The sequence below is a fragment of the Artibeus jamaicensis genome, unplaced genomic scaffold (assembly GCF_021234435.1).
Source record: "Artibeus jamaicensis isolate MK-2021 breed Jamaican fruit bat unplaced genomic scaffold, CSHL_Jam_final contig_1028, whole genome shotgun sequence".
In the NCBI taxonomy this organism is placed as follows: domain Eukaryota; kingdom Metazoa; phylum Chordata; class Mammalia; order Chiroptera; family Phyllostomidae; genus Artibeus; species Artibeus jamaicensis.
Genome location: NW_026521201.1, coordinates 959,418 through 1,247,775, shown reverse-complemented (window position 1 = coordinate 1,247,775; position 288,358 = coordinate 959,418). Strand labels below are relative to the sequence as shown.

The window sequence follows — 288,358 nt, the reverse complement described above, 5'->3', positions numbered from 1 at the left end:
GGAGGTCTTTATAGAGGTGAGAGGCAACACTCTGGCCTCAGACCAAGTGTGAAGTGAAAATGGCCTGGCTTCTTGGCTGCTTCTATGTCCTGCTGACAGCAGCCCAGTTTGTAGAGGCATCTGGTATCAGAAATATCTTGAGCTTGGGTCCTGGGAAAATTTCCCTCTGCTTCTTTTGTGGGGGAAAAAGAAACTTCAAAGACTCTCTGTGTGTGGCATATTTTATGTTAAATATTTTCAAAATCCTTAGAACTAACCAAGAAAATTTCATTTCAGAAATTCTGTCATTTATGATTGAGACTTTTTGTAACTCTCAGGTTGAGGAACAGAGATTAAGTTACATCGAGTTTGTTTTGTGTTTTAATAACTGCAGTTATTTTGGAGGAGTGGAGAGAATGCAGGTCGTGATTTAAATTGTATGTTATGACATTTCCATTCAGTTTCATATGAAGATTAAGAAGTCAGGATTTCGGGTTTTCAGCCCAAATAGGTCTTATTCTTCTTCCAAGGGGCACACCAAAGAAAAGAATAGTGATAATAAAAGTGATTAAGTGTGTGAGCTCAGGTGTTGGTCAAAATCTCAGGTTATTTGCTGTGTGACTTCTGGGCAATTACCTCTTTGAGCTTACCTGCAAACTGGGAAGAGTAATTCCTACTTCATAGAGTTGTAAGCACTATTGATATAATACATGTAAAGTTCTCAGCACAGTTTAGGCATGCACTAAGTGTCCAATAAATGGGGAATTTCAATATAATTACTATTTCTACAAAATGTTCAAACCAAACTTGATACTTCAGGGCAGCTGCCTTAGGTTGACAAGAGAGATGCAGAAGATAGCTTCTAGCTGGCCCAGAGGGTGCAGTGATTCAAGAAGAAGAGGGATTCCCCCCCACCTTTATAGTAAGTAGTTCCTGAAAATGCAGACAACTGTAATTGAATAACAATAAAGTAACTAAAAAGAAAAAAAAGAGAAAGGAAGAAATAAAATTTACCAAAGAATAAAAAAAAGAAGCAGAGGGAGCCCATTCTGAACTAATAGCAACCATGTTTGAATAGTGTTCCCAGTTTACAGCATGCATATCCTTCCTCTCCCAACAACTTCTGTTTTTGATACAAAAACCTGTGGGTAGATGATGTTAGCCTGGTTCTTAACTAAGAAAACTGAGGCCCAGGAAGGTTAAGTGACTGGTCCAAAGTTGCACAGCTAATGAATGACAGAATTGCAGAACCAAAACCTAAATTCAGGTCTTCTCATTTAAAATTCGGGGTTTTTCTCCATAATACCACAACAGTAAAAGTTCAACCAATATCAGAATTAGAAATATAAAAGTATGTATTCTATTTATATAACAAATTATGATGCCATCTTTAGTTGGCTTGATGTAGAAGTTTCAAAATTTCAGACAATCACATTCATTTGTTCCTCACGAACCTCTTGGGGAATGTGCGTTTCTTCAGATGAGAAGATATGGAAGTTTAGCGGTGTAAGGAGCTTGTCCAAATTCACTGGGCTAGACTGGGGGAGCTGGCGATGCTGTACACCCGACCTGCCCTCCACAGGGAGCTCCTCCGTGACCCCAAAGGGCCTCACCTGCATAGGGACAAACACCCACTAAATTCCCAAGGAGTGTAAATTGAATAAAATAGCTAACAGTCGGGTTGTAATTATGTGCATTTTCTCACTTAATTCTCAAGACAGCTCCTCAGGATCTAGAGACATTATAAACTGTGGAATGTTCCGCCTGAATCTAATGTCCACGTTCAACCACCGAGCAAGTTGGGCTTGCTGATTCTTAATTCTGGTACTAAGTGGCATTAGTGTGCATCAATAAAAACCAAGATTCCACATCAAGCACAAAACAAACTGACAAACCAACAGATCCCTGAAACCTATCAAGAGGCAAGAACAGAGAAAGGAATGAGGTCTGGGTCGGTCCTTTGCAGTGCTCCTGGCAACTCTAGTTAATCAAAACACAGCACAGTCTCCCACCAGGAGGTCTGCACCCTCAGCCTTCAAGTAAACTGAAGCACTTCCTGTTGATGCTGCATTGAAATAAATGTATGGCTTCAATGAATGCAGAAGCTCAATGATCTCAAATTAATTTGTGTTAAAGGACAATAGGTTTACAGAGTAGTATGCTTTTGATCCGTGATTGCGAATAAGCACCTTGGAGCCTGCTTAGCTTCTCTCTTATCTCTTTCCCCTGTGGTACAGCTTTAGACACAAATTCAGAACTGTGTCCTGAGCCAAAGGCTTTTTCAGGTCCCACCCTGAACTATCAAATATTCCTTAAGTTCCTTTACCCTCTATAAAATCACTGTATTGTTCTGTCTGTCTCTTACACATACCTTAAGTCTCTTGACAACGGCTTGACTCAGGGGAAAGGTGAGATTTAAAACATTTTATAGAAGCATTACTGTGTGATGAAAGTATTTGTGTAGGTACTGAACTTATTCTTAGGGCAAAATGGGGGGGGGTTATGTTCTAGAACTGTAAGAAGTTTTTTATTGCACAAGGAACCAACCAAGAGGGCAGCACATCAGCTGACCATATTGCCACAAAAGTGTTTCCTCCTGAACAGGGAGGAGCTGGGAGACAAGAAGGGTTATAGGTAGGAACAGACAGAGCCAGCAGGCAAAAGTGGGAAAACACTAAGCTGAAACTCATTGAGAATTGCTGTATCTGGGAAGCTAGTGCCATGATCAGGGATGGCCAAGGAGAGAACCTGGTCTTCCTCTTGACCACGGACTGGAGCAAAGCTGTTCCTTTCCTGTTCTGTGAATGGTTAAGGGGACAAAAAGCAACCACTAGCTGGGCTATTGACAAGCAATGAAATATGCTGGGTCTAGTCAAGTGCTCTGTCAGCAAGGTAGTTAGTGGCAGGCACTGATTCTCTGAACTTCTTGGTGTCTCTAACCAGTAGACAACACAACCTCTCTAGCCCTCGAAGGTAACCTCCAGTTTCAATGCTCCACAGAAGGCAGTTCGGTGTAGAGCAGGGTTCCCAAATTTTAGTCTGCATCGGATTCATCTGGAGAACTCCTTAAAACAGATTTCTGGGCCCCACACCAGAGTTTTAGATTTACTAGGTCTGGGATTGGCCTGAGAAATGCATTTCTAACAAGGTCCCAGTGGATACTGATGCTACTGGTCTGGGGACTGTGCTTTGAGAACCACTTGTCTACAGGAAAAATGAAAAAGAATTTGGGAACAGGCAGATATGGATCCTGTTTTTTGTTCTTGTACCTCCTGTGTGCCTCTGAATGAGCCACTTAACTTTTTTGAGCTTTGGTTTTCTCATCTAACAGCACAAATGATGGTAGACAAGAATAGAGTGGTTAGACATACAGACTGACTATGTTCAACCTGGCCCTACCACTAACCATCTCTGTGACCTTAGACAAGGGACTTTGCCTCTGAATCCCTCAGTTTCTTCATCTATAACGTGGGGGTAATGACAGTGTCTCCCACATAGGGTTGTCACGAGCACTGAGCGACTGTAAACATGTAAAATATTCACAGTAGCTCCTGGCACATGGTAAACACTATGTAAATGTTGACTATTATGATTTTTTAGTAGTTGTGTGAGATAAAGCGCATCAAATGTCTATGTCATGTCATGTACAGTAAATGCCAACTTCCTCTCCTCAGTCCCAAATGGGGAAGTCAGACTTGTCAGTGCTGACTGACAGAATGTCCCTTAAGTGGAAATTTTAGTGCAAGGACATGGTGAACAAAGATAACAGCCTGAGCATTTTAGCTGGTAGTGTAGCAGCATGTGCCAGATGCCACCTTATTGTAACCTGGCAGGTCATGCCAGTAGGGCCTTCTTCTGAGTAAAGATCAGCAACGTGGAATATTTAGCCAATTTGTATCTGGTGCTCTTAAGTGTGGGAAAGTTTTGCAGAACCTCGAGTAGGATGTTGGACGGCTAGCTTTCCATTTCTGGGGAAAAGTTGGGACTACCTATGCCCGGCCCAGGGTACACAGACGGCACCATTAAGGCTGGCAATACTCAGGCTGATTCAGTTCATTCAATCTCACCTGCCCACACAGCTCAAGGCTGCCCCCAAATTTCTGCAGAGCTGATTGCTGAGTGGTAAGGCAGCTGTTTCTGTTTAGCTCTTGTAGTAGCTAAGAGGCAGGGTGGAAGGTTAAGTTTAATAAAACTGTCCTTCATCCATTATTGTATTCAGTGACACTCTAGTAAGCTGCTTTAGGACAAAGCTTTCAAATACATTTTGCAAAGGCTGTATATTAATAACTCCCTTTTGGGTGTTTTGGTACCCAGTAGTATACTAAAGGTCCTGAGAAGTCCCACAGTAAAGAAATACTAAGTTTTGTCCTTAACTAAGCAGTTCTCAAATATTTGGCCATTGAAACCTTTTTCTTTAAAGCAAGTGACACCTCTTAACATCTGTCAAAACATCTGTGGCAAATGCTGGACCAGGCAGAAGTTTAAATGTCCAGATGCAGAACTACTTAAACACTGAGCACCACCGATCCCCTGGGGGAAATAGGTTAAAGGCCACACATTAGTCTCCAACCATTTCAGTTTATTGTGAGAGCCATATGAAGCACTCTGGAAGGGCTGGCTCGCTGAATATCAGCAACACAAGCTCTTGCCAAGTGTAAGCTGCACTCATGGTTTATTGTGGTAAGGCAGATAACTACTTAGGCAGAGTAAGGTTAGATTTTATTCACAATTAGAAGTTTGGCTTAGGGTGGCCTTTGAATGAGTAGGCTTGATTGGGTAAAGATAATGATATAACAGTTTGAATTCAAAACAATAAGAAAAAGATTTTAAAGTGAGAAATTTGAAGGTCCTTCAAGTCTTAAATGTCTGTTGATGCTTTCCACTGAAGAGGTAAAGGGTCTGTTTGGGAAGTTCCTATAATGAACAATCAAATCCTGGATAAGAGTTTCTGGATTACTAAAGGTGTAATAATAAAGACAATGGTATGGTAAAGTTATTTTAATGCAGTGTAGAAAGTAAGTTGGGGGTAAGGGTTAGAGAGTCCCAATCCTCACTTCGAAAGTGTGTATATCGGGTAGGTGGTTTCCATTTTCACCCTTAATATTTGAATTTATTGCATGGGTGTTGAATGCTCATCAAGTTTACTTTAGGTATTTCCTCCAGTCTAGGCTGTAACAGCACATAACATGAAGATATTGTGTCAGATTCTACAACTTCACCATTGTTGAGTTACTGTAATAGAATAAAATAATGATTCTTTCTGACTCCTTCTTGCTCCATTCTGCCTTCTTCCCATGCGTGTTGGTGAGCAACTTCTGCTGAGTCCTGCACATAGATATGCTAATAATGAAAGGAATCTAACCTGTACTTTAGGAATTACTGAAACTACCTCCACATGGAGATAAGAAATGCATGTACAAAAATAATGATTGTTTATAAAAAGATTTATAGGGACCTTGTGACTGAGACCACCAGAACTGAAGTTTGTTGACCAAAAGCAAAGAAGTTCCCCCCCTTGGACACTTGTCAGTGTCCATATTTATTCAGTCATCAGTCACCTCCTGACCTCAAACCTCTCCTGTTTTGCCCTTCCTCTGACATAAAAGAAGCCTGAATTCTGTGCTTTCTCAAGATGTTTCTTTAGGATGCCAGTCTTCCATCTTCATGACCTGCTGGCTTTCTGAAATCAGTCACTTTCCTTGCTCCAACTCCTTGTTACTGTCTGTTGTTTGGTGAACAGTTCAAGATTTGACTTGATTATATTACCGTGAGTGTCAGTGCCAAGGTTTCTACACCCCACCCATAACTCTGATTGTATACTGTGTCAGTGTTCACAGATGAACCTCAGATGACCCAGAGCTGAAAAAGTTCTCTTTAGAAAATGGTTTCATCTGGGAATATATTGATAGGAATGGCATTCATTCTCTTGCTCAATTTTACTGCATTTTGGAGCAAGGATAAATGACAACTTTGAAATTATGAGGCATATTTCACAGACATAGAACAAACACTTCAAAAATTTATATGGAATCATAAACGAGCCCAAATAGCAGCTGCTCTTTTGAGAAAGAAGAACAAAGTAGGAGGGATCACAATACCTGATATCAAACTGTATTACAAAGCCACTGTAATCAAAACAGCCTGGTATTGGCATAAAAACAGGCACATAGACCAATGGAACAGAACAGAGAGCCCAGAAATCAACCCAACCCTCTACAGTCAATTAATATTTGACAAAGGGGGCAGTAACATAAAATGGAGTAAAGATAGCCTCTTCAGCAAATGGTGTTGGGAGAACTGGACAGCTACGTGCCAAAAAATGAAACTTGAGCACCAACTTACACCATACACCAAAATAAATTCAAGGTGGATAAAAGACTTAAATATAAGCCGTGACACCATTAAAGTCCTAGAGGAGAACATTGGCAAGAAAATCTCAGATATTCCACGCAGCAACATTTTTACGGATATGTCCCCTAGAGCAAGGAATATAAAGGAAAGAACAAACAAATGGGATCTCATCAAAATAAAAAGCTTCTGCATGGCTAAAGAAAACAGTATTAAATTAAAAAGACAACCACCTGTATGGGAAAACATATTTGCCAATGATACCTCAGACAAAGGTTTAATCTCCAAAATATACAAAGAACTTACACGACTCCACTCTAGGAAGACATCGAACCCAATTAAAAAATAGGAAAAGGACTTGAACAGACACTTCTCTAAAGAGGACATACAGAATATCCAGAGACACATGAAGAGATGCTCAATATCGTTAGCTATCAGAGAGATGCAAATTAAAACCACAATGAGATACCACTTTACACCAGTCAGGATGGCTATAATAGACAAAGCAACAAACAACAAATGTTGGAGAGGGTGTGGGGAAAAGGGGACCTTAGTCCACTGTTGGTGGGATTGCAGACTGGTACAACCATTATGGAAAACAGTATGGAATTTTCTCAGAAAAATAAAAATTGACCTGCCTTTTGACCCAGCAATTCCACTGCTAGGATTATACCCCAAGAATCCTAAAACATCAGTTTCAAAGAACCTATGCACCACAATGTTCATAGCAGCACAATTTACAATAGCCAAGAGTTGGAAGCAACCTAGGTGCCCATCAGTAAACGAATGGATCAAAAAACTGTGGTACATATACACAATGGAATTCTATGCAGCAGAGAGAAAGAAGGAGCTACTACCTTTTGCAACAACATGGATGGAACTGGAAAGCATTATGCTGAGTGAAATAGGCCAGGTGCATTGAAGGACAAATACCATATGATCTCACCTTTGACAGGAAGCTAAAGAATAAAACAAACAAGCAAACAGAATAAAAACAAAGACACTGAAATAGAGAACAAGTGGGCAGCGACCAGAGGGGAGAGGGAAGGGAACTTAAGGGGAAAAAGGGGGAGGGATTTTGAGGAACAAGTATGAAAGACACAGAGATGAGGACTGGGGGGGGAATAGGAGGGAGGGGGGAGACCGGGCAGGGGGGTGGGGTGGGATGGGAGAAATAGATTAAAAAAAAATGTACTTGAAATCATGAGGCAGACCTTTGTTTTATTCCTGAGGATAGAGCCTCCTAGAAGCCACCACTTCTGGGCCTAATTCTGTAGATGGCAAGATCTACCTGGACTCATGAAAAATCTGAAATATAGACTATATATATATTTTTAAAAAGGATGTACAGTGGTTATAGTCAGTCCAGTGACAGTCCTTGGTGACTATGATGGAAAATGCATCCATGTGGGTGTCTTTAATAGGTTTCTTATTTTACAAATACAAAATAAGAAGGGTCACTGATCACTCAACTTTTATATTAAATTTTAGGAAAAAAATGATGAATTTGGTCTTTACAGGATCAGAGGGCAGGATGAACCATAGATAAATGGGTATCTTTAATAATAAAAGTTGTATTAAATATAACTTAAAAAATATAACACCCAATTTAATCCCAACTCTTAGATACCACTCAGGCAATATTTTCTGAGGAATTATCTTACCTTTTTCACTGTTGAATTACTTTTATCTCTAGGTGCTTGAACGTATAGGGAAAAAAATAAACATTCTGGTCTAATGGAACAATGGTTTTGAAAGCACAGAAATGTTTCTACCTTGAACATTACTTAACCTCTTCTGTTAAAAGCTGATATCACTGTATTGCAAAGGTAAAAGAGACATGGCCAAAATCTTTGATAGTACAAAATTTTAGTACTTATTTTAATAACCAAGTACCAGTTGAATGTAAGTAAGCCTAATTCTTTAGATGGCAAGAACTATCTGGATTCATAAAAAATCTGAAATACAGGCTATATTTTAGAGAAAAAAAGACATATGGAGGTTATAGTTCAGCCCAATAGCATACACTTACTGGATAAAATCCATGCCAGTTGCAGCACTTGCTAGATCTGGAGAATCCGAGTCAGGGACAGCGTCAGTCCCTGTTCTTGAGCTCACTGTGTAGAATGTACACAGTGTAGCTCCTTTCCTTGTCCCCACAGTCATTCTACCCTACCATAGCAGGTGCTATGATAGAGGAGGCACAAAATACAAGGCTCACTAGAGGGTTTCTAGAAGAGATAATGTATTAGTTGTACATTGCTGCATAATAATTTCCTCAAACATGGTAGCTTTGAATAATTAGCTTTTAGTATCTCACATGGTTTTGGAGGGTCAAGATACCGAGAGTGGCTTAGCTGGTTGCTCTGCCTCAGGGCCTCTCGTGAGGTTGCAATCGTGATGTTGGCCAGGACTGCTGTCATCCAAAGGCTTGGCTATGGGAGGGCCCACTTTTTAGATGGCTCACTCACATGGCTATTGGCAAGAGGCCTCCGTTCTCTGCCACTGGGGTTTCTCTATAGGGCTAGTCATGAGATAGCTGCCATACTAGATCAGTCTGGGAGGAATCTAAGAAAGAGACAGGCAAAAGCCACAATGTCTTTTATAACCTAACCTTGAGTAACATTCTATAACTTCTTCCATATTCTATTGGTTATACAGATCAATCCTGACATAAGGTGGACAAGATTATACAAGGGTATGAATACTAGGAGACTGGCTCTACAAGTACTGCTTAAATCTAGTAGAAGTTCCTAGGGAATACGCTTTGACAAACTGTTATTTTAAATAACTTTTAGAAAAAAAAACTTTCAGTTAACTGATAATTTTAACTGTAATGTGGATGTTTGTATATAAAATAATAATAATAGTAGCCAATATTTATTGAACTCTATACAGAGGGTGCTGTCAGAGGACTTTCCATGTATCCTGTCATTAACAGAGTACAGCTTAGTGTTTAAACACCTAGATTCTAGTGCCACATAAGTGTGTGTGTGTTTTAATATTGGCATGTTGGGGCAGATTACCTAACCACTCTGTGCCTTGGTTTTCTTATCTGTAGACAAATGGAATAGTATTTCTCTCATAGAACTGTCTTGGGATAAAGTAAGCCAGCCCCCAGGCTCTCTTCTGATTGCTGGAACACTCAGTTTCTTTCTTCATTCTTTTATCCCTGGGAGACTGCAGGGCAGAGACACCACACTGGACCGACCTGTGGTAAACAAGGAAATCTCAGTTGGGAGTTGGATGTCCTTCGCAAAGTGGGCCGGTCTACTCCCATGATGCCGGTCAGCTAGACTGTGTTTTAAGTGGTCAACCCACTGCTATGCTCACTCCTGCTGGTAAAAAAAAGATGTGGGTCAAGCCATGGACTTGTGGGCAAGTATCTGACTGCTCCCTAGGGAAGGCAGATCTCCTCAGTGGCTTGGATCAACCCATACTTTTCCACAGGATGCTGAAGCCTGGCCAACAAGCCACCACAGGCTGTCCCTCTAACCTCATGCCCTGGCGACTGAGGACATTCTCTTTTCTTGGTCCTGGCACCCCTTGAAGTCCCACCCACTATCCTCATCTAGTTTAATCCAGTTTGTTTGGGCTCTTGTTCTCTTTAGTGCTTTAGCATTGGTCAAAATGTCCTTGCAGAACTCCCCTCCTCAACCCTTTCTATCTTCAGAAAATAGCAACTTTGGATACAAGTGCTAACTCCTTCTCAGCTAGATCATTTGCATAAAGCCTTCCCAGGTTTCCAGGGGCATACCATGATGTTCACATATCACTGCCCTGGATTTTGAAAACAACCTTCCACAGATGAAACAACCAATAGCTCCAGACAAGTTTATCAAATTGGTAAAAGTCTCTAGGAGTGTTTTATGTCCTTCTCTTGGGCAAAGTTATTTAAAGAAAAATAAATGCTAAGGACTTACCATGGCAATGAGGGGCAAAGTGTATTCAGGATGATGTCCTTCACTACCCATCCCCTCCTCTTCTTTGGAAACGAGGCCGTCAAGGCCCTGTTTTAAAATGCAAACAGAGTGAGAACTGCTTTAATAAAGTAACCCTCCATGGCTTTAGCTGATAGCTATTGTTGGGTTCCTATACCTTTCTGTAATGGACAGACTCACCATCACGAGCATACAGGACTTTCCCAAAGTTTGAGCAGCCCCTACCTTTCCCAGGGCAGTTGTCACTCCTGGCCTCAGTTCCTGCTTGGCTGGTGGCATGGCATCTATAGTCATGTGTCCACAGTGGGGGTGGGATGGTGGCCAGGAAGGCATGAGCTAAGCCCCCTCCTTTCTTTTTTTTGAAAGCTTTTCTCCAAGTCTGTCTATTTAGGGAAATCTGCTTAAAATCATTGACTAGGTAGCTCCTTTCCTTGTCCCCACAGTCAAACATCTGTCTATTCTAGCTGCTATCGATAGACTTTTTTTATAAACAGATACAAGCATCTTTTTCCATAAAAAAGTATATGAAGACACTGAAGCATATGTGACTGCCTGTCCATTTTATTGCCTTCGGAACCGAAGAGGTTGAGGAAAAGACTGCATTGTAAGACTTTACACTGTTGTGAGTTGGGGCATGCTGAAGGTCATGGACTTTGAAGTGGGACCTCTTCAAAGAGGCTCCACTTAGCCAGAAATGGTTTTCATTCTGCCACTTAGCAAAAGTGCTATTTGATTACCCTAAGCTTTATTTTATCCATCAGTAAAATATAACTAATAGTGTTTATCATAAGGAGCTGTTGTGAAGGTTATGGGACCATGTAAAGCATCCAAGAAGTCACACATAAGCTCTCCACACTCCACCGATTATCATAACTATTCATCTCCACTCAAGGCTCATCCTGAGGGTTCGGGAAGGTTTAACTGAAGATACCTGTCATATCTCCATTGTTATAGCTAATAATGCAGCCACTATTATCTGTTATTATTATTGAGTCACATTTTAGATGTGAAAACTGAGCCTAAAGAGGTCAAGTGATTCAACGAAGTTGACTCATGTCAGAACTAGGACTCAAACTGATTTCCTTAAAGTCCAGTTGAGCACCAAGTTCAGGTTGAACATTAAGTTATAATTATTTGTAGCAAGGGAAATAGATATGCAAAAAAAGAGACTATAACAACAAAACTATCACAGATTGTAATAAATACGGTAACAGAGATACAGAAGAATTATACTAGTCATTGAGATTAAAAAAAAACAATTAATCCAGGCTTAAGAGAGGGATGGAGAAGAAAATAGAATAAAGTTAAGGAGGCTCTGAGGTTAATTATTGAAGTCTTGGCCAGTGGACTTCTGGAAGAAGGGACCACAAACTTGGCTGCCTGCATATGCATTTCATTTGTCCATCAATGTGATTAAAATTATTTTGAATTAGTTGCCAATATTTGGAAATAGGAGATTTCACATAAAAATAGAAATTTCTGGCCTTTCTTAGAAAATCGCATCTGTTAGTGCAGCTTTCTATAGCTCCACTCAGTTTCATCGGCTGTTCACTTCGGCCTGGGTTGGCTTCCAACATTGTTGCCACTGGGCCACTTATTGACTTTTAGGTCAAGAATTTGAGAAGATAAGATTTTTCTATGCCGATGCGATAAGCATATCAACAACTAAGCATGAAAATTTCAAGTGCTATGGGGTTGTAAACTGCAGCATAGAAAATGTTGTCAATAATATTGTAATTACTATGTATAGTGCCAGGTGGATACTAGAAATATCAGGGGAGCAGTTTGTAAGGTATATGATTATCTAGCCACTATGCTGTATACCTGAAACTAATATGAAATAATGTTGGATAATACAAACTTCTGGCCAAGATGGAGGCATAGTTAGATATGCTGTGCTTCCCCACACAACCAAAAGGACAACAACAGATTTAAAAACTAAAAACAACCAGAACTGCCAGAAAATCAAACTATAGGGAAGTCTGACAACCAAGGAGTTAAAGAAAAAACATTCTTTCCCCAACCAAAACAGAAAAATGATGAATATAACTGTCATTGAAAAATAAAATTAAAAGATTTTCCCTCCTATGACTTAAAAAAAGGGGAAAAAATGAAGTGCTAGCAGTGTTAGGAAAATATTTGTTTACTTAAGTAGATTAAAATATTCAAGAAATCCATTATTTACTACTAAACATATCCTTTGCTACTTAGATTTCAAGTACACCTTAGTCCAGTGTATGTCTGTATGTGCTTGTCATGAAGGAAAGAGAATTGGAAACCCTGTGGAGATTGTGTTGGAGTGTGTTGGGTGTGTTGGAGGTGTCAACCTAAGAAATGTCCAAACCTTTAGAGGATTTTTATAAGAGTTTATTTGAGCCAAACTGACAATATGACAAGAAACAAATCAAATTCTCCAGAGAATAACAGGTTCTCAGTTTCTTTTACCCGTGTGGAATCAGGGAGGGAATGTAGGGAAGATTATATGAAGGTGGGAGAAAGCAGGGTCCAGACTAGTTTATGGGCTCCTTTGAGAGTGATTGTGCTTCTGAGGGATTTAAGAAGGAGGATGACTCTTGCATTACAAAGTTGTGCTAACCTAGAAGCAGAAGAACGATGGACAGGGCTTCCTTAAAAACCTGTTTGCTAAGGAAGCTATGGATCTGGGATGTGACTACCCACAGTGACCTGCCAGGTTAGGAATTTGTGATATCATCACCCTGTGAGGCTACTTTCAAGCAACCGAACCTGTTACATACCAGCCTTTTCACTCACAGGAGGAGCACAGCATCCTGTAGAGGTATTGTTCCCTTAGAACCAGTCAGTCGCTGGAGGCTCAGTGATGAGGAAATGAATGCTCATTAAGAAAACTTAATAGGTGATTACGAAATTGCCTCCGCCTTCTCTGTTAAAATGCAGCACATTTCAAAGTCCTAAATCCTCATTGGAACCATTGATATTTACACTTAACAAAAAAGAAACTCCAAATAAAACCCCAAACCCCAACTTTTATTTCTAAAAATTGCATATGTAATGCAAGTTCGTTGTAGGATAATAAATATATAGAAACATAAAAATAAAAAATTAAAGCCATTTGTAATTCCACCCACTTCTGTTAAACTTTTTTTCATATTGTTTCCTAAGCATAATGTATTTTGTGTAATTTTTAAGTATAAAATAGGGTCATACTGCAACTTACTGTTTTGTAACTTGTTTTGTCCCAATTAATATATTGTATGCATAAACCTGACAGATCTCAGTGACTGAAAGTAACCTCACAGGGCGATCGGTCACAAGCTCCCAACTGGGCAGGTCAAGGTGGGTGGTAGTCATGTCCCAGGCCTATAACTTCCTTGGTAACAGGTTTTTGAGGAAGCCCTGTCCCTTGTTCTTGTGCATCTAGGTTAACACACCTTGGAAAGGCAGAGTCACCCTCACGTTCGACCCCTCGGAGGCATAGCCACCCCCAAGGGAGCAGATACTCTTGTCATTCAGTCATAGAGGTTTCCCTGCCTTGCCTTCTTCCACCTTCATGTAATCTTCCATATGTTGCTCCTTAATTTTAAATGTATGAGAGAAATTGCAAAGCCGTCATTCTCTGGAGCACTTGAGACCTTGCTTGCTGTCAGTTTAGCTCAAATTATTTTTACACAAATGCTCTGCAGGCTTGGATGTTCTCACGCCAACAGTATGTGTCCATGCCATATCTTTTTCCCATGAAATAATGTTTATGATTGTGAAATATTCCTTTTATGGATATTGTTTCATTTGTTCAATCTTTATCTTTGGACTTTTTTCTTTGAAATTTTATTTTTCTAATGTGACAATAAATATTTTGATAGTGAAATTCCTAAGTTTATCTTTGCTTTTTTAGGATAAACTTAAAAAATAAGATGGTTCTAAAAATGGTACATGGATTCTTATTTTTTCAAAAAGAAAATATTTGCATATCTTTCAATATAAAAAGTAATTCTACATTTATTTTTATAGGTTCAAATAACAGAAAGTAGAATAAAAAGAAAAGTTAAGGTTGCTCCAAATCTTCAAGGTAACTATTGTTAACAATTTAGTAAGTATTTTTTTAGGCTTTCAGTGCAGGTGTACAAACATATGTATTTACAAAAATGAGATCTGGCTCTGCATCTGAGTGACCTTATTTTAACTTAGCACAGAGTGGGGTTTTCCCATGTCATTAAATATTCTTCTACAATATAATTTTTCGTGGTGTCAAACTATCCAACTGTGGAGGAGAAAAAACTTTTCTTTTAGTCTCTTAAGTTCAATATTGGGGGGCTCGTGATTTACACTGACAAAACACAGATTAGTAAAAGAAAATAAAGATGTTTTAAATTCACATATATACATGGGAGTTTACAGGAAAATTTGGTTCGAGGCAGTTAGAATTTGGGGCATCTATACCATCAGAATAGGGGAAAAGGCATTTAAGGCAGATAAATAGGTCCTTAGGAGAATTGACAGGACATAACGACAGTTCAGTGATGATGGCTATTTAGATGACTTATCCTGATTTTGATCTCCAGTGAGAGAAATCTATTTTTCCTGGTTTCCTGGAGGGCATTTATGACAGGTGAATTCTTTTGGGAAGCTCTACTTTTAGGTAGCTAGGAAGAGTTCAAGAATAAAATTCTTCACAGTGGTGTATTCTGAATCCCTTCACCGTATTTGTATTACCCAAGTCAATCTCAGTTTCTGCAGCCTCTGCCAAGGGGACCTGGCCCACTCACAGCCTCTGCAGGCTCTGTGGGGCTCCTCACCCCTCCTGCTCTCTCCCTATGAGCCACCAGCTAGTCGAACAAGACCAGGGACAGGAGGGAGTGAGGCATGAAATCTTTCCTGCAACAGGGAAAAGCTCCTAACCAGTCATGATCTAATTGTTAGATTTGAGTTGAGAAATAAGTAGGAAGTCAAACTGTTCGCAGTGGATTCACAGCCTAAAGATGTCTGGAGAGCCGAGAGGGACAGTGGTTGTCTGGAAAGGGCATATAGATAGGTCAGTTGATATTGGAGGGAAGCAGAATGAATGAGGAAGGTATGCTCTGAGGTTGACATAAATATCTGAATAAAGAGTAGTATTTTAGAGTAAAGACTTTGAAGTCAGATGAGAACCTGAATTTTGACACTTCTACTTCAATGGTGTGTGACTTGCACTGATTAATCTTCTGAGCCATAGTTTTCTTATCAGTAACACCTGGATAATAATCTGCTTTTGAGTTGTAGGAAGAATTTATCACAATAATATAGGTAAGGCTCTTAGCACCATCTTCAACATGTAGAAACACTGAATAAATGTAGTTTTTATTATAGCTATTTATTCTCAAATGTGTCATATATTTAATAATTTTCCTATACTACACTTTTAATGTCTGGCATTTAATGTATCAATTTATGAATTTGTAATTTGTGATTGTATGTTATGTTTCAGAAGTTTCTGTAATGAAGTCAAGGTTTTTTGGAACAAAGTTCTGAAGTAGCCAAATCAATTTTTCTAATGGACAACTTTCCTCTATCTTTAAGGATAAAAGGAGATTTTTCCAAGATGTTCATTTAATTTGAGGATCACAAAACTTGAATTGTCTTTCCCATAGTCCCTTGATCTCACATAATAAAAGGAGTATCAACAGTGAAATACCAGTTGGCAAATGAGGAGACTGCCTTCTTACCTGGTTTAAGGTTTCTCACCTTTCCTCTTAGAAAGAAAGTACCTAGAATTTTCTCTCCTGGAGGAATGGTGCAAAGGGGGGTGGGTAGATTCAATTTTTAGTTGTGTCAACTTTCTGACTCTTCTTATCCCCTCCCTACCAGATAAGTATGGACCACATGGCATGTATAAATAGCTGCAGCTGAGAACATCCTCATATCTTTGCCTCTCTCATCACTGAGCAGGGCCCATAACTGATGTTGCAATTAGAGTACTGATTTAGCTCTGAGAGACACATCGCACATGTTCAGCTGAGGAGGATGATATTTATATCAGTACTGACTAATGAAGACTTTGTCAACTGTACCTTTGGCAGGTTATTCAGCGGCATGTCCCTGGGTTAATCTACTTATTATAACTGATGATCCATGATGATGGGTTTTCAGAACCACTCATCTTATATAAGGTGCCATGATGTGGAACAGATATAAGAAAATGTAGATAATTAAAAAAAATACTCAACCCAGAATATAGAGATCAACAGAAGAACTGTAGAGGTCAAGACATTCAGTGATTTACTGAGGCACATTTGATATCACTTGTACCAATAGGAATTCACACTTGTATATTGTAGGTTTAATTGTCTATTTTGGCATAAGAGAAAGAAAATGAAAATAGATTAACTACTTATGTTTATCATAGAAAAGTAGGGCAATTAATCGTTGGTTTTTTTTTTTTCCTTTTAGATGTTATGAGTGCTTCAAAACCATAACATATTTTCAGGTCAAGTAAGTATCACAGAACTAAGAATTCTAAGATTATTTGGTTTAAAAGTCAGTGATTCTCTCTCTCTCTCTCTATCTATCATCTATCTTTTCTTCTCGAGAAGTAAGTGGTGGAAATTCAAATAGGGAGGTGGGCTCAGTCTCTTCTTAACTCTGTCTTTATTGGCTAGAAGGTGGGATGCTACAGTCCACAGTAGAAAACTTTACCTTTCCTTCCTTCTTTGATATGGAGAATAGATATTTGCAATTCTTATGAAGAGATTTGCAGACACAGCTTCATCCCACTCCCACTGGTCCTCTTGCAATCCCAAATAGTTTACCACCTCTAAGCCTTCTCTACCTAAAAATCTTTCTATTGACCAAACATGGAGAGATGTTAAGAAAAAGGGCAGAATGAAAATGGCACTCCCTGGCCCAGCTGTTTCAAAATGAAACAGCTATCAGACTAACTCTCCTGGTTTTGGCCTGCTCTAAGAACATGTTTGTGTCTTTCTTCCCTCTTATCCTAGATCTTCTGTATTGTCCTAATTCGTATGAAATAAGATGGTGAGAGTGAAAAACTCTGGGTTAGTATATAATCGAGGCCTCCCCTGTCTTCTTCCATAAACATCTGCCTTTTGTGTGACTAATGGCTATGGATTAAGCCTCTTGGGAAGATGAAAAAGTAAGCAGGTAATTAATATGTGATTTAGGACTCGTATTCAGAGTATATAAAAAAATCTTAAAACTCAAAACTAAGAAAAACACCAATTAAAACAATGGACAAATGACTTGAAAAGAAACTTAAAAAATATAGAGGTACTCAATAAGCACATGAAAAGATATTCAGCAGCACTAGAGAAATGCAAGTGAAAATCACAATGAGAAGCTCCACAATAAAAGATTGGCTAAAAAACCAGACTTCCGGTCAAGATGGAGGCGTAAGTGGAAACACGGTGCCTCCTCGCACAACCAAATTTAAAGACAACAAAGTTTTAGTAACAAAAACGCAGCCAAAACACAGAATATTGAACTGTATGGAAGTCTGACAACAATGAACCATTCAGCCAGACTGGTAAGAGAGGTGGAGTCAGCAGCTGGCAGAAAGGGGTCGGGCAGGAAAAAGCGGCAGGACTGACCCAAGAGCACAGGTGGCAGTTGGCAGATCCTAGGTGTGGATTGGCAACTGGCAGACCCAGTGAGGGTGCAAGGCGGTTGGCTGACCGTGGTCACACATTCGCGCACAGATAAACCAAGCAAAGGCGCGAGCAGTGAGACAGACCATGCAAACCAGGGCCCCAGCGATGGGAATTAAAGCCTAAAAGCACCAACTGGAAAAAATTCCATGCTTAAGGTGCCGGGAGAAGCTCCCAGGCTCACAGAGTTTGTTGGAGAGACCCTAAGGGTCCTGGAGGGTGCACAGGCCCACACACCCGGGAGGCCAGGTTTGCTTGCAGGGAGCAGCAGAGGGGACCAAAATCTGAGAGAAAGCAGAACAAATGCCATTGCCCCTCTCTGACCCTGCCCCCACATACAGCGTCACAACCCAGCAACCTGGGTCGCCCCACCCTGGTGAACACCTAAGGCTCTGCCCCTCATACATAACAGGTGAGAAAAGGTGGAAACATTATGGCTCAAGAACAGATCAAAGCCCCAGAGCCAGTACTTCTAAATGACCAACAAATAGCCAACCGATCAGATGCACAGTTCAAAAACACTGGTAATCAGGATGCTCACAGAACTGGTTGATTTTAGTCACAAATTAGAGGAACAAATGAAGGCTAAACTAATTGAAATGAAGGGAAATGCACAGGAAACCAATAGTGATGGAAAGGAAACTGGGACTCAAATCCAGTGAGTGGATCACAAGGAAGAAAAAAAATGACCAAACAGAAAAGGATGAAGAAACAAGAATTCAAAAAAATGAGGAGAGGCTTAGGAACCTTCAGGACATCTTTAAACACTCCAACATCTGAATTATAGGAGTACCAGAATAAGAAGAGGTACAGCCACCAGTGGAAAACTTATTTGAACAAATAATAAAAGATAACTTTCCCAATCTGGCAAAGGAAATAGACTTCCAGAAAATCCAGGAAGCTCAGAGAGTCCCAAAGAAGTTGGACCCAAGAAGGAACACACCAAGGCACATCTTCATTACATTAGCCAAGATTAAAATGAAGGAGAGAATCCTAGAAGCAGCAAGAGATAAGGGGACAGTCACCTACAAAGGAGTTCCCATCAGACTGTCAGCAGATTTCTCAAAAGAGACCTTACAGGCAAGAAGGGGCTGGAAAGAAGTATCCCAAGTCATGAAATCCAAAGACCTACATCTAAGATTGCTCTATCCAGCAAAGCTTTCATTTAGAATGGAAGGGCAGTTAAAGTGCTTCTCAGATAAGATCAAATTTAAGAAGTTCATCATCACCAAGCCCTTATTCTATGAAATGTTAAAGGAACTTATCTAAGGAAAAGAAGATGAAAAAGATGAACAGTGAAAGGACAGCAAACTCACAGTTATTAACAACCACACCTAAAACAAAAGCAAACTAAGCAGACAGCTAGATCAGGAGTGGAGCCACAGAAATGGAGATCACATGGAGGGTTAGCAACAGGGAAGTGGGAGGAGGTGAAGGGGGGAGAAGGTACAGAGAATAAGTAGCATAGACAGTAGGTAGAAAATAGGGGGGAGGGCAAGAATAGTAGGAGAAATATAGAATTTAAAGAACTTGTGACACATGGACATGAACTAAAGGGGGGAATGTGGGTAGGAGGGGGTGTGCAGGGTGGAGGGGAATGAAGGGGGAAATTAGGACAACTGTAATGGTATAATCAATAAAATATGTTTTAAAAATTGGCTAAAAATAAAATAAAATGAAGCTTGACAATACCAAGTGTTGATGAGGATGCACACTAACTGGACTTTCATCTGTTGCTGGAGGGAATGCAAAAGGTGTAGCCACTTTAGACAACAGTTTGGCAGTTTCTTATAAAGTTAAAATACGCTTACCATATGATACAGTAATCCCACTTTTAGGTGTTTATCCAAATTAATTAAAATGTATATTCATGCAAAACCTGTCTGCGAATGTTCATAGCAGCTTTATTTCTAAGCACCAAAAACTGGAAACAACTCCTATGTCTTTCAATTGGGAAATGAATGAACAAACTAGTCCACCCAAACAATAGAACCCCACTGAGCAATAAAAAGGAACTAATTTCTGCCCTGGGCTGGAGGTTCTGTTGGTTGGAGCATCGTTCTATATACCAAAAGGTTGTGCTTTCAATCCGTGCACAGTCAGAGCACATACCTAGGTTGTGGGTGTGAGGCAACCAATTGATGTTTCTCTTACATCAGTATTTCTCTCTCTTTCTCCCTTTCTCTCTCTCTAAAATTAATAATCATATCCTTGGGTGAAAATTAGAAGAAAAAAAGAAAAGGAACTAATGTCTAACACATACAACAATATGGATGAATCTTAAAAAGATTATGCTAAGTAAAAGAACCCAAACTCAAGAAGCTTAAGATCATACCATCTGATTTTATTTATATGACATTCTGAAAAAGGCAAAAATTATAGAAACAGACAGAAAACAGAGCGGTTTCTGGAGCTGGAGGGAACAACAAAAAGCCATAAGGAAATGTCCTGAAATCATTAAAATATATGATTTTTTATAAATATAAAATCTATATTTTCATGGTGGTGGCTACAGGATTATATGCATTTAATCATATAAATGCATATGAGTTAAAACTCATAGGGCTATATACTAAAAAGGGTGAACTTTACTGTATATATTAAAAATTGCACCTCAGTAATTTTTTAAAAGAAATGATTATCAGTGAAATAGAAAACAAAGATAAAAGTGATCAATCATGGCAACTTACCTTTTTAGGAAAACTAAAACAATCAAACACATCTCTAGTGATGTCAATCACCAGAGTTGCCCAAAAGGACTAAAGATAGGAGGTGAGACATGTGGAATAACAGGCTCATCCAAGGCAGCCTTTCTTAGATCCCTCTGAGGTTCAGAACTGCAGAGGAAAGGGACAGTGACTAAGGGCTGGGAAGATAACACCTATTAGGAAGGGCTGGAGGAAATGAGATCCTTTTCCCTGGCAACAAGGGACCTGGAGGGTGATTTAAGCAGTCTCTGAATTTCCAAGCCTTCTTGACAGCTTGATTACAGTGCCATATAGCAGGAGCGAACAACTTCAATGATCTTTAACACATTATAATGAAATTACTTATTTGTGTAAACAGGGAGGTTTTCTCTGAATGAAAAGCACTGGAGATGTCCTGTAGAATGAGAATATGCCTGAAGTGCACTGAATAGCCATATGGTTTGGAGCCTCTTTGTCCTCATGTATTACTTACAACCTAGTTTTGTAGGAAGGAGTCAAATCACATGGTATGTCAGAATTGCCTGGCACCTGGTACGTGTCCACCCTCCTCTTTTCCCAAAGTCACCCTCCTTTTCCTTTCCTGATTGAAAGCTGTAGGCATTAACATTTTGAAGATAGTTATATTAAACAACTGACAATTGTACTTGTTTTATGCCAGATACTGTTCTGTGCTCTTCAAATCTATTAACCCATGTAATCATGCCAGTAATCCCATAAAGGGCAGTATTCTTATTTTTTACATCTCAATTTTACAGCTGCAGACACTGAGGAACAAGAGAGGAAGTGGCAGTTGTATCTTCTTGTTGAGATAAAATTATGCTTTTTGTGGATTTTCCTCTCTCCTGTACCCTTTTTTCTCTTAGCAGCATTCTTTTATTTATGTTGCTTTTTAAATTTGACAAGGTACTTTCAAAAACCACATTATTTGCAACCATAAGAATTTTGGTGTGAAGTAATAGTGATGCTTATGTGCTAAGATTAATAATGATAATTTCCATAAAGTTCTAGAAAGAGTTAAATGCTGCTGTTCTGAACCTCACATTTTAGTTTTTATTTTCTATGCCCCTTATAAAATTCCCCCTTTTATTTTTTGATATTCCTCATCCTTCATGCCCCAAGTCAAGGTCCCTCATTTGGTGACATTTATGAAATGCCTACGTACTCCTTTTATTCACTGATCCCTGAAGGGAATGTACTACTTTTCTTTGAAGTGATACTGCAGAAATGAACAAAACCTGCCTCTGGGGAGTTACCAGTCTAGTTGCAGAGTGGACAGATGCATGATGTACTCAATGGTACAGTATGGTAACTGCAAACATGGGCAGCTGCAGGTTTGAATGGAGGCTGTGAACGAGTTTGGGGATACACATATTCTCATGAAATAGGAAGAGCAGGGAAGAGGGGGAGCAAAAGATAAGCTAGAACAGAGATGAGGAAGAATAGCCACCTGCCAAGAATGAGGGGATTAGGGATAGAGTGGGAGCCCGAGGAAGTAAGGAATTTGGGAATAGTTACTGTGGGGGAATAGGACAGGAGTCAACTCAGAGAGTTAAAGCCGTGATTCTCAGCCTGGTGCACCTGTATTAAAAAAATACCAATGCCTGCCTCCCACCCCAGGGTTTCTGATTTAATTGATCTGGTTGATGAGGCTCAGCCACTGCTGTTTTCAGAAAGATTCCAAGTGATTGTAAGGCAAGCTGGAGCTGAGAAACACTGAAATAATTGCTGAATAGTGCTGAGAGGCTCACGACTATTCTGCCTAAGTTGTTTTTCATCATCACTCTCACATTAATTCATTTGCTCATTCAAAAACATTTATTGTGTCTCTTACCTCACTAGACAATGAAAAAGTCATAGCAATACACTAATTACTATTTCCCCTCTTCCCTATTTTGGCACTCATGTTGAGGATTAAGTCTTTTGGAAATATGTAATAAAAATCAAGATATTTGAGCACTTACTGTATAGTATTAAAACTTTACTATGTCTGCATATAGTGATGCCCTGTCCTCATTATGTCTGTTATGTCTTATATTTTACAGGCAAGGAAATGAGGCACAGAGGAGTGAAGTAACTTGCCCAAGGTCACACAGCTAGTAGTTGGCATAGCTGAAAGGCTCCAGAGTGGTGTCCCCTCTGATGCACCTACCTTCATGCTGAGACAAAAGATAGTGCTTCATAAATATGTCTTGAACCTTCAATATACTAAAAACACCATTAGTTGAATATCTTTAAAGTGATGGAGGGTAGTTTGTCCCAAATGAATGCATTTCATTGGCCAGTATCAGTCATATGAGCACATCTTGTTGCAGGAAAGGCTGAGAAAGACAGTTCGTGTGTACGGGAGGAATGGCCCAAAGGACAAATGAACAACTAGGCAGTGTTTGATATAGTCTCCTCTGATTAAATAGAAGTTTCAAATTGAGTGTACTTAAATGTGTCCTTTTTCTCATTATAAGTTATGATTTTAGTTTTTACCTAAAAATACTTTCTTTTTGTAAGGACATAAAGATACTATATTATATTCTTTTCTAAAAGATTTCAAGTTTTGACTTACACATTTAAGTCTTTAATCTACCTGGCATCAATTCTGGTGTTTGGTATTAGGAGAGGATTACATTTCCTCTCTTTATGTCTGGTGGTCTGGAATTTCATGATGCTGGTTTTTGGTATAGCTCTTTTCTTCTGTGTCCAATTCTCTGGGTCTGAAGATTCATGTTCTTCAAACTCTGAGACAATTTTTTGAGTTCTTTAATTGGTAAAGACCTTTTTCTTTCTGGAACTCCTCTCAGGTATCTGATGTGGATTGATCTTTTATATGTTTTATGTTTTCTCTCATAATGTCCACCTTTACATTTTGGGGTATGTGTACTTAATTATCATTGTTAATTTAATACTTAAAAACTATAATTTTAAGCAGCATTTCTCAGACCAACATTAACCAAGACCATTAGAAAAATTGATGTCACCATTTTGACTGATGGTGTGTTCTGAACGATATTCTTGCCTCTCTGGAAACTTCACAGCAGAGCCTGGATTTAGAGTTCATTCTGTGTGACTTCAAATCCGATGTTTATGTACTTGCGAACCTTTGGCAGACCTGCTCTCTGTGCAGAGGGGAGAGAATATCCAAGGAGGGCGGTAGGATTGGAGTGGAGGCAGCTGTCAAGGGTCTGTCATGAAGGCTTCATGCTGCCCTCAGTTGCTCATTCTTTCCTTCACTCCTTGGACACTTGCCACCTCACGCTTAAATCGCAGGCTTTATGATCGCAAATGTTTCTAGCAGTCAAGAACCCTCCACTGTAGCACAGGACACGGGACATAGAGGGAAAATTGGTTATAAATATTATTTCCCAACGGTTCTGTTGGATTTTCAATTTTAGCAATTCTATTGTTAATTTTTTCAAGAACTCTTTCTTGTTCTCTGTTCTATTTTTTAAAATAGCATTTTGATGCTGTTTGGCAATATTGTTCTTAATCTTTCAGAAGATTTCACTTATTTCCTATATTTTCCTTGTTTACTCCTAGATACCGTTAATGTGCTTGTTTTTCTTGGTGTCTATCCTTACAAGGTCTGGTTACCTGTAGCAGTTTATTCAGAATCAAGTGTGAGCCACCGGAAAGTAGAGTTTTAACGATGCAATAACTTCCCTAACCTTTCAGAAGATTCAGGATCTCTTCAATTTCCTATATATCCTTTGTTTATTCTGAGATGCCTCTATCTGTCCCCCCCCCCCACCCTTGGTGTGTTTCTATCATTATAGGTCTGGTTACCTGAGGCGGTTTATTCATAACTAAACATGAGCTGCTGGGAAGTAGAGTGGGGTGCTTCTGACCCGGGTAGGGCTTACTGTCTGGTGGGAATTGTTTAAGGATGATTGGCAGGGAGTTGGCTCCAACTCTGGGACACTTTCAAGTGCCACTTTATGGAGGTCTTTTCTCTGGAGCCATTCAGTTTTTCCAGATAAACCCCATAATTCCCATCTGGAAGAAAGGGAGCCAGGCCACCAGGAAACTATGTTCAGGCATGTTGGGTACAATGCATTTACTGATTGGGTGTGGCAAATACAGGCTTCCAATCAAGCCCACCCTTCATTGTGATATTAATAGAAATGGCAAACTCTCATCTTATGTTATGTCAGGCACTAATCTAATTGCTTTACATTGTTAATTGCTGTACTCATTTAATCCTCCCAACAAACCTAGGAGGTTATAGAAAAGGAAACCAAGGCCCAGGGAAATTAAGTAACTTGCCTGAGGCTACACAGCAGTGAAGTTGTGAAGCCAGAGTTGGAGCCCAGGCCCTCTGACTGCCCACGCAGTGCTGCCTCCTGGACAGAAAGGTGGCACAGGCTGGTTCTGGGCCGTGTCATTTCTGAGGATGGTGTAAGACTATACATTCCACAGAGGGAGGGATTTTGTCTGTTCTACTCACTGCTGTACACCCAAATTCTAGCTCATATCAGGGCCATATATTGTTATGATGTGAATGAATATATAGTGAGTGACTTTTGTACAGAAATGGCACTTGTCTGTCAGGGCTGGGGCTCACTAAGGGACGGTGTGTGTGTTCAGTACTTAGGCCCTCTGTTCTTCTTTTGGCTGCCAAGAATCATTTTTCTTTTTTGGTTGGGGAAAGAGAGTAGATCTGAAGTTGGAGGACATGTAGTCTGGGGCACGTTTGTTTTTCAGTTAAACTCCTCCTCCCATAATCGGTTACCTTATTCTTTACTCAAAGACAGCTACTATTATTTGACAAGTGAACTTTTTGATTTTTTTCAATATTGTGTGCTATGAATTAACATTTCTATTATCAGCTATCATCTGAAGTTTGGGGAAATTCTGAGCCCCCACCATTCTTACTAAAACTAAAGACCTGATTTTTATATGGTTCTTATTGAATGAATACTCTTACCATTCTTTCCTTACAAAATGGCTATGATTTTACAATGATTATTCAAAGCACGAATTTCCTGAAATGGAGAGGCCTGCAGGCAGTGGCAGTACACACATTTTGCCTGTCTGCATGAAAAACCCTGGGTCTTAGTTATTGGATTTATTGCTGTTTTAACAATGTACTTGTATCTTCCACCAAGATGGTTTTTTTTGTGAAAATGGGCCATGTATAATCACTACCTGAAGCTTTATTGCCATTGTCATTAATATTTATTCTAGTTTGTGGAGCAGAAATGATTACTTTTTATTTGGGAGGCTTGTTTACAATCCCAGAGTTCTCAATGGCTTATGATTAAGGAAAACAATTTTTTGGGGGGGATTTTCTTTGTTTTAGAAGGTTACCTGCCTTACTTTGTTTGGTCTTCCATAATAGAATACCACAGACTGGTGGCTTATAACAACAGAAACTTATTTCTCACAGTCCTGGAGGCTTGGAAGGCCCAGGTCAAAGTGCTGGTAAATTGGGTGTCTGGTGAGAGTCCCCTTCCTGGCTCATAGATGACCACTTTCTCTATGTGTGCTTTCAATAGCAAGGGGGAAAATAGAGTTCTCTGGGGTACCTCTTTCTTTAAACATAATTTTTAATTATTCAGTTATAGTTAACATATTATATTAGTTTCGGGTGTACACCTCATTGATTAGACATTATGTAATGTATTAAGTGATCATATTGATAAGTCTCACACCTACCCAACTCCATACATATTCTAATAACACACATATTCTAATAACTATGAGAATCTTATTGACTATATTCCCCATGCTGTCCCTTTCATGTGGGTGCTAATCCCACTCATGAAGACTCCACCCTCATTGACCTAATCACCTTTCAAAGGCCCCACCTTCTAGCATTGGGGGTTAGGATTTCAACATATGGATTTGGGAGGGATTTAAAAATTTAGTCCATAACTATGGCTCTTATAATAGTTTTCTTCATAATTAAAGAAAGCAACTGACTGGAAGAAAGGGTACTACGAAGGGGAATATGAAAAATTTCTTAGAACAAATTAGCAGATCTCAGGAATTACTTGGTTATAAGTCACAGAAACCCATTCCATCTATGTTAAGCAAAAATAGGAATATTTCTGGAAGATTATGGAGGCCTAGCACTGAGTACAAAGAATGATCCAAACCAGGAATTGTTCAGATCCTGAGATCTCCTTTCCTGTCCCTTCCTCTCTTTCTCTCCTGTCCCTTTCCTCACTTTCTTCTTTACTTCCTTGGACTTCCCATGTGTCAAGCACTATGGGTACAGTGGGAAAATAGTCAGATGTCAAAGAGCATATATTCTCGTAGAAGGAAATAGACAATAAAGTCAAAGAAAAACATGTTTTAATCTTCACCCAAGGATATGTTTATTGATTTGAGAGAGAGAGGGAGAGAGAAACATTCATGTGTGAGAGAAACATGGATGGGTTGGTTGATCAGGGATCGGATCTCAGCCCAGGTATGTGCTCTGACCGGAGATCAAACCCACAGTGTTTTGGTGGTTGGGACCATGCTCCAACCAACTGAGCCACCTGGCCAGGGCAGAGTCTTATAAATAGAGTGACCATAACATTTGTTGCCCACACTTGAAAGTGAGCGAGGTGTTATGAAGAATTGCACTTGACAATAAGCATAAATGTGTCCAGGGCACACTGAAATGTCCTGGGCAAAAGACTACAGAGAGGATTAGAAGAGGGTAATGTGGTAGTGACTGAGTAGCTACTCGAGACTGGAGATAAGAGGTGTTCTCATGTAAGATGAGACCTGAATGACAAGGAGCCAAGCAGAAGATGACAGGGATGACCCTTCAAGGCAGAGAGAGGGACCAGTGTGAGGCCTCTCAGGCATAAACAAGCATGGAACATCTGCAAAGCCGAAAGAAAGCCAGTGTGGCCAGCGTGCAGTGAACAAGAGAGAATGGCTGGGAATGGGACCAGAGACACAGGCGGTGGCCTCCTGGCATTAGTAAGGAGCTTGGCTTTGATACAAAGCATAATGGGAAACCATTGGAAGGTTTTCAGCAAGGAATTGATGTGACTTGCTTTACCTTTTAAAAAGAGCAGCCTATCATGTTACATAGCTAACATAATTATTTGCAATTTTTATTTAAAAAATTGTTTGCATTTTTTGATTGTTCCTTTGATGCATTTTTAAAAGATTTTATTTATTTCTTTTTAGAGAGAGGGGAAAGGAGGGAGAAAGAGAGAGAGAAACATCAATGTGTGGTTGCCTTTCACATGGCCCCCATTGGGGACCTGACCCACAACCCAGGCATGTGCCCTGACTGGGAATTGAACCAGCAAGCTTTTGGTTCATAGCCTGTGCTCAATGCACTGAGCTACACCAGCCAGGGCTCCTTGGCCTTATTTATGAGGTACAAACTTATACAAAGTGATATTACTTATAGATCAAATGATGGTATTTGGGATTTACCTCAAAATTAGAGAGATGACGCAGGATTTTTTATTTAAGCATGAATACTTGTTGAATTGGGATTTGATTTACTAATGTTTCTACTTACTTTGGTATACATTTGAAAATTTTTTATAAATAACATCTGAGAAAAAGAGGCTCACTGTGGCTACATCCGTGTGGAGGGAGATTGTGTCGTATGAGACTGACGCACTACTTACTGTGCTAACAGGCACCTGGGAGGCTGTATTGCAAAGAGAAGAATGTGCCAGTTAAGTCAAGAAGAGTCCACCTGGGATATGGTGATGGATGGGTTGGGTAGCGTACACAGAGAAAAGTGAGTGGATTTAGAATACACTTTTGTAGCTAGTGGCAAAAGGATATACTGGTAGATGAGTGTGGGGTGAAGAAATGAAAAGATCCAGTGGTAACTCTTCAATTTTTAGGTTGGCAACCAACTGGATTAAGATGCTATTAACAAAGAAAGGGAAGACATTGGGAGGAGCATGTTGTGGTGGGGAGGGAGGAAAAGTTCTCTTTCGACCATGTTAAGCTTCATGTGCCTATTACATTCTCACATGGAAATGTCCAGTGTGCAAAGCTGGAGCTGTGCAGAGAAACAAGATATTATGTAAGACACCTCTTGTGAGCTGTCTCTGGTGCTCTCAGACTCACCTGACCCAGGAGCCTCCAGATATTTGTTCTGCTTCTGTTGCTGGCTCTGTGTGGGCTCCTATTGACTCAGTGAGGCAGATTTTGATTCAAATTCCAAGTATGCTGCTTGGGCCCTTGGAGAAATTACATCACTAAGCCTCAGTTTCCCTTTTATAACATGAGAATAATAGTGTTTATGTCATGAGGTTGTTGAAAGAAATAGATCAATAAAACACAAGGTCTGAGCACAAGGCTTGACTTATAATAGCTATTCATTAAAGAGCCTTGATGATTAATAATAGCAGCTGGGAATCATTGCTCACATAATAGAGGCTGTGTAGCTGAGTGGGAAAGAGTGGCCTCCTGCATTCCTGAAATTGTACCAAGTTAGTAATTATCCACTTTGCAAGGGCAGAGGCTGGTCCTGCCCAAATCTCAATTCTGATGATTCAACAAAGCTTGTTAGATTTTATAGAACAAGGGCCCCTTTCAAACATCCATAAGTTATTAATAATCTTGGACATGAATGTTGGACAATCCATCTTTCATTTTGCTTTGGACATCTCACCCTTCTGTTAAAAGCGGTATATACTAAATCTCATTTTTGAAAGTGATCTTTTTTGGATGCAATTGCTGAGGCCTCGGTAAAATCCTTGTTCTGGAGTTTGTTCAAAGTTCATGGGAACAGAATCACAATATATGATTCTTGCCAAAACTGCTAAGCAGAATTGAATCACAAAGGAACAGATTAATTCAGAATATGGCACATTCTACAAGACAACTTCCTTGGACTTTTCAAAAAACTTTAAAGCAAAACAAAAAAAAGGCAGGGCTAGAAGTAGATAGAATTAGACGAAAACAGATTAAATATACATGATAATCAAATACAATGCATGAATGTTGAATGAACATGAATAGCTCTACCCCTCAAAACAAATGAACAAACCACTCAACCATAAAGCACCTTATGGGACAACTGGGAATTTTGATTATAGACTATCTATTACATAATATTATTAAATTAATGGTAAATTTTTTTTGGTGTGATAATGGTATTGTGGCTATGTAGGAGGATTCTTGTTTTATTTTATTTTATTTTTTTGCATTACAACTTAAATATTTAGGGATAAAGTACAATTTGTGCAACTTACTTTTTAATGGTTCAGTAGAAAAATATATAAATGTCTACATCTATAAATATATGCAGATATATAAAGGGAAAGGAAATGTTCTTTGGAACATTTGGAACATGGAAATGTTAACACTTGGCTAACCTATGTGAAAGGTTTAGAGGTGTTCATTGAACTATTCTTTCAACTTTCAGTAGGTTTAAAATCTCTCAAAAGAAAGTTGTGGGAGAAAGTTCCTGGAAGAAAACCAGCTGGTCAATGCACACATTTTTCTCCCAGCAAACTTAGGAAGGCGCCTTTGAGTCCATTGCACAAACACACTGGGAGTTCTTACCTTTTGAGGTGGAAGGGCTCCACTGGGTACAAAAAGTATTAAGAGAAGCCCTTGGCCAAATCTCACCTGGGAATCCTCAGTTCTTTACTATCCTGTAGCTGGAAATTTGAAGTAGTAGACAGTTGTGGAGAGAGGGCTTGCTCGAAAAAGGAAACCCTAAAACAGACATGTATTTGAGAAAGAAGTCATTTTAAAAAATCCTAAGATAGGGCATCTGCGGTTTTTGCCAGGCATTTGGCCTGGTGAGCATCCATGTGAATTTAGTAGGAATCTCATCTGCCTAGGTGATGAAAAATTAGAAGTCCAGGGTAAAAAGGATCCTGAAATTTCTATGGAAAAATTAGTATAACTACATCACATTAATTATATATGTTAGGGAGTAGGACTTTCTTTTCAAGAATGGATTTATTAAGGACAGATGAATCCTGGAGTCACTTTACTTGGAGCTTAATTACCATGTTCCCAAGCAGTTTGAGATCTTAATGACTTGACTCCTTCCTATCCACTGGTGTCAGATTTAAAACTGACCACACAAAATGTTGGGGGCAAAAGTAGTCCAGTAAACAAACTTATTAATAGAAATGAAATTCCACAGGGAACACAAGCACACACAAGTCAGTGGGATATTAAATTCCTCTGATAAGTTAACATGGATTAAGCAAAACTTTTTATAGTGCAAGTTCTTAGTATCAAATTTTGAAGAACAGCAACATCTAATAATATAATTATTTATATTAACCATTTCTAATAGAGGAAAACAGTGATTCATTCATAAATAATTATTGTACACCCAATCAGCTCCCAGTTTGGGAATACAGCCAAGGACATACCTTCCCAGAATGTACTCTCCATTGGCTAGGTCGACATCATTATGTGATGAGTTGCAATAGCAGGACATGCTACAAAGCAGTCGTTCATCATGCTGACATGTGGAGTAGCTTAGATTTTGTGAATATTAATAATCATCAGGTACAGAACTAATTTTTAATACACTTTTTTTTTTTTTCTGAATTTCTTCATGGTACAAAGACTTTGTGGAGGCTTTAAATTAGTTTTCTAAGATTGTTTCTTAAATACTGAAGGTCGACACCTTTATTCCTTGGCCTAGGTCCCTTGCCCCAGTACTCCCAGATATAGTGATTGACAGGCCAGATATCTGTGTGTGTGGTATTGGGTGGAAAGTATGCATGGGGCATTATTCACGGTCCTCCATTCCATCGGCTTGGCAATTCAGCTCAGTGATTGAAGGTAATGATACCAGTGTTAGATTCTAGAATTCAAGTTCAGACCCTGCCACTTGGTAGCTAGGTGGTCTTGGGCAAGTTGCTTTACTTTTTCCTAAGCCCAGTTTCCTCAGCTGTAAGTTGGGATAATAATAGTGTATCTCTCCTTGATGTGCTCTTTTTTTTTCTTTCTTTTCTAAGTGAGATCATGAAGGTAAAGCACTTGGCACAAAGTAAGTCTTTGACAGGTTTTAATTATTTTATGGTTACTTTAATTATTATGATTATTAGGTTGTGAGGTCATTCATAACCTCTTCTACTCTGGGCATGCTCACTGGCTCTTTATTCTTGTTTCCCAACTTAAATGCAGGCAAATTCCTGATTTTACACCAAATACATTTACCCACCAATCTTGTATGTACAGTAATCAAGGTGGGATTTTATTCTCAGGGAGACAAAAAACTAAGATTTTATCTGCAGTATGAAAACCCAAATTTGATGCAGGATTGAAGGTTTAAGGGTATCAGAGATAATACATGAAAGTACAGGCTGTTTAAAGTGCAAATGTACAAAATTGAGAAGTAGTTTTTTTCCTAAATGAACATCTGGGTTGACTACATGTAGATTAGTACATTCATGAGACCAGTTAGTGCCAGCTGCTTATATATTCATTGGGAATTTTTCTAGTGACTCTGGAAAATCCATGTCTTTTTGCTTTTTAAAAAAAATTCTCAGAAGTGTGACAGAAATGACTAGTTGCCTCAATATTTATTTGTCGCTTCTTTTTTTTTTTAAAAATTAGAGAACACAGGTTTTCCGTTGGATCTATAGTTCCTTAGGATATGGACTACATTTCCCAGGCTTCTTTGCAGCTAGGTATGGTTATGTGACTAAGTTCTAGCCATAGGGTTGAAGAGAAGAGGTGTGTTGGAAAGGAAAGATGTGCTCTGCTTACTTTCCCCATTCTATAAGCCAAGATGCAAGAGTTGTAGTGAGCTACCTGGACTATGCAGATGAAAGCAACACCCTAAGAAAGGTGGAAGGAATTTGCGTTTGTGATACTGTGGAGCAGCCATATTACATGAGAGAGAAATTAACTTCTATTTTAAGTTATGGTTACTCAGTCTCCATTACTGCAATCATGTCTAGATTATAAACAATACAGGCAGGAATGAGTATGGTGGCAGAATTGTCTCACCAGAGCTCTCTCCCAATTCTCTTCTTCATGGCTTGAATCCTGGGAAAAATGCCAGGGTGTGTGTGTTGTTTTACTCTGTGCATAAAAATTCATTTACTTGACACATAGAGTGTTTATGTTAGAGTGGCAGGCATCTTACCAGGCCTATACATATACACAGATATTTATATCTCAATTATAATTCTTACATTTTTATAAATATAGTCTAGAATCAGACAATCTGTATAGCATGAGGAATACTCTATGACCAAATGAACAAGATAATGGGCACTAGAAAGATTCTGAAAGCCTGGGACAGCATGTTTACTCGGAACCCAATGAGTTACACACAAAGTAGAAAGATTGTCTCCTGAAGGACAGGGGATGGGAGTTGACTTCATTTGGTTTTGTTTACAGAGCACCCTACATGCAGGCCCCCTTCAATTCTGTGTCGGGTTACCACTCACAGTCTTCCGGCTCCTTCCTGGCACCCTCCCCAGCACCGCCCTCCCCATCAGGCCTCCTCTCCAGAGGCCTTTGTGACCTCCCAAGCCTGGCCCTCCTTCAGCCCTTCCTGTGAGGCAGGCAGCCAGCATCACTGCCCCAGTTTCACAGGCAGAGCCACTGAGTCATTTTTCTATTGTTACTGGACCAAAGTTAACCAGTTAGAACCATGAGTCATTCTAAAGTCCGAGAACTGGATCCCAGTTCTTGTTCCTGTCACAGTGCCACATTACCCTGAAGGTTCAAGAGGATGCTGGCCTTTGAACAGCCCAGGGAGAAGTGCATTCGTGTGGTTGCCTCAAAAACAAGGATTAGCTCTCCTGAAACCCACAGGCCTGAAAAAGAAAAGGGAGAAATGTGTCTGTGTAACTTCATCATTGTACCGAAAACATTCTTAATGGTTCTCAAAATGTTTCAAGAATTCTCTGGTTCCTTAGTACTAGGTTTTTAGATAGAAAATATCCCTTTTATTTTAAAGTTTATTTTATTTTATTTTTATTTTTCATTGAATTTGTTGGGGTATAGGTTTCAAGTGTACAACTCAATAAAACGCCACATGCACACTGTGCTGTGTGTCCACGGTCCTAAGCAGTCTCTTTCCATCCTGCTCCCCCATTTACCTCCCTTTGCTCACCCCACTTTCCCTCGGGCTATCACCACACTGTTGTCTGTGTGTATGTGTGGTTTTTTTTTTTTGCTCAATCCCTTCACCTTCTTTCATCCAGCCCCTCATTGCCCTTCCCCTCTGACAGTCTTCAGTCCATCCCATGTACCCATGACTCTTTCTATTTTGTTTGTCAGATTCTGCATAAATATCTTACTCTCAGTTGAAGCAATCACTTTTCTCCATCTTACAACAGAGGCACTTATGCAAATTTAGATCTGAGAGAAAACTAAGTTTATTTCCTTCTTTTCACAAGAGAATCTTTGAAGTATCTGGCAGAGAAAAAAATGGCCTTGTTCATGTAATAAAATTAGTAACAGAAACCATTCCAAACACAAGTTGTTCATATTTAGTAGGGAGTTGCTTTTTATGTAGCGTTTTCTGCATAGCTTAGAACTTCCTTAAATTTTCCTTTCCTTGTGTTTTTCCTCACATCACATATTTGTTCATGCTCTCACCTGCCCTCCCAGCTGAGCTGATGAAGGTGTGCAAGCAGTGCAAGGTGTGTCTTCAGTAGTGACTCAGGGTTTAAAAGCTACTGCATCAGTCTGAAGGCAAGTTATAGATTTTGTGCATTAAACTTGGTGATTATATCGTTTGTTTCATAGCTATGGGGAAAGGGGAAATTTTAGAAAGCAGAAACAAGATTTCTTATTGGGAATTCAGGAGCCCTGAAAGTTGTCTTTCTCAAAATGATCACCCTTGTGAGTCTGCCCAGGCATCCGGAGTCAGGCTCCTGGAGAGCGGGTCCTGAGAGTCTGCACTGCACAAGCCTCCCACCAGAAGCTGCCCAGTCCCTGCTCTGAGGGTCCCCGGCTGGTCTTCAGGGGCCGGATGAAGGCCCTCAATGTGCAGATGAAGTGTAGGGAGTGCACATGCCTGCATTTTATGACGGTGAAAGGGGGTCTGTGATCCTGGAAATGCTCTAAGTGAAGAATAAATATAGTAAAAAAGAGCCCAATCTAGCTTATTAGTGAACTGGATAATAAAAGTTGAAACAACAAGATTATGGCTTTGTACCTGCAGAATTTTTAAAAAGACTTTATTTATTTATTTTTACAGAGAGGGGAAAGGAGGGAGAGAGAGAGGGAGAGAAACATCCATGTGAGAGAGAAACATTGATGGGTTGCTTCTCACATGTGCCCCCAACTGGGTGTGGGGACTGGACTCGCAGCCCAGTCACGCGCCCTGACCAGAGGAACCAGTCCCCTTCCGCTTTTTGGGGTGACGCCGCACCAGCTGGGCCATACCAGTTAGGGCTGCACCCACAGATCTTTGAAAAATTTGGCACAGTGGTAGGCAAAGGTACAGAAAAGTAGGAATTCTCCATTTTCAGGTAAATATAAACTCTTGAACACAGGAGTATGGTTTGTTTAAGGATACTCTATGGGGTATTGTTTAAAATTGCCCCAAACTGGAAGTATCCACCAAGAGGGAAATATATAAATTATAGTGTAATCAATGACACATTATTATAAATTAATTGTAATGAATGATCTAAATCTATGTATTAATAATAATAAAAAATAATAGTTACACTGTCCTAAGAGCTTTGCATGTATTAACCAAAAGGCTGGATCCCAAAACATAATGTTGAATGAAAAAAGAGCAAAATAAAATGATACAGCATTGTGATACTATTCATTTTAAAAAGTATAAAATAACACTTATATGGTTTATCAATACATATATAGTGACAATATGAAAACATGAGTTTTATAAACACACACAGAGTTCTCTGTAACGGTAGTCCAAGCGACCGAGCTTTTCAGTCCACTTCAGCTTTATCGGATTCATGTTATTTTCAAAAGGCCTATAACTGACAAATGCATATGTAGTATTCACAAAACAATTAGCAAGGTGTGAAGGGCATAAAGGGCTCCGTGTTGTCAGGCATGTGCCTTAAACTTAAGGTTGGGAAAACTGGAAAACTCAAACTATCCTATTTTGGTTTAACAAAAGTAAGTGTCTCTTCTGCTCCACCCTACCTCATCCTCCAACAACAACAACAAAAGATAAAAAAGGGTTAGATTACCCAGTGTCACCCCAATAAATTTAGTAAAATTTAAAAAACGGTTAGAAAAACGTAGTTATGGCTGTTCAGGGAATGCTGCTTTCAACTCAGTTTCAAGTTCAGAACTATTTACCTCCCACCTCCCCTTCGTCTGCCGGATTCAGTGGACCCACCTCTACCAGCATCTCCACATTTAGGCCCAGCATCCTTCCAGCTCAGTCTGCACCCCACCCACACGGTCTCCTCGCCCTTCACTTTTGTGCAGCCATCCTTTGTACGTGCTACTTCCTTTGCCTGGAAAGACTTCTTTCTCTCTGACCCTGCTTGCCTGGAAAAATGCAAACATCCTTCTAGAACCAGCTCAAAGGTCACCTCCTCTGTTAAGGCTCCCTGGAAGTGGTGTGGCATGGTCATCGACGTACTCGGCTGTTCACGCCACACATGCCTGTGAAGTGTCAGTGCCCCTTGGCCAGAGACCACCAGGCGCATGCTGACAGTGAAGCCAGGGGCCTCTTACTTGTCGGTGGAGGAAGAACATACTCACTCCGTGGGGAACCATTGGGCACCTCAGTAATAGAGAGTTACAAAGAACTTATTTATGAGATTAAGGGTTTGATTGGGGATTTGGGAGGGTCTAAGAAATCAGAGATTTGCTTCATATTGGAAACCCCAAGAGAGCCAGGACAATTCTATGACAGTTTTTTGTGGGTGGCACAGTGACCTTTTTGTTGTCTTTGCATAGACAAAATTATGCAGTGACCTTGTTTTGTTTCCTTTTATCATGCTTCAGAAGAAACTCGTCTGAGGCTGGTGTTCCGTAAGATTGTACACATCCGACAGGGGGCAAAATGGCCTGGCTAGGAGTGTCAGGTCAGCTTATAATACTATTGGTGTCTGGCTGTGATTATTTCCAGATGTTGCGGAGTGCTTTCTTTTTTTCTCAGCACCTGCATTGTACTGGTTGGGCTGTGATGTTATAATTCACATGTTGCTTACATCACTCAGCATGTTATACAATGTAACAGACAGTGTGGTTTTCTCTCAAGATCTGTTCTAACGCTACCTGATAGTGGGGCAGCCATGGCATGTCAGTGGGAATGATCCAGCTCAGCTTCAGCGATGAGCCCTGATTTGTCTAGAACACCCCAGTGATTGGTTCAGGGATGAACAGTGCAGGGGGGGGGTTCCATGGAACTAGACCCTGAGATTTGCATGCAGGAGATGTCATGGGAAGGGCTCACAGAAACAATGTAACAGACAGAGGGAAGCCCAGTGGAGCAGAAGGAATCATTGATGTGCTGTGCAGTTGCAACAAAGGTCTCACCTGATCCCCCACAGGAGCCCTGGAGCTGGTACATCCCTTTAGAGATGTTTGAACTGAGGCAGGGCCAGGTTTTGTACCTACCCATTGACCACCTCATTAGAGGAGGTTTCTTCTCAAGAGGGGCAGGGAGTTTTGTGGGTTTTTCTTTTCTTTCTTTCTTTCTTTTTTTTTGGTCAGGGCAATACCTGGGGGGAAACTCAGCTATGAACCATCAGTGACAACTCCTTCCAGTGGTGGGGGGATGACAGCCTCACACCTGAAGGGAATATCTGTAGCCACTACAATGGACAAGTATGATTGAGCTGTTTTCTTGTCTTGCCAATAATCTCACTTCTAAAAGATAGGTTTTTGGTATGAATTATATTCAACAAGGAGCACTTGGGAGATAAAATGAAGAGCCTTGGGAGATACATACTATTATGTGCTTATTTAAACATGTTTCCTAGAGCCAAGCCAGCTGGAAGTGACATTCCTTGACATTCAGGTGCAGTGCAGGAATTTTTCAGTGGTTAAGGAGAGAGAAACTTCTTCTGTTCCACTAAACACTAGCAAGAAAGTATGCAGTCCTGGTTGTTGGTTGCCTCATCAGTATAAAACCAGCATATTGAAGATAGTAGAACTGAGAAATTTGTTAGGAAATAAGGATGACAGTAGTGTGCTAGAGTTGGTCTTCATGAGGTCAGAGGTGATTGTACACACCTATTATCAATTCTGTGTTCAGGGACTTCATGTTGGTAGCTTGAAATAGGTCATGGGGGAGTATTTACAACATGGGAATTGGTAAAAACACAAATCAAGGCTTTGTTCTCCAGAGGGTCAGCTAGTTGTTACATTGTACCACACTATTGAAGGAGCCCTAGTCAAGCCATGCCTGAAGCCTGTCCTATCTTTGGACCTTTCAGTTATTACATGAGTCAATAAATTCTGCTTATTATATTAGCTTTGTTGCATTCTAATTACCACATATAATTTATCTATTCACATACATTTTCTCCCATAAGCTGAAAGCTTCCTAAAGTCAAGGAACATATTTATCTTTGAATTTTCAGTGTCTAGAGCATACTCAGTACCAACATACATTGTGTAAATGAAGTAGAATTATCCTTGAATTGATAAGAATTGAACAAACATTGATAAAAGAGAAATGAATATTTAAGAAGTACAGGTGTTCCAACTAGTCCAATCTTCTGGCCTAAACAAATAATATTTCACACTTGAAGGGACTATGAAAAGCTGTGGATTTAGGACTATGAGAAGATAAGATAGGCAAATGCCCATCTGATTTTTAAAAATGATTATTATGGATAAGAATTTTATTATCAAAATTATTATGTCTCTTTTGAAAGTTCAAATGTGACATCAAGGGGCAAACACTCCACTTGAATAAGAACTGATGCTTCCCTTCCAAGGGTTCCCTGTGTACCCCACCTGCATCCCCCCAGCTGTCTGGCCTTGACAGCTTCTGCAAGCTATATAGTTTCCTGATTACTTTATGTGAGGTTCTAGAAGAGATTATTGAAATGTTTGTAAGTGAAGGAGAAAAAGCAATGTTCACCAGGACATGCTTATTAATAACAACACAAATGTAGAAATGGACAGTCATGGGCTTGCATGATGGGACATGGCTCTGAAATTAAATTTAATGGGGGTAAATAAAAGACACTGTATTTTGGTCCAAAACACCAACAGCACACTTTCAGGATGTGACATAGCTTAGTGGCAATGTGTATAACAAAGGCTGACAGACCTTATTTGACAATAAATTTAGTGTGAGTCATTGATGCGATGTGACCTCCAAGAAAGCTATTGCCATTCTGGATCGCATTAAATTAAGCTTAATTTGGTCTTACGATTTACTGATTCATTAACCCACTTCAAGTCTCATCTGATGATCCAAACATCATTAAAAAAAAACTAGTTCTCCTTCATCCCTAAGTCTTGTAGAGTCTGTTGGGTAACCAGTATTTGTGATTCAGTCAGGGGTAGTAGCTACTTATGAGTCATGTCTGTGGCTGCATGGAGAGTTAAGTCCATCCAAGTTCAGGTGATCTGTCTATTCATGTGCCATTAACATTCTGTCTAAATTATAGAGATATGTTACTTTTGACAGAGTTACTCTCCCCACATAGCTTTTCCTTTTCATTGTTTGTGAGAAAATTTCCTATGGTGTTGATGATTGATAGGCTCCTAATCTCCCAGGCACCTATCTCTCCATTTCACACCAGTGGGACATGAACAAAGATGAGAAAAAGTAAACAGCATTCATCTCACACACACACACACACACACACTCTCTCTCTCTCTCTCTCTCTCTCTCTCTCTCTCTCTTCTCTCAAGAAGACCAGTAAATGTGGGCTCTGGTGCCAGGCAGCCATGGCCCTGACTTTCAATGTGGCTCCTGGAAAAGTTCCCTAAAATCCCTTAGCCTCAGTTTCCTCATCTCTGAAGTGAGCAAATGAGCCTTCCTCAGAGTGATGATGAAGGGAAATGATTTGTGGGAAGCCCTGAGCTCAGGGCCTGGTACAGAGAAGAGTCTCCATAGATGGCAGCCATGTTTGGTGTTGTGCTTGTGGGAGACGTTGCTTTGTTGCTGCAGTTCTGTTGTCATTTATTATTATCATCAGCAACCACATATCCTTTATTTCTTTTATTCTGATTTGTGAATTTGGGTGGGAAAAAAACTTTTCTGAAATGTAGCTTTTCCTTCAGGAAAGAATGCAGGCAACAAACTGCATTGTGACAATGGGCCACAGAAATCACAGATCTTTTCCTGTCACCTTACAGTCACTGCAGACACCTGGAAACATTGTTTTAAGGACTTTGGCCAATATGGAGGCATAGGTAGATATGTTTGGCTTCCTCACACAACCAAAAAAAGAATAACAACCAATTTAAAAACAAAAAAAACAACCAGAACTACCAGAGAATTGAACTGCATGGAATTCTGACAACCAAAGAGTTAAAGAAACATTTACCCAGGCAGGTAGGAGTAGTGGAGATGAGCGACCAGGGCAGAGAGGACATGTGACAAGATGGTGGCTGGCAGAGAGGGTGGTCGCACATTTGCATGCAGATAAACTGGGAGAGACAACTGGGCAGTGAGGCCAACCACCCAACCCAGGGTTCCAGTGTGGGGAAACAAAGCCTCAAAACCTCTGACTGTAAAAACCTGTGGGGGTTGTGGTGGCTGAAGAAACTGCCAGTCTCATAGGAGAGTCTGTTGGAGGGACCCATCGGAGAGTAGAATGTACACAAGTCCACCCACCTGGGAATCAGCACCAGAAGGGTGCAACTCATTGTGCGTAGTGGGGGAAGTGACTGAAAGGGGGCAAGAGCCGAGCAAGTAGCATTTTTCCCTCTCTGACCCCTCCCACACTATGGCACCATAATGCAGCGAACTGGGTTGCCCCACCATGGAGAATATCTAAAGCTCTGCCCTTTACAATGTAATAGGTGTAATGAGACAAAGAAATATAGCTGAAATGAAAGAACAGAACAAAGCTCCAGAGAAAGAACTAAGTGACAAGGAGAGAGCCAATGTGTCATATGCAAAGTTCAAAACACTGGTAATCAGGATGCTCACAGAAATGTTTGTGTATGGCTGCATAATAAAGGAATAAGTAAAAGCTATGCAAAGTGTAATAGAGAAAACATACAGGGAACCAACAGTAAAGGGAAGGAAACTGGGACTCAAATGAACAATTTGGAACAGAAGGAAGAGTTAAACATGAAATCAGAACAGAGAAGAAACAAGAATTCAAAAAGATGAAGAGAGGCTTAGAAACCTATGGGACAACTTTAAACATTCCAACATCTGAATCATAGGGGTGCCAGAAGGAGAACAGGAAGAGCAACAAGTGGAAAACTAATTTGAACAAATAATGAAGAAGAACTTCCCCAACCTGGCAAGAAAAATAGACTTCCAGGAAGTCCAGGGAGCTCAGAGAGACCCAAAAAAGTTGGACCCAAAGAGAAACATACCAAGGCACATCATAATTACATTTCTCAAGATTAAAGATAAGGAGAGAATCTTAAAAGCAGCAAGAGAAGAGGAGACAGTTACTTACAAAGGAGTTGCCATCAGAATGTCAGCTGATTTCTCAAAAGAGACCTTGCAGGCAAGAAGGGGCTGGAAAGAAGTATTCCAAGTCATGAAAGGCAAGGATCTACATCCAAGATGACTCTATCCAGCAAAGCTTTCATTTAGAATGGAAGGGTTGATAAAGTGCTCCTCAGATAAGGTCAAGTTAAAGGAGTTCATCATCATCAAGCCCTTATTATATGAAACGTTAAACAGATTTATATAGGAAAAAGAAGATTAAAACTGTGAAAAGTAAAATGACAACAAACTCACAACTATCAATAATTGAACCTAAGGAAAACAAAACGAACTAAGCAAACAACTAGAACAGGGACAGAATCACAAAAATGTAGATTATATGGAGGGTTATCAGCAGGGAGGGGAGAGCAGAAAATTGGGGAAAAAGGTAGAGGGAATAAGAAGCATGATTAGTATGTAGAAAATAGACAGGGTGAGGTTAAGAAGAATGAAATGGAGAAATCAACAAACTTGTATGTATGACCCATGGACATGAACTAAGGAGGTGAATGCTGGTGGAAGGGGAACGCAGAGCAGAGGGGAACAAAAGGGGGGGATGGGAGAACTGTAATAGTATAATCAATAAAATATCTTAAAAATAAAGTGTTAATAAAGAAGCATATATATTACCACATCACACGTTAAAAAGCAAACAAAAACCCCCACGCTGTTTTCTTCCATTCCAATTTGAAATGACTGTAGTTTTTGGATCCTTCATCAGAATTTATCATTTAAAGCATTAATGGAAGTACAAATATTACTATTTCATGTTATTTATATTTGATAATTGTAACAGTGTAGTTGTTTCCCTTCATAGTTTATGGACTTAAAACATGGTTCTGAGAAGGGGTCTATGGGCTCTCCAGCCTGTGAATGAGAGCCATAGCACACGAAGTTCAGAGCCCCTGCCCTGGGGCTGGTCAGTGGGGTTGGTTAAAGGGCAGTGAAGGTCATAAGGGCCCTCTTATAGGGTCAGTTCACTTTACTCTATTCTGTTCTTCAGTTCCAGAGACTGGTCATTATGTGCAGAAACCCAGAGGGTCTAAGACCCACCCCAACAAGCCCTTCTTTTTGGCAGGAAACAGAATGCACTGTGGATGGTGGAGTAGCCTTGGCACCGTGTTATGGAAGGTGGGCCATTTGGCCATGGAACTTGATAGATGGCAAAGCACAGGACAGGCTGAAATCAATCGCTTGTAGCTGGTGGAGGGACATGTGACTTATCAGCAGTTTCTCATTCTGACTGTCTCTCATAGTCTAGGCCTTCTGGTCTATGTCCTGAAAAGAGCCCCACTTCCCATTCCTCTCTCCACCCTGGCTCCTCTCTCGTGCTCTCTCTCTGTCACTGTCTCTTCTTTTCTCTATCATTCTCCCCCCCCCCCACTTTCCCCTATTCTCTCTCTCTCCCTTTCTCCTGTTTCTTCAGTGAGGAAGCAAGAGACAATGCTGAATTTAGTAATCGGGCACAGAATGGACATTCTTCTCTATGCCTGGCCTTGAGTTCCTTACACTGGGACTTTTGGGCTCTAGGCCTGCACTCATTCCTCTTTCTGTCACCACACACACACACACACACACACACACACCCTGCTCCATCCCTTACATACACTCACACCTCAGAAAGATTATATTTATAATACCCTAGAGCATTACCAAATGCCAGTATTCATTTTGGGAGCACACTCATCTCTCTTGCTTGGAACAGACTGAATTTTCCACTGGCTTAGTTTTGAAGTTCTTCCGGCTGAGAGAGGATGAGAGTCTCTGGGGACCGGCCACGTGTCAGAGCGCTATCAACTTTCTGCTCTGAGGGTCGCACTCAAGGCAGAACACTTGTTGAAGGACTCACGGCCCCATTTGGCCCAGGCAGCTCCTGTTGTGCCTTTTCAAATAACAGCTGGTGGGGAAAGGGCATCTGGAGTAGAAAGACCAGGTGTCAAGTGAGAACAGATCCTACTGTACTGACACAGGCCATCAGAAATAGATCTGTTTCCTGGGCCTAGAGGAGAAGGGGAGGGCATTGAAACTAGTAAATCTCTGAAGGAAAAATTGTAGCTCTCACCCAAGGTCTAAATTAATTTGAATTCACTTTCAATTGGAAGTGGCAGCTGAAGGCTTTCCTTTCTCAAAATTGGACTCAAGCCTGCCTTTATGCATAGGCAGACTCCAGCAGTTTCTCTTCTTTTTATTAAGCTGTTCCACGAAATATCTTTAAAAGTATTCAAAAACAACTATTCCATAGTTAGAGCTATGGCTTGAAATTCACACTAAAGTGTGAACGACTAACCTAAGAATCCTTTCTTGCAAACAGGTTTATTAAATAAGAAATATGTGGGAGAGGGGGGAGAAAGAGAGGTTTGAAAGAGAATTGGGTGAAGGGACAAACAAATAGGATGCTAGACATGTTATAACTTTATGGCAATTCTCAGAGTTGGTTCCAATTAATTTTTGAGAGACAATTTTTAGGCTTAATTATGAATTTCTCTTCATAAGTTTCTAGTGCTCATTTTCAACTAAACCTTATATTGGTTGCTTTTCTTAGCCTCTCATATGAAAAGGTCGCTAGTGGGTAAAATGGGAAGGTAGCAGGTGAGAGGGGGGTACTAAAATGGGGCTCAGCTGTTGCTCAGAGGATGACGTTTCATCACCTTCATGTAATTTCATCAGATGTCATTTCAAACCAGAGTTAAATGCTCTTTTCTTCTTCTTTGCAGTGAATAAGTCTTGGGAGAATTCTTTCTGGCTGAGAAATTCCCTCAAGTCACCATTCTTTAAGTGGAATTTATTTGAACAATTTGACGTTGCTTTCTAGTCTGGCTCTATTTGGTTCTTAATATGGGTCACTGAGCAAAAGGGCATACTATGTCACATGTTCTGCACATAAATACCATCTGATTTTAGCTGTTCGGTGAGCTCCAAGGTAGGAAGAGGGGTCACTGCTAACAAAAAGTATTGCTTCCAACACAGGATGTGCTGTGCATGTTAGTGACATGTGCCACTTTTTTTTTCCAAGAGGATAATAATTTTAATTACTATGCATCCAACCACAGATAACTAAGTATATTAGGTCAGTATATTAAGCAAATAATATAAGATCTGAAGTCAGAAAATACAACAAAACAATAGAAACAATTTAAATATTCCCCTTTCAACAATGGGTAGATCTAATCAATTGAAATGAATAAAGAACTATCGAGACTTCTATCATGTTTGGTCCCATTTGTGCCTCACTCTAAACTGTCAGGAGAGGAGAGCCAGGGAGACTACAGGTTTCAACACATTTGTGTGAACTCAGCCAAGCACAGTGGTGGCAGGGCCAGGCTGGTACAGCAGACATGCTTTAGACGGAAGTCATGCGGGCGGGCAAAAAACTCGAGGACTGTATTTGTGAATAATTTTACAACAGGTTATTTTAGTTCCTCTTATGTGGAAAGTGTAAAACATCCCCCCAAAGTATTTTAATTTGATTGGTTTTTTTATCCATGCTGCTGAATGCCAAATAAGACAGTCTGATTCTGACCCTGAATAGATGTGTGTTTCAAACATTACTTATTTATTTATTTGCTTAATTATTTCTAGAGAGAGGGGAAAGACAGTGAAGAAAGAGGGAGAGAGCCATGGCCAGTGTGGATCAGTGCAAAGAGCATCATCTAGTCACCAAAATGATGCAAAGTTGATTATGGATTAGGGCACATACTTAGGTTAGGGGTCAACCTTAGTCCAGCTCCAGGTGCATGAAAGAAATGATTTCCCAAATATTCTAAACTTATAAAAAAATAGTCCTTGTGAATTGTCTCATAAAATTTTGTAGCTACTGGTAATAGATTTGCCATACTCATAGTACTGAAAACACTTTTCTACACTGTAACTCTCTCACAATAATGGGGAAATGACTTCTCACATTCACTGCCGGCATAAAGCCATTCTCCAGGGAGAACCCTCTGATGACAACAGGACAGCTACAGAAAAAGGGTTTCCCACTTTCACTGCACTCGTGAGGCCTTTCTCTACTGTGAAGTCTCCAAGGATGAAGAAGGTGACTGATTAAACATTTCCCACATTCCCTGCAGCCATAAAACTTTCCTCTTGTGTGTAGTCCCTGATAACAATGATAGTTAATACAACAGATAAGATTTCCCACATTCACCACACTATTAAGTGTTTCTAGGTGTGAAACTTGGGTAATAATTGAGGCGAATGGTACACAAAAATTCTTTCCCCATTTAGTGCATGTATGAGTACTTTATCCAGTGTAACACTTTCATGAAAGTGGAGGGCAGCGCTTCGGGTACAAGATTTCCCATGTTCACTACACCCACAAGGCCTTTCTCCAGTGTGAGCTGTGTGGTGCAGACAAAGTTCAGAGCTATTGTTAAAAGATTTTCCACATTCACCAGACTTATAAAGACTTTCTTCAGTGTCAACTTTCTAAAGATGGTGGAGGAAAAAGCTATGGATAAAAAATTTTCCACATTCACCACAACTAAAAGGCCTTTTCTCCTGTGTGAATTCTGAGATGAACACGGAGGGTAGAGCTGAATGCAAAACATTTCCCACGTTCATCGCGCTTATAAGGCCTTTTTCCAGTGTGAACTCTGTTCATGGACTGCAGGGCTACTAGTGAAATATTTCCCTTGTTCACCGCAATTATAAGGCCCTTCTCCAGTGTGAACTCTCTGATGTACTCGAACACAAGAAATTCTGGTAAAAGCCTGCCGACCTTCAGTGCACTCATAGGGCCCTTCTCCAGTGTCAACTCTCCAATGAACATGAAGGGAAGAAATTCTGGCAAAAGACTTGCACCATTCACAACATGAAAATGCTCTTTTCCAGTAAGGAATTCGTGGTCCTCAATGAGTGCATTATCACAGCCAATGGCTTTCTTGCATTCTCTTGGGGTGTAATATTTTGTAGTTTTAAAAGTCATTCCAGACTTCCAGATTTTGTTTTCCACGTGCAAGGTGTAAACAACTAGTTAATCACGATATCTGGAGCTGATGGGAAACATTTTTCAACCTGACTAGAAGTACAAGGCTTCCGTGGCACATAGAAATTGTACTTCTTTGCTAGTGAGACCCTGTCCACACTGCTAATGAGACAATTCTTTGTTGTGTCCTGCTCCTGGAGCTGGTGACTCTGTGCACTGAAATAAAATGGTTTTGCACATGCCCCACACCTTAGCAGTGTTGGGCCCTGTTGGGTTCCCTGCTGGTCAACCAAGAGGGGTATGTCTCTCAAGACACACACACACCTCTCACATGGGTGGCTTTTCTGGAAAGACAGTCCTGACTTCAGATTCATAGCCTTTGAGATTCTTACAATAATTTTCTGTTCAGTGGGTGCCACCACATGCTCTGCTGCATAGCAGCAACCCAGAGATGATATGAGAGCATAGTTCTCCACCATGACATTGAAGTACAGGCATCTCCGAGCCTCATCGAGGAGGATCCATTCTGTCCTGGACAGGTACATGGCAACACCCTCGAAGGTCACTAGAACCTGTGAGGCCCAACTCCCATCTGACAGCTCTTCTCTGGGTCATAGATGGCACCTGCTCCAGGGCTTCTTGCCTTCTCCATTCATCCCCATAACCTCTAATCCACTAGGCAGCCAGAGGGAGCCTGTTAAACTCAGCCCAGCACCTCAGCGGGGCCTTCCCCATGGTGCTCTGCGGTGGGGGAGGGGCGGGAGCGGAGGGCGAGGACGGTGTCCCTGGGATTGGGGTTACTGTCCCAACCATGACATCGGACACCTGGGCAGTGTACTTGGTCTCACTCCTTCTGCAGGGAGCAGCACACTGGCGCCTTCTCCTTTCGGTCCAGCGACCGCAACTCCCTGACCCAGTAGTAAGAAAAATGCACCACTTTCATTAAGCAGTTTGTGCAGGTTTTCATGAACTTGTCATCAGGGTCTGTGTATACTTTGCAATGACATTGACTTTTTATTCAGCCTAACATTTGAGCTCCCCATGCAAGGAGGTAAAGAACATGGAAGAGAAGATTCTGGGTCCCAGGAGCACCATCTGCCTTGTGAGTCTACTCCCTCTGAGAGATGAAAGGGAAGAGGGTGGTTGATTTCAAGGTTGCTTCTCTCAGAGAAGAAATAAGAGTTTTCTTTGGCTTCCTTTCTTTTTGGTAGGAAAGCGAGGCTGCAGCCCCAGATTGTATAGGAGTGATGTAGAAAAATATGCTTCACTTCTAGGAAAAATACTTTTCATTGTTTATAAACTGGGAATAATAATATCCTTTGACACAGTTAAGGAGTAATGAAATAAGCTATGGAAAGTACCTAACATGATACTTGGTTTCTAGTAGTCATTTAATTATTGTTTGTTTCTTTCTGGTTGTCAACTGGTATAGCTGAAGACAACACAGAGTTCATGGCTGAATTTGTGTACAGAATTCCAGCTATAAGACCAATGGAATAAAACAGTATATCTTTCACTTTACATTTCCTCCTTCCCTCCCTTCCTTCCTTCCTTCCTTCCTTCCTTCCTTCCTTCCTTCCTTCCTTCCTTCCTTCCTTCCTTCCTTCCTTCCTTCCAGACACTGTATCATCTATGTCCCAGGTGTGTGTTGAGTGCTGGGACCTGAGGGTGAATCAGACACAGGAGCTCCCTATCTATGCAGAAGGTGAACATGAGCAGCATTAACTTCAGGAGCACCTATCAGGCACTATGGAACCAGCTACTGGACCACAAGATGGATGTGGTGCCTGACCCAACAGAGCTCACTCTTGAAAATAGACAATTATAATATAGAATATTAAGAGCAGGGGAGTTCTTATTATGAGTACAAAAAGGAGAGAGTTCCACCAGGGGGCTTTGGGGAAGTTGTCCCAGAGAAGGTTATGTTTTCTTGGATACTCAGGGCATAGTGGGACAGAGCTCTGAAAGCAGAGAAGAACCTAAAGGACCTGGAACGTGTGGGGCCAGAGACAACTGTGTGTTGCCTCAGCTGGAAGTGATCCAGACTGAGCATGTCATTGGTGACTGGGGCAGGGTCTGAGGTGCCAATAGCTCTGGGGGACACTGGGAAATTGTTGTTGGTTAGAAATGTTAACTAAAAAAAATAGATTTAAAATGGCTGCTGAGAAACTGAGCAACAGAGTGGTCAGTAGTTTTTACCATTCATCCGTTTGTTCCACACATGTTTTCTTGAGCACCTCCTGTGTGCCAGAGACTGTGATGGCTGGTAGGAGTACAGAGGAGGGCAAGTTGCTTGGTCTCGGTCTAGTGGGCTCTGATTATTGGGGCAATCTCCCTGGGGTGGCCATTCTCAAGTGTGTTATGGGAGCCCCTGGCTGCTCAAGGTGGTCTGAAGTGGTGCTGTGCTGAAGACTTCTGATTTCACGAGTTGGCACTCTTTAGGACAGGGCTAAATAAAGGAAAATATCAAGAAAAAATGGTGTAAGTGATGGGCAGGCCCGGCAAAATTGTGAAGATGGGATATAAAGGACTGAACTTTGGGAAATACCCTGTTAGGAAAATGTGAATAATTTAGTCATGTACAAGTTATTTAATGCCTTTTCCCTTGACTAACCCCCAAACCCTCTCATTTCAGTTGCTGTATTACCAAGTAATGCATTAAAGTGAGGACTCGGTGAGTGGGTGTCAGTGCTCAGACCAGATACAGGAATCAGGAGGTCACCTCAGTGAAAGACACTGTGCCCTTGACTCTGTCCACCCACCCATTCCTCTTTCTGGCCTCTCTCGAGCTTTCTTTGGCCTTGGCAGCATCTCTGAGGGGTGAGCACGAGGAGGTAGGAAGGTGCAGTTGCCCTGGCGTCGCACACAGAGGTGACAGACGCATCTGGCGCGGTGGGAAGAATCCAGAAGTTGGAATCAGGAGATAAATGTCCAAATTTTAGTTTGCAACTGACTTTGTTGCAAAAATGAAACTAGACCACATTCTGTTTTTATAATGTTTATTTAAATTGTTGTTCAAGTAGAGTTGTCTCTATTTGAAACTATACCACATTGTTGATACCACACACAAAAATAAACCCAAAGTGGATTCACAACTTAAATGCTAGACTCAAAACCATATAAATCTTAGAAGAAAACATAGGCAGTAAAATCTTGGACATTTCTCTTAGCAATATTGCTTCTGGTATATCTTCTGGGTAAAGGAAATGAAAAAATAAACAAAAATTAATTACATCAAATTAAAAAGTTTTTCACAGCAAAGAAAAACAACAAATTGAGACAATCTACTAAATGGGAGAAAATATTCATTAATAATATATCTGATAAGAGGATAATATTCGAAATTTATAAAGAACTCATACTACTCACTACCTACCCCTGAAATACCCTGAACAATCACCCTGAACAACCTAACTAAAAACTGAGCAGAGGACTTGAATAGACACCTCTCCAAAGATGACATACAGATGGCCAATAAACAGATGAAAAGATGCTCAACATCATTAATTGTCAGAGAAACGAAAGTTAAAACCACAATGAAATACTCCCTCACACCTGTCAGAATGGCCATCATCGATAAATCCCCAAATGACAAGTGTCGGCCAAGATGTGGGGAAACGGAACCCTAGTGCACTGCCGGTGGGGATGCAGACTGGTGCAGCTGCTGTGGAAGGCAGTACGGAGCTACCTCGGAAAATTAAAAGTGGATCTGCATGATGACTCAGTGATCCTACTTCTGGGGAATTCAGCGAAAGAATTCCAAAACATTAATTATTTTGATATTTTTGGGTATCAGTCCTTTATTTCGTGTTTTGCAATCCTTTTCTCCTGGTCTGCAGCTTGTCTTCTTACTTTCTTAACAATGTCTTCCACAGAGCAAAAGTTTTTAATTTTAATATAGTTCAATCTATTGTTTTTTTCATAGATTATTTCATTTATGTGGTGTGTAAAATGCACCTACAAACCCAAGTCATCTAGATTTTTCTCCTGGGATATCTTCTAAAAGTATTATAGTTTTGCATTTTACATATTAGCCTATGATTTATTTTGCATTAATATTTGTGGAAGATATAAGATCTTTTTTTAGATTGTTTTCTTCTCTTCTTTTCTCCTCCTCTTTCTTCTTCTTGTTCGTTTTCTTCTCTTCCTTCTCCTTCTCCTTTCTCTCCTCCTTCTCCCCCTTCTTTTGTGAGTGGATATCCAGTTATTCCAGCGCCATTGGTTGAAAAGATTTTTCTTTCTATGTGGTATGGCCTTGCTTCTTTCTCAAAGATCACTTGACTGTATTTGTGTGAGTCTATTTCTGGGATCTCTATTCTGTTCCATTAACCAATTTGTCTACTCTTTTACCAATACCACACTGTCTTGATCACTGGAAAGTTTTTAAAATCACAAAGTTTTATACCCATAGGCGTGGCAGTTACTGGTGACTAGTACAGTGACTAGCCAGGGAGTAGTGGGCATTTTCTTCAGCTCTTATCCTCTCCCTTCTGCATGTAAATTAGGGAATGAGATTCTGCTTCTGTGAAGGGAGAGAACCGAAGCTACAAGGCCAAGGGCTTCCAAGGGGATCGTAGACTTGATATCTGTTTCTGTTAAGTTGGAGGACAGGAGTTGTTCAAAATGTCTGTTTGATTAATTCCTGGCCTTTCTGACTTTAAAAACCAAATTGCAGCAATTTGTTACCAGCAACTCAAGCATTAGATATTCCACTATTTTTATATGCTTTTTTATTTTCATGTTTCTCCTGGATAGCAGAGTTTTTCCCTTTTTACTGCTTAGTCTGGACAAGCCTAATGATTGACCATTGTAACTCTATCTGGCATTTGTCCTGTGCTTTTTAGTGGTTCTCAGAGTGTAACCCCTGACCGGCTGCAGCAGGATCCCCTGCCTGGGAAATTGTTAGAAACACAAACTCTCAGGCCCTACTCTTGACCTAGTGAGTGGAACCTCTGAGGGTGAGGCCAATAATCTGTGTTTTTACAGGCTCTCCAGGTGATTTTGATACATGCTCAAGTTTGAGAGCCACAGATGTTGACTTAGTGAGTTTGTAATTCATTTCCTAGCAACATTTGTACATGCATTCTCTCAGATGTCACATTGACCTATTGCCAGTTTAGAGCTGCAGGAATGAGGCTTAAGAATATGATTCAGGAGGGTCCAGAACTAGGTTCCCCTTGGAGCTTCTATGATGTTCCATTGCAACAAAGCATTTAGAGCTCATCACAGGGTGCCCTGGAGTCTAATGGTTCACCAGGAGGCAGTTATCCTGGACCACCCGTCAGAATGCTTCCCATGGCCTCAGCAAGCACAGCATCACCAGTCAGGCTGTGGAGTGACATTGCATCGACAGCCCACCTCCTCTGCTGCCTCATACCCTGGCTTGGGGAACTCTCTTTCCCTTCTCAGGCTCTCTTGCCCTGTCTCTGCAGCTGCACTGCCGAGATCAGCTGAGCTTCTGCCACCACCTGACTTTGGAACGGAGCTGTGTGGCAAGAGAAGAGTTGGGCGAGTGGAGTGGCCTCTCCTTGGAAACAGGCTCTCTGCAGATTCAAGGTCTCAGGAGATTGCCACCTAGGGCTCGGGGCAAGGGCATGTCTGTTTGTTTAGGGCCTTGACTTGGAGTCAGGACAGGAGTTTTTATGAATAGAAAAGTTTTGTTCAGTTTGTGGCCTTTTATGCCGATTCTTTTGGGGAAGTTTAGCATGAATACAAAAATCTATAATGAGAAAAATAATCAGTTTTAGTTAAGTAAATATAGGTTCATTTTTGTGGGGGTGACTTTCCTTGCAAGTACCCCGTGTGCCATGAATGAGAGTAAACATGACTGAGACATGATGTGATCTGCTTGGGGAGGAAAGGTGGCCCATCCCTCAAAGGGGAAGGGCCAAGAGCCCTCTGCTCAAGGGGCTTTTATTGGGTTCATTTGCACAAGAATACAGGTAAGGATCAGACAATATATAGCATTCAAAGAACTGTGAAGACTTATTCTCAGTCAGAGTCAGATAGCTAATGAGCCATAAATCTTTGAGGAACAAACTTCTTGCTTGGATCCTTATCATTTAAATGAGAGCATTCTAAACAAAGCAGGTTTCACAGGATTTTTACATATTCTTTCTTATGCCTGATTTACCCCAGATACCCACACTTTCCAGTACAGGGTTGCACTGCCTTCCCCATCATAGGTATTTAGGCTTAAGTGGATTAGAGTCAGGAAGTGCTTCTCTCAGAGGTCATGGGGACTCAGGCTATGTCAAAGCCGGAGGCGTGGGGGGGGAGAGGTGAGAGTCCATTGCTCTTTGTTGCAGCTCCCGGAGTCCTTCTGTGATGGCCTCCCAAGTGATCATGTCTGGCCTAGGTTGCCCCGCTCTGAGGGTTTGTGCCCGCCATGGACATCAACCACGCTCTGGGGACAGGGAGATGAAGTGGGGGCAGTATCTGCTGCTAGAGACAAGCTTTGTCTCCTTTGGCTCATATTCCAGAGGTCACTTGCTTAGCCATGGGGGGCAGTTACAATTCCGGAAACCAGGCAGGGCGGTTCCCAACATTGTTTGAAAGGTTCATTCATATTATAGCATGTATCAGCACTTCATTCCTTTTTATGGTTGAATAATATTCCATTATATTGATAAAACATTTTATTTATCTTTTCCTCAATTAATAGACATTTGGATTCTTTCCAGTTTTCTGCTATTATACATAATGTTGCTATGAATATTTGTGGCTAAGTTTTATATAATAGATGCTTTTAATTATCTTGCATTGTATATCTAGAGTAGAATATCCTGGGTCATAAACACATATAATAACTTGGTATTTTAATTACTGAAGGATCGTCAAGCTTTTTTCCTGTGTCTGCACCATTTTACATCCCCACCAGCAATATAGGAAGGCAGAGATTTTTTTTTAGAGATTAGATAATCATAAGTAAAGGACATTTTTCTTTAAAGACTGCCCAAGGTCAAAAGAGAGAGGAAGTGTTTTGTTAGGAAGGCGGTGTTTTATTAAGGGAATGAATAGCTCACGACGTCCTGCAGACTTACTTTCCGACAACTCTACCATGGCCTTGCTTAATTCACGTTTTGACCACATGTTCAGTCTTCCCACAAACAGCCTGGGTGTCTAGGGCATTTTTCTCAATCAATATAAGCACCAATGAAACATTGTTTAATACATTGAGTCTTGTTTCCTGTTCTGTAAGGAGGAATAGTCTTCTTTTGCTCTCTTACCTTTATTTCTGGAAGTAGCTTTTCAAAGAGCAGGAAGTTCAGCCTTGCTTTAAACAACCAAGCTGCCTGAATACATTTCATGCATTATTTGAGTTTTTATCTTAAATTTTAGCTCCAGAAAAATTTTATATGTCTAAAAGACTTCTGGAAGTTAAAAAGACATAAGGGGGTAGTGGGCATGTGTGTTCACATCTGTGTTTGTGTGTGCATAAGCGTGCACCATGGAATGAGGGGCACATGCTGCCTATCAGTAATGATCAACTAATTAACATAACAGAAGGTCACCACCTACCCTGTCAGCTACAACCTTCCACCACACTGGCAGGTATTGTTTCTGGGCCTCTTTGAGAGAATGCAGCCTAGATTGTTAATAAAAAGGATTTCAGATCTATGGGGAAATCTATGTAATTTATGGATGGAGTACCAACAAGTGGAAGAAATGTATTTGCAAATGAAAGGGTGTTGGGAACTGCCCTGCCTGGTTTCCGGAATTGTAACTGCCCCCCATGGCTAAGCAAGTGACCTCTGGAATATGAGCCAAAGGAGACAAAGCTTGTCTCTAGCAGCAGATACTGCCCCCACTTCATCTCCCTGTCCCCAGAGCGTGGTTGATGTCCATGGCGGGCACAAACCCTCAGAGCGGGGCAACCTAGGCCAGACATGATCACTTGGGAGGCCATCACAGAAGGACTCCGGGAGCTGCAACAAAGAGCAATGAACTCTCACCTCTCCCCCGCCTCCGGCTTTGACATAGCCTGAGTCCCCATGACCTCTGAGAGAAGCACTTCCTGACTCTAATCCACTTAAGCCTAAATACCTATGATGGGGAAGGCAGTGCAACCCTGTACTGGAAAGTGTGGGTATCTGGGGTAAATCAGGCATAAGAAAGAATATGTAAAAATCCTGTGAAACCTGCTTTGTTTAGAATGCTCTCATTTAAATGATAAGGATCCAAGCAAGAAGTTTGTTCCTCAAAGTTTTATGGCTCATTAGCTATCTGACTCTGACTGAGAATAAGTCTTCACAGTTCTTTGAATGCTATATATTGTCTGATCCTTACCTGTATTCTTGTGCAAATGAACCCAATAAAAGCCCCTTGAGCAGAGGGCTCTTGGCCCTTCCCCTTTGAGGGATGGGCCACCTTTCCTCCCCAAGCAGGTCATGTCTTGGTAGTTTCACTTTCATCCGTGGTGGGTGGGGGTACTTTGTGGGCAAAGTTGCCCCCACAAAACAATATACTAAAGAAGCCAGAAACAAATGGATGGTACTGTATTATTCTGTTTTTTTATGAAATGTCGAGAATAGGCAAATCCATGAAGACAGAAAGTAGATTGGTGGTTTTCAGGGCCTGGTGGGAGAGGAGAAATGGACAGTGGTTGCTAATGGACTTGAGCTTCCTTTCTGGAGTGATGACAATATTCTGGAATTAGAGAGCAGTGATGGCTGCTCAAGTCAAGACAGACATGTCAAGCAAACAATTATAATTCAAAGTGAAACATCTACCATAGGAATGCACAAGAGATTCTGGTCTGATAGGGAAACCTGTGGAAGAGGTGTGGGAGAAGACAGTGTCCTCTTAGCCTTATCAACAGGAGCACAGGGGCAGAACTAGGAATGATGGTGTGTTTGGGCGGGTGGGGAAAGGGCCAGGGTTTCATTGACATCCTTAAGGGCAAGTGATTGCTCACATTTTTGCTTTATCTTTAAAAAAAATTGTTAACTAAAGGTTATATGTGCACTGGCAAAAGTTTTCAAGTCCCAAGCAAACAGGTAGAGAGTGATCTCTCTCCCTGTTACTTTTCTTCCTAACTGTTCTGTCCACATGGATCTGTCACCAAGTAGTCTTTTCTTTTACTACATCTTATATATCACCTTTGCTTTATTTTGGAGAACTAGAGCCATCATGGTCAAGACTAGATCATAGAATTAGAATGAAATTTTAAAATTGAATTGTATAAATTGGTTGGTTTTTATATGCCTAATGCAATTCAGTTCCATTCAGTTCTGCTCAATTGGCCTCAGCCAATTCTATTATCTTTACACGTGGCAGGCATTTCATGCCAATTAATTGATTTTGGTGACAAAAAATGTTTTTTTTTCAGTTGCTGTTCATTCATTCCAACATTCATTCATTCACTAAATATGTCTTGAATCTCCCACCAATGTCAGGCTGTATTCGAAGACTTAGGAGTATGTGATGAATAAGATAACCATTCTTGTGTCTGTCCACATGTAGTTCATTGGGGGATACAAAAAGGTAAGAAAATACGTTAAGTTAATAAGAAAAGCAGGTGGTGATAAGTACTATGATACAACTTTTAAAGGGGCAAAATGACAGAGAATGGAGACCAGGGGAGGGACTCCAGATTATCTAATCTTTGAAGATCTGATATTTAAGTGGAGACCTGAAAAACAAGAAGGAACACCCATACAAAGACCAGGTGAGGGCACAGCTATGGCAAAGGACCTCCACTGGAAATCAGTCAGGCACATGGAAACAAGAACAAAGGCAAAGGTGGCTGGAGCTGGGAGGAGGGAACAGAAGGTGAGCAGGTGCGTAGTAGTCAGTTAGGACAGCTGGAACAGAGGACGACAACCTGAGTGGCTTAAACAACAAAAATGTATTTTCTCATGGTTTTGGAGGCTAAAGTCCAGGATCAAGGTGTTAGCAGAGTTGATTTCCTTTTTTTTTAAATCTTCATCTGCTCTGGCCCGCAGAGCAGTCAACTGGAGCTCGACCACCTTCCTGGAACAAATGAGTTGAGGGGACAAGAGGCGCGAAGAATGGCAGCAAGACAATAAATTCTGATCAAGCTGCAAATTTAATTTTTCCGTACTGGGTATATATATAGGGAAGGAGGGAGAGGAAGGAGATTAGGTTGCTTGCTATTGGCTAGCTTAAGACAAAGGAGGGCCCACTTATTGGTTACTCGGGTGTAACTTGTACTCGTGCATACCTCATGTGCCTGTAGCCGATTGGCTTGTGGAGCGCATGCACACGGGCGCTAGACGGAGGTTGTTTGGAAAGTCCTTGTTGATTAGAGGTTCCGGTAATCAACGGATTGTGCCTTGCGGCCAACTGCAATGTTCTTAGCTAAAGGCCAGGTGCTCATTTCGGGGAAGTAGGAGACCTGGGGTAAGGTTCCCAACATTCATCCAAGAACATTTTTTTTTATTGCTTTAAAAAATTTTTAAATTGTTGTTCAAGTATAGTTTTCTGCCCTTTGGGTAAAGGGCACCATCCCAGCCCACCCCCAGCCCTCCCCACATCATTGATTTATATATAAAGAGAAAGAGAGAGAGAGACTGAGAGACAGATATTGATGTGAGAGAGAAATTTTGAATGGTTGCCTCCCGTCCTGCCCGGATCAGGGATTGAACCTGCAACCTAGGTATGTGACTGGGAATCAAACCTGCAACCTTTTGGTATATAGGACAATGTTCCAACCAACTGAGCCACACTGGCCAGGGCAGCAGTGCTGATTTCTTTTCAGGCCCCTCTCATTGCCTTATAGATGGCCACTTTCTTCTCCTACCCCTGCCCCTATCACATAGTTTTTTCTCTGTGTGTGTCTGTGTTCTAATCTCTTTTCCTAAGGACACCAGTCACATTGAATTAGAGCCCACTCATATCACCTCATTTACTTTCATTGCTTCTCTCAATACCTGTCTCCAAATAAAGTCACAATCCAGGTACTGGGGATTAAGGTTTCAATACCTGAATTTGGGAGGATGCAATTCATCCCATCACAGGGCTAGGATAAGGTCTGAGCAGGGGCCAGATAAGCAGGGGTTCTACAGATCTGATTAAACTTGGGAGTCAGAGTTTCCCTGGAGATTTCAAGAACTAAAGCACCCCTGGCTAGACCCAGAGGTGATCTTCCCTACCAATACATGGCCTGAATTAAATTATCTTCATTCTGTACACTGTCTCTCTTTTTCAGCGGAGTTTGCACAAAAAGAAACCAAGGCACTCTGGATAGCACTTCTCAACACTCCAAATTCTGAGCTTAAAGAGTCAACCATAATTACACATTTTATAAGGCTCTGTAATATAAGTCATAAAAATCTAAACACAGGATTCAACTGCAAATAGCCACTGTTGACTTGCTGTGAGTACATTGGTTATCATGATAGCTTGTGTGCCATGGGACTGCTGTAAAGAGAGATTTCTGTGTGGTGGTGATTGTCTGTAATTGTCAGTGGATTTTGTTTTTTCTCCTGGGTCAAGATCTTTCACCATAAACAAAGGGGAAGTTTTGGCTTGAGACATATCTACTTTACTTTGTTAATAAGCAAAACTAAAGCTTGAAAAAAGAATTTTGTTTTGTAGACACAAGCTTGCTGTTCAGTTAGTGCAAAACATAACTCTCGCAAAATGCTAAGGGGACAGGGTCTCCCTGGGGCTATTGTTTAAATGGTTTTGGAGGAATAGGAACAGCAGCTCTGTTTGTGGTGCACACCTAGGGAGTGTTGCACCCAAATCCCCAGACATTATCTTAAACAACTGAGTGCCACTTAACGGTGAATTACATTTGGCAACCAACTCTTTCAAGTTTAAAGGGGGAAAAATCTTTTTTCTCTCCATTTATTTCACAAGAGCATCAGCAATAACACTGGAGCCATAAATAATCCATGAAAGAGATGACGCCCTACCCCATGGCTTAATGTTGTTTTACCCATTAAAGTTCTAAGTGAATCTCTTCTCTTCGGCATTTTTTGAAGCTATTCCCTTCTCTGGTTTGGTCCTCTGGTTAATGTGCTGAGGCAGGCTTTTGGCAGCCAGACAGAGCATCATCTAAATTTAGGGTTTTCATTAGCTCTTGTGTTTCAATGTGCTACCTACCATTTCCTAATTTCAGCATAAATATCTATGAGAGTGGATTGTCATTTATCTCATTGCTGCATGATAACATCATTATGAATGTCTTGTTTTTATGAACATCTTTTTAAAATTTATTTAAAATTATACTTGACACACTATTACATTAGTTTCTTCATGGAAATAAAAAAAAAGCATGCCACCCCCTTTTCATTGGTCGCATATTGACAAATGGGAGGTTGTTAATAACAGTGCCAGCTTTCAGACTGGTGAGCCTCGGTCTTGGTTTGTTTCTCTATGTCCCTTCCAGGCTGGTCTGGACACTGTTTAGTACTTTATTTTCACTTGGTGGAAGTTCAGCAACCCAACTCACCTTGAGGTTGGAAGAATGAGAACTAGAACTAGTTCATTTCAGGCAAAAAGTCTCATTCTGCTAGAGCGATTTTTTTTCAATAGTAAGAAATTACTGTGTTGTCCTCCCAAATGCACAGCTGCTACCAAGTGCCAAAGTGCTGCAGAGAGCTTAACACTGAACTTGGCTAAAATTGATTGGGTGTTAATGAAAGTTTGGGGAGTTAGGAGACTTTAAGAGGTAAGTACTCTATTTTTTATCACCACTTCCCAAAAGTATGTAGTAGAGGCTCTGATGATTATAAAAATGACAATTGCTGCCTGCTTGTGCTAGGAAGAATATAAAGCAGTTTTGCCATGTTTCTGCATGGGAGCAGAGAAATCCCCCCTGGTGTCCTCCAGCAAAGACCACCCTGGGCTCCCAGTAGGCTGGCATTGCCATCAGGATCCTGGGAGTGAGGCCTTGGGTCTTGGGATTCTAATGAACAGCATGGGGACAACATTCTGGAATCAGATTCTTTAAGAAAAAAAGGAAAATTTGGGGTTACAGTTACTCAAAGCATCTTTTGGACCTTGGAAGGACATGAGTAACCTACAAATGGCCTTTGTGCAGGAGACGGTAGAAATCGGACTCGTGCCTGTTTGCAATCGTAGCAGCTATTTGGGCTCAGAAGGAATGTCTGCCATATAGTTTGCCACATGAAGGAAAAGATCAAGGTTCAGTGGCCGGAAAAATTGGGCCGTGTCAGTTGCAATCTTCAAAGTAAGCCACCAGGTGCTTCTGGATCAGGACCGATCAGACATGGATGTTTGGTGTTTGCTCTTCTAAATGTAATAGTGTCAACAATAAAAATAAGGTTACAAAAATGAAATTAAAAAATGTCAGCTGAGACAAGCTTCTAGCCACCATGTCACCTGACTGCTGGCTGGAGAGGAGGATGAAGGGAGATCCAAAGTCACGTAAATACTCTCAGTGCAGCCCCTGTTTTGATGAAACATTTGTCCTTTCTCCCCACAGCCAGACTGCTGCCACTGCTGACTCTCCCCCTGCTTCTCTGACGGCTTTGCTCTGCTGTCCTCCTGGGCCTCTCTTCCTGAAATTTCACTTAAATGTTGCCATCCTCCTGGGTTGGCCTATGCCTCTTATTTGTTCACACTTTACCTATACTCCCTGGACAATCTCACCCATTCCTATAGCTTCGGTTTGCCCTCTCTATTGCTGATGGCTCTAAAATAAAATCCAAAAAACTAGTAATAAAAAATAAAATGAAACCCTCATCTCCAGTCTAGACCCCCTCATTCTTTGGTTCTGTAGACATTCCCAACACCCCACGTGTGATCAGAATTCATGGTGCTCCAGGCTTGAGGCTGTGCCTTCTCCTGACTTCCTGTCTTTCTAATGCTGACTGTGACTGATGGCACTCATGATGGTCCAGGCTCTGTTCCAGCCATTTGACATGCATTACCTCATTTCACCTTTTCGAGATCCTGGTACAGAAGGTACAGTTATTACCCTCATTTCACACATCTGAGGCACAGAAGGATTTGGTACTGTGCCCCAGGTCCAACACCTAGTCAACAGGAGAGCCAGGCTTTGATTTCAGACTGCGTAAATGGAAGCCCAGACTTCTAAGCTCTCTGCGGTGCTGCTTGCTGTTATACGTTGACCCATGTCAGAAACTGGGACACATTTTTGATGTTTCCTTGCTTGCCTTCCATATCCAATCCAATGCCCTTCCCACGGCATTTACCTCCCATATAGCATTGTATTTCTTTCTGTCTTCACTGTCACCACCCTCATCTAAACTATTGTGTCATGCCTGGACACATGCAATGGATTCCTAACAGCTTTCTGTCTTTCTTTTCTTCTTTCCACCAGGTATACATCCTATATTATAGACAACGAAGAGAGGCAAAAGGTACAAACTTCCATCTGTAAGATAAACAAGTTCTGGGATGTAAAGTACAGCATGGTGACTATAGTTAGCAGTGCTGTATTGTATATTTGAAAGTTGCTAAGAGTGTAGATCTTAAAGGTTCTTATCATGAGAAACAAATTGTGACTGTGTGTGCTCATGGATGTTAACTAAGTGTATTCTGTGATCATTTTGCAATATATGCATATATCAAGTCACTATGTCATACCCCTAAAACTGATACATTGTATATCAGTTATGTCTCAGGAGAAGTATACCAGTGATCAAAAAGATCAGATTCACATTTTAAGAGTAAGCAAGTCATCAGAAATGATAGTGACGGAAAAGTAGTGTTTGCTAAAATGAAAAGTACCAGACATGAGGCAGTCCTGATGTTTTAATGCTGGCTTGCTATACACCTTCCTATCTACTACATTTATTGTGTTTCTGCTTTTGATTTTGGAAATATAGGCACAGTATACAGTCAGGATCAAGGAAAGGCAATAAGTTGAACACATGTAAGTTGAACACAAAGAAATCCACAATGGTCAGTGCTGAAAAAAAGAAAAAAAATGTTGAAAATCTACTTGATTTTGGTAATGCTTACAAATGAATTTGTATTTTATTAGTACATATGTAAAAATAAAATTAATTGATCTGTAATTCATTGTATTTTATTAATCACAATTATTCTATATATATTTGTAAAATAGTTGTATATGCACACAGAGAAAGCAGGTGGACTGGGGCCCTGTTGCACTCTGCAGTGCCCTGGAGGTTGAGCCTGGCAGGCAGAAGCCTTGCACTCTGCCTTTCCCCGGGTTTTTAAGGCATGTTTAGCTAGGTGCTAGTGCCCCCAGTATGCTGTTGCACTAGAGCATTGACCTTTTGTGAATAATGGGAAACAATTGGCTCAAACTCAACTTTTATTGATAAAATTTCTAACTTTCTAGACATGGGTCATTGACTTTAACAATGTTTAAATTATGTGCACATTTGTACTGAGATTTTAATATTCAACATTTGTCTTTATACAATATTTTATCAAGGGCATGTAAGTTGCAATTATACATTCCATTGAAGAATAGATCTAAGAAGGTGGAGATCTCATTTTATAAGACAGAAACTATAGGGAAGTGAACGGCTTGACTGAGGTCACACCTCAAGGTAGAGGCTGACCTCAGCCTCTAGACAAGAGCTTATTTCTTAAAATGAATTCTGTTGCTTTTTAGTTTATCTTATGTTGGTTAAGGGCTGCTTTTCTTAAAAAGGTTTTTTTAAGTAAGTAAGGTCCCAGAGACCCCTTCAGCACTCATCCTTTCCCCTTGGGGTCTTGAAATCCCTCTACCAACTCTGTACAACAGAACATCGAGATCACTCACTGCAGACAGCTTTTCTGCTGTACGGGTTAGCTCTTTCAGGGACAAAGACCAGCACATCTAATCTGTAGGATTTCTGTAGTTGTTTAGAGGAAGTCATTGAAAACTTGCTCAGCAAAGCAGTGTTTCTGTGAATAAGAATGCCTCAGGAAAGGCCGTGCCTGAACCCCGATATTAAACAGCATTCATTGAAAGGCCCCCTTGCCTGAGTGGCCTCCCCTGCAGACACTTCCCAGGCCCCAGGGCAAACTGGCAGGGCTCCATTTTGCTTATCTCTGTGTTGATTTCCCCCTCGACCACAGAACCTGGGTTAATTCTAGATTACAATACAGCCCACTTTATGGGGGGTTGCTGAAGAATTTTTGACAGAGAATGCAACTTGTTTTGTGAACTGAAAACCAAAGTAGTTCACATTTGGCTAAGAGTGAAAAAAATGAGAAAAAGAAAAACTCCTAAGAAGAAACGAAATGAAACACAAGCACTCCTTCTTTCATATGGGGCAGTGGTGGGTGTGGGAGGGCGGTGGGAGGGGGCGGGAAGTGTAAAGAAGGCAGCTGAGTTTATTTTTAACTCCAAGTTAAAGGCATACTCTGTGTTCTTTCCTTTTAAAAATAGACATTTAACCTCTTGAAGCAGTTTTGACTCTGTTCTGCCTGTGGGGTGATACCCCTTTTGGGGTTGGCAACTCTCACTGGATCTTTTCCCATTCCAGGCTTACTGGCCGAGCAGTCAGAAGGATGGAAAAACCCCAAAATGTTTCTTTGTGGGGCCCCTGATCAGCATATGCACGAAGCTCCTGTGTGCAGAGAGGCTTGTAAAGTCCTGCTGCTTACCTGGACCTTGAGCTTGACCGCATTTTTCAAAACTTGGTGGTTAGAGAAAAATGTCTAATATTAAAAATAGTTTGGGTTAGTAAAACAGTGAATATAGTCTTTTTAAAAGTTCGCTGCAGTAATTTGTTTGTTGAGTTTATGAGTTTATGAGCTCTGGCTGGGTAGCTCAGTTGGTCAGAGTGTCATCCCGATACACTCAGGGTGTGGCTGCATCTCCAATCAGGGCACGTACAGGAAGCAACCAATGAATGCATAAATAGGTGGGACAACAAACTGATGTCTCTTCCTTCTCCTGTCTCTCTAAAATCAGTAAAATTCAAGAATATATATTTATTAACTTTATGAATTTCAGAACACATACATATACACACTTACACCTATAAAATTAGATATGGATTAGTACATATGATAACAGCTAATCTCCAACACTTAATGAGGGCTTACTTCATGCCAGGCACTGTTTGACATGCATTTCATACTTTGAACAATGCTCTCAATAGTTTCATCACATTTTACAGATGAAGAAACCTGGGCTCAGGATTATTAAGTAACTTGTGAAAATCACAGCCAGTAAGTAGTTTTGTGTGTGTGTGAGGGGATTCAGACTAAGGTAGTTGGGCAGTTTGAGTCCGCTGCTAGCCTGCATAGTGAGTCTATAAGTAGGAAAGGAGTCCATGCCTTAAGACATTTTGCTCCCCTCTGTTGAAACGTTGTCAAATATACTGATTTTTGTTAGAACAAGACATTTTATTGCCATGTGCAAGACAGTTGTCAACAAAAATACAAACTCACAATGCTGACGATGTGAAGGCTGCCCCTGTGATGTGATGCCCTGCTTGGCGCATGACCTGTGCACAGGTTCACTGCGGCCCTTGTTGCACACACACACCTGTGTGTGCTCCTGCAGGCAGGGCAGTTCATGAGGAAAAGAACAGATCGCTGTAGTCTAGACGAAGAGGGTCTAGTTTTTCAGAGCTAGCCAGACCAATCTGATGTTAGTGGAAGCTCTTCTAAGTGCCTCAGTTTAGAATTAGTGCAAATCATGTAAGAAACTCACAAACTTGTATTTGTATACAGAACAAAAATACCCTACTGCCCCTTTCCCTGTCCTCTTATCCGGGGAATAAACATTGAGTTCGCATTGGAACAGGGTGGTCTTTGTATCAATGTGTATATGACCATGTTAAGGGTTAGGGGAAAAAGAAATAGAATAGTACATGAATCTGCAGAGATTAAAATTTTATTATGAAGAATTTCACAATATACTGAAGTAGATCAAAAGGCCTAATGAACCCCACTGACCACCCTGCACCTAACACTCAAGTGTACCATGGATCAGCGAATAGCCAATCTTCTTTCATCTGTTTCCACTTACTTTTCCCCTCCTTTGAAGCAAATTGCAGGCATCAAAAATAGTTTAGTACATTTCTCTACAAGAAGTAAGCCATTTTTAAAAAATAACCACAATACCATTATTAACCTACACAGAAATAGCAGTAAGTCCTTGATGTCATTATATATCTAGTGTTCAAAATTTCAGCTGTTCCAAATGTCCACATTTTCTTTTGTTTTTGTGTGTTGTTTTTACCTTGTGTCTGTTTGAAATGGAAGTAGTTTAAGTTCAAACATCACATTGGTTGTGATATCTCTTAAGTCTCTTTGAATCTGTAAGTTGTCTCTTCATTTCCTTCTTTCCACAGTCTGGAGCTGCTGATGGGCCAATATAACCCTCTTACAACGTAGTGTAACATGCTTCTCTGTAGCAGAATTCTTTCTGGGAGGAGTCCAGGCATCTGTATATTCTTGTAAGGTGCTCCGGGGAATTTGAGCCACAGCCAGGCTGGGAAAGAACTGGAAAGGCTCAGTGTCTGCTCCTGGGTAATTTAATGTCTTGTTTGAAGAAACAAAACTCTGAGCAACTTGCTTGAGTACTGTGGTGAGAGCACAGGTCCACCACCACTGAAGGGTACGTGACACCAGGCTGCGTGCGGAGCACAATTCAGGCTAAAACCCGGGGTTATTTTGGAGACTCCAGGAGAACAGCTTCTCAGCCAGGCTGGGGAGGGAGCAATAATAGACCTGAATTAGTGTCAAAGGGAAAAAGAGGACCTCCCAGCCTGGGGTCATTTGGTCCTAGGTAGGACCGGATGGGAACCAGCAACCGGTAGGCAAATGGCCACTTAGCAGACAAAGTTCTGCTTGGCGGGCTTGAGTCATCTGCGGCTTGACTTAAGTGCAGTGCAAATAACTGGTAAGACCAAATGTTCTGTGGATACTTGACTATTGTTAAATCTACATGTCTTCATGTCTACATGCAGATTGTGAGATGATAACATTTGATTCATTTTTTTTTTTTTTAAGATTCTATCTCAGCTTAAGAAATCATCTGAAGGTTGGTAAGTTCACTGGACTCTGGGGTATAGCCTCCAGCACAAGAATTGGCTGCACCAATGTCATTGCCAGTAAAGTCAGCCCTGCCCTTGCTGTGGGAGAAAGAGGGCTGTGGTCTGCCCCAAGCTGCTGTTTCTCAGTCATCAGCCTTGGCTTTCTTTCTCCTGTGCTTCTTGAAGGCTTGAGATGGTTAAAAGATAATAACAAAGAATCACATTTTTTGGGGTAATGTTAGGGTTTTGAACTTTTCTTACTCACTTGCACACTTATCATCAGCACTTGCTCCAGACCCCTGGTGCCCCTTTGCTGCATGTCAGCTGCCTGGAGGGGTGCCGGAATGGTGCTTGCTGTCAGTCTGGTGTCAAGGTTTACTCTGCAATCTCACTGGCTAGCTGGGTGACCTTGGGTAGGTCACTTGATTCTCTGGGCATTGATATCTTTACCTGTAAGATAAAGATTTTGTCACCTGCTATGTCTACCACATGCATATGTTATGAGGATCAAATCAAGAGTTAATGTAGGTCAAAGTCCTTCATTAAACTGTAAATCATTACACGAGTGCCCTGTTGCTTGATGCCTCCACCTGAATTCATTCACTCTTCACTCTATAGAAGAAATTACACAGATTTTAGAGGCCTCGTTGTTTTCTAGGTGCATCACGTTGGGCAAGTTGAGCTGAGTTTTGATTTCCTCATAAAAAACTGAGCATAACTTTATCTGGCATTCATTTAGTTATATCTTTATTTATTCACACCAACGCTTGATCCAGTGTTGCTGAATATAACATATGTAAAACACCTAACATAGATTTGGCACACCCACTAAGCTCTCAATAAATGGTGATAATTCTTTCTGCCCTATTCCTGGCAATTGGACTAGGGCGTGTCCCAACTGACGTGGCTTCCTTTATAAAGAGAGATCTCTTCTTCCAGATTGTTGAGGACAGATTGTCTGCTAGATTCTCCGTCCACGCTTATGAGGATGCTTGCTCACAGCCCAGATGTGCTTTAAATTCTCTTCGTAAGTGGTAGACTAGGGGATTATGTAATGGTTCTCTGCTCTTGTATTACTTGGTAATAAAGATTTCTCAACAGCATGTGTGGGAAAGACCCAAATGTCTGGCTGACTGGAAAATTAATGTGAGTCAATAGTGTGATGGAATGAGCCGAACGTGAATGTATTTTAGGAAGCACTCATGGAAGGGTCCGGTCCTGCTCGATTAAGCCTACTGTGCAGAGAAACTATGCCTGGAGTAAAGGACTCAGTTTAGGGTGCTGATGCCCTGGGATGACTCATTGCGAGGGGAGGGCTGTCAAAGAGCTTGGGATCCAGGGCTTTTGAGTAACCGTTTAAAAAAAAACTGAGGGTACTTAAACTGCAGAAGATACATTTCAGGAGATATATGTTTTCTGTTTTTTTGAGTGGATAGATATATTAGAGGAAAAGGAACACTACCCCTTTGCATTTACACAAGATTATGTGTTTCTAAGATATGCGCACAAGCATGTCCTTGCAGCTCTGTGGTTCCACAGGGAGGAGTTAGGCGCTGTGGATGAAGTTACAAGGAAGTACTTCTAGTGGTATCTCTGCTCCTGCTTCACACTCTGGGCTCTTGTAAGCATTGCCAGTTATGGCCCATTTAAAACTGGGCTTCCTTATATCAGTCTCAGCATGGCATTACATACAAAAGATATTCAAAACAATATTAAAATTAGAAATTAGAAAGCAACATAATCACAAATACACCCCCAAATTAAAATAGGCAACCAGGGACAATCATGCACATCTTTATATTAATTAATTTGAAATATTCAAAATGGTCAACTTTCCAGAAAACTATAATAAGTTAAAACTGACTCAAGAAGAAATGAGTGACCTAAACCCTATGACCATGAAAGACCTCGAATCTACCCAAATTATAATTAAGATACAGTTTCTTACAGGTGAGTCTTACCAAATTTCCTAGGAATATATAGTCCCAATCGTCTATGAACTATTCCAGAAAACACAGAGTATGAAAGAAAAAATACCCCCAAACTCATTTAATTATACTGGTGCAAACTTGACACTAAAATAAGACAAGGGTAGTAGGGAAAATTGTAAATCAACCTTACTTCTAAATATAATTCTACAAAGACTGGACTTCTGGCCAAGATGGAGGTGTAGGTAGACACACTGTGCCTTCTTGCACAACAAAAATAAGGACAACAATTTAAAAACAAAAAACAACCAGTACTAACAGATAATTGAACTGTATGGAAGTCTGACAACCAAGGAGTTAAAGAAGACACACTCATCCAGACCAGTAGGAGGGGCAGAGAACGGCAACTTGGGTGAAGAGGGTTCTAGGCAAAGTGGCGGCTGGCAGACCCTGGGTGCAAGGCTGCAGCAGTTAGACCCAGTGAGGCGGTGGATTATGGAGGGGTGCAGCACGCAAGGCAGCTGGCAGATCGAGTGGTCCCACATTTGTACACAGATAAACCGGGTAAAACTGGGGAGTGAGACAGACTGCAAAACTCAGGGTCCCACTGTGGGGAAATAAAGCCTCAAAACACTGATTGATAACACCTGTGTGGGTTCAGGTGCTGGGAGAGGCTCCCAGCCCCACAGGAGAGTTTGTTGGAGAGACCCACAGGGTCCCAGGATGTACACAAACCCACCCACCCAGGAATCAGCACCAGAAGGGCCTAGTTTGCTTGTCGCAAGCTGGGGAAGTGACTGAAATCCACCAGAGAGTGGAGTAAGCGCCATTGTTCCCTCTGGAACCCCTTCCCTACATACAGTGTCACAACCCAGTGATTGGGTTGTCCTGACCTGATGATTAGCTAAGGCTCCACACCTCACTATGTAACAGTGTCAAGACAAAAAAAAAAAAAATGAAAGAACAGATCAAAGCTCCAGAAAAAATACAACTAAGCGAAGAAGAGATAGCCAGCCTATCAGATCCACAATTCAAAACACTGGTAATCAGGATGCTTACAGAATTGGTTGAATTTGGTAGCAAATTAGATGAAAAAATGAAGGCTATTCTAAGTGGAATAAAGAAAAATATACAGGGAACCAGTAGTGATGGGAAGGAAACTGGGACTAAAATTAATGAAGTGGACCAGAAGGAAGAAAGAAACATCCAATCAGAAAAGAATAAAGAAACAAGAATTCAAAAATATTGGGAGAGGCTTAGGAACCTCTAGAACATCTTTAAATGTTCCAACATCCAAATTGTAGGAGTATCAGAAGGAGAAGAGGAAGAGCAACAAGTGGATAAGTTATTTGAACAAATAATGAAGGAGAACTTCCCCACTCTGGCAAAGGAAATAGACTTCCAGGAAATCCAGGAAGCTCAGAGAGTCCCAAAGAAATTGGACCCAAGGAGGAACACACCAAGTCACATCATAATTACATTACCCAAGATTAAAGATAAGGAGAAAATCTTAAAAGCAGCAAGAGAAAAGGAGACAGTTACCTACAAAGGATTTCCATAAGAGTATCAGCTGATTTCTCAAAAGAAACCTTACAGGTAAGAAAGGGCTGAAAAAAAGTATTCAAAGTCATGAAAGGCAAGGACCTACATCCAAGATTGCTCTATCCAGCAAAGCTTTCATTTAGAATGAAAAGGCAGATAAAGTGACCTTCTCAGATAAGGTCAAGTTCAAGGAGTTCATCATCACCAAGCCCTTATTATATGAAATGTTAAAGAGACTTATCTAAGAAAAAGAAGGTAAAAAATATGAACAGTGAAAGGACAGCAAACTCACAGTTATTAATAACCACACCTAAAACAAAAGTGAACTAAATGGACAGCTAGATCAGGAGTGGAGCCACATAAATGGAGATCACATGGAGGGTTAGCAACAGGGGAGTGGGAGGAGGAGAAGGTACAAAGAATAAGTAGCATAGATGGTAGGTAGAAAATAGACAGGGGGCAGGGCAAGAGTAGTATGGGCAATGTAGAAGCTAAAGAACTTATGACACATGAACATGAACTAAAGGGCGGGAATGTGGGTGGGAGGGGGTGTGCAGGGTGGAGGGGAATGAAGGGGGAAAATGGGACAACTGTAATAGCATAATCAATAAAATATATTAAAAATAAATATAAATTCTAATAAAGTTTATCAGTCAGTAACTTAAAAACAAAATGCAATCATATATTATGACCATGTGGTTTTATCTCAGGAAGGCATTAGTTTAATGTTATAAAAATCTGTTAATATAATTGACCACATTAACAAATTTCCAGAGGAAAAGCTCATAATTATCTTTATAAAGGCAGGAAAATCTGTTAAAATGTAATACTCTTTCACATTAAAAAACCAAAAATACAATTAGGAGGCAATTTTCTCTATTTGGCACACATTTATTTCGTGAAACTTGAAATTATTCTGAATGTTGGACCCTATTTGATGTTGTTAATGTAGGTGGTCAGTTTCGGGGGACAATCTGGGGAGGAGAATCTTTACCCAAATTCTCCTCAGTAAAGGAAGAACATACACTTTCTCTGCTACCTGAGCCTGACATTTTATTAATTAATTAATATTAATTTTTTCATTTATTTATACAGCTTTACTGAAGTGTAGTTAACCTACCAAGAGCCACACATACTCAATATATATGATTTGATGAATTTAGACAAATCATTCATTTAGGATACCAGCACCAAAACTTATCCAGCACCTTGAAATTTTCCTTGGGTCCCTGTTCCCTTCCATCCTTCCTTTCCTCATTCTGCCCTTCCTTCTTTCCTTTTGAGTGTGTGTGTGTGTGTGTGTGTGTGTGTGATAACACAACATGAGATCATCCCTCGTAGCAAATCTTTAAGTCTCAATACCATATTGTTAACTATAGACCCTATCTTGTACAGTATACCTCTAGAAGTTTTCATTTTGTATAACTGTAACTTCACACCCATCGAATACCTCCAATGTATCCCCCTCCCCATCCCCTGACAACTACCATTCTATGTTCTGGTTATATAAGTTTGACTATATAAGATACCTCATATAAGTGGAAGTATGGAGGTATTTGTCCTGTTGTGATTGGGTTATTCATTAGTATATCTTCAGAGTTCATCCATGTTGTCACAAATGGTAGGATTTCCTTTTCTTTAAACATTTTTTTTCTTTTATTGATTCTATAGAGAGGAGAAGGGAGAGAGAAAAAAGGGAGAGAAACATCAATGTGAAAGAGGAAGACTGGTGGGCTGCCTCTTGCACACACCCTGACTGGGGAGCGAACCTGTAAACTAAGCATGTGCCCTGACCAGGAATCAAACTTGCAACCTTTCTGTTTGCCCAACTAGCTGAGCCACAGCAGCCAGGGTTAGGACCTCCTTCTTTTTAAAGGCTGAATGATATTCCATTGTTATGTAAATGCTACATTTTATTTATCCATTCATCTGTCAATGAGCATTTGTGTTGTTCCATATGTTAGCTATTGTGAATAATGCTGTAGTGAACATGGGAGTACAGATATCTCTTTGAGATCATGATTTCAGTTCCTCTGAATATATACTGAAGAGTGAGATGACTGGATCACATAACAGTTGTATTTTAAATTTTTTGAAGAAACTCTGTAGTGTTTTCCATAGTGATTGCACCATTTTACATTTCCACCCCTGGTGCGCAATGGTTCCAGTTTCTCCACATCCTTGCCAGCACTTGTTACTTTTGTTTTTTTTGTTAATAGCCATCCTAACAGGTGTGAGGTGATACCTCATTATGGTTTTTAATTTGCATTTCCCTGATGATTAATTATATTGAGCACCTTTTCATATGTTGGGTTAGTGATGGTAAGCACCTTTTCATGTTGGCCATTTGTATGTCTATTTCTGAGAAATGTCTATTGAAGTCTTTGCCCATTTTTAAATCAGGTTATTTGATTTTTTTTGCTATTGAGTTGTAGGGGAAATTATCTTAATTGAAAAAATATATCTATTAGAAACTTGGAGCAAACATATTTACTGGTGAAATTTTAGAATTATTCTCTTTGATATCAGAAATAAGACAAGCTGCCAGCTGTCACCATTTCCAGCCCATCACTGTTTGAAGGTCCCAGTCAGAGTAGAAAGACAGGAAAAGAAAAAGCATGCGAATTGGAAAAGAAAGAAAGAACATAAAACTCTAACTACTTACAGAAATATGATTGCCTTCATAGGATCTAAGAAAATACAAACAAATTATTGGGATTAATATAAGAGGTTAGAATGTTACTCAATACAGGAATAGTATAAAAATAAATTGCATTCCCATACAACATCAATAAATAATATCTTTAGAAAATTTTTTGGTTGATTTGAGAGAGGAAGAGAAAGAGATAAAGATAGATAGATAGATAGATAGATAGAGAGAGAAATCAATTTCTTGTTCCACTTAGTTGTGCATTTATTGGTTGCTTTTGTATGTGACCTGATGGGGGATGGAACCTGCAACTTTAGCATATTGGGATGATGCTCTAACCAACTGAGCTACTTGGCCACAGCAAGAAATAATTTTTAAAAGACTCAATATTATAAAAATACCATTTCTCCCCAAATTAATTAATAAATTCAAAACAATCCCAATCAGAATCCCAATTGATTTTTTTTTTTACAGGGAAGCCAATTGATTTCTTCCGATATGTGCCAAGATGATTCAAAAGTCATCTGAAAGGACAAAGGAGAAAGAAATTTGAAGAAAACCAAGAAAGGAGGGCTCATGCCACCATATCCTATATGTTAGTAGGGGTTCACTCAAGAAAGCAGAGATGCAGTGAGTGCTTTGGCCTAAAGGGTTATTCTAGGCCTTATATAACCACAGGAGCAGCTAGGAAATGAAGGTCTGGAAGAAAAAGCTGGAGGATCAGAGAGGAATCTTTATCCAGCCCTCCAGAAGCACTGGCGTGGGTGGACAAGTCAGAGTTTACCGGGAAATCGAAGAAACCAAGCACTCATTCAGCTACCCAGGTTGCACTGCATGGGGGAGCCTGTGGAGAGATCCATGTGAAGCCAGCCACCTCAGTGTAGCCACTTCCTCATTGGATCTTAGCCAAGTGTCTGGCGGTAGACCTTGGGCTACAGGACCAGCAGTTGTGAAGAAGAGCTGGCTACAAGGCAGAGGAAAGCAAGAGCAAGTTGAAATACTTCAATACTTCTATGTTTGTTTGTCAGTCCAACTAATTTTGAAGACCTTCACAGAGTAACAGTCTTCCTTCCCTTCTGCATTCCAAAGTCTCACGCAAATTCTTCTCTTGGCCTGCTTGAACCTGGAACCATACCGGGGAGGGAAGTCTTAGTTCAACCAAGGTGGCAGTGGAATGATCCAACATGTCAAGGTTCCTATTAGTGCTATTGGAATTAAGACAGTCAAGTATTTAGTTCAGGGGGGGAAAAAAAAGAAGAGTAATGGAATAGAACAAAGGGGCTAAAACCTGACCTACACATTTATAGAGATAATGTGACGAAAAGTGTCATTGTAAATTCAGTTTATACCACAGTATTTGTTTTCCCACAAGGAAAAATGGTTAAAGGAAAAAAATATTTCCTCACAGTGGTCACAAAGTTAAATTCTGGGTAGATTAAATCCTAAAATCCTAAATGTGAAAAACAGAATTTAAAAACTTTTAAGAAATAAAATATTTGAGAGTATTTTTATGACTGCAGTGAGGAAGCAAGGAAAATTTACTAAACAAGGGGAAAAAAAGAATGCAAAGGATGTTTCATTTGACTAGATTCTGAGCAAAATGTCATGGCAAAAGGTGTTGTTAAAAACTAAAATGATAAGCCATTGGCTAAAAGAAGATCTTTATAACATAACTACAAATGACTTACTTAGGATATTTAAAGAATGTCTTCCAATCAATATGAAAAGTTCCAGGCTAAGGGAAAAAATAAGAAGTTCACAGAAGACAAGAATTGAATGGCAAGTTCAACATTGTGAAACAGGGCTAATGCTTTGCACTAACTGTACATTGTCCCAGGTGCTTACCATGTGTTAATACTCTTAATTCTGCAAGAACAGCATGAGGCTGGCTCTCCACCTCTCTCTCCCAGAGAGGGAAGGTAGGGCTCAAGCTCATCCAACTAGAAGATGGTAAAGCCAGGACTTGAGCACCGAGTTTTGTTAAAAAAATCTGGGCTCTTAACCACTATCTAGTTTACCGACTTGTTAAAAATGTAAACATCTGGCAATGTTTACTGTTGGCAAGGGTGGGGTGACATGGAAACGATTGTTATAGGAGTGTAAATAGATACAACCACGTTGTTGGAGGACAATTTGACTTTACAAGTAATGTGGAAGGTGCACATTACCCTACAACCCAACCCAGCAGTTCCACACCTAGGTCCACAGCCTAAAGTCTCACATACGTAAACAAAGAAAATGCACAAGACTGCTCATTGCAGCATTGCTTATAACGGTGCAAAAATATAGTGTGGAATATTGGCATGATAGAATATAGAATATTAATATAAATCAATCTAGGTAAACCTCTACAACATAATGTTGATGGAAAATAAAACAGGTTGCAAAAAGATGTATGTAGAGTATGATGCCTTTCATATAATAAAGTTTAAAGTATGCAAATCACTACATGAAAATCACAAAACATGGAGAAAGAAACTTAAAATTCAAAAAAATGGTTGCCATTGTGAAAGGGAATGAAAGAATGGAATGGAGGGAGGTTTGTGCAGTGAGTGTCCATTGTACCCATAATAATGTATTTCTTATAAAAATAGGGCAAATAAGGCAACATATTAAGACATGACAGAACTGAATGGTCTGTATATTTTATTCTTTTCTGTATCTTTAGATTTCAACAACCTGATCCACATGTGTTTCTTTCTTATTTTTTTAGATCCTTACCCAAGGATATGTTTATTGATTTTAGAGAGAGAAGAAGGGAGCAGGGGGGAGAGAGAGAGAGAGAGAAAGATCAGTTGCCTTCCATATGCTACCTGACTGAGGATTGAAGCCACAACATTTTTGACATGCGAATGACACTCCAATCCAAGCATGTGAGCCACCTGGCCAGGACGCCAGAGGTGTTTCTTACTTAACCTTTCAGTCTACTCCTCCTCCATGCCGCTGTCCCACGGAGCATCCTCACACTCATTGACCATGCTGCGCTTCCGCATTCCACACTTTTCTCACTTTTTCCTACACTCAGGAATGCCCTTCTTCCCCTAATAAAACAATACAAAACAACTCCAGTAGAAACCCTGATTATCTCTCATGGTTTGAAATATTTCATTTAGAAAAATATCTGAAAGTATACTTATGTTCGTAGCAACATTATTCACAATATCCAAAAGGTGGAAAAACCCAAGTGTCCATCTACAGATGAGTGGATAAAGAAAGTGTTGTATCTATATAATAGAATATTATTCAGCCCTGAAAAGGAAGGAAATTCTGACCCATGCTACAACATGAATGAACCTTGAAGACATTATGCTAAGTGAAATAAGTTAGTAACAAAAAGTTACATATGTTTTATGATTTCATTTACACGAGGTAATCAAATTGCTAGAGAGAGAAATTGAATGGTGGTTGCCAGGGGCTGGGAGTTAGTGTTTAACGGGGACAGAGATTCAGCTTTTTGGATGAAGAGTTCTTGAGATGGATGGTAGCGATAGTTACACAATAATGTAAATATACTTAATAACACTGAACACTAAAAGTGATTAAAATGGTGTTATGTTATATATATATTTTATCACCACAGAATTCAAAAGAAAAATACCTAAAATGCAATGTGTAATATTTTTTGAAGTTATTATAAAAAGTCTCTCGAAGAGGACATCGCCCACCGCTTCAAGTCTCCCATTTCTTGTTGCTCACTCTCACAACTCCCCAGGTAGACAGGACTCCTTCCAGCCCTCCTTCTGGCCTTGTTGTGAGTCGTCACCAGAATGGACTCAGCTGTACTACTCTGCAGAAAGGGCTGAGTCTTCAGGTCTTGCCAGAGAAGTGTGATGTGACTCCACTTTATGGTTTCTCAAACCTGAACTTGCTTGTTATCATAAAATCTCTTAAAAACCTTTAGGGTGACCTATTTAAATGCCAATATGTATTTCTCCGTTTGCTTATATATGCATAGAAAAATGGCCAAAACCGATAAGGGAGGTTGCTAGGGGAAGGGCCTTCACTGGGTTGGTTACGGGAGCTGAGGGAGGGGAGAGAAAGTCACTTTCAATTCCCATCTTCTCTTCTTGAATCTTTTACAGTAAGCACATATCATTTTTATAATAAAAATAAACACTTGCAGTGAAACACTGTGTTCTAACTGGTTTAATACGCTCTTAGTATTTGATCCTGAGAGGCTGTCTCCCAGAGACAGCTGTAGGACAGACATGCTGCTGAGGATTACTTCAGTTTCTAGGAGAAATCAATATAAGGAGATGCAGTTTCAAATCCAGTAGGAGAGTGGCAAGGGCAGGACATGGCTACAAATTCTTTTCCTAATTTGAAAAGAACATTTGTGAGGGAATCAGCGTGTGGATGTAGAGATGAATTATGGGGCTGTCATTCTTGTCCTGCAGCTGCTTCCGACTCTGAGTGGAGTTCAGGGGAGAGCCAGAGGAATGAGCCTTATCTCTTTAATTAGCCCCGGGAGCCAGGTAAGGTAAATATTTGTGGTTGAAACAGAATGAATCCATGGAAGCTGGTATTTTAGCCTGGAAGCCTTGTGTTGCCAAGTTGCCATGAGACCCAGAAAGCTAGAGCTGTGCTGTGCCTCTGAGTGTTTCTGATTTTAAGAGAAGTGGGAAGAGTAACAGAGAAAAGTGGTATTAAGTGTGAGATGAGGGCGGGGGAGTGGATCAGGGTATTCCTGCCATCTTCTGCTGAGTCACAGATTTTACTCATTTTTATTTTATCTCAATATTAATTTCTTCTATTAAAGAATTTCAGTGCTCCACATACAGACATATTGAACTTACTGTATTTATTAACTCATTCTCTGTTTTTTGATGATATTAGACATGAATCAGATCATGAATTGCCCTGCTTAAAACTTTCCAATGTTTCTCCATTTCTCTTAGGATAAAACCCTGTCTCCTATAGCCCACATGTAGGCTGACTGGGCATTTTATCATCCACATTGGATGGTGCTACCTATTCATGGTGGGGGAACAGTTATACTGGGGTCTCTCCTGGGGAAACCAACATATATCCATGAGGCTCTGTGGATCTAGCTCCTGGCCTCATCTCTTATTGCCCCTGCACACTTACTTGGTGGCAGGTGTGCTGGCCTGGCCTCCTTGTGTTGTTTTAAGACATCATCACAGAGTCTTTGCTGTCCCCTGGGTCACATTTATGTCTGTCTCATTTATCTTTGGGCCTCAGATGTTAGGTCTTCAGAGGTGGCTTCCCTGAGTACCCGGGCTAGAGAGGCCTCCCTCATTGCTCTGTATTTCATCTCTGCGCATGTGCGTTATCATACCTGTTGCAGTCTCTAAGGATCTTGTTGATGTATTTGTTTCTTATCTCTGTCAGCTACCAGAATGAGCTCAGGAACTTGTCTGTCTTGTTCACTGGCCTGGCACATGGTAGAGGCGCAGTAAGCACATGGCAATGAATGAATGATCAGGTCTTTAAGTTGTACTGAATGACCCAGAGAAGCACACTTCCTTGATTCTCATTGTATGAATAAAGCCCATCTTCAGTAGAAGAGAATGAGCTGAATCGGAAAAAAGCAGAAGGAAGAGAGGGAAAGAGCAAGGGAGCACTGGGGCAGGAAGGCTAACATTTGATGAGTCCCTGCTTACAGGCCTTATGGGTATACAATTCATCCTTTACTTCTTCCTTAATGGGGAGAACCATTCAAAGGTATTGTAAATACAACCTGTCTTCCTTTTTGCTTAATCTTAAGTTACATAGAAGTGAAATCGAGTTTTTATTTTTGCAACCAAAGATTTCTAGTAAGACACAATTAACCTATTTTGTTGGGAATACATATTTTCATTTTTTAAAAGGAAAACATTGTGGCAGAATATGCTATTTTGCTCCATTACCCATTTTTACCTTCGTCCTTGCTAAGTTAGAAGAGGATGTATTATAACAGTTTCTTATTGCTGCTGTATGGCTCAAGGCCATACAAGGTGACAGTAACATTGTTACTGTTATTTTAAGGTAATTTTTAATGGCATTTTTAAGATACTTTTTAAAAACAACAGTTTTATAGTTTTCTATACTTGAATAAAACCTAATTTTATTAAATATTTTTATGTTGAATTTTCCTTCAAAGAAAGTTGTGGAAAGAAAATTGAGCCCTGTATACTCTTGCTCCCCACTGGGACAATAATCAATTACATTGTCCTCTTAACGTCTCACACAAAAAGCCCATTAGGCAATCCTTAGTGCTCTACATTACTCCCCTGAACAGCAGTCATCAGTGATGTTCAAAGGAACACAAATATAGGTTAATGATAAGAATTCTTTTAAAATATGCAGTCGCGAAGGTGTGTGTAGTCAAGCCCACCAACTGTCTTTGTGGAGTGACTGTCACTTCCCGGTAAACTTTAAGATAGTATTTATTTATTTATTTATTTCCCTCACCATTCTCAATTTCCTTACCCTTTCCTTTCCTTCACCATACTCCTTAATATTGCATAGTTATTTGTTTACTTGTCTCTGGGCTACCTCACTAAAATGTAATCTCCGTAGGTTAGGGTCTTGTCTGCCTCATTCACTGGCGTTACCGACAGCGCCCAATCACAAATGCCCACTGCAAGGTGGGGAGTGATCGGAGGGAGGCGAGACCGAAGGGATGTGGGCTGACTGAGTCATGGGGGAACTGCAGGGCTTTTGACTGGATCCTGAGGCAGTGGGGAGTCACAGAAGGGTGTTAACCTGACAGGTGGGAAATAGGGAATGACATGTGCGGACTTGGGTTTCAGAGACTAACTCTGGATTTGGGGTGGAGAAAGGGTTTGGGTGGGTGGAACAAGTCGGGAGGCAAGGAGACTTGTGAGGCGGTGATTGTGACACTCCGGGTTGAGTGGAGATGAAAACCTGGGCTAGAACGTTGCTAATAACAAGAATGATAATAATTATTAATTCAGCAAAACTTGCTTCACAGTGATCTAGTTATAAAACTGATTTCTAGACTACATTTCCCAGGGTCCTTTGCAGTTTAGGTGTGTCATATGATTATGTTCTAGTCAATGGGATGTGAGCAGATATAATGAGCTCCAGTTCTGGGCCTGACTGATGGAAATCTCCCCCACACACCCCTCTCTATTCTTTCCTCCTTCTGGTTGACTGGAATAGAGAAGCTGTGTGCTACAGATAACTGGGAACTCACTAACCTGGATCCTTACAAAGCCATGTAGAGAACAGTTGCACCAGTTGACTAGGAACACTTTGGAAGAAATATCTGCAGTGTCTGAGCCATCGGACTATGTTAGGGCTATTTATTATAGAAGCTAGTGTTACCCTAGTGAATTTAAGCACTCATTTTTGGCAAGGCACCATACTTAATGCTTTATATATGATAACTCATTTAGTGTTTGCAACAAACCATTGAGTAACATTATTATTTTCATTATCCCCACCTTACAGTGGAGAAATCTGTGATAAAAAGGGGTTCTGCAACCTACCCGAGTTACACAGCTGGTAAATGACAGAGTCAGGTTTCAAACAGAGCTCTGGTGCCAGTGTTTTAAGCCATACCTGGTAATGGAGATGGATAAGAATGAACAGATTTATATGTATGTATATATATATATATATATATATATATATATATATATTCCCATTCAATTAATCTTCTGATAAAACAGTATTTAAAAGCTTAAATGGTTAAGCATGAACATGAATTAAAAGTTAAGTCAGTATATAAAATACTTTCAAATACAATTTAAAGAGATAAACTGCTTTTGGTGAGGCTTCCTAGAAAGACTTGAGGCTGAGATTTGCAGGCTGGAGTTTTATTGGGAAGTGTTCCCTGGAAGTAAGGGGAGAAGATTTGGGCAGAGGGAGCAGTTAAATTATAATGTAGCAGCAATAGAGGACGCAGCCTAATTCACAGGAAGCTCAGTGACTGGGACTACCCTTCAGTGTTATCTGCCATGGAGAAGGAGAATCTGGGCTTCTGTGTCAGTCAGTCATTGCGTGTGGGCTGCCGGCCGAGAGGCAACGTGAGGCGGGTGAGGCAGCTACTTCAGAGACAGGGAGTGGGCTGTGAACCAGCCCTGCTTGCACCTGCGGGAAAGAACATCGACATCCTGAAGGGACAGGGAGGGCAATGGGGAGAATTAGATGGCGTACCACAATATTCATATAGAAGCAATTAAGAGTAAATAAGTACTGTACTTACAATTTTCTAGTTGTTTTAGATTGTTCCACTGAGCCTCAGACTTTAGCCCATAATTTTCTAATTGTGCCTGAATCATGGGGGTGTGTGTTGTGAGGGGAAATGACAGAGATGAGACTTCAGAGCAGAGCTGAGCTGTGTGCACGCCTAACGGGTTTGTCGAAGCAGTTGTGTGGGAGGGCTGGGGGCAGCCCTGAGGCCACTGGCACAGGGAGACCATTGGCAAGTGCACCATTTGGAGGCAGTATCCAGCCCGTTGCTGTGAGGACTGGAGCCCAAACAGTATCAATGGGATGGAGAAGGGCTGAACTTGTAAGACATTTTGAAGGTAATTTTTAGTGGTTTGAATGAGTGAGTGTGAAGGCACAGAGATTTGAGGTAAAACCTGTAGTTGTGGCTTGGGATGGCATGTGAAAGATGACGCCCGAAGGCGGGTTTGGCAATGCTCACTCTGTGGGGACCAGCGTGACCTCTTGGCTACTTCTTTACTTGACCAGGCAAAAATAATTCTCCAACCGGATGTTTCTTTAAGTTTTCTTTCACCTGAAGAAACTTCTATTGCTTCCTTCTATCCCTTAATACTGAGTTGTTCTTCCCACCTCTAATTGGTTTCTTCATTAACCTCTTTTTTTAAGTATTTGATCTGCTTCACCCAACTTGTCCCGCTCTGGTAAACACCATTCTGTTGTCTGTATCTGAGTTTGTTTTTGTTTGTTTCCTTAGTTCTTTTGTTACTTTCTTTGTTTTATATCCCACCTGAGTGAAATCATGTGTTTTTTTTCCCTTCTGACTTATTTCACTTGGTATGACACCCTCAAGCTCCATCCGTGTTGTCACAAATGACAAAATTTTATTCTCTTGATGGCTAAGTATTCCATCGTATATTTGTACCACATCTTCCTTATCCAGGCGTCTGTGGGTGGCTCACTAAGCTATTTTAACAAAAGTTTTCCTTGTTTCTTCCCCTCTCCCCAGTAACAAATCTAAGGGTACCCAAACAAGACATACACTTGAATAAAGCAAGACAAAGTTTTAAAGAGCAGACAGAAAATCCATTTTAAAAAAAGTCTTCATTTTTCAGCAGTTCTGTCATGGCCCGTGTTAGATGCTCTGACAACATCCTTGGACTCAGGTGCCACCAGAGCTGACACGAAGGGTCTGGGCTTGGGGCTTATGGTAACGTGTGAGTATGTTTTTGCCTTCCGCTAGGAAGCTGGCTCTGGCCGAGTCTGGACGGCCGAGTCTGGACGACCGAGTCAGGTCCCTGGGCATACACAATTCGTGTAGCTGTTGTGAAGTTTGGGTCACGGGACTGTGCCCTTTTCACTTTCTGGAGCATAAGTAATTTTCTGATCTGATTTACACAAGATTAGAATCTAGCTTTCCGCGGGCTGTATTTTTTTTTGCCAAGATACTCAAAAAACTCCTAACAGTGTAAAATTGTATTTTAGAAAGGAAGAAAAAAAAGCTAGTTCTTAAGTGAAATTAAGATCGTGTAGGAGACGTCATGTCGTGTACGCACGGGGAAGCCAGGTCAAATCAGTCATTCATTTACCAGCATTTATGGTGAAGCTTCTCCGTGCGGGCACCAGGCTGGTGGTGCTGAGTGCACAGTGGGGGAGACGGCTGAGAGCTGACCTTTCACAGGGTGTACCTTCTAGTCATCAGAAACAGAAAATAAGAAAGAATTAATAAGAAAGCTTCCCATGTTTCAAAGTGCTCAGAAGAAAAGAAAAGTTGCAGTTCAATTTGTTTATCCAGACCTCCCTTCCCATTTCAAGAGGCTGCCCTGGTGAGAAACTGGGTCTCCTAGGGGCCCACAAGCAGGATGATGTGAACCCAGACTTATTGCTCAAATCAGCAAATTTACCAATTCTGAGGGTGTAGTGGGGTAAGGGGTTTGAGATGTTAAAACTTTAAGTATAAATATGATATTGTAGATATAATTTAAACCCCTACCTGGGACTAATATCAAGCATGGTCTATGAAGACACTGCTTAATAGTAACAATTAACAAACAAACACTATGATGGGAACTCTTTCAACCAACTTCCACTTTGGTGACTTGCAGGAGGAACCAGTGCTCTCTGTTCTCTGTGAGCACAGGACCCTGCTCTGCGCTGAGCAACTTGGACACCCGGCTGCACTGTCCCTCCCGCCCTGAGGGGCTCAGCTTCAAGCTCCCAGAGAGTCAGACTGTGTGTTCCTTGACACACTTGTGCCAGCTTCACTTGTTGTTAGAATTATGCAATTTACTTTACTATTACATTAACTAATGAAATATGAGTCTGAAGAGAGACACACAGAATTATTACAATGAAATTAAAATAGAATGCTTTGCAAAGATTCAATAGTGTCAAATTGAGTGATGAGAAAAGGCTGAAAAAGATAATAAAATTTACAGTATTTTGCTTGAGTGTTTTCAAGTTCTCATCTTCTACAAAGAAAGAAAAAGTTGAAACAAAAAATGGGAACTTAGGGGTGTGGTTTAGGTGAAAAAACAATTCCAAACCGTAGCTTTGGATCCTTCGCAGTGAACGCACAGTGAGGGGAAAGGCCATGACCTCCCAGGAGATGGCAAATACTCTACACTTAGTTAAAATGTTACGTTTATAACATAAGAGTATTTTCCCCCTGACATTTCTGATTATGCTGTTAATTAACAACACTTACTCTGTTAACTAAGAAGATTTTCACTGTATTGTAAGTTGTACATTAAGGGCAAAAGACTCACAATTTCTCCATCCCAGCATTATATTAGGCAAACAGTGTTTGTGCCTCCCACTAATTCCTTTACCTGAGTCAAATCTCTTTTCCCCCATTGCACAGTAGAAGCAAAGAAAATATTTTCACTTTTCAGAAGCAACTTTCCTTTGAGAATAATAGCAAAGCTCTTTAAGAGACAAATTTGTAATTAAGCGATAACGTTTATGCTGCCCTAGAGAGATGGAGAAGCATACTTATTATCCTTGCACTGAGGATGTTAGGCCCATGCTAGGAAGCTAACAGATGTCTCTGTGCTGTCTCTCAGGAGAATCATGTTTCCACTAATCTCCCTGCCACACTGTGTTCCGTTCTCTATTCTGAGTCACTCTGAGTGTTACAGAGAACTCTGGAAGCCTGGAAAGAGCACTTCTGTGAGCACCAGCACACGCAGGCTCAGACCCCGGCTATGCCACTTATTCGTGGGACTTGGCCGCTCCAGGCAGCTTTTCTGTGCCTCGGCCCCTTTATCTGTAAGATGAAGATGGTAGCACCTGTCATACCAGCCAACACAAAATGAAACGAAACACTTAGGCCACTTTTGCTATCACTATTTGCAGCTGCAGGGTCCATATTTGTTTTGACAAGCACTTCCTTTTTTTCCCAAAGTGTGGGCCCACTTTTTTATGCTATTTTTGATCATGTGTTAATTTATAGGTCTTGCTTTGCATTCATTCTTGAGACCAGAAGTGGAAGTCCCGCCCCTTCACCATGGCCAGCTTCCAACCATGGTCCCAGACTCAGTAAAAAATGTAAGGAAAGAGACAGGCTGTGATCAGGGTAACCATCTATTGTACTTTGAACTATAAGGTACCAGTAAGTGGCTACTGTTTTCCAAATGTGTTGAGTGACTCATTGTATCTTTACTCATTCATAGAAACGTTGGCGATAAGGGCTCCAAAGGAAAAAGCAAACATGAAGTATACTAAATTTCCCATGACGGAGAATGCCCTAGTAAATAATGCTATGTGTACACAATGGAAGGCCATTGTAAAAAGATGTAGATAAATATTTATTGTCATAGAGTGATGGTCATGATAATAAAGCAAAAAAGCAAGCCCCAAAAGGTTGATGAACAACATAATTTTATCATTACTTAAGAAAATGTGTATTTGAATTAAAAATATTTCAAGGATATACAGTGGCTATCTTTGGGTAGTGTGGGATTACATAAATAATTTTTTAGTCTAATTATATGTATGTAATTAGGATTATGTATTTATAAATACATAAATTTATAAATACATACATTTAAAATTTTTGTATTTCTAAGTGTTTTCTAATTTTCTATGATGGATGGATTTCCCACAGTTGCTTTTGGAAAAATACTGATTTAAATGAAATAAAACCTTATTGCTACAAAAGCTACTGTGGGAATGAAGAATATCATTTTGAAAAAAAATGCCAACTCTAAAAAATGATTTAAGTATGAAAATTTTTTAATAGGAGGGCTAAATTTCTTTCATTTTCAAAAGGATGGAATAAATGACAAATGTTTCAAATAAACCAAGTACCAATTGCAAACCTATTTCTTCTTAGCTGAATCTACCTTAAATTGCTTCTAAAGTGTACTCACATCATGGTAAATATGCTTGATATTTTGTAATATCTAAATTAAAGAATCAATCATTAATAGAGACACAGCATAATGTCTTCTTTTTTGCCAAAACATTACTTTATAACAAATCACCTTTAACACAAGGGGGAGGTGTATTTCTTTCTTATAATCAAAACTATATGTAACCAAATACCTATGTGTCAGCTACATGAAATGTTAAATCTTAGGTTAATTTATTTAATCATTACTACCTTAAGAGATAGGTATTACTGTGTCTGTTTTATAGTTGCTGAAAACTGACGCCCCAAAGTTAAGTTTCTTACTCAGCCATAAGTAGCAGATCCACATGTCTTTTAAAAAATTACTTAAATTGAAGAAAGCCCCTGAGAAAGATAATACATAACCCAGATGCTGATTGCCAATGAAGTCTACCTCTCCCAAGAGCAGATGTAGTTGATCAGGAGACCGTGGCTTTCCAGCTCTTAAAAATGAGTTTTCCAAGACTTCCGGCCAAGATGGAGGCGTAGGTAGACCCACTGTGCCTCCTCGCACAACCAAAATAAGGGCAACAAAAATTTAGAAACAAAAAACCAACCAGTACTGACAGAAAATTGAACTGTATGGAAGTCTGCAACCAAGGAGTTAAAGAAGACACATTCATCCAGACTGGTAGGAGGGGCAGAGTCGGGTGACTGGGTGGAGAAGACTCGCAGCAAAGTGGCGGTGGACCCCAGGTGCAAGGCCGCAGCAGGCAGACCCAGCAAGGTGGCGGGTTATGAAGGGGCGAGGTGCACAAGGCAGCTGGTGGACTGGGTGGTCCCACATTCGCACGCAGATAAACCAGGCGAAACTGGGGAGCCAGATATTTCCCAGGGTCCCAGCACTGGGAAATAAATCCTCAAAATACTGATTGAAAACACCTGTGGGAGTTGAGGTGCCAGGAGAGACTCCCAGTCTCACAGGAGAGTTTGTTAGAGAGACCCACAGGGTCCCAGGACATACACAAACCCACCCACCCACCCAGGAACCAGCACCAGAAGGGCCCAGTTTGCTTAGGGAAACTGGGGGAAGTGACTGAAATCCACCAGAGAGCAGAGAAAGTGCCATTGTTTCCTCTCAGACCCCTGCCCCACATATGGCATCACAACCCAGTGACTGGGTTACCCCACCCAGGTGAACACCTAAGGCTCCACCCCTCACTATGTGATCAAAGCTCCAGAAATAATACAACTAAGCAATGAAGAGATAGTCAACCTATCAGATGCACAGTTCAAAGCACTGGTGATCAGGATGCTCACAGAATTAGTTAAATTTGGTCACAAATTAGATGAAAAAATGAAGGCTACACTAAGTGAAATGAAGGAAAATGCACAGGAAACCAATAGTGATGGGAAGAAAATTGGGACTCACATGGAGTGGACCAGAAAAAAGAAAGAAACAACCAAACAGAAAAGAATGAAGAAACAAAAATTCAAAAAAATGAGGAGAGGCTTAGGAACCTCCAGGACATTTTTAAACGTTCCAACATCTGAATTATAGGGGTATCAGAAGGAGAAGAGGAAGAGCAACAAGTGGAAAACTTATTTGAACAAATAATAAAGGAGAACTTCCCCAATCTGGCAAAGGAAACAGACTTCCAGGAAGTTAAGGAAGCTCAGAGAGTCCCAAAAAATTGGACCCAAGGAGGGACACACCAAGGCACATCCTAATTATATTAGCTAAGATTAAAATGAAGGAGAGAATCCTAGAAGCAGCAAGAGATAAAGAGACAGTTACCTACAAAGGAGTTCCCATCAGACTGTCAGCTGATTTCTCAAAAGAGACCTTACAGGCAAGAAAAAGCTGGAAAGAAGTATTCTAAGTCATGAAAGGCAAGGACCTACAACCAAGATTGATCTATCCAGCAAAACTTTCATTTAGATTGGAAGGGCAGATAAAGTGCTTCTCAGGTAAGGCCAAGTTAAAAGAGTTCATCATCACCGAGCCATTATTATATGGAATGTTAAAGGGATTTCTCTAAAAAAAAGATTAAAACTATGAACAGTAAAATGATAGCAAACTCACAATTATTAACTACCACACCTAAAACAAAAACAAAAACAAACTAAGCAAGCAACTAGAACAGGAACAAAACCACAGAAATGAAGATCACGGAGGATTAGCAACAGGGGAGTGGGAGGAGGAGAAGGGGGGGAAAAGGTACAGAGAATAAGTATCATAGATGGTAGGTAGAAAATAGACAGGGGGAGGGTAAGAATAGTATGGGAAATGTAGAAGGTAAAGAACTTGTGGCACATGGACATGAACTAAATGGGGGGAATGAAGGGGAAAAATGGGACAACTGTAATAGCATAATCAACGAACCATATTAAAAATTACTTAAATTGTATTAAATTCACTCAGTGCTAGCTACCATGTGCTTTGCACTGGGAATATACCAATGAACAAGACACAGGTTCCCATCCCTCAAAGAAGCTTACATTCTAGTCAGATGACATGCAGCAAGTCACTATTAATGTGATAAATCTTATGAAAGGGGAAATAGGTTGTGAAAGGGGATTTAATCTGGTCTTCAACATCTGTCTATGTGCAAGACATTTAAATTATGATATGAAGCACAAGTAGGAGTTAACTAGGCAAAGAGGAGGCATGGGAAAGTATTCCTGGTAGAGGGAACAGTAGGTGCCAAGGCACTGAGATGACATTTCACTACAATGATCTGGCATAACCAACCATCCATAGTTCTGGCTCAAAACAATGTTTCTCCCGCACGGGTTGGGCCAGCTGCGGCTTGTTTCAATGGGGCTTCAGGGTTCGGGTCTCCCTCACATGTTGCTCATCCCCTTCTGATGGGTCACTTCCTAGAACATGCTCCTTTCACAGCACATGGCAGGGAACACAGAAGCCCCATTGAAACACACAAGTGCATTTAGGGCCTCATGACATGTTCAGGAATATTTCATTGGCTAAAGCAAGCTGTACGGTCAAACCTGAAATATGTGGGGTGGGAAAATATTTTACCCATAGTGAATAGTACTTCAAAGTCACACGTAACACAGGAGGTGGATGAATAATTTAATATTGAAAACTGTGAAAACTTGTAAAAAATGACTTAGTCAACCACACCTGGATTTTGCAAGGAACCCTTTGCTAATGTGGCTAAAGTGTAACGAGTGAGCTGGGCAATGGTGGTACTACTGGCTGCTCTGGTTGTTAGTTGTTCTTGGGAAATTCTTATTACTGAGATTTTATATATTTTAAGCTCACTCCGAAAGACAATGACTTATCCATCTTCTACCTGAACTTTATTTCCAAAGAACTGACCAACACTGATGCACCACGGTTATCCTACAGGGCTAACACAGTGCTGACTGGATTAACTATCCCTCCCCTGCTGTATCGCACCTCTGAGTGACAGGGCACATTCAGAAGTGGTGCCTCAGAGGCCTTAAAATCAGAGTTTGAGCCCCTGAGCAAACAGCATTAAATTTAGTTGCTACTCATTCTCTGGGAATGGAGGTCAGCTATTTTATTCACGGTGAATAAGACAAGCCAGTCATAAAACGTGAGGAAACATCTAATTTGACCACTTTGTGCCACGAAACTCGATCTTCTATTTAGTCAGATCGCTTTGATAATGTTATAAGAATAGTTCAGTTTATTTTTACCCATCTCTGTACAGATACATTCATTTGCTTTACAAGCGCTTAGATCTAATGCTTGAATGAACAGGTGTGGGGACATGAGCTGGCCAAAAATAAACTAGTGCAATTCATACAGTTCATGTGTTTACACGCATTGGCATCTTTTAAAGAAGAAATTTATTCCACGCAGAAAGCCATGGCATTCTTAGCTATCACAGTATATTCTGCCACAGAACACTATTAGTTTCAGTTAAGATAATTTTTCCCCCTTTTGCTGATAAGAAGAGATTAAATGGAAATCACTGCCTTTATGGGTATCTTGTTTTGGAGCCAGATTTTCCCCTTCCTTTGCTATAAGCTCAATTTTATAATCTTGAGGATTTAAAATAGAATCCATTATTCTTTCTGACAATACTTATTTCCCATGAAAACAAGATCGTTGCTTGCTAGCTCACAGTTAATTTCCTTCCGAAGCATGTGCCATTTCGATGGATATCAGTGGTTTTAACAAATATGTTGGATTTGGAGGAATTCCTTTCCCCTCATTTTGTTTGCAGTTATATAAGCCTTCTGCTTGGTTACATTATTGTATTTCACTACCCGGTTGGCAATGCTACATTTAAGAAAAACCCCAGTTTTCTGGTTTACTCTTCTGATAAACTTTGATTCTTCTTCTTTGAGGCCCTGTTTACATTTATGTGTGTTTTCTTGCTCTATTTCATTGGGAACTCCTTCAAAAGTCAGCCCACTGTATACATTTCTGGTAGCATCAGTCTTGGGAGAGATGCATTCTCTCACACATTCCCTAAGTGGGAATCCGAGGAAGGAGAAGAAAAATACCTTCATCGTCAGAAACGAACGTACTTCCTGACTCCTGATGGTTAGTTAGTCTTTCAGAGGGGCTGAGGAAGTCGTCAGCTTGTGTGTCTGTGGAGGCTCCATTCCACGCACTGGAGAGGCAGTGACTTCCACGAGTGAGTCCCGAGCCTGCATTGCAGAGGGCGGGCAGACAGAACTCCAGCTTGAGTCGCGAGTTCTGTTCACTGGCCTGTCACTTCCCAGAGGGATGTTTTTGCACAGAGAAAATTGACTTACTTAGTTTTTACTTCTGAATGGTGAAAATGGCAATATTGCTTTTGCTGCAGTTTTAAATGTTTAAATGAGCTCAACCAAATGAAAGCTGTAACTGCATTGCAATATTAGTAAAATCAGTGTGATTAATATTTTTGCCAGATTCTGCTCTGTACCACAGACCAACTTGTTTACCTCAATTGACCAAATTAACTCACTCTTTTGCTGCTGTAAAGACCCAAATTCTTAATAGAATTACAGCACCAATTGCTCCAGACAAACGGCTCTTAAATTTTTTTAAAGTTTAGGACCTTTTAATATAAAAAAATTACATCAGGCCACCTTTTGAGGATGATGTGAGATTTAAATAAGAGGTCACTTTATGTATTCCTGGATTAAATCATACAGTTTTATATATTTTGACTAGATGTCAAGTTAACCTGCTGCAGTGAGGGACAAACCTTGAAGCTTAAAAGACCTGAATGTGAGTTGTGTTCCTTCCTGGTGATGTGACCCCAACACCCAGGGGCACTGGGTCTCATCGGTGAGCTGGGCCCACACTTGTTCTCCCCACTTCCTTGGGGTGCTTGTCAAGTTCAAATGGTGTGATGGATAGGGACATTGTTTGAAAATTGTGCAGAACCATACAATGTGATTTTAGAAGAAAATTTAGATGTATTTTGTTTTCATTGTTCCTGTTTAATAATAGTGATCTGTTCATTGTTTTACCTGTTGGAGTTTCTGGCCAATAGAGGAAGAAAAGAAAAAAGAAAAAAGAAAGATGTAAGGGTAGAATGTGCAGATTTAATCAACAAACTGAATTGAGAGACTTTGGCAAGGATGGTGAACACCTGATCAGCTTCAGAAAATTATTGGTCTTTATTGGCTTTAGCAAAACCATGTAGGAAACACAATAGAAAATAAGATACCATTCTCAAACTACAAAGTAGCTAGGAAAATAACCGAACAAAGCCTTTTCTGAGAAAAATTTCAAAATAGAGCTGAAAAAATGGAAAGATATATCTCATTTTGACATGTTAGTTTCCTCTAACATGAACCTGTAAATTCAAAGCCAAATTATGGCAAGGTATTTTTGAGGATCTCAACATACTTGTTCTATTTTAACTCTAAGAGAAGTAAATATTCATGATGCTCAGGTCAGTTTTGAAAAGGAAGAGCAAAGAGGAGGGACTCATCGTCCCAGAAAGATCCCGTGTGGAACTGGAGCAGGAGCTGTCACGTAAACCCACGGGAACCTGGGTTCTGCCCTGGGACCTGCTGTGGGATAAACATGGCATTATACGTCAGTGGAGGAAGGTAGATGGCCCAAAACCCGCTAACTGAATGATTATCTCAAACATATACAAGGGCGAACTCCAGTGGGAAAGTAAAATGATAAAGAAATTAGCAGATACTGGAAGTGTTGAAGATCATCAAAATGCAAACTAGAAGTCAAAATGTAATAGTTGACTACATTTAAAAAATTAGAAATTTCTTTTAAAGGACAGACAAAATTAGCAAAGCTAACAAAAAATGACAGAATGAGAAAAGATTTTCATAACATCTAAAATTTATAGGAGATTAATATCTAGAATACTCTAAGAAGCCTAAGTTTTTCCATTTTTAAAATGAAGACAGGTAAGCCCTGGCTGATATAGCTCAGTGGATTGAGCACGGGCCTGCGAACCAAAAGATTGCAGTTCGATTCCCCATCAGGGCAGATGCCTGGGTTGCAGGCCAGTTCCTAGCAGGGGCCAGATCCCAGCAGGGGATGCACCAGAAGCAACCATACACTGATTTTTCTCTCCTTCTCTCCTTCCCTTCCCTTCTAAAGATAAATAATAAAATTAAAAAAAAATGTAGACAGATAATAGTGGTAGAAAGTGAGGTGCTCAGCACAGAGCCTGGCGTACAGTTAATGCTTTGTTTGCTGTTGCTAGTTCATCTGTTCTTATTCCCTGTGAGAAAACACTTTTGTGTGGAACACTGTATGTGGTCCTTGAATTTCTGGTTTGTGCATGGTTTTATGTTGCTGGCTTACAGATTTGCAGAGAAATGTGCGTGCAAACATCTAGCCAGTCTCAGTATGCACATTCCTATTTGACAATGTCCACCATGAGCCAATGGTTAGAAGAAAAGTGGGGAGAGTGTTAGCGGCACCTCCCGTGACATGGAGGTGAGCAGAATGTGCGCACCGCCGTAACCGAGGAACCAGCTGCCAAGGACCCCTGCCAGAAGATGTAGCAAAAAAAGTATGCTTCATGGCTTCAGGTATGAGCCTTGTGACTGTCATATTCCATCCTACTGAGGCCGTGAGGCCTGGATGTGCCATGTCCAGAGGACAGAGAGACTAGATGAAGCAGCTCCTGACTCTTAGCTGCTTGTCCAGGTCTGACCTGTGCTGGTGGTGGGTAGCAGGGCCTGCTGGGTTTCCTGGGGACTCCATACCTGGGACAAGTTGGCCACAGAGAGGTGGCTTTGCTCATGGCCCACCAAACCTGCTTTCTGAAAGCAGAGCTTTGTCTTTTTGTGCTTTAGAACTTCAGCTTCGAGGAAGAATTTGGCTCTCCCATTGCAGGAAAATGTAGATGATGACGCACAGGGCACAGGGCAGCAAGCTGCCCTCAGTGGCAGTAGTCTGAACTGGTCCCATCCTTGGGCTTAAGGAAGGTAAAGCAGGGCAGCCCAGGCTGTTCTGCAGACAGGGAGGGAAAGGAAAGGAGTGACAACTCTGTGCCCAGCTGTGACACACTATCTCTTTCGATGCCCTGCACCCTGTGAAATGAACATTCTTATCCCCACTTTACAGATGTGGCTACTGCAGCTCAGAGAGGAAATATGGCCCAAAGTTACCCACCCAGCTTGTAAGTGATTCGCTGGGATTTGAACCCTAGGTCTGTTTGAACCCAAGACCCACAGGGGGGTTAGGTATTTTTTGCCCTGCTCCATTCTCTGTATCTGAAGTCTTGGACTGAGGGTGGGTGGGGCTGGGTGAATCTGTGGCTGGTGGACTCCATGTAAGAATGCTTGGCTAGTCCCATCTGTGTCTGATCTTGGCAGGAGGTTTGCTTAGATCCTAGAAAGCAAATTACATTTCCCGGTGCTGCATCTGAGTACGTGCCCCTGTGGTCAGCTGGTTTTAGGTATGGTTTCGATTTCTCAGCGGAAACTGTGCTTCTGTGAAATAATGACATTTTTAGTGTTGTGTTTTCCTTGTCGTTTAGAGAAGGCTGAACTTTCAGGAGACACGTTATACACCATGGCTGGATTCCATGCCCAGGAAGAAGCCAGGCAGGGCCTGCAAGACAGAAGGGGCTTGCCCCCAGGTGGGATTTCATTTCTCTGAACTTCTGGGATCTGAAAGGTACTTTGAAGAACTTGCTTCTTTAGCTGTTAATAGGGACATCTCTTGTCCAGACATTTGCAACTAACTTTTCTTTGTGCTTGAGAGATGACAGTGTTTTCTTACTAGTGCTTTGGAAGTCAGCAGGATTGCCAGAGCCACACATTCTTACCTGTGTCTCTAAGGCCCAAGGAAATGGCTAACAGTGATGATGGTCATGGTGATGAGAATCTCAAACCATTCGCTGTGCATTTGCTATGTGCTGGGCAATCTAGTAAGTTTGCTTTATATGTACAAACACCCACTGAAATATGTGTTATTTTATATTTGTATGACTGCAAAAAAGCAGAAATCCCACTTCAATGACTTAATCAAATGAAAGATTTATTTTTTCTCATGGGATAAAAAGTCCAGTAGCAAGTAATTTTAAGGGGATTCAGGGACCCCAAGATGCTATCAAGAACCTGGGTTCCTTCTCTGGGGCTTTCTTCATCCTGTTTGCAATGTGGCCGTTCTACTTCATGCACCACTTCTACCTTTTCCGAGAGGCAGAAGAGCAAAGTCTAAGTGACAAAAACGAAACAGGTAAATGCAAGTGGATGAACTCCCTCTAACAAACTTTCTCAGAAACTCCAGTTGGTACTCCCATTGCAGCTCATTGTCCAGAACCGTGTTGCATGCTGACATCTAGCTGCAAGGGAGTTTGGTAATCCAAGAATGTTTAAGCAGGAAGAAAGAAAGGAAGGATGAATATTGGCTATGTAACCAGAAGTGCTTAGCTCATATAATTAATATTTGTTCAAAATTTATAGACAAGGAAAGCGAATTAGAGGTTTTAAGTGTTTGCCAACGGTCACCTTGCTAGTGAGTAAGACAGCTCGGACTTGAATCTAGGTGTCTGACTCTGAAGCCACATTCCTAAAAGCTGTGACAGAACTTGTACCTGATACTTGGGGATGGTTAGGATGGAGGAAAAGGTCTTTTGGGGCTCTCCTATGGAAGAGAAAGGACGATTAGTTTGCCAGTTTCTTGAGAATAGAGTGAAGATCAACAAGTAAAATATGGAAAGGCAGATTGTGGCATACAGTATGAAAGTGATTTTACAACAGAGAGTAATTAACTGTGATATGGCCTGTATGGTAGACTCTGGTCCCAGAAACATGTGCAGAAATTAGATGGCCAATCAGAGAAGATCTCTGAGCTGATTGAACATTCCAGTCTATTGTGAGTTCAAGATTCTGGATCTAGGAAATGGAAGTGGCTGATAGATCAATCAGGGTTAGAGAAAGGCCTTCATTTGGGTGTGGAAGCCTCTTAACTTGTCAGAGCAAGAGTGACCGCACAATTAATTTATGATCCACAGCGGGGCATTTTTTGGAGTTACAGGGGGATTTATTAGTAATTACACTGGGTGAGTACCAGTATCATTATAGACCAAATGGGACCTGCGGCCGCCCCAGGAATAGGCTTCTGATGAATAAAGAAATGGGGAGGCCTGGACTTCATAGGTAGTGGCCGAAAGGACAGACACCCCCATGTCAGATCCATCCACTTCCATAAGCTGGACCTTCCAGGGGGCCCTTCTTCACCCATGCTGGAATTTGGGGTAGGTGTCAACCTTTGACAGGCAGGGACCATGTGTGGCTACTAAAAACATGCTTGTGATACGGGTCCTCAAGCCCTAGTCCCTCTAGCACGATTCATTCTTGAGAGACACTGAGCTCAGACAATGCTGTGTTTTTTAGTGAGTCATGAACCTGGTCCATTTTAGTCTGGGAAGGAAACTGGAGTTTACACGTCTTGAAATTTTTCTGATCTTTGAAAAACTGCTCCTTTCAGTGACCTTGGGTGAATCACAACCTCTCTCTATGGTTTGGTTTTTCTTTTAGTGGAAATGAAATGGAAATAATAGCTACACAAAAGAATAAAATGATTCAAGATCTTCCAATGAAAGATGCCAGGTGGAGCCAAGTGATATTCTTATTTTTATGACAGTTATTGCAGGGCCGTCTCTTGTCCCATCCCTCCCATTAGGCCACAGGGCATGGAATAAACACAGGCCTGGCCAGCGGCTGGTATCTGATGATGATGATGGCACTGACATGAAGGGAAGGCATCTCCTTCTGGCTTGCGTTTCAGCATTAACCTCCCCACCCCTGGCTCTCAGTGTGCATTAGTGGGAAACTGGAGGCTGGTGGTGAGCTGGGCTCATTTCATAGCCAAGGTAGTCTGCTCAGGAAACCTCTTAATAACGATGCTATTAAAATATTGTCTTTACTCCTTCCTTAATTCCTTTATTTAGTAAAACAATGATTGTCTCTGTGTACCAGGTTCTGTGTCCCAAGCATGTAGCCGGATGCATAATGACCAACATTAAACTGTCAGAATCAAGGGTTTTCTCTGAGATGTGAAGATTGGACTGTGCTGGCCTCCTGCTGCAATCTTGCATCTCTCCCATCTAACCTGATACCTGAGAGACATGTCCAAATGCAAGCCTGCTCTTGTTACCTATTTCCTAAAAGATCAACACCAAATTTCTCAATATGATGTAGAAGAACCTTTAGGATTTGGTCCCTACTCATCTTTCTGTCTTATCTCTCACTGAGCTGTTTTAGAATCAAGTCCTAGCAATTGGGACATTTTTGTAGGCCCCTAAATATATAGCAAGTATTTTAGATTTGGGGGATCTTACTGTCTCTGTTACAACTAGTCGGTGGTGTAGTTGCAGCATGAAAGCAAACATAGGCAAAATGGAAATGGATGGGCATGGCTGTGTTCAAATACAACTGTTTACAAAAACAGGTGGTGGGCTCAATTGGGTCCATGGGCTACAGTCCGGTAATCTTTGCTCTAGGCCTTTGCTCACGCTATGCTCCTTCACTTGCCCACATTAAGGACCTCTTTGTTCCTCCCTCCTTTATTTGACCATTAACCACTCAATTATTACGTCAAGTCTAAGGCCTTTCCCGACTACCCTGAGTAGAATGGTGACTCACTCCACTGAACTCTGTACCTTCCACCTCCTTGCCTTTGTTTTCTCCCTTAATTGGATTGTACGTTTTAGTTCTTCATTCATGCATTCACTGATTGATTCGCTCAACAATATTTAATGAGGGCATAGTATGGGGCAGAACTGATGATCTTTTAGGTCTTTGTGTAGTACCTAGCAGAAAGCCTGGCATACAAACATGCTTGTTCAGTAAAAGAACTCAACAAAGAAGTTCGTGGTTAAAGATACATTCATATCTTTGGCATAAGTGCCAGAAGTGGGAATTGTCCTCACTGATTTTGGAACCTCTCCGTCCGAGGAAAGATTAAGTCAATTGATTCCATTTGGAGCTTTCCTTTGAAGGTCTCTGTAGTCTGGCCTGCAGTGACGCGGTGGCGCCTGCTGCTATCCCTTCTCACTCCCTTCTCTAAGTCCCGTGGGTCTTGCTTTCTGGTGACTCCGTATGGCAGGGCCAAGAGTAGCAGCACTGACTCGCTCACACAAGCAGGTGACCAATTCATGTAGAATTTTACCAACAAAGTGTCAACACAATTCAGTGGGTTTTTTACTTTTACTTTTTCTTGTATGTAGAAGGCCTTGTTTTTTCCATTGCTTTCTCACAGAACGGGGCTGTCTATACTAAGAAACTTAAACAGTTCACCACATGATGATATTGAAATTGCTTCCTTGCAGTGTCTAAATTTTTTTTTTAATCCATAATCTCTGGCTCTGAGAGTGATTCTGAGGCAAACATAAAAAATGAAGCTTCTCATATTACAGATGGCATTTCATGGATGTATGGAGCCCAAAAGTATTTGAAGGGCCTAAGTCATTTTCTTCAATTTACAATTCATTCTAATATAAGCAGAACATTTATTCAAGTGGTTGTCACCAGTAGAACCAACATGGCTTCATCCCATTTCAACCAGGTCAGATGTGCACTTTCAGTGGTTACCGGGAAGGTTCTATGTTTGTGGTCAGAGGCAGAGAAAAGAAAATGGTTACAGTTGGTTACAAAACAAACACAAAACCGCCACATGGCTTCTCACTTTGTAAGAGCAAATAGGAAAGCAGCCCCAGCTGGGGGTTGTAGCGGAGTGCGTGTTGGGTAAACACTAGAGAAACTGGACAAGGTTCTGGGTCTCTTCACTTTTTTTTTAAATGTAAGAAGCCAGTGTGGGAAGTGGCCGCTGAACAGAGAGTTTAAGATTCTCATTCACGAACTCACCCGCATGGTTACAGAAATTAAGTGAATCTAAGTTCCATCATGCACGATCCTTTTCACTGATGCAGCCACAATCCACCTGACCTGACATTTTAGACTGGCTACATTTATAAGGAAACCATGGTGAGAAGAAATGACATGCTTGTGTTTCCAAGGAGGAAGGGAGGGGCAAGGTCATAATCTGACCTTTGGTTACAAAAGAAAAATAGGGCAGTGTTGCTAAATGACTAGGGCTACAACAGGTAGTAAACACAGCAAGGCCACAGCGGAGGACATGTGTGGCACCAGTGAGCTGACCCTGTTGCGACACTCACGCGATTTGGCGGTGAGGAACTCCTGGCAAGTTCCTCATTTAGTAAGCTGTTGTCAGTACTTTTTCAATGCATTTATAATAGCGTGTGTGTGCATGCACATGTGGAAGTGGGAAAGACGTTGGCAAATGAGTTTCATAAATAAATGTGTTGCTTCTCTGGGGCATTAAAGTTTAAAATAAAATACTGTCTTCACTCTTCTTTCTGGTGGTTCTCATCAAATGTGGTGCCACCACTTGGCAATGTCTGTCAGAGTTAAAATTCACCTGTTTTTTGGGTCTGAATTCTACTTTAAGATATTGATTTAAAGTTCTATTCATGTGTATCTGCGAAAATAAGTTTATGGGAGCCAAAGACTAGAAACTGCCCACATGCCTGTGAGGACGGGGATGGGTCAATTTTGGGACATCCATACAATGCAATGCAGTGCAACCATTGAAGTGAAAGGCAAATCTAACTGCATGTATTTCCTGTGAACCCCACAATATCTTGTTGTTTCTCTGAGGAACAGAGTCTATGTGTAGGAAAGAGGGGCGCCAAGACATGTATATGTCTGTAGAGACGTCCAATGTGTCTGGAAAGGCGCCTGAGAAATAGATGGGTGGCCGCCTCCCTGGAACGAACAGGGAGACTGGGTGCCAGAGGCTGGTGGATACTCACTTTCTACTCCGTGCCGTCTTGCACTGCTCGAAATTTTTGTTGGCCATAAATCATTTTCAAAAAGAATTTTAAAGGAAATGCCACTCTTCCCAGTTAATTAGGGTTTGGCTGGCAGTGGCATCATTGCCCAATGAAACGGACTGAAGTATAGGGTCTGATTCATGCACTAAAAATGGTTGAAAACCCCACAGAAAAAGGGATCTTTTAGTTGAGTGTGTATTTGGGAAGAGTATTTCAGTAACTAATGAATAATAGAGAACATTGATTCGGGCTGCTATTTTTATGCTGACAGTTTGGAATCCTAGAGAGCTCTACAGAAAGCCCAGCGCCTCTCCCCAGGATGCCTGGCCAAGGCCCCTTCATGAAGGGTCCCCCTGACTTACAGTCTGCAAAACCATTAATGAAAGCTTCCCAACTTCTTGTATATTCTAATTTCATAGCTCTTAAAGGGTCATCATTGCCATTTCTCTGTTCTCCTGTGGTTGATTGCAGAATGCTTGGGAGAATAAACACCAGGTGACTCATTACATTAAATAATATCCTGATCATCCTCAGGAGCTGATAAACTCGGTGGACTTTAGAAATCAGTCACGTGACAACTTGGCCGGTTCTTGGTCGGAAAAAGAGATAAGCACAGAAGAGGGGCCAACGCACATCCTTTTGTAAGACCTACCCCTGAGTCAACATTGGGTGTTTTGGGAGAGGGTATGTGACAGGACACCCTTCATTTAGCTAATAGCCTGTGTTATTTCTTGGAATGTTAGCTTTATTGTTAATTAATGCTTCATTTGTCTGTTCCTCTCAAACAGACTGTAAGCTCTTTAAATGCTAGCCTTCTATCTTCATTCATTCACTTGTTCATTTACGGAACAAATATTTAACGTGTAACTACCACATGTGTATGCTTTGCTGAGCCATGGGGCTCAGCAAAGCCCCATGATAAGAATGTGACTTATCATATGATAAGTTGTATTCCTTACTTTCAAGGCATTCACATTTGACCCATCTCTTCACAGTCTGACAGTCTGATTTGTATCTCCTAATGTTGGTTATTGATGCAGAAGGGGCTCAAGAAGGTGCATAATAAATGTTGGTTGATTGAGAAATTGCTCATGCTCTGAACCCATGAAGCTGTGGGTGTGCATTCAATTTTTACTGATGAACTTGCAGTAAATAGCAGATAATTTCTTTAGACCTCTTCAATGATAACACTTAGACATGCAATTTCTATCTTATATCAGATGTTTCTAGACCTGGGAATGAATTCCTTTAGGGCTGATGTTGAAGAGAACAGTTACTCTGGCCCCAAAATAGCCAGGGCTATGAACTCCTTAGGAAGCAGGCTCACCTCTCACACGGACAGATGCCACACTAACAAAGAGCAAGGAGGAGGGAAGGTGGTCAGAGAAGCTACCATTTTCTGAGCATCCAATCACGGCCTGGAGCTCCTCACTCTTCACTTTATTTAGCAGACAACCTCCCAAGGAACATGGTGACCCTGACGTGGGGAAAAACAAATTTTTGTTGGCCTCTTGGTTAGTAGGTGTTAGATATATTTGTAAGCATTTATGCATGTATTTATAATTAACAATGAAATACTTACCAAACACTCTTCTAGGGGCTAGGTATTTAAAGATGTATAAACCACAGTCTATGCCCCGAAAGAGGCAAATGATATAAAGAAACACACCCAAAGTTAAATAAACCTCATGAAAATGACACAACAGTAACCAAGAGGATTTTAGAGCTGGCTGAATCCACAGCAAACATTTAATCTAGAGTTTCCTTCCTAAAAGGGCATGTATGCATCGTTGGTGGCATGCAAGTGGTTATATCTGGGTGTTATACAAACACTTTAAAATTTCATTAGGTATTTATTTTAACATGTGTTAGAAAAATGTATTAAGTCCTGCATCAAACCCTTGGTTACATGGATATTTCATCTTACTGAAAAGTTACATAGGTAAGTGAGTTGCTTTAAAGATGTTGTAATAAAAAGTATCAAGTAAGTAGCCAGGTAGAGTTGTGATTCTGGCATGTGGTAATGATTCTGTCATTTGAATGTGTTATTTGCATGATCTGAGTTTGGGAAATGCAGATCGAGTCCAGTTTCTGGGATGCAGAGAGCTTAAATGAGTTGTTCACACTCAAGAAGCCAGTAGAGACCATGGATGAGAAAGCGGTCGCCTGACTGGCCTCCTACCCCACAGCCTCAGCCACTGCTTCCTGTTTTGCAGATGAGGAAACTGTAGCCCTGAATAACAAGTCCCCTATGTGAGTGCAAAGGCTCACATGAGAATCTACTAGCAGAGTAAAAAGATAAAGTATCATGAAAAGTCAAAGTTAATTTTATAGAGTGCTTACTATGCATGCCATTATTATGAAAATTTCATACACACTAATTTACGTTAATTCCCAAGCCACTCCTTGAGATGTACATAGCTATTTCTAGTATTCCTTTGTTCATGAGGAAATTAGCAAAGATCAAATAACTGTCTGAAGAGGCTAACTTGCAGGGTTGGGACCTGAACCCAGGTAGTTCAGTTTCAGAATTTGTTCCCTTAACCACTATACACACAGCTCACCAATAGTAAGTGAAGAGGTGAAAGAGGCAACCTGTCTCTCTGGTGAAACTGGAAACAGTCTGCTCAGGCAACGTACTGTTGTCCTGTGCCCTCCTGTTTCAAGTTCCCCAATTAGTCCCTTGCAATTTCACAGAAGACATCGTTTCTTTAAACCATGACTTTTTAATGTGCAGAAGCTCCTGAGAGGAATCAGTGACTTCCAAAAGCTACACTCCCGTAAGGAAAACTCGTTAGATTACTGTGTAAGAAAGGGGGGAAGGGTTTTCAGAAACAGCTATGAAGGACGCATGGACAAAACCAAGTGGGGGCGTAGATTGAGGGAAGGGAGGTGGGAATGGCTGGGGTCGGGGAGAGTGGTGGTGGGGAAATGCAGACAACTGTACTTGAACAACGATAAAAAACTAAGTAAATAAGATAAAAAATTTTACATAAAAAAAGAGAACTATATAGCAATAGTCCCACCCTGAAAGGGAGGAGAGGGAGAGAATCAGGAGAAGTGAATAAAGAGAGGAATAATTTGGGGACACAGTGGAGCTGAGAGTGACACGGAAGAGCAGGCCCATATAGGACTGGCCCGGTGCGCTGCAGGGGGCACCAGGTGTTGTGAAGGCCTTGCTCTGTGCTTGGCATGGCACTGGGCACAGCAGGTGCTCCAAAGCTTTGTTGAGTGAATGGAAGCTTGGATGGAAACAGGAGCCGGCTACGTGAGTACAGTGATTGGAGGTGAAAGGGCATCGAAGGGCTCGACCTACTTTGTAACTGTGCTCCAGGTAAGCGGGGGAAGGAGAGCACAGCACATTTCCAAACAACAAAGGAGCTATGACCAAAGCGTTTAAAGGGCTTCTGATGTAACTAGGATGCTTTATTTTGGGGGAATCCTTTTCATTTTTGTCACCTCTTGTAGCAGCCCCTGTTCAATCTTCTGGCAGAGACTTTCTTAGATTAAAAGTCCTCATTATCCCTCCCTCCCTGGTGCTTCAGGTTAGGCCAAGGCCGTCCAGGGACCAGAGCCAGCCAGGCCCCTCTGGGCTGGTGGTCAGCCTGTGCAGTTTTCTCCAGCTCAGCAGCAGGTGCTGACAGCTGCACCATTCCATGCACCTTTGGGGCAAAGAACTGCTGAAATCAGGGCCAAGTTCAGAGCCAGAAAATGCTTCCCGAGGCTGTGAGGAGAGGCCTGAGGGGCTGCTCAAGCATTACATAAGTTGGATGTTAGCACCGCTGATGCACAGAGCCCTGAATTGCACAACTCTTACGCAGGAGCACTTGTTAAGTGTTGCAACATGACTCCTCAGTCTTATCAAAATGTGAAACAGCCACCCAGCACACACTCAGAAAACACTAAAGCTCTTCTCCAGCAGATGGTTAAGACTGCTGATCCAGCTGACAGGAGAGAAGCAGCGCAGGGGGCATGACTTACTGTAGCTCTTGGCCCGGGAAGCTGAACACTCAGTACCCTGTACTCCACTAGCCTTGGGCAGCACAGGAGTCTGATAAAAGGTACTGTTTTGGGTGTTTGTTTTTCCTGGCAGTCTCATTCGGGGTTATAAATGGCTCATTATTTCCATCCCATAGATTCATTCTTGCCTCTATTATGTTCTCTTCTTGCTTTCTGAAATAACCAAAAGGCTGGTAAAATCATCACTGAGAAGCCCGTGTGTTCTGACCTTGAGCTGAGGCCGAGTTGCCACATCGTTCTTGCCGTCTACAGTTGCTGCCACGTGGGAGAAACTGGCTGGAAAGGGCCCCGAGAGCAGGTGCCAGGAGGCGGCACGGGTTTTCACACACTGCATTCTCACAGCCTTGTCAGAGGACTGTTAGGCAATCGCCAGAGGTTACGAAGTTGGAACAGCATTCTCCTCGGATAGGTCATTTTTCCTGCAGGGCAGCTTAGAGGCAAATTTCATTAAGTATCAGGTAGCTGATCCAAAGCAGTATAAATAGCGAGGGATCATGTGACGAACGCAGAACTGAATGTGGTCAAATCCTGGGCTGAGTGCGTGTGATGTGTTTACTGTCACCAGCACCTGCACGGAGACGTTCACCCAGCAACCGTCTAGGAAAGGTGTTAAGGCACAGAAATGGAGATATTAGGGTTTCGTCTTAGAAACTAATTTTATTCCCACTTTGAAAGCTTGCTGACCACACAGTTACCAAGAAAAGGACCTGTGAATAGGCTAGATGTGCTTAAGTGTCATTGAAGAGAAGTAGAGACTGATTCTTATAAAACAGGCTAAGTTCATTCAGGTAAGAGGTAGGGGGAAAAGCATGGTTTATAGTGGGGAAACTGTAAGCAGTCTCTATCAGGTAAAAGGGACCTTCAAATTAGACATGGAGGGCCTTTTAATTCAGGCTCATTTTCTCCCATTGTTTCTTATTTTATTCAGAATGTAACCAGTGGGAACCACACTTGAATGAGGCTCACTGGGCCACAGACGACTGGTTACGAGAGGCCATCAAGGTTTCTCAGGCCAGTTGCCTAGACCAGCTGCTTCGTCAGTCCTGTCCCCATTGGCTGGAGCTGCTGACATTCCACAAGACAATCTTGTGTTCTCACAATGGTGGGAGGAGGCTCTGGGAAGACACGGCGTAACCTGGACGACAATGGAAATTGTTGAACGCTCCCACTCAGAGACAGCAAGCTTCCAAGGTGTCCTGGCCCAGTATGCACTGCAGCTTCCTGGCTCCCTGGTAAAGGAAGACTTCTACTTCATCAGGATCTAAATTCCAAAACTATTGGGAAGGGTGGCAGTATTGTTAGTGTCTGGACCCTTCGGAGAAGACAACAGCCCCTGAATATATCAATTCTTGTATGTTTATTAAAAATCAGTATCTTTACTTTGTATCTAGGACCAAGACCAAAAGGGCCACAGGAGTTCAGAGGCCAGAGCGACCACGAAGGGCTGATGCCGTCAAGAGGTGCCTCCCAGAGGGTGTGGGGCGTGGGTGGGGCATGGCTTTCCCCAGACTCACCTCACTCCCCCGGCTGTTCACTCCTTTCCCAATAGTCACTCTCCTTTTTTTTAAAATTAGTAAAATGACCCCCAAATGGCAATGTGCCTGGTTAAAGACTACATTTCCCAGCCTCCATGAGGTCTAAGGAGATGTTATTGTGTGTACAGTGTAGCCAGATAAAATATGGTCTGCCTAGTTAATTTTTAATTTCAGATAAACAAATAATTTTTAATACAAGTATGTCCCATCTAACATATTAGTATTTTTATTTGCCAAATCTGGCAACCCTATGGGTGGAACTTCTGGAAACGAGGGACGTGCTCTCCCTGCCCCCTCTCTTTTCCTTCCTGGGACATGGATGGAATAGCTGGGACTTCAGCAACCATTTTGGATCCTGAGGTTAGATGTCAGAAGAGGAGGACAGAAAACCTGGGTCCCTAATGACCACACACCTTCTGACTTTATGTGTGAGATGAAAGCACTGATTTGCTTTAGCCACGAATACCTGTTATTTGTACCCAATTGCTATTCCTAACTGGTATAGCCGTAATAAAATGTGCTCTGTTATTTTTGCCATTAACGCTGCCATTGTTGCCTTTGCCTCTTAATAACATAAACCATTAGTTTTTACTTACTATATATTTTAAGGACCCCAAGAGGGAATGGATTGTATTCCCTACACCCTTTAAAAATGACAGCTCTTAGCATGAGTTTCTACACAGCATTATGACTAACTATTCTGCAAATAACATTTAGGTATTTTGAGTAATTGCTTCAGAATAATAATAAGAATATTATGTTCATAATAATATTTCTGAAGCAGAACAGTTCTTATCTCTGCACAAAGATTTGGCATGAAAACTCAGTTCCTGTGATGCTCCAGAAATCCAGAGCCACATTTCAAAACAGTAAAAATCACATTTGAGATTCGACATCCTGCTTTAAGAAAGTTTCATTTTATATAGTTTAAGTCTTCATTAGTCCTTATATCATCAGAGTCCCTTACATGCTGTAAAGATTAGCTAAGGATAGTCATGAGCGCAGGTAAAGCTAATTTGCAAAGCTCCATCAGTAATCAGGAATGATGTAAAACAAAACTCCATTGGCCTTGTTAGCAAATTGACTGGTCTCCACGTCCACTGTGAGGCATTCCGGGAAATGGAGGTAGTCATAGAATTGGCCTCTTTACATATAAGCACAAGCTCACTAGTTTAGCTCACTTGTTATACAGAGGGGAAAAAAAGTTCCCCAGGCTGTGAACTCTGTAAGTACCTGCCTTCTGTTCTGCAGTGGAATCTCTCAAAGGTTAAGTAATAGTAAATAATCAACTAAGATTTCTCAGATTGGCTGCATTGACCTTTCTCTGAAAGAAAAATTTCCCCGTGAAGACAAAACAACTTTGGAATAAGAGCAGTATTTCCTGCTTCAGACGTTCAGAGAACAAGATCAGGCCCGGCCTGACTGGCAGAGGCTGCCTGGGGCAGACAGCTAGACTTGCTATGTGGGTGAAGGGAGGTAAGTTAGAATTTAACAGAAGGGAGGGGAAGAAAACTCCCATTTCATTTTGTAAGTTTCTGCACAGGCTTTTCAGCAATGTTCATCAGTAAGAAAGAGGCAGGCAGTGTCTTGCTCCATTGTGGGGACACAGAGTCGGGAGTCAACTCCTGGGAGGTGGGTTATATTACAAAGGAACAAGCAACATAAGTAACACACAAATGGTGAAAAAATAACTCAGAAGAGCTGGCCTGATGTTTGGTAACAGGCCATGATGTTATAATGGTTAGCTCAGAGGAGATGATGGGTGAGTCCATTTGCATGTATCTGTATTACAGATTCCAATAAAAGTTGGACTGATGTGAGCTCGGGAAAAAAAAAAACCCAAATCAATCTGTTTATTAGTGTTACCTACACAGTGTTAAAGGAGAAGGAACTTATTTCTTTTGTCCAGGGTACATTGCTTTCTATTTTATATATTTATATAAATATATTTTATATTTGTAAACATAACAGGGTACACGGTTATGTTTATATGGATTGCCCATTCAGCAAGCATTTGTTGAGACCCAATCTGTGCCAGGCATTGTGCTAGGTGCTGGGAATGTACCCAGTCTTGTGGTGCCGGTGGCCTAAAGGAGAAAAATGCCTTTGAACTTCATAGATAGGTTAGAATTTCACAAAACCCCTTCATTCCCTGCCCTCAGTAAAGCACAACAGAGCCAGCCACCTGGCTGCACTGTGATCGCTTAAGACCATGACAATTTCTGTTCAAAACAAAAGTGTATATAAAACATTGGTAAATTTTTAAAGCCTTATTATAAACCCTGTAGCAAAAACCAGAAGACCTTTTTATGTTAGAAATCTTTTCTCTGCTGCTAAACAATAACTCTGGACAAATTCTTTAATTTCTCTGGGACTAAGTTTAAATAAACATTTCTACAGAGAGGTGGTAGAAGGTAGCACTAGGCTTATTTAATGACTCAGGGTTTAGGACAAGCAGTAAAAGAGGTTAAGAGGCAGACAGCTACTTACTAGCCACTCATTTACTGTAGGAGCTCACGGTAGTTACTTAAACCTCTTAATATCTGTTTCCTGATCTGAGAAATGGGGATAATGTGATATTCGTTGTGAGGGTGAAATGGAGGAATGGGAAATATACTGGGTTCAATACAGGGCACATGAGAAATCGCTCAGTCAATATAGCTATTTTTAGCCTACTCAAAACTGTTTGAATTTTGACCGATTGTACATGTGTATGTGTGTGAGTGTGCATCTCTGTGTCTCTGTGTCGATTGTCATCACTGATCTCTTATTAAGTTGTTAATTGAGGGATCTCAACATATTAGGGCACAAACATGTAATGGATTCTTTTTTTTCAGTCAGTACCTGCAGTGGTGCTATGTCTAATCCCTTTTTCTATTCCTCAACAACGCCTAGGGTGGATTGTAGAAATTAGCAGTTCTTAAAAGCTAGGTCCGTGCAGGTAGACTCTCATCCCGCTTCACAGCCTCTCTCCTCTCTCCCTGCTTTCCCAGGCTCTGGCTTCTCCAGTGTGCGGGGCTGTGGGGAAGGGGTGGGGAAGAGACCGGATCCCTGTCTGTGGGTCTCTCACCCTGCGGGTGCCGTGTCTCAGGCTAAAGCTGTGGGCATGTTGGTGCCCCTGTGTGGTGGGTGCTGAAAGCTGGTGGCACATTTTGTGTCTTTGGAGGCCTCTGCGAAGCTCTCCACTAGACAGTTCAATGCTCTAGAAGACTGATCTGGGACAGACTTCCTCACCTCCCCAGTCCCCGCCCGGCTGTCACCTCTCCAGCCTGTGGTTACACTGCGGCTCTACCTCTCTGTTGTCCAGGGGGTTGTTTTGCTTGTGTGTACTTTCACTGATATTTGAATTGTATTCCAAGAATGCAGTGTTTGCCCTTTGATGCTTAGAGCTCTCACTCATGTTGACTACTGGCTGAGATACAGATACAAGTAAATAATGGCACGAGGGGCTATGCTATGTCATCGTCTTGGTCTGATCCCAGGAATTTACTTGTCTTTTTATTAGTTCAGACTCAAACTCCTTCATTAAAAACAAGGTAGTTAATAAAGTGATCACTTTGTTTATATATATGTTATTATATATAATTTTATATAATATACTTCATATTGTATGTTATATATTCTATCCTAATATGTAATGATATATAATATTATACTTCTGTCAGAGAAGGCACTCTTTCCCTTAAGTTTTAATTGAAAATGCTTTTATTGACTACATATATTATATTAATATATTTATTATATATTTTAATATTATTATATATCTTATACTTAAATACATATTTATGTATCAGTAAGGTCATTTTCATTTCAAATTTATTAAAGGCTAGAGCTTCTGCTCTGATGAAAGGTAGAATCTAGTTATTCATCTACAAAATGGAGGCATAGATGAAAACACTGTACCTCCTCGCACAACCAAATTTAAGGACAGCAAAGATTTAGAAACAAAAACACAATCAGAACAGATAGAAAATTAAAGTGTACTGAAGTCCAACAACAACAAACCATTCATCCAGACCAGTAAGAGGGGTGGAGTCGGCAAATGGCAGAAAGAGGTCACGGCAGGAAAAAGTGGGGGTTGGCAGAGTTGGGCGCAGGGAGGAAACGAGCAGACCCAGTGAGGCGCGCAAGGCGGTTGGATGACCGTGGACAAATATTTGCGCGCAGATAAACCAGGTGAAAATGGGCAGCGAGACAGATCATGCAACCAGGGTCCCAGTGCTGGGAAATAAAGACTAAAAGCACCAACTGGAAAAACCTGTGGGGGTTGAGGTGCAGGGAGAGGCTCCCAGCCTCATCGGAGAGTTCGTTAGAGAGACCCACAGGGTCCTAGAACATACACAAGCCCACCCACCTGGGAACCAGCACCAGAAGGGCCCAATTTGCTTGTGGGAAGTGGCAGAGAGGACTGAAATCTGAGAGAGAGCAGAGCAAGTGCCATTGTTGCCTCTCTGACCCCACCCCCACATACAGTGTCACAACCCAGCCACTGCCACCCTGGTGAACACCTAAGGCTCTGCCCCTCATATGTAACCAGGTAAGACCAGATGAAAAAATTAGGGCTCAAACAGAAGAACAAATCAAAGCCCCAGGGCCAATACTTTTAAGTGACCAAGAGATAGCCAACCTATCAGATGCACAGTTCAACACACTGGTGATCAGGATGCTCACAGAACCGGTTGATTATGGTCACAAATTAGATGAAAAAAAAAAAGAAGGCTACACTAAGTGAAATGAAGGAAAATGCATAGGGAACTAACAGTGATGGAAAGAAAACTGGGACTCACATCAGTGGAGTGGATCAGAAGGAAGAAAGAAATAACCAAACAGAAAAGAATAAAGAAACAAGAATTCAAAAATATTGGGAGAGGCTCAGGAACATCTAGGACATCTTTAAATGTTCCAGCATCTGAATTAAAGGGGTACCAGAGGGGAAGAGGAAGAGCAACAAGTGGATAAGTTATTTGAACAAATAATGAAGGAGGACTTCTCCAATCTGGCAAAGGAAATAGACTTCCAGGAAGTACAGGAAGCTCAGAGACTCCCAAAGAAGGTGGATCCAAGGAGGAACACACCAAAGCGTATCATAATTACATTACCCAAGATAAAAATGAAGGAGAGAATTCTAGAAGCAGCAAGAGCTAAGGGGACAGTCACCTACAAAGAAGTTCCCATCAGACTGTCAAAGCTGATTGGAGAAATCAGCTCTGATTGTCAAATCAGAGCTAATTTCTCAAAACAGAACTTACAGGCAAGAAGAAGCTTGAAAGAAGTATTCCAAGTCATGAAAGGCAAGGACCTACATTCTCTAAGATTGCTCTATCCAGCAAAGCTTTTATTTATCATAGAAGGGCAGATAAAGTGTTTCTTAGATAAGGTGAAGTTCAAGGAGTTCATCATCACGAAGCTCTTATTATATGAAATGTTAAAGAGACTTATCTAAGAAAAAGAAGATAAAAAAGATGAACAGTGAAAGAACAGCAAACTCACAGTTATTAACAACCATACCTAAAACAAAAGCAAATTGGGAGTGGAGCCACAGAAATAGAGATCACATAGAGGGTTAGCAACAGGGGAGTGGGAGGAGGGGAAGGGAGGAGAAGGTACAGAGAATAAGTAGCATAGGTGGTGGGGAGAAAATAGACAGGGGGAGGGCAAGAGTAGTGTGGAAAATGTAGAAGCTAAAGAACTTGTGACACATGGACATGAACTAAAGAGGGGGAATGTGGGTGGGAGGGCATGTGCAGGGTGGAGGGGAATGAAGGGGGAAAAGGGACAACTGTAATGGCATAATCAATAAAATATATATAAAAAAAGAATCTAGTTGTTCATCTAATCAAATTTTTATTTAAATTTATGTTCTGGCACAATGATGTATCCATTTCTTTTAGTGAGTATTTAATACACCCATAAACTTTCTGGTGCTTCAAAAAAACTTCAAAAAATTATGATGTAACTTACATAAAATACATAAATTTTAGGTGTGCAGTTTAATGAATTTTACATACAGGGAGGGGCAAAAGTAGGGTTAGAGTTGCTGGTGTGGAAAACAATACAATAATTAATAAATAATGATACAAAATAAGCTCTGTTTTGAATACTCACAACTATAAACCTACTTTGTTTTTTTTTAATTTTAATTGTTGTTCAAGTACAGTTTTCTTCATTTTACCCACCCCCCCACCTCCCACCTCCCTCCCATATCCACTCCCCCTTGTTATTGTCCATGTGTCTTTTATACTTGTTCCTGCAAACTCTTCCCCTTTTCACCTGAAATTCCTTCCCCTCTTCTCTCTGGTCACTGTCAGCCTGTTTTCTATTTCAGTGTCTTTGGTTAAATTTTGCTTGTGTAAACCTACTTTGTGTATCCATCTATGTGCCATGAAGTATAAACACTTGAAGTATATTTTATATTATACCTTCATTATGCCTGTTTTCATTTCTACCTTAAAACTAGCTAATTTAAAAAAGAAGTGGCTATGAGAAGCAGTGGGTGAAAACAAAGAGAACAGAACGAATACGGATGGTGTGCTGCCCTGTGTGAGGTGCCCCACTCCGTTCCTCTCATAGACTACCTGGTTTAATACTGAGACAAACAGTGGGCTCATTTATGTCACCCCCACTTTAAAGAGGAGGAAATTGGGTTTCAGAGTGGCTACAGGATTTGTCTATGGTGATACAGTTAGATAGAATTTGAAAGGTCTTTGGTATCAAAGCTTTATTTTTTCTCTCAGACAATTAGTAAGAAGCCATGACATACTCTCTTAACTTGGGTTTCTCTGAAAGCAAAACTTAAGATATTTTATTTGAAAAGTGATCCCAGAGGAGAGGGGTGGGAAAAAGGGGATATGAGTCAGGAAAGAAGGAAAACCAACATGAGGATGAATTACTGGTTTGCCACTTCCATTCCATCTTACTTGGAACCTTCTCAGAAGCCGTATGAATTTTATCTCAAAAATGCCTGTCTGGACTTCCCCCAAGATGGAGGCGTAGGTGGAAGCACTGCACCTTCTTGCACAACCAAGTTTAAAGACAACAAAGTTTTAGCAACAAAAACACGGCCAAACCACAGAAAATTGAACTACACAGAAGTCTGACAACAACGAATCCTTCAGGCAAAACTGTAAGAGGGGCAGAGCCAGCAGCAGAGCGGGGTCTGGCAGGAAAGATCCACTGGACCAACGTCGGCACGCAACCCAGGTGCACCAGCAGCTGTGGGTGGATCCCAGGTGTGGAGAAGTGGGAAGACCCACAGAGGGCTGATCACAGTCATACATTCGCGCGCAGATAAATCAGTGAAGAAGCTAGCAGTGAGATGGACTGGGCAGGCCCCAGCATCAGGAAGCAGCAGAAGGAACTGCCACTGTCCCTCTCTGACCCTGCCCCCACATACAGCATCACAACCAGCGACCTGGGTGGCCCCGCCCTAAAGGCTCAGCTCCTCATACGTAACAGGCACGAAAAGATCAAAACATGGCTCAAGAACAACTCAGAGCCGCAGAGCTGATAAATCTAAGCAATGAAGAAATAGCCAAACTTTCAGATGCACAGTTCAAAACACTGCTGATCAGGATGCTCACAGAACTGGTTGATTTTAGTCACAAATTAGAGGAACATATGAAGGCTAAACTAAGTGAAATGAAGGGAAATGCACAGGAAACCAATAGTAATGGAAAGGAAACTGGGACTCAAATCAAAGGAGTGGACCAGAAAGAGGAAAAAAAAATGACCAAACAGAAAAGGATGAAGAAACAAGAATTCAAAAAAAAAAAATGAAGAGAGGCTTAGGAACCTTCAGGACATCTTTAAACGATCCAACATCCCAATTATAGGGGTACCAGAAAGGGAAGAGGAACAGCCATGAGTGGAAAGCTTATCTGAACAAATAATAAATGAGAACTTTCCCAATCTGGCAAAGGAAATAGACTTCCAGGAAATCCAGGAAGCTCAGAGAGTACCAAAGAAGTTGGACCCAAGAAAGAACACACCAAGGCACATCATCATTATATTAGCCAAGATTAAAATCAAGGAGAGAATCCTAGAAGCAGCAAGAGATAAGGGGACAGACACCTACAAAGGAGTTCCCATCAGACTGTCAGCAGATTTCTCAAAAGAGACCTTACAGGCAAGAAGGGGCTGGAAAGAAGTACTCCAAGTCATGAAATCCAAAGACCTACATCTAAGATTGCTCTATCCAGCAAAGCTTTCATTTAGAATGGAAGGACAGATAAAGTGCTTCTCAGATAAGATCAAATTCAAGGAGTTCACCATCACCAAGCCCTTATTATATGAAATCTTAAAGGGACTTACTTAAGCAAAAGAAGATAAAAAAGATGAACAGTGAAAGGACAGCAAACTCAGTTATTAACAATCACACCTAAAACAAAAGCAAACTAAGAGGACAGCTAGATCAGGAGTGAACCATAGAAATGAAGATCATATGGAAGGTTAGCTACAGGGGAGTAGGAGAAGGAGAAGGGGGGAGAAGGTACAGAAAATAAGTAGCATAGATGGTAGGTAGAAAATAGATAGGGGGGAGGGCAAGAATAGTGTGGGAAATATAGAATCTAAAGAACTTGAGATACGTGGTCATAAACTAAAGGGGGGGAAATGGTGGGGAAGGGGGTGTGCAGCGTGGCGGGGAATGAAGGGTGGGAAATAGAACAACTGTAATGGCATAATTAATAAAATATATTTAAAAAAAAGAAAAAAATGCCTGTCTGAATGACAAAAGAGGGAACTAGGTTTCATTAGCTTCTGTCACTGAGGTGGGCCCATGGCATTACTTCTGGGTTTTAATGGGTTAGTGCCAGTTTTCCCCAGGGACACTGCATCTTGCATAAGAGAAGACTCAGAGCAGAATGCAATAGGTGTCAGATTACACCCACAGGAACCTGGACAAAGATCAGGTGGAACTCCATGGTGCAGCAGTGCCTGCAGTCAGGATGAGGCTGAGAGGATGTGAAGTGGTGTGTGACCTGTATCCAATACACATACCAAGAATGTTTTGATACAGACTGGGAAACAGTCTTCCAGTAACATGCCTTTTTTTGAAGTGGAGATTTCTGCCTGAATCCAGGCCTATTCTTCTGCTGGAGTTCATGTCCAGGCATGTTTGGCAAATTAATGGAGCAGAGCTGAGAGAGTCTATTTATGTGCATCAATATGCATGAGTTCTTTGCTCTTTCCCTGAAGAAAAAGAATTTTTTTTTGAGAAAGGGATTTTTTATCCCAAAGAGCCTTGAAGGAGATATAAGAGAAATGGAGGGAACCACTTGGTAGCTATCTCATGACAAGTTCTAAACTCTGTAGAAAAGGGGGATCAGGCAGAAAGGGCAGGATCTAATTTAGGAGGGATTCAACATCTTGATGCCCAGCAGTATCAGCTCTTTAAAGGCCCCGGTGACAATAAAGGCCTTGATATAAAGAAGTTAGGAAGTTAAGCATTCTTTCCACTTCTGCATGGTTCCAGAGGGAAGATCAAGTGTTTACAATGCAGTAAACATAGTTCGGACACTTCCCAGAACACTGTTCCAGGTGCCCTGATTATCCTGTGCATTTGGAGAAAGAAAGTTTTTATTAGGGATGGTAGTAGCTATCACAATTGGAGACTGGCCAGTGTGGGGTGGGACTCAGCATCTGAACCAGCCTCTAGCAACAGCACAGGAGGGGTCCCACCAGGGCAATGGGAAGAAGGCTTGGCAAGTGAGCAGAGTTTAATTTCCAGTTGCAGATAACTCTAGTACAGGTAACTACTCAATGAAAGAGTAGAGACCCAGTCATGGGAACTTGGTGAGGGGATTATACCAGGAGAGAATGAAGTAATATCCCGGCCCAGAAGAAATAGTATAGAGTAGAAATCCAAGATATAGCTCAGGAAGGTATGAGGGAGAGCCAAAGAGAATTTAAAATAGATGTACAAGGCAACTAGGGCTATCTTCAGTTCCTGGAAATAGCCTTGAGAGTGACTGGCCTAAGCCTCTTTTTAGTTCCTCTTCCTGAAATGTGTCTGAAAACCCAAAGGGAGATAAACATGCTGTTTATTAGCTAAACAGGTAAGTGGGAAGCAGGGACAGGGAGTGAAGCAGGCCTTCACTGATGAAATATCAATAACCTGTGGGTGTCTGAATCTACTAACAAGGAAGCAGGCCCTAAAGGGTTAAAGCCTATTTGCAATGGGCCTTCTAAGAGAAAACTGCTGTTGTTTTTGTCTGCCTAGCAGTCCTTCTCCTCTTCTTCTGTCAACAGAACTGGTTTTTAATGAGGACACCTGACTTCCCAGAGAAGTGAGTATGTGCCCTAAGCCCAGTCAGAGTGTTTCCTTCCTTTAGCTTGGGGATAGACAGGAAACTAAGAAAGACCAATCAGATTCTTCCTCGAGATTTGCTATATATGTGCTTAGAAAGGGAGGAGAGTTCTCACTTAGCCTTGGGATCGCAAGCTGTAAAGATGATGGAAAGTGAGGTTGCTTTCTGTCACCTTTCCTGGATGCATAGGGAAAGCCACCTGCAATAAGAGACAGTAAGTCCAAATTAAGGGAAAATCAGAAACAAAGAGAGATAGGTAGAGAGAGACAGGGTCCTAAGGACCCTGAATCCAGTTAGGCTCTGAATCCAGTCATGCCTGAAGCAAAGCCATCCTTGTTGTACCATGAGCTAGTAAGTTCTCTTTATTTCAGTCCATTTCAAACCAATTTCTTCTGGGTTCCTGTCATTTTCCATGAAAGGAAATCATACCAATGCATTTATTCATTTACTGTTTCACAGCAGTACTTATCTGTTGTCTCCATTCATAGAAAGCCTGAAGTTTAGAGTTGAGACTAAAAACACCTCTTCAAGTCTGGCCCCCATTGCATTTCAAGAGGACACATGGCCATTTGGGTGAGCATATAGCCAATGTTTCTTGTCTGGCAAAATCTCAATAATGCCAGATCTGTGTCATTGTCTGGCACTGCTTTTGACATGCACTTGTTCTTTGGAGCTCTCCTTCCTCTTTGCTCATGATCTTCTCTGACTGTGGATGGAATCCTTAGCCCTTTCCACTCTGAATCTTTCTTTTTGCCCATGAGTTCCAAAGTAGAGCTCAAATCCTGACCTTTCTCCTGAAACCAGATACATGCCTTTGATTTCTATTTGTGGGTTCAATGATCAGCTCACACTCAACAAGGACAAAACAGAACTCAGCACTCTCCTAGTACTGTTGATTATACCTGCAATGCTCTGGTCACCTGCCTCTGACAATCCTGAAATTATTTGGGCTGCCTTTCTCTCTCCAATCTCCATGTGCATTGAGTCATGGGGCAAAATCTCTTTCCTTCATGATGTCCGCATGTGCCAGGAGCTGTGTGAGATGCTGCAGGTAGAACAAAAATCAAGACATGGTCCTTGGCTTGATGAGTTTGCATTCATTCCATAAGAGGAGCAATTCAAAGCAGAAAGTACTGAGTGCTACAGCAGCAGAGAAAGGACCAGGGAAGCCTGACTGAAGGCTGCATTCACATCGCTTATTGGGGATCAGAAAAGAGTCATGGGAGAATTTCCACAGTCCAGGAGGGGAGAAGGGAAACAGGAGAACAACTGATTGAAGTGCTCTTGGAATGATGACTTTGATTTACTGGTGCATTGGGAAGAAGCACTGGGGAAAGCAGTGGGAACCCATATTGAGGTCAGTGCTGTAAATGGTGTATACCAAGGCCAGTCACTGCCCCACTGGATCTTGTTTTCTCATATTATGGAGCTAGAAAAGTGAAACACCAGCTTTCTCAGCTTGCTCGCATGACCAGCTTCTGGTCAAAGAGAACGAAGAAGACGTAGCCTGGTGGCTGTCCTGAAAAGCATTTATAAAGTCACAGGCTGTGCTGGCATGCTTTTCTTGGGTTTCCTCATCTCCCCCTTCTTCCTATGTAGGAACACTTGTGATTGCTTATGTTCTTAACAGTCATCCTGGCACCATGAGACCCCCAAGAATGGGGATATATTTGTAGGATAGAAGAGGGGAAAGATAGAACAATTCTGGTTCTCTGATGACATCACCTGACTCCATTGAAGCCATGGACTGCTTTTTCCTACATGCACTGGACATGAAAAAAATCCATGAGTAAAAATCATTGTCAGACTTTCTGCTGCTTTGCAGCTAAATAAAATGTTAACTGATAAAGCCATATGTTAGAAATACCGAATGCCATTCTAGAGAAATTAAAGTTTTTTCTAAAAGTATGGAAGATGCAGAGAGTTCTCTACTTAGAGGTTATGCTATTACCAGAAAACCTTTTCCCTGCCCTTCAAAGCTCAGGTCAGTCTCCCCTGTTCATGGCAGCTTCTGTCTCTTGTCTTGCTGACTTATCTTCCCTCACTGTTAGGCAACGACTACGTATAGGTTTATGATATGCATTGTTACTAATTGTTTATGGATTTATGTTATATATCCCAATAGGACTATAAGTGCCTTGTAGGTCAGGGCCATATTTTTATAAGAATATTTTCTCTCTCTCTTGAAGTGTCCAGGATGGAAAGAATGGCATAGTGCTGAGGCACTAGAGTTTGGATTTGAATTCTGACTCTATCACAAAATATTTGTGGATCTTAGACACATTAAAAATATTTTATTGCTTATGCTATTACAGTTGTCCAATTTTTCCTCTCCTTTCTCCTCCACCCAGCCCATTCATCACTTCCATAGTCCATCCCCGCACTGTTGTGCATGTCCGTGGGCCCTTCATATATGTTCTTTGACTAGTCCCTTCACCTTTTTTCAATCAGTCCCCACCTCCCCCCTGCCCTTTTACAGCTGTCAGTATGTTCCATGTTTCCACACCTCTAGTTCTATTTTGCTTATTAGTTTATTTTGTTTACTAGATTCCACTTATATGTGAGATCACATTTTTAAACTTTTCCAGGCCTCAATTTCTTCATCTGGGGAACAAAGATTGATAGTAGAACTAGTCTCACAAGGTTATTGTGACACTCAAATGAAATGTTTTCATGAATTTTTAGCACTGTTTAATTACCATTATGCATATAGCACATGGAATGCACTAATGACCTTCCTATATCCATGTGCTTTTCTTTTTCATTTATTTATTTATTTATTTTTATTGTTGCTCAAGTACAGTTGTGTGCATCTCCCTCCCCACTCCCTACCACCATCCCCTCCTCCCTTCCCTAATTCCACTCCCTCCCTTGGTTTTGTTCATGTGTCCTTTATACTTGTTCCTGAAATCCCTTTCCCCCTTCATCCCCTCCCACTTCCCTTCTGGTTACTGTCAGATTGTTCTTTATTTCAATGTCTCTGGTTATATTTTGCTTGTTTGTTTTGTTGATTAGGTTCCACTTAAAGGTGAGATCATATGGTATTTATCTTTCACTGTCTGGCTTACTTCACTTAGCATCATGCTCTCCAATTCCGTCCATGCTGTCCAAGGGGTAGGAGCTCCTGTTTTCTTTCTGCTGCTAATAAGTGAATTTGGCAAAACAGTAGGACACAAAGTCAATATTCAGAAATCAAAGGCATTTTTGTACACCAACAGTGAAATATCAGAAACAGAAATACAGAAAAAAATCCCATTTGATATAGCAATAAGAAAAATAAAGTACCTAGGAATAAACCTAATCCATATGCTTTTCAATGTGATTGAACTTGTAGCTCTTCCCATCATTAGGAGGACTCCATTCCCCTACCCTTGAGTCTGACTGACCTTATAACATTCTTTGGTCAACAGAATGTGGCAGATGTGGTACTGTGCTAGTTCTTCATCTGGTCCAAAGGCCTGGCACACTTCCATTCTCTCTAGGGACTCCTGCCTTTATGATATGAACAAGCCCAGGAGAGCTATCGGAGGTTGAGTGACCTTGTGGAGCAGGACAGAATCTTCCCATGGAAGGCCTTTGTACACCATCTACTCTGCTAGTTGTCTATACATAAATGAGAGAATCCAGCTAAGATCAGAAAACCTACTCAGGAAGCTTATACATTATAAGCAACAATAAATACTAATTGTTTTAAGCCAGTAAGTTTTTGGAGAGGTTTGTTATATAGCAATAGCTAAATGATATAAGTTACCTAAGAGAGAGGCGTGACTTTGCCTGTATCATTCTCTGCCCTATACCCAATGGCTAGAACAGTGACATACACAGGTGCTCAATATGTGTTGAGTGAGTTCCCAAATATAATTATGATTGTCATTATCTTAAAGGGTCATAGTGACAGTAAATGAGGTAATGCAGGGAAAGCACTTAGCATTGTTTCTGGAACATAGCGACTTTTTAATAAATGTTAGCTATTAATAGGGTGATTGATGGTGACTGGTTAATTGATAAACACATTTTAATTAATGTAAGACTAGGTGAAGAATAATGCTGTTCTAAGGCTAGTGAGTAAAGGATTTCTTTGTCTTTCAGGAGACCTAAACCTCACCACAGTTGAGTTTGAGTTTCATTTATAACTTTAAAGAGATAGATATATAGACAGACAGATCACAGATGAACTGCCCTAGGAAACTTGAAGAATATTTTATAAGAACTGCATGGAACTTAGAGCTAAGGCATCAACTTCCTCTTTACTCCCTCCCCCTGGTTTCCTCCCCTTTGCAATTTTCCCAGAACCAGGCCACTGTGTGTTGAGTTCCCAAGTCCTCCCAGCACACTGCCTCTTCCCCACCTGGAGTAGGGAAGCCTCTCCTCAATGGCACTGCCATTGACCATGGGGGTAGCTGATATGTGTGGGAATGAAGTCTGGAGTAATTCCTGAGTAACTGCATTTTTTAGCTGATTCTGCTTGCTAGCTGTGCTTTTCTCTAGTGAAGAGAGGCCTTTTCATCCTCACCAAGTAGAAGGCTCACACTCTGTAATCTCTCAGTGACCTCGTTACTTCCCAAATTGCATTTGGCTGCTAGAAAGATGAACACATAGTATCCTTGCCATGGGACTCATTATTTCCATTCTGGAAACTGTCATTTATGCAATTCTCATTTTCTTTGATTTTTGTGTTTACACTAGGTAAAGCAAAGAATAGTGTAATTATCTGTGATATTTTGAAAACGCTTGTCACAAACAGAAGCCAAATGCTGATCAATGGTAAGTGTTTTGAAGAACCAAGCTTTGGCTCATTAACTGGACTTGAATGGCATTACCCATGAGCTTCAAATTCTGGTGACTGCTCATCATAGATTGGTGTTAATTTAGTAATAATGGTGCTGACATATTTTTATGTTTTCCTCACATTGAACACTATGCACATATAAAGACTAGTATGAATGCCAGACCTGGAGGTAGACTTGGTCCCAGATTTGCCACAGTGTGACCTTGGGCAAATCAACTAACCTTTCTCAGTCTCCATTTCTTTCTATAAAATACAAGGCTTAGATGAGATGATATTTAATATCTTTCTTTACCAAGATTCTATGATGTCAATGTTATGTAGTTTTGCCTTGAGTGATAATAAGCACAGATTCATTTTGGGAAAGGCACAAACATTGGGCAGAACTAATATACATGGAATATAAACAAGAATGTCAGTTTATTTCCTTCCTTCTCTGCCATCTTTTCTATATTAAGAGGAAAAGAAAGGTTTCCTGATGGGCTAGCAGGATAAGCCCCTAATCAAATGTTACATGCCATCTGTTTGAGACAGTATTTGGTAAGTCAAATTTAAGTAGCTATAATCACTGCGGAATCTGAAACTGTTTCCTGTTATCCTGTCTATTTTTTGAAGCAGACGGGATGTGGTCTAGCTTCTTAAGCTGGCACCAAACAGTAGTATTCCAAGGAAGAAACACATTTGTTTTGAGGCTCATACTTTGAACCTGCTTATTGAATTTGCCTTTTCTTTTCTCCCTAGACAGTCTGCCATTAATTTATAGTATATTGCTTCTCCCCACCGCCCCTCCCCCACCATTCTGTATCAAAGTTACCTACCCCCTCAACTCGGCTTGCTGCCTTTCACTCCATTCCATTCCTTGGCATAATCCTTGGGGATTTTGACGTATGTGTTGATAATTCTTACCCTGGCATTAGAAGAGAGTCAGGCCTAGAGATATTAATGATTGGCTCAAGGTAGTAGCACTGGTTCATGCCAGAGGATGATAGATTGTCATGAGGATTAATTCAGACAGTGTATATTGAGGGCCTCACAGAGTGAGCTCACATGCCACTTCCCAACAGCCTTTAGAATCACAGAAATACAGAGCTTAATCAGGCTGAAGGTCCTGCTGACTGTAACCCTCAGATCTGGTCATTTATTTCTCTAGATTGAAGACTATGGAAAGAGCTCCAAGAACTGCTGTGTTATTTCTTCCAATGTTAAACATGTTTACTTGAAGGCCTCCTTCCTCTTCTACTGGCTAGGTCACACACCACCTTTTTGTATTTGAAAGCCTCGGGTCATCCTCCGGAGCCATCAGCCATTTCCTGTGGGCTGGGGAGGTGGTGCCAGCAGAGCACACAGCAGAGATTGTCTTGAGTTCACTTTTGGTCCAAGGCCATGGGGTTGGGTTACTAGGATATGGGCAACCTCATATGTCAAATGCCTTCCAGGATATTAAGTGTCATGTAAACATAGCTCCTCCACCACTGCCCCATGAGTGTGTGTTGTCACCTATTACAAGGTAATGCCATGGACTGTCTACTTGATGTGGAGATAAGCCATCACTTCCTCCTGGAGCCTTTCAAGTTCTTCAGTTCTGATCCTGGATAGCTGTGGGGTTACAATATCTGGAACTACTAAAGAACATTGGAGGAGAATGTGGGGTTGCTGGGGACATGACCTCCTGGGACTCACCTTGCACATTTGGGTTTGACATAGGTAGGTAGAGGTTTGGTGTCAGGAGGTACATATTGCTTTTCCATAGTCAGGGGAAGGTACTGGGGCTGGAGGCAGCCTGATGGTCTGGTCTCCTCTACCAATCTCTGTGGTGTGCAGGGGAGTGTGACCCTCTGTGCTAGTGCCTGCTCCAAGGCTATGTTAGTTCTACTTTAAGAACCAGCTTAAAATACTAGATGTTAGGCATACATGGGTACCCCCACTCCAATGATGAGAACAGAGAAGTCAGGGCTGTAGACCAAGGTCACCTTGCAAGGTGACCTTCAGGCAGAAGTAGAATGTAAGCCTTGACTCTTGATGAAGCTCTCATTGCTTCTCTCAGTGTGCCATGGCCAAAGTTACAGGATGAGGTATTTAAACCTGAGAACCAAGTTCTGAGTGCAGTTGACATCTTTCTGATCTTTAACCTGTCCTCCCACTGCTGGGTCTGAGGAGCTCCTTGTTCTGACCTATTAGGTTGTTTTTTTTTCTTTTAAAGAATAGAGTGAGTTACTACAGTTTCTGGTTCTGGTTCTGGCCTCTGGTGGAGTGTGGGACCTAACACTCCATAGTATGGAGCAAGTGATTGCTCCATACTATGACAGCAGGTGTTTGAGTCTTTGTCTTATAACCCTACCAAGCAGAACTGGTCTCTAATGCATGGTTTGCAACAATGGAGGTGATTCAGACACCATCTGCTGTCACAGGTCTCTGCCAGTTTAGGACCTAAACTTTGAGGGCAGTTTAAACCCTAGATTTAAACCTTGACTCCACTGTTTCCTGGTTGTGTGAATTTGGGCAAGTCCACCAACTTCTCTGTAGCTCAATTTCCTGGTCTACAAAATGGGTACAAGGAATTCCTTAGGTTAAGATAATCTTTGCAAAGTCCCTGTTACATAAAGGATATTTAGGAAATAATGGTTTCTTCACTCCTCTCTCTCCATGCATGTTGAATAAAGTAACTATGTTTTGCACATCACATTAAAAGAATAAATATTATGCTTAGGTAAGTGGAGTTAGTAAAACTTAGGTCCTCAGGGTTAGCTATGCTACATGCCAAGTATAAATTCCTCTTAATGGGCTTGAACTATATTAATAAGATAATGTTTGTGCTCCTCAGATGGAAGCACAATACAAAGCGCTGGTATCCGGGAGGAAGTGCTGAGACAGATGGGTCCCCGTAAGTTGTGCAATGTGAGTAAAGTGGGGTAAACCCTAAAGTAAAGAGTGAGTAAACCCTCACTCTTCTTACATACCCAGGGTATGTGATCCAAAGTGGGGAAAAAGTCTTCATATAAAGATATGCAACTGTATACCATACCCAGTAAGAAGTTTAGAAGTATTAAATACCATAAGATAGACTGTTACCATTAAGTGTAATCAGTTTCATATAACTTTAATCTTTAAAAAGAACCCATGATCATTACATTCTACTATAATTCTTTTTTTCCCACCCCAAGTCAAAAAGAAGATTTGTCTTACCCACTTTCTGGGTAAATATTAGATAAATTTAATTAAAACCCTTTATTTGTAATACACTTAGATTGGCAATGGGCAAAGGAGGCTGATACAAAGCTATATGGCCTAATCTTGTCTCAAAGAACTTATGCTCTGGTCCATCTCTAAATGGGTAATACCCCAAGTAACCTGGCCAAAGTAACTGAATGAGAGTATGCTGTTCTCTCTCAGTCCCTATCTCTTGGTGTCTCTTTTTCTGTCAAGTAGAACAGATGAAGTGCATTGAAAAGCCAGCTTATGTTCACTCTAAAGTTGAGTTGTAGATATTGAAAATAACTAAGCTTTTTGCCAAAAGGTCAGAAAAGGAATAAAAGTATCAATTATTATTTTTAAATTTTGTATATTAGGAAAAATAGCTTAAGTTCTAAATAATCATTACATATACATTTCAGGTACAAAACATGTAGGTTTTCATTTCTATATCTACTGGAAAAGTAGCACTGCCCTTTCAGGCTATGACATTCCAACTTTGCATTTGTTTACTGGCAGACACAGTGGCCTTCCAGTTCTGAGTGTGGAAGGTGATGATGTGCCCATGACTGTGTTGATGGATATGCTAAACATCTGGGTATATGCAAGTGACAGGCATTCCTGCCAGCCATGCTACCCAGCTTATGTTAATCAAATACTTCATAAGAGAGAGAGAGAGAAGGTGTTCCCAATACACTGTCCACAGGGAATGAACTCCAACTTGTATTTATTTTACCCATTTGCTCACTCACTCATTCATTCATTCACTTACTCTTCCGACCAAAATGCATCTAATGTAACCAAGCCTTATACTATGTGCTGAGCATCAGAGATGAGTGTGATGCCATAGAAGCCTTAGACGAACTAACAGGTTAAACAAGAATCCTTGCTGTGTGGTCATAGATTCTCAATGGATCTGAACTTGGGCTTTAGAGGATCAAGAAATCTCTTAAGAGTTAATGCAGTCGTTGGTCCAAATATGTGTTCAGTTGTGCTCTGCTAATGATGGAATTACATTCTGAGAAGTACATCATTAGCTGATTTTGTCTTTATGCGAACATCACAAACCTGGATGCTACAGCCCACTGCACACCTGGGATGTGTGGCACAGTCTATGGTTCCCAGGCCATCAGCCTGTACAGCACGTTCCTGTACTGAATACTATCGGCGACTGTAACACAATGGTACTTGTGCATCTAAAGCCATCTAAACATAGAAAAAGCACAGTAAAATCTGGCATAAAAGATTAAAAAATGGCACACCTGTACAGGGCCCTTACCATGAATAGAGCTTGTAGGACCAGAAACTGCCATGGGTGAGTGAGTGAGTGGTGAGTGAGTGGTAAGTGAATTCTGAAGGCCTGTGACATTACTGTGCATTGCTATAGACTTTGTAAATACTGTACACTTAGGCTATACTGAATTTACAAAACAGCACAAGACTACACCAGCACAAAAGAAAATGATGCAATCAAAAGACCCAGTAAACTCCCTGGCTGGTGTAGCTCAGTGGATTGAGCGTGGGCCTGCGAACCAAAGGATCGCAGTTTGATTCCCAGTCAGGGCACATGCCTGGGTTGCAGGCCAGTTCCCAGCAGGGGATGCATGAGAGGCAACCATACATTGATATTTCTCTCCCTCTCTCCTTCCCTTCCCCTCTAAAGATAATAAATAAAATCTTTAAAAAAAAGACTCAGTAAACCCGAGATGCATGAGGCTGCTGCCAGCATACTGTTTTACAGCACACTGTTTAAAATAAGTAAAAATAGTATACTCTAAAATAATGACAAAATGCATAGTATAGTAAGTATATAAGCCAATAGTAGCTATTGATGATCATTATCGAGTATTACGTCTTGTATGGAATTGTAAGTGCTATCCTTGTCCATGACTGGCTGTGCAGCAGATTTGTTTACACCAGCATCACCACAAACACGAGACCAATGCATGTATGACCAGTTTACCACAGCTACGACCTCACCAGGATGTGCCATCTGATGGTGATGGGAATACTGTTAGGCAGTGCACGACCTTATATATATGGCTCTGTCACATCAGCTGAAACCCAGGCAGAAGCTTTCCCATTATCCCTGCTCCGAAGTTCTGCCATCAGTGTGTCTTCTTTTTGAGTCTCCCTACTCACTCTCTTCCCTTCCATCTCCACTTTGAATTCTTGATAAAGAACATTGATTGCCTTATATATTCTCATAATTTCGGGGGGACCCAGGCTTCTTGATGGGACACCTCAAAGGTTTGGGGCTGCCCATCGACAGCCTTTGGGTCCAGCACCACCCTGGCTCTAATCCATGATGCCAGTTTCAGGGATGCTGTCACTGGGAGCTGATCATGGTCACTGCCTTGCAAGGCCTTGTCTAGGAACCCTCCCAGGAGAGCCTCTAGGTTAGGATATTTCCTGAGAAGTGGGTTCTGGGTGTGATAGTCCCCACTCCCAAGTAAGGATGGGTGGATTTAGGGGGATAAGGTAGACCAAGCAGTCCATTAACTTGCCAGATCCCTCTGGGGATGGGTTAGTAAGATGACTGGTTATGTTTAGAAACCCTTGTGTGGCCATGGACTGAAAGGAAGCTACTATCCCAAGCCTCTTTAAAACTGGCAGCTTTGCTCTTATCAGTATTAGCTCACCCCAGCTAACTGGTAATAGAGACTGCAAAAAGCATGAACAATAAAATGAAAATTCTTTATTTCCAGTCTGCCATAAACACTTGTCCCAAGTCACATGCCAGGGACCCAAAGACAAAGAAGACCTGCAACCTGTCTGTGCAGAGATCACATGAGAATAGAAGTTATATTGTTTGATATCAATAACATCTGAATTGAAATGGCAATGGGTTGGGAGCCAGAGGGCTGGAATTCTGGTGCTGACTCGGCCATGTACCGGCTGTGTAAGCTTGGCTCTACTATTTGAGTGCTCTGAACCATAGTTTCTTTAATTGAAAATTGGGATAATAAAATTCACTCTACTTGGTTTTATGGTTGTCAGAGAAACAAAATAAGATAATATATGTGAAAATGTTTTAAATTGCTAAAGCAAAACAAGGCTTTGAAAAAGTATTGCCTTAGTTTTGGCTATTTTTGGCAGACTGAACCATTCATTACTGGCGCCATGGTAGTTCCTATCATTAAATGCATTCTTTGCCCTCCCAAGGTCTTTGTGAATAGGTTTAAAAGAAATATGATCATGCTGGAAACATGTGTATTTTATTGGTATGCATTTGATTTAAAAGAACATCTGATAAAGGCTTTAAAAGTTTAAAAGTACAAGCTGAATATTAAGAGTACCCATTAGAAGTTAATGAAGCAGGGACCATCAGGAAAGAGGCTGTTTTCTCAGGGGGGGACATTGCCTCTGTCTTTTGCAAGAAGTTTCTAACTCTCAGGACTATGCTAGAGATTGCCAAAGGAATTGATTGGTACAATACCTATAGTCCTATTCAATTTTATATACAACTTTTGACTCTGCGCACCCAAAGTTTCAGAACAATTATAATTTTTAATGATTTATTTATGCTGAGTAAAGTACATGAACAAGTTTCTTTTGATTTTATTCTGGTAAGATGAGGTCTGTGAGTTGGTCATTCACATAACAGAGTAGCAAGGGCTTTCTTTTGAGGTCTTTTGATTCTTTGCATGACTTTAGTTTGGTCTGGGCTATTAAGGGCTTAAATTGTTTATGTTCTCGAGTATTACACAATCGTCTGTCTCCAGGCTCCCAGGGGCAACCATAAGACCCCTGGTAATAGGAAGTGTGTTATATTTCTAAAAATACTTACAATATTATAATGAATATTGCACTGAGACAGCATAAGCCATATCAAGGCAGAATTCTCGACAGGGGACGGTTATCTTTTTTCCCCCCTTTTTGTGTTTCAGAATCTAGCAGATAATAGGTATGGTGTACTGGTTCAAGTGTCTGTACATAATAGCACTTGAAATGATTTGCTGACTTCAGATTTTATGGAACTAACAAAAGGATCTGTTGAAAATGACTAAGTCTGCCCATTGGCATGAGAATCACATCTACTTTACTAACCACATTCAGAAACAAGGAAATGAAAAATGCCCATTGTGGTTTTCACCACCAGTTAGTTACCCTCCCTTGACTGGGGAGTTGTCCTTCATGCTCTGGCAGCATTGCAATAAGGAGCTTAGGCTCTGGAGTCAAGCAGACCTCAGTCTGAGTTTCAGCTCCACCATTAATTGGCTGTGGTATTGGTCAACTTAATTCATTCCTCTAAGCCTTTGTGGTGTTGTCATTAAAATAGGGACACTCATAGTATGCTCTTGACAGGTCTGTAGGGGAGATTGCATGAGGTCAGAAATGCTAAGTTGCGTAGCAGGGTGCCTGGCACAATGAGACTGCCCATCTAATTTGCCCCTAATTGTCCTTGTCTCAAGGGCTCTGTGCTCAGTCCTCTGTTCTTGCCTCTTGTTTTATTAGTGGCTACAGGTTATTCCCTTTGTGTTTAAATCCTGGGAACAGCTGTAGAATGAAGGTCCCATTCCTGCCCTGAGTTAGACTTGGGCCTGTCTTACTTATTCACTGTGCAGGGTCAGCATGAATCTGCCTGCTGCAGTGAAGGGAGAAGGATTTAAATCCCTCTAGGCCAAAAGGAGTCACCTTCTGCTGGGAATGTAAACTGCAAACAGATTCCTCATCACCTCCGGGCTTATGGTGCATAGCAATATTAAATAGCCCCAAAGCCAAGGCTCTGAACATCATAGTTTAATCACTTTATGCCCAAGGCTACATGGCAGAAAGCAACTTCATGCTGGATACTGAAACTGTTCCATTAAATGAATGCCTTTTAAATAAACAATCATTAGCAGTACACAGATGCTGACTTCAAGTGTGGGCTTGAAGGAAGAAGTGAAATCCAGAATGCTCTTTTAAGCTCTTTATTTTAGGTGTAGGCCTCTGTCTAAATTGACATCTCTTATACTAGCCCAAAGTGGGTGTGTTTTTGACATTAACGATCATTTACCTCGTAAAAACATTGGTTTCTATTGGGTTTGTGTGCACTGCTGCTAGCTGGATATCAGAAACTCACTGTGGGCTCTGAGGTTTGTGCCAGGTCTGGCTAGTTTGGTCAGGAAGACTGTAAGTGAGAGGATGTGAATCATTCCAGGGAAGCTTGCAATGCCTTGATGCAGCTCTGTATCAGGAAAAGCCTAATCCCCAGGAGCCTCGTATCTTACCTTAGCTTAGGACTGGTGAGCTAGAGGAATGTGGAACTTTCTTTCTGTGAATTTATGCCCACTCTTTGCTGAAGGTCCAGACTTCCATCACACTGAGGGCTTCTACACTCAGATTGAGGACTCTAGTTCCATCTTACCCATTAGGTTAGTGTTTCAAGTGCATGAGCTAATCAGAACCCTCAAGTACCAAAGAATGATGATGATGGTCCCTAAGCAATTTACTACACTTTGAAAATTAATATAGTCTGTAGCATTGTCAGATGGTTTCCAGCCTAGTTCTCACTAAAATGAAAGTTCTTTGAGAGTGGGAATGGCTTTCTGCATTTGTATCTGCCACATCTGGTCAATGGCAGACCCACAACATGTTTGCTGAATGCATGAATCAATGAATGGATGGAGAAACATTTGCAATGGGCTTCTGAAGGTACTATAGTTCATGTCTGCTGGAAAAGGCAGCATGAAAGGGAATGAAATGGCTTGTCAGGACCGTAAGTATCAACAAAGCAACATGGAAGTATTAAGGGAAGGTGAAGAGAAGACAGTGAAGCCAACAATAAGAATAAGAGTTAGGTAAAACAGAAAGTCATGAGTAAAGACTGAGGCAAAGCTTTCCTTTAAACAAAAAGAAAGCCTATTCACCTGAAACTGCTACACAATAGTATTGACTATAAACTGTAATTGAAAAATAAAATTTTTTAAATTTAAAATTTGGATGCACTATTACCAAACCCTTAGCCAGTATCATACTTAATGGTGAAAAACTGAAATCTTTCCCTCTAAAATCAGAACAAGACGAGGATGCCCACTCTTACCACTCTTACTTAACATAGTTCTGGAAGTCCTAGCCAGAGCAATCAGGTAAGAGAAAGAAATAAAAGGCATCCAAATTGGGAAGGAAGATGTAAAAGTGTCACTTTTTTCAGATGACATAGAAAACCCTGAGGACTTCACCAGAAAGCTAATAGAAACAATAAACAAATACAGTCAAGTCGTAGAATACAAAATCAATGTGCAAAAATCCACTGCTTTCCTATATGCTGACAATGAAACTTCAGAAAAAGAAATAAAATATACAATTCATTTTGCAATTGCAACCAAAAGAATAAAATATCTAGGAATAAAGTTAACAAAGGGTACAAAGGACCCATGTACTGAAAACCACAAGCATTATTAAGAGACTGAAAAAGACCCATTGAAGTGAATAGATACTACGTTCTCATAGATTGGAAGAATTAACATAATTAAAATGGCATATTACCCAGAGAAATATACAGATTTAATGCAACCCCCATCAAAATCCCAATAGCATTTTTATAGAAATAGAACAAAAATTGTCAGATTTGTATAGAATCACAAAAGATCTCGAAAAGCCAAAGCAATCCTGAAAAAATGACAAACTCACAGGTATCATACTACCTGACTTCAAATTAACAACAGAGCTATGCTAATCAAAATAGCACGGTATTGGCAGAATAGACACACAGACCAATGGTGCAGAACTGAGAGCATAGAAATAAAACCATAGGTGTATGGAAAAATAATTTTTGACAAGGGAGCCAAAAACACGGGGTGGAGAAAAGAAAGCCTCTTCAGTAAATGGTGCTGGTAGAACTGGAAAGCCACATGCAAAAGCATAAAACGAGATTACAGTTTTTCCCCTGTATAAAAATTAATTCAAAGTGGATTAAAGACCTAAAAATAAGACCTGAAACAATGAAGTACATAGAAAAAAACCTAGGTACTAAACTTATGGACCTTGGTTGCAGAGAATATTTTATGAATTTGACCCCAAAGGCAAAGGGTCAAACTGAAAAGCTTCTGCACAGCAAAAGAAACTGGCAACAAAACAAAAACTGGATGAGAGATGATATTTGCAAACGACATCAGCTCCAGTAAGGGGTTAATCTCTAAAATATATAAAGAACTTATATAGCTCATCACCAAACAAACTAACAATCCAATTAAAAAATGAGCAGAGGACATGAACAGACACCTCTCCTGAAAAGACATACAAATGGCCAACAGACACATGAAAAGATGTTCAACTTCACTAGCTATTAAGGAAATACAAATCAAAACTATGAGATATCACCTCACATCTGTTTGAATGGCTGTTATCAATAAGACAGGTAATGACAAATGTCAGAGAGGTTGTGGAGAAAAGGGAACCCTCAGTCACTGCGGTGGGAATATACACTGGTACAGCCACTGTGGAGAATGGTGTGGCAGATCGTCAAAACACTAAAGATAGAGTTGCCACATGACCCAGCATTTATGACGCACCCTTATGTTCATTGCAGCACTATTCACAGTGGCCAAGACACGGAGACAATCAAAGTGTCCTTCAGTAGAGGATTGGATAAAGAAGATGTGGCACATATATACTAAGGAATACTACTCAGCCATATGAAAAGATGAAGTACTGCCATTTGTGACAACATGGATGGGCCTTGAGAATATTATGTGAAATAAGTCAGTCAGAAAAAGCTAAGAACCATATGACTTCATTCACGTGTGGGATATAAAACTGCAACTCCTAGACACAGACAGCAGTGTGCTGGTCCCCAGAGGAAAAGGAGAGTGTAGGGGCGGAGTGGTAAGGGGTGAAGGGGGCCAAATGCATGCTAACAGAAGATGATTTGACTGTGGGTGGTGGGCATGCAGGGCAAGGCACGTATCATAGAAATGTATACTGGAAACTTATATGAACCTATTAACCAATGTTACTGCAATAAATTTAATAAAAAATTTTCAAATGTGCTATTGGAACCTTTTAAAAAGGAAAAACTTATTCTTTTTTTAAAGATTTTCAACATTGATGATTCTTTCTTGAGTCAAAATCTCTTTGTCTCCACTTCAAGACAGTCCTTTTATTTCTATACTATATTTTGAGACATTTTATCTTTCTGTGAAGGCAGTGGGAGAGAAAAATGTTCTCTCAGGAAACAACTACTTGTCTTTTCTCATTGGCCCATTAGAAGCAGAATCTCCAAAGTGACGTGTATGGACCAGCCCATAATTGATTTTACCTGGGAGCAAGTATGCAAATAAAGGTTTGAGGTGAATTCTGTCCTTGAATCCCACAGGCTCTGAAGTTCATTATAGTGAAATATTTCACTAGACTAATAAAGTCCCTCTGTTTTCCTAGGCTGGAAGATAACATAAATTTCCTCTTCTCTTTCAGCAACTTCTCTAAGAACACAACATAAATTAAACTTTAATATATTTATAGTGGCTACTGAAGATTTAGCTTCAAAACCATCCATTACTCTCAGCTCCACCTTACAAGTATTAAGTGAAAACCATCATTCAAAATTATAATTAGAAATTGAAAATGCTGGCCAGAAAGTTCATAGATTAGATTCAAAATGCCCCCAGGAGCCTGCTCCATTTCAAAAGGCTGTAGAGAGAGCACAATTAAAGTCAAGAGGGGGAAAATAACATAAGAATTTCAGAGTGGGTGAAGGTTGGCATCCAGAAGGAATTGTAACTAGGAGGTTGCCCCACCACTTTCTTATGAGACCTTCAATGAAAACTACTACAACATAAGGTTGACTGACATCTAGAGTTTCTTTCCATATCAGACCTTTTAGGTGTAGACTTAAGAAGCTTCATGCTCTCATGTGGTGGAGCAGAAGACTAGGGTCCACATGGGAGTTATTCCATGGTGTGAAGAATTAGAGAGCAGGGCCCAAGTACATCCCTAAGAACCCATGGAAAATTTGCTACAGCTTAATAAAGTGATATAGTTTCTGTCACCTTGAATAAGAGGTCTCTGATTTTTTGTTTTAGCACATTAGGTTGATAACTTCTTAAACACACAAATGGTTATAGAAGACCTACTGAGTGCTAGGCATTATGGTGGCACAGGGACACAATTGTGGCCTTGCCCTCAAGAAGCTCACAGTCTAATGGAAGGAGAGAGATAAGTTAATAAGAAAATGATTCGGATGAATGTAAACTGTTTGAGATTGGAGGAGAGGGTTGGCTACAGAGAGGTGGAGAGAGATGTTTCTGTTTGTGGGGAAAGTGTCTCCCTGCCTGGTGCATGGAAGGCTGTGCAGGTTTGGTCAGGCTCTCCTGATGTGGATGGTAAGGCTAAGCAGAGAGCTGGCGTGAAGGAAAGTTTTACCTTCTTTCGTTCAGCCTCCTTTGTTTCTCAGTGGAACTCTCTAGTGGGAATGGCAAAAAGCCAAGAAAATTTTATCAATTTTTAAAAGGTATATTTACTGACAGTGATGTCAAAAATTTTGTCTGTTTAAGCAAGATCAGGACACTTCTGTACTGCAACACTGAAGGGAAGGAAAGCCAACACCAACATAAAGGTTTTGACTTTATACCTAGGGTTTACAGTAAGGAACTATTGGCAGCAATATTTTCAAGATTTTGTTGATAGCAACTACCATCAAACTAAACCTGAAATAATATACTTTTGTCACATGCAACATCCCTGCAAGAGGCCTCCTTCTTGCCTTGCTTCTTATTTCTTCATCTAGAACTCAGCACCAGGATTGAGAGTGCTGCCTATTGGGTTGTATTGGGAAGAATGGTAGCATTCAGTGGAGAAGAGTGTAGTGATTGATTAATGATGTCTGCCAAAGGTGTGGGGATGGGTGGGTGAAGCACATGTGCTATGTATTTGCTAAGCCTGGAGCAGGTCATACTCTCAGCAAGCTATGTCTGCCATGTAACTAGCATATAAAGCTAAAATTCATTCAACTGTAACTTCTCTGGCATGAGATAATAGTAGTTTTAGTGACATACATTGGGGATTTTCCAGACTTTCCCAGCGTTTTTTAACTATGACCAACACTCTGGTGGATACGATTGTCTTGGGATTAGATAGATATACAGTCCACCATGGAACAGAGACAGTTCGTTTGGATTTTTCAAGACCTTTAAATTACCTCTGTTTTGGTATGATATTCAACAAATACTCTTCTCATTGTTAATCCGATTCTTTGCTTCTGGGAAGGAAGAATCCTCCTTAACTGAAAGTAGTGTTATTGTTACTGGAAGGCTACTGCTCCAATTGGGATGATAATAGTATCTCTTTGATACTAAGTTGGCATTTGAGGTTATATGCCAATTCTGTGTAAGTGTCTATTTTGGAGGGATTGATTACTCTTGGGGGCTTGGTTAATTACTTTCCTCAGTTTGGTCACCCTGTCCCATCTTAAGAATACTCTCCCCTGTAGAACTCTACTTCAACAGTAATGGGGTGATTGTTGATGAATGAAAGTTGACTAGTGCTTCCAACAATGTTGATAACAAAGTTTGTCACTGTATTTTTAAGTATGTAATCTTACAGTTGTTGGCAGCAATGTTTAGTTACATTGATAGTAATATATCCTGCTTGATAATATATATTTTAATTCATAAGCCTTTTTGGTTAAAGATGTGATTGCAGAAAGAGTCAGATTTTGGGTATAGCCAAAATTTGTTGCTATTTAACTTTATGGCCCCTCAAAAACATTTTTAATTAGTAAACATCATTATTAATGCTAGAAATTAGTAGCTTTTTGTGCTTAGCAGCATGGCAATAAAAATGTAGAAGCTGCTTCATACTCTAGAGCAGCAATTTTTGGGTGGTGTGCTGTGGCAGGAATACGGGTGGGCCACAAGAATTTTAAAAACATGCCATACCTGATATTTAGTCAGGGGCACTGACCTCTTTTCCTTTAGACTATCAAAAAAATGACAACAACCAATACAACAATAGCTATCCAGTGTGAATGAATCAAAATTATAATAATTTTCTTTGTCACATTGGCAAAACATATCTTTTTTGGTGTGCTGCAGACTTTTAGTAATTAGTTTATGTGTGTCATGAGATAAAAAGGTTGAAAATAATTATTCTAGAGTCTATAATCTAGTTGAGGCTGTAAAAGATGAAAATAATAATAATAATAACAATACAATAAAGTATACACAGGCTTGTAAAAGCCAATTGCTAAATTTCCCAGAGTTTTTCAAGGTGGTTACTAAACACAGACATTATTAAAAATTAAATTAAACTATAATTCAACAAATTATATTAAAACAAAGGAAACTGTAAAAATTTACCATTTTTAATAATTTTACTATGTTTTACCATTGTCTCTGATCTTGAGCCGATTTGCCTGTCAGACCTGTGTGGCAGAGGCCCCGAGTGGTGGGGGCCCCATGCGGCTCTTCCCGGCTGTGCTCAGTAACGGCACTCTGGTGGCTTGAAACCAGCCACAGAAGCCCCCAGCTCTGCAAACCAGAGCTTCTTCCTTAATACATAGTTCGGTCAGAGAAATTTAACATAACAGAGAATGAAAACTTCTAATAAGAAAATATGGTGCCTTTGTTTAGATAGTGTTTTTCTCTCTCCATAATACATTAAATGAAGGCATGTCTTATGATCATTGGCACCTTAGATTCAGTAAAATACAGCTTAATTTTCTGTTTATGTACCTAAATTTACTGTTTATAAATTTGTCCCATTAATACAGTGTTGGGTTTTCTCACATGATACCTTTGTTGAACTAAAAATGTGTAAGTTGGGATGATCAAAATGATCATCTGCAAGCTGAGTGCATGAAATGCATGAAGTGGTCAGGATGAGAAAGTAAAAACTGTGTGTGGGAGATAGGGGGTAGATCGTTTGGAGTGAATTGGGCTTGTGTGAGAGAAGGGTTACAGGTAAAGATGGTGAGTTCGACTGGCATGTACGAGGACAGGTCAGACTCTGCACGCAACACACACTGACAGTCACACACCATCAACACACACAAAACCTTTTGTTAAGTGAAATGAGCAGGCTAATGAGGGAAGAGAGAGCTTCCAGGCAGCGATGCAAAACTTCTTGGCAACCTTTGTCAAAGGTGAGGCTTTCTATTCCAGGTGAAAAGTTGTAGGACATAATCCATTTTATAGCTGGTGGCCTGTTTTATTTTTCAGATGGGATTAGAAAGAGGGAGGCGGGAAACCTGTCCTCTAATGGCACCGCAGAGGCAGAAGTGGGAAGAAAGGGATCCGGCTCATTTATTTCCCTTTCATTAGTCCTCTGAAAAAATAAAGACTGATGATTTAATCACACTGTTTGCTTCTATCCCCAGAAAAGCCAAATTAGTAATTGCATTAACTCGTTACTACGCTTTGCTCTTTTGGGGTAATATAATTTTAACTACCGCTTCCTAATTATAGGGTTTTCATTATTCTGAAAACAGCATTCAGCATGTGTTCCATTTTCATTTTTATGAAGTGCTTTGTGGAAAAAAAACGGGGCTGTATCTTTGAAAAATCCAAGCTGAGTTGAAGCCGTGTCTTGCCCAAAGCCACTACCTACTGTGAAAAGTAGGGTGCTACTGTGATTTTTATCCTCCTTTGATGAATAATGCTATTGGCAAAGACCATATGCTCTGTCACACGCTGGAGTTGGATGGCACTGCACAATAGAAGGGTAATCACACAAGTCGGTGATGATTTTTATTGGGTAGTCATAATGACAGAAGTAATGACAGTCATTAAACTCATGCTGCAAATGGCCTTGAGCCTCCAGAACACAGTTAACTCAGGATATGGCAAGGACAAGTCACCCCCAAAAGTTTTCAGGAAGGGGTTGCCCATCATTCCTGGTTCTCCTAAGGAGACCTTTGTGTTTGAGAATTAGAGCTAGCAGAAGGCACCGGCAGGCCTCGGGTCTTTGCCATCTCTTGCATCGACATTGGAGCTTTTGACATTTCTAAAAGATCTTCCTTAGGTGAGAATCTAAGTGGAATTAGACAAAACTAAGTTCTTTCTTTAAAAGATAGCAGGAAATATTATTGGGATTTTTTCTCCAATTCAACAACTTTTGCAATAGCTGGATGTATACACAGTGCTAAAGGCTATGAGAGATTTGGAACACAAAATGGTTACTGTTCCTTGGGACATAGTTTCTGTGGAGGAAGGAATCTGTTCACAAGAAACTCTATAATGAAGGGCAGCATGTGGCATTACAGGTGCATTATAAGGGAGCTGGACTGGTGAGGGGTTCAGACTACCATGTTTTGAGAAGATATACCTGGCATACTGGGGGAAGAGTACATGATTTAAACTTTTTCACAAATTCCACAAAGGTGCTCTGAACAAATCATTTAATCCTCGTTAGTCACTTTCATCATCTTTGATGATGTCGGGCCACATGCCCCTGTCCTTTCTTTATGAGGATAATCGTTAGAGAGATTATCTTCTTCGTCCGAAACAGAACCTTTAAAATATTAAGAAATGCCAAGACAGAGGAGAGTTATTTCTTAGGTTATACCTGCAAGACACTTGCACAAAGAGGAGGAAGTAGCAAACTGGTAACTCAAATTTATTGACGCATAGAGAGAATCCTGCTTGGATGATGACTCAGGCAAATTGAAAATTTATAGCTCTTACCTTAACTAGGGAAGATATTGTTTATCACAAATAATCTAAGTGCCAAAAGACAAAATTTATAGTCTGGTCCCCACCAGCAGGAGCATAAACACTTATAAAAGATTATAGAAAAATAATAAGATTTCACACAAAAACTAGACTAAGATTTTATTAATGATATCAGTGTACATTTATTTAGTGCTTTATAGTTTACAGAGTGCCTTCTCACTATCTAACTTCCTGCTCACAAGAGCCAGAGGGAAGAGCGTTTCTGATCTTGCTCTACCTATTTTCCCGATGTGGAACTGAATTTCCAAGAAGTTATGCGACTTGCTGTAAATTTTACACCCCAGTGCTAGAATTAGAACTTGAAGTTTGGCCTTACTCCAGAGTTCTTTCTAGGACACTATGTTGTCTTAAGATAATGCAGTCAGCGCACTTATGTATGTATGTATGTATGTATGTATGTATTTACGTATTTGTTGGAAACAGGTCTAGAGGATTGAAGTGATACTTTCAAGATCACAGAGTTGATGGCTGCATTGGGCCTTGAACCTGAATTTTCTAACTTCTTGCCCAGAGTTATTTTCATAATGCAAGGCTACAAAGAACACTATAGAATCCTTTAATGTGGTATAAATCCCATAGGACAATATCGTTATAAAAATCACATGGTAAAATTTCTATAGGTAACTTCAAGGAAAATAAGTAAATAAAAAGCTAAAATGTATGATATGCTACTGTGCATTGGGATCTTTAATTACTTTACATGAAGTAGCTCATTTAATACTTCCAAATACCGTATTAGGTAATTGTGATTATTATTTTTATTGTATTTTAAAGGAAACTAAAGTACAGAGAGGTGAAGTAAGCTGGCCAGAGATACACAGCCAGAATATGGTAGGCTGGGATATAAACCTAAGTAGTAAGGCCCTGGAACTTGAACCTTAGGTGCTCGACATTAAGCTCAAATATACCAATATTTGGAATTCAAAACAGTTGTCGAAATGAAGTAACATTTGCTTAGGAAACCCTTTTAACAAACTGAGTAAATTAATAATGCAAAAAGTAGTGTAGGTTCAATGTTCAGACCAATTAAGCATATGCATAACTAATGTCAATTGTACATCATATTTTCTCATCGCTAGCTAAGTGCATCTGCTACTTGGTTTGTAAAATCATAGCAGGTTTGGAAATTACATGCCATTGCATTTTTAAAAGCACAGTCTATGCTTTGAATTTTTGCACATTCAGATCAGCATTTCTATTATTAGTCTGACGTACTGGAGTTTCCTCTCCATTACATTTCTGCCTTCATAATCACATGGTAGTGATATCTTGGGATTATGAAGAACTTTTTCTCAAGACCCTGGATTATTTTATTTACTTTTCTGACATATCAGAACTGTTAAGAGTGCATGGAATTTCTCTTTGTTAGAGATGGAGAAACTGAGTGAAGGAGTTTCAGACACCTTGGAGTGAGATGGTCAGGGGACAGAACCAGGGCAATTGCTTCTGCCTTTGGAATGCTATTCCGGGCTTCAGTCCGAGAGCAGAGGGCACACTGCCTCTGGAGTCAGTCAGGCATCTGTTTGTGTTATCTTCTGCTCCCCAGAATGAGAACAGCCACTGTCTACAGATTCGGTAGCCAATACAAACACTTAAGGAATTCCTCTAGGCATTGTGTGTTTGAGGCCAAAGAGACTCCAGCTTCCCCTTGCTAGAAAATTTTACTGCCACAACTGAGATTATCCCAGTGAATGGACAGAGTCTCCATAAAGCATTGCGTTTCCATGGCACACACCACCCTGGAAACCTCTCAGCATTTGCGAGGTAGCTTTGTCTGGGCAGCTTGCAGAGAGCTGAGTACACAGGAGTCCTTGAGGGGAGTGCAAATAGAGAGCTCCTTAGAATCACGACAAAGCAAAGGAGACCTTATTTTCTTTGTTGTTGCTCCCTTATTCTGTAATTTCAAATTCTACCCACAATTCCACTAGTTTAGTAGTTCCTGAATTACAGGAAAGCTAAAAGCCATTTATGTTGCTTATTACTTATAAAAGCAGTAAAAAATTTAGGGGGTGTCAAAATTTGCTAGCTATACATGTCTTTTAAAATAAATAAAAATGGGTAATAATACCAATAGGTTATCTCTTACTTAGTTTTGGGGATGTGACATGTGCTAAAGAACTGTGTTCTCTGCACTCCGTACTGCAATCACAGGAAGTGGACTTCTCTAGACTGAGAATTGTGACGGTGGCTCTCAACATGACGTAGCTGTTTGGACTTAGAACTGAGACCATTTGTGCCCATATGACTTAGTTATTTGTTTCGTGAAAACCTTGCCTGGGAAAGGTAAGACTGTGAAGCAATAAATAACTCCTGTTTGTTGTGTCAGGAAATTGCTGCAGGTCAATTTATTTGAGATAATAGTCTGCTCACCCTGGCCAAACTTCTTGGTCTCATCAAATAAGTTACCCATCAATCCTTGCTTTAAGATCCTCACTTTGCTGTATCCACTAAACCTAAACTATTATGTCAGGATCTTAGCCCAATTCCAGGCAGTCCCCTCCTTGAATTTGCTTGAACCCAAGGCCCCCCAAGGTGGCTGTCTTCCATAGTCAACTGTGTGGTGATATTTTGGGGTGTTCAGTAATTCTCATTTTACAAATGAACAAAGAAAAGTCGAGAGTTTTAGTGATTTATTCTGGTTCACCCAGTTAATCAGGGGTTTTTATCCAAGACTGTCTGACCCCATCTCATGTTCTTCCTTGCTCTGCTACTCTGCCTTTCAGTTGGATTTAGGTCCAGTTTATTTAGTCTTATCCTTGAACAGAGTTGGTTTTCTAAAATTAAAAAAATGTTATATGTCAATTTTTCTTCAATTTTAACAATTGTTTATTTTCAAAAGATGATAGAAAACTAAGTCATTATCTTGCTAAGTGCTATATAAAAAAATATTAGGCAAAAATTTCAAATAATGGTCTAGTTTACAGTTCTGCGAAAGGCAGTTGTCATGTGGCATTATGCATTTAATTAGCCATAGAAATTTAACTATTTGTTTCATAATATACCTCGGCAATGCCAACTCATCAACATTCTTTAAATGAAAGATATAAGTAGAAAAAATATCAATAATTGGTGTTGGGAAAATTGGACAGATAACACGCAGAAAAATAAAACCTTACACAAAACACAAGAATAAATTCAAATGGATCAAAGACTTTATTTAATGTTAGACCCCAAACCATAAAAATCCCAGAAGAAAACATAGGTAGGAAAATCTTGGATATTGCTTGTAGAAAATTTTTATTGGATATATCTCCCCAGGCAAAGAAAAAATAAACAAATGGACTTCATCAAACTAAAAAGGTTTTGTACAGCAAAGGAAAACATCAACAAAATAAAAAGATAACCCACAGAATGGGAGAATATATTTGCTGATACACCTGACAAGGGGTTAATATCCAAACTTTATAGATAGAGTACTTACAAAACTGAACACCAAAAAAACAAACCACCCAATTAAAAAATGGGCAAAGGACCTGAACAGACACTTCTCCAAAAAGGACGTACAGATGGTCAGCAGACATATGAAAAGATGCTCAATGTCACTAATCATCAGAGAAATGCAAATAAAAACCACAATGAGATACCATCTCACACCTGTCAGAATGGTTATCTTCAATAAATCAATAATCAACAAGTGCTGGCAAGATATGGAGAAAGGGGAACAGTTTTGCACTGTTGGTGGAATACAGACTGGTGTTGCCACTGTGGAGAGCAGTAGGGAGATACCTCAAAAAATTAAAAATGTATTTGCTTTTTGACCCAGCAATCCCACTTCTGGAAATATATTCAAAGAAACCCAAAACACTTATTCGAAAAAACATAAGCATCCTTATGTTCATTGCAGTGTTATTTACAATTGCCAAGATACGGAAGCAGCCCAAGTTTCCATCAATGGATGAGTGGATAAAACAACTATGAGACATTTACACAAGGGAATACCACTCAGCCATAAAAAAAGAAGAAAGTTTTACCCTTTGTGACAGTACAGATGGACCTGGAGAACATTATGCTAAGGGAAAAAGCCAGTCAGAGAAAGACAAATACGATATGATTTCACTCATATGTGGAATCTAATGAGCAAACTGAACTAACACGGAAAATGGGGACAGACTCATAGATGGAGAGCAGGATGACAGAGGGTGGAGGGACTGACCTAAAAGGAAAAAGGATTCATGGACATGGACAATAGGGTGGTGATTTGATGTGGGAAGGAGTGCAAGGGAACTAATGTAAACATGTAATAAAGATTGTATATTTAAAAAATTAAAATTAAAATATATAAATAAATAAACAAATAAATAAAGGCTGTAAGTTAAGTAAGAGCCAGGAAAATTAAAGTTATAATCGGTGTGACTTCATTTATTTATTTGTTTATTTTAAAACATTTTTATTTTTATTTTTATTTATTTTTTAAATATATTTTATTAATTATGCCATTACAGTTGTTCTATTTTTCCCCTTCATTCCCCTCCACCTTGCACACCCCCTCCCCACCATTCCCCCTCTTTAGTTTATGACCACGTGTCTCAAGCTCTTTAGATTCTATATCTCCCCTACTATTCTTGCCCTCCCCCTATCTATTTTCTACCTACCATCTATGCCACTTATTTTCTGTACCTTCTCCCACCTTCTCCCCCTCCCACTCCCCTGTTGCTAACCCTCCTTGTGATCTTCATTTCTATGGTTCTTCTGATCTAGCCGTCCTCTCAGTTTGCTTTTGTTTTAGGTGTGGTTGTTAATAACTGTGAGTTTGCTGTCCTTTCATTGTTCATTTTTTTTATCTTCTTTTTCTTAGGTAAGTCCCTTTAACATTTCCTATAATAAGGGCTTGGTGATGATGAACTCCTTGAATTTGATCTTATCTGAGAAGCACTTTATCTGTCCTTCCATTCTAAATGAAAGCTTTGCTGGATAGACCAATCTTGGATATAGGTCTTTGGATTTCATGACTTCAATACTTCTTTCCAGCTCCTTCTTGCCTGTAAGGTCTCTTTTGAGAAATCTGCTGACAGTCTGATGGGAGCTCCTTTGTAGGTGACTGTCCCCTTATCTCTTGCTGCTTCTAGGATTCTCTCCTCCATTTTAATCTTGGCTAATATAATGATGATGTGCCTTGGAGTGTTCCTCCTTGGGTCCAACTTCTTTGGTACTCTCTGAGCTTCCTGGATTTCCTGGAAGTCTATTGCATTTGCCAGAATGGGGAAGTTCTCCTTTATTATTTGTTCAAATAAGTTTTCCACTGGTGGCTGTTCCTCTTCCTCTTCTGGTACCCCTATAATTCGGATGTTGGAACATTTGAAGATGCCCTGAAGGTTCCTAAGCCTCTCCTCATTTTTTTGAATTCTTGTTTCTTCATCCTTTTCTGTTTGGTAACTTTTTTCCTCTTTCTGGTCCACTCCTTTGATTTGAGTCCCAGTTTCCTTTCCATTACTATTGGTTTCCTGTGCAATTCCCTTCATTTCAATTAGTTTAGCCTTCATATGTTCCTCTAATTTGTGACTAAAATCAACCAGTTCTGTGAGCATCCTGATCACCAGTGTTTTGAACTGTGCATCTGAAAGTTTGGCTATTTCTCCATCACTTAGATTTATTGGCTCTGGGGCTCTGAGTTGTTCTTGAGCCATGTTTTAATCTGTTTGTGCCTGTTACGTACGAGGAGAGGCACCTTAGATGTTCACCAGGGCAGGGCTACCCAGGTCGCTGGTTTGTGATGCTGTATGTGGGGGTGGGGTCAGAGAGGGACAATAGGGGTTCCCTCTGCTGCTTCCCACCTCTGGGGCCTTCGTGGTCTGTCTCAGTGCTCGCTCCTTCACCGGTTTATCTGCGTGCGAATGTGTGACCTTGATTAGCCTTAAGTGGGTCCACCGCCTTGCGCCCTCAGTGGGTTTGCTCACTTCTCCACACCTGGGATCCGCCCACGGCTGCTGGCGCACCTGGGTCATGCACCTGGGTTGGTCCAGTGGCTCTTTCCTGCCCGACCCCCGTTCTGCTGCTGGCCCTGCCCCTCTTACCGGTTTGGCTAAAGGGTTCGTTGTTGTCCAGTTCAATTTTCTGTGGTTTGGCTGTGTTTTTGTTGCTAAAACTTTGTTGTTTTTAAACTTGGTCGTGCAAGAAGGTACAGTGCTTTCACTTACACCTCCATCTTGGTGGAAGTCTCCTAAAACAGTTTTATTTTTGGATTATAGGAGTAAGATGTGCTCGTTACTTAAAAGTTTTCAGATTGTTCAGAGGTGTATTAAATAGAAAGTTTAAAGTTTCATCCTGTCATTTCAATACGAGGTATAACTTTTCTTAATCTTCAAAAATCAATGTCATAAGTAGTTTGTTTTTCAGCTGACTGTGTGGCCCACGTGGCAGAATGTGTGGGCAGAGATGCACACGGAGATGCACATTTATACCGGTGACCCCTGGACAACATAGGTTTGAACTGTGGAGGTGTACTTACACGTGGATTTTTTCATTATTCAATCACAGTTTACTTTTTATATTATTTTGTACTTGTTTAAATAACAAGTTAATTATCCAGCTGCTGTATTAGTTTGCTAGGGTTAGAATAATAAATTACTGCAGTGCTGTTGGCTGAAAGTAAAGGTAATTTATTCTCTCAAGTCCTGAAGACCACACATCTGGAATCCAGGTACGGGCAGAGCCAGGCTCCCTCTGCTCACTCTGAGGCAGAAGCCAATCCACATTGCTCTCCCAGCATCTCCTGGTTCCTGGAAACCCTCAGTATTCTTTATTTGGGGGCCTCATAATTCCATAATCTACGTCCGTCTTCACGTGGCTTTCTCTCTGTCTTCTCTTTTTATGTCTCTTATAAGGACACTTGCCATTGATTTAAGGCCCACCCTACTACAGGATGGTCTCATCTTGAGACCCGTATCTTAGTTATATTTGCAAAGTCCCATATTCCAAATAAAGTCACATCTGAGGTTCCAAGTGGTTGGATCTTTGGGAGGCCAGAATTTAAACCATTATTGCTGGTAACATTTATTACCAACCCTGTATAATTATCACCAACATCCTTATAGCTAAAAATAGAAATGCCAATCAAATATAATAGAATAATAATGTAATAATATCTCTTTCTTAAAATATGCGGTATTTGAAAAAAGTAGATATTTAAGCACTGTCTATGGGGTATTCCAGTGATCATATGATGTTTGATTATGGAAATGTATATATGGAATTTTAAGTACCTCACTCTTATTGATTGTGATGCAGGTACCATGACTCTGTGAACAGATAATTTTTCAGAAATGTGTCAAACTTTTGCCTAGAGGCTTTGATGTTCCAGGAACTGGGGAACTTCCTGAATGACAGCAGTACCATCAAGTCTGTTACTTTTTCCAGTCTGCAAAGAAGGGAAGAATGAGAAGATAATGAAATAGCAATTTGGTGATGAGAACCAATGTAAAACTATCAGCAGAAGGGCATATTAAGTCTCAAAATATAAAATTCCTATAGATGTTAATAAAATTACTTATACTTTACTGTTTTCTTCCTTTTTCATCCTCATGTTGACAGTATACCAGAGTAATTTCTGAACTACAGAGTTTAGTTAACCAGAATTTTTCAACCTTTTTTGACCCAGTGTTTATACTTTTCATATGATGATCCAGTGTACATATCACTAGACTAAAAGCTTCACAAAACAATATTTACTCCTAGAAGCACAATGCCTTCTATTTTCTATTCCATTGTATTTCATTAGGGATCTGAGTTGAAAACTCACTAATGTATAACCACAGCTCATTAAAAAGCATTACCCACTCCTCACCATATTGACCCAACACACATATATTAACAAGATTTCATAATAAGTTAGCATCTTGCCTTTTGTGCAGTAAATATTTAGACATAGTCTCATTCATATGACTTTGGTAGAAACTATATATATATAGGAACTTTAAAGATACAGTTCAATATTTGGGAAAATCACATTAGATTATTTTACATTAGCTTGTATATTGTTAGAACACATTTTCTTGAATATATCACAGCCTTTACAAGATTAATACATGACACTTTGCCTCTGTTCCTCTTCTCCAGACCAATAAAGCTTCAGCATACTCAGGGCTTTGGGTTACTACAGCACTGACTCGGGTACCTCTGCCTGATCCTAGAATTCTTGAGCCCTCCTCTGGTTGAGTCACTCTGTGTCTGTGGCTCTATTCCAAATTCTCAGCAGAGTCCCTCTGGTTGGTTCAGTTTGGTCAGCTGCTCATGCCTGGTCCAGTCAGCATGTCTGGTCCAGTGACCTGACCGAGCAGACTCACGCAGGATACGTGGCTGTCTTTCCACAGGTCTCTCAGAGGGTAGGCAGCAGACAGGGGACCAGTAGAAATACATGACACACTGAAACTGGGAAAATTGGAGGAGATTTTAATAAAAAGACATTTTATGAAGGTCTGGGCAGGGCATAAGGAACCACCGGGGAGAGTAGTACAGTATCTTTCTTTGGGTCGGTAATCGTGGGGCATGACCACTTCCAAGCCCAAATGGACAGTGGGAGGGAACAATTGGCAGAAGTTGGGTAAAGACAGCTGGGTGGAGAGGCCTGCTCCAGAACAGTGTGAACTTTGGTTGTGGAGCACAGCCAGTCCTCCTGGACCCCTCAGAACAGGCACCAAGGAAACGCATACCTCAACTTCACTCTTTCCTTCCTCTAATTTCCCACTGGTTCTCTCTACTGCATTGGCTCAGTGTGCCTGCTAGAAAGTCAGAGGGCCCACGGAGCAGTCTTGGGAGCAGAAAGACAGAATGGGGGTGTGGAGAAGCAAATACAAAGTATCTTGAAGCATAGGAGGTATGGACAATGACTGGCAGGAAAGCTTTCTAGTGGTATCTTTGGTTTTACATACTGCTGCTAAAGACCTGGGGATACCTTACCTGCCAGGCACTGTTCCAAGTGAGTTATCTGTTCTAACTCAGTGAATGCCAAAATACCCTTCCCAGGAAGATATTACTGTCAGCCTCATTTTTCAGGGGCCTGGGGGTGTCACTTTTTATTGAAGTCAAATGTATGAACTGAAATGTTACACTTAAGTGACAGCTCAATGATTTTCACAAATGCAGCCCACTCAAGCCACCAACCCCCAGACCAAGAAACAGAACATTACCAGTACCCCCAGAAGTCCCTTTCCAGTCTCGACCTCCCTCAGTGGTAATTGATATCCTACTTTCCAGCACCATGGATGATTTTTTGAACTTGATGTATGGACCTCATAGAGCACTAATTCTTTTGAAATCTTTGCTGAACATTGCTTGTAGCAACAGATTTATTTTTTAAAATTATGGTAAAACATACAGAACTTGAAATTTACCATTTTAACCATTTTTTCAGCTTTATTGAGTTATATGTGACAAGTAAAAATGTGCATATATTTAAAGTATACAATGTATTCATTGTGAAATAATTACCACAATCAGACCAATTAACATATCCATGACCTCACATAGTTACCATTTTCCTTTTTCATTTTAACTATTTTCAGTGGCATTAAATGCATACAAAATGTTGTACAACCATCGCCACTATCCATATCCATAGCTTTTTTGTCATCCTAAACAGAAACTCTGCCCACTAAATAATAACTCCCTATTCTCTCCTCCCCCGAGCCCCTGGTAAGCTTTAGTCTACTTTCTGGCTCTGAATATTTGCCTATCCTAGGTACCTCATGTTAGTGGAATCATACAATATCAGTCTTCAGCATCTGGGTGTTTTTTGCACTTTAGTGTAATGTTTTCCAGGTTAAAACTGCCATTCATTTTACAGGTGAAGAAATTGAGGAGCAGAATCATAAAAGGAAGCAAGTAGTGAACCCAGGACTGAACCCAGGCAGCCTGGCTCCAAGGCCTGAGCATGTAAGTGCTTCACCAAGCTGCTTGTTAATGGGCCTTCCCCAAAATCCATGAAGACCACTTAAATCTTGGGCCAGCTGAATGGATCTATTTTTCAGTCTCACCATCCCAGATTCAGATGACTGGAATTCCACATTTGCCCTCCCATGTTGCAAAAGGAAGAGTTTCCCTTGTTTTCTTGTATCTGATAAAACAGGCTGACTTTGCTTTCTAATTGCAGACTCTTCCTTGACTGTTTCTGCAGATCTTTCCATTTGTCAATTTCTAGGATCACTCAGCTCTTGTTGCTGAGACTGGCTTCCCACTCCAGAGCCACCATTTGGTTGTCTCAGTTCCTTATGAGGTAGAATTCATCATCCCACCACTCCTGAATCTGTACAATTTGCTCAGATGATCAGTTCATTGCAGAGCTTCTGTTGACATGGGAACCATCCCCTTCAGAGACAAAGGTGCCAGTCTGGCTGCTGTTGAGAATGGAAAGCCTGGGTGGCAGACACCAATCTGTCTCATTTGTAGTGAATTCAGGGGCCAACAGAAGGAGCCTGAGTGCAGGCTCCGTTTTTGAGCAGTGAAACCACCGAGAGCTTGTGCACATTTACAAACAGTTTGCACATGTCTGATTTTTCCAGGCCAAAACCCCTCAATTCTTGCATCTCAGAAAGCTGGGTGCCAGCAAAAGGCAGGCAGCCTTTGCTCTCTCAGATGGCATGGCCCAGTGGCATTGGAGCTCCAGCAAAGAGGCACTGTCCTTTGACTGAAGGAATAATGCAGCTATACCACATCATAAGTGAATTCTTTAATTTTCAAACATAAGGAAAGTTTTAATTTGAGAATTGTCAAACTGTTGCTATTACCCAGTTTTTAAAAATCAAAATTCTGCTCAAAGATTTTCTTCCTGCAATGCAATGAATTTACCTTATCTTTCTGGGCTCATTTGTCATCAAAGACAACAGGCGGTCTACCGAAGTTTCGTCCTCTGTTGGATCTTTAATGATTACAGTGTTTTGTGGCTCAGTGCTCCTCTCCACCTACTGTTTGATCTCATCCAGGGGTGAGGCTTCAAATGCCATTGGATCTTGTCAGAAATCACTTGGCTGTGAGTAACAGAACCTCAACTCCACTACTTGAAGCAAAAACGGAGGTTTATCGGTTCACGTAATTGTGGAGTTAGTTTGGGAATGACAGTGTTAAGGGCCTTTGCACTGCATCCGCACATTGCCTCTCTCCTGTGATCTCTTGAACCTGTTTCTGGAGTGTTGACCTCATTCTCAACACGTTATGGCCCCAAAGTGGTTTAAAAACAAAGAGGCCTATAGCTCTAAAATTGTACCAGTTTAGCAATTCTTCCAGAAGGAGAATTCTTTTTTTTTGGCTAATTCTTATGGCGTTGACCTAATTCATTTGAGCATCCCTTAAGAAACACTGTGACTGGGTAGATGGTATCCGCTGGCTGTTCAGTCCTGAGATCCCTACTTGGTCAGAGGAGGGCTTGGCACTCTGATTAACAGCCCCATCAAGGTTACTAGCTGAAAAGGGGAAATATGTCACCCAAAAGATCCAGGATGTTTTTAGCAAAAGACATGGGACATTATACTAGACACTAATATACCATCTACATGTTGGTAACTCCCAGACTGATTCCTCCCCAGTCCTTAACCCTGAACTCCAGGTACATATATCCAACAGCCTCCTTGATGTATCTCACAGGCATCTCAAGCTTGACCTGTCTAAAATGTATCTCTTGGTTCTGAGTAGTCTTTCCCTACCTGATCTTCAGCCTGTACATTCTTTGGTTATAAGCAACAAGAACTGGCACTGGCTAATTTAGGTAGAAAGAATGAACTAGAAGGCTTTGGTATTCACAGAATTGATGGGAGGCTGGAATCCTGAGCTTGGGAAGTAGAAAGCACAGCAACTGCCTTATATAAAAAATTTTTATGAGTAAGGCCCCTGAAGGAGATGAATTTTGTCCTTCTTTTCAAGATTCACATTCCAGGGAGGAAATATAGAATAGGAATAATTCAGTAGATTACCTCTTGGCTTGACTGTAACCCAAAAGAGGTGTTCTCCAACAAGAAACTGGGGTGTTTTTAGGGAAATAAATGCTAGACATTCAAACACCCAGCACATAGCCCTTCTATACCCTGCTCTTCCCCAACTTGGTAAACATGTTCTCCACCAAACAAATTACCCAGGTCAAATACCTGAAAGTGAACCTGAATGGCTCTCTTCCTCCTACCCCATGACTAAGTCATCAAGACCTTATAGCTGTACTTTGAAAAGGCATCCCAAGGATGTCTACTTTTGTGTTTCCTGACCATCACCTCCCTTATCCACACCATCATTCTCTCTCACCTAGACTCTCACGATGGCCTTCAACTCTTCTCTCTGCCTCGCCTTTTGCTCCACACATTCACAATTATGACCATCTTAGAATATAAAACACATCCTTCATTGTGTTGCTTAATGCCCTTCAATGAAATCTCATTCCTTTTAGAATAAAATCTAAACCCCTGAACAGAGGATGAGTGTATAGCAGTGTGGTTATGAACTCAGATCCTGGATCCAAATTTCCTGGATTTAAATCTAAGCTCTACCACTTACCAGCCAATCTTCTTGGGAAAGTTACATAACCACTCTGGGCAACAGTTTCCTCATCTGCAAAGTGGGGATAATAATAGTATTTTTGTTGTAGGATTTATTGTGATGATTAAATTATTAATACCTATAAATTACTTGAATAGTATCTGACATATAGTAAGTGCTCAATAAACATTAGCTATCATTACTATAAGACCCATCTGGTCTCCTGTCTAACTACATTTCTCCCTATTCTCCAACCTTTGTCTCCGTGGTCCCACCAGACCGACATCCTGCTTTTCTTAGAACATTGTGGTTCTTTTTACTTCACGGCCTTTGCATGTGCTGTTCCACACTCCCACATGTTCTTTCACTAGGTTACATGGCTGGTACCTTTTCAATTTTAGGTTTCCAGAGAAGCTTTATGCTATCCAAAGGCACCTTCCCTCTCCCCACCTTGTTACTCTATCCCTCAGCTCATTTATACACTAGAGAGTATGTATAACATTGAAGTTCTCCAACTATTTTTTCCCCGTTTACTGTCTGTCTTCTCTGGAATTTGAGTGCCATGAGAAAAGGAACCTGGGCAGTCTTGCTCACAGCCCTTAAAAACGAGTTGGTATCTAATATGAATTCAGCAAACAATTGTTCAGTGAATAAATGGTGACTTACTGAAGGGATGAAATGTTTTCTTAGTCAATAAGACTGACTCTTGTCAATTAAGCACACACATTTCCACTCCAAAAGTTCCCAGCAGTGTCTGTGGAGCTGTCACTATTAAAAGAACAACTGGAGTGGTAACTCCCAGAAACAAAGCCTTTCCCAGATATAGTTCTGCCTGCTTTAGGTTTTTATAGACTTCTATTTTTACTCTTCTGAATCTGAGGCCACTGTGGGGGCCAGGAAGTGTGATGGACTCAGAGTCAAGAATCTCAACTTCCCATGCAGGATCAGCTACTTTTAGTAGCTGTGTAATTGTGAGCAAGTCACCATTTCTCTGAACCTCAGTTTTCTGACTAATGTGGAGATTAAAAGATTACTATCTTCCGAGGATGTAGAAAAATTGGAATTCTTGTGCATTGCTGGAGAAAGTGTAAAATGGAAGAGTTACAACAGAAGAGACTGAAGATTCCTCAAAAAATTAAAAATATAATTACCATATAATCCAGCACTTCCATTTTTAGATATATACCCTAAAGAATTGAAAGTAGAAGCTCAAACAGATACTTGTACACTGATGTTTATAGTAGCATTACTCACAATAGCCAAAAGATGGAAGCAATCCTAATATCCATCAACAGATGAATGAACAAACAAACTGTGTTATATACATATGGTGGAATGTTATTCAGCCTTAAAAATGAAGGAAATTATGAAACATGCTATAATCCAACATGGATGAACCTTAAAAACATTTTTTAAATATTTATTTTTATTTTTAAATTTTATTAATTATAGGATGCTGGGAAGATGGCGATGGAGTAGGACGGAGCTGATTCTAGCTCCTGTACTCATGGGTGAAAATACTGGCAGATCTATAGAGAAACAGTACAATAAACCATCGGTTACCCAGCATTTACGAAATTAAAAGACCAGAGATTGTGACCAACATTGAAACACCAGATGGCGGCAGAGTCAGCTACTGGAGCTGGGTCTCACGCGGCCCCTGTGCTGCCACCAGAGCAACAGGCCTGGGACCTGGGGAGTCAGGTACGGGAGCCGGACACTCCAAGCCCCTGTGACAGTCCTGGGAGACAGAGGAGTCAGGAACAGAAGCAGGGACATTCTCGGCCCTTGTGCCGCTGCCATAGCTACCGGCCTGGGCAACAGAAGAGTCAGTTGCAGGAGCTGGGACACTGGAGACCCCTGTGCCACTGCCATAGAGACAGGCCAGGGCGCTGGGGAGCCAGCTATGGGAGCTGGGACATTCACAGCCCCTGTGCCACTGCCATAGCGACGGGACTGGACTCCGGGGAGTCAGGTACGAAAGCTGGGACACTCCAAACCCCTGTGATGGCCCTGGGCGCCAGAGGAGTTAGCTATGGGAGCTGGGACATTCTTGGCCTCTGTGCTGCTGCCGTAGTAATGGGCCTGGGTGCTGGAGGAGTCAGCTACTAGAGCTGGGACAGTCAGCAGTGGTAGGCGACCAGCACGGGGACCAGCGTGAGAGGAGGTGGAGACAGAGAACATCAAGAAACTTCAAGGAGTCTGCACCACTGAACTTCACAGGTATCATACCACAGAAGTTCACACCATAAACCCAGGGTGTCAGAACAGATCAATTTTAGAAGCTGAGACTAAAAAGAAGAGTCTCAAACAATGGGAAGACAAAGAAACAATCCCCAAATGAAAGAAAAAGCAGAAACTTCAGAAAGAATGTTAGATGAAACAGAGGCTAATCAACTATCAGATAGTGAATTCAAAGCACTGGTTATTATGAAGTTCAAAGAGCTCACAATGAGCTATCAGAAACTACAGGGGAACTACAATGATCTCTCTGCAAACTACATCAACATGAAAAAAGAAATAGAAAATATCAGCAAGGGACAAGAGGAAATGGAGAATACAATTTCTGAATTGAAGAACACAGTAGAAAGTTTCAAAAGTAGGATAGATGAAGCAGAGGATAGGATTAGTGAGTTGGAGGACAAGGTAGAAAGCATCTCACTGAAAGAGTAAGAAAATGAAAAGAGGCTCAGAAAGAATCAAGAGGGATTAAGAGAAATGCAAGACAGTATGAAACGTAATAATATCCAAATAATAGGAATACCAGAAGGAGAAGAAGAAGAACAAGGGATAGAAAATGTATTTGAACGAGTAATGAGAGAAAATTTCCCTAATTTGATAAGAGAAAAAGTCACACAAATCCAGGAATCACAGAGAGTCCCAATCAAGAATAACACAAGGAGGCCCACTTCAAGACACATCATCATCAAAATGGCAAAATTCCAAGACAAGGAGAGAATCTTAAAGGCAGCAAGGGAGAAAAAAGAAGTAACATACAAGGGAGCCCCAATAAGGTTAGCTACTGACTTCTCAATGGAAACACTCCAAGCAAGAAGAGAATGGCAAGAAATATTCCAAGTAATGAGAACCAGAGGCCTACAATCAAGGCTACTTTACCCAGCAAGGCTCTCAATCAAGATAGAAAGCCAAATAAAGAGCGTCCAAGACAAAAGAAGCCTAAAAGAATACGCCTCCACCAAACCAGCTCTACAAGAAATACTAAAAGGACTGCTTTAAGGGAAGGAAGGAAAAGAGGGAGACAGAGAGGAACACAGGTACAAAAATGGCAATGAATAAGTACCTATCAATAATAACCTTAAAAGTAAATGGATTAAATGCTCCAATCAAAAGACACAGAATAGCTCAATAGATAAGAAAGCATAACCCACACATATGCTGCCTACAAGAGACCCACCTCAGGACAAAAGACCATCACAGACTAAAAATGAAAGGCTGGAAACAAGTTTCCCAAGCAAATGGACAAGAAAAAAAAGCTGGGGTAGCATTTCTCATATCGGACAAAATAGACTTCAAAAAAAGAGCCATTAATAGAGACCCAGAAGGTCACTTCATTATACTCAAGGGAAGAATTCACCAAGAAGACATTAACATTGTAAACATATATGCACCAAACATAGGGGCACCCAAATATATCAAGAAAATCTTAGAGGACTTCAAGAAAGATATTGACAGCAACACAATTATAGTAGGGGATTTGAACACCCTACTATAAAAAATGAACAGATCTTCCAAACAAAATATCAACAAAGATATTGTGGCATTAAACAACACCCTAGATGAAATGGACTTAACTGATATATATAGAGCCCTTCATCCCGAAGACGCTAAATACACATTCTTTTCAAATGCACATGGAACATTTTCAAAGATAGACCACATGATAGGACACAAAATGAGCCTCAAAAAATTCAAGAAAATTGAAATCATACCAAGCATCTTCTCTGACCACAAGGGACTGAAATTGGAAACCAACCCCAAAGAAAAAAACCCAAAGCACCCAAAATCATGGAGACTGAATGGTATGCTATTACACAACGAATGGGTCAAGAATGAAATTAGGGAAGAAATCAAAACGTTTCTGGAAACAAATGAAAATGATCTCACAACAACCCAAAACTTATGGGATACAACCAAGGCAGTCCTGAGAGGGAAGTTTATAGCAATACAGGCCTACCTAAAGAAGATAGAAACATTTCAAACAAACAACCTAACCCTACGCCTGCAAGAACTCGAGGAACAATGACAAAGACAGCCCAGAACAAGGAGAAGGAATGAAATAACCAAGATCAGAGCAGACTTAAATGACATAGAAACTAAAAGCACAATTCTAAGGATCAATAAATCCAGGAGTTGGTTCTTTGAGAAGATAAACAAAATAGACAAGCCTTTAAGTAGGCTCATCAAGAAAAGAAGAGAGAGGACATAAATAAACACAATCAGAAATGAAAGAGGAGAGATAACAATTGATACCACAGAAATAGAAGGGATGGTAAGAAATTACTATGAAGACCTGTATGCCAAGAAATTTGAGAACCTAGGGGAAATGGACACATTTCTAGAAAAATATAATCTCCCAAAACTCAATGAAAAATAAGCAGAAAATCTAAATAAACCAATAACAGCAAAAGAAATTGAAGCAGTAATCAAAAAATTCCCATCACACAAAAGCCCTGGACCAGATGGGTTCACAGGAGAATTCTACAAAGCATTTAAAGAAGAGCTAACCCCTATTCTCCACAGACTATTCCAAAAAATCCAGAAGGATGGAAAACTCCCAAATTCTTTTTATGAAGCCAGCATCATCTTAATTCCACAACCAGGTAGAGACACAACAAAGAAAGAAAACTTCAGACCAATATCGCTGATGAACATAGATGCTAAAATCCTCAACAAAATATTGGCAAATCGCATCCAACAATATATCAAAAAGATCATACACCAAGACCAAGTGGGATTCATCCCAGGTATGCAAGGATGGTTCAATATTTGCAAATCAGTAAATGTAATATATCACATAAATAAAAGCAAAGACAAAAATCACATGATCATATCAATAGATGCGGAAAAAGCTTTCAATAAGGTACAACACCCATTTATGATAAAAACACTCGGCAAAGTGGGAATACAGGGAGCATTCCTCAATATAATAAAGGCCAAATATGAGAGACCTACAGCCAATATCATACTCAATGGGCAAAAACTAAAAGCTTTTCCACTAAGATCAGGAACAAGACAAGGATGTCCACTTTCACCACTTCTATTCAATATAGTATTGGAAGTTTTAGCCACAGCGATCAGGCAAGAAAAGGAAATAACAGGCATCCAAATAGGAAAGGAGGAAGCAAAACTGTCATTGTTTGCAGATGACATGATAGTGTACATGGAAAATCCTATAGACTCTACCCCAAAACTGCTTGAACTAATTAATGAGTTTGGCAAAACAGCTGGTTACAAAGTCAATATCCATAAATCAAAGACATTTTTGTATACCAACAATGAATCAGCAGAAGCAGAAATCAAGAAAAAAATCCCATTTGATATAGCAAAAAGAAAAATAAAATATCGGGGAATAAACCTAACTAAGGAGGTAAAAAACCTGTATGCAGAAAACTACACAGCTCTGAAGAAAGAAATCAAGGAAGACAAAAACAAATGGAAACATATACCTTGTTCATGGATTGGAAGAATTAACATCATCAAAATGTCCATACTACCCAAAGCAATATACACATTCAATGCAATACCTATTAAAGTACCAATGGCATATTTCACAGACATAGAACAAACACTTCAAAAATTTATATGGAACCATAAACGACCCTGAATAGCAGCTGCACTTTTGAGAAAGAAGAACAAAGTAGGAGGGATCACAATACCTGATATTAAACTGTATTATAAGGCCACTGTAATCAAAACAGCCTGGTACTGGCATAAAAACAGGCACATAGACCAATGGAACAGAACAGAGAGCCCAGAAATCAACCCAACTCTCTACAGTCAATTATATTCAACAAAGGGGGCAATAACATAAAATGGAGTAAAGATAGCCTATACAACAAATGGTGTTGGGAGAACTGGACAGCTACGTGCAAATAAATGAAACTTGAGCACCAACTTACACCATACACCAAAATAAATTCAAGGTGGATAAAAGACTTAAATATAAGCTATGACACCATTAAAGTCCTAGAGGAGAACATCAGCAAGAAAATCTCAGATATTTCACGCAGCAACTTTTTTACTGATATGTCCCCTAGAGCAAGGAATATAAAGGAAAGAATAAACAAATGGGATCTCATCAAAATAAAAAGCTTCTGCGTGGCTAAAGAAAACAGTATTAAATTAGCAAGACAACCAACTGTATGGGAAAACATATTTGCCAATGATACCTCAGACAAAGGTTTAATCTCCAAAATACACAAATAACTTACACGACTGCACTCTAAGAAGACACCCAACTCAATTAAAAAATGGGAAAAGGACTTGAACAGACACTTCTCCAAGGAGGACATACAGAACATCCAGAGACACATGAAGAGATGCTCAATATCATTAGCTATCAGAGAGATGCAAATTAAAACCACAATGAGATACCACTTTACACTGGTCAGGATGGCTATCATAAATGAAGCAACAAACAACAAATGTTGGAGAGGTTGTGGGGAAAAGGGGTCCTTAGTTCACTGTTGGTGGGATTGCAGACTGGTACAACCATTATGGAAAACAGTATGGAATTTTCTCAGAAAAATAAAAATCGACCTGCCTTTTGACCCAACAGTTCCAGTGCTAGGATTATATACTAAGAGTCCTAAAACATTAATATCAAAGAACCTATGCACCACAATGTTCATAGCAGCACAATTTACAATAGCCAAGAGTTGGAAGCAACCTAGCTGCCCATCAGTAAATGAATGGATCGAAAAATTGTGGTACATATACACAATGGAATTCTATGCAGCAGAGAGAAAGAAGGAGCTACTACCTTTTGCAACAACATGGATGGAACTGGAAAGCATTATGCTGAGTGAAATAGGCCAGGTGTTAAAAAACGAATACCATATGATCTCACCTTTAACAGGAAGCTAAACAACAAAACGAACAAGCAAGCAGAAAAAAAAAAAAAACACAAAGACACTGAAATAGAGAACAAGGGGACAGCGACCAGAGGGGAGAGGGAAGGAAAGTTAAGGGGGAAAAGGGGGAGGGATTTGGAGGAAAAAATAGGAAGGACACAGGGACAAGAACTAAGGGGGGTGGAAATGGGAGGGAGGTGGGGAGCAAGGGGCGGGGGAGGCTCGGATGGGAGAAATAGACAAAAAAACTGTACTTGAAAAATAACTAAATAAAATAAAAAAACTTTTTTATTGATTATGCCATTACAATTTGTTCTTTTTTTTTAAGGACATTTTATATTTGTTATTTTAAAAAATGTTTATTACTTATAGCACATCTTAATTCAAACTAGCTGTTTTTTTTTTTTAAGGAAAACTTGCCAAACAGGCTCTTTAATTTCCCCCATTGCTGCTTTAGTCATTTAAGGATATACTGTCTTTTTTTAAATTTTTTTTTAAATTTTTTTATTGATTATGCCATTACAGTTGTTCTATTCCCCCCTTCATTCCCCTCCACCCTACCCCCCATCCCCACCATTACCCCCTTTAGTTTATGACCATGTGTCTCAAGTTCTTTAAATTCTATATTTCCCATACTATTCTCGCCTTCTCCCCATCTATTTTCTATCTACTGTCTATGCTACTTATTTTCTGTACCTTCTCCCCCCTTCTCCTCCTCCCACTCCCCTGTTGCTAACCCTCCTTGAGATCTTTGTTTCCATGATTCCACTCCTGATCTAGCTGTCCTTTTAGTTTGCTTTTGTTTTAGGTGTGGTTGTTAATAAATGTGAGTTTGCTGACCTTTCACTGTTCATGTTTTTTTAACTTCTTTTTCTTAGGTAAGTCCGTTTAACATTTCATATAATAAGGGCTTGGTGATGATGAACTCCTTGAATTTGATCTTATCTGAGAAGCACTTTATCTGTCCTTCCATTCTAAATGAAAGCTTTTCTGGATAGAGCAATCTTAGATGTAGGTCTTTGGATTTCATGACTTGGAATACCTCTTTCCAGCCCCTTCTTGCCTGTAAGGTCTCTTTTGAGAAATCTGCTGACAGACTGATAGGAACTCCTTTGTAGGTGACTGTCCCCTTATCTCTTGCTGCTTCTAGGATTCTCTCCTTCATTTTAATCTTGGCTAATATAATGATGATGTGCCTTGGAGTGTTTCTTCTTGGGTCCAACTTCTTTGGTACTCTCTGAGCTTCCTGGATTTCCTGGAAGTCTATTACCTTTACCAGATTGGGGAAATTCTCCTTTATTATTTGTTCAAATAAGGTTTCCACTGGTGGCTGTGCCTCTCCCCCCTTCTGGTACCCCTATAATTCAGATGTTGGAGCGTTTAAAGATGTCCTGGAGGTTCCTAAGCCTCTCGTCATTTTTTTTGAATTCTTGCTTCTTCATTTTTTTCTGTTTGACCATTTTTTGCTTCCTTCTGGTCTGCTCCATTGATTTGAGTCCCGTTTCCTTTCATTGCTATGGGTTTCCTGTGCATTTCCATTCATTTCAATTAGTTTCGCCTTTATATGTTCCTCTAATTTGTGGCTATAATCAACCAGTTCTGTGAGGATCCTGATCACCAGTGTTTTGAACTGTGCGTCTGAGAGTTTTGCTATTTCTTCATCGCTTAGATTTATTGGCTCTGGGGCTCTGAGATCTTCTTGAGCCATTTTTGGTCTGTTTGCGCCTGTTAAGAATGAGGAGCTGAGCCTTGGACTCCCAGGTCGCTGGGTTGTGATGCTGTATGTGGGGGCGTGGTCAGAGCGGGGAAATGGCGACCCCCTCTGCTGTTTTGTGCGCTGGGTGAAGAGCAGGGCCTTAGGTGCTTCACCATGGCAGGGCCACTTAGGTCACTAGGTTATGACACTGTATGTGGAGGCGGGGTCAGAGCGGGGAAATGGCGGCGCCCTCTGCTGCTGCTCGGGCTGGGGCCTGCTGGGTCCCGTCTAATCACCCACTCCCTCGCTTGTCTATCTGTGCAGGAATGCGCAACCACAGTCAACCCGCAGGCCTGCTCCCTCAGAGTTTCCCCGTGGTCATTCGTTGGATCGCTCACTAGGTCCAACCCTGTGCCTGGGTTCCGCGCACCTGAGTTTGTCTGACCGAGTTTTCCTGTGCAACCCCGCTTTGCCAACTGCTGGTTTCGCCCCTCTTACTGGTCAGGCTGAAGACTTTGTTGTTATCCGACTTCCGAAAAGTTCAATTTTCTGTGTTCTGGCTATGTTTTCTGTTGCTAATATTTAGTTATCTCTAAACTTGGTTGTGTGAGAAAGCACAGCGTCTCCGCCTACACCTCCATCTTGGCGGAAGTCCCTCAAACTCTACAATTTGTTCTATTCCCCCCCTTCATTCCTCTCCACCCTGCACACCCCTCCCCCACCATTACCCCCCTTTAGTTCATGAACATGTGTCTCAAGTTCTTTAGATTCTATATTTCCCATACTATTCTCGCCTTCCTTCCCCCCATCTATTTTCTATCTACTGTCTATGCTACTTATTTTCTGTACCTTCTCCCCCCTTCTCCTCCTCCCACTCCCCTGTTGCTAACCCTCCATGTGATCTTCATTTCTGTGGTTCCACTCCTGATCTAGCTGTCCTTTTAGTTTGCTTTTGTTTTAGGTGTGGTTGTTAATAAATGTGAGTTTGCTGTCCTTTCACTGTTCATGTTTTTTTAACTTCTTTTTCTTAGGTAAGTCCCTTTAACATTTCATATAATAAGGGCTTGGTGATGATGAACTCCTTGAATTTGATCTTATCTGAGAAGCACTTTATCTGTCCTTCCATTCTAAATGAAAGCTTTGCTGAATAGATGAATCTTGGATGTAGGTCCTTGGATTTCATGACTTGGAATACTTCTTTCCAGCCCCTTCTTGCCTGTAAGGTCTCTTTTGAGAAATCTGCTGACAGTCTGATAGGAACTCCTTTGTAGGTGACTGTCCCCTTATCTCTTGCTGCTTCTAGGATTCTCTCCTTCATTTTAATCTTGGCTAATGTAATGATGATGTGCCTTGGAGTGTTCCTTCTTGGGTCCAACTTCTTTGGTACTCTCTGAGCTTCCTGGATTTCCTGGAAGTCTATTTCCTTTGCCAGATTGGGGAAGTTCTCTTTTATTTTTAGTTCAAATAAGGTTTCTACTAGTGACTGTTCCTCTTCCCCTTCTGGTACCCCTATAATTCGGATGTTGGCGCGTTTAAAGATGTCATGGAGGTTCCTAAGCCTTTCCTCATTTTTTTGAATTCTTGTTTCTTCATATTTTTCTGTTTGGTCATTTTTTTCTTCCTTCTGGTCTGCTCCCTTGAATTGAGTCCCAGTTTCCTTTCCATTACTATGGGTTTCCTATGCATTTCCATTCATTTCAATTAGTTTAGCCTTCATATGTTCCTCTAATTTGTGACTAAAATCAACCAGTTCTGTGAGCATCCTGATCAGCAGTGTTTTGAACTGTGCATCTGAAAGTTTGGCTATTTCTTCATAGCTTAGATTTATTGGCTCTGGGGCTCTGAGTTGTTCTTGAGCCATGTTTTGATCCGTTTGTGCCTGTTACGTATGAGGAGAGGCACCTTAGATGTTCACCAGGGTGAGGCTACCCAGGTTGCTGGTTTGTGACGCTGTATGTGGGGGCGGGGTCAGAGAGGGAGCAATGGCGGTCCTCTCTACTCGCCCGGTCAGCCTTACTGCTTGTCCTCGCCTGTTCATCTGAGTGCAAATGTGCCAGCCCGCCGCCCTGAGCCGGGGCCTGCACAGTCTGTCTCAATGCGCGTCTCTTCATTGGTTTATCTGCGTGCAAATGGGTGACCTCAGACAGCCAGCCGCGGTGAGCCTTCCCTTAGCTACCCTGCACCTGGGATCAGCCCCCTCGGCTGCTCGTGCGCCGCCCCGGTCGGGAGATCATTTTTTGCCTGACCCACTCCGCTGCTGGCTTCACCCCTCTCACCGGTTTCGCTGAGTGGTTCATTGCTTTTGGACTCTGTATTGTTCGATTTTCTGTGATTTGGTCGCGTTTATTATTGTTAAAACTTTATTGTTTTTAGAATTGGTTGTGAGAGGAAGCAAAGTGTTTCCACCTACGCCTCCATCTTGGCGGAAGTTCCCTTAAAAACATTAAGTTGAGTAAACTAAGCCAGACACCAGAGGACAAATGTTATGTGATTCCACTATATGAGGGGCCTAGAATAGGCAAATTCTTAGAGACATAAAGTAAAATAATTGCTGTCAGAACCTGGGGATAGGTGGAATGAGGCGTTGTTGTTTAACAGGCACAGAGTTGTAGTTTGGGAAGATCAAACATTTCTGGAATTGCATGGTGGTAATGGTTATACAACAATATGAAAATGTTTAATGTCACTGGATTATACACTCAAATAAGATTAAAATAGTAAATTTTACATAATGTATCTTTTACCACAGTAAAAAATAACAATACCTTTCTCACCTTTCTCTTACTATTATTCAGTTAACTTGGTGTAAAATTAGTTACAAATAAGGAAAACCCTCTGTCCCCGAAACATTTATCAGCAGGGACATTACATGCACAGAAGGCACAATAAACAGCGTCCCGGTCAAAAGCACTGATGGATGAGCTGTGCACTTGGCAGCCTTCACCAGTGTTCCAGGCGACCTCAGCCTGACCCAGGTTGAGTGGGGAGGATATTTCTCCTGAGAGCACCTCGGGTCATTCTCACTGTTGTACTTTAAAGCCGGCCAATAGGCCTGAGAGGCAAACTCAGGTTAAGAATGTTGACAAAATTCTAGCTGTCCCTCTCCCCGCCACACTCACTAACTGGGGCCTTCACCATTGTCCTGTATGGGTCCTGTTGCATGCAGGGTCAGGAGTGAGCTTCTTCTGTGCCACTGTGAAAAGAGAAAGGAGAAGGAAGTTTATTGCTCTCCAGTAGTTGGCAAAAATACTAGAGAAGCTCAAGGAAAAGCTTTAGGAATCACTGTTTTAAAAACTGGATAGAGGCTCATCCCAGCTGGAATTTTCTCCCTCCCATCTGTCTCTCTGCTCTTTCCTCGTGTGTTGGCCTAATTCTCTCCTACTGCAGATGACATAGCCTTTTCTCCATAGCAAGGAGCATGTCTGCTGGCCACCCTAACAGACCCATGGCAGCAGAAAGAGTGATCTACCTCTACTTTGTATCAGTTAAGGTAGTCCAGAAAGATGCACCAAACACACCCAACCATGTAGTGTATTCACATTAGGTGGATTCTCCAAGGTGGGTTCTCCAAGGAGCAGACTCTGAAAGTTTGTTTTGCCGAATGTTTATTAGGGAGCTAAAATTTAAAAATTTCTACAAATGAAAGAAAGAAAACAGGATTAGGCAAGAGAGAAGTTGAGGAGCAATTCAGGCCTGGTGAGAACCTTGGTCAACACCACAGAAGTTAAACTGGCTTGTTAGAGAAGTCCCATGTTGGACTGCGATGGCTGGTCACACATTCAGGGTGTGGGCTTTCCTTGGAAGGGTATAAACCTGGGTGAGGTAGGTCTCTTAGTGCTAAAGCAGTTCCTGAAGAGGCTGACAGCTGAAGGCTCTTTGCTGACACACCTCTCAGCTGGGGTAATCAGTCTTTCAATGAAATGAAATCCAGATGATGGATCAGTGTTCATCATACATTAGAAATACATTTCTTGCTCATTTAACAGTCCTGGCATGTGTTTAGTTAGGGAAGTAGGTCCTTTTCCATGAAGTCATTCAAGGACCCAGGCTCCTCTCTGTCATGTCACCAAATCATAAGACTTCATGGTCATTTGCATTCAACTGGAAGAAGATGAAAAAGCATTGATGAGCAGCCATGGAGGATTTTATAGGCCAGGTCTGAAATTGGCACATGTCGTTTCCGTTCTTGTTCTGCTGATGTGATACTGAACTGCAAGGGAGGCTGTGAGTCAGGAAGGAGGGAAATGGATCTTAAAGACCAGATATCAGTGTCCACCACAGACACTCTCACACCTCCCAATCACTCCCAGGCTTTTGACACCATATTTTTTCACTGCACTCAACCCCCTGGAAAGTGGTTGCTTTTCCCATGGGCAGTGGCCTCCTCCTCATCACCCACTTCCAAATCCTGAAGAACACAATTCTCTCATTATCTACTCCATTATTTATTCATGTACTCCAAAGGCCCTTGGTTTGCTTTTTATACTGAAAACTGTAAGTGTTCTGCAGGGTAGGTCATATCTCTTAGTAATGCTTCTCCTTCAATCTCCACAAGCCTCCTCTCCTTAGAGCCTTTCCAGTTGGGCAACTTTCCAACACTTTCTTCTTCTCCTCTCTCAAGTTAAGATACAGAACTCATAGAGACACACCCACACCCTAGTGCCCTACTCCTGAAAATTTTCTTCCTCTTGACTATGCTTAACACATGCAACTTTCATGAATTTCTCCTAATTTTTTATTTTTAGTATGTTCTGTTTGAGCTAATTTCTTTCTACTGCTGGTTTTAAGGATCCAATCAGCAGGAAATTTAATCAGAAGTCTTTGCACATCATTTAAAAGATAGTGCTTACATACTAGGCATTGAGTAAATTCTTCTCTCCTTTTCTCCCTCCTTTCCTCCCTCCCTTCTCCCTGTGGCAGAGATAGCTACTAGACTACCGAAGGCTCATGCTCTCTTTCTCTTTCACCTGTATGAGTTCTTGCCCCACCAACCTTCTCCCTAGCTTGTCACTAAGTGATGCCATGCAACTATTTGGGCATATGGAATTGGGACAGAAGTCATTTATGTCACTTTGGGCCAAGATAGTAACTTTACCATTCCCTGCCTCCTGTTTGTAGTGACCATATGTTGAAGATGGCAGTGCCACAAGTTGAAGGAAAGCTGGATTCCTGAGTTAATACTTGGAGGAGAACTGCCCAACCAAGCACATCTGTTTCAGGCTTTGCATGTCTTGGCATAAACTGGGCTTGTTTGTTATTGAACTTCCATTTAACCTATTCTGACTCATATACTCCTCTTCCTACTATTTGTGAGTCACTAAACTAGATATTAAGGATGCAAAGATAAATAGAACGTAGTCCCTACACTTAATGGCCTCACATCCTAGGGGGAGAAATAGATGTATACTCACATATTTTGCTGCAATGTGTTAAGGACTACTTTACATGTATGTGCAGAATATTATGGAAAGTAGAATAGGATGCTTAAGCCAGCCTGCATGAGGATGAGGGTAGGAGTAGAAAGGATAATTAGTAGTCACTAGGTGGCAGGTATTCCAAAGAGATGGGCATAAACAAAGGTGGAAGAAAGAGAAAGGAAATTCATGGACATATATGTGTGGTGGGGTGAGAAAACGAAGAAAGAACATAACAGACTAGGATATTTAATTAGAGTGATTCTATGGAGGAGGTTTCCTCAGGAGAGACAATTATAACAAAATCTCAAATGTAATTAAAGCTCTACTTAAAAGTATTAGCTGTCCTGTGGGACCTTAATACCTCTGACTCTCCATGGGAAAATTTTATTGGGACTCAGCTTTGAAGGTTTATTTTCATTAATTCCTAAACTTTAATGAGTGCTTGATTCCAATGGTGCATGACTCTACTTAAAGGGAAATAAATTGCTATTTCAGAGAAAGATAATTACATATGTTTTTCACTTCCTGTGTACTTAGCAAATATGCTTTTTATGGTGTATTGTCTGTTTGTGCTGCTTTCCAAGGCCTTCTGGTAGCCACTGGACAAAAGGCCTACTTAAGTCCTAGCTCTACTGATGGTATTACAGAGAACCACATGAGATGGTCATTATTTGACTGTTTGTACCTGAAGGATGGCAATTTCATAAAGTTCTACCTGATATAATTATAGGTAGTAGATTGAATTCTTGGTCCCAACTGCTTAGTCTCTGCAGTATTATACATTCAACCCTTGTCCTAGCCGTATCATGGGAGCAGTAACTTCCTCACCCCTTGACTACGGCTTTGCCATTGTCATGGAATTTTCTTTGGGCAATGGAGTGTAAGCAGAGTGTTGAAACATGCTTGTGCTATTGGACATTTCTTGTGCTTTTGTATCACTAAGACAGGTACATGCTCCCAGGTGCCTTTCTGTTGGGCCTAGAAGGAGGGAAGTTTCATCTTGATTCTAGAAGGGACCCAAGCCAGGGATAGTTCTCTTTTACTTCTCCTGATTATCATCACATATTGTCTGAATCTGGGGCAGCCATCTTGCAGCCATCACAGGTGCCTGCCTTAAAGACAAGCCATTGCCCAGAGGATGGCAAAGAGGCAGGAGAGGAGAAATATCTATCCTGATAATGTCACTGAGCTGCTGAATTAACCAATTAACCAATGCTGGTACCACCCAATCTGCATGCTTCTTGCTATAGGAGATAGAAACATTCTTATTTTTAAAGCCACTTTGTTGGGGTTTTCAGTTTCTAGTTGTTACTAACATCTGAATGGATCACTCAAGAATTATGTCATGACTTTTAGTTGCTAGACATGGTTAAGTCTGGAAAAAGTCATAAGTGAAAAAATGGAATCATTATCCCCACTGTTCAGGTGAAGGTTGATGATGCTGGAAAAGGTCCTTTGAGGGTTGGATCTAGTGCTTCTTTTGGCTTGAACCAATCATTTTGGTTTATCATTAAATTCTATTGTGTTATTATTTTCACTATTTTTAAAAGTTCAGTTTCTTTAAAGGAAAGAAAACAGGTCTAAAGGGCTAGAAGTTGTATATGATATATTTTGTTGGTCTGGGGCCTACAAGTGAGACTAATTCATGATTAATTTCCATGCACAGCTCCTACCTGTCTGGTACCACTAGGGAAAAAGTAACACTGCACAGCAGAGGGAGCAGTTCAACTTGGAGTTCATCAGTTCTGAGTTCAAGTCCTGGCTAGCTGGAGTGATCTTATGCAAATCACTTCATGTCTGTAAGCCTCAGTGTCCTCACCTGCATAATGGGGATATCGATATGGACTTTAAGTTTTGGTAGTGAAGTATAAAGTATCTGGCACAGAACATGTACTCTGTACATAATTGTTGTCTTCCTAACCATTTCCAGGGACAAAATAGATCTTTGATTATAAAGAGGACTAGGCTGAAAATCATGATTGGCTGGGCTAAGAAAAACCCAGGCTTACTGATAAAGTCAGTAACAATCATTTTCTAAGCAAGACAGCACTATCCTCCTAGAAAGTACTATGTGTTCTCAGGAAGAAAGACAGCACAGTAACAGAAGGAAGCACTATAGCCACCCTCATATCTCTTCCCCAAGTCTTGTATCTAATTTTAATGTAAAATATATGACAAGCTTGACATCTGTTAGTATAGCAAGTTATTTTTAGATTCTTCTGTATGCAAACTTGGGAGGTATGCTTCTTTTTCTCTAACTATTCTAAATGTCTTCCCCCCTAGGATATCTCTCCCAGGTAGGATAAGATTATTTTTTTCAGTTGTCTGGAATTTGGTGATGTCTGTCCTTCCAGGCAGGGTCTGCATACACACAGGTGTATGCATACACACCATTCTTTTAATGGTGGGAGTTCAAAGCTATCTGGAGGAATCCAAGCTCTGTGGACAAAATAGAAATTCCCTCTCTTCTATGTCATCCCTGACACTGACTTCTGCTGGTTTCTTTGTGCCCTTCTTCTGTCCCCCAACAGTGCCTGAAAATTAGGAATTGCCTTTGGGCCGCATGAGTTAATGCTGTGGCCCAACAAGCTGGGCAACTCATGATGTCAAGTGCATACTTCAGTAGCTGAAGTGGGGCCTCTGGCTGAGGGATAGGCTTGAGGCAGACTCGCCAACTCACAGACTATTTTACAGAGTGGAAGATTAGGCATAAAGAGGCAAAAATGACTGCTTAGTCTCTAGCAAACCGGTGCCAGTGAAAGACAAGATGATTGTCAGGATTGTATGACATCACCCATCACACATTTTCTGTGTCAATGGCCATTCTAGGCAATGTGGACCCAGCAGTGAGCAAAATCCTAACTTCCAAGGAACTTACATTCTAGGGGAAAGAGACAGATGATAAACAAAGAAAATAAATAACAGGTACAGTGTAAAGGCTTTGGAAAACAGAGAAAAAACAGTACTAGAAGTATGTGTGGGGAATTTTGCTGCCTTAAATAGGGGTTGCTGAGAAAGACTCTCCGAGGTGATGTTTGAGAAAAGACTTGGGGTGAGATCTAAGAGAAAAAGATCCAAGGCAGAAGGAACAGCCAATGCGATGGCCTTGAGGTAGGGGTGTGCCTGGAATGGTCAAGAGAAAACAAGGAGGCCGTGAGGCTGAAATGTGGTGAGCAAATAGGTGTCATCAGAAAGCATCAGGGAGAGCATTGTGTGGTCCAGATGGGTGGCTCTTTGCAATACTGTAGGACTTGACCTATTACTTGAAGTGAATAGAATGGGAAGTTGTTAGTCCATTTAAACCAGTGAAGTGGCTCACGTGTTAGGTGGGGGTGTTGAGTGGACAGCCACTTACATGTGTCTGGAGTTCAAAGGTCCAAAGCACCCAGCCCAGTCCTCACAGCACAGTACATGCCCAGTAAGTTCCCTTCCCTCTCCATGTCCCTGGCTTCAGATTTGGTTCATAAATACTGCACAGAAGAGAAGACCCCCAAGTCAGTACTGATCCATAACTCATGTGGCTACTTCTTGCCTATAATAGGCTGGAACAGCTTTATAAAGAAAAAAGTCTTGATTCAATGACCATGATTGTTTTCTCAACTTCATCTTTAGAAAGAAGATGACATAATTATGGACTCAACTCCTTTTCCCGCCTCTTCCAGAGGAGTGGTCGGTGAAAACATCCCTCACCCTTCCTCGGTGTCCTCCGTGCCTTCTCCCTCCGGCCCTCAAACACACACCTTGTGCCAGGGGAACGATGTCCTACCCGGAAACCCTCAAAACAGCTATCCTTCACTTCTGCTTTCCCCCTTCTCCCAACCAACAGTTTTGATTTCTTCCCTTCTGCTTTGGAATAATCTTCCTCGTGGCCCTCTGTTTTCTCTAATGCCCCCCCAGTTCTTCCTCAGCCTCCCATCTAGTCATCTGCTCAGTCTATGTTGCCATAATCTTCCTTGGATGTTGATTCCTGGTTTTCTTGGACAAGGTGGTAAGGAGTTGATTTTCAAATTCTTATAGAATTAGCTCCTCAAGGCAGAGCTGCTGGAAGAGTCTCAAATGGTCCAGTGGCCATTGGACATTTGCGTGATGAGGGTGGTTGTAAGAGATTCTGTTTCAGTCCCAACAGGCCCTGTGTGCAGCCCCGCCCTGCAAGTCCTTTTGGTTTCCCATGAACTGGGAGGAGGACATCATTTAGCTTAGAGACAGCATTTTGCCAGCATTTACTTTGGGATGGGAAGTTTTATCAGGAGGCCAGCTCCTCTGGAGTGTCAGGCTATGAAGATGGTTTTTGAAGTTTGGGGAAAATATAACTAGTGGAGGAGGAGGTAAGGGGGGGCACACCTAGAGGCAGAGAAGCCTGCTTACTGCCTCTCTTCTCCTGTCTGCAAATGGGGGAGGTGCTGCAGAGAACCAAGGCCCCGTGGCTCTTCTCCCCATTTTAATGCTTGCTGCCATCTCAGGAAAGTCCTTATTTCCCAGGGCCAGCTCTAAACAGGAGACACATTATGTTTCCTAAATGGCTCATTGGCTTTTTACATGGCAGTTGTGTCTCATGGCAGGAAGAATAGCTCAAGCGTGGCTGAGTCTTGTCAAGAGGGCTTCTCGGTTCAGTCCTCCCTTCTGTTTCAGCTGATCCTTGGCTCCGTGCTTGTGAGCATCTGCAAAGCTGGGCATGGAAGTAATCTCACCCTTGGTTCGATAACTAGCAGACCCACAGGCAAGACAAGCCAGGAGCACAGCCAATTCCCTTAAGGAGTGTGGGTAGAGACTTTGCCAATGGGAGGAGACAGGGCATGGGGCACTCAGCGCTGCCAGTCACACACCAGGCCAAGCTGGCAGCCTCGGCATGTGGCAGGGGCTGAGTTTCTGACCCCCATCTTATTCCATCCTTCCTGAGGATTCATTATGAATGCTTAAGGGAACACAGAACCAGGCTTTTTATAGGCATCCTGGATCAGCCTCGATGGGGTTGCTGAAATAAAAATATTTCTGTAGTGGTAAGGCCTTTAGAAATGTCCTTGCCAAATTGTTTTATTTAGCTCTTCGTCACGGGACATATTGATGTAAGGTTGATCTTCCTAACACCTCCAGAGCTCGGAGGGTGTTGTATACATGAGATGTTTGTGTGGCAAGGAGACCAGAGGAGCACCGGGGAGGGTGGCCGCTGGCTTTGGTGTTAACACTTGCAACCTGTGCAGATTTCTAGAATCACCCAGCCAGGTCCTGTGAGGATCCTCAGCTTCACTCACTGTTTCCTTGGAAATAATAGAAATTTCTGATTTAAAATAGGAGGTAACCTATGGATATCACCCTGAAAAAAAAAGATCTGGGTTTTATCTCTGCTTCTTGAGCTGGGGCCAGCTCTTCCTGTTGTCTCCTTTATGGAGTTTGGAATGAAGAGCAAAAGCAAACTCCTTAAAGGGAAAGAGACTTCCTCTCCGGGCCCAGACAGGCCTGAGGAACTGGTTTCCTAGTGGCAGGTTTTAACTAGCAGCTGGGTTCATGACACTGAGACCCCACACCAAGACTGTTTTTAAGCGGGCCCCTGAGATTGTCTTCCTGTTTTCCAGTGTCACTGTCTGGACTTCTAAATTACAGGGGGAACAGTCCAAGAACAGAAAAGCTGCTCCCATCTGCTTTCGGGCTTGCCGCAAACCGGAGAGAGAAGCTGTGAATGAATATCTTGAGATTCCTAGTGTGGCCTCTTAGACCGGCTGGTTGGAATTGTACTGATGAGATAAGGAGGAAGGGCACAGGCACATGAGCACTGAAAAGCACTGGGTGGAGTCTTCATCCCTCTCCAGTTCATCAACCTGTCCCTGTCACTACTGATAAATCAAGCCTGTCATCTTATCCACTACCTCAGTCCTGAGCCATCGAGAGCACGTTGTAACGGAAGGAACATCCTGCAGCCCCCAGGAACACCCTGGGGTCAGGGTCCCAGGTTCTGGTTCTGATTCTGCCTCAGTGGCTGTGCGTCCTCGGGTGGGCTGGTTACCTTCTCTGAGCTTCACTTTACTAATCAGTAAAGAGAGAGGAGGGGAAATACTAGATGATTATTTAAAAATTTTTTATCATGGTAAAAAACATAATGTAACATTTATCACTGTAACCACTTTAAAGTGTATAGTCCAGTGGTGTTAATGTAGTCACATTGTGAAACAGAGCTCCAGAACTTTTTGATTTTGCAAAACTGGAATTCTACACTCATCAGACAACTCCCAGCCCCATACCCTCTTCCACTTTATGTTTCTACAAATTTGACTGCTTTAGACACCTCATATAAATGGAATCATACTGTCTGCCATTTTTGTGACTGGCTGTTTCACTTAACACAATGCCTTCAAGTTTCATCTATGTCATAGCAGGTGTCATTATTTCCTTTCTTTTTTAGAAAGGTTTTATTAATTATTTTAGAGAGAGGGTAAGGGAGGGAAAAAGAGAGGAAGAGAAATATCAATGTGCAAGAGATACATTGATTGGTTGCCTCTTACATGCCCCTAGCTGGGGACCTGGTCTGCAACCCAGGAATGTGCCCTGACTGGGAACAAACCAGGGACCTTTTGGTTCGCAGGCTGGTACTCAGTCCATTGAGACACACCAGCTAGGGGTGAATTTCCTTTCTTTTAAAGGCTGAATAATATTCTTTTGTATGTACATATCACATTTTGTTTGTCCAGTCATCTGCTGATGGACATTTGAGTTGTTTCCAATTCTTGGCTATGGTGAGTAATGCTGCTATAAACACTGGTGTACAAGTACAGTACTTGTTTAAGTCCTTGCTTTTGATTCTAGAAGTAGGATGCTGGATCACATGATAATTCTGTTTTTAATTCTTTGAGAAACTACCAAAACTTTGCCAAGGTGCTGTACCATTTTACATTCCTACCAGAAGACCACAAGAGTTTAAATTTTCCTTTCTTCTTTCTTTCTTTCTTTCTTTCTTTCTTTCTTTCTTTCTTTCTTTCTTTCTTTCTTTCTTTCTTTCTTTCTTTCTTTCTTTCTTTCTTTCTTTCTTTCTTTCTTTCTTTCTTTCTTTCTTTCTTTTTTCCCTCCCTCCCTCCCTCCCTCCCTCCCTCCCTCCCTCCCTCCTGTTCTTCCTTTCTCTCTTTCTCTCTCTCTGGATAGTAGCCATTGTAATGGGTGTGGGATGATAACCCATTGTGATTGCTTTTGATTTGCACTTCTTTGATGGTTAGTGATGTTGAGCATCATTTCACGTGCTTATTCGCCATCTGTAGGTCATCTTTGGAAAAATGTCTATTCAAGTTCTTTGTCCATGTTTTAGTCCAGTTATTTGATTTTTCTGCTGTTGTTGAGTTTATACTAGATGACTCTACTGACTGTCCGTCTTTAACATTTATAACTCTAGATTCTTACTGTCTGCAACCAACTTGTTCATCTCTCTTTCCTCGAAAGGAACAGATAATGGTGAAATGCCATAGGATATTATATTTGCAAGAAATCGAATCTGCCATTGACTCTGACAGACCTTTGTCTTTTTCTTTTCTTTTCTTTTTTTAATTTTTTTTTTTAGATTTATTTATCTTTAGAGGGGAAGGGAAGGAGAGAGGGAGAGAATATGTATGGTCTTTTGACTGGGAAGGTTTTCTTTTTTTTTTTTTTTGCGCGCTGGCTTTTTTTGCTGCATGTAAGTGACAGGAAATGAAGGCACATTGTTCAGGGCTTAACATAATTGAATGTCCGTCACTTGAGAGACAGTGTGGAGTAGAGTGGGAGTCTTTTCCCTTCTAAAACAAGCACTTCTTCAGGACTAACTATATGCTGATCAATGTTCCAAGTACTTTATATGTATTAATATTAACACATTTAATCTGCAAGCAACAACCTTATGGGGCAATTACTAGTAGCATCCTCATTTTAGAATGACGGGACTGAGCCAGAGATAGCAAAGAGCTCCCCTAAAGGCACACACAGTCAAGACCAGAGGCCTTTCTACCTCCTGTCCCTCACCCTCAGCCACTGACTTGGATGCAGACCCTTTTAGTCTTTCTTCTATTACATAATATCATCCCAGGATGCTTTTCATCTCTTATCTCCCTCCCTCACCTTTCAACTGCACTCTCCAGAAACTGTTAACATTTCTACTAAATGTTTTCTGTATCCTCTCCGTCAACTAAGACCTTAGTCTCCCCTGAGGTTCCTGCTTCCCTTGTATCCTTCTCAAGGGAAGGGGCCCCCTCTCACAAGCCCTCTGGCCCTGAGACTGGAAGGTGGGGATTAGTGTGTCTCTCACTCTCCAGAGCTGTCACCAGGCCACTGTTCCACCTAATCATGTAAAATTCTCTTTTTTTACATGAGAGAATTTTTACAAAATTCTCTTGGCTTCGAGGCTCACATCTCGTTGCTATGTCATACCTGTCATATGTCAACTTTCTGATCAGTCTCTGCATTCAGGAAAGATTTTGGCAGCAGGCTTATAGACTTGCCCCCAGACTTTGCAAATTGTCAGCCGGGATGGCTTCAGTGTCTAGGTGCTGACCCTCCTGACCCACTGGCTCCTCTGGTCTTGACCTTCAAGTCCAGTGTTTTTACTTGGCCACTACTTTGCCATGCTGGACTTTTAACAGCCCTGTCCTTTGGTGTCAGCACTCAGAACTGTCTCATCCCGAAATTTTAAACTCCGATGTCCTTCCAGTTTATTTATGCCCTCACCTCTATGAATTAGTTCCTGGAGTGTTCAGGTCCTAGGTTCTCCCCCGCTCACCCAGTCTCTATTCCCCTCTTCACTTAACCATCTTTTTTGTTTGCATTATCTAAATTATTTCTTTCTTTAATATCCTCAGTAGTGTTTATCCCTCTCCACCTTTTCCTCATGTTTTGTAGAATGAAGTGTATCTCTTTCCTTCAAGGGCAATTGTGCCCACATCCCCCTTTCTCTGGGGTCTGGCTCTGTCAATCCTTCCCTCTCTGCTCTGTATCTGTACCCTCTTCCTAGTTCCCTATGAACATGCTCAACTCTCTGCGTTTTCCATATACCCCTTGACGCTGCCCCCTTATCTCAGCTTCTGGGATAGAAAGAGAGGCTCTATTTACTTATCTTTTTAAAATCTCTCAGTCCACTAAAATTTGGCTTCTCTCCACAGGGAATTTAGGTACACGTGAGGCTGACTTAGAAACCTGAGTAGTGTGTGGCTGGTTACTGGTACTGACTCAGTGAAGGAGAAGAGATAGGGTAAGGAGCTGGGTGAACTCAAGTAAGTCCACCCATTGCCTGGTAACATTTGCAATGTGTCTGAGGTGAAAGAGAGTAGAAAAAAATTATCAAGTACCACTCTCTGCAGTCCAGTTGAAGGTTAACTTGCACAGTGCTGGGAACATAGAAGATATTCAGCAAAGGAGTTTCTCCTCCCTTATTACCTCTCTTTGGAGCTCAAGTTTTTTCTTTGTACAGCACAGGGTTGGAACAAATGATCGTCAAATTCCTTCCAGCTCTGTCTTCCTACAACAGAGTTTCCCCTAGCAAATATCTTGAGTTTGCAACTGCCTTGGAGACAAGCTTTTCAAAAACTGTGTACAAAAAGGCTTGTGTTCTTTCCACAGAGCATTCTTAACAAATATCAACAACAAAAAAACGTTTTAACAGACATTGAAACTCATTACATAATAGCCTGTTACTTCATTGCATAATAGCCTGTTATCTCTTCTTGAGTTGCCTAAACCAATGTGTGTGTGGCGATGGTGGCGTTATGAGGATTAAAGCAATGATGTGAGTTCCATTCAAGTTAGCATATGTGTGTTTCAAGGGATTTTTAGGATTTAACACATCAAACTGAGGGAGTAGCTACAATTTGGACAAATTTTGTACTTAATTACAAAAAGCTGATGGCTTTTAGATAGATGGGGACTTTTGTGGATAAAAAGAATATGAAAAGGATGCAGAATTCAATCAAACAGTAAAGACATTAGTTGAATGCAGCCTAAGCTAGGGGTTGCTGAACTCCATCTACACAAATGAAGCTTCTCTAAAAAAGGCCAGTATGTTTGCTATTTCCAGTGACTGTATCAGAATTCTGACCCTGAAAGATTTTCTTGTGATTTCAATATAAAAGGGGTAACATTTTAATCTTGAGATTTTCATTGAAAAATCTAAGAGATCTTGATTAAGTTTGTAAAGAATGGAAATATTTAACAGAATATTTATTTTTATAATAGTTTTAAGTTTATTTGATTAGAATTGCAACAGAAGAACTTTAAATGTTAGGAAAGTTTTTGCTCGTTATAGTCATAAATTTGTCCTATAAAACATTGAAGGCACATAAAATAAATTCAAGTATATTACATTTATAAGTGCAAATTACAATTAAGACTATTTAATCATCTAAATTTGTATATGGGGCTGTCTAAGCAATTTAGTCTGTCACTAAGTCCAAATCGTCAGAGAAAATTGGAAAGTGATATTCTGATTATACTTGTTTTATAAATACGGTCATAATTTGGACTTAAAGTGACAAAAACCAGGTTTTAAAATGTGTATATTTGCTAGTTTGAATGTTCATTTAAGAGCCAGGTAACTTAAAAATCCTTTCTGTTGACAAGGCCACCAGCAGGAACACAGAAAGCCGAGAGGGGCATGGGACGTCCGGGTGTCCAGACACAGAGCGGTGCCTGGCACTGCGCGGTGGCGGTGCCCAGGATGCGACGGCAGATACACGGGGGTGCTGGAGCGTACTCAGAATATTTTCTCTTACATTTTTATAATGTGAATACTTTTCAGAATTCATAAGTCCTTCTCTTTATCTTCGCATGTCCTGATTTTACAAGAAACAGAGCAGGTTTAAACCAGAACAAGGTAACATCCAAGACTGGATGACACAGCTGGTTGGGGAGTATTGACTGGTTTCTCAGCAGTCGATGTGCAATATTATCGCTCTGTCAAATGAGTTTATTTTTTGGACTCTTCTAAAAATTAAGAACCACCAAGAGGTAAAGAAGAAATGAACAAAGTTCTTAAATAATTTGGAAAGTCAAATCCATACTTATTTCTGGCTCTCTAATCAACTTGGACAAAGCAGTGACGTAGCAGAAGCAACTGTCATTGAGATGCCCCAGGTTTCCCGTTCTCTCCCCCCACGTCAAGGTATGCTTTAGTCTTCTCCACTCATCAGATGAGAATCTGACTATTGGTTGGCAGTTTAATGTGAATTTAAGTTGAAGGGGTAGTTTTTCTCTAAGTCTTGTCTTCCTCCACACAATGGCAGTAAGATACCAGGCCATTCTTCTTGGGGTGAACTAAGTGGCCCTCACCTTTACTGAGACTCTTCAGGAGGGCGAGGTAGAGGTTGGGAAGCATGTGATGTTCATTTCTGCTGAGAGATTTGTGTGTGAGTAGGGGGTTCTCATAATAATTAGTCTGGGACTGTCCTGGTGGATGGGATAGATGGTGGTCCTATGTATAGACTAGTAGTTTGTAAAGTTGACTAGCCATTATAATCACTTGAAGAGATGTTTTTAAAACATTTGTGGCCTGACAATCCACATTCAAATTCTGATTCAGTTGCTGTGGGGTGCTGTTCATGGTCAGCCCCACTGAGGGATGCTGTTGTAAGACCAGTGATGAGTTTACTGCCCTGTACTAATCAGGATAGTAAAGAAGTAGTGTAACAGGGTGCAACCAAGAGGGAGATCCAAAATAGGGATTTGTAATGGGGTCCAGAAGAGCTTGGGGCTGATTGGCTCCACACCACAGGGCCACACCTGCCTGGAATGCTGGCAGCTGTCACCAACTGTGGGAGGAGCTGGAATTGAGGCTGCAGAGGAAGAGTAATGTTGGGATTTAAACCCAGGCACAGCAGCCGTTTGGTGTTTTTTAGGAATCATTCAGGTTTGGTGGAGTGAGGACCACTGGGCTTGGGGAAGAGTCAGGACCATGTGGCTTTGGAAGTGCTTCCCTTTTGCCCCATGGGTGGTGCTGGGAGCCTGAATCACAGACTTCTACTGTTTTCCTGAGATACAATCCCCCAGACTGGGCAGAGGGAGGCGGAAGGGCTGTGTGTGTTTGTGGGTATTCTAAAGAACTTTAGTCTCTATAGCTTTTAAATAAGTAATAATTCCTTTCCTTTTTCACCAATCTCTGGCATTGAGAGATGTCTTTCTTTTGGTGGCAGGCAAGTATGGGGGAGGAACCCCCAGAGAAAAAGGGGGGTCCTTTTGGCAATAGTGTATTGTTCACCTTCCCCCTCTGTTCTGTAATAGTAGGTGCATATTTATTTATGGCTCTTTATTATTACACAGTTACGATTTAGGGGTACAGATTTCCTTTACTCTTAACAAGGAAGCAGAAGCCCTAACTGCTATAGGTTCTAATGACTTTAAAAAATTTTGTCTTATAATTTCCCTCTACAGTCTGTCTGTCTGTCTGATCATTTTATTCTTGCTCTCCATATTTCTCAGGCTGTCTCAAGCTTTTTTTTTTTTTTTTTTACTATCTGTCCATATTGTTTTTATATTCTTTAGAAAAAGTAAAACTCAATATATCCCAATTAGTTATCAAGAACAAGGTGGTAATAATCTTTCTTTCCATCCTGGATAAAGTGATAGAAATATCTACTTTATGCCAGACAGAAGGCTAGCAGTTTTACAGGTATTCTGCTTCATTTCATCAACCCTGAAATGTTGGAGCTTGACTTGGAAAAGTTAACTGTATTGCCTAGAATGAATCTGCTCGACACTGACTAATTTTCACCACCAGCAAATATTGATTGAGTGCCTAGCCCAGGCAGGGCACCGAGCCTCGTGTGGGCAGTCCTGACCCTGCTAATTAGATCACACAGCTCTTTCCTCGTACATTGTGTCTGGTGGTATTGATTAAGACCAACAGAGTAAAAGTAAACCTTGAAAACTTTAGATCTTTGTTTACCTTTTAAAAAATATTGTATTCTCTTTAATCTCACAAGTCATAAAATTTGAAAACTGAAAAAAAGCACAAAGGAGAATCTAAAGATCATCAATGATTTGTTAATCAGAGAAAATCACTCTCGACTGTTTCATGTATCTCTGATGACTTGCTTTTAGCTAAACACACATACTTATAGCATTCCTACACATTGAAAACACAGATGTGACCATTCCACATTTATTCGTCATTTTCTGTGTTTTCACAGTGGGTGTAGTATGTACAATGGCTTTATGGACCAAGATTTCATTTTTTAACTGACAATAATTTATTTAATCATTCCCTGATTATTGATTACTTGGACTGTTTCTATTCCCACTTTTGAAAACAAGGTTGCATTAGAGAGCAGATTTGTGGTGGACAGAGGAGAGGGTGTTTGGGAAACTGGATGAAAGAGGTGAAAGGATTAAGAAGTGCAGAGTGGTACTTACAAAATTGTCATGGGGACATAAAGTACAGCATAGGGGATATAGTCAATAATATTCTAATAACTATGTGTGGTGCTAGGTTGTTACTGGAAATATCTAGGGGAACACTTTGTAAAGTAGATGATTGTCTAACCACTATGCTGTACACCTGAAACTAATACAAAATAATAATAAGAGTAAGCTGTTATCGAAAAAGAAAAAGAAAAATGACTAAAAACAAGACTATGTTATCTATTCCAGCTGTCCTTTAAATATTAAGGCTATAGGCAAACAGTTTTAAACATGCAAAAGGTCAGAACATATGTCATCATGGTCCTGTCCTGAGATGATTGCATCCCACCCCAGAGATGACTAGGGAATAGCAGCAAAAACCCGGACAGTGAGCACTGATTATACGTAACCCTGGGTCTAAGACTTAAAGATGGAGAAAGGTAGAAGAAAAGCAGGTAAATAGTAAACATTCTGGTAAATTAGAAATAACACCACTGAAAACACTGGAGAAAAGAAAGAGAGGAAGTAAAATCAGAGCATCGATTGGCAAGTGGGTAGTGCATAATAACAAGCGGGATTCAGAAGATGCCATTTAAAGTCTAGATCGATGGGAAGGGAAAGGGGGAATTGTGATCACTAAAAAGAGTATTAGTATAAAGGTAAACAGCATAGGAAAAATGAAAACTGTCTTACATATTAAAGTATATAGTCATAATAAAACCTTTTTCTTATATTTTCAAAAAAAACATATTAAGGATAATTTACAAACTCATAAAAATAGCCACCTAAGAGGGCTGGAGGTAATAAAGGTAGAAAGAATAGAAATAGGCCAGAGATTTATTTGAGTTTATATTTTATACAGTTTTGACTTTTGAACTATATAAAAATTATACATAGTCAAAAAAAGTGAAATCCAAAGAATAAAAAGGACAAACATTAAAATTGATTGTAAATGGAAACAGATAAACCTATACCTGTCTATCAAATTGTATATCAAGTATAACTACATAGAAAATGGAATTAGTTCAAGTATATTTTTAATACACCTTATAGAATATATTCAATGAATAGAAAGAACTTTAAAGAAATATTTCATTGTACTTAGGTTTTATTTGATAGTAAGTGATGCTGAGATTATTTTGCGTATTGGAGCATACAGAAAATACAGATTCAAGTATATTGAAGCATACAGAAAATGAGAAAATACCTTAAACTTTTGGGAGACTAGAGTGCTCAGGGTGGGAGAAAATAAGATATGTAAAATGGAAGAAAGAGAAGAAGATTTCTGTAATATTGGGTTTGAATTCAAGGCATAAACTTATGATTTTTTGAAAAAAATTTTTGTCTTCGTGTGCTGAAAGGGTCTAGAAATAGTGACATCTGCTAGCAATGAGCATAGCTAGGAGCCAGATTTTGGTTTCTAGATATCATTTTTCATTGAAAATGACGAGGCTCCTTGGAAAAAATAGCTGATTCTAAGCCTGAGATGGGAAAACTACAAGGTGAGCCTAGAATCACTTGTGCCAGAAAGTAAAGAAGTATTTGAAGACTAATGGAATGATGTTGACATTATGTAGAAAGCAGACTAACAGGGCTCCCATTGGACGAGTTTGAGTCTATTTAAGCATCTAAAAGAATAATAATAATGGAGAAGAAGAATTTTTTAAATGCCAGCTGGTAAATGTGGAAATAAGGATAGAAATAGAAAGTTACCAGACATGATAACACTTCAGTGCATATACCTTGATAGGGCCTTGGATTTAAAATATATATAAAGACCATCCTGGGGCCAATTTGGAACATTTTCATTGAATTCTGTATTAGATAGCATTGAATCAATGCTAAATGTATTGAGTGGAGTGTTTGTGGCTATGAGGAGAATGTTCTTGTTGCTAAGGCAGAGTCTCAAGTATTTAAAGTATAATGACTATAGCATAGTTAGAATGTAACAGCAAAAATAAGCCTATATAATGAGAGTGATAAAGTAAATGTGGCAAAATGTTAGCAACTGGTGAATCTAGGTGCACAGGTGGGTGTTCATTACACAGCACAGGGCAAATGTAGGTCTATAGTTGTTCGTTTGGAAACAGTGCAATAGTACAAGAATAAACTGTGTTTCATGTACTCAGAACTGTAAACCTACATTGGCCCCACTCCATATTGTAACTGACATTTTTGGAAATAAAAAGCAGTGTGGTGGGCAAAAGCTGCTTTGTTACAGAAGAAACAGATCTAAAAAATAAGATAGTTGGGTATTATAAAATTATACGATTACGACATCATCATTTTAAATCTCTAGTCACATAATAAATGTAGGCAATGATTGTCAAATCACTGGTAAAAACACCAGGTGAAAAGTTGATGAGAACATGTAAAACTGAAGGATGAGACTGAGAACACTCGAATCCACTCAGCAATGTAAACGTCACTCAAGTGAACAGGCCTTAAGTACATTTGAAGTGATTTACTTCAAATACGAGGCAAACGTGAAGCACACAGAGCCTCCTGTAGAGCATCCTTGCCCCACCCCCAAAACCTGCACTGAATCAAGACGGTAGTTCTATCGGTTTACAGAGGGTCCAGGAATGTCATAAATGACACAAGAAAAGAACAAGCAGCCAAATCCAGAATATGAGAAATTCTATAGGACAAAATAACCCAATGTTTTCAACAAATAAATAGCATAATGAAGAAATTGTTACAGATTACAGAAACTTAAGAGAAATAACAATTAAATCCAACATACAGAACTTTTTGGATCCAGATGTAAATAAACTGTAAAAGTAATTTTTGACATTTTGAAATTATACATAAAGGGATATTGGATGATATTAAGTAATTATTTACAACTTGGTTGCTATAAAAATGATATGAAGGTAATGTTAACTTTAAAAATTTTTATTCATTGATTTAAACTGAGGAATTTGAATCAAATGACAAGATGGCTGGTATTTGCTTTAAAAGATTTCAGCAAAAACCACAATGGGGTTAATGAACAAGAACTTGGCAAAGTAATGATAAACAATAAAGCTGGGTGGTGGACACATGGTGGATTATTACATTATTCTCTTTCCTTTTGTATATGTTTGAAAATTTACATTCTAAAGGTATTTGAAAGCTGTAACAAAGTTTGAAATGCATATGTTTTTGTATATCTTTCTGATTATTAATTAGATAAATTTCCGGAAGGGGAATTGTGAGGTCAAAGAATATACATGTTTTGAGAAATTTTGCTCTCTATTGCTTAATTGCAAAAAAGTTGTTTTTAATTAAATTTTAATAATTATATAGTAGTGTTCTCAGAAATATTTCATTCCTGTCAAGGAAACCTCAAGCACTGATGAGCACATGGAGTAATTTTTGTTTGTTTTGTTACCTGCCAAGGGACAATTGTCAATGTCTCTCGTGATGAGGGTCCTCCTTCTCACGGGACTCTCCCTCATTACCGCCTTGTGGATGCCGAACCCACCACAGGTCTGAGCAGGTGCTTTCATCAAACAACACTTCAGTTTACATTTGGACTAAGAGCTGAGTGGGTTTCCGCTATTTACCTTTTTAGTCCAGAGAATTAAGGCTTTTATTTCTTACACCATATGCGTCAGAGGGATGTTCTGTAATGTCTGAGGATCACTGACCCGTGGTTTCTTTCCTGAGGGAAGCTGTAAAGACTCAACACAGGTGGAAGTTATACCTGGGGAGAAACAAGAGGATCAAAAGCAGCAAGAGGATCCAAAGCAGTAAGAGGATAGCGTCTCAGGCAAAGCATGGACAGTGGAAACTCTAAGGAACAGGGAAGTGGGGAAAAAGCAGTTCTTCCTTAATGCCCACGTGTTAATGATTTGCCAGCTTTGGCCAACGTGAAAGTTATCTTAGTTGCAAGAAAGAAAAACATAAAGTTCTCAATGACTTTCCTGCCTACTCTGCTACTGTCCATCTCTACCTGCCCCTCACCTGCCAGGGCTGCCCTTTTATCAAAGGTTAAATTGGCAGTTTTGGAAAAGTGTCACTTGGATTTGTTCAGGCACTGTTGTGCAGTAAGTATGTCAAAGTGCCAGTCAACATGCTTTGCTTAACAGCCATAAGGTACCAAGTGAGAAAAAACATGCATATCGGGAAACAGTTTTGTCACAAAATTTAAGTTCAAAGGTTGTGTGAATACTCACTGATTAAGGTGATTTTGAAAGGCAGTTTGTACCTTCTGTTTATAGACCCAGAATGTTGTGTGGAGAATCTCTTCAAGGCATAAAGGGGTTGTAGATTCCCCAGATATTCCCCCTATTATTTGAGCTGGTATTGCCTCATTGTGCTAGTTTAGTTTCTATCTCCTAGTTTCTTTTGGGGGGATCTTTGTTATAAGGAGACCTGTTGTCTGGCAGTGGATTCTTCACAGGAGTGTTGATGTCCCTGCAGTGGATTCTTCATAGGAGTGTTGATGTCCCTGCAGACCGAGGCTGGAGTGCTAAGGAAATCAGCTGGCAGTACTTCCAATCTCAGACCCTCTGAAATATCTGGCTCCATGTAGAGGTGTAGGTCCTCTCCCTTCACCTAAGGTCTTCAGAGACCTGGCTTTCTTGGAGTTGTCAGAGTATTTTTATTAGTCACCTCAACAGCAAACCCAGAGACAAATTGATCTGGATTCAAGATTCTGGTTGAAATGAATTAAAACCAATTAAAGGCAGCTTCCATAACATTTTTAAAAAGGAAAAAAAAAAGAAAGAGGAAAAGAAGGGAGAAGGGGAGGATGGGAGGAAGACATTTTATAAGGAAACAGAGTTTCTCACAAAGACCAAGGGCACATCTGCACCTGAGCTTCTGGAAGGAATTGGGATCCAGGAGTTGGAAAGTCAGGGGACTCACTCTTTTTCTCTCATCTGCTTCGTTGGTTTTTAGTAGACCATGCTTCTGAATTTACCTGTAAGGTCACCCTTAGAGACCGCCTTAAAATCTTAGTGCCAATCTCACTGGCTCAGCTTGAATCATGTGTTAACTTCTGGCCCAATCACTGATGGCCAGAAAGAAGAGTACATACAAATATAGCCACCCCTTGTAGCTCCCAGAGAGGGAATAATAGTAATAAGCAGAGAAGAAGTATGTACTAAAAGTACTTTTACTCATCTTGTGCTGTGTGATTATCTGGATGTGTTTACCCCCATTCTAGGCCATCCTTTTCCATTTGCCAACTGTGTACTAAGTACTTATGGTGGGCATGGTTATGATGCCCCAGAGACACAAAGAAGAGTCACATGTCCTATCAACTTGAGAAAACAGGGCATTTAGAAATTAAAATAGAAACTATATGAGGTCTGTCCAGAAGGTATCCAGCCATGTAATATGAAAAATAATTTATTGAAGAAGATATAAGATATAAAAAATATTCTACATAAGACAATGATGCCTCAGTCCCCTTCAAAGTAGGCACCTTGGGACCTCACACAGTTCTCCCCATCACCGTCAGCTGCCCCATTGTATTTTCCTGAATCTCATCAATGATCGGAACTCTCTTCCATTTCAAAGGCGATTTTAGTTTTAGGAAAAGCCAGAAGTCACATACAGGGCACCAAGTCTTGGCTATAGCAGAGCTGAGTCACCTGAGTAATTTGATGTTTTGCCAAAAAACTCTCTATGAGATATGATGCATGAGCAGGCACGTTGTCATGATGAAGCTGCCAATCACCAGTTGCCTTCAGAAGGCTGTGGCCTTCTGAATCACCCAAATAGTTTCTGTGGAGAAATGTTCAATCTCAATGCAAAATTTGAGGCAGGTTTGTTGCTCTACTTGCTCAATCATTTTGAATGTGATGACCACACAGTACACATACTCACTGAGTGGTACCTACCACCCCCACTGACTAGTACAGTGAAATCATCATTGTTCATGCATGTGCATTCCAGTCCATTCTCCTTGCTGCCAGGTTACATCCATGTCTGTGCAAACTGTTCTGGTTATATTAACAATGGCTGGACTTTTTCTGGACAGACTTTCTATTACATTAATATATATAGATTATTGTATTACTCCTGGTATATTGTGTTAATGAAATAATTATATATTAATGATATTAATAACATTAATAAACCAAAATAGAAATTAAATTAGAAATTGCCTTCCAAGGTGTTCAGCAGAAATGCCATGGTAAAAACTAGCACAAGTCAGTGTGCAGAGGATGTGATTGGAGGATCACAGCATGTCTTACAAGTCATTTATGCAGCCTTACTTCCAGTTGAGAGATCTCTTCTACAATATAGGTGGTGGGCACTCAGCCCACTAACCTCTGCTTGCATGTTCAGAATGCTTTGTGTGGCAGAGAGCCCTTTTCACTGCTACTCAGAGTTACTTATTAGGTCGTTCTTCTTTGCAGAAAAACAAAATAAGCTCCTTCTAATTTCTGATCATCAATTCTATGCCTGAGCATCCATTACATATGACAGCCTAGCCAGTATTTGAAAATTTATGACAGCTTCCCCTCCCTTTTCTACCCCAGAGAGTTGACTGTTTTCTACCCTAAAGCTTCCCGAATTATACAGTGGTTACTTAGAAGATTTATATTTCTGTTTTATATTTCTACTTATATTTCTTTTAAAACTTGTTCCCCTCATCTGAATCTTTTATCTATACCCTTATTAAATTAGGGAGCCAGACCTGGATACTACAGAGGGCTTGGCCTATGTAGATTATAGAGTGAATTCAGTGTGGTGTTTCTATGATTGTGGGTAAGAAGTTGGATGGCTTTTAGAGGCGGTGGGTCTGTGTCTTACAGAAAATCAGGGTGTTTTTTTAAAAATCAGACTTCTGCCCAAATGATAGCTGACCCTATGCTCTCTCATAAAATGCTTTTTGTAGACCACTTGCATCAAAGTTAACTGAGATTATTTGTATAATTAGGAATTAGAGCTCTTTATACTATTGAATCAGAGTCTCTGGGTATGAAGTCTGGGAATCCACTCAACTCTCCTGATGTTTCTTACATACACTGAAGTTTCAGAACCATCAACATGGTAATGAAGAATACAGGGTTTCCCAACTTCAAGTTGTGTGACTGAAATTATGATTGGCCTAAAAGGATATTGGTGGTTTTGTTTCTTGTGCCATTGAGTGGTTTCGGCATGAGTAAGTGATTTGATCCCAGGCAATGAAATGTGAGGGAAATCTGTAGGGACCTTCTGGGTAGGGTTTTTCTAACCAATTAAAAGAGTGTAGGAAGTGTATTTTTTTAGAGGTTGATGTCTCTGTGTGGTACCTGGAATTGCTGCAGCCATTGTGTAAATACCAGGGGAGATGCTGTCCTCATGTTGAGATGCCTTCCCAGAGGGGAAGGATAAGTCCTCTGTGATGCTGTTATGCTGCTCAGTCAGCCAACTCTGGGATCAGCCACCCTCATCAATGGCTGTGAGATAGGAGACCCCTGATACTTAAGCCTGTTTTAGTTAGGTACTCTTACCTGCAGCTGAAAGCATTCGAGTGGACCTAGCATGTACTGTCCCTAGCATAGTGCTTCAGATGTAATATTTGCATAGCTAATTACAGCTGCCATTATCTTATCATTATTACTAACAGAAATAGTAGAGTTCTTGTTTATTAAATTTATGACAGAGATCATAGTGCCAATCCTATTATAAGACACACCTCAAAAATATTTGCTGAAAGTTTGCAGTGACTTTCCTTGGTTTCTACTATTTATTTAGGATTATTAGAATCATGGTGGTTCAATGTATATCATATCTTCCTATCCTTGAGGTTCTCACAAATTTGAAAACATTTTCAGCCTTTTAAGTTTTCATTTAAATTTGGCCTCCTTTAAAATATGGTTATGATTTGAACAGAAAGAGGTAGGCTTCTGTGTTGGTGGTCAGAACATACATGTCACAATTGAGAATTATTCTGAGAACAAGACTAATTTCATAATTTTTCATGGGTGGTCTCAAGGTAAGCATTGTAAGGGCATTTGGAGGGCAGGTTGTGCATGTAGCAGTTGGACATTTATCCCGTAAATTCCTGGAGATTTTTGTCTGGTGAGGCATCTGAGACAGTTAGCTGAAGTTAGGTGCCCTGCCCAAGGTCATTCAACCATGGTGTGACCAGAGAGGGATTAGAATTCATAGTCACAGTGCCTGGAATTCCTGTGCATGACTGGACTCCGCTTCGTGATGTTGCTTGGGTGCAACAGTAATTATTGTGGCTACAATGTTTCCAGAGAACAAGGGGAGGGACAATAGTGGAGTCAGAGTCTGGCCCAATTCTTATTTTAAGAAGGAGGAAATTGACATCCACAGAGGTCAAGTGACATGTCGAAAGTTACATGGTCTAAAAGTGGCATATAAGGACTTCTGTCTTACGATGCTTGGCTTCTTTCTTTTTCCCCTGTAGCATTTCTGCTGACTTTATTTAAAACTTCTCTTTCTAGAATTTTATGACATGAAAGCTGCAGACATTTGACAAAAATTGTAGACTGCATTTCTCTTATTAGCTCCATTGCTTAACTTTCACTTTTTCTACTGTCTAGTTGTATCAGAACTTCTTGTATTTCTTTTAAGTTCCTAGCAGATGTGTGAGGCCAGTGCTTACTTCTATGGCTGGTGTATCAGGCCGTATTCATTCATTATGTCCATAATGTAGAAAGCTGCCTTTTTTGTGGCTCCAGGAACAAGTGTATTACTTGTTCCTTGGAATTCATGCTATATTACTTGTTATATATGAAACAAATATTACTGGATTGAAGAATCTTGCTTTTTTTAAGGAGGTTTATTTCATTTTCCATTACTCCCATCTTCATATTCAAAGCACTGAGAATTCCAAGTAGAGTCTGGTGAAGTAGACTCAGCTTCTTGGCGTTATTTCTGTATTCAATTGTTAAGTTCTTTTATAATTCTACTGAGTGTCTTTTAACTAAATTAACTTGACTTGCATGAACTGCCCTGTTCCTGTGGAAGTCATGTACAAGAACATGAGATATCTTATTGTTTCATTCAATTCAACCAATGCAACCCTAAGCTAATATATAGAGGAACTTAAGGAGTACAGATTTACTACCATAATAAGAGTATGGGAAGCAACTTATGACACTACTCTTGTGGAGAAAGAAGGCATCCATGTTTTTGACTGGCCTTTTGATGATGGGGCACCACCATCCAAACAGATGGTTGATGACTGGTAAAGTCTTAATACAAAAATTAAGTTTTTCAAACAACCTGGTTGTTGTATTGCTGTTCATTGTGTTGCAGGCCCTGGGAGAGCTCTGGTGCTTGCTTCCCAAACAATAAGTGAAGGTGGAATGAAATATGAAGATGTGGTACAGTCCATAAGACAAAAGCAGCGTGGAGCTGTTAAAAGCAACTTTTGTATTTGGAGAAGTATCATCCTAAAATGTGGCTACACTTCAAAGACCCCAGTAGTCATAGAAACAACTGTTGCATTCAATAAAACAGGTGCCTGATGCCATGGCCTTGGACGTGGAACTTGAGACAGGACCCAATTTGCCATGCACATTACCAACATGTTGGCATCGTGAGTAAGTCTAATGAAGCTTTCACTGGAGTATTGAAAAGCAGTTTTACCAGGCCACAAGCTTGAAAGAATTGCAACCTCTATGTTTGGGTTACAATCAACTTATTTTGACACTCAGCAAAAGATGCTTACTGTTCAACATTTATCACTTGTACCAATTGACTTACCCTGAAATTATGCATTTTGAGTTATATCTTTAAATCTGTTCCCATGCCAGAGTCTTACCAATATATAAAAAACTTGGAAAGATTAGGTGCCAAAACACCCATCACAATTCTTGTATATTTTTAGTATCATCCAGAACTAATACTGCAGGAACTCTCAACCACCTGGATCTAATGCGGTTTATCCCTTCGGTCATTCCAAACGTAGAAAGTAGAACCTATATGATTGTCCATCTGCTCACTTTATGTTCACATCTCCCACATTTATGTGAGTGTATATTAGGTTTGTTCAACTTTTTAAAAAAATTTGTATACCAAGTCCTAGTGATTATTTAATGTCTTCTTATAAATCTCACTTTGTGCTGAATTAATAGACAGCCTCCATTTTGAAAATCCGAAGGCATTAAAAATACGTGCTTCTCATGTGTCTTTAATGTCTCCAGACAAGAAGCCCATTGGTTATTTTTAATATCTGCATTTGCAGGCAGCTTACAGCAAGGCCCTGAGGAGAGAATGTGGGGCTGTTAAGTATTTTTAATAGTATTACCTTTGCCTTGTGCAGAACATGTAAAATATGCTCTTTAATATAGTAAATATTTTTAAAGGGTAGAAATGCTTTATTATTGTTGCTTAAATAATTCTTAATCATAAACATTTAAAAATTTTTGTATGTTTATACTGTCTGAAGTTGTTTGCCAATTTATTTTTGTTTGAAGTGTGATTTTTTCCTTCCTACCTTATCTTGAAAAAAAATTTTATTTTTGCTAATGAACTGAGCAGATATCTAATGTCTTATATGCCTTTTGAGCTGTGTAATTTAATAGTTGGATACTCGATAATTTGTTTTATTAGTTGTAACTGATAAAATGGTAACATGTATTAATGTTAGTTCAACCATATATTTATACCATCTGGGAATGTGTAGTTACAGGTCTGTGGGAGAATAATTTATCAGTGTTCACTCACCAGCGTATAAAAATCTAGTGCAAGAGCTTAAACATTTAAATAAATAATGAGATAAATTTATCATTAAAAGGAGCTGAGGCAGTTCATGCTACTCTGGCAGTTACAGATGAGGAAAGTGGGGGTCAAGGTCGCACAGGTAAAAGCTCCACAGCTGGGATTGGAGGCCAGGCCCATTTCAAATGAGAGCCCTTGATAGATTTAAATTAAAAAAGGAAATGCACTTTAAAGCTATATGATCCTATTAACCACAGTCACCCTAATAAGTTTAATTAAAATAAAATAAAATTATAAATTAAGAAAGAGGGATGGAACTTCTGATGAGTTTACTGATATAGAGAAATAATCTGGGGCTTAAGGCCCAGATCACAGGGGAGAGTGCTGGGCATGAAGTCACCCAGGGCATCTACAGAGGTATTGACGGCACTGGGTTTTCAGAAAAACAATCACTCGAAGTCACGAAGTGGCCTATTACACAATATTGCCTAGAGGTGGCCCCATTTCTGGATATCAGCCAAAAATAAGTTGGTTTTGGAAGGCAGCATGGCACCATCCACGGGCCAATCAGAGATGCCAAGTAGGGGCTGAGGTCTTCATACTGACATTTCACTCACGAAACGAACTGTGCTCTTGAATTCTGTGTCATGGGGAGAAGGAGCCCCACTCAGTTTTCATAGATGTCATATAGAGAGGGGTTTAGAGCAGAGGCTATGGATTTAGATTTGTTGTTTCTAGTCCCCAGACACTAGTTCCCAAATATGGGACCTTTATCCAGTGACCTTCATCTCCAAATTCTCCGAAATGGGATAATGATGGCACTTACCTCACAGCCTTGTTGTGAGGGTCCGGTGCAGTGGTGAGTGCAACACGCTGGGCACAGAGCCAGGGCCCTCAGTAGATGCAGGTTCATGGCCATCACCATTGTCAGGGCTGTTATTCTGGTGGTTCCTCCTGATAAATCAGGAGGGCAGGCCTACCCTTTTGCACTTCCTCCACAGATCTGCATTCCATTCCTACTTTCTTCAGGAAGTCACACAAGTTTTCTGGACTTCCCTGTCGTGATAGAAAGCCAACAAGTGATTGTGTGTCCCTGTGCATTCCTGTGCCACATAGGAAATGGCAGGGATGAAGAGGGAGTGCCTGGCCCCCGCCCTGGGCTGTGTGCTGTGGTCACTCACGATCCTTTTGTAAAAGTAGATTGGTCTCTGAGCCATGTGGAGGTGACTGAGTGATGGCACAGAGAAGCCAATAGCATTGAAAGAAGAATTTATTACTCCCACTTCTCTAGGGAGTGGGCATGCCATGTCACACGGGCCATGCAGGGAGCATCAGGTTTGGTCAGGAGGCAGAGAGGAACGAGAGGAAAGTGCAGGCCAAGGCCTTCGCTGGGTTTTCTACAGAAAGGGCCAGGCAGAGGAAATAGCTAACACTGGCTAGCTTTGTCCTACAGGGGTGGACTCTAGTTGCCCGGTACGTGGCCCTGGGTTGATTCAGAGCAGAGGAACCTGGCTGGGCATGTGAGAGTTAGACAAAGGAGGTGGTTGTAGGATTCGGGCTGAGGTTTGTATACATATGGTTTGCAGAGGAAAGGAGTGTTCATAGGGAAGATGTTATCTTCGGTAATTATTTGGCCCTGGGAGGGGCCCTCTCTCCCCAAACCTGGAAGGTCCCCAAAATGTCGAAACACCATAAGACACAGAAAATTTTCATAAAACATACTTAATGCACTTATTTATCTGGTCCCTACTATCATTCCCTGGTTCCCTGACCTTCAATGTTCCCTGAAAAGTTGATGAAGTCATAGGCATCAAGGTCACGTTCACAGGTCAAGCTGTTCCTGGTAGAAAAGCAAGACTTGTATGATCTGGTAGACGATGCAAAAAATAGCCTTCAATTATCTGTCAGGTTCTGTGGTGTCACACAATTTACAATCTGTTTATAGTCTATGAAGGAAAAAAAAAAAAAGAAAAGAAGAGAAAGACAATGACCAGGACAAGCCTGGGGAAAAACCCAGTGCAACCTACTGTATCTTTTGGTGGTGCTACCAGGCAACCAGCAAATTCCCATCAGCCCCGCAGCTGTCCATTGCTGATTTAGAATTTTCAGTTTTCGGTTTTAGAAAGGAGTCTATGTTATACTTGCAGATTTCACCAGATAAAATGAGACAAAGGCAAACACCATTTAACTCCCACCCACACAAGAGCGTTTGTGTTTTGAATTATTCTCTGTATCTGATTTTCTTTTATGGCAGCTATTTTTGAGTAGGTGCAAAAGATTTTAAAAGCGGAATCAAATCTCATAGTGTTGTGTTTTACAGCTAGGTCTTAACTGTTGCATGTATTCCTCGAGCCATGAGCTAACATATACTGGAGTTATGGTTCATGCTTATCAGTACTTGTCAAGTAAACTGGAAACCCAGATTTTAGGCCTGTTTTATGACATAGACTCATACCTGGTTTCTAAGACATTGTTCCTGTTGCAATTTATCTTGCATATATTTATGGGTGACTTGCTGATATAGGCCACTGGGGTTTTGATACAGTAAAACAAATCTTGAGACCAGAGAGTCTAAAAGAATTGTATTTGTTCTCAGTACTGCATGAGAAAGATTTCATACTTTCCAACAATACTAGTCATATATGTTGCTTTGATCTCTCACATGATCTCTAACTATTTATTGAGTATCTAATAGATTGTAAGCTCCTCAGGGCCTCTTAATATTTTCATGTCCTTCTCACAAGCAGTTTGCTGTGTTGGGCCATACTGGAAGCTAACATTAACAGTTGATTAAGTAATTGTCTTACTGCAGTGTTTCTTGAGATATCCTGCATGGTCCATCTAAGGTCAGAAAGGATGCATGTGCTGGGCACTGGATAAATAAATCAGACAATGTAAGACCATTCTATTCTAGATTTCCTAGATTGTCACTTTTACATACTATGCCCTATCTTCTAGTAAATAAATGAGTTTATTAAAGGTTTCTAAAATTAGGTATTTATATTTTTTGTCTTGCCAAGTATTCCACTAGAGAATTCTCAAGTACCTTGAGCATTCCACTGAGATAGTTTGCTCATGTGCAATACTGTTGACACTGCAAAACTCCCATTGCAATGTACATACACAGGCAGATAGCTGTTATCACCGCATCACAGATTCTACCTTGAATTGATCATGATTTTCACTTGCTACTCTTCTTGAATTACTTAATATTTTCAAATTTTCACCTTTGTAGTCCTTGTTATTGTTGAGGTTTTTAACTGGAAAGTAGAACTGGTGGAATGCAAGGACCACAGGAACTTTTGCCATGCGGCCAAAGCTGTGCCCAATTAGAGACCGCGGAGGGCTGCGGCTCCAGACCTGAGTGTGCATGGCGTGACTGACCTGGTCCGCTGTGAGGTACAGTGCAACAGCTCATCACTAGTGACAACCGAAACACCACATTGTAAAGGATTTATTTTTCAATTATGCTATTCTTGCTTCCTGCTTTTGATACGCTTTCTTGAATGGGAGAGAAATGAGAGAGAATGATAAAACTGGAGATTGTATCAACCTAAAGCTGCCTGGTCAAAGCCACATCCTGCAGAGAGGGTCTTGCTGGTATTCATAGTAGTGGCAATTCCCAGTGATCACAGTGCTTATGAACTGTAACTTCACGGCTTGTTCAGTTTTACTTTTTTAAATTTTTTTCTCCCTGGGTTTGAGGTGTGAGTTATTGAGGGCTTTGAGAATGTTCCACTTCCCTAATCTCCACATTATTTTACATTTTGTTCATGGGAAAATCTGTAATAGAGAAGAGTCAAGGGGGCTGAGATCATTTCCTGGAACTGCGGTCACAGTCACCAAACTAAGGCCTCCAGAGCAAAGCTGTGCCTGAAAATTCACACCACCATTTTCTATTATTTATCAGAAATCTGTATGTTATAAATTTTCTATCTTAAACAATGATTTCTGTGTGCTTATTCTTAAATAGAACTTATGCCATTAATTGGTTTGACAAATATTTATGTGCTGGATGTAAAATGGTCAATAACATAAACATAGCATGTGCCTCCTGAAGCTTGGGTGGGGGGTGAAGGGGATGAGGGTGGAAGGTGGAAGGGAGTGAGGGATGGGGCCAGGGGTAGAGAAAGTAAAGAGGCTATTAGAATGCATGGTGTTAAGAGCCTCAGTGGGATAAGTTTGGAGTCACGTGGTGTGGCACATTGGAAGGGGCAGGTAACCTCAATTTGAGATTCACGGGGATGTTTTTAGGAGAGGAGTTGTATCTAAGTTGAGATGCAAAGAGTGAAAAACCAATTGACTTATGATATTACCTATGGAAAACAAGTCTAGGAAAAAAAACAATGTTATTTTTTCAAAATATGGTATAGAATTTTAATTATGTTTGCTATGTTTTCTTATAAGGTATAGATATAGTCTCCCTTATAAGAGCTTTGGAACCTTTTAAAGTACTATTTCATCACTCAAATTTGTAAAGTGTTTCTGAATTCCACTCCCCATTCCCATTTAAATCAAAATGGCCCGATATATTTTACCTGCCAGGAAATAAATTTTTAAACTTGCCACGATCTGTATATCTCCCATGGGAGAGCACCTTCATGAACACAGCACTGTCAGATGTATCACACTGAGAAAAGAGGATCGAGATTTGTTCATTCTACACTGACTATTGATTGAGCACCTACTATGTACCCGGCTGTGTATTGGAGGCACAACAGCGACCAAAGAAACATTTCTGCCCTTGTGGCCCTCACATTCTGCTGGGGAAGATGGATAAAATTATGTGAATATACAATATGTCAATTAGGGATGGGTATTATTTAAAAGGCAGGTAAAGAGTTCTGGAGTGGGAAGAGGCTATTTTAAGTGGGATATTTTAGGTGGCAGAAACTCTTATAATCAGGTAACAACTTAGATGAGATCTGAATGAGGGGAGTGAGCCATACAGCTCTCTGGAGAAAGAGTATCCCAGGTGATGAGAACAGCAAGTGCAAAGGCCCTGAGGTAGGAATATGAGGTCTGTCCAGAAGGTATATAGCCATGTAATGTGAAAAAATAGACACATTCACTGAAGAAGATACAAGATACAAGAGACATTTTACATAGGACAATGACAACTCAGTCCCCTTCAAAGTAGGCACCTTGGGACCTCACACAATTCTCCCAATCACCATCAGCTGCCCTGTCATATTTTTCTGTGTCTCATCAGCAGTCTGAAATCTCTTACCTTTCAAAGGTGATTTTAATTTTGGGAAAAACCAGAAGTCACAGGACACCAATCTGGGCTGTAGAGAGATTGAGTCACCGGGTGATTTGATATTTCACCAAAAAACTTGACAAGAAGTGGTGCATGAGCAGGAGTGTTGTCATGCGGAAGCTGCCAATCACCAACTGCCATAGCTGTGGCCTTCTGAATCATCCAAATAATTTCTGTGGAGAAATGTCCCAGCTTAAAGCAAAATTTGATGCAGATTCATTGCTTTACTCAGTCATTTTGAGTGCAATAGCCACACAGTGCACCTGCTCACTCAATGGCATCTACCACTGACTAGTACAGTGAAGTCATCATTGTTCATGCATGGACATTCCAGTCCACTCTCCTTGGCTGCCAGGTTACATTGGTGTCACACAAACTGTTCTCGTTATATTAACAATGGCTGGATTTTTTCTGGACAGACCTTGGATGCTCTGTTTACAATTTTCTGCTGGAGAACAGGTAGAAAGTAATGTGGTAGTATGATGAATTAACATTTGAACCTGGCATTTTTAGAAGGAAAATGAGAACTACTAGAAAGACTATTATCTGAGTAGTCTCTCAACTTTCAAATCTCTGTAAAGGAGCTTAAAAATTACACTTTAAAGATAGTAACAGTTCTGCTTATAGTCTAGATCATTGGTTCATATGCCCCACAGTATTTTTATTTCTGTTTCTAATATTTTATAGATCTAAAATAGTTCTCTACTGCCTTCACGTCTTCTGTTTAGATGGATGTCAGAACACAGAAGGATGGGTGTTTTTCTTATAATCACTGCATTCCTCTTCATGTTATCTACACATATCCTAATCCTATGCAATGCTTCAGCCTAGCTGGCGTTCAGCACCACCTTCCTACATGTTTCATAGGTCAGACACCCGAGGCAGGATTCTACAGCATTCAAACAAGGAGGAAGGGTGAGGAGACGCCTGTGCTCTTCAATTGCCAAGAGGAAAAATTTAAATGCTGGACATACAAGGGGACCATCTAAAGCACACAAATCGTTTTATGAGTTATGAAACCCAAGTCTTTGTTTTTTTGGTCTGCTACAAAAAGAGTAGAATCCACCACATCATTTATAATCTGAGCCCTGCCAAAAAGTTTTTAGTATTATGGTTTCTCAAAAAATAAAATATAGAATGCCCATGACTGTGCAATTCTATTGCTGTGTATATACCCCAAAGAACTGAAAGTAAGGACTTGGGTAGGTATTTGTATACCTATGTTCATGGTAACCAAGGGATAAAAGGAATTCCAGTGTTCATTGGCAGAGGAAAGGATAAACAATGTGGTGTACATGTACAAGGGAAAGTTGTTTAGCCTTAAATAGGAAGGGAATTTTGAACCATGCTACAATATGGATGAATCTTGAGGACATTATGCTAAGTGAAATAAGTTCATCACGGAAAGATGAATGCTGTATGATTCCACTTGTGTGAGGTACTTAGTGTAGTCCAAATTCACGGAATCAGAAAGTAGAATGGTGGTTCCCAGGGCAGTGGGGGAGAGGTGGGGTGGGAGGGAAGGACCAGGAGTTGTCATCTGATGAATAGAGTTTCAGTTTGCAAGATGAAAAAGTTCTGGAAATCTGTTTCACAATGATGTGAATACATTAACACTACAGAGCTGTATACTTAAAAATGTACAGTAAGTTTTATATTATGTATATTTCACCACAATAAAAATAAAAATTTTTAAATGATATCTTCCAGAAGAGTGGTGCTTCAGTGAAGGAAGAGAAGATGCCTGAATCTTAATTAGTTGATATTGTGAAAATATAAAGAGAGGGATGATTGGCTGTCATGATTCAGATTCATTAGCAGAAGTGGGGTTCTTAAATTCAACTAAATATAATAATTGGGTCATTTTCAAACACGGAGCCTCACTGCATGAGCAAGGCATCTTTCACTGAAGGCTGAGGAGGCATAATTGATACTTGGTTGCTATCTGATACCCCCTACTTCCTTCTATCTGTATTAACTATAGAAAGAAAGAAAAGCCTGCCTTTATTTTTAGCGTAGCCATAGCTCTGCAGTTTTGTCTACTTTAACTGTTTAGATCAGTGATTTTCAACCAGTGTGCTGTGGGCCACAAGAGTTTTTACAACATGCAATACCAGGGGCCTGACCTCTTTTCCCTCAGATTGTCAAATAAAAATCAAATTAAAAAATAACAGCCAACACAACAGCCATCTGGTGTGAACTAATCAAAATTATACCTATTCTTTTGTCAGATCAGCAAAGAATATATCTTTTATGGTGTGCCACAGATTTTTAGTAATTAGTTGACATGTGCCATGAGATGAAAAAGGTTGAAAATCACTAGTCTAGACTCTTCATTCCCTCTAAGGTTCTGTGTGTACTCTACATGAATTTATTCAAGTTTGTCTAGACTTGATGGTCCACGGTTCCATGTGAGTTGTTCTGGTGGCTCTTTTGGGTGGATCCACACTCAGCCCTTCTCTGCCTTGTTCTTGACTCCAGAAGGAGGTGGGCATGGACTATGCTGCTCTCTGGCGTCCAGAAGGTTTGGCCATTGGGGGGCAGCAGCAGATCAGAAGGTGGGGCAAGAGCAGTGGGGTGTTCCTCCTGCTCCCCTCAGATCGCTGTGGATTTGGCAATGGCCAAAGCTTCAGCTTCCATGGGGCAGGCAGCTCCATGCCCAAGGCCAGAGCTCTCACTGTGCCCTGAAGCAGCACTTTTCTCTGCTTTGCCCATTCAAATCTAGGGGAAGTAACAGCTCCCACTACTGTTAGTCACTGTGAGCAACTCAATCTCCTCTTGGTTTTCTTGACCCTGCCCAAATCCTTTAATTATTGGTCCTTTCATATGGTCTCCTCTGTTAATCCTTTGACCATGCCACTTATTTCTAAGACTGACTGAAATAGACACTCATATGTCACCAATTCATATCTGATGATTTTATGTCCCTAAAAACAATGATTTGCCCAGAGAGAAGCTGAAAGACCATGTTGTTGGTGGCTTGATGTGAATTTTTCCTACATTTGCTGATTAGGTACAAAGCATTTAGCCTGTCCCCCAATGAGCTCTCAGTAATAATAATAATTGTTGTTGTTGTTGTATTATCACTTTAATACACAGAGAATGGCAACCACTATCTGTACTTATTATTAGAGAAATTAGACTTGTTTAATGATTGATGTTTTAACTTAATTCTTATGGAGGTCTTAATATGGGCCAGATCCTTAGTGATTTTATATCATTTCATTTTCAAACAGTTCTGTGAGGTGTGTACTACCGAATTATTATCTCTGTCTTACTGATGGACATGCCCATGCTTCAGAAGCATGAGTGGTAGCCCTTATCACAGGGAAAGTGAGTGACAGAGCTGAGATCTGAACAGAGGCTGCTGGCCCCAGAACCTGCGTTCTCATCAAGGCAGGATAAGATGAACTCGGCCTCTCTCTGCTTGCAGCTGGAGGATTACAAACATGACCTGTCTTACCAGGAGGACTTAATCTCATCCACAGAAAGTGACATTTGAGCTGAGCATTGAGGGAGTGAATCAGATGCAAGAGATGCTGGTCAGGACTCTCCCCTGCAGATCTGAGAGCAGGTCAAAGCAGCCCTGTCTGCATCTCACCTTGGGTTTTCCCGGCAGCACCTAGCATCGTGCCCTGAACAAAGCCTACATTCAACAAGCGTTTCCTGACTTGACTGAAATAAAAATATTTAACTTCTCCCCCATCACTGATTGCTTCTGACGGAAATCTTCCTTAATTGTTGTTTATAAGTCAAAGTCTTTGCAGTGTCTTGTGAGGTCACAACACCAAATTCTCCTCTGAGTTACCTGTGACACCCACTAATTTCATGGAAGTCACATGTATTTACTTGAAGGGAGAATTTGGTTGACAGGATATTGCAGAGTAATTAATGACAATTCTAGTCCCTTGAAATGCACACTTAGTATCTATAATCATTGTTTAAGAAGATTACATGCCACATGAATTAGAGGTTGTGCAGTCTGCACCACCTCCACATTCTGACGGGCAAACGTTCCTTATCCTGTTCTCTACTTACTTTCCTTCTCAGATTAACACCAGGTTATTACTTTTTCCCCTGACATCTAGTATTCCAATTTTAAAAACTAGGACTATGGTTTAAGGGATTTTTTTTTAAGATGAAAGTCCTCTCTGAATTGAATTTTAGAGGAAAAAAAACCCCAGCCAAATACTGCTCCCTAAAGATCTTTCCAAACTGGAAAGACCATTAGTCCTGAAAGGTCCAGCAAGGGTCTGTCCGCTGCTGACCCCAGGGATCCATTCTGGCCTCGTGTGTCTTTTCTCTATTTTCTTAGCACCATGCTCAGGGAGGAAATGTGGCCGTCTCCTGCTTAGGCTGTGGTTTTGGATCTGTGAATCATCTGGGTATTCCTCTGCATGTTAAAAAAGTTTTTAAACAAAGAATAAACTTGCAAATGTTTAGTGGCTGGAAGTTACAAGGTATAAGCTGACATGCATTAACTAAAGTCTTTTAAAAAATCATGCTAATGATGCTCTTACTTAGCTCGCTGTTCGTTTTTTTTTCTTCTTTCCCTTTCTCTTCTGTCTCCTCCACTCATACTGTAAGATGAAAAAATATTAATGAAGAGTTTGGAAACTGAAGTTCTAGTGGCTTTTGACTAGTTCAGCTATTGGCTTTTACCCAGACACAAGTCACTCAACTTCTCTTGGACCCAATTCCTTCTTTTGTTCAACAAATATTTGCTGAAAACCTAGCATAAGCATTGTTTTACTAGGGAGTCAGAGGTAAAGAAAATAAACGCAGTTCCTGCTCTTGTGAAGCTACATTCCGGTAGGAAAATGAGATCTGACCACAAAGAGACGGGGACCCAACCTCATAGTGTGAAGTCAGACAGATTGCCAGTGTTTCTCTGTCTGTGGCTTCTTTGTCTATGCAATTGTACAGCATTACATACGCTATATCTTTCAGACACAAAAGCATTATTAAAAATGGAGCACTGCCAAGGACCTGGAATGGTCAAAACATTTTTTTTAAATGACAAATTTGAAGGACTTTTTTATCTGATGTTAGGACTTAACTTTAAAACCTATAGTAGTCAAGAAAGGATAGCACAGTGTAAGTTTAGACATGGATTAATGCCACAGAGTTGAGAGTCCAGACAGACCCACACTTAGGTGGTCAACTGAATTTTGATAAAGTTGCCAAGGTAAGCCTTTAGTAAACCATGGGATGGTTTATTGGATGCAATGGATAGCCTTCAATAAACCATGCTGGGATGACTGGGTATCTAGATGAAGAAAGGTATTTTGACCATTTCCTCACAGCAAACACAAAATTTAACCTAAATTGAATCATCAACCTAAATCTAAGAGCTAACACTATCAACTTTCTAGGAAAAAAACTGTGAAAATCTTGGAACCTTGGGTTAGGTCACAAGTTCTTATGTACATGAAGTTTATTATGTGCAATACAAAAGGCATAAATCATAAAAAGTGTTAATAAGTTAGACTTCATAATGACAAAATATTAGCATGTCAAAAAACACAATTAAGAAAATGAAAATGTAAGTTTTAGTTAAGAGAAAATATCTGTAAGGCACATACTTGAAAAAGGACTTGTATGTAGAAAACATAAAATTCTCTTATAACTCATTAATAAGAAAAGAATCTAATAAAATGAGAGAAAATACTTTTTTTGAAATAAAATTTAAAATTTTGTATTGTGTCTTTTCCATTATCATTTATCCCCCTTACACCCTCTTCTACCTCTACCCACCCCCTCCCTCACAATCACCACACTGGTGACAGTGTCCATCAGTCCTTTTTCTTTTTTGCTCAATGCTTCCACCCTTTAATCCCTCCCCCCATAGCTGTCAGCCTGCTCTCTGTCTATGAGTCTGCTTCTGTTTTGCTTGTTACTTCAGCTGGTTCATTAGATTCCACGTATGAGTGAAATCATGTCTTTTTCTTACTGGCTTGTTTCACTCAGCATAATTTTCTCCAGGAAAAGGAAGAAGCTAATGAGCAATGGAGAAAGTTTTGAGATTCATCCAGGAAAAACTTCCATTCATAATGGAACCCCAGAAATCCTAGGGGATCTAGCATCTGACTTGTGACACCTTCTGAAAGCGCAGGCAGAAATGTCAGGCCCCAGAAATAGCTTTCTTATCACCCACACAGAAATCTCTGTCAGGCCAAGGCTGTGGCCTCACTGCTTTATCTGGTGAGATAAACCCTTAAGCGTTTCTCCTCATCTGCTCCCCGAGGCCTGGAGGTGAGAGGGTGGAACGTGTGGAGCAGCTGGCTTTCCTGGTGTGGGTTTGACTCATTGACACATAATGTGTCCTCTTAACACTGCAATGTCTGCCACCCTCCAGCCACTCACAGTGTTTCTGCTTGGAACATAATGTTTCCTAGTTTCCCTGTCACTGCATGTTGTACCTGGGACTTTGCCGTTTTCTGTGGTGCTGATTTCTTGAGAGCATCAGCATCTCAAGCAGTGGAGACTCAAGGTTTTACTGGGAATAACTTAACACTGGCTCTGAGAAGACCCTCCAAACCTCAGTGTGTCTCTCTCCCCGCTTCCCCATTGGGGCTCTACTCTCCCCACCTTCTTTCCTTTCAGCAGCTAGCCATTCTCTCTCCCAGGAAGTGTCGGTGAGGAACATGATTTCCCCTTAAAACTCTCCCTGTTTGCACAAGCACCTTAGACACCCACACACTGCTTCCTTCCACATACATAGGTCCATAATATCACAAATTATTAGAATCTCAAAAGAATCTGCAGAAAATCTGGACCACTGTTGTCCAAAATGTCTTCCTAAGAACTCAGGGTTATTAACAGGACCTCAGTGGAAAATAGGTTCCATGATCAGAGTTGTTCAGAGAATGTCCAGTGAACAGGTTTCTATTCGCTGTACGCTACGAGAAGGCTCAGTGTGTTCGCTTTGATAATGTGCATCAGGACATAGGACGGGGTGGGCGAGGTGTGGGGGTGGGGACGCGATACACAGTGTTTGATCAGAGACATGCTTTCCCCTTTCGGATTCTGGAGCAGCAATGCCAAAGAGAAACGTCCTGAGAACCATACCTGTAGTTACGTATATAATTTGAAATGTTCTGGTAGCTATGTTATCAAAAGTAGAAAGAAACCCATGAGCCTATTTTTCAGGTAGTGTTTATTTATCTGTCATTTTTAGAGCCATCTTAGATTCACAGCAAAACTGATCAGAAAGTACCTACTAAGTCTCCTGCCACAGCATCCAGAGCTTCCCATGCTATCCTAATTTTGATCATATATTTTAGTTAACCTAATATGTAAGACTATTACTTCAACATTAACCAATATAAAATTATTAATGAGATACATTATTTTTTCCATATACTATTTTAGTTTTTTCATTTTAAAATTTAGCCCTAGCTACATCTCAAGTGCTCAGCAGCATGATGGTTCCCCTGTGCAGGCAGAAGAGGGCCAAACCCTTGAAGAAAATGCTGATCTGGCCACACCCACTCACCACACAGGTGCTGTTGTAGAGCCTGAAAGTTTGAAGTGAATTTCCTGATTTCAGACCCTTTTAGAGTCGGATGTAAAATCAGCACACGGGTTTCCTGAGTCTCACGGGGTAGTTCTTTCCACTACGGCATGAGTCAAACACAAATCTTTTCTTTTGTAGGAGGGAGAATTCCAGCTTCCTTCCTTTGCCCCACCAGAGAAACCCTCTCCTATTCCTTCTGAGTTGAATTAGAATGGGGCTTCATCTAGGGACAGAGAGGCCTGACTTTGCAGTGACTATCCAGAACCTTTCATTCTACTGTGTGCTTCTTGGATTCCCATGTGCCTCTCCATCTTAGGATTTACACAGTTATCCATATTTACTAACATCAGGGACTCTTTCAGGCGATAGTGCATTGGAATCCCTAATGAGGGGTCATTGTGATGGCCCCTGGGCACCTGGGCCCTCGGGGTTGAAGAGGACAAGAGGAATCTTTGATTCTCATCTATTCAACAAATATTTATGGAACACCTACCATGTGTCAGGACCTGTTCTGGGTCTCTGGAGTTTAAATTCTAGTGGTGGCAGACAGAAGAAACACAAATATGTAAATATTTAGCATGTCATATGGGAATAAGTGTTATTAAGAGAAGATTAAACAAAATAAAGGGAAAGACAACTAAGGAATGGAGGTAGGTTGGGGAATGAGGGATTCTTTTACTCATTAATTGTTAGGGTTATTGATGAAAGCGGGAAATTGGTTTAAAGAAAACATTCTCATAAGCCTATGTTATTAACGTGTGTTGAAATGCCTTCAATGCCTTTGTGAGCACTTGGGTCCTTTTAAGAAAATAATGAGAATATTTATTAACAGCTGCAACACAAGCTATTCAGCAGTTATTGTGCAGAGCACATGACACAGGCTTAACACTTATAACCGGAAACTAAGGGTCTTCGCTATCTTAGTATTCACTTTCCAAGAGGTGTCGGGAAGACAAAACTGTCATAATGAGCTGGCCATTTGTTAAAACCAGTCTTCCATTAAACATCTCCTCCTGTTTTAGTCTAGCCTCTATCCTGGTTGGTGCATGTGTCACATTTTTTGGTCATAGCCTCATTGATTGTCAGATACTTAAAACATCAGATTGCCCAGTGAAAATACAAAGCAGATGAATCACAGAGGGAAGAAGCAGTTTGCCAAACACTGGGGATGTCATGAAGCTGATGGAAGTGATACAAGAAAAATGCTAGAATTACTTGCAAAGCCATTGGCAGGTGCGGACCGGGCATAATTTACCTGATGACAATGGAAGAAAACAGTTATGGACATAATGACAGGTGTTTCAGAAGAAAGAATTCAATACAGAAGGAACAGGAAAGGTCCTTGGAAATCAATTAAGCCCCAGAATAGTTTTGCAAAATGCACATCCTGTTAATGTTCCTGTGAAGGTCAAATATGAAATGAAGGATGTTACATGATGGTAACATATAGTTTCATTTGAAAAATGTAATAAAAACATCCTAAGTAATTTATTGTTGTTTTCCGAAAGTAGCTGTATAGTTTAAACTTTACACTAAATTTAGTTGAATGTAAGAAAAGTTTATAATTTGTATAATTTTCAGTCCATTTTTTCAAGAAAATGTTTTAATAATAGTTTTTCAATAACATTTTGGTACATTTCTTTTAAGTGGTCTTTTCAGCTACCAATTACTGTTGAATATCAGGAAATACCCTGCAGGTACTAAACTAAGATACAAAGAATTCCAATAATTTGCTCCTAGTCACATACCTAGTAAGAGGTAGCGGCTACTAGAAGCCTAGAAGCCGAGTTGAATCCAGACATCTTTACTACACAACACTGCCTCCTAGAGGGGTCACGTTAGGTTAACTTAGTCTAGACAAATCTCAAACTAAAAGCCTTGCAGGAAAAGGTGTGTAGTACCCATTTCTTGTGGACCTCATAGGTAGGAATAAGTCTATGTCAAATATTGTGGCTAGAGGTGGTTTGAAGCATTGTCTATTGTCTTGCCATCATCGTTTACACAGTCTAAAAGGTTTGAAGTCTAAACCTCCCAACTGCTAGTTACAGTATATTATCTTTGTGTTGCTGAACCTTTGCAGGACATATCAGAGAAGTTAAACATGTCTGTTATAAATGTCGGGTATCTAATTGTCTTACCTTACAGCTCAGCCTAAAGGCAGACACCTAAAGAAAGAAAATCTCCCAGTTCACAATTACATCCTGTCTTTGTAAATCTTTCAGGCAGAGGAAAGATAATGGCCATGTATGATTTTAGGCAAGACTGCTGATTTGCAGTCTCTTCAGGAAATTGTAGTGTTTCCAAGGACAATATTCCTAGTCAAAATAGATTAAGCCGGAGGCTAAAGTGATCACCACAGTAAAAGTTAATGATACTGTGTGTTTGGTTGGAAACAACTGGAGGAAAAATAAGTTATCATAGCAGACAGTCCACCCTGTAATTTCTTTTTATTCTCTAGTCCTGGTCACCAGTGGGATGGAAGGAAGTAGTTTTTTTTTTTTTTAAGATTTTATTTATTTATCTTTAGGGGGGAAGGGAAGGAGAGAGGGAGAGAAATATCAATGTATGGTTGCCTTTCATGCGTCCCCTGCTGGGAACTGGCCTGCAGGGAACTGGTCTGCAACCCCGGTAGGTCCCCTAACTGGGAATCGAACCTCGATTGTCTGGTTCACAGGCCTGTGCTCCATCCACTGAGCTACACCAGCCAGGGCAGGAAGTAGTTTTTTTCTTTGAGTACTTTGTAGATAGGACAGAAAAATTCTTCACTGTGATGAAATAGAGTCTAGAGCAGGACTGTATAGAAGGAAAGTATATAAGGACTATCTGGAAAAACACTAGCCATTGTTAATATAACAAGAACAGTTTGCACAGACATGGATGTAACCTGGCAGCAAGGAGAGTGGACTGGAATGCACATACAATTCACTGTACTAGTCAGTAAGGCAGTAGATGCCTTTGAGTGAGCGTGTATACTGTGTGGTTGTCACATTCAAAATGACTGAGTGAGTAGAGTAATGAATTTGCATCAGATTTTGTGTTAAGCTTGAACGTTCCTCCATGGAAACTATTTGGATGATTCAGAGGGCTTTAGCTATAAGCAACTGGTGATTGGTACCTTCATCATGACAACTTGCCTGCTCATGTGTCACATCTCATGCAGAGTTTCTTGGTGAAACATGAAATCACCAAGATGACTCAGCCCTGCTATAGCCAAGATTTGGTACCCTGTGACTTCTGGCTTTTCCTAAAGCTAAAATCACCTTTGAAGACATTTCATACTGTTGATGAGACTCAGAGAAACAGGACAGGGCAGCTGATGGCAATTGGGAGAATTGTGTGAGCTCCCAAGGTGGCTACTTTGAGGGGGACTGAGGTGTCATTGTCCTATATACACCATTTCTTTAAATTTTATTTAATTAATTAATGTATTTATTTTAATATATTTTATTAATTATGCCATTACATTTGCTCTATTTCCCCCTTCATTCTCCTCCATGTTGCACACCCCTCCCCCACCATTCCCCCCTTTAGTTTATGTCCACATGTCTCAAGTTCTTCAGATTCTATATTTCCCATAATATTCTTGCCCTTCCCCTATCTATTTTCTACCTACTATCTATGCTACTTATTCTTTGTACCTTCTCCCCCACCTCTTCCTCCCACTCCCCTGTTGCTAACCCTCCTTGAGATCTTCATTTCTATGGTTCCATTCCTGATCTGGCTGTCCTTTTAGTTTGCTTTTGTTTTAGGTGTGGTTGTTAATAACTGTGAGTTTGCTGTCCTTTCACTGTTTTTTTTTAATCTTTTTTTCTTAGGTAAGTCCCTTTAACATTTCATATAATAAGGGCTTGGTGATGATGAACTCCTTGAACTTGACCTTATCTGAGAAGCACTTTACCTGCCCTTCCATTCTAAATGAAAGCTTTGCTGGATAGATGAATCTTGGATGTAGGTCCTTGCATTTCATGACTTGGGATACTTCTTTCCAGCCCCTTCTTGCCTGTAAGGTCTCTTTTGAGAAATCAGCTGACAGTCTGATGGGAACTCCTTTGTAGGTGACTGTCCCCTTAACTCTTGCTGCTTCTAGGATTCTCTCCTTCATTTGAATCTTGGCTAATATAATGATGATGTGCCTTGGTGTGTTTCTTCTTGGGTCCAACTTCTTTGGGACTCTCTGAGCTTCCTGGATTTCCTGGAAGTCTATTTCCTTTGCCAGATTGGGGAAATTCTCCTCTATTATTTGTTCAAATAAGTTTTCCACTGGTGGCTGTTCCTCTTCCCCTTCTGGTACCCCCATAATTCAGATGTTGGAATGTTTAAAGATGTCCTGAAGGTTCCTAAGCCTCTCCTCATTTTTTTGAATTCTTGTTTCTTGACTTTTTTCTGTTTGGCCATTGTTTGCTTTCTTCTGGTCCACTCCTTTGATTTGAGTCCCAGTTTCCTTTCCATTGCTATTGGTGTCCTGTGCATTTCCATTAATTTCAATTAGTTTAGCCTTCATATGTTTCTCTAATTTGTGACTATAATCAACCAGTTCTATGAGCATCCTGATCACCAGTGTTTTGAACTGTGCGTCTGAAAGTTTTGCTATTTCTTCATCGCTTAGATTTATAGGCTCTGGGGCTCTGAGATCTTCTTGAGCCATGTTTTGATCTGTTCGCGCCCGTTAGGAATGAGGAGCTGAGCCTTTTTTAATGGACTACCCAGGTCGCTGGTTTGTGATGCTGTATGTGGGGGCGGGGTCAGAGAGGGACAAAGGCAGTTCCCTGTGCCGCTTCCTGCCACTGGGGCCTGCAAGGTCTGTCTCACTGCTCGCTCCTTCACCAGTTTATCTGCCTGCGAATGTGTGACCTCAGTCAGCCCTCAGTGGGTCCACCACCTTGCACCCTCAGTGGGTCAGCTCACTTCTCCACACCTGGGGTCTGCCCACGGCTGCTGGCGCAACTGGGTCGCATGCCCAGGTCAGTCTGGTGGATCTTTCATGCCCGACCCCCCTCTGCTGCTGGCTCTGCCCCTCTTACTGGTTTGGCTGAAGGGTTCGTTGTTGTCAGACTTCCGTATAGTTCAATCTTCTGTGGGTTGGCTGTGTTTTTGTTGCTAAAACTTTGTTGTTTTTAAACTTGGTTGTGTGAGAAGGTACAGTGCTTGCACCTACGCCTCCATCTTGGTGGAAGTCTATACATCGTTTCTTATATCTTGTATCTTCTTCAGTAAGTGTCTTTATTTTATTTTTTTAAATTTTTTTTATTGATTATGCTGTTACAGTTGTTCTATTCCCCCCCTTCATTCTCCTCCACGTTCACCCCCCGTCCCCACCATTCCCCCCCTTTAGTTTATGTCCATGTGTCTCAAGTCCTTCAGATTCTATATTTCCCATGCTATTCTTGCCCCCCTATCTATTTTCTATCTACTATCTATGCTACTTATTCTTCTGTACCTTCTCCCCCACCTCTTCCTCCCACTCCCCTGTTGCTAACCCTCCTTGAGATCTTCATTTCTATGTTTCCACTCCTGATCTAGCTGTCCTCTTAGTTTGCTTTTGTTTTAGGTGTGGTTGTTAATAACTGTGAGTTTGCTGTCCTTTCACTGTTCATCTTTTTTATCTTCTTTTCCTTAGGTAAGTTCCTTTAACATTTCATATAATAAGGGCTTGGTGATGATGAACTCCTTGAACTTGACCTTATCTGAGAAGCACTTTACCCGCCCTTCCATTCTAAATGAAAGCTTTGCTGGATAGATGAATCTTGGATGTAGGTCCTTGCATTTCATGACTTGGGATACTTCTTTCCAGCCCCTTCTTGCCTGTAAGGTTTCTTTTGAGAAATCTGCTGACAGTCTGATGGGGACTCCTTTGTAGGTGACTGTCCCCTTAGCTCTTGCTGCTTCTAGGATTCTCTCCTTCATTTTAATCTTGGCTGATATAATGATGATGTGCCTTGGTGTGTTTCTTCTTGGGTCCAACTTCTTCGGGACTCTCTGAGCTTCCTGGATTTCCTGGAAGTCTATTTCCTTTGCCAGATTGGGGAAATTCTCCTTTATTATTTGTTCAAATAAGTTTTCCACTGGTGGCTGTTCCTGTTCCCCTTCTGGTACCCCTATAATTCAGATGTTGGAGTGTTTAAAGATGTCCCGGAGGTTCCTAAGACTCTTGTCATTTCTTTGAATTCTTGCTTCTTGACTCTTTTCTGTTTGGCCATTATTTGCTTTCTTCTGGTCCACTCCATTGATTTGAGTCCCAGTTTCCTTTTCATTGCTATTGGTGTCCTGTGCAATTCCATTCATTTCAATTAGTTTCGCCTTCATATGTTTCTCTAATTTGTGGCTATAATCAACCAATTCTGTGAGGATCCTGATCACCAGTGTTTTAAACTGTGCGTCTGAGTTTTGCTATTTCTTCATCGCTTAGATTTATAGGCTCTGGGGCTTTGAGATCTTCTTGAGCCATTTTTGGTCTGTTTGCGCCCGTTAAGAATGAGGAGCTGAGCCTTGGACTCCCAGGTCGCTGGGTTGTGATGCTGTATGTGGGGGCGTGGTCAGAGCGGGGAAATGGCGACCCCCTCTGCTGTTTCACGCAGCTGGGTGAGGAGCATCACCTTAGGTAGTTCACCAGGGCCGAGCCACTCAGAGTCGCTGGGTTATGACACTGTATGTGGAGGTGGGGTCAGAGCAGGGAAATGGCGGCGCCCTCCCTGCCGCTAGCTGTGGGGACCTGCTGGGTTCCGGTCCAGTCGCCCCCTCCCTCGCTTGTCTATCCACGCACAAATGCGCGACCACAGTCAACCCGTAGCCCTGCTCTCTCGCTGTTCCCCCCGTGGTCTCTTGCTTCATCGCTCGCTCGGTCACTGACTAGGTCCAACCCTGCGCCAGGATTCTGAGTGCCTGGATTCTGCGCGCCTGAGTCCGTCTGACCAAGTTTTCCTGTGCAACCCTGCTCCACCAGCTTCTGGTTTCGCCCCTTACCGGTCAGGCTGAAGAATTTGTTGTTAACAGACTTCCAAAAAGTTCAGTTTTCTGTGTTCTGGCTGTGTTTTCTGTTGCTAATATTTAGTTGTCTCTAAACTTGGTTGTGTGAGAAGGCACAGCACATCCACCTATGCCTCCATCTTGGTGGAAGTCTCGTAAGTGTCTTTATTTTTCACATTACATAGCTGGATACCTCCTGGAGAGGCCTCATATTTTAGGGGAAGACTATCTCTTTACTGACCCACTTTTGGCTTTTAAAAAAATGCAAGGCAATTGTATGACATCCCTCCTGATAGAGGAGGGAGGTGCTGTTCTGCTTTTAGGTAGTCACAACCACACCAGCTTCAGAGGGGAGACAGGAGAGTACAGCTTTCTAATAAAGACGGGGAACTGTCAAGATCAGTAGACCATCAGCAACTCCACTTCTGGTATGATTCCCAAAGATTATAAGCAGGAGCTGAAAGAGCTATTTATACATCATGTGCAGAGCAGCACTGCTCACAACAGCCAAAACAGGGAAGCAGCCCAAGTGTCCATGGACAGAGAATGGATAAATGAAATGTGGAATATGCATACAATAGAATACTATTCAGCCTTACAAAGGAAAGAAATTCTGACTTATATGACAACCTTGAGGACAGTGTGATAAGTGAAATAAGCCAGTCATAAAAAGATAATACTGTATGATTCCACTCATTTGAGATACTTAGTGTAGTCAAATTGAGACAGAGTAGAATAGTGGTGCCGGGGCCTGGGGGGAGGGGAGAAATAGGGAGGTATTGTTTAATGGGTGTAGGGTTTCAGTGGGGAGGGTGAAAAATTTCTGGAGGTGCATGGTGGCATGCAATGTGCATGTACGTAATGTCACCGGACTGTATACTCAAAAATGGTTACAATGGCACATTTTATGTCACTATGTATATGTAATTATATACATATCTATGTATATGCATATACCAAAGAGTGTTGAAGGTGGTGCTGTCAAAGGTGATGGTGGAGAAGGTCATCAGAAGGAGTAAAGGAATAGCTCTAGCTAAGGTTTTTCAACCATGTTACTGCATGAACATGATTTAAAAGTAAAGGGAAGTCTTGCCAGATGCTAGTAGCAATACTTACTGAGTGTTTACTAATTGCCAAAGATTACACTAGGGATTATATTAACTCATTTATTCTTCTTTTTACATTTTTAGATATATATTTTATTGATTATGCCATTACAGTTGTCCCTTCCCCCCTTCATTCCCCTCCACCCTGCACACCCCCTTCCCCACCATTCCCCCCTTTGTTTATGTCCATGTGTCACAAGTTCTTTAGATTCTACATTTTCCATACTATTCTTGCCCTGACCCCTATCTATTTTCTACCTACCATCTATGCTATTTATTCTCTGTATCTTCTCTCCCCTTCTCCTCCTCCCACTCCCCTGTTGCTAACCCTCCATGTGATCTCCATTTCTATGGTTCCACTCCTGATCTAGCTGTCCTCTTAGTTTGCTTTTGTTTTAGGTGTGGTTGTTAATAACTGTGAGTTTGCTGTCCTTTCACTGTTCTTTTTTATCTTTTTTTCTTAGGTAAGTCCCTTTAACATTTCATATAATAAGGGCTTGGTGATGATGAACTCCTTGAACTTGACCTTATCTGAGAAGCACTTTACCCGCCCTTCCATTCTAAATGAAAGCTTTGCTGGATAGATGAATCTTGGATGTAGGTCCTTGCATTTCATGACTTGGGATACTTCTTTCCAGCCCCTTCTTGCCTGTAAGGTCTCTTTTGAGAAATCCGCTGACAGTCTGATGGGGACTCCTTTGTAGGTGACTGTCCCCTTATCTCTTGCTGCTTCTAGGATTCTCTCCTTCATTTTAATCTTGGCTGATATAATGATGATGTGCCTTGGTGTGTTCCTTCTTGGGTCCAACTTCTTTGGGACTCTCTGAGCTTCCTGGATTTCCTGGAAGTCTATTTCCTTTGCCAGATTTGGGAAATTCTCCTCTATTATTTGTTCAAATAAGTTTTCCACTGGTGGCTGTTCCTCTTCCCCCTCTGATACCCCTACAATTCAGATGTTGGAACATTTAAAAATGTTCTGGAGGTTCCTAAGCCTCTCCTCATTTTTTTGAATTCTTATTTCTTCATTCTTTTCTGTTTGGTCATTTTTTCCTTCCTTCTGGTCCACTTTGTTGATTTGAGTCTCAACTTCCTTTCCATTACTATTGGTTTTTTGTGCATCTCCCTTCATTTCACTTAGTTTAGCCTTCATATGTTCCTCTAATTTGTGACTAAAATCAACCAGTTCTGTGAGCATCCTGATCACCAGTGTTTTGAACTGTGGATCTGATAGGTTGACTATCTCCTGGTCACTCAGAAGGATTGGCTCTGGGGTTTTGAGCTGTTCCTCTCAAGCCATAATGTCTTGGTCTGTTCTCACCTGTTATGTATTGAAGGGTGGAGCCCTAGGTGTTCACCAGGGCAGGGGCGACCCAGGTCACTGGTTTGTGATGCTGTATGTGGGGGCAGGGTCAGAGAGGGGCAATGGTGCTTGTTCCACGCTCTCTCTCAAATTTTGGTCCCCTCTGCTGCTTCCCACAAGCAAATTGGGCTCTTTTTGTGCTGGTTCCTGGGTGTGTGGGCCTGTGTACCCTCCAGGACCCTGTGGGTCTCTGCAATGAACTCTCTGTGAGCCTGGGAGCCTCTCCTGGCATCTCGACGCCAAAAGTTCTTCCAATTGGTGCTTTTAGGCTTTAATACCTATCACTGGCGCTCTGGGTTGCACGGTCTGTCTCACTGTTCACTCCTTTGCCTGGTTTATCTGCATGCGAATGTGTGACCATGGTCAGCCAGCCGCCTTGCGCCCTCACTGGGTCTGCTCGTTGCCACCCTGCACCTGGTATTCACCAAGGACTGCCTGCACTCCTGGGTTGGTCTGCTGATCTTTCCTACCTAACCTGCTCCACCAGCTGCTGACTCCACCCCTCTTACCAGTCTGGCTGAACAGTTCGTTGTTCTTGGACTTCCACGCGGTTCAATTGTCTGTCTTTTGGTTGCATTTTTGTTACTAAAACTTTGTCTTTAAACTTGGTTGTGTGAGGAGGTACAGTGTTTCCACCTATGCCTCCATCTTGGCCAGAAGTAACTCATTTATTCTTTACAATGATTCCGTAAGGGTGGGTACTACTGTTATACTATTTGAGATTTAGCAAAATTAACCACCTGTTTAAGCCATGGAGCCAGCAAGTGACAACAGCTAGGATTTAAGGCCAGTGGTTCTCAGACTTTGGTGTGTATTGGGATCACCTGGAGGGCTTGTTAAACCATGGATTTCTGGGCTCTACCATTCGAATTTCATTATGTCTCAGATGGGCCACAAAGACTTGCATTTTTAACAAGTTCCCAGATGATTCTCATATTGTTGGCTGGGTACCACAATATGGGAATCGGTAGACTAGCCTATATTCTTAACCATTACAACAGAACAGTAGAAGGACTGGCTGCATCTAAGAGAAACCTGGCAGAATGACACAAAGTGACTGCATGTATGGCAAGGAGCTCAAGCAGGTGAGGGGCATGATGAACAGAGTTCACCACCCCTTCTCAGCTGCTGAGCTCTTTGCTATAGCCCAGGGGCAGCTGTTAACCTCCATCAGCAAGGGGTGAACTTTGAGGTATATTGCCCTAGAAGGAATGGACCAAGACTGACATGCATTCTCATCAGTCTCCTTCCTCTCATCTATCCAAATAGTCCACATCTTTCAAGCTCAAAATGAAATCCCATCTGAGGTTGATATCTTGATTCCCACACCTCAGGCTGCATCTAGCCTCAGTGTTACACAGGCTAGAGATTATTAATGTCTAATTGATTTATGTGTTTTTGTCTTTTTTTTTTCAGTTAGCTTAAAGGCTTTTTGAGGTCAAGGATGGTGGCTTATATTTACCTAGGACTTCGAACATGGCCAGAACAGTCTTAGTCAAAGTAGCTGTATAATTGATGATTATTCTTTAAAAATGTTCCATGAGTTAGAGATTACCATTACATCAACATTAATAACAATACAAGTAAACATAGAGTAAAAATATTGCAGAGTACTAAATGTTGGTTAGATGTTGGCAGTCCTATTGCTTGTTCAAACAATGACTTTGGAGGAAACAGAGGTACCTCTGGCTCAAAATGCTTTACTGGCATCCATACAAATGTAAGGAGCCTGCACAGGAGTGGTGCATCTCGGAGTTATGCAATGAATAATTCACACAACTCTATGAGGTGGGCCTGTGTATTGGGTGGGTTACATAGGTTCATTGCTCTTTTCCAAGGCAGGTGATGGTCTTAATAAATGTCAGCGCTAGCAGCTTTCCCATTATTTATGGTGTATAATTCTTTAATTGGCCTTTTACAATATTCTATAATATCCTAATTCCTAGTCTTTCTCTCTCATTAGATTTATAATGAGTGCCCTAAGGGTAAGGCCCATGTCTTAGCTTTGCATCCCTGGTATCTAAAGAAGTATCTGCATATAATAGGTCCTCAAAAGAAATGTTTGTTGAATGAAGTAATAAGTAAATGAAACATAAATAATCATTTTTACATTGCTTAAAGTTCCAAATATGATGTCGTACGGTAAAATGTTTTGAAATTGCTTGGAGAAATGTCAAGACAATAGGTAACATCAAGGCCAAAAAAGAAAAAAAGAGAGGATTGAATGTGGGAGGTGAGGGTAGGTAGGGCAAGGAAGAGTAACCGGGGGAGGGGAGTACCAATAAGATACTTAAAAAAATTTAAACAGCTAAAATAAAAACATGAATGGTGCCAAATTGGGGCAGTTTACCTTTGCAAAGCTCTGCAGTGAGTCTCCTTGGCATTCTCACCAAAGACTCAGAATGGCAGAGGGATCGTCTCATCTTCCTCTCATATAAACACAAGGAAATCACCCTCGTCTCCGTTATATAAACTCCACAGTTTTTTCACTAATATTTTTCCTTGATGATTTTGTCAGGTCAGGACACCCATTTCCTTAAACAATGGTAATGTTCATGGTGAGGGCCTTCATGGGGAAATTTCAGTTGCGAAATTGGCATGAAAATGTAACAAAGCTCCTAAGTGCCTTATTTTCTTGAACATACTCCTTCATTTGACCTTATAAATATACCTCCCGTTCACTTGGCCTTCCCATTAGTAGTCGTCAGTGCTTTTCACCAGGTGTGGGCAGTGGACTACCCACCCTCACCAGCATATGGCAAGATCCTACTTCCCTGTCCCCCGTGGAGCTAGATGGGCCATGTGACTCGCTCCGGCCAGTGACCTGTGGGTGGGGGGATATGTGTCACTTCTTGGTGGACTCTTTAAGAGCCAGTGTGTGATTCCCTCCTTGATCTTCCCCCTTGTGCTGGTGTTGGGTCAAACTGAAGCCTCTATCAGCCCGAGATCACTGAGTAACTTCTATGAGTAATATATTCACATTTATTTTTAATGAGAAGTCAAAATGATCAAAGGAAATGTTTCTTTGAAGTGCTTCTGTGAAATAACTGCCCAGACATGCATGTTTCAGTGCTGCCACTTTCCTCTGAAGACATTACTTCATAGTGCGCTACGATCTGCATGAGCAAGGATGGCTCCGCGTGCCATGCAGGGTCAGCGCTTCTTGCCAGGAAACACAAGTCTAGTCAGACTAGACTTGATAAGAGCCCTTCACAGTCATCACCCCAGACTCACAGTCAGAGTTACAAGTTTTGTTCAGAAGAAAGGCATTTAGTCCTCAATCCAAAGAGTTATCTGCATTTGTCTCTCTCCTTAGTCTTTCATCACTAGGTCATTCTACATCTTTTCCCTTCTTTTTATTTATTTATTTATTTTAATCCTCAGCCAAGGATATGTTTCTTGATTTTAGAGAGAGGAGTGAGTAGAGAGGGAGAGAGAAAAATAAAGAGAGAAACATTCACATGAGAGAGAAACATAGATCAGTTGCCCCTTGTATGTGCCCTGACTGGGGAACAAACCCCCAACCTTGTGGTGAGGGAGCTAAAACTCCCTCACCCTGAATTGAGGCACCAAGGGCTTACTGCAGCTTCCTAAAATCTGAGTTAAACCTCCCAAGTGTGGAGTGTGACCTGTTCGACCACTTTTCCCCTTGGTTGGCAACATCCTTCTCTTTGAAGTAATTAGCAACATTCTTCCTTTGTTATCTGTAAAAGGTAATCCCCTGCAGTAACCTGTGCATAGTAAATGAGGACTGCCGTCCACGTAATGTACCCAGAAAAGCAATAGAAGCCTGTCCAGGCAGGGACTGGGGCCTCTGGCCCTCTCGCCCTCTCTCTCTCTCAGGGAGCGGCCATGCCATCCCTTTTTCTCCACAGGGCTTCTGTAGTTGTGTGTATTTGTTCTCTAGCAGCCACAACATACATGGATCCAGGATGCACCACGCTGGAGATCTTCAGAGCCTTTGAATCCAGCATTGCAAAAGCTTACTGGTTCCATTGGTGAAGATGTGGGAGAAGGTGAACTAGAGACCCCTGGCAGAGCCATCCAAGAAAGGCAGGACACCCAGCATTTTGTGGGAAACGTGGAGGCAGACTCATGTCAAACCCTTCCAAGCTTCAGAAAGGCAGCCTCACTTTAGGGACTACCCTCTCCATAGTTAGAGCATGCTGTGAAAACGCTCTGTTGTTTGAGGTACCCAAGACTCCTGGATACAATGGTGAACATTTATTGAGGATTCCTATTGTGCTAAGAGTTTTATCTACTTTATCTAATTTAATTCTCACAACAACCCCAAAGGTTCGTATCATTATTCCCATTTTAAAGAGGCAAATTGAGGCTTAAGTAGAGTAAGCAACTACCAGAGATTCAAGTCTATGGCTGCAATGTTGCAAAATCTCCTGGCAGCAACCACTAAGAAAAATTCCTAACTTTATTCTGTTTTTATGTGAGGGTGTGTGAATATGTGATTAAATATAAAATATCTTCTTCCTTCATTTATGGTCCTACTAAAAATGTTGCATCCATTACTCCTTAGCCATACCCTTAAATCTCAAAGGCCAGATAGATTGTGGACTGAGGCAGATAAATTTTAAGGTGGCCCCCATGATCTCTGCCTCATATAATCCCCTCCCCTTGGGTGTAATGAGGACCAGTGACTAGTTTCTAACCAATGGACTATGGCAAAGATGGCAGAGTGTCGCTCCCATGACTATGTTAGGTTATGTGCCACTCATCTTGCCAACGGACTCATCCTCAACTCTCTCTCCATTGTTGACTTTGAAGATGCAAGTTGCCATGAATCCCACAGTGGCAAGGAAATAGTGTAAATTCAGTAGCTTGAGGAAGTTTTGAGGTAGGTCCTTCCATAGTCAAGTGTCTGATGAGACCCTAGCCCTGGGCAAACTTGTGAGGCTCTGAGCAGAGGGCTCAGCTAAGCGGTGAGATGCCTGATACACAGGAACTGTAAGATAATAAATATGTATTGTTTTAAGTTATTAAGTATGGGGTAATTTGATACAGAGCATAAGAAAACTAATATAGTCATGCATGACTTAATGATGGGGTTACGTTCTAAGAAATGTGTTGTAGGTAGTTTGGTTGCCATCTAGGTTTGTGTAATTATATTCTATGAGGCTCTCACAATGACAGAGTAGCCTGGGGATATATTCCTCTGAATGTACATGCCATTAAGTGACTTGGGAGGCCTAGCTCTCAAGCCCTGGGTGGAGCTGGGTATTGGAGGGAGGGAATCAAGTCTCTTCCTTCTGCCAACTTGAGGGGCACAAGGGACAATGGCTTACCTGGCATGGCTGCAGGGTGAAGCATCCACAAGATACACACCTTTCTCTCACAGACAATACTTCTAATCACGTATTTCTCTGCATTGTTATGCTAGGAGTTTCTCTTTCATTCCTCTATGTTACCAAAGACCCCTTTCTATTACTTTAGTTGGTGTAAAAAAGGGTTTGAAGCAGTTGTTTCCTCAGCCCCAGGAATGAAGGAAAAGAAGAAAATTTTATCAGGCCTCACCTCTTATCGGAAAAAAAGGTTTGTATTATTGAGAGTAGGGAAACTGCAGGTTAAAAGGCTAAATTCTTTGGGCTATAATGTAATAATAAAACTTGTTTTTATTTAAGGATCAAACAAAGCCATGTTTAAACCAATTGCATGTGCAAATACAATCACTGTCCCTCTTGCTGTGACATGTTTGTGCTGGCTGCAGCCTAAAATATTGTAAGACTGAAATGCATGGGGTTTGGGTGGAGAGCTGATCCTGAGCAGAGAGGGCAGGTGACCTATTGACTGCACATGGATTCCCTCCCTGCAAGCAAAACAATTGTGCCATTGTCATTCGTCATGGGGCTCAGCTGAGGGGCAGGCAGGGAGCGTGTGTTTTGCCTGCTTGTTGCAAGGAGGAAAGGGAGGGCTTCTCCGTCCTGGACAAGGAGGCAAAGGTGGTGTTCCTGTATTTTTGTTGGATCCCTTTGCACGAACAATCTCACCTGTCAAAACATGATGAAAAGTGGAAGTGGAACAAAGGAGAAAGAGGCCAGAAGTAGGAGAAGATAGACTGAAGCCATTAGGGCCTTAAAACACAATGCATACAATGTCTGATTGCAGTTCATTTTAAAAGTGCTGAATTTACCATTTTTGGCTAAACTGTCCTTGTCTGTGTATGTATGTTTATATATTTATCTGCTTTGACTAAATGTAGAATCAATATATCTATGCCAATGAATATTCTAAAATAGTTGTGTGTGGATGTAATCATAAATAATTTCTAGATAATGAGGAACACACATATTAATTTGCTTTGTACAATGTCTTCCACTACTACATTATATGTAGTAATTTCCAGCTTTGTAAGATACATTATTATAAAAAAGCACTTTCACAGAGTTATGCCATTTAGTGGCCTGAACATTTGCTCATCATCTTCTCTGAGGATGCCCCGCCCCAGGACTTCCTGTCTTACAGTTTCTCCAGGCCCAGCCCACAGCTGTGTGTCCGCCAGAACATGTCCCAGTCTGTCACTCAGCTCTGCTCCCCAATCAAACTCAAAGCCTCTCCCCACTCCCAGCACTCCGGGTCTCAGAAGCTACCCTTCTGCCCCTCTCCCACTGATCAGCTCATGCAGCATTTTCTCCAAATAGTTCCTTCACCTGTTTGCCTTAATAGAGACCTAGAAGTCTCCTGAGGACATTTCTTCCTCCAAAGCTTCTTGAAGGTTAGGAAAGTGTTTTGTTTTATTTTGTTTTTCCTCATGCCTTAAGGCTGAGAAGTAGGAAGAGTGTATTCCTGGCTCCCTATTGCTGACCGCTAAGCATCTCTCTCCCTCCCACCTGAAACTGCTCCCTTTTGCCCCTACCTTGAACCTGTCATTTCCTTGACTTGTTCTGACTGCTGCTCACTGAAGGAATACGTGAGCCCCTGTCCCTGTGTTCCTCTCCACCCCAGCCCTGCCATCATTCTGTGACCTCAGCTCTCACAGGTGACCATTCCTACACCCTGACTTTCCAGTTTTCTAACCCTTCACTTCAACTCAGCCCCCACCTTCATGGTGGCCCCTGTACTTTGTTCATGATACCAGGAACTGCTTCCTTTCTGAAATCTTTAACCAGTACCTTCTTCCTAGTAATCAGCTGACTTGCTCTGTAGCTGTACTTATTTTACCTTATGAGTAGATTTTACCATTGAAAATGAATTATCCATAAGGTTTCTCTCCTCTTCATTTTCTTCCTCATTCAGCTCAGTGTCTCTATCCATTGACATCATTTCCCTAAAAACATTCTTGGCTCACTATGGGTATTTCTAGTCAAAAATAAACTTCACCTAAATCTCATACCTTATACAAAAATTCACTCAAAAATGTATCATTAGTTTAAATGTAAAATGTAAAACTATACAACTTCTAGAAGATGACACAGGGGAGAATCTTTGGGACACAGATGTTGGTGAGGAGTTCTTCCATGAGACAACAAAAGCATGGCCCGCAAAAGAGAATTTGAAGAAAGGACCTTCACCCTAATTTAAATGTTTTTCTCTGCAAAAGACCCTGTGGAAGATGGAAAGACAGCTACATACTGGAAGAAATCATTGCAAATCACATATTTGACAGAAGACTAGCATATAGGATATATAAAGAACTCTCAAACTCAACATTTAAAAAAATTCTGATAAGAAAATTGGCAAAAAAAATATGTAGAGACTTTTCACCAGAGAGGGCATATGGATAAAAAATAAACATCTGAAAATATTTTCATTATCATTAGCCATTAAGGGAAATGTAAAGTAAGATCCTAACTATACACATATAAGAGCAACTAAAATAAAATATAGTGACAACATACTGGCATAAGTAAATAGTTGAGTAAGTAAATAAATGGAGGAAAATAGACAAATCTCCCATGCAGAATTTCAAATAATTTATATAGGTATTCCGCACTCTACAAGGTGGTACCTGACTTCCCAATTAAGTGTGGGCTACACACAGTGACTTCCTTCCAAAGAATGGTCTGGAAAGAGAAAGTGAAAAGAGTAACTTTACAGTGGAGAGATCTGCCAAACACTGCCTCAGCCAAATGATCAAGTTTGATCACAACAGCAAAAAAGTTATGTTGATAGTATACACTCTTGACACTAGGTGATGAGAAGAAGTCCTCTACATGTGTGGTCTTCTTCCGCAAAACTCATAACCCCAGTCAAAGCATGAGAAAAACATCAGAAAACAATCATATATCAGGCACATGTTGAATAGAGACTTGGACCCAGTGCTTCTGTCCCTAAACCCAGTGCTTTTTCTACTGGTTTTTAACTTGCAAACAGAAGGATGCTTTTGATGGACACGACCTTAACCTACAACCACACTGCCCTCCATCTGTTCCAGACCATGTGACACTGAGAATTCAAAGACTAAATGGCCCACAGCAGTGGTTCCCAATACTGGTAAAGAACAACATTTAAGCTTGTTCTCAGAACTGCTATTGTAGAAATGTCCAGCTTCTCCACAAGGTGGGGTGGAGGGGAACCATAGGGTTCTGTCTTAAAAGAGGAGCCGAGACTGCGGAGCGCCTGCGGCTTACTTCCTGTGGGCCCCAGCTACTCACTTCACTTCCTACCTGTGAACTGTAGGCGAGGGAGAAGAAGGGCAGGGGAACATGGGAGGTGCTGTTCTTTAGCATCCTGGTTTGCCTAGACTGTTTCAAATGAATTGAAAAAGTGTTACAACTGATGTTTGCATTTTTGTTTGTATAAGGGTGAAATGAAATTTTAGATAATGATGGTGATAAAAATTAAACACCAAAATAAATTCACATCAGAATCCTTCCTCATGGGCCTATCACCTACATAGAGTGCTACCAAATTACAGAAAAACTCATACCAAGGAAACGTGACATGTGTTGTATTATAAAATAAATTTTAATGTAAATGTTTCTGCACTTATATAAAACTAGGAATATATTTTTTAAATGTATGGTTAACAAAAGTGTTTCTTGGAAAGAGCTAGCTGTTTTTATTCCAAAGTTATGAGCTTCCTATATTTTTGGTGTTGAAATGCACTTTTTTTCCTGGAATGATGGAAATGGTAGCTTTTTGTTACTGTTATCATTGGCAAAATGAATAGTTTGGCAACTCTGTGTTCACTCTCAATGGCTTTGGAAAGTTTTTCTGTCCTGAAAAATTTAAGTCTGGCAACCACTAATCTAAAAATGTTATCTTTCTAAAATATACAAGTATTAACTAGACAAAAATCAAAAGAATTGTATGTAAATTAAGAACTCAGAAAAAATGATTTGTTTCATTAATTTATGCTTCACATAAATGTGTAAAATTTCACTCTCTTTGACCCCAATACTATGTTATTTTATAAACACCAAATCTGAAAAGAACTGAAACGGTAGACAGTGGAATATAACATAGCTACATGGTATTGAATGAATATTATATATCACATGTCTTCAGGATACATATTTTTTACTCATTAATATACTAAGATTTAGTTGTGGTTATTTTCATTAGTTGTGTGTGTGTGTGTGTGTGTGTGTGTTGATATTTTTGCTGTCCCATGAATCCTATGCAACAGTGCAGATACAAAGTGTATCTATGATGGCTGCAGTGGTTTCTTATGTTTGTATGAAACAAGTTAAGTAAATAAAAAATGGGAATATGTTTCTGAGTTCAGTCAGCTTCCCCCTTCACACTGTGTAGTGTAACCAATGGAGCCATTCCGTAAATGTTGACAATAATTTCCATGAATCCTTCTCGGGACGTTTTGAGCATGGGTGCTGTTGCGCACGGCCAGGCTGCATGGCCATTCTAAGAAAGTAAAAATGAGGTGCTGTTTGGTTATTTCTTTTTCTTCAGTCTATGCCCCGATCCAAATGAATCTCATTTTGCTTCATCAGAAAGCAGATCCCTTCACTCTCTTTCATCCCAACTCCATTTTAATGAGCTGTAGAAGGAAAACACAATTCCCAGGACACCTGCAGTTTCAGATGGAGACCATTTGCTGAGCCTGAGTGTTTCACCCTCAGCAGGTAGTTTTACAATCAACCTGCACTAACAGCACAATTAAAAGGGGCAGGTAGTGAGTGATTCCCTGCTCCACTGGCAACTAAGATGTGCAGCATTCTTTTCAAAAGTTTTTGGAAGTTCATTGCCCTTTAGATTACTTGGGCATTCCAAATTTACTGGACTTTAGTTTTTAGAATTTAACAATGGCTGCTTAGATTTAAGATGTTGCCATTATCACCACTTAATTACAATTTGATTTTATTATAGATAAGTAAATGAAAAGATGTAAGGTGTTAATTTTACATCTTAAGCTCCTTATATCCAAGTAAACAAACAAATTCTTTATTGGTGTCAACTACTTTCAAAAACTGAAATATCTGTTGGGCATTTCATTGAAAAAAAAAGAATGATTTAGGAAATAAATATTTGTGAGGTCAAAGAACAGTAGGAAAGAAGCAAAATATCTCAATGATGATAAATAAATGAAAATATAGCATCAAGAATATTTGGAGAAGAGAGATCAAGTGTGGAAATGGGAAACGAATTTGTAAAAATTTCACTGCAAGGCATCCAGATTTCCAAACATTTTAACCTTACACTATATGCATGTATTAAGTTCTTGCTAAAGAATAGAAAGGGTTAATATTTTGAGAAGAAAAGAACCCTTAGCAGATTGACATATTATACTTTCATTTATTCTTCCATTGCGAAGGATACACATGTGTTAGCTTAAGTAAGATCCCCTACCTTACACAGTTTCACTGTGGAAAAAATAATATTGACCAAGCCTCAGATCCTGCCTGGCCTGACACAGATACACACTTAGAATCATGGAATTTCTCAGCTGGAAAGTACCTTCGGATGAGATTTAAAGGCATTAAATAACTTATGACCTTCACACCATTTATTTACAAAAAGCAATAATGATAAACGTCATAAAGATAGAAAGTTTATTTATTCTGGACAGTTGCACAAATGAGGCCCTGCTTTATTGACCTTGCTGTTGTTTTTTGCACTGCTGGGTAGAGCCATGCTCAGAAGTCTGAACTGTGAAGCGGGTGATGCTTCGGGGATGACAGCATGCGCACATGAGGAAACCGAGATTGAGCAAACATACTTGACACACTTCGAAGATCTCAGACCCACTTGACAAAGCCAACGTCAGCAGAAGGAAAGGCCACAGACTTACAGCAAGTAGAAAATTCAGGCCCCCATGCAGGGGGGCAGACTCCGGCCACAGACCAGCATGGCCTCAGAGTCGGGTGGAACACTCTGAAGAAGTCCGGGAACACTGAGATGAGGAACACACTCCAGACTGAAGGTGACTTTGACAGGTGTTTTTTTTCTGTTCATTTATAATCCCCCTTGGGAGAAAGAACTGTTAACTTACATGGGAAACTCATGGAGTGTGATTTATAACTTACTATATAACTCTTCTGAAACCCAAAGAGAGCATACTGGAGTGGTCAGGACCTTGGGTCCTGGATGCTAATTGTCTGGGCTTGGTTTAGGGTGAGAGAGAGAGGAATCACCCCGTGAGTCTTTGTAAGTCATTTCGGCGATTTTCGTTTTTAATCCTAACAGCACTGGGAAATCATTTCAAGCCAAAGTTTTAAAACAGAAGGGTGTCTTGAAATTCATGCCTGAAAAACATATTGACTCCTGCCTCTGTGCATTACTAGTTGTGTGGATTTTGGATGTGCCCTGGATTCTTTATCTGTGAAATGGCACTCACCTCACACTGTCGTTACTAGGATTGAATGAGGTAATGCTTACAGTGCCCAGAACAATGCATGGGACACAGTGGGCACCTGATGGGTGGTAGTGGCATCCAGCCCCACATGTTCTGTATTATGACCCAGTGGTCACAATAGTGGAAAAAGAAAAAGAACGTCCCAAAGGGGACAGAAAGGTTGACAATGGAGAAAGAAGAAAACGTGGAAGAAGAAGAAGTGAAAAGAGTTCTCTACACTTACTCAAAATTAACAGTAAGTGAGAGATGGAGAGAGAGAGATGCTCTGGGCTTTGAAATTGGACTTCAGAGAACTCTCACTTTTACTTATAGCTGCTTGAAATGTTGAGTCACCCACGAACAGCATTCTTTGCTCTTCACTGATGATTAATTTTCAGTAGTTCTACTTCCGATTGGGCTGTTTTCTTGGTATATCCAGGGCCCAGTTATTCTCTGAACTATAAGAATAGTTTCAGAGCAAACTCAAGTTGAGAAAAGACTTTCTGTTTGGCATATGAAGCTCTTTGAAACCTGGGCCCACCCTGAATCTAATTCCTACAGCCTGCCCCCCGACACCCCCACACTCCCTGCAACTCCCCAACTGAAGGATGCTTAAATGTACTTTAAGCTGTGGTTCAAGATGAAGCCCAGGCTTCCCAATGGGTTCATCAGGGCCCTTCCGGTCCAGCCTCTACCTATCTCTCCCATGTTATCTCATCACACCTGGCCTGTATTTCATGCTCACAGGAATGCTGAATCACCTGTAGGTTTTATTCTTTCTCCCTCCATACCAAGTACATCTTCTAAACTGTGCTTTTGCTCAGAAGTGTCCTCTGACCACCCTGCCTGCCCATTATGACCCATGTGGCTCTTACTCATACTTCCTCCACCAGGAAGGCTTTGCTGACGCCTTGAACTGGGGAGATAACCTCTCCCCTCATGACACATCACATTAAAGTTCAGGCTCCTCTTGTTGGCTCTGTGCCTTTTAGACCCATTGTATTCTACACATGGCAGTGAGTCACATTGCTATGGAAACTGTAGTCGGAGAGGCAGAGGGACAGAAGAGATCTCAAAGGTTATTTAATAGGTCACCTGGCTATTAAATAGGACATAATAGGACAGCCTCTTATTTTCAAATCTATGTTCTGTGTTTATTTCCAGTCCAGCAATTTACATGTCAAAGCCCAAATAAATATGTAGACTTCAGAACTGGAAGAAACTTCATTTCACAGTGGCTCAGAGTGGTCAAGTGACTAGCACCAACTCACACAGGAAGTCAGTGGGCTGGTTAGACCAATAAGCTGAGCTCGTGGATCCATCAATTTTTCTTTTAGTTCCTGATGTTTGAGGTGCATGAAGATACCCACATAGCAAAACTGAGCAGGCAGACCTCAGGGCAAGCTCAGGACTTTTAAGTTGTATCTCTCCCGCAAATGACTGCCAAATCTATTTTTCATCCTTAATCTTCTCCTAAACTTAGTTTCACATTTGCAATAGCCAGCTGAACATCTTTAGTCAAATGTTCTGCCAATACCTAAAACTTGGTATGTCTGCATGGAAACTCCTCATTTTCCTCCTGCCCACTCAGGCAGACTGTAGCAATGAATTAAGAAGTGGGATCTAGAGTTTAATCTCATTTTTACTATTTACTAAGTTAAGCCCATGAAGCCTTGGTTTCCTTGCTTGTAAAACAGAAATAACAATGGGACTTAATCGAACAAGAGGGAAAAGAGACATAATAATGAAACTAAGTATTTAGCATACTATCTATCATGCAGTAATCTCTCAACATTATTAGCAAATCTACTAATAAGAAAGCTCAACGTTATCTTCAATGCTCCTTTCTTCCTTCCAAATCCAAGCAGTTGCTGGGTCCTGATGACCCTTCCCCTGCAGTGCCACTGTGTTCAACCACACCTCTGTTCTTACTGCCAGAGAGGAGAGAAGCCTGGCTGATAATGTGTGGCTCTATGGGTAATTGTACGTTGACTGCCACAAAAATAACTTTCTCCACCACCCAGTATTTCCCTCTTGTCCTCTAGTTAGCTCTGGAAGTCATATGGACTGTATTTCATTTGAATAGCTCACCATCTAGCACGGTAATAGTTCTGCCCATGATTAAACAAGTCAGGTCAGCTTTTCCTCAAGTTTCCTTCCATTGCAGCACTAACTGCACATTTAATTTGTTGCCTTACTTAACACAAACTCATTTCCAACCCAAAATAATTAAAAAGGAACATCAGTGTGGAGAAAATCAGTTAGCTAAACCCGCTCTGCTTTGTCCAACCTCATGTTACATGTCAATGACCTCATGACAGTTCGTGTGCTCACAGGGAGGCTGCCAGTGTCTGAGACATAAGGCGCTCAGAAAGTTGTCCAGACAGTGGGTTCACAGTGCCTCAGATCCCTGTGACTCACTTTTCCACAAATGTGCTAATAGGAGAGATGCTCCCGCATCAGCAGCAGTGCCCTTTTGCCAGCAGCACAGATACTGCTGATGTAAACAATTCCAGACTGCAAACAGTTTCCCCAGTGAAGGCAATGAGAGCAAAATCACACCATTGAACAGCTGGCAAGGCCTGTTAGAGATAACTTAATCTGCCCTTTGTTCTGGACACAATTCTCCTTTAGACTATTTTGAACACATAAAAAGCCATGCTATTTGAATGGGTGTTCATCAGTGACTGTCTGCAAAAATCCCTGCCCTCCAAATTACGGAGTAATTCATTCTGTCTGGGGCAGACAGTGTGGTTGCCCAACCACAAGGCTTTGCCTATTTTCTCCTATCTGGTAAAGAGCCCATCTGAGGGGGTTGCCATCCCCTTCCTGTATGTGTCAGGATTAAAATCTGATCAGTCTGAGCTTGCCAGTGATTGGTTTGGCAGGGGCCCAGTTCTGTGCAGTAAAATGTAATGAGAGGTCAGCTGGAGGGAGCTTCTGGGAAAGGTTGTAAAAGAATAGTTACAAAAACAAAAACAAAATAAAAAACAGTCCTTATTTTTGGCTGGACATGATACTTGGGACTGTGGGGCTCCCTTGCATGCATGAAGGGAGCCAACCAAGGACAAGGCCACATAGTTAGTAATGATGACACAGCAGAGATATGGAAAGAATTTTGATCTTTAATAATGTCATTAAGCTATTGAATCAACCAACCTGGAACCAACCTACCCCAGGGTTTCTTGTTATATGAGATAGTAAATATTCCTTATTATTTATATTGGTGATTATAAATTGGTGTCTTTTTGTCCAGGATTTTGCTGGAGACACACACTCAAATCTCCATGTCCAGATGAAAGTCACTCCAGAGTATGAAACAATATTCATGTGGAAGCATCTAGAAGAGAAATTGTAAGCAGTAGGGTCTTCTTTGGATTCTATAAGATCAAGTGTGCCAAACTATAATTATTTATTTTTTAAAGAATTAGTAGATTACATATCAGAGAAAGTCATGTACATTAAATGTTTGATTTCGGCAAACATCAGATAAAATTGCTTGTAATGTTTTGCTTGTAATGGTCAATGAGATAGGAAAATATTGAAGAGAAGGTACAGATGTTGAAGAAAGACAACATGCTAGAAAAAGACAAGACTGGTTAGTTCTCAGATCATGACACTTTAAAGGTACTAAGTTAGATAACAAATACCTTAGGCGATGGTACAGGCAAGCTGTCATCGTGAAAGATGTAGACAAGTGTGCAGTACAAATGGCGGGGCATACTAAAAATGGGCAGTGTATTGGGAATCAGGTGCAAATTAGAACTGGAAACCCAGGCAGGTAAGAGTTGGTATCACAGAAAAACTGATGGGCGGTAAGCTTTCGTTTTGGTATTGGAGTTTAGGTGGGAGGAGGAGGGATCCTTGTATGTAGACTTAGGGGAAGTGGATAAAAAGACCACAAGTTTAACTACTTTTTAAAGATGGAAGCACTCTGATTGTAGAATGACAGGCATTAAAAATCAGGTCATCAAGACAGTAATTTAAGAATAGGCCACATGGCAGAAGTCTAGTTGTTGAATAAGGGCCAGTACTTTACTAGAAGGAAACATGACCCAGTGCTGAGTTCTTCAGTTTTGGTCTGGAGACTTCAAATTCCTAGTATTATCCTACATGTAATGGGGAGGCCACGCCCAGGGATGGAAGTCAGATGGCTTCAGCTGTAGAGAACAGAGATACCAAGACAGGGAATCAGGAAGTGCCTTATCCAAACAGTGTTAATTAACCAATGGATTCATATCAGCTTTATGGAAAATCTGTTAATTATTTGTTCATGACACTGACCTATTCAAATATTTTATTATAAACTTGAATAAAAACAAAGAAAATCTGAAAATCAAATATGTGGACTACAGAAAGTTGGAAAAAGTACTCATCTGTCACATTCAATAATCACAAAGTTGAGTGTAGTTTAACCTGCATGGGGTTAGCAGCTCCTAAAGTAGCTTTTTCCAATTTCACAATAAAATACCTATGACAAAAAATTTTGAAAACTCATAATATGGCATATTGGGACTATATACAGGGACTGACCCACAGTGAGTACCTTGAAGAAAGTTCCATGAATTACAAGGCCAACAGAAAGTAACTGAAGAAGGTGAGTGATAAATCTCACGCAATCGTGTGGGGAGCCAACCCGCTAGTAAGTCTGTCTCTCCTCTGCTTTTTGGCTTTGGATCAGAAGCCCCAGATCAGTTCCAGCCAGAAACAGACCATTGCATGCTTTTGCTGTGCGTGTGTGTTAGTGTTCTAATTTGTATCCTCTCCATATGGTGAGCCAATTTTCTCTGCACCATTTACCAAACAACTTATCTTCTCCCCGCTCAGTTTAATGATGCCTCTTTCATAGATCAAGGTCCTGGAGTCTATTTCTGGGTTTTATTCCTTCCATTGCTTCATTATGCAACTACCAAATTACTGTCTTTTAATTACCTTGGTTTTACAATATGTCTTAATATATGGTAGGGGAAAACCCATTCCCTCCACTTTCTCTTTTTTCTAAAAGAAAAATGAACAAACAAAAAACATATAGAAACACTTTTTTTGTCATGTAAGTTTTTTGTCATGTAAGAGAGCAAATACTCTCCTACCTCTAGGTTTTACTGGAATTTTGGTAAGAATTGTATTCATATAAAATTATAGACTACTTTGGAGTAAATTAGAATCTTTACAATTGTTCAGTTTGTCCACACAAGCTTGCCTCAGATTTCTGTTTATTATTTAACTGCTTCAGTACTATACTACTCAGAAGTGTGTTCTGTGGACTAACTAGCTATGTGAGCACTACCCCAAAGCTACTGAATCAGAACCTGCATTTTAAACAAGATCCTCAGGTGATCTGTATGACATTAACGTTGGAATAATACTACTTCAGTAGAATTTTAAAGATTTTTCTGAGATTTAATGTGCATTTTTTTAGGTTAATTCCTGGGTCAGTATAGTTATTCCGCCAGTATCTGTAGCAGATTGGCTCCAGAACACCACGGTTGGGTAGCAGAATCCAAGGGTGTTCAAATCCCCTGTACAGAATGGAGTGTGCCCTGACTGGTGTGGCTCAGTTGGTTGCGTATCATCTGTAAAGTGAAAGGCTGCTGGTTAGATGTCCAGTCAGGGCCCAAGCCTTGGTTTCGGGTTTGGTCCCTGGTTTGGGCACGTGTGAGAGGCAAGTGATGGATGTTTCTTTCTCATAGTGTTGTTTCTCTCCATCTCTTTCTCCCTCCCTTCCCTTCTCTCCCAAAATAAATAAATGAAATCTTTTTAAGAAATGGAGTGATATTTGCACAGAACCTATGCACATATTTTTTTTTTAAAGATTTTATTTATCTTTAGAGGGGAAGGGAAGGAGAGAGGGAGAGAAATATCAATGTATGGTTGCCTCTCATGCATCCCCTGCAGGGAACTGACCTGCAACCCAGGCATGTGCCCTGACTGGGAATCGAACCATGATACTCTGGTTCACAGGCCCTCGCTCAATCCACTGAGCTACACCAGCCAGGGCTCACATCTTCCTATATACTTTGAATCATGTCTAGATTACTTATGATACCTAATATAATGTAATGAATACTACATGAATACTATATGAATACTTGTTATACTGTATGGCTTAGTGAATAATGACAAGGAAAAACAAGTCTGTACGTCTTCAGTACAGCAGCAACTATTGTAGGTGCCAGCCGCAATGTAATTTTTGTGAATTTTTTTTCATCCCAGGCTGGTTGAATCTGCTGATATAGGACCCACTGACATGGAGGCTGGCTCTACAGTCAGAAGGGTTTCCAGACTTTTTGCTGAACTTCATTAACAATTCTAAATCATTTTTCTATCAAATCTCCTTTGAGTTTTCTGTAAAAAATGACAACTGAGCTTCTTGACTTGCTTCATTTCCCATCTTATACTTCTTTTCTCTGGATTTATTTTATTGGCCAAGAATTCCAATATCACATGGGAAGTAAGGGGGAGAAAAGCTACACTGGTTTTATTCTCAACCTGAAAGTAAATGCTTTGAATATTTCTTTAATAAATACTACATTTGCTGCTGAGTTTTAATGGATATATTTACCAGGTTATGAGAATTTTCCTCTATTCCTAGTTTTCTACACACCCTTTTCAAAAGTTCACAATTGACTGAAACATCATTTTCTGCTGATAGAACAGAAAATCTTATGATTTTTGTCCTTTGTTCCATTAACATGAATAAGGCATGTAACTTTTTACATTAATTAAATTATAGGAGTGAAAGTGCAGCTGAACTTAATTTTGCTGAGAAAATAATTTGTTCTCATTCTCTGCTACTTTAAGCTAAAAGAACGTGGGCCAAAGCAGAAATATTTATCTTCTCAGGGAGATAACTGCTCATGTTTGTGACCTTTATACATATTTGGGATAAAGGAATGAATACAATTGTTTCTTTCTCCCAGGGTGTTTTGGTTTAATAACCTAGATGAACTTTGAAACTGATCTAGAGGGACAAACGTCCTCACCATCCCTCACGTGCTGCTATTTCAGTGGGGTAACAGGGCAGTAATCTGTGGTCAAGTCCTCCCTGTTTTTTGAATCAAAAGATGATGCTCTTAACTTCAATGACTATCTCTGGGCAGCTGTGGCACAGAAGGCCCAGGCACAACTGTTTAATATGCTGCTTCTACAAGATCTTTTCTCTACAGCCAAAACTTCTGATTAATAAAGCCCAGTGTGGTTTATACCTGTGCATGGAGTGGGCCGAGGCTTCCATTCCAAAGCCTCCCCATTGCTGATGTGTGACACTGCAGGCCAGGACTGTCCATTCTCTCAATGCCAGACAGCTGACAAGGCCCTTGGAAGTCAGACATCTGCAAGATCTTCCCTGTTGACTGATTATAACTCCTCTGTTCACAGTTTATGAATTTCTACTTTAAGTAGGGGCTCTTTATTGTTTATTCCCATCTGAGGATAATTTTTTAGTGTCTTTTAGAGAGAGAGATAGACATTGATGTGAGAGAGAAACATCTACTGGTTGCCTTCTCGTACACACCCCAACTGGGGATCAAAATCACAACCTGGTTGCGTGCACTGACTAGGAATCCAACCCTGACTGTTCAGTCTATGCAACGACACTCCAACCAACTAAGCCACACTGGCCAGGGCAAGCAGGGGTTCTTAATCTTTCAATAATCCACTGGAAGATCTTTCCATTAAAAAAAAAAGCAGCACATTATTTTCAGAAGTTAATAGTCCTGGTTTCGAAGGGGTCTGTGGGCTATAGGTTAAAACCCCTGAGATAGAGCTGGAATGTAAAAAAAAGGTGGGAAACACCACAGTGTGGTTGACTTTTAGTTTTAGTAGAGCCACTCAAAGGACGGGCTTATTTTCTTGACAGATGCATATTTTTAGTTGAATAGTTCAGGTAAGAAACAGCCAACCTGAGCAGCAGCTAGCAGGACCTTTGTGTTCATAATGTGGCTAGGTATAAGGAGTGCAGAGCTGCACAAGACATGATCAGGCCTTCAGGCCCTTAGAGAAATTGGGCTAAAAGCCCAAAACATCCATGACCTTTTACAGTTTCACTTTTGTATAAGTTTCTGGGTAAAAGTAATCATGAAATACTCCTCGAAGACTGAACAACTGTGGACAACCTTCAGAGCCTTCCCGCAACTGGACATTGATTTTAACAACAGTTTCCTGGTCATTTGCTATATCCTGGGATATGGCCATACTCATTCATCTGCTTACTCATACAGTCATTCATTTACCAAATATTTCATTGATATCCCCATAAATCCAGGTAGGCCTATTAATGGTAAATTTTCATCTTCTTCTTTGCCAAAAATTATATAATAAAAACTATCCTTTGGGGTAATTATAAGCCAAACGGAACTGAATATTGTTTTCATGTAACTGCCACGGCACGAGTGCTCCCTTGGAGACACACACAAGCACTGCAGCAGAGAGGAGAGTGCGAGGTCTGCAGTCCGCGTTTACGTTTGATGTGGTGCGGGGGGGGGGGGGGGAAGGACACAGTGCGGAGACATAGTGACTTTCCATCTCATCCTAATTTTAGGTTTTAGATATTGGACACTTGTCTGGATTTTAAATGAAGCCAGAAAGTACACAAAGGGAGAAAAGCACATTTTTATATTTTTAGAGAAATGATAGAAGTGCCAAAACATACACCCTCAATTAGATTTTATTAAGTCAAATGACACTTGAATCAAATTCATTTGTCGTTTCAAAGACCTGAAATAATTGAAACCATTGAATGTGCTATCCTATTGTTTATAACATAATGATTTACACTTTTAATTAACTTCAGAGCATGTGGTTATTTTATTTGGGCTCTGAAGAGTTTCCCCACCTGGGGTGCAGAATAAAAGCACTACTAGACACCACTATTGATTACATAACAGAAAATCCCAGCAGGCTAAAAATCTAACCCTTACTTTGATTTGATCTTGTTTCATTTGTTTTAAAGTTAAAATTACATATAATTTTTGAATTAAGATGAAAATTTTTTCATTTTGGAAAGCTATTAGTAACAGCTTTTTCAGGGCCAATGTATGAAGAAATTTGGGAATAGATGCATTTTTTTCTCGTGCTCTGGATCTTTAAAAATGTAAGACTGAGATATTATAGCTCCAATTACGGTTTTCACTGCTACCAGTTACTAAACTGTAATACCGTTCTTGTTGAATTTCTGCAAACATCAAAAGTATTGACAAAAATAGTTCTTACAGTATCAATATAACGTGCAGCTTAGAAGTGACGTCTAGATTACAAGAGCACGACACAGTGCTTCCCCGGACCTCCTTTGTCCACACTGAAGCCAGTACTGTATGTGGCTGCCGAGCACTTGAAGTGTAGTGTCGGGAAGGAAAAAGTTTCCTCTGTCCTCTTAGGTTCAGTAACTAGGGTCCTGCAAAATAAACTAACAAAAGAAAAATTAACAGAAGGAAATATACACTCTTTTTATTTCTATTTATGTACACAGAAGTTCACAAAAAGGAAGTGAAACTGAAAGAAGCTAGAGCCCAGAGCTTAGATACCATTTTAACAAAGGAAAGAGGGTTTGGACTGTAAGGGATGATAAATCATGGGCCATGACTAGGAAATAAATATATGGGGAAAATAGTGGAAGAGGAGGGTTGTCTTATAAGGCCTGCAGATGCCAGTTCAGGAGTCTCCAATGATGAGTTGTTCTTCCCTTCCTGGTGAAGGGAGGGGGGCACCTTCACACAGGGAAATGTGTGTCATGCTTTTAGGCAGATAAGGGAAGGGCAGAGAATTCCCAAGTCTGTTGACTCTCAATTATCTTCATTTCAAAAAAATCCATATGCCAAAGTGGCCTTTTTTGGGGTGGCATATCCAGATCCCCTTCAGCAGCAAGCCTGAATTTGAGATGTGCAGTGAGTGTAAAATATACAACAGATTTTGAAGACTTAGTTTGAATCCAAGAGAATGTGAAATATCTCCTTAATAATTTTTGTACTGATTACCTGCTGAAATTATAATATTTTTGATATACTGGACTCAATGAAATGTACTATTAGATTATTTCATCTGTTTCTTTCCACTTTTGTTTTTCAATGTGGCTACCACAACATTTAAAATGGCATGTGGCTTGCATTATATTACTATGAGACAGTTGCTGTCTGGGAAATTAAATAAATGACTCAAGTTGAGGGTGAGTTCAGTTTTTAATAGAGTGGCCTTCATTGCCAGGTGGACAGCAGATGTTAGCTAATTAACTAGAATGACAGCATTTTAAAGTCAAAAGTGATTTAAACAATGGGAAGACCTCCTGGGATGTTCAGAACAGTAGAGAGCATCTTTGTTGTAGTGTTTGTTGTTTTAAACTTGCAGTAATATATGGGTAGCCTGTTTGGGGTTGACACTTTTCATGTCCACTTCAAAGACAGCCCTCAATTCTTCAGAAGGTAATACAAGGACAACAAATCTTGAGTTGAACGGTAGGGACAATATCGAATTAAACAGAAGGAGGATCTGATGAAATAAAAAGTTAACTTAGGAGCATTCCCTGGTGGCCAACATCCATACAAAGCATGCGGACATAATGTAGCAAATGTTATCTACCAGGTCACATCAGTCTGAAGTAGAGTGAGGGTACAAAGGAATGGTAATTAAAAACTACCATTTCACACCAGCCCCCACTAACTGATTCCTGGAACTTCTCTGAATCCTTCTTGATGCCTCAAGATGGCCATGAGGATGACTGTGAGTGAAACCCAAGGAGTTTGACCCATATTTTCTCTTGGATTCTCCATCCTGATACAGCTTCCGATCATTTCCAGGACCTTTTGGAACCGGAAAACGCTACACCCATGACCCGCCACTTCTGCACTTGCTTCCTTGACACTAGTTGACCTGGTGTCACTTCTCACAGTACCGCCTTTAGAAAACCACGCTGGCCTTTGTCCCCAGGGCCAGCCATCCTGAGTCTCTGCAACACTTTGTCCCTCTCTCCATAGGAAATCAAGACCTTCTGAGCTTCTTTCCTTTCTTCTTTCCTGTGGAATAGTCGACCTTGGACTTGATGAGTTTGGGCCTGAGCAACTCTCTCTCAGCCTTTGTCCCTCTTGTGCTTGTGTTGGACAATGTTGAAAATTACCTGAAGGTTAAGAAAGAACCTTATCCTCCTTTGCCCTGGAAAGCCACTTACCACAAGGAACCACCCTGCCCCATATGATTTGTATAAGACTCATGAAGCTTGCTTACCTATGAGAGGGCCAAACACAGACCCTTCAGGTTCCTACTCTTTGTCTCATAAATGATTAATCGAACTCCTTGTCCCCACTGATCAATCAGAACAAAGTGTTTGTCCACTACACTTTGGTTAAGCTTCTCTCCTTGCCCCAGGACTTTGAACTTTGGCCCACTCTTGGCAGGAGCCAGCCCCTCCTTGAAGGTCCTCAAAATAGGCGCGGCTCAGGGTGGGACGTTCCCTGACCCACTCTCATCACGCCTCCTTGGCCTCTCACCTCCCCACGCCCAGTTCTTGTGTACTCTTCTCGCTATAAAAGAAAAACACTTTTTGATTGACTGTTGAGATACTTGCAGACCTTATAGTCAGAGCTTTCTACTGCGATAGGCCTTCTTTTTCCCCTTGTGATTATTCTTTGGATCCCCTCCTTACTAGGTCCGGATTTGTTTTTTATTGGACAGTTTTTACAGCCAGAGGAAAGGGTCCTCCCAAGGACCCCAGACCCGAGTTTCACTCCCTTCAGGAATCCATGTTTACTTGATTTCGTTTACCTCGTACTAAATTGAATCGCCAGTGGGTGATCTTTCAAGAAAGGATTTTGCGATACTGGCTTATGTTCAAAGGACTTTATAGCTGTAACCCACCTGTGGCATGGGTCGGCATCTAAGAATGGTACAGTCAGGAAACTTTGGGCTTGGGGCAGCACATGTCTGTCTGTCACCTGCCACAGCTGTGCAGCATTGGTGTCACAGTCTTCCCAACACTTTTCACTCGTTGCCAAATGGCAGTTGGTGGGTTGGGTTCGGCCACACAATATTGAAAACAAATCTATTCAATAGTTATCACTAATTTTTTTTTAAAGATCAGGAGACTTCACATAAATCTTCTAGCTTCTCTTGAAAAACAGGACCTGGAAACTTCATTTGCACCCTCTCCCCACCTAGGGCAACTAGTTCCCATAATCCTGGCCTCTGTTCACTTATATTAACCTGTCTGGCTAATGTCCTTGACTTGTGAACCCTAATAATGGCATGGAGCAAACAATTTAGTTGTTTTGAGGTCAAAATAAGATAAAGTATGCCGGTTGGTTGGGCAGCATCCTGCAAAGTGAAAAGCTGACAGTTCGATTCCCAGTCAGGGCATGTGCCTGGGTTGCAGGTACAGAGGCAACCAACTGCTGTTTCTCTCTCACATCGACGCTTCTCTCCCTCTCCTTCTCCCTCCCTTTCTCTCTCCCTAAAAATAAATAAATCTTTTTAAAAAAAGTAAGATAAGGTGTAAAATGACTCCCAGTAAGCCCTTGATAGTTGCTCCCCTCCACCCTCACTTGCTGGCATCAAGGCTTGTGAACTGACATTGACTATTAATGACTTAAATAAATGTTTCACTTTAAATACGTGGCTAAAGGTTAAAAGTAACAGTGAAAGAAAGTTTAGAAGTGCATCTGAGATGAAGAAAGGCCTCAGGGAAAAAGAAGCTGACTTCAGAATCTTCGAAATGTGTTTGAAAAAGAAACTTTTCCTTTTTAGGATTAAAATCTTAGACTGTAGTTGTGTCTTCCAAATGAATCATTTAATCAATGAGATAGGTTATTGCAAAATAAATGTCTTTCCTACATCATTCTTAAAAAAAACCTGACTCAATTGATTTTACAATTAAATTAAGGGAGGTGGTTGATTGTTTTTGCAAACTCATGCCTTGCCCTTTACTAATTAGGTTTAAAGTTTAGCCATTGAACGTTGAAGTGACTAATCCACCCTTGAACTTACAAAAGCAAGGACAGTCACCAACTGAAAACACCATAGAGGGCAGGCAAAAGTAGGTTTATAGCTGTGAATGCACAACACACAGAGTTTATTCCTGTTATTATTTATTACTTATTGTATTATTTATTTGTATTACAACTGCAAAGTGCTTTTGCCCAGCCCTGTACGGTAGGATGTGTCACAGCGCCTATGGACTTTTGAGTCTAACTTTTTTTTAAATATATTTTTTTATTTTATTGATTATGCCATTACATTTGTTCTATTCCCCCCTTCATTCCCTTCCACCCTGTACACCCCTCCCCTTTCCTTGAGAATTTACATGCATCCGATCACTGAAATATGCAGGATTATGAATCTTTGCCTTGAGGTTAGCTCTAGACCATCAGAGCTGCCTTATCTTAGAGGGCTCACAAGTTTTCAGAGAACTCCGTCTCGGTTCCATGTCCTCTCGTGAAGGTTTCTTTGCAGATCCAAATCCGAAGAGGCTGCTAACTCCTACCAGGCTCGGTTGTGGCTCCCACTTAGCGGACCATGACCAACCACGAATTTCAGACCCCTTGGGTGGCTCACCTCCCCCTAACCTTGCCAAACGCTGAAACCCAGGATCAGTTTCGATAATGATGTGCTTGGTTAAACAGCATTCAGAAGAGTCCCCCCCACTTACAGAGCCGGAGGACCCCTCACACCGGGCCTTAAAGTCCCCATTTCCCAGCATGAAGTGCCAGGTAGAAGGTTGCGGAGGTTCCCCAACCTCTTCTCTAGAACTTGCAGCTTTTCCTGCCTCAGGCTTGTCTTTCTCAATACAGTATTCTCTTTCTAGAAGCTTCTTGTAGCCTTGCATTTGAAAAATGATGCTACTTCTCTTCCTTGGGCAAGGTCTTTGAATTCTTCTGGAGTTTTTCACAGTTGTTTTTTCATTTTATTAAATTTTGGTATTGAGACATAATGTGGCCAATTTAAACGTTTTGCTGTTTAAAGCAAGCAGGGAAGCTGTTACTAAACTGCTTCCCTGCTTGCTTTGTAAAATGAACTCTTTCCAGGACCCCATGAAAGTTTAGGAAGTTTTTGAAAGTGAACTAGCACCCTCTATAGGTCAACCTTGTTATGAATCTACGAAACCACTTCTCACGTAGGGTGTTGAATCTCTAATGCCAGTGCCTAAGGCAAAAACTGCTTTTGCCAAAATTATCCATGAAAATTCCTGAAATTATTGGGCAGAATAACAGCGAAGAGTTAGCTTCCCCTGCTTCTCTTTTGATTTGGTGGGTGCCCCTGTTTAGAGAAGGAATATCAGGTTAAATAAAAATATAGTCTCTTTCTTGACCCTTCTTTTTGTTTCTTCCACCTACCCACCTACATTGAAAAGTTTGTATTTCTGAGTTCCCACACAGTATATCCTCTCAGCAACATTTATCGACTGTCTACCACGTGCCAACCACCATTATAGGTTTTAATGCAGAGAGACCCTTGCTGTCATGGAGCTTATATTCTAATGAGGAGATAAAGAAGATTAATATCTAGATTTTGAAGAGTTCTTTTTCCAGGGAGTGGTAAGTAGTCTGAGAATTATAACACAGGAGAGTGGCCCAGAGAGCGACGGGGGCAGTGGGGCGTCCTGCGTTAAGTAGAGTAGTCACTGAGGGCCTCCAGCAGGAGGCGACTTTGAACAGGGTTTTGGATGAGGAGACAGGTACGGGAGTTTGATGGCTTACAAACAATGAAGAGAGGCATTAATATAACTGTTCCTCAAACACACGGTTCATGTCTCTGAACCCGGAAGTTTGAGTTTGTTATTGAGTTTTTTCCTCTGGTTTGTTGTATAGCTGTTCATTTAGCTTAACACATCGTTAGTAACCATAAACAGATTATTCTTATTTATTTTAAATCATAGGATGAAGTTAATAATTCTGAGCTATTTTATCTGAAGAAAGTAAGAGATGGAAGTTAAGAAACAAGGCAGGCATGCTATTTCAGGTCCAACTTTGGGGTGAAACAACTTCCTTCCACAGTCACTCAACCCCTATCGTTGGAGCACTTCCTCAAGGTAATGTCCTGCCTTTGCCATTATTCTCTAACGGAGGCTCTTTTAGGACAGGGTAACAATGCTGTTCTGACCTTGAAGAAGTGAGGAAATGGGAGAGTAGCAACCTATTGATGGTGATCATTTGCAGGTGTCTTCCAAACTGTGCCTCTCCAACAGTGACACACAGAACTCCCCAGCTGAGTGAGAATGACGATCTAGCCCCAAGGAGAAAAGTGGCCAAAAGAAGAGAAAGTATTTGAGAGGGGAGGTGGAAGTGAAACCATCAGACATCACGCCTAAAGGGAACTAGGCTAGTATTTCATTCATTCATCCAAACATCCATTAGCTACTTGCAACATGCTAAGCACTGTGATAGGCACTGGGGATATTGCAGTGAACAAGACCTAGTCCTGAACTCAAGGTTCAGGGACTATTCATGCAAAACACTGTCAAGTTCATCAAGAAGTCTTCTGTGATTCCACAGTCTCGGTCGTATATTCCCTGCCCATAAGCTTGCTGATAGGCTGCCCAGGGCTGTTTTAGTTTGGAATGTACCCTAATTTAGACACATCTTCACTTTACCTTCTTCTTCCACCAAACACTGGCAGACAGGGAGAGCAGTATAATGTTTGACAGCACAGGCTTTAGAATCCAAAGATCTTTGTTTCAAGTTCTGAATGCCACTTACTGTATGCCTTAGTGCTCTCCTCTTAACAGTGGTGATTAAACACAATTTATTCAAAGGACTTCCATACAGACTAAATGAGATTATTTTGTACAGTACTGAGACAACTCTCTGGCACAAAGTGAGGGTGATGGGCTGAAAAATGACCCCCAAAGGTACCCAGATCAGAATCCCTGCCACTAATGAATGTTACATTATATGGTAAAAACAATTTGCAGATGTTACTAAATTAAGGACTGTAAAATGGGGAGATTATCCTGGGCTATCTAGGTGGGTACCAAATGGAATCACAACTTCCTTATATGAGGGAGATAGAGAGAGATTTCACTACAGAAGGGTCAGACAGAGGCGCTGGGATGGAAGCAGAGAGATTTAAAGATAATATGCTAATAACTTTAAAGATGGAGGAAGGGGCCATAAACCAGAGAATGCAAAACACACAGCTATTGAAGCTGGAAGAGGCATGAAAACAGAGTCTCCCCTAGCGCCTCCAGAGGAAGCCAGCCCTGCCAGCATCTTGACTTTAGCTCGGTAAAGCTGACTTCAGACTTCTGCCTTCCAAAATGAGACAGAAATTTCTGCTACTTAAAGCCGCTAAATCTGTGGTAACTTGTTATAGCAGCAATAAGCAATTAATACAGTGAATAGTCAGTGAATAGCAGGTATTCAATAAATTCTTACAGAAGGCAAACATGGCATAGTGAAAATTGCAGTAACTATCAGTTTTTTTGAGAACTTACTATGGCCTATGTTATAAGTACTCTATTCCAAGTGCTCTACATCAGTTAAGTCATTTAATCCCAAGAACACCCTGAATTAGGTGTATCATTATTCCCCCCCCCCCCGCAGTTTTAACTCTGATGTATCAACTGTTGCCTCTCTGTGGCACGTTTTAGTGTCATATGTAAAGACTGTTCACCTAACCTAAGAAAATGAACATTTTATGCTATGTTTTCTTCTGGACATTTTATAGTTTTACATTTTACATTAAAATTTATTGTCTGTTTTGAGATAATTTTGGCATAAAGTGTGAGATAAGGATCAAAGTTCTTTTTTTTCCCCACTGGGAAGTTGTTATATGTATAAGCACAATTTGTTTAAGAGACTACTCCTTCTCGACTGAATTGTCTTTTCAGCTTTGGAACTAATAATCAGTTGACCATATTGTGTGGGTCTGTTTTTGAACCCTCTCTTGTGTTGCATTGCTCCATGTGTCTCAGCATTTCATCGCTACCGCACTATCTTCATTATCATGGCTTTATAATCAGGTTTGAAATCAGACACTATATGAATCCTCCAACTTTTCCCCCCAAAACTTTCTTGGCTATTCTGATTCCTTTTCCCATCCATATAAATACTAGAATTTGTCGACATCTACAAAAAAAATTCTATTGAGATTGTGTTGGATTTATAGATCACCCTTTCCAGCATATGAAGAAACTGAGGTATAGAGAGGTTAAGCTGTGCTCAAGATCACACAGCTGCAACCTCGAATGAGCTGGGTTTTGACAACAAGCAGTCTGGCCCCTTCGTCTGTACTCCTAATCTCTTTGCTTACTGCCCCCACAGGTTGTATGTGGAGCTACACGACGAGGATCCCATAAAAGATTAAAATGTTGCTATGGCCCAGCCTTAACTCCATTAAAAGACTTTGGAAAAACCAGTCTCATGAAATGTCAACTGGAGACCACAGTGGTAGTGATGGGGTGAGGGAGTTGGTGGCCTAGGTAAGGATATTTGTAGTTTGAGTGGGTGGTCTTTTCAGATCCTAGAGCTCCCAAGATTTCTCTGCTCATGCAGAGAGGATTCTGTTGCTCACAGCACATCTAAGCTAGGAAACGGGTTTTGTTTTATGCACACATTTGATGCTGGCTCTCTTTTTCCATTAGCACTCACATGGAGGATAATGAGCAGCTGGGGAGAAAAATTCTGGTTAGATTTCTAATAAAAGGTGGTCTTGTGTTTAAGTAATTAGGCAGGAGATTGAAAATGTTTTTTCCTCCTGACTGACTGTTCTGCTGAGTGATCTTTTGTGGGCAACCTGACACACCTGGTCAAATGGGGCTGGTTGAGCAGGGCGCGCTCTTCCCCGCCTCTGGAAACCAGCTTCCTGCACAGCAGTGCTGTCCTGGGGCAGTGTCCTAGGGCAGTGTTTCAAAGAGAACCCAGGGAGAAACGAGATAATCACAGGGGCTCTTAGGGCAGGGTGGGAGGAATGAGAAATAAACCTTTTGACAGAGCAACTGTCTCTTTAAAGGGCTCACTATTTAGTTCAGAGTTGCCCATTGTAGTCATAGACAAAACCACGGACTGATCCCTGGAGCGAAATGGCTGCTGAAGAGGTATGACAACAGCACAATACTGGACACCTGGTAGGGGACCTGTAGTTACTGAAGCGATGTATGTATAAAGCGAATGGGGTTAGAAACAGTACCTAGATTATGCCATGCCGTGTGTGGGTCTCAGTTTTTCAATGGGACTTTGAAATTGCTTTCTGCACGATCATTTAAGGAGGTCTGCAGTGGGCTGCAGTTGTGTGTGACTGGAGGCAAAAGCTGCTTGTAAGACCCGAAGACCTTATCCAAGGCCTTCACCATGTCTGTAAGGGCTTTTTCTACACTTGAAAACACACAGTGGGAGAGATTATTCTGTCTTGAGCTTCTGTCTTCCTTGACAACAACTACACTCCGAGTTACCCAACCTTCTTCTATATGAGTCGATTTGGTAATTGATTGCTGTAATTTAAAATTTATATTATGGAATAAATCATAGAATGGTATTCACCTAATCTATATATCTGTATTCATATCTACCTACCTAACTACAAATCCTTGACTTTACTAAGGAGTGACTTGTTTTCCTGATTTCAGTGTCTGGTTTTCTGGAGGCCTTCATGAGTATATTTGGTCGATATTTGTATTTTTTTTCCCTAGGAACGGAACTGAACTTAAATTCTGGTTTTACATATTAAGAGCCTTGATTAGTATTTATCAGTAGATGATCTTAAACATAATTTCTGAATGTATGAGAAATATGAATAGTACTGTCACCATGAGAAATTGACATATCTTCCCATAAGAGAACTAAACCTACATTAGTCACAACTGATGATCTCTTATAAACTAGAAAAGGGATTTTTATAGAAGAGAGAAGGAAATATCCCTATGAAGGCATCTGAGAATGCCTCTACAGATTTGTTTGTTCCTTCCTTTCTGTCTGTCTTTCTTTTTTTTTTTTTTTAAATCCACCTAAACATGGGGTTTCCAGATAAAATATAGGACACTGAGTTAAATATTAACTTCATATAATCACAGAATATTTTAGGGGTATAAATATATGCCATACATATTTGAAACATTTACAGTAAACACTGTTTTGTTGCTTATCTAAAATTTAAATTTAAATGGGCATCCTGTATGGTATTTGCAAATCTGGCAATACGACTTTAAGACAACCCAGTTTACAATTCTCAAGCATCCTCTAAGTTCAACACCTGGAAGAGCTGGATCTCTTGGCAAGAAAGGGTTGTGTCCTCTGAGATCAGATCATCAGGTGGAAGCATCCGGGGCATGATCTGGGTCACACAGACGGTTCCACGTGGTGTGGTGGCAATCACTTTGAACTGGCTCTCCAATGTCTGTTCTCCTCTAATTCCATATCAATAGAAGCTGTAGATGAGCACATGGCTTCCCAGCTACCGGCAGCTCTTTCCAGTCTCTCTGGCAGCTAACTGGCCCTGTGACCAACTTTTTGTCAATGGGGTGTGGATAGGTGTTGTATGCCCCCTCCAGCCCTGGTTAAAGGGCATTCCCTTGGGACCAGACTCAGTTTATGTAACTGTGAAGGTTTACTCACTCTCCCCGTCCAGGCCTGGTCTCTGCCCTGCTTCTGACATGTTACATTCCTGTGGCTGTCACCACCCTTCTGGTGGTCGCTTCAGCCTCCCAGGCTCTGTTGCCTCCACAGCTGGGAGGCATTTTTCACAGCCAGGTCCAGACAGGTGAGGCTCCCTGAAGGGGCAGTAGTATGATTCAGAAACGTGGGAGAGTAGTAACTCCCCAAGGGATGAGCTTGACCATGAGAGATAAAACTATCAGAAATTACCGCCAGGTAAATTGTGGGGCTCCAGTCCTCCCACCCCTGGCAGTGGGAGAGCCACTCCCACTAACACCCAGCCTACACCGCCTTCACCTGGTAGCTTGTAGGAAAGGCAGAAACTCAACTGAACCACAGACCTAGTGAAGTAAATCTGTATTTTAACAGAGAGATTCATACACACATGAACGTTTGAAAAGACACAGACGTTTGACAAACAAAACTGGCACCTACACAAAACCAAGGAAAAGAAAAATCTCTAAGGCAGCCAGAGGAAAAAGATATGTTCCAGTGGAGCACCGGTGAGAATTACAGCAGTATTCTTGTCAGGACCTATGCAAGTCGGAACGGAGTGACATCTTTCATGTACTGTAAAAACCAAACTACCAAAAATATTTTTGCAAAATAAATACCTTTCCCAACAAACAAAAACCGAGAAAATGAATTATAAGCAGTCCTGCACTCCTAGAAATAAAAGAATTCCTTCAGGCAAAAGCAATATTATATCAGACAGGAACTTGGCTCTATACAGAAAATGGCATAAATAAAAATAAATAAAAAATTTTTTAAATTCTATTTTCTCTAAAAAGCTGGGTGACTCACTAAAGCAAAAACATAATCGCCGTAGTATGTATAGACAGAGCACGTGAGATAGAATGAGGCTCAGCAGTGGCACAAAAGACAAGGTGCAGGAATGGGAGTATTCTGTTGTAGGACATGATGTTATTTCAAGGGAGACTTAATTCATTCAAGAGCAATCATCTACACCCCTCTGTTGGACTCTAGATCATTTCCTAGGTGCCTCTTTGTTATGTAGAATCCAGGTGATCGGGTGACATACAAAGAAAACTAAAAAATCCCGAGTCTCGGTTAACATCCATAAAAGTGGACTGAGGCACAAATGAAGGAAGGTGTCAAGCAGATTTTTCTGAAATGGAGGGAGATGGCGGAGAACATGATCTGGGGGCAAGGCACTGAAAATCGCAAAGGAGATCTTGATGATGACAAAGGTACCTAAACTCTAAAGGGATTTCAAGGAGTTTTTCTGTATACTAAAAACATACCCCAACTTTAATATTTTGTCAAAAGACTAAGCAAAGATTTACATGTCTTTTGATTTCTTTTTTCTGAAGGTGGCTGTTTCTTTGAATGTGACTTAAAGACAGAGCCTGTACAGCCAGAAACAGCCCTCTTCATTCTCTCCTTCTTCCATTTTATGGAAGAGTATTTCCTCCTTTCACCGTTTCTTTTGGTCACGGGCTATTTTCTTTCTAATTTATGTTCTTACTGGGTGCCTCTTTGGATATTTATTTTAGTTGCTTTAATTCACAAGGAGAAGCCTTTATGAGGAAGAGGCCCCCCTGCACTCCCCTGCCCAGGAAGGGTTAACCCCCTTAGGAATGGCCCTTGATGTCTCAGACCTTGTGCTCTGAGAATATAGAAACTTTTATTTGCATTAGGCATCTGGATTACTCTGGCAATTCGAAGTCCTCTACATCCTGCCTCCACCACCACAAATGGTGAGCACATGACCCAAAATATGCCAGGAATTTGAATTCAGAACATACAGACACAGTGGAAAGGTGGCCGAAGCTGAGTCATTGTGCTGGCAGCCTCCAAAACGTGCTATTCCAGGAATTCCTGGTACTGAGGTTCCGGGAGCTGCTCTGGTCTGGTTCTTTCTGAGATTTTTTTTCCCCTTCAGTTCTGCATTTTCTTGCATTACTCCCATCAGTTCTTTATTGCTTGAGTCAACCAGAATCTGTTTCTCTTGTTTGCAAGCAAAGGACCATAACTGAGATGAGTGATAACATAAAAACGGTACTGGGCTGTGCCAGATTCTTTGGAGTTAGGCCTGCTTGTGCTGCTGTGGGCTATGTGGTGACTCAGTGCTCGCACATCTTTTTCTACTTATTCTGCCCTGAAACATCTCATCTTACAGTGGACAATATGCTGAGACATTATTTGTCCCTCTAAAAACATTATGTTTCAACTCTACATTTGTTCCTATTAGTCCATGTGCCAATTAGTGACAGAATTTGGATCATAAAAGTAAATATCATGCATCAGTTATAAAGTGACCACTTAAATGATCCCAAATATATGCATATTAATTTTTGGACATTATCCTTGGAAGAAGAGCACATCACTTAAAAAACTTTAGAAAGTCTGTTGTGGCAGACCTGACTTTTTGTTGGATTACACAGACTTCATTATTCTTCCTGATACCACAATGCGGATCAAGTTCAGCCTTGACTAATGTGTAGTTGAGCGTCATGGGCTTAGAAAGCTAACATGCAACGAAATGAAAAGAAAATTCATAAAAAAGGAAGCACAAATAGTCAATAAGCATATAAAAATGTGTTGATTATCAGTGAGAGCAAAGATGTTTAATGGACCAGTCATGATGGTCTGGGTAATGCCACAGTAAACACAACACCAAATCTCAGTGGCTTAAAGCAACAAAGGGTGATTTCTTGCTCATCTCTGTCATGACTTAGTTCCTGTTGATTAATTATGAGACCCAGGCTGATATGGACCCTGACCCACAGGGTCTGTGTGTTGTGGCTGTGGTGAACGAATGCACACAGACTACAGAAGTCCTGTAGAGAAAAAGGCATGGCATAGTTGCTCTCTAAGTGAGAGAGGGGGCCTGGCCCCTGTTTGGACAGGCTTTTATTGCTTTTCTGGGTATATTACATTGGGGATGGTCCTCATTTACTATGCACAGGTTTGCTTTAGGTGGTTACCTTTTACAGATAACAAAAGAGAGGAAGTTGTTAATTACTACAAAGAAAAAGAATATTCACAAATGCAAAAGAAAAAGTGGTTGAACTGGTTACACTCCATACTTGGGAGGTTTAGCACAGACTTTAGGAAGTTACTTTAAAGATATGCAGTAAACATTTTCTGCTTCAGTCCAGGGTGAGGGAGTTTTAGCAAAAGCAAGCCTCATAGCAGCCTAGGTACAAGGCAGGCCTGATTCCCCATGGGAAAACCTATCTATGGGCTCGGGTCCTGTGTGCTGACTTGCTCTTCACTGGTTTTCTGAGTCAGAGGCTGGGCTACAATTCACCATGCCACATGGAATAGTTTTCTTGCTGGTAACCAGTAGCCAAAGTGGTACAGAGCTAGCTCTGTATGGGTCATATATTGGAAATGAAACATGCGGCCCAGAGTAATGCCTATCATTTTTACTGACAACTCTGTGACCAGAGCAGGTCATATGTCCCCATCTAACCTCAAAGTCCATGATATTTAATCTTACTATATGCTTGGAAGGTAGAAAATAAAAAATATTTGGTGGGCAGCATTAAAGACTATAACATGTGATCAAAACAACAGTAAGTTATTATTTTTTCAGCTATTAGACTGGCATCTATTTTTTTAAATTTTTAAATGCTTCATTTACTGAATTCTTTTTTTTAATTAATTTTATTTAGTTATTTTTCAAGTACAGTTTTTTTGTCTATTTCTCCCATCCCAGCCTCCCCCGCCCCTTGCTCCCCACCTCCCTCCCATTTCCACCCCCCCTTAGTTCTCGTCCCTGTGTCCTTCCTATTTTTTCCTCCAAATCCCTCTCCCTTTTTCCCCTTAACTTCCCTTCCCTCTCCCCTCTGGTCACTGACCCCTTGTTCTCTATTTCAGTGTCTTTGGTTTTTTTTTTTTCTGCTTGCTTGTTTGTTTTGTTGTTTAGCTTCCTGTTAAAGGTGAGATCATATGGTATTTGTCTTTCAGCACCTGGCCTATTTCACTCAGCATAATGCTTTCCAGTTCCATCCATGTTCTTGCAAAGGGTAGTAGGTCCTTCTTTCTCTCTGCTGCATAGAATTCCATTGTGTATATGTACCACAATTTTTCAATCCATTCATTTAATGATGGGCACCTAGGTTGCTTCCAGCTCTTGGCTATTGTAAATTGTGCTGCTATGAACATTGTGGTGCATAGGTTCTTTGATATTGATGTTTTAGGATTCTTAGGATATAATCCTAGCAGTGGAATTGCTGGGTCAAAAGGCAGGTTGATATATAAAGGGAAATTAAACCTGGCTCAGCCAGTATGTGAAAACAGGCATTCTTATACATCAGGAGTGAAATTTTGTACCTCATTTCTTGGGGCAGTTTGACAATATACACAACACACATACACACATACACTCACGGTGCATATACTTTGCCAGGTAATTTCACCTGTAGGAATTTAACCTAAAGAGACAGATATTCGAAGTTGTGAAAAGACAGGATTACAAAAACATTTATTATAGCATTGTGTATAACAGTGGAAAATAGGAATGACTCATAAATACAACAGCAGGGTAATGACTAAACAGTTATGTTAGAGCCGTTTGATGGAATATTATGGATCCATTAAAATTATGCTCTTAAAGAATTCATAACTAAGTAGTATTTTTATTTTATAATGGTAAGCAACAAAGCAAACTACACGTCCACTATAACTTCTTGCTGCATTCTGTAAAATCTTCTTCATCTCCCCTTCTAGGATCACTGCTCCTGCAGCAGAGTCTGGATATCGACTACTAGGGACCTCAGTGAGGGCTGGCCTTCCTTCGGTGAGTCCCATGCTGCTTTATAGCTTAATTGTGTAGCGTCTACAGAAGCTATGCTGGAAGCAGGATGGTGGGTGTTGTCAGAGTGACTTCCATTTCCCTGAAGGCTCACCTACACTCAGGACCGGGGAAGAGATGGAAGTAGTGACAGCACTCCCATAGTCCTTCTCATGGACTCTGCATTCAGGCATTAGCAGAGCACCCTGATCTTCTCACTGGGGTCCTTCCTCCCTTCCTTCCTTCCCTCCTTCCACCTTTTCATGTTTTATGGAAAGAAACATTTACTGAGCAGTTTTAAGGTTCAGGCACTGTGTGCATTACTGGGAACACCACAATGAATAGGAAACTCTGTCTGCCCCATTCTGTCTATCACTGGGAAAGAGGGGCAATTGCAATATATCCCTGTGGGTACCTCTAAGATGCCCCCAAGGGCCCCTAACTTCTGGTATTCATGCCCTTGGGTTACCCTCTATCCTGAGCGTTGGCTAGACTTAGTGACTCTCTTCTAATAAATTGAATATGGAAGAATCTGTGTGATCTCTGCTAATGGCACTTTGGAATTGTTTTTGTTATGTCATTTAGACATAACATTTGTTATTACTGTGGATCCAGTTTTCAGGTATTGAGTTATCCATTTTTTAAAGAAATGAAGTTTAAAGAAGTGTGGGAGGAAGGAGTACCTTTTACAAAACCATACAGTAAAGCTCATGAAATAACCTTTGAAGAGCAAGAGTTTCGAGTATGCTATTAAAAATCTGTAATGGACAGTTAAGGGATTACCAGACAAGAGAAAGAAATGTAAGCTTGCCAAACAAGGATTTCAGTGTAGAGTGTGTCTTTATTCCGTGATCCAGAACGAACATGTTACAGTTGAAGATCGAGTGGAAGGGCCTGCCATTGTTTTTCCCCATCAGGTTGCTGCTGTTTACATTCCTTTGTTGAGCTTCTATCTTCCTAACTTTTCAGCAGATACATGTTGAACACTTCTGTTTTATGGTCAAGACAGGATCAGCGGCCCTAGAGACTGATGCCTGATTTGTCTGTTTTATTCTGTTTCCATGACTATATCTACTGTCTTGTCTTGATTTATATGCAAAACCCAGAAAACCTACAAAAATGTATTTTGTGGTTATCTAGGAATAATAGAGAAAATATTGCTGTTATTTTTTGTGAAGAAAGTCAATTTTGTATAGTTTATTTCAAAATAAATAAAATGTGAATTTTGTTTTATGTTTTTTTAAAGACTATAGCAGAGCAATGGAATGTCCCTTCCAAGAATAGGTAGTTAAAAGGCTCTGGCTCCTGTCGTTGGTCCCCACTACCACCTCCCTCTCCTTCTTGCTCTGGGGGGAGCAAGCTGCCATGTGCTTCACCAGAATGCTGCACAATCAGTGTCATTTGTCAGAAATAGAAGGCAGTTGTAAGAATAATCACAAGAAAAGCAAAACAGAGTGGTTAGATCCTAACAAACAAGATTGTCCACTGACAACTCTGAATATAAGACCTCCTTGTTTCCTCTTTCTGTGTCACTCTTACAAAGAGAACTTAAGATAAAAACTTACCATCAGACTGAAATTTTCTCTGTGATGTGATCAGAGGGCTTAAAGGGAATTTAAAAGGGAACCTATAGTTCTATTTTAGTTACTGCTGTTGTTCATCTCTTATTCATGAAGCACTTTGAAAACATTTCCCTACATTAATAACCCAAGACCCTCAGCCACAAATGCGGCTTAACACTCCTTAGCAAGGGAAAGCTATTTTTTTTTCAAGCCAAACTCAAAGCACTAGTTCTTTACCTGATTGTGGCATGGTGGTGTTTCATGAACTTTCATGGTGTATTACCAGATTTGATCAATATATAAAATCACTCCCTTCTCCAGCGGTGGACACACATTTCTGTGTGTGTGACCCAGGGCTCTGAAGAGGGAGTTAGCAACGTGTCTCCCAGTCTCCGTACCTAAGAAACATCACCTCTCTGGGAACAGTGAGCTGGAACTCTTGTCAGGGATATAACCACTCAAAGGTGACAGAGCAATAAAGAGTGATTCATCAAACAGTAAAATAACTAGAAACATTTTCAATTTTCCAAAACTTGCTTTTTAAAGAGCATCATTTATTTTTTAATAAAGCTTTTGAGTGCACTGTCAAAACTCCTAGAATTCAAAAATGTACCTAATATTCCCACTTTTCAGTTAAGACCATCAACCCTAAAGTGTGAAAAATGTCATAGTTTATAGTTTGGAAGCAGACTCTTCCACTAACAAGCAAGTCAAATTTCAGAATTCTTGCAATAAAAGTTTACTTTTATGGGAACAGATACTTCTTGATTCATTTCCTCTCTCAAAGCAATAGAGTGTGATTTGCAGAGATAAAGTTCTCTCTGAAATGCTTCCTATCATGCAACAATCTCTTTTTTTCCTCTCTAAGATACATTATGTAAACACTTTAAGCTTGTAAATGATTTGTTCCAAATGACAACAAAGAATAACATTTCCTAAAGGAACAGTGATTTCCTTTCTCAGAGTTTTGGGATCTGCCTGATACATTTCTAGACAGATGGGCTCAAACAGCGTAGTGAAGCCATGGACATGCAAAGGTGGGGAGAGAGAAGTGCACGGCAGCAGCTGGGGGTACAGTTTCATGCATAAAAACAGAAAAAGAAGATACAGGGTGAGAGGACTGTTATTATTTCTCCTCCAGTGCAGAACTGGGCCATGTTTGGGTGCCTGGAGTGAGCTTGGCAGAAAATCACTTGCTTTCTCATGCTGTTATGTTCCACAGGACTTTTTGTCCACATTACTGTCTTAGTGAATGGCCTATTTTGTAAACTAAATGCTACAGTAGTTCCCACATCCAAATCAGAAGAAATCTGCTGACCTGAAATATGAAAATTAACTGAGAGGTTGAACTTGATTCTTTTCTTTTTTAAATTTGAAAAGAGATACTTGCCTACCATCTCCAAAATGGTTTTAAATAAGTATTTAACTTGGATTGAAATGTTTGAGTCGCAGACAGGAAAAAAATAAAAATAAGTCATGAGAAGAGAATGAATAGGCAGGAACCAAGTTCCACTTCCTCTCTCAAGAAGGATTTGTGACTCACCCATCACTATTTTCTTGTCTCTAAGGAGGAACTTTGACAGAATAAAATGTTTTATTTGCTTAAAAGCTCAAATCAATAGCAATTATATTTAATTGAAACATTAAAAATTAAAGGGAAAGGACAGATTGTCATGCTCTAGAAGGTCAGCCTCAGGACATGCAGGGTCTCAGTGACTGGCTGTCTGGGAGGAGATGGAGGCTGGATTCAGGCTAGGAACATGATATGGACGTGGCTCTGATCCCCCACAACCCTGGGTGATGGTCCAAGTTGATGTTGGATAAATGATGTACTTGCATGCAATGTTAATATCCAAGGGGATGTGGTGCATGTCAGCAAAAGTCTCCGCAGACAGGTGTTGCTTCAATTTAGCAGAGAACTAATATCACACTTACAAATGGTTCAACTTTTTATCGTATAACCCTAGCCAACATCTTGCAGGTCAGTGGTGAGTCTTCAGCCACCCAGGGTGGCTGAAGAGAAATGGTGAAGCTTGCCAATGCTTCCCCAGAACAGAGCTGAGCTCTGTTTCTCGAAGGAATTGAGGCAGAAGTTCAATCATATAAACTAGATCCACAGTGAGAATTCAGGAGGTGTTACAACCCAGAGAGCCCACCCCCAGGCCTTAGAGACACTTGTCTACAGAAAAACAACTATTTCCAGAACCTGCCCACCTGCACAAAGTGTGCCTCAGTGATGCCTAATTAGAAGGTAGGAACTGACATTAGTGTTAGAAAACCAGGCAACTTTGGCTTGGCAAGTAGGATCAGCAGCACCCACGGAGGGTATGCTGTGGTGATGGCCTAGACTACACTGTATGGAAAGGACGCGTAAAAGAATTTATAGAACTCCAAATGGCCAAAAGATGAAAGATTTCCAGCCTCATGGCAATCAAGAAAATGCAAGTTAAAATCACAGTCAGTACCATTTCATACCTATTAGGTGTACAGAAGAATGTTAGTGCAGCATAGTAAAAAAAAAAAGTTAAAATTACTTAATATTCATCAATAGTATGGATATTTTATTTAGTAACAGATATTTATGGTGATTTAAGTTTTGTATTATATTTTGCAATAGGATGCTATAATGAACATGAAGTAGTAGAGAAACTTGAAGGCACATTCATGAAATTCTTAAATAATGTATTTCTAGGTAACACAAGTTCAAGTTATAGAGTATATATGGATAGCTAAGTTAATGCAGAAAAGCATTTTGTTACTAGTTCTCACACAACACTCTCCAGCTTATAATGCACATTTTTGTTTAGGTGCCCAGTAACGTGATAGAGCAGTAAGTTCTTTGAAAGCAGGAACCAAGCAGAATACCTTAACAGAGTAGGTGCTCAGTAGTAAAAGGTAAATAGAATAGCAAGTGAATGAAGAGTTCAGGACACAATTGTGTCACTTACTTAACTGTTACCATCGGACCAAGGTCAAAGTCATCATTGTTAATCTCAGCTTCTGCTTTTCATCCTGTCCATCCTGGCTTTTTTTTCAGAACTCCTCACTTCTCTCCTTACAGATTTGTTGGACAAGTCAGGGCAATTTGGGAGGACTGTCCTCAAGAGCAATCCAATGCCTTTGGGGTGACCCTGAGAGTACATGGTGTTTTTCCATGGTATGTACTTGTGCATGTGCAAGTGTTCCCATGTGCATGGGCATAAAGTGCCCACACTGCTGGGTCTTGAGCCTTCCCTCTACCATATCACCCCTAATTTTAGGGATGCTCCAAAGACTCACACACAGAAAAGTAAGTAAAACAAATGAAACATAAACACCCTGGTTGCTCTCAGAGCACTTTGATGGGCCTTCACTGTAATGGGCATTTCACGGATATACCTGGAATAAATTCAAAGACTAGCATGTGCCAGGAGGGACTGAGGCCTTTAAAAATTATAAAATAGACAACCAATACAATAATGTTCAGGTGTATTTAAAGTAGGAGAAACAAGAAAAAAGATAACCCCATTGCAAAGGGAACTTGATGCAGTGTTAACAGACGGCACAGAGAAAATGGAAAAATGTCACCATCATTTTGCTTTGATTTTCAAAAAGCAGCATTTCCCAAAGTGGGTTCCACAAGATCTTGAATAGGTTTTGCAAGAAGAGTTGCATGACCAGATACTGTTGGGAAACATTGGGAAAATACAGAGTTCTTTACTGCAGAATTTTTCCTTTGCTTTAAGATGCTGCAACACTCTTTGAAACCCATTCAGACTTATGTTCTAATTGACACTTTTTCTCTGGAAGTATCTCATGGGACTAGTGATTTATGAAACACTTTGGAGAACACTCTTTAAAAGCAAGGAGAATGTATCTTCTAAAAAAACGTATAGAATAAATAGGGAAAAGATCAAAGTTCATTAGGAAATTATACTTTTGTCTTTGAGGGTAGAGAGAGAGGCAGAGAGAGAAACTATTTTCAAGGATCTTAAATATTTTAGCCCAGAAAGTATATTCCAACTACTATGAACCATTTTGAGGAATAAAAGAAAATGTTAAGAATTCCATCCAATCGGAAATAAGCAAGTAACATATCCAAAGAAAGGTTTTAAAAACTTGAGACCAAAATGTAATAACCATTTAGGGTTACAGTAGATTTTCATTTCATTATGATTCTTCCAATACCAACACTGACAATTTTAAAGAAAAAGCAAATACACTGTTGGGACCTTTACTGGAAGCAAATGAGAGACTAGAGACTCAGGCTTGAAACCAGGGCACTAACCAGGAAAGCTATAGGCACTACAGCCTCAAGTACCCATTTATCTTTCTCAACTGCCTTGGTTGAAGGGAAGTCCTTCAAACGCTTTTCTCTATCAATTACTCCACTGGGACTCTAAGTCCCAGGAGAGAAAGTCCAGTTTGAACAGCTTGGTTCTCACACCTGCCTCTGGGCCAAGGGAGAGCTGTGCACCATGGGGAAATGTATTACCTAAAATAAAATGGGGCAGGGGGTTGGTAGAAAAGGGAATTGAATGGAGAATACCTGAATATCAACAAATTCCCACTACGTGTTTCCTAAGAACAAGCTATATCAAATTAATCTAATTGTGTGAGGCTGGTAAAACTCTGAAATAGCATAGAAGAACTGTATCATTGATTCATTGTTTATGTTTAATTCATCCATTTATTTGTAAATCTTCAATAGGCAGCAAAGAAACATAAGACACCATTGTACACTAATCACATTAGTTTCCTGCTTAAAACCTTTAGAGGTTTACACTTAGGATAAAATACAAAATCCGTAATGTGGCCTCTAAGGCTCCACAGTGTAGACCTGCCCCTTCCCTCTCCCCCTGCTCCACCTGCTCCAGCCCAGTGGCCCCAGGCCTCCCACCCACTGTGCCTCTGATGGCACTCTTCTCACTCAAAACTGAAAACCCCACATAATTTCTAACTTCTAGTCATCGCGGGCCTCAGGTTAAATGCTGGTTCCTCAGAGAACTTTTGCTAAACGCTCAGTTTGATGATTTCTCTCCTGCTGTTCTGGTCCCTGAAACACTGGTTTTTCCTTTGAAAAACAATTTGCCATCTTCATTTTTTCTTTTTGATTTATGTAATGACTCTCTTCCTCAGAAGATGGCCTGCTCCAAAATCCAAGGACCACATCTAGCTCCTTTAGTTCTAAATGTGATGCTTTGATCAGTGTTGGCACTCAAGAAATTCTGCTGGATGAGGATTCAGAAATGAATATGCACTCTATGTACATGGTGTCCACCTTCTAGGGATGAGAAATTATGACAGTCACTGGTAAGTGCAGCATTAGAGGGTGGCAGAAAGTACCAAAAAAACACCTTAAAGGGAAGGGCAATTTCATAAGGTCTCCCTTCGTGTCCCTGTGGATTTCTCCAAGAGGTGCAGTGGGGGGTGGATGGCAGCACCTGGTAGCAAGTGCACAGAGAGAGGGAGAAGGGAGAGGGAAGTGTGAGGCGTGCACCTTGGGTGAGTGCCAAAGGAATGGGGCTGTGACCCCTTCTGTAGCATTTGTATCTAAGGCCTGGATGAAGACAGAATAATTAAGAAATTGGCACATGACACAGAATTGGAAAGAATGACTAATGCACTGGCTTGTCGAAAATTCTATTCCATTGGGTTTGCTTTAGACATGCATACTAACTACATTGCATTCTTTAATGGAACATTTCTTTTCTATTAATTAGTAGTGCCTTCATGTTTAAATATATTTGTAATTTAATTTAAATGACTTGGAAAATGACTTTTTTAAGAGAACAATTCAATGATGTGATATTCTATTAAAATGTTAAATATGTTACAAATTAATTCACAATGCCGGAGTTAAAAACAAAGCCATCAAAACCAAACGTTAACATTCCTTTTTCAAACTCATGTGTTTTCAGCCTTTCAATTATCACCATAACATAATTTTTACTAAACTTTTACTTTCCTTTCATTTGCACAATTAGGCTTAAATGCAATGTTTTACAATGCCATGATAGGACCATTAAATAGTTTATGCTTACTTGGTTGTTAAAATGAGCTAAGAAAAACCAATTTCCTTTTCTTCCCTCCTCCCTGCCTCTCTCTTTCCCTTCCTCTCTCCCTTCTTTCTCCCTTCCTCTTTCCACAAACATTTATTAAGATTCTAGAGCTAATCTAGAGCTCTGCTAGGTGCATATATTTTGAATATATATAGTACTTGGACCCAGTTTTTATTTAACTAGCTATGCTCAGAGTGAGTTAACATGACTCAATTGGCCCAATGACAGTACACATCCAGAAACATCTCATGCATATTTAAACTCCTTATTTCAGTCCAGTATAATGTAACAGAGTGGCCTTTCCCCTGCCCTCACATTCATCCTTAGATACTGATTCACACTTGTAGCTCTTGGTTAGTTTATCATTAGCACCTACTGTGAGAGCAAAATAAAAAAGGTACTCAGCTGAGTCTTTAGTGAGTCAGTAAGCCTTCTTTTCATTTCCTAATTATAGTTCTAGTTAAGGCTGGAATAAGCAGTTCTGCACCCTGAAATTGTAATTAAATCTATTAATTTAAAAAATAGGCATAGACCATAGCACATTAATTAAAATAGTTACAGGTTGTGTCTAATATAACACAAGGATCAAAAAAGTACACAGTTCTATGTATGACACATTAAATGAAACTGGGTGCATTTAATTTACCCAATTTATCACTGTGGACCTGCTTCCTTGTCTTCTGTCATTTTTTTAGAAATGTTTTCCTTTTCTTACTTTGTTGTTGTTATTTAGTAGACTTCCCAGGTCTTCTTGAGTTGGAACAGAGAGCAAGAATTTGTTAGAGCTCTGTCTGGTGTGGCTCAGCTGGTTGAGCATCATTCTACAAAGTGAAAGGTTTAATTCCAAGGCAGGGCACAAGTCTGGGTTTTGGGTTCGATCCCCGGTTCAAGGGTGTACAAGAGGCAACTGATCGATGTGTTTCTCTCACACATTGATGTTTCTCTCCTTGTCTTTCTCCCTCTCTTCCCCGCTCTCTAAAAACAAACTAATAAATAAATAGAAAAAAAAAGGAAGGAAGAAAGAGAGAAAGAAAGAAAAAGAATTTGGTAGCATTGCGTATAAATGACATTCACTAATGTCCCACTGACACATGAAAAAATGTCCTGGATAGTACTATTCAAATTTAATTTTCTTTAACTTATTTAATTTTAAGTAAACTAGGAAATTCTACATGTTTAACAGAAATACTTTATTAAGTGAAGTCGAGAGTAAATCTAAGAGACTTGTATGGATGTCAATTTAGTAAGAATTTAAGATACATCCTCAGAGGTGTAGACAAGGGGTGAGAAGCAGCCCCAGGTTTTCAAGAAGGGTCCTTAATATATGTGCACAGGCTCTGCTACAAGATGAAAACCCAGATCCACTAACCATCACTCCCACCAGCCTCTAGCAGGCCAGAGATTCATTTGGGCAGATGTGTTTTTAGGGGGACTTCCCAAGAGGAAAGAGCACAGTGGCATTTCTTCCCTGTTTTTTGTGGGCCATTGCTGCTCCCATGGAGAGAAGCAAAGGGAAGTGGTTAGAGAGCCCATTAGAACTGGGAGTGCTAGCCAGGAAAGGATATAGGAATTTCATTCCCTGGCCAGATGCTTCCCGAGCTGGAGGAACGTGTATGTATACCCTGTGCTACTATAGAGGTGAAAGACAATCCAGTTTTGGGGAGAACATAACAAGTGTCCCCTGGAGTTTGAGGGGTATAGGAAATCTGCAGACTAGAGGCTGGCTGGACCTGTCTCTAGTAGCTGGGCAAGGACAGAGGGTTGCACGTTACATTCCCACCATTTCTCTAGGCGAGAAGGCACAATGCTTCCCATTGACTGGAGGAACACTGCTGACTGCCTACCAAGTGGAGTAAAAGGAGAGGCCATGCTCACAGCTGTAATAGGAGCGAGCAGGGAGGAAGGAGATTTGAAATTGTAACTGGAAAAGACACCGGTGTTCAGGCTGCCTGTCACTGCCAAACCCAATAAGCAATGACAACGATTGAATCTTTATGGTGCTTTATTCAGATGGCCGGTGATTTGAGAAGATGGTGGGTTCATACCCTAACAGGCCATCTTCCCTTTTCTATCCAGGCCAGACCTTTTATAAGGGGGATGGGAAGGATAAACAAGGTGTGGTGAGGGCTTTGAGATTCAGAAGCTGCAACATTCCTGCCCTGGGCAGTTAGCTGTTCCCAGGGGTGGATGGTCATCTGTCTCTCCCTGGAACACAATGGCCCAGATGCTTCCACTTGTCCCCAGGTGGTAACCTTTAGCAGTGCCCCAGGAGGTCGGCTGTTTTCCCAGGAGCCAGGATGGGCCTTATCTGTAGTTTCAGAAACAAAAGCTTTAACATATACATTACTTGATGGACTTACAACTTTTTAAGTTACAAAAAGCTAAAATTTTTCAAGTTTTGAGTCCCCTATCAAAATGAATGGGAAATTAAAATTTAATTTAGACTGTACTGAAATTTTCCATAGCTAAAAATGAGACTCTTTTCCCATCTGAGAGTGACCCCAAAGGTCTGAAATGTCATCAGGAGCAGAGAAGGAGCGCCTGCTTGCTTGAAGGCAGAGGTGGGAGAAGAAAAACTAGTTTATTGATTATACTCACTGATTCAGCACATTGAATAAATCAATTACACAGTTTATTTAAAAAGTAAGCTATTTTACCACCTATGGAGTATTCCTGCCAAAAATCTATTTTTTTGAACCCGAATTTAATCAAGTCTCTTGAACTAATCACCAGCTTACAAGAAAGCCAGGAGATGAAAGAATCTATTAAGGACACCAGGAGGAGAGTTTCAGCCAGACCCAGAATGTTAGAAATTCTAAAGGACAAAGGCCTCTTTTTTTCTTAACAAACACATGCCACAGAAAAAAAGGGGAGAATTGTCATAAGTTAAAAGAAACTTAAGAGAATATCTTATGTGACCATGACATATGTATCACAGGGTAAAGCCAAGTGGGGAGCCCAAATAGGGATTTTTTTCTTTATTTAATTTTTTAAATTTTTAATGTTTATTTCTTAATATATATTTTTATTTTACTGATTATGCCATTACATTTGTTCTATTCCCCCCTTCATTCCCCTCTACCCTGCACACCCCTCCTCCACCCTTCCCCCCTTTAGTTCATGAACACGTTTCAAGTTCTATAGATTATATATTTTTCCCTACTATTCTTACCCTCCCCCCTATCTATTTTCTATCTACTGTCTATGCTACTTATTTTCTGTACCTTCTCCCCCCTTCTCCTTCTCCCACTCCCCTGTTGCTAACCCTCCTTGAGATTTTCATTTCTATGGTTCCGCTCCTGATCTAGCTGTCCTCTTAGTTTGCTTTTGTTTTAGGTGTGTTTCTTCATAGCTGTGAGTTTGCTGTCCTTTCACTGTTCATCGTTTTTATCTTCTTTCTCTTAGGTAAGTCCCTTTAATGTTTCATATAATAAGGGCTTGGTGATGATGAACTCCTTGAATTTGATCTTATCTGAGAAGCACTTTATCTGTCCTTCCATTCTAAATGAAAGCTTTGCTGGATAGAGTAATCTTGGTTGTAGGTCTTTGGATTTCATGACTTGGAGTACCTCCTTCCAGCCCCTTCTTGCCTGTAGGGTCTCTTCTGAGAAATCTGCTGACAGTCTGATGGGAACTCCTTTATAGGTGACTATCCCCTTATCTCTTGCTGCTTCTAGGATTCTCTCCTGCATTTTAATCTTGGCCAATGTAATTATGATGTGCCTTGGTGTGTTTCTTCTTGGGTCTAACTTCTTTGGGACTCTCTGAGCTTCCTGGATTTCCTGGATGTCTATTTCCTTTGCCAGATTGGGGAAATTCTCCTTTATTGTTTGTTCAAATAAGTTTTCCACTGGTGGCTGTTCCTCTTCCCCTTCTGGTACCCCTATAATTTGGATGTTGGAGTGTTTAAAGATGTCCTGAAGGTTCCTTAGCCTCTCCTCATTTTTTTGAATTCTTGTTTCTTCATATTTTCCTATTTGGCCATTATTTTCTTCATTCTGGTTAACTCCCTTGATCTGAGTCCCAGTTTCCTCTTCATCACTATTGGTTTCCTGTGCAATTCCCTTCATTTCAATTAGTTTAGCCTTCATATGTTCCTCTAATTTGTGACTAAAATCAACCAGTTCTGTGAGCATCCTGATCACCAGTGTTTTGAACTGTGCATCTGAAAGTTTTGCTATTTCCTCGTCACTTAGATTTATGGGCTCTGGGGCTTTGAGATCTTTTTGAGCCATTTTTGGTCTGTTCATGCCCATTAATTATGAGGAGCAGAGCCTTAGGTGTTTACCAGGATGGGGCCACCTAGGTGGCTGGGTTGTGACGCTGTATGTGGGGGTGGGGTCAGAGCCGGAAAATGGCGGCCCCCTCTGCTGCCTCTCGCTGTTGGGGTCTGCTCGGTCCCGTTGTCTCACCGCCCACTCTCTTGTTGGTCTATCTGCACATGAATGTGGGACCACAGTCAACCTGATCGCCCTACACCCTCGCTGGGTACTCTGGTTGCTCACTGGGTCGCTCACTGAGTTGCTCACTGGGTCTGCCCGTTGCAACCCCACGCCTGGGATTTACGCACCTGAGTCCATCTGACCAAGTTTTCCTGTGTAATCCCGCTCCACCAGCTGCTGGCTTCACCCCTCTTACCTGTCAGGCTGAAGAATTTGTTGTTATCGGACTTCCAAAAAGTTCAATTTTCTGTGTTCTGGCTGTGTTTTCTGTTGCTAATATTTTGTTGTCTCTCAACTTGGTTGTGGGAGAAAGCACGATGTCTCCACCTATGCCTCCATCTTGGCGGAAGTCTCCCAAATAGGGATTTGTAATGGGGTCCAGAACCTGGTGTCCAGGAAATATTAAAAAATATATATATGTAGGATGTCCTCATCCCTAGAAGTCTGAACTGGGGGATGGGACACATGGAACAGGGCCATTGAGAGTTGCTCTGCCTAGCAACAGTTTTGCAGATAACCTCTAGCACGGTCATTTAACATCTCTATAACTTTTAACTGGTTTCATAGATATGTTAAATAGCTGTGGCCATGCTTTGAGCCAGGGGAATGGGAGTGACTTCAACCTGTGATATAACTGGGAGGCAGGTCCCCCTTTTTACATGTACTTACTGTTCACCACCTTCCAACCCCTTCTCCCCTCTCCCCCATTCTGTAACATAGGGAATGTAGGCATTATGTTTGAGTGTTTATTTTAACAAAAGTAGATATTTTTGAGGCAATTAAGGAAAGTTGAACTTAGATCAAATATTTAACATATTGGAAGGAATTAATATTAATTTGGGGAGTATGATGTTACTGTATATATATTTTTTATACTCTCATGCACTAGAGAAACACACTGAGGTATTTATAAGTAAAGAGATGATTTCTGCGATTTGTTTTTAATTACCCCTGGGTAAATTAATAAAAAATAAATTAAGGTTTTAAAAAATAAAATCAAATCTCAAGGATAAAAGAAAATGTAGTGTCAATTTGAGAAAAGAATTGATTTAAAACAAGTGGTGAAATGAGAATAATTATTAAATTTAGGTGATGGATACATGAAACTTTATTATACAATTCCTGCTACTTTTATATATGTGAAAGTTTTCATAATAAAATGTTAAAAATTAAAAATAAAATTAAAAAGCTATTTAAATAGCAAATATCTTTATTTTTATGCAAGTTCTGACTGTGGTATAGCATAATGATGATGAGTTCAAATGTTGCAATAAAACTTACTTTTGAATGCTGGCTACAACTATTATAAGTCATGTGACCTCAGGCAAGACACTTGGCTTTATAAGCTTCATTTTCTCCATATGTAAATGAGAATAACAATGTCTATTATTGTTACTACAAGAGTTAAATGAAATAATATGTATAGAATATTAACAAAGCATAGAGTTGCTGCAGGTATTAGAATAATGAATAATCTCTTCAAGTAGGTACAGAGCAAGTGCAAGTATTAGCCTAGTCAGATTTAATTTTCACTCCCCTTTTTGTTTCTGTTTTAAGCTGCTGTCTTTGATGCTATAGTTGTCTTGTTACCTTAAGTCTGAGAATTGTAATGCAAAAGTGAAAATGTGCTTAAACAGCAATGCTCAGGGGTGGGACACTGGTTTTATACTTTTTCACCTTGAAATGTATCAAGACATGACCTTGATCAGCCAGAGTTCTGTGACTGCACATCACACGAACCAATTCTGTACAACTTAAGAGAAAAAAAAGTTACAAAGTCCAAGGAAAGTGTGGATCTGAGGAGGCAGACCAAGGGCAAACTCAGGAACCAGAAAAATTCTAGACATCTAAGCAGCATGAAGCCATAATGGTTAGTATTTTTAGGTCACCACAATCATTATGAACAAACTTCAACTATGTGAAGTCTCGTATCACTTTGCTCAACATCTCAGTTTCAGAGAGTGGGAGTCTGAGCGGCCAGGTTTGAGTCACATGCCCACCACTTGGTTGGAATGGAGGGGAAATTCGGTTCCTCTAATGATAGTCCTACCCAGGTTGTCTCCAAAGGTGGAGAGATAACAGAGATCGTTATCTCTGTCAGACTACTAGTTTTCCTCCTTCCATAATAATAGTGTTTTAGCTGACCAAATATCTGCCAGATAAAGACTACATTTCCCAGCCTCCCTAAAAGCCCTATGTGGCCATGTGACTAATTTATGACCATGGGCTATAAGTAGAAGTAATATGGGATAGGCCCAGGTCTGTCCTCTATAGAATTGGACATATGCTCCTCCAGTTTCTTCATGTCTCCTTATTCCCTTCCTATGGCTGAGAGAAGGCTAAATTTCTCTTTCTTTCTCTCTCTCTCTCTCACACTCTCACACACACACACACACACACACACACACACACACTCTCTCACATGAAGGTGCTATTGTTCTTTCCACCTTACCAGGAAAGAAGCTAAGTCTTAGAGAGGTTAAGTAACTTGCTAGCTTTTCTGTACTTACATAGGTGGCAAATGTAAATGATTCAGAAAGCCCTCATTCTTAACCACTGTGCTGTACTTAATGTATACATACAATATTAATTAGCCATCAAGTATTAGGTACTAAATTGGAAACTGCAACTACAGTAGTGAAGAATAGTGAACAATAGGGAAGTAGAGAATGAAAAAGTAAGCAATTATATAAGGCCATACGTTGTCTAAAAGAGATACCCAAAACCAGCAGGGTACTGGAGCTGCTTTGTACTGGTTCTTACCAGCTTGTAAAGCTTACTGTTACAGCAGCATTATTCATAATAGCCCCAAAGTAGAAATAACCTAATGCCCATCAACTGATAAATGGGTTAATAAATGTGATCTATCCATGCAGTGAAATATTATTTAGTAATAAAAGGAAATGTGGTACTGATACATGCTACAGTATATATAGACCTTGAAAATGTGTGCTAAGTGAAAGAGGACAGTCACAAAAAACCACAAATCGTATGATGCAGTTATATGACATGTCTAGAAGAGGTAAACCTATAAAGACAGAAAATAAATTAGTGGCTGCCTGTTAGGACTGGGGCAGGGGATGGTGGGTGGTTAGTGGCTGTTAATGAATCTTTTCAGGGTGGTAAACATGTTTTAAAGTTGGTTGTGGTAGTGGTTGTTGCACAAGTCTTGAGTATATTAAAACCATTGAATTGTACATTTAAATGAGTGAATTATATGATATATGAATTATATCCCAATAGATTTATTTTAAAAACAAACTGGTGTGAGCATCTTCCAACTTTGCATTCAGTGACATAATGTTGGTGGGAGTGGAGTTGCTAGATTTAGTAAGTAAAAATTCAAGACAACCGGTTATTTTTGAATTTCATATAAACAGCAAATACTATTTAAATATGTATATTCTGTGAAATATTTGAGGCATACTTATACTAAAAATTATCCCTGTTTATCTTCAGTTTAGATGTAACTGGGCATGCTGTATTTTATCTGGCAATCCCAGGTGGAAGTACTTATACAATAGAAATCAGTCAATTCTACAAATCAGACTCTGCCTCCCGGGAGCTCCCCAAAGTGCTGATTGTTAAACATTTGCCAGCCAAACCATTGTATAAACCATTAAACAAAGAGAAAGACTAAGTCAAAGAGTCTAAAGTGATAAATTACTTAGCAAATACCAACCTAAATAAAGGTGGTATGACTGTATCTCTATCAGACAAAATAGTTGTTAAAACAAAAATTACTGTAATAAGGATAAAAACTTTGATAGAAGACTCACTTCATCAGGATTTAAAAATTCAGTTTGTATGGGCCTCATAGAACAACTTTAAAACATGTAAAATAAAAATTGCCAGAAATATAGGGACAATCCATAAATCCACCACCATAGTGGGAGAGATTGCTGTATCTCTATCAATAATGAATGGACAAACCATAAAAGTCATCAGTAGGAATATAGATTTTAAAATATAATTAAAAAGCTTGATCTAATAGACACATATTGACCCATACCTTTGACAACTGGATTTCACACATTCTTGTCAGGTTCACATAAGACATTGATGTGAAAACTGGCCAGGGGTATGGCCAGACAGCAAGTTTGAATTCCAGTTTTTTTAAACAATTACTTTATAGTTGTTCAATTAAGACATTTATTTATTTTAAAATAGAGTGAAATGACATGACACAATCTGAAAGAAAATATTTTTGAAACATAGGACAGACAAAATACTAATATCCAGCATATGGAAATGGGCAAAAAACATAAAGAGCAATTTCACAGAAGAAACTTAAATGTCAAATAAAATATGAGGGAGTACTCGATCTCCCTAGAAAATGCAAACTAAAATCACACTGATAGCCCAATGACCTTGCTCTAGACATATCACCCAGACTAGGAAGCTTCAGACTCTCTGGGGCCTCATGAGCCATTCATTGCCACATTCACAAGCACTGGAAGCACCAAGAAGTCATGGTAATGATGGTGCCATGTCTCAACTCAATGAGCTTTGTAACTTATCGGTGAGCAAACAAATGTAAAATACTACCAAAATAAGATGGGAATTGCCCCATCATTGATTTGCTGTAATCAGACTATCTCTAAATTCTGGAGAAAGCAAAGCACCTAATGCAGTCAGCCATAGTGAGACAAACCCAATTAGCAGAAGAGTTAAGTAGATTAAGGAAGCATGTGTCCTGATGATGGTTTGAAGCGACATTGGGATGTTCATTAATTGTTATACATACATACACACAAAAATACAAACATTTAAATTCCCTTTCAGCCCTGGCTGGTGTGGCTCAATGCATTGAACACCGGCCTGCAAACCAAAGGGTCACAGGTTCAATTCCTAGTCAGGGCACATGCCTGGGTTGTGGGCCAGATCCCCAGTGGGGGGCATGCTAGAGGCAATGACACATTGATGTTTTTCTCCCTCTTTTTCTCCCTTCCTTCTCCTCTGTCTGAAAATAAAATAAGTAAAATATTTTTTTTAAAAATTCATTTCAGAACATCTCATTGGCAAAAAATTTAAAAGTTTATAGCATCAAGTATTGGTAAAGATACACAGCAAAGAGAATTTATATACACTGCTAGTGGAAGTATAAATAGAAACAATCATTTTGGAAAATAATTTGGCATTATCTAGCAATGTTATGGTTGTACATTCCAAATAGAAATGGAAATTATGAAGAGCATATAATTATAGGGGTGAAAAATTATTAGATGGTTTAAAAAATATATAGCATTGAAAGATAAACTGAGGTGTGTAAAAATTTTAAAGCAGAAGTCCATTTGAATCTGGCAATGCCAAGCCAGAAGTACTCTACCAAATGAAACTAGGGGAAAGTACAGTATTTTGCAGAGAGGGTGCAGAAGCAAAGCAAGGTAATTATTTGATTGACTTAAGCATTTCCATATATAGCACTTGCTATATATGGAAAAGTCTAGTTGACTGTGATTGGTTGTCTTTAGGTTTTGATTCCTAAACCTTGAGGCATTGCAGGCTTAAGTTTTGGTTTGCTTATGTAGGGTACAAAGGCATTAAAGCTACCTTATCAATGACCTGCCAGTTTAATTAATTTAATATAGATAAATAAAACATTTAAACTCCTAGAATAATATTGCCTATTTTACTGGTGTTTTTCACCAGTCTGATAGGCATTCAAGTACTTGAAATCATGAACAGTACAGGCTCTGAGGTCAGACTGCCTGGCTTCAAATCTTGGTTCGATCATGTTTTGGTTTGGGCAAGTTATTCAACCTCTCCTATCTTCAGTGTCCTCTATTTTAAGGTTATTGTGAAGAATAAATAAAATAATGTAAGTAAGAAGTCCCAAACAGAGTTAGTAAGTGCACAATACATGTTAACTACAGGTTTCTGTTTGATTATTTTGTCCTTGCAATTAAATTTACAATGTATACAAAGTAATGTAGGGCAATGTCATTTCATTATATAAATTACTTTAAAAATAATACACAAAGTATGCAATGTTCAATTGAATAATGTTTCTCAATATTAAAAAATTCTAATTAGTGGAGCTTCTTTCAAATTAAGATGGATTCTTATCCACTGAGATAGTCTTATATCTGATCTTAACTTTATCAAATAAGAGAATATTTTATAACCACAAATAAATGTTGTTTTTCAGTCAAACCTAGTTCTCAACAAATAGCACTTCTTTTGCATGAAAAAGAAACTTCCTAAACTAACTGTTGCTTGAGCGAGCAACTGACAATACACACAGACACATACATATGCACACACACAAAAGATCCAGCATGTATTTATTTAGAGGATTTATCAGATTGTTTTTATACAAAGTCCACTTCTCCCAAACTTTAGCAATTAATAATTTTCCAGAGAACAGAAACAAGCCAAAATATTTAAATACAACAAAATAAAACAAAACAAAAATATATATGGTTTTCTGTCCTGGCCTGGTGGCTAAATTGGTTGGAGTGTTGTCCTGTATACCAAAAAAAGGTTGAGGGTTCAGTCCCAGTCAGGGCACATACCCAGGTCGCAAGTTTGATCCCTAGTTTCTCTCTCTTTCTCTCCCCACATCCCTTCCTCGATGTCTAAATTCAATGGACATATCCTTGGGTGAGGATAAAAAAAAAGCATGGTTTTCTTTAAACTGTTGGCACAGTTATTCAAGTCAACTTCCTAATCAGGGTCAGCAAATAGTACACATGCTTAGAAGTATGACTTGGCCTTTCTAAATAGTGGGGGAAGAAAACTTTCCTCTACCCTCCCAGGTTAGGTTCTTCCTGCTGGTATAGTAATCAATTTGACATGAGACAGATTAATGAGAAAAAATAGCCCAATTGAATTACATACAAATATGTAGGAAGCCCACATACAAGAGAGTCAGAGACCCACATGCATGACAGGTTCAGAGAAAGAGCGTTAAAACAAGGTGGATGGGATTCTGAACTAAGGCTATGCTAAGGCACACTGGGGCTTCACAAGGGGAGAATGTCACTCACAGGATTAAATGTTTGCACTACCCTAACAGACAGCTGGTAAAATGTTATCTCTGGTAACAAACTTATGCGCAAGGCCCCAAATTTTAACAAAGGGAGAATTAAAAGTTTCTCATGAGTCCACAGGGTCTCAGTTGCTTTCAGCTCAAAATAATTTACATATTTAAGTGGCACATCTTGAGGAGGCTTGTTCTGTACCCCTTTAATGGCTTGATCTTTCCAAGTGTCTTCAACTATCAGAGTAGAAGGTACAAAAAATTCCTTTATCTATTCTACCTTGCAGTGGTTAAAATTTACTAAGATTGTCAAAACTGAGAGACAGAAATATTAATTTACCTAACCATTCCTTTAACTTATCAATTAAAATTATTCCACTAAATTGGTTATATGCTATGTTAGAATTATTTTTGGCATATAAAAGCATTTATTTATTTATTATTTTAAAAGATTTTGTTTATTTATTTTTAGAGAGAGGGGAAGGGAGGGGAAAAGGGAGTAAGAGAAAAATCAATGTGTGGTTGCCTCTCACATACCTGCTACTGGGGACCTGGCCCACAACCCAGGCATGCGCCCTGTCTGGGAATCTAACTGGTGACCCTTTGTTTCTCTGGCTGCCACTCAACCCACTGAGCCACACCAGCCGGGGCAGTATATAAAAGCATTTAAAGAATATTTTGTCATTTATTTCTCATCACAAAACTAAATTATTTATTATCTTTAAATATCATTCCACAATCACATAATTCAATTTCAACATACATAGAATTTTTTACACTATGTTGTTTAGGCGCTAATTAACAGTAAAAAAGTCTGTACCTGTTCAGTACACATGCATAGTACTTAACTACATAGTACATTTTTTTCTGATTATTTTTTTCAGCTCATATCTGTTTGTTCTTTTGTTTGCTTTTTTCTTTTCATTCATCCTCTAGCCCCCTCCCTTTTGGAAACCATCAACTTGCTCTTGGTATCTATGGCTCTATTTCTGTCTTGTTTTGTTTGTTAATTTGAGGGTTTTTTTTTTTTAGATTCCACATGTAAGTGAACTCTTACGGTATTTGTCTTTCTCTGTCTGACTTATTTCACTTAACATAGTAGTACCCTCTAGGTTCATCCTTGCAGCTAACAGCAATTAGCTACTAGAATTTCATTCTTTTTTATTGCTGAGTAATATTTCATTGTGTGTGCCTGCCCATGTGTGCATGTGTGTGTGTTACATTTTCTTTATTCACTCATCTATCGTTGAAACACCTAGGCTGTATCCACATCTTGGCTGTTGTAAATAACGCTGCAGTGAACATCTGGTGCATTTTTTTTGAATTAGGGTTTTTGTTTCCCTCTGATAAACACTCAGGAGTGGTATTGCTAGCTTGTATGGTAGCTCTATTTTTAATTTTTTGAGAAATTTACATGCTGTTTTCCATAGTGGCTACACCAATTTACCAGCCTTCTTACTGAGCATGAGGGTTTACTTTTCTTCACATCCTTGCCAACACTTGTTAATGATTTTTTTGATGACAGCCATTCTGACAGGTGTGAGCTGGTATCTCATTGTGGTTTTGATTTGCAGATATGTGAAGATTAATGAAGTTGAGTATCTTTTTATATGTCTGTAGATCATCTGTATGTCCTCTTTGGAGAAATGTCTATTCAGGTCCTCTGCCTATTTTTAAATCAGACTTTTTGCTTCTTCTATGTTAAACTATATGGATTTCTTATATATTTTGGATATTAACTCCCTGTGGAATGTATTATCAGTGAATATCTTCTCCGTTTATCGGAGATATCTTCTCCGATATCTTCTTCTCTATCTTCTCAGTAGGTTGTTTTGTTGATAGTTTCAATGAGCAGAAACTTTTCCGTTTGATGTAGTCCATTTGATTTTTTTTTCTTTTTTGCTCAATCCCTCCATTCCCCCTCCCAACTCCTCACCTCCCCACAGCCGTTGGCCTGCTCTCTATCTATGAGTCTATCTCTGTTTTGCTTGTTAGCTCATTAGGTTCCACATATGACTGAAATATTGTACTTGTCTCTCTCTGACTGGCTTATTTCACTTAGCATCATGCTTTCCAGGTCCATCCATGCTGTTGCAAAGGATAAGATTTCTTTCTTGTTAATTTTTTTCTTATGTCTGAATGATATTACATTGTGTAAATTTACTACATCTTTCTTATCCACTCATCTACTTATGGGCACTTGGGTTGTTCCAAATCTTGGCTATTATACATAATGCTGCAATGAACACAGTGGTGCATATGTTCTTTCAAATTATTGTTTTGGGTTTCTTTGGATAAGTTCCCAGAAGTGAAATCACTGGGTCAAATGGCAGATCCATTTTTAGGTAACTTCTTACAGCTTTCCATCATGGCTGCACCAGTTTACATTTCTACCAATACTACACGAGGGTTTCCTTTTCTGCACAATCTCCCCAACACTTGTTGTTTGTTGATTTATTGATGACAGCCATTCTGACAGGTTTGAGGTGTGGCTTTACTTTTCACTTTTCTGATGATTAGAGACATTGAGCATCTTTTTTATAACTATCTGTATGTCCTTTTTGGAGAAGTGCCTTTTCAGGTCATTTGAACATTTTTTTTTAAATTAGATTGTTTATTGTTTTGGTGTTGAGCTATAGAAGTTATTTATGAATTTTGATTATTAACCCCTTATCAGATATATTGGTGAATGTTCTCCCATTCTGTGGATTGCCTTTTCATTTGTTGATGGTTTTCTTTGTTGTGCATAACTTTTTAGTTTGATGTAGACCCACTTGTTTATTTTTTATTTTATTTCCATTGTCCAAGGAGATACACAAGAAAAAATATTGCTATGAGAAATGTCCAAAATTTTATTGCCTACATTTTCTTCTAGGATTTTTATGGTTTCAAGTCTTACATCTAAGTCTTTAATCCATTTTGAGTTTATTCTTGTGCATTTTATAAGAAGGTGATCTAGATTCATTTGTTTGCATGTATCTCTTTAATATTTCTAACACCAATTATTGAATAGACTATTTTTACCCTCTTGTATGTTCTTGCCTCTTTTGTCAAATATTAATAAACTATAAAGCAGTGGGTTTCTTTCTGTGCTCTGTATTAGATTACTTTGATCTATATGTCTGCTTTTATGCCAGTACTATGCTGTTTTGATTATTATATAGTTTTTGCATTGTTTATTATTAGGTAGCATGGTTCCTCCAAGTGTTTTCTTTTTTCCCCTCAAGATTGCTATTGTTATTTTGGGTCTTTACTAATTTCATATAAATTTTTGGAAAATTTTTTCTAGTTTTTTGAAATACACCATTGGTATCTTGATTGAATTGCACTGAATCTGTAGATTGCTTTGGGTAGTATGCACATTTTTTAAAATATATATTTTATTGATTATGCTATTACAGTTGTCCCATCTTTTCTCTCCTTTATTCCCCTTTTCCCTGTACCTCTCCCCAACCAGCATTCCCCCACATTAGTTCATATCCATGGGTTGTACATGTAAGTTCTTTGGCTTCTCTATTTCCCATACTGTTCTTAATCTCCCTCTGTCTATTTTATACCTATCATTTATGCTTCTTATACAGTGTACCTTTTCCACCATTCTTCCTCCTCCCCATCCCTGCTGATAACCCTCCATGTGGTCTCCTTTTCTGTGAACCTGTTCCTGTTCTAGTTGCTTGCTTAGTTTGTTTTTGTTTTTGTTTTAGGTGTGGTTGTTAATAATTGTGAGTTTGTTGTCATTTTACTCTTTGTATTTTTGATCATCTTCTTTTTCTTAGATAAGTCTTTTTAACATTTCATACAATAAGGGCTTCCTGATGATGAACTCCTTTAACCTGACCTTATCTGGGAAGCACTTTATCTGCTTGCCTGCTCTAAATCATAACTTCGCTGGATAGAATAATCTTGGATGTAGATTCTTGCCTTTCATGATTTAGAATACTTCTTTCCAGCCCCTTCTTGCCTATAAAGTTTCTTTTGAGAAATCAGCTGATAGTCTTATGGGACTTCTTTGTAGGTAACTGTCTCCTTTTCTCTTGCTGCCTTTAAGATGCTTTCCTTATCTTTAATCTTGGGTAATATAATTATGATGTGCCTTGGTGTGTGCTTCCTTGTGTCCAGCTTCTTTGGGGCTGTCTGAGCTTCCTGGACTTCCTGGAAGTCTATCTCCTTTGCCAGATTAGGGAAGTTTTCCTTCATTACTTTTTCAAATAAGTTTCAATTTCTTGCTCTTCCTCTTCTCTTTCTGGCACCCCTATGATTCTGATGTTGGAATGTTTAAAGTTGTCCCAGAGTTCCTAAGCCTCTCCTTATTTGTCTGAATTCTTGTTTCTTCATTCTGTTCTGGTTAAATGTTTGTTTCTTCCTTCTACTCCAAACCATTGTTTTGAGTCTCTGTTTTCTTTCCTTCACTGTCTGTTCCCTATACATTTTCCTTTGTTTCACTTTTTTATAGTCTTCACTTTTCCCTCCATTTTGTGACCATACTTAACCATTTCTGTGAGCATCCTAATTACCAGTGTTTTGAACTCTGCATCTGATAGTTTGGCTATCTCTTCATCACATAGTTGTATTTTTTTCTGGAGCTTTGATCTGTTCTCTCATTTGGGCCATTTTTTTTTCCCTCTGGGTGAGCCTGTTATGTAGTAAGGGGCAGAGCCTTATATATTCAACAGGGTGGGGCTGTCTTGTGGTGCTCTGTGTGGGGGAGGAGTCTGAGAGGGAACAATGCGTCTCACTGTGCTCTCTGCTGGCTTTCAGTCACTTCCTGCACTACCCACAGCAAATTGGACCCTTGTGGTGCTGATTCCCATGTGGGTGGGCTTGTGTACATTCCAAGACCCTGTGGGTCTCTCCAACAAACTCTCCTGTGAGGCTGAGAGTTTGTACTGCCACCTCAACCCCCACAGGTGTTTTCAGTCAGAGGTTTTGAGGCTTTTTTTCCCTCACTGAAACCCTGGGCTGTGTGGTCTATCTCACTCCCCAGTTGCTCCTCGCAGTTCATCTGCATAAATGTGGGACCAGCCACTCCAACAGCCACTGCCTTGCCCAGTCCTCCACCTGCTACCTCTCCTGCCTGGTACTTTCCACCTCAGCTTCACACCTCAGCTCCTCAGCTCCTTGGTTGTCAGACTTACATATAGTTCGATTTTTTGGCAGTTCTGGTTACTTTTTGTTTCTAGATTTGTTGTTGTCCTTTAGGTGGTGTGAGAAGGCAAAATGTATATACCTATGCCTCCATACTACTCAGACTACTCCAGTCTGAGTAGTATGTACATTTTTAAAAATATTTTATTTATTTATAGATAGAGGGGAAGGGAGAACGAAAGCAAGGGAGAGAAACATTGACGTGTGAGAGAAACCTTGAATGGTTGCCTCTTGTATGTCCCAGCTAGGGACTGGGCCCACAATCCAAGCTTGTGTCCTAACCAGGAATTGAACTGGCAACCTTTTCCTCTGGGGGACAACAATCAACCAACTGAGGCATGCGGGTCAGGGTAGTAGTATGTATATTTTAATGATGTTAACTCTTTGTACTTATGAACATGATATATGCTTCCACTTATTTGTATCTTTTTCCATTTCTTTCTTCAGTATAATTTTCCAAGTACAGGTCTTTTACATCCTTGGTTAAATTTATTCCTACGTATTTTTGAAGCACTTTGTGAATGGGATTGTTTTCTTAGTTTCCTTTTCTTATAGTTCATTGTGGGCATATAAAAATGCAACTAGTTCCTGGATATTTATTTTTTACTGAATTAATTTATTAGTTGTAGTAGTTTTTTGTGGAATCTTTAGGGTTTTCTACATACAGTATTATGTCACCTGCAAATGACAGTTTTACTTCCTCCTTTTGAATTTAGATGCCTTTCACTGCCTCCTCTTGTCTGGTTGCTATGGCTAGGACTTACAGTACTATGTTGAATAAGAGAGATGAAAGTGGTCATCCTTGTGTTGTTCCTGATCTTAAGGGATGCACTTGTAGCTTTTGCCCATTGAATATGATGTTGGCTGTGGTCTGTCATGTATGGCCTTTATTATGTTGAAATGTGCTACCTCTAGTACCACTTTGCTGAGGTTTTTTATTATAAATGAGTGCTAGATTTTATCAAAAGCTTTATCTGCATCTATTAATATGATGTGATTTTTATTCTTCATTTTGTTTATGTTCTGTATCATGTTTACTGATTTCTGGATACTGTATTAATCCTGCACCCCTAGCATAAATCCCATTTGATCATGGTACACAATCTTTTCAATATATTGCTGAATCTACGATGTAGTACTGTTTGTTAATTTTTTGTTTGTTTTTCCTTGCCTATGGAGGCATATCCAGAAAGATATTGCTAACACTGATGTCAAATAATTTACTGCCTTGGTTTTCTTCTAGGAATTTTATGGTTTCATGTTTTACATTTAAGTCCTTAATCCATTTCAGATTTATTTTTTGCATATGGTATAAGAATATAGTCCAATTTAATTTTTTACATGTATTCTATTTTCCCTACACCACTTTTCTTAAGATTTTAAAAATAATTTTATTTAGTTATTTTTTAATTATTTATTTGTTTTTATTGATTATGCCATTACAGTTGTTCTATTCCCCCCTTCATTCCCCTCCACCCTACCTCCCATCCCCACCATTACGCCCCTTTAGTTTATGACCATGTGTCTCAAGTTCTTTAGGTTCTGTATTTCCCATACTATTCCTGCCCCCCATCTATTTTCTATCTACTGTCTATGCTACTTATTTTCTGTACCTTCTCCCCCCTTCACCTCCTCCCACTTCCCTGTTGCTAACCCTCCTTGAGATCTTCATTTCTATGTTTCCACTCCTGATCTAGCTGTCCTTTTAGTTTGCTTTTGTTTTAGGTGTGGTTGTTAATAACTGTGAGTTTGCTGTCCTTTCACTGTTCATGTTTTTTTTAACTTCTTTTTCTTAGGTAAGTCCCTTTAACATTTCATATAATAAGGGCTTGGTGATGATGAACTCCTTGAATTTGATCTTATCTGAGAAGCACTTTATCTGTCCTTCCATTCTAAATGAAAGCTTTGCTGGATAGAGTAATCTTGGTTGTAGGTCTTTGGATTTCATGACTTGGAATACCTCTTTCCAGCCCCTTCTTGCCTGGAAGGTCTCTTTTGAGAAATCTGCTGACAGTCTGATGGGGACTCCTTTGTAGGTGACTGTCCCCTTAGCTCTTGCTGCTTCTAGGATTCTCTCCTTCATTTTAATTTTGGCTAATGTAATGATGATGTGCCTTGGTGTGTTCCTTCTTGGGTCCAACTTCTTTGGGACTCTCTGAGCTTCCTGGATTTCCTGGAAGTCTATTTCCTCTGCCAGATTGGGGAAATTCTCCTTTATTATTTGTTCAAATAAGTTTTCCACTGGTGGCTGTGCCTTTCCCCCTTCTGGTACCCCTATAATTTGGATGTTGGAGCGTTTAAAGATGTCCTGGAGGTTCCTAAGACTCTCCTCATTTCTTTGAATTCTTGATTCTTGACTCTCTTCTGTTTGGCCATTATTTGCTTTATTCTGGTCCACTCCATTGATTTGAGTCCCAGTTTCCTTTTCATTGCTTGGTTTCCTGTGCAATTCCATTCATTTCAATTAGTTTCGCCTTCATATATTTGTCTAATTTGTCGGTATAATCAACCAGTTCTGTGAGGATCCTGATGACCAGTGTTTTAAACTGTGCGTCTGAGAGTTTTGCTATTTCTTCATCGCTTAGATCTATGGGCTCTGGGGCTTTGAGATCTTGCGACATTTTTGGTCTGTTCTGGCCCTTTAAGTGTGAGAAGCGGTGCCTTGGACTCCGAGGTCGCTGGGTTGTGACGCTGTATGTGGGGGCGTGGTCAGAGCGGGGAAATGGCAACCCCCTCTGCTGTTTCTCACAGCTGGGTGAGGATTAGCGTTTTAGGTGGTTCACCTGGGCCGGGCCACTCAGAGTCGCTGGGTTATGACGCTGTATGTGGAGGTGGGGTCAGAGCCGGGAAATGGCGGCACCCTCCACTGCCGCTTGCCACGTGACCCGCCAGGCCCCAGTCCAACCGCCCACTCCCTCGCCTGTCCGCCCGCGCACAAATGCGCAACCACAGTCAACAGGCAGCACCGCTCCCCCGCTGTCTCCCCCTCAGTCGCTCGCCTGGTGGCTCGCTTGGTCGCTCACTAGGTCCAACCCTGCGCCTGGATTCCTTGCGTCTGGATTCCGCGCCTGAGTCTGGCTGACCGAGACCTCCCGTGCAATCCTGCTTCACCAACCGCTGGTTTCGCCCCTTACTGGTCAGGCTGAAGAATTTGTTGTTAACGGACTTCCGAAAAGTTCAATTTTCCGTGTTCTGGCTGTGTTTTCTGTTGCTAATATTTAGTTGTCTCTAAACTTGGTTGTGTGAGAAGGCACGGCACATCCACCTATGCCTCCATCTTGGCGGAAGTCCTTCCCTACACCACTTTTTGAAGAGACTGTCTTTACCCCATTATATACACCTACCTCCTTTGTTGTAATTAACTGACTATATAAGATTTATTTCTGGAGTCTCCATTCTATTACATTTATGTATATATTTGCTTTGATGATGGTATTATATTGTTTTGATTATAATAGCTTTGTAGGTTTGTTTGGAGCCAGGGAGCATGATACCTCCCACTTTGTTCTTTTCAAGGTTTATTTGGCTTTGTGGGGTCTTTTGTGGTTCCATATAAATTTTAGGACCAGTTGTCCTAGTCCTGAGAAGAATGCCATTGGTATTTTAATTAATTAATTAATTATTTAATTGGTAACTCAATTTGGAAGTTTAAAAAATTTTTGAAGTATGTTTTATTGATTATGCTATTACACTTGTCTCAATTTTTCATCTTTTATCCCTTTTCACTGGTACCCCTTTCCCTCCAGCAATATCCCCACTCTTAGTTCATGTCCATGGGTTGTGCATGTAAGTTCTTTGGCTTCTTCCTTTCCTCTACTGTTTTGAACATCTACCTTTCTATTTTGTATTTGCCAATTATGATTCTTAACCCCTGTACCTTTCCCCCATTATCCTTCTTCTCCCTCCCAGCTGATAACCCTCCAGATAATCATAATCTCCATTTCTGTGATTCTGTTCCTGTTCTGGTTGTTTGCTTAGTTTACTTTTGTTTTTTAGATTAAGTTGTTGATAGTTGTGAGTTTGTTGTCATTTAAATGTTCATAGTTTTGATCTTCTTTTTCTTAAATAAGTTTCTTTAACATTTCATGTAATAAGGGCTTGCTGATGAACTCCTTTAGATTTACCTTGTCTGAGAAACACTGAATCTGCCCTTCAATTCTAAATTATACCTTCTGGATAGAGTAATCTTGGTTGCAGGTCCTTGCTTCTCATCACTTTGAATACTTCTTGCCAGTCCCTTCTTGCCTGAAATGTTTGTTTTGAGAAATCAGCAGATAGTCTTATGGGAATTCCTTTGAAGGTTACTCTGTACTTTTCTCTTGCTGTTTTTGAGATTCTCTCTTTATTATTAAACTTTGGCAATTTAATTATGATGTGCCTTGTTGTGGTTCTCTTTGGAGCCAACTTGTTTGGGAGTCTCTATGCTTCTTGAACTTGTATGTCTATTTCCTTCACCAAATTAGGGAAGATTTCTTTCATCATTTTTTCAAATAAGTGTTCAATTTCTTTCTCTTCCTCTTCTCCTTCTGAAATCCTTATGATTCAGAGGTTGTCATGTTTGGAGATGTCCCAGAGTCTTCTTATTCTTTCCTCATTTAAAAAAATTCTTGTTTCTTCATTCTGTCCTGGTTGACTGTTTATTTTTTTCCTTATGTTCTGGTTTGTTGATGAACCCTGCTTTCCTTCCCTTCACTGTTGGTTCCCTGTGAATTTTTTAAAAAATTTCATTTAGTGTAACCTTCATTTCTTTCCTTATACTTTTGCCGTACTCATTGAGATCTGTAAGCATCCTTATCACCAGTGTTTTAAACTGCATCCGATGGCTTGGCTATCTCAATTTCACTTAGTTCTTTTACTGGAGTTTTGTTCATTCATTGAGGCATATTCTTTTTTCTCCTCAATTTGGCTGCCTCCCTGTGTTTGTTTCTGTGTATGAGGTAGAGCTGCTTTGAATCCCTATCTTGGTGTACCTATTATGTCATATAGGGCAGAACCTTAAATAATTGTCAGGGCAGGGATAGCTTGCTTCACCAGTTTGTGGCTTTGTGTTTGGAGGAGTGGTTATAGAGAAGGCAATGCTACTACCTGACTACTGGAGGCTTGTTTGGCACTACTCCTGCTTCCAGTCACTTATGCAACTGGTGTCCCTTTAGTTGTTGCCCTGGTGGTGATTCCCAGAGTGCATGGGTTTGTGTACATGCTAGGCAGGACCCTCTGGGCCCTCTAAACAGACTCTCCTGAGAGACCAGCAGTTTCCTCCACCACTCCTGCCCCCACTGGTTTTTACAGCTAGGAATTACATGGCTTTATTTTTTCCAGTGCAGAAACCCTGGGCTTTGTGGTCTAGCTTGGGGCTCACTCTCCAGGTATCCCTAATATGGCACTGACTGTTCCACTGGCTGCTGCCACAACTGCCTGGTCACTGCTCCCTCACTGACAAGACATGCCATATCCTCTCTGTCCTAGCTTTTCGTCTCCACCCCTCCTGCCAGTCTGGTTGTATGTTGTTTTTGTTTTTTTTTTAAATCCTTAGTTGTTGGACTTCCATGCAGTTCAGTTTTCTGGCAGTTATGGGTGTTTTTTGTTTTGATGTTTGTTGTAATCCTTGTTAAGGTTGTGCAAGGAGGTAAAGCATGTTTGCCTGTGCCTCCTTCTTGACTGGAAGTCCTGGTATTTTAATAGAGATTGCATTGAACATGTACAGTGTTTTAGGTAGTGAAAACATTGTTTTCTTAATTTCTTCCCCTGAATGTTCATTATTGCCATACATAAATGCAACATATTTCTACATATTGATTTTGCAGCTGGCCAGTTTACTGAAATCATTTATTATTTCCGACTTTTTCTTGGTGGAGTCTATAGGGTTTTTTCCACTTAGTATCATGTCATTTTCAAAAAGTGAGTTTTATATCTTCCTTACTGATTTAAATTCCTTTTATATCTTTGTCTTGTATGATTTCTGTGGCTAGAACTTCCAATATATTTGTTGAATAGAAGTGATAGTGGCTGCCCTTGTAGTAGTTTTTTGTGTGACCTGTAGAAGAGGAAAAATAATTTTCTCTCTACCCTTCTAAATTAGTGGCTTAGACACCCTGTAATAAGAGGCAGATTGACAACATAAAAATAAATAGAAGTGTATTAACATGTATATTTCATGTATACATGGTAGATACTCAAGAAAAAAGGAGTAATTCCTCCATGTGGCATAAGTCACCTGTTTATGAGGCTAAAAAACAACAGAACAAAAGGTGTGTGTGTTAAGGAGGGGAGAGATTACTAGAAAAATCATGGTAAACTTTGTTATGCAGATTTAAGTTGGTACCTTCCCCACTGATAATATATCCTGTGATTTAGTCAGGCTACTCTTCCTGGTAGAGAGAGGGAAATACTCTTAGAGATGGAGGTTTCCTTTATAAAAGCAAATGTTCATCACAAAAAGATAACCTCCATTCTTGTTTTCAGAGGTTTTCTTGCATTTGCTGTTTCTTAATATAATCTGCTAAAATAATCCTAAACCAAAGAGGTATATTTTGTGGTGGCATATTCTGCTATCTATCAGAACAAAATTGCCAATTTGAGCTTCAGATAAATTAGGCAAATTAATTACTGTTTTTGAAGGTTATACCATGTTCTACAACCTTGGAGAGAGATATTAGGTTGAATGGAATCAACCTAATACTGATTAATTAGAGCTGAAAGCAATCGAGAAACAGCAGATAGAATTAGAACTTTTGAAATACATTTCTATGCCTAAGATGGAGTCACTCCTGCCCAGGGTGCCATATCAGCAACCAAACTTACATAACTTTCATGTCCTTGAATTGCTTCACTTGACCAGAAACTCACTATGTTTAGTCAGCCTATCGCCAAAGGCCAAGCTTACTCTGGGCATTCTCAGCCCCAATAAATTTCACCATGTTACCTCAGCCAATCAGATATTTCTTATTTGTTTCTCCATTGTTCTTTATTCTTTATCCTATGAAAGCTTCTTGCCTTCTGCCCCATTTTTGTAGTTCTACAAAAAGAAGTTGTCCACTTCATAAGGTGTTAAATAAAATGTGTTCGTATAACCTGAATTGTCTTCTTTTATCTTTTTTTTCCCCGAAGAGTTCTCTGCCCTTTCCTTTTCTGCTTAAAAATAGGACATAAATTTCTCCCTTTTCCTGTAGCAGAATGAGGAGAGCTATTCTCATCACCTATCATTAACTGAGGCATATTAAAAAATTTAAGAGTGGAGCAAAAATTGGTTTGAGTTGAGCAGCACTGAACCAGAGTGGTTAAGAGTATTCCCCCAATAGTAGCTAGGGACAAGACTTTTATAAAGAAGAGAGGGAAACAAGGAAATTATTTAATTGGCTATACCTTAAGTGATTGCATTATTCAGGAAAGTCTAGCTGGTTGCTTGTGATTGGTTATCCTTGGGTTTCGATTTCCTAATCTTAAGGCATTTCAGGCTCATGGTTTATATATATACATACATATCTATATACACACATACATACATATATATACACATACATACATACATATATACACATACACACATATACATACATACATACATACATACATACATACCACATTGGTCTAATGGCCTCCTTGTTTAATTAATCACACTGGAGATGAAGAGCTGTCATGGAGATGAGTCTGCATAAGCAAACCTTACTAAAATAACCTTTGTCCTCCGTTAGACTTCTCCATATATTTCCTAGTCACTTTCACAAAATTTATCTGCCCTGAAAGCCCCAAACCCCTTTACTTCATTTACTCAATTCTCCAGACAGAATATGTCACCAGTCTTTGTTAAAATTATATAGCCTCTGAATCTAATCACTTTTCTCTTCTTTTTGTGAAGTCCTTATGGACATATACTTGTAATCATCAATAAAAATTGTATGCCTTTTCTCCTCCTGTTAATCTGTTTTCTGTTAGTTTAAGTTGCACTCAAGCTAAGAAGAAAGAGGAAATGTTTCTTCTACCCTACAAGTTAAAAGGGAGAGAAGGGAGACTGTATTTTTTTTGCCATTCTCTTTTAATTATCTTCCCAGATTAATTTATTTGCTTGTTTTTCTGTCAACTTAGTGTCCATTTCATATATTAACCAAATTCTATCAAATAGGAAACATTTTTTGATCCAATTTAGACAACTAACTTGTAACAAGCATTGTCCTTAAATATTTTTAGAAAGTATACCACATTATTTATTGTAATATTGCAAATGATGATATTAAATATATTTTAATACCATTTAGAAGTGATAACACGAATGAGGTGATAGCCCTGAGTTACCAGGTAGGCTTTGTCTCTTTTAACAAAGAAAACACTTTCTTAATAGGACAACTATAGATAGAAGAGGGAGGGCAGGAAGCAGGAAGGAGGGAGGGAGGGGAAGACGGGAGGGAGAGAGAGAGAGTGTAGGAGAGTGAGAGAGAGAGAGAGAGAGAAATTTGTCTATCCGGAATATTTTTTGCGCAACAATAATTTTAGTACTAATAACAATATATTAAGTACTTTATCAACTTTCATTGCCTGCTCATGCTACCATTACTGTGGTGGTAAGACCACATTTTCAGATTAGTGTTTCACAAGGGATTATTTACTTGAGCCCTGACTAAAATACTCTAGATTTTCAGACTACTGTAAGAAATCCATGGACTTAAAGCAATGCACTGTTTGAATTAGATGTCCTCTGGAATCTTGTACCAGTAAATTTCTATCAGATCACAAGAGGAGATGGAAGAGTGCTAGGTCTAAATTCAATACAAGTCATCATTCCAATTGCACTGCCTAGGGATACATACTAGCTGGCTAACTGTCAAGAGACCTCAGAAAGTTCATTTACATCGATAAATCCACTAGGGTACAAGCTCTAAATCTTTGTAGGCTCAAAACTTGAATTTTTGTCAGCACATTAAAAGTAAAATCTTCTCTTGGCAACTTTGTATTAGCCAAGCTTACAGAGACTGAAATGTCATTTTATTACTTTACAATGGTCAATAAAATATTCGTGTGGATGGTTATGCTTGCATCAACTGGACCAGCACATTTACTTTTTAAAGACAAATCTACCCAGGAAGCTAATTATAATTGAAAATTGGACAATTGGATGGGGTAGGGGAGTGAAGGGGGTCTGCATTCAGAAGAAGAGGAGGTAGTGGAATGAGGCACCTTAGGGACAAACCTGTCTTGTACCCCAGAGTGTTTTGAGTCTGTGAAGTTCTCTTTCCCTTATAATAGGGTTGAATACCAACTGAAGGAACATATAAGACATGAAGCTTAGTTTGGGGAAGGGTGTGAGAGTTGAGGATGAGTAGAAATTAGACAAAAAGAGGATGCATGTAAGAAACATTGCAGGGATATGGAGTGACATAGAAGTGAGGAAGAGACTGTGATGAAGCAGAAACCTGCAATCATGCAGCATGCCTGAAGTGAGAGTGTAAGTAAAATAATGTAAGGAGATTGAGGGTAGAGTGGTAGTGGGGCAGGAGCATGTGAAGGCACTGTGAACCACAGAAAAGACTTTGGAATCTTATCCTCAAAATAATGGGGACTAGTGAGAAATTTTAAGTAGGGGGAGTAACCATGTGTTTTAGAAAGATCACTTTGGCTGCATTGTGGAGAATGAAGTAGAGGGATACAAGACCAAAATAAGACAAGTTGGCAACTTGGGTTAGAATGGAGTGATTTGAAAAAAGGGTGATGTGAGCTAGAATTCACAAGACTGGGTGATTCACTGAATATAGGCAGAAATAAAAGTGGAACAAAGACGGCATTTGGATTTCTAGGTCAGGCATGGTGGTACCAGCACGGACACAGGAACCCAGGAGCAGATAGGGAAGTGAATGAAGGGTGGGCAGAAAAAAAGCCAGTTTAGACATTTTGAGTTGAACTTGAGGATTCTGTGGGATATCAAGGTGGATTTATTTGATAGGTTATTAAATACTTGGGATTCATATTTCTAAATGAGAGCTAGACTGCAAATTTGGGGATCCCAGCAAATAAATACTATGTAATAATAGAAATCTTAGAGTGTCTGGTAAACCATTGAGAATGCATGGAATGCCCTGACCAGCATAGTTGAGTTGGTTGGACGTCATCCCACTCGCGGAAAGGTTGGTCACCTGTTTGACTCCTGGTCAGGGCATATACTTGGATCGTGGCCTTGGTCCTCGGTCAGGGCATGTGTGACAGGTGGCCGATTGATGTTTCTCTCACTCACCGATGTCTATTTTCCTCTCTTTCTCCCTCTCTTCCCCTCTCTCCAAGAATAAGTCAATAAAATATTTTTTAAAAAAGACAGAGAATGTATGGGAGGTAGGTAATAATGGTCCTGTAGCTGATAGTCTAGGGTCAGACCACGTTGTTTAGCTAAATTATGCAAATCAATAAATAATAACATCAGCCACTCTTCTGTGTACATTTTGGCACATCCTTCCAAAGTTGAGTATTTCTAGTACTAGAAGCTTGAAGTTCAAGTTCATGACATGACTTACTCAAATAAGGGAACTTCTTGGAAGGCATATTGAGCTAATGATTACATAATAAAATACCCCACTTGTATTTGTTGAACAGCTTTATGCTAGCCTTAGAAGTCACACAGTGACCATTCATATGAAGCAAGTCACAGAGTCCAGCCTACTTTCAAGGGAAGGAGAATTCAATTCCACCTTTTGGTGGGAGAGTGTCAAAGAATTTGCAGATCAGATCAAAATCACCAGTTATGGAAAAAAAAAGGCTACATGTTTTAGATGGTTTACCCAAGAAGTTAACTACGAATAACTGGTCTGAAATTTAATTTTTCTTTCTCTCTTTTCTCTCTTTTCTTTCTTCCTTCCCAAACTCATTTACAGATATTGGTTACACACTGTGTCACCATCCATACATTCTATATTCAATGCATATATTGCTCATTGAAGAGTTGGGTGTGTTTTTTTAAGAATCACAAATCATACAGTTCTGGGGGCCAGCATACAGCAATACCACTGAAGAGACTCAGGGGAGACCATTTCCTTGCCTTTTCTAGTGTCTGTAGGCCACTTGTGTTCCTTGGTTTCTGGTCCCCTGTATCATTCCAACCTTTTGTTTTCATGTTACACTTCCTCTTCTGTATCAAATCTCAATCTCTTTCTTTTTAAAAAATATGTTAAAATATAATAATGAAATTTACTATTTTAATCATTTTCAAGTGTGCATCCCAGTGCTATTAAGTCCATTCACAGTGTTGTGCAGCCATCCCCACCGTCCATTTTCAGAAACTTTTAAATGAAAAGGGTTTTAAAATTCTTGACCATTATTTTATATATTTCCTTTCAATGTGGTATATGGAAGGAATCACAGTTTTATAGTCATGGATATGTTTCAAACTCCTGATTCTCACTGAACTCATCTATGATGTTCAATATAGAGCTATAGACATCATATATGACATGTCTAGCTTTGGACCACACTCTTTGTTCTTAATGACTTACATCTAGCAGGTATGACGATATAGAATCTAGTTTATTTTCCAGCATTTCTTTAGAGGGAGGATAGCTTAACTCCTATTTAACTTGAGGTCTCAACTGTTGTGCCCTTGGAGGCTGAACTTAATCTACTCACTGCATCTACAGGCTCCCTTGCCCTTTGTCTCCTCTTTGGTGTGGGCCAGTGGAAATTACCAGCAAGAAATCCAGAATGTAGAAAGAGAGTGAACTTATATTCCTTTGGTATTCTTCCTTCTGTGTCTAGGAATTTTCTGAACATTCCTCTGCTGAAGGTAACAACGCCTGTCTTCCAGCTCTCTGTCATGGTTCTCCGGTTACTGCTCCCTCTTCTTGCCCCCTCAGGCACTAGCTCAACTAGATATATGGTGACACCTGCTTTACCATTTCTGCCTGGTTTTCCTAACCTCTGCTGATACCTGCTTGAATAGTCCCCTCCTTTAAAATATCTTCAACTGCAGTTTTCCTTTTGGGCCCCTGACTGATAATACTGATAATTTTCTTTTCCTTCTCTTCTCTTCTCTTCTCTTCTCTTCTCTTCTCTTCTCTTCTCTTCTCTTCTCTTCTCTTCTCTTCTCTTCTCTTCTCTTCTCTTCTCTTCTCTTCTTCTCTTCTTTTTCTCTTCTCTTCTTTTTTGAAGCAAATCTTACTCAGAACCCTATTATGTAAAACAAAAAAAGTAAAGCTAAATCAATCAATCTATGCGAGAGTGAATAATGTAGGGCCTTGGTTTCTTGCTTCTTTTCATCCACTGAGGTGGCCTCTGAGAATTTAGGGCTTAGAGGGACACACCAGTGCTCAGATGACATCTTTCCACCAAACTTGTTAAATGATTTTACCTGACCACACAAATACACTTTAGAAGCACATAAGAATACGACTTCAGATATTAGTTCTGTAGTGAAGGAAAAACTTTTTCTTCTAGGTTCTTTGGCTGGTCTAATAATTAAATTTACATAAGACAGATTAATAGGAGAGAAACAAACAAAAGTTTAATAACATGTATACCTCCTGTATACATGGGAAAGACCTAGGAAGATTGAGTAACTCTCCAAAATTATAGAAGCCATCACCTTAAATACCATTTTGGCTAGAGACAAAAGAAGAGGTTGAGACTGGAAGAGTCAGTCATGGGGGTTACCAGGAAAGGCAGAGTAGACAAGGGTAAGGTTTTTCTGTAGATATGTTATTGCCTTATCTGTTGATAAGATTTTCTAGACATTGTTGTCCTTTTCTTTTTGCTACAGAGAGGGAGACACCCTTATCAATGGAGATTTCCCTTTTACACACTAATGTGTCTTACAAAGGGTAACTTCTGCAGTACCTGGTTTTTAGAGCTTCTGCTATATCTACTCTTTCTTTAAAATAACCAGTCTAAAATTACTCTTACGTTAAAGAGTCATAATTTGTGGTGGCAAATTTTGCTCCCAACTAGTTTCATTTCTACAATTTATCCACACTGCCCTAGATAACTTAGTACATTTGGATGGCTGTTCAGCTAGGGGGTGTACAGGTTGGTCTCAGAAGACTGATAAGAATGATAAATTGGATTTGATTTAATAACAGGTCTTAGAAGACTGATAAGAATGATAAATTGGATTTGATTTAATAACAGATTTACTACTGGTTCTTCCTCTTCTCCTTCTTCTTCTCCTTTTTCTTCTCCTTCTTCTCTTCCTTCTTCTCCTCCCTTCTCTTCCTCTTCCTCTTTTCCTTCTTATCCTTCTCCTTCTTTGGAAACAGGCAATGTAAAGATATTTGAAAGATCAAAAAACAAGTTAATCTAGATCTCCATAGCCTTTCTAGTTCCCAAAATGTGTGCTTTTAGAAAACCTACCAGCAACTAGAAGTCTACCAGTTCAGAAAGTCCCAACCATGAACTTTCTGCACATGATGGGGGACCCACATCAGCACTCAAGAGTTCCACCCTGTTATCATAGGTGGAAATTTTTATGCCATCTCTACATGATTCCATAGTCTATTTTGTACTCCACCAACTTGTGGTTTAAGTGCAATAGGGTTGGCCATGGCCTATCACATATATATTAAGAACATTATTTTTAATATATCTTAAAACATAGGTATTATTTTGGATTTCCCCTAAACCTGCTTCCAAAGAAATTGAGTGGAGACCTGATACTTTTTCTGAGGTCAGTCAACTAAAGCATGAAGAAAACCAGTAGGGATTTCTGCAGAGTTCCTGTATCTCTCCATTCCTTAGAAGTCCTCACCTTTGCCTTTCACGTCATCTGCCCTGAAGGGCTGAAAGGAACACAAGCTGATACAAGGCTTCAGGTAGTTGGTTCCTTAATGCTAACACAATTTGTTAAAAAGGAATACTTAGGAAAAAAAATTTACTTGATGCCAAATAGTTGCTTAGTAGTTAGTCCTGTGTGCATTCCTTAGAATCTCTAAATTATTTTTGCCCTACTTACACAGACCTATCACCTGCACTTTGCTTGTTTTGTTGTGATTTTTTTATGGGTTTGCCTTGAACTGCAAATAAATATTTGGCTGCCACATGAGGAATTAACAAGAGGAAAAATGTTCTAATTTGTAGAAGGCTGGGAATAGGTTGTTTCCCATAAATACTGGGAAATTTTGAATAATCAAGCATATATACATATTATCATAAAAGAAAACAGAATATCAAACTGGATAAAAAAAACTGTTGGATTTCTCTCAAGCTTGTATTTGGGTCACATCTTCACAAGTAGGAAGATAGTAGTTTGAGGAAATCTATAAGGCAACTCTTATAGAAATAATTATATACATTCTGTTTTAGTCAGCTTGAGTGACAATAACAAAATTCCACAGCCTGAGTGGCAGAAATTTATTGCTCAGGAGTTCTGGAGGCTGGAGGTCAGAGTGCCAGCATGGTCAGTGAAGGTTTTCGTCTGGATTGCAAACTTCTTGTATTTTCACATGGAGGAAGGAACTAGAGAGCACTCTATGGTCTTTTTTATGAGAATAGTAATCCCACTCATAAATTCCCCACCCTCATGACCTGACCACCTCCCAAAGGGACCACCTACTGAAAGCATCACCTTTGAGAGTTAGGATTTCAACATATGAAATTTGAATGAACACAAACACTCAAGCCATAACACCTTTGTTCCTTTCTTCTTTCCTTTCTTTATTCATTCTTTAGCAAATATTTACTTCTAACCATGGGTTGAGCTCTGTTTTAATCATTGGGGATATAGCAGTGAACAAAAGACAAGATTCTTGTGTGCAGGGAATTTACATTCTTGTTGCGGAGACATACGTAATAGACAAAAACAAAAGTCAGAAGTGGTCATTTTCTCTGCTATACAGAAGATAAAATTGGGTGATATAATAGATTGGAGGCCACTTTATTCATTTATTTTTCAATTACAGTTTACATTCAATATTATTTTGTATTAGTTTCAGGCATACAGCATAGTGGTTAGACAGTAACATACTTTACAAAGTGTTCCCCTTGAGGTTTCTGGAACCCACCTGGCACTATATACAATTATTAAAATATTGTGAACTATATTTCCTGTGCACTTTATATTCTTGTGACTATCTTGTGGCCACAAATTTGCACTTCTTAATACTTTCACCATTTCCACCCAGCCCCCAGCCTTCCTCCTGTCTGGCAACCATTACTCTGATCTCTGTATCTATGAGTCTGTTTCTATTTTGTTTGTTTATTTTGCGACTAGAGGCTTTTTTAGATGAGGTGATCCCTGAAGGTATCTCTGAAGAGGTGATTTTTAAGGTGCAGTATGAATGCCACAAAATTAGTCACTAGATCTTAGGGGTAAAACATTTCCTAAATAAGAACTGGTTGATGCAGAGGCAGGAGTAAGATTTGTGCAATTATGGTTAAAAGTTCAGGAAGGTTGGGGCATATTAAGCTAAGGGAAGAATGTTAAAACTGGAAGGTAGAGAAGTGGGTAGGGTCTGATAAACAGGGTGTGTGAGCTTGGATAAGGTATATGGAGTTTACTGTGGTTTTGACAGGGAAGCTACAAACGAGGAGGACAGTGACATTATTTGATTTGCATATTTTAAAGGTGTTCCTAGGTGCTGTGCAGTGAATGGATTACAGGGAAACCAAAGTAAAAGCAGGGAGACTAACCAGGAAACTATTATACTAGTCTGGACAGGAGGTGAGGTACTATGGACTAGGGTGGTAATGGAAAGGAGGAGCCGATTTAGGGTATGTTTTGGAAGTAGACCTGTCAGGGTTTTCTGAAAGATTGCCTGGAGGGAGGGGGAGTGATGAGGTACAGAGAAAAATCAAAGGTAGCTCTAAGATTTTTGGTTTGATTCAACTAAGTATCTAACAGTGCTACATACTGAGTCAGGAAAACTGGTGAAGAAGAAGATAAAAATAAAAGTTTTGTTTAGGCCGTAAATGTGAGATGCTCATTAGACATCCAAGAAGAAATATGAAGTACGTGGTTTGTTATGCAAATCTGGAAATCTGGGGAGAGGTTAGCATTAAAGATATAGACATGGGAGTCTTGGGTAAATGGATAGAATTTAAAACCAGAAGCCTGGCTTAGATCACTTGTAGGTTGAGTGTGATAGATAAAATGAGGGATCTCAGAGCAGAGTTGGGGGCACTCTAATATGAAGATACATAGTAGACAAGATTGAGTGCATTCAGGATCAAAGTATATAAAAAATTCAAACAACCCAATAACAAAAAACAAACAATCTAATTAAAAAAATGGGCAGAGGACCTGAACAGACACTTCTCCCAAGAAGACATACAAATGGCCAACAGATATATGAAAAGATGCTCAACTTCACCAGCTATTAGGGAAATGCAAATAAAAACTGCACTGAGATACCACTTCACAGCTTTTAGAATGGCTGTTATCAACAAGACAAGTGATGCTAAGTATTGGAGAGGTTGTGGAGAAAAGCAAATGCTCATCCATGGCTCTTGGGAATATAAACTAGTATAGCCACCATGGAAAACAGTATGGAGTTTTCTAAAAAAAAATTAAGAATAGAATTATTGCATGACCCAGCAACCTTTCTTCGGGGTATCTACCTAAAAAGTTTGAAAACACTTATTTGCAAATATACATGCTCATTGCAGCACTATTCATGGTGGCCAAGACATGGAAACAACTGAAGCGTCCTTCCATCAATATTGGCTATAGAAGATGTGGTACATATATACAATGGCATGCCACTCAACAATAAGAAAAGTTGCAATATTGCCATTTGTGACAATATCATATAGGTGACACAGAAAGCAGTCTCAGATAGATGTAAGTGGAATAAGTCAGACAGGAAAAGTCAATAACCATGTGATTTCACTCATATGTGAGATATAAATCTGAAAGCAAGAAATGAACCAACAAGAAAAACAAACAAAAACTCATACACACTGATGACTGTATGGTGTTTACCAGAGGAAAAGGGGGTTTGAAGGTGGTAAAGAATAAAGTAGGGCAAATATATGGTGATGGGAGATTTGACTTTGGGTGGTAAAAACACAGTGCAGTATACAGGTGATGTGATATAGAACTGCACACTTGAACCTGTATAATTTTATCAGCCAATGTCACCCCAATAAATTTGAGAAAAAAAGCAAAGAAATTAGTAAGTGAGTCTGAGAAGGAATGAATGGTCATTGAATAGAAAAACTAGTAAGTAAATTGTCAAGGAAGTCAAGAGAATAAAATAATTCAAGGAGAGAGTGGTTAAATGTTTTGAAGGTAAATGAGAGTCAAAGTCCAAAACAATAAAGTTGTCACTGGGTTAGGCAACATGTAGATCACTTACAATCTTAACATAAGCAGTCTCATTGGAGTAGATGAGAAGGAGGCTTGACTGGAGTGGTGTAGAAAATCCAAGGTAAGAGCGAAACAACTGCGGGTGTGAAAGCTGTTTGGGTGATCTAGAGAAGGAAGACAGGAGAGTGCAACAGGACTGCTGCTAGACTGTTCTGAGTTTCTATCTGAGGGCTGTGGCTATAATGCAAAATGAGCCCCATAGCTCCAGCTGTATATTGTATCTCTAGTGATACTCAGCTGCTTCTGTGCAGTGGAGTGGGTGGATAGTTGGGTTTGGCTTCTGCTATATGAAAACGTGGATGAGAGAGCTGAAGGAGTTAAATATATTTGCAAAGGTTGAGGGGAATCTAAAGTTGGATCCCGGACAGATGGGTTTTGGTGGAAATGAGGACTCTAGGGAAATGGCAGATAGTAAGAAAGTAAGAGAGGTCAATGGACTCTAGGTCTTGGTGGAGTCAAAGAACTGATTGAATATTAAGATTGCTGAATGAATAGAAATCAGCCAGATAGCGTAGGCAGAACTGTTACATGTGGGAAGCTGCTAGGTTAGTGAAGGGTATTTTTATATGATTATGTCTCACCCATTGCTTATATCTTCTTTTGGAATAATCAAGTTCTCGAGTGTATTATTCTAGTGACAGTTATCATAAGCTGCAGGGGAGCACACAGATTTTTGAATACCCCATCTGCTAAGCAGCAGAATTCCAATAAAACAGTCTAAGCATGTAACATTAATAGCAGCTTTAAACAAAATTAATCTTTTAAATTTATTTATTTATTTATTTATTTAATACTTACCTAAGGACAGTTTCATTTGCTTTGAGAGAGAGAGAGAAGAAGGGAGAGAGGACGGGGGAAACATCAATGAGAGAGAAGCATCGACTGGTTGCCTCCATAGGCATCCAGATGAGGGGCCTGTGTGGGGACCTGAGGCCAGGGGCTGTAGGCCTCCAGACCAGGGGCCACATGAGTCCTCACCTAGATTGCGGATGAACCCCGGCAACCTTTTCCTTATGGGACAACGTGCCAACCTCTAAGCCACACCAGCTGGGGCTAAACAAAAATTAATGTTTTGAAAAATAAAAAAGAGAAACAAATATCATTTTAAATGAAAAATTTTCCCTTTCTCTACTTAGAACACTTCTGACACCAAATGTAGGGGTTTTATTCCACACCAAGAAATTCTCCAATTTTCTGGACACCAACTAGGTGCCCTGCAATTCAGTTTGATTCTGGTACTAACTACCCAGAGTTAGCATAGACCCCACAGGTTAAGAGCTTAGTCCCACAAGAATACCTCCCACTTCAGACACCAGCTGACAGTCCCAGGTTGTCACCTTTTCTCATACCAACTGGCTACAATTTGGGGGTTCCCACAACACCATCCTCAGTTATTTGCTGTAACAGCCCACAGAACTCAGGGAAACACTTCACTTACTATAATCAGTTTATTATAAAGGATACAACTTGGGGACAGCTAAACGGAAGAGATGCATAGGGCCAGGTATGAGAGAAGGGGTGCAGCGCTTCCCTGTTCTCTCCAGGTACATCATTCTTCCAGCACCCTGCTGTGTTCACCAACCCAGAAGCTCTCCAAAATCATTGTTGAGGTTTTATTTTTAAACGGAGGTTTCATTAACATACGTATGATTGATTGACCATTGCTGATGAACTCTTCCAGCCCCTCTTCCCTTGTGTAAGTGGAGTGGTGTGGGTTTGAAAATTACAACCTTGTATTTATGCCTTGGTCTTTCTGGAGGCAGCGCCAATCCTGAAGCTATCTAGGGAGGCGCAACCATGTCATCTCATTAGCACAGAAAGATACTCTTATCACTCTGGGGATTCCAATGATCTTAGAAGCTCATGTCAGAAACCAAAGTCAAAGATCAAATATTAAAACAAAAGATGCTCCTAGCACCCTAACACTCAGGAAATTATTGGGTTTGCCAAAAAGTTTGTTTTTCTGTAAGATGGTTCTAGTAGTGCTTAGTTGTCTTTAACTTCATTCAATACAATTTTGTTAGATTATGACAACTGTCCTATCAGTGTGCATTTAAAAAAAACCTTACCTAAATTGAATTTTTGTGTAACCATTTAAATATTGAAGATGGAAGAAAATATTCATTTTTGGCATATATTATGATTTATTATTTAAAGAAAGGTGAAACAATTGAAACACACGAAAAGATTTGTGCAGTGTATGGAGACAGTTATGGGACAGATTGAACATGTCAAAAGTGGCTTGGGAAGTTTCATGCTGGAGATTTCTTGCTGGATGACGTTGCATGGAGAGAGACCAGTTGAAGTTGACAGTGACCAAATCAAGACATTGATTGAGAACAATCAATGTTATACCATGTGGGATACAGCTGACATACTCAAAATTTCTAAATCAATAAAGTTATTTGTGAAGATGAAAAAATATGTCTTTTATTTTACAAAAATACTCCAAAACATTTGGACTTTTTGGCCAACCCAGTACAAGGGTTTTAGAAGCTCTGTGTCTAGATCTTGGGGTGGAGACCAAATATGTATTTATTATGTCCCACAGTTGTATCACTCTAGTCTGAGGTGTCCAACATTTTGTTGCCTCTGGGCCACACCAGAAGAAGAGTCATCTTGGGCCACACATTACATACAGAAACACTACAAAAACTGATGAGCGAAAAAAAAGGTTTTAAGTACATTTATGATTTTGTGTTATGCCACATTCATAGCCATCATGGGCCACATTCAGCCCACAGGCTGCGGGTTGGAAATCCCTACTAGTCGATGAAGGTATTTCCCATATTGCCTGAAAACCATACACCTGTGTCTGGAAAGATAGGAAAGTGTGACCTTTGTTATGTTGCCCTGGAAGTAGTTAACTGCCCTATTATCAATATTGATTAATAATGTACTAGCTGTAGGCATGATTGTTTTGCAGTACTATAGGCACACACGGTAAAAATAGAACATGTTTGGAATAGAATATGTAATGTAAAATATTATATAGAATATTATATTATGTAGAATATGTAATATAAAAATATTACATCACACAATATTTTATACCTTACAAAACACTATTACATTAACTCATTTGAGAATATTTGCTGCATCTTTTCAAAAGATCAGTAAATCCTTTCCAATAAACACTCTATTCACTGCTCCATAGATTTCAGTCCCACCCATGCCACCCAAGGTTAGTTGCTTTATTCTCTCCAGTTCCCTACTTAAACAATATTAAGACTTTTCTCTTCTTCCCAGGATAAAAGTCAAATCTCTTAGGCTGTGAATACTAGCAGAATGGGAGGATTCTAAAGCTGTGATTTTTGAGTTTAAATAATGACATCGTTTCAGTTCTAAGTCCACGTCCTTGTTTTGGCAGGCTGTTTATCCATGACCTCATTTTTCCTTAATTTAAAAAACAGCCACATTAATGCTGATTTACTTCGTATATCTGTTACCAGAATATGATTTAAGATTCCTTAAAATGGGCCAAACATGGTTTTTAGAAAGGTAAAGTACAACATGTTAGCGACATCAGTCCATTAAATAATGTTGCTATAGCCTAAAAAAGACAACTCCAAACTTCTCTTTGCTAATTACAATTCCAGTTTCTTTCTAGCCTTTCTTCTAACTTTGTACTTTCTGTTTGGCTGAAATTGGAAGCAGGAAGAAATTAGGGATAAGAACTTAAGGGTCGCAGAGGGCGCCGAAGCCCAGCAGACTGGTTAATCATATCTGT

General features: G+C 40.4%; 1 protein-coding gene, 3 long non-coding RNA genes and 1 pseudogene across 7 annotated transcripts; 3 read left to right on the top strand and 2 right to left on the bottom strand.

Annotated features, from left to right (window-relative positions):
* Window positions 1–45,554: 45,554 nt before the first annotated feature.
* On the bottom strand, window positions 45,555–45,998 carry LOC128626881 (putative zinc finger protein 826). Its single transcript, XM_053662028.1, has one exon. It carries the CDS (start codon window positions 45,996–45,998, stop codon window positions 45,555–45,557), a length of 444 nt encoding a protein of 147 aa, XP_053518003.1.
* Window positions 45,999–94,556: 48,558 nt separating this feature from the next.
* Window positions 94,557–101,108, bottom strand: LOC128626880 (uncharacterized). Its single transcript, XR_008390978.1, has 3 exons — window positions 101,019–101,108; window positions 98,118–98,267; window positions 94,557–95,538 (listed from the first exon to the last, which is right to left on the bottom strand). It is a non-coding gene; the product is annotated as an uncharacterized LOC128626880 (long non-coding RNA).
* Window positions 100,671–103,008, top strand: LOC119050017 (uncharacterized). 2 transcript variants are annotated; one of them, XR_008390977.1, is made up of 4 exons: window positions 100,671–100,851; window positions 100,980–101,598; window positions 101,739–102,042; window positions 102,202–103,008. It is a non-coding gene; the product is annotated as an uncharacterized LOC119050017 (long non-coding RNA). The 2 variants fall into 2 exon arrangements; XR_005082663.2 differs by having other exon boundaries at window positions 100,980–101,108; window positions 102,202–103,002.
* A 101-nt stretch (window positions 103,009–103,109) lies between these two features.
* Window positions 103,110–243,182, top strand: LOC119050035 (uncharacterized). 3 transcript variants are annotated; one of them, XR_008391003.1, is made up of 4 exons: window positions 103,110–103,821; window positions 144,061–144,149; window positions 218,149–218,443; window positions 243,121–243,182. It is a non-coding gene; the product is annotated as an uncharacterized LOC119050035 (long non-coding RNA). The 3 variants fall into 3 exon arrangements; XR_008391004.1 differs by lacking the exon at window positions 243,121–243,182 and adding an exon at window positions 222,111–222,194; XR_005082665.2 differs by lacking the exons at window positions 218,149–218,443; window positions 243,121–243,182 and adding an exon at window positions 148,185–150,368 and having other exon boundaries at window positions 103,121–103,821.
* LOC119050025 (protein tyrosine phosphatase type IVA 1-like) lies at window positions 183,178–184,499 on the top strand (annotated as a pseudogene).
* Window positions 243,183–288,358: the final 45,176 nt, after the last annotated feature.

Excerpts from the sequence above, each read along its gene's own strand:
- LOC128626881 (XM_053662028.1), bottom strand. The coding sequence starts at position 45,998 with ATGACTTTTAAAACTACAAAATATTACACCCCAAGAGAATGCAAGAAA.